This window comes from Ursus americanus, chromosome 30, assembly GCF_024610735.1.
Source record: "Ursus americanus isolate L20-20 chromosome 30, mUrsAme1.1.p, whole genome shotgun sequence".
In the NCBI taxonomy this organism is placed as follows: domain Eukaryota; kingdom Metazoa; phylum Chordata; class Mammalia; order Carnivora; family Ursidae; genus Ursus; species Ursus americanus.
In genome coordinates this window covers 5,642,125-5,917,572 of record NC_142156.1, presented here as the reverse complement: position 1 = coordinate 5,917,572, position 275,448 = coordinate 5,642,125, and the positions used below count along the sequence as shown (strand labels likewise).

Sequence of the window (275,448 nt, the reverse complement as noted above, 5' to 3'; positions counted from 1 at the left end):
ATTCCTCTTCTCGAGGGCCCTAAAATATCCTGAATTTCTTGCACCTGCCAGGAAGTGACATTCTTTACTCATCTGGTAAGGCTGCTGAGAATTCTGTAAGCAAGGTGTAAGCAACATTTCCAAGGTGCTTTATGGCTCCATGTTTCATAATGTCAACCTCAGTTCCTTAAAGCTGTCTGGTAATATTTGAGTCTATGCACGTCTCTCTCAAATATGACATTCCAGTGGAAGCCTTGGTAAAATAACCAGTGTTTCCAATGGTGTCCTGTTACAAGGAGAACAGACTTGTATTGAACTTAGGCAAGTAACTATGATTGCCAGGAAAGAAAATACTCACTGAGATTTTTTGAATTTCAGAGGGTTCAGGTAGAAAGTTAAATGTTTTAATCTGTTCACAAATGAATACTTTATTCCTTATATATACGAACACTTTATCTCTTACATATATATCTCTTCATATACACAAATGAATACTTTATCCCTTATAAGAAAACATATTTCTGTAAGTCCTAGATATCTTAAGAGAAAGTTTGGAAGAGCAAACATTAGAGAACCAGCAATGTTTCAAACAAGAGTTAAAAACTATAGTCATGTTCCTCAATTCATTTAGTCCCATGTTACTAATTCTTGTTCAGTTTGAATGCAGCTTTTTAGTTAGCTCCGGAATTTCTTAACCATTTCAGTTTTATGATCTTGAAGATAGCGAATAACTGTATTTGTCCTAAAAGCCCTTTTAATGAATCTCCTTGAAGATGAAACACGTTTTATAAGGGAATAAGAACAATAACTATAAATGACAAAAGACTCAAAAATGGACATGGTTAAAGTTCTGAGAGTTCATTACGATGTAGCTGACAAGGAAATTCAGTTATTTCTGTGACATATAACATTTCAATAATCAGAATATTGAGTGATGATCTTATACCAGAACATAACACACCAAATAAACAAGTCAGAGACTTCGTTGGATGTTTGTTTAAAAACCTCAGAAAGTTTGAAAGCACATGCCTAAATAGGATTACAGACCTGATAAAGCACAGAAACTGTTTTTTCTGGGCAGATAAAGAAAAAACAACTTTGTTTACATTTGCTTATCAGGAGTAGACCAGGAATCCAAGAAAACTGTCTTTTTAACAGAGACAAAGCAGAATTTCAATCTTATACCAGTGTATTTTTTTTTTTTAAGATTTTATTTATTTATCAGAGAGAGAGCATGAGCAGGGGCAGAGGCAGAGAGGGAGAAGTAGACTCCCCACCAAGAAGGGAGCCCAATGCAGGGCTCAATGCCAGGATCCTGGGGTCATGACCCGAGCCCAAGGCAGACACACTTAACCGACTGAGCCACCCAGGCATCCCTATACCCGTGTACTCTTAAAATCCATTCATTTCAATCTTTGTCCTGACCACATATAAAATTCCTTTCCAAAGATTTCCCTTCACAAACCTTCTACAACTTTCCTTTGCATTCGAATTCTGTCTCAAGCCTTTTCAAACAACCAGTCTCATTTTAGGACTAAATTACTTTCTCTTTCCTTCAATAAAAATGTATTCCCATTCCTTGTACCTTTCTTACGTGTTGCTTTTCCTATTTCCACCAGTCTTAATTATATTTAGCAGAATTTTAACTCTAAGAAATCTTAGTCTCCAGTGGAAACTAATTAGTAACCAACGGTGAACTGTTATACCAGAATTCTTTAGATGGCAGATTTATGAATCAATTAAACACAAAGCATGTTTTCCAAGAGACTCAAATATCCTTAGTTTCTCTGCAATAAGAAGGCAAAATCACAAACCTACGTTCAGTAATCAAGGTTTTAATATTTTATCTCATTTGGAAAAGACTTAGATGTCCAATGAATTCAATTCCAATTTACCATCCAAGCAAAACTTTAAAGTTTCAGACTTTGAAAGCTATCTTAACAATTACGCATGAAAACTTTGAGACAGACAAAATTAACCATCATTTAAGTTATTTTTTGCTGACAAATTCCAACAGAGATAAATATGAGCTTATCTGACCTTCAGTCAGCCTTGGTAGAATAAAAGTTTCAGATTTAATGTTGATAACTTAAAGACGTGCCTATCTTAATTAAACCAACAAACTTAAATTAGTTTAAATACTGAATTGTGTTCCACCTGGCTTCACTTAAAGGTCAATCAATTTGTTCCTCGTTGTTAATTTTTACCCAGGGCACCGGTGGGGAAATTTGAAGTGGGTGGTGTTAAATCCAAGGGGGTGCTCTTTGCTCCTTGATGGTGAGGGGAGGAGGAGCAGCCAATGGTGCGGAGGCACTGAGGATGGTATAGGAACTACTTATGCAGGCTGCACCCAAAGTGGTGCAGGAACAGGAGGAGGGGGAGGCAGAAGAGGTGACGTGCGGGCAGAGAAGAGGACTCCTGGTTCTACAGCTTGTCAGCTCAGACAGATGAACAGACACCGTGTTTTTTTCTGCCAACAAAGGGGAATATGCAGTCCACGTCTGAAGACAGGGAACTTCCTCAAAACAAAAGGAGATTTCAGCAGCTGCTGGGGAAATATTCCTTAAAGTTCCCATCCCAAGGTAGACTAACCACAGTCGGCTCCAATTATCACAGCCATTAATCTGGAAAATGAATGAAGGAGAGACTCCCACATCTATCAGGAGGAGGAAGAGTAAGAGAGGATCAGCATTCCCTTTGTTAGGGATAGCCTGTGTTTCTTCCAGCAACCTGGATTGATCAGGAGGAGGCCTATTTAGATAATTATCATTCAGTACGTCAGGAGGGAGTTTATCAGTCTGGTTTGAAGCCAAACACATTCTGCAACAGGCCCTTAGGTCCGGGTCCTGATTTTGAGCCATGAAGGCTTGGACCTATGATACCTCCGTCTCTTTCCCCTGTTTCTTGCAGAAGAGATCTAACTGATAGACCATACTGAGGCCATGCAGTGTTACAGAAGACCAGTCCTTTCCTAAATTTTGCAATCCGAATTATTTCCAGTGGGTTAAAAGGCATCCAAGGGAGAGTCCTTGGGAACTGAAGAAGAGAAGGTCCATTGCCAAGAAAATCTGCCCCCCATCCTGACTCCCGGGGGCTTCCCACGCAGGATATGTCAGAAGTTCCAGGTGTCAAAGTGACCCGAGATGTCCCTCGAATGAAATCCCTATGATCACCACCCTGCCCTGTAGGAGGGATGCCAGCATCCCCCTGCTTCCCCACTGCATTCTAGACTACAAATGGCCGCCAAGTGTATGGACGGAGATGCCATCCCATGCCTTCCGTTGCCACGAAGAATGCGCCCTTTTTAACCCACGGAAAACACTAGAAAAGCTTTACAAGGGGAAATTACCCAATTTTGTAATTTAAGTAGTTGATAGGGGACATTGATGGAAAAGAGTTAAGGTAGAAATCCATCATGATCTAAGTGACATTCTAAAGCATGTAGCCTTACACCTAATTTCCAGAGGAAATATCCTGGGTTGGGTTTTAATTCAACTGGGCGGGTACTGGTTTTGGCTAGCTTCCGAATGGAGGTCTCACAGCCAGAAGTGGCATGACCAGAGCTGTGGAGGGGACCACATTAGACCAATGAGGAGGAAACCTCACATAGGAGTCTTAAGATTGGCAGCTGTCCTAGTGACTTAGGTGGCTCTCCCATGTCCCCATCCCCCCAAAAAAGACAACTTTGTATAAGGACAGAAATGAAGAGAGGACATCAAGTTTCTGGGTCTTATTACCATTCTGGCCAGGGCACTAACTTCCAGCCAAAAGGCAGGCCTTTTACTTCCCGTACAGCAGCCATGAGCCAGAAGACCGCCGCCTGAGCAATAGACATGAAAGTGTTCCAATAAGACCGTACTCCTTGAAAAGCCCCTGAAATGAAAGGAAGAGAAAATTTGCACCAAGGCTGAGTCCAGATGAGAAGATTGGGCGCATGCTGGGACACCAAAATGATGTGATTTGTTGGGGTCTGGAGGGAATGGTTAAGAAAGAATTCTTGAGATGTTTTACCTTGCAAAAAACATGATTTTGTTAAAGCACAGGGACAGGACCCATGGGCAGAAGGAGCTGCATTGAGGTCCTGAGGAGTGGCTGATGATGTACTTTCAAGTTGGAGGGGATTAGGGATAGCGTAAGTCCCTAAGGAATTTGGAAGCAAGGTTTCCAGGACATTGAGGGGTCATTTACTACCGTCTAGTAGAATATTAGTCATGAGACCCTTCAGATGTACATCAATTACTAACATATATATTGGGGGGGGGGGTAGAGATAAAAGAAGTTTCCAAAGAGGTTTTCATATGTTAAAGAAGACTTACAAGATCCTGGAGGTTGGGCTAATGTGAAGTAAAGGTTGCCTTTCACTTCTAGCAAAGTATTATCGTTGAGGCAGCTGAGTTCCTTGGAGGAGTCACCCTGTCTGTCTTAAGTACTTGTCAATGGGCTGTACATTATAAGGAAATTTAATTTTTTTCCTATATTTCTTTCGCCTTTGTTCTCCATATCACACACCATCCCAAGGTGGTGTGAATATTTGTATAAACGTTGTAATTATCCTTTGAGCAACACAAAACAGAAAGTAATACATACATATATATATATATATATGAAGCTCAAACGCTCTGAATGTACATTTTTCTTATTATTTTTTAAGATTTTATTTGACAGAGAGAGACAGCAAGAAAGGGAACACAAGCAAAGGGAGTGGGAGAGGGAAAAGCAGGCTTCCCGCCGAGCAGGGAGCCCGATGCGGGGCTCAATCCCAGGACCCTGGGATCGTGACCTGAGCCGAAGGCAGACGCTTAACGGCTGAGCCACCCAGGTGCCCCTCAATGTACACTTAAAATATACCACAAGTTCTATACCTCTGCTTCGCCTTTGTCATTTTTCAATTTATCTTTAAGGCTCAGAACATATAAGGGGCCTCTCGGGTCACTGTACTTTTCTCTGAGGAAAAAAGTCTGTTTTTGATGTACTTCATCCCCCTGAGAGCCAAAGGGAAAGACACAAGCGCCCGGCGGGGAACACAGCCCAGCCTCACTCAGCGCCCCTGGCGGCCGCTTTTCCTCCGGAGGAGCCTAGTTCCGAGGGCGCCTCGCAACCGTTACCGTGACACCACCGACCGTCACTTACCTCAGAGTGTGGCTGTCGCCTGCATCCCAGAAGGTACTGCGCTGTCGCTAAGTCTTCCGCCACCCTCCATCCCAACATGCAACGGGGCTCATAAAGTCCGCCGATCGTCACCAGGATGGTTATAGAAACGCCTGAATAGCTGCGTTTCTTTAAACATTATAACTGCTTGTAATACGTCCACAGATAGAAAGAACTCTAAAGACTGATCTCAATGGTTTTTTTTTTTCAGAAAGTTCAGTTGTAAATTTCGAGGCGGAAAGCCGAATATTTTCGTAGACTTGTTCAGGCACCTCATCGGGCAGCCCGCTCAGAACCGCGGCGTGGGGGCCTCGGGGCCCTAGGTAGGGCACGTGCGGAAGGAAGTGGCGCTGTCCGTCCGCGCGGCGCTCGTAGACCCTTCAGCGTGGAGCTATGGGAGGCCTAGAGAAGAAGAAGGTGAGTGGGGCCGAAGCCCGGACGGGGTGGCGCTGGGGAGAGAGGGGCGGGGAGGGAGGTAGGAGCGAGGGAGCCAGGGAACCTCACCTTTCTAGGCCGTGGCCACTCGTGCGTTCAGAAACGGCTGGAATCAACGGGATGAGAGACAGCTATGAAAAGGGGTCCGAGGTTGGGCGAGGATGGCAGTGCTCGTCCGATGAAGTCCAGGAAAGAACTTTGGAGTAGGGCTGTAAAAGAAAGTTGGGAGTTGCCAAAGAAAGCCTCACCCCAAATGCAGACCGGGCCGAAAGACAACTGTTTACTGAAACAGTAATAAACATTATGTAAAGTTTACCATAACGTCCAGTTTATCATCTCCAAAACTTGTTATCCCTTCTCGGTTGAACCTGCCTTGGACACTGGGGAGGGAAACATAAACAATCAAGTGTGGTCCCTGCCTTCCTGAACTCACTTTCTAGTGGGGAAAAGACACTAAACAACCAAGTAAAACGGTCACAGATTGTTAAATATAATGTGAAAGATAAGAATGGAGAATATAAAAGAATACTTACTTCAGTTAGTGTTGGAAGGTTTCTCTGACTCAACATTTAAGCTGAAATCTGAAAGATCAGAAGATCCCAGATGGGTTCTGGGCCATGGAAGTACTTAAGCGAGCAAAGCTGGCAGGGGAAGTTCAGTGCCGAGACCGTTAGGAACAAAGGCTTTCTGCGTGCAAGAAATTGCACAGGTATAGTAAACCAAGTAAAGAATGGCATTTGGTGAGGTTGAGGTTAGATAGGGACCAGATGTGCAAGGCCTGTGGAGCCACTGGGAGGAGCTTTGATTTTATTCCAAGTGCAGTAGGCCTTAACTAAAGGGGAAGTACCATGGTGGGTTTTTCAGGGATGTCTTGTTGCTGTATAGACAATCACCTTGGTGGTATGAAAAGACTGGGGAAGGGATGAAGGCTTAGGAAGATAGCTGCCTCCAGTTTCCTTCAGATTAAAAGTTTCTGTTGCATGTTTATGTTTAACCCACATACTATTGAACAACCAGTAAGTGCTAGTTGTTTGGAATTGCAAAGATATAAGATGGAAAATCTTCCCTTGCAGCACAGATGCTGCTGTGTAAACAAATCACGACAGTTTTTAATACTGGGTTTCACAAGCATTTTGAGCCAGATAACGTTTTTTTGTTTTTTTTTGGGGGGGGGGCGTTTGGACAGAGAAAGCACAAGCAGGGGTCGTGGCAGGCAGCAGAGAGGGAGAAGCAGGTTCCCTGCTGAACAAGGAGCCCGATTCAGGGCTCCATCCCAGGACCCTGGGATCACGACCCAAGCCTAAGGCAGACATTTAACCAACTGAGCCACCCCGGTGCGCCAAAGCAGATAACGCTCTATCGTAGAGGGGGCTGTCCTGTGCATCATAGCGTATTCAGTAGCATCCTAACTTTTTACACACTAGGTGCCACTGGTACTCAACAATCCAAAATGCCTAATTCCCTTCCCTCCATCCCACGCACACCCAAGGAATAAAATGACCCTAGTTGAGAACTATTTATCTACTTGATGTTTAAAAGGATAAGCATGATGACAGACATATGTGTGATGTAAGGCAATGGATAACACTTTTAGTGAAGACCTAACTTTCTGAGACAGTCTGAAGCTCATCTTTGTAGCCCCAGTAGACAATTTCTGGAGGAAAGAATAAATGAACAGTGTATTTTGTGACGGGGTGATCAGAAGGTGGGGGGGGTCATAAACATACTCTTCAGGGGGTTTATCTCTTTAGAGCTAGACCTGGCCATCAAGGTCCCCTGCTGCCTTACTGTAGAGAATGATCTTGTTTGGAAAACACATTGTTGGTACAGTGCACTGCTACTCTTTATCATTGATGCAGAGATGCAAACATGAGGTAGCATCTTGGCACTACAGACATCCACATGGTTGCATCAGTATACTCCTTGGGGGTAGGTAGAAACCAGGCCTTCTGTCTTCGTTGCCCTCATAGCATCTAGCTTAATACGTGGAACATAGTTGAGGTCTTCTTATTTTCTGTTGAATGAATGAATGGTGGAGGGGAGAGGCTTTGGCTTAGAGCATGCATTCTCAACTGGATGTCACCCACAAGGGAACAAGAATTAGTTGAAGGGGTCTTAGATATTTCAATGATTTGTGGCCCTTTAAAAGACCACATTACAGGAGCACCTGGGTGGCTCTGTCGATGAAGCTTCTGACTCTTGACTTCGTCTCAGGTTGTGATCTCAGGGTCATCCGGGCTCTGCCCTCAGCGATGCTGGAGAGTCTCTTCCTCTGCACCTCGAGAGCTCTCTCTGGCTCTCTCCTCTCTAAAATAAATAAAGAAGATCTTTAAAACAAACAAACAAAAAAGACTGCATTACGTAACAGATCTTTGGTATGTCTGTAGTACTAACATTTCATGGGGCTGTGAGAGGGAACAATTAAGGGGGGAAACAGTCTAAAAAGGCTTTTGATGGTAGGGGTTGGTTATAATGAAAAAGTTGAAAAAACTGTCTTAGGGGGTTAGGGACTGAGGCTCAGGACTCAGACCTAGGTTTGAATCCCAGCCCTTAACATCTATGTGACCTAGATAGGTTATTTCACTGAGCCTGTTTATTCTCAGTAAAATGGGAATCTTAATGGCACCCATGCCACAGTGTTGTGAGGATTAAATGAAATAATGTGTGGAAATCACTAATCATGATGGCCAGTACTTAGAGTCACTACCAAGTGCTTGGGATTGCTGATCCGAAGCAACCTTGTGGTCCCCAGATCTTGCAGATGTGTGTATCCATTACACTGGTTACTGCAAGGACAGTGCAGGAGAGCTAGTTCAGGCGGGTGGACTCCCTCCCTATAGCATTTCATGTCCCAGAAGCCTCTTGGCTACTTGTCCACACTGATCGTTGCCTCTGGCATGAGGCATGCCCTGAAATTGATGTCATCACTGCAATCACTGCTAATAGTCAATTGGTTTTTTTCTCCCCAAGTATGAACGAGGCTCTGCCACCAACTACATCACCCGAAACAAAGCCCGGAAGAAGCTGCAGCTGAGCCTGGCTGACTTCAGGTGAGGTTGGACAGAAGTGGAATAGGGGAACTGCGGGGGGTGGGGGGGGTGCCTGGGCCATGAGTCATACTCAGTGATGGTGAAAACTCAGTCGCATCCCTGTCTTACCTGCGCTCCCACAAACTGTCTAGAATTCTGATAGCCCTCCTCTTTCTTGTCTGGCTTTGCTATAATGAGCTCTGCTTTGTCAGGGGTGGGTCTGTGGGGAAGCTGGAGAATGGGTCATGCCACTCTGGGTCATCAGAATGGGCCCGCTGTTAACAGTGCGTTGCTGCTCTCTGGCTGGGTCCTTGTCACCCATCCCCTCCCTTCTGGCAGAAGAGACACCTTATCCTGCAGCTAGGGGTTCTCAGCTCCTTGTAGAGTCAAATCCATAGTTTTCCATAGCCTGTGGGCCCTGCTATGTGGCCCACTTTTGGTCACCCAGCATTTTCTACCCTTATAGCTTCTCCTTCTAAGATGCTTTTCCCTCTACCTTTTATATGGCTGAAATGTCGGTTTCTCAGGAAGGCCTTTTCTGACTGTCCTTGCTAAAAGGGGTACCTGCCATCTGGCCCCTGTCAGCATCCGGATTGTTTCCTTTCTGGTGCGTGTGACAATCTACATTAGGTGATTTCCGGGGGCTTGTGATTGTCAGATCCTGCACAGGGACATGAATTCTCCAAGGGCAGGGCCCCTGTTTTCTCTGTTCACTGCTATTTTGCAGGCCTGGTGTAGCCAGTGCTCGGCACGTTTACTGACAGAAGGAGTGGCCTTTATCTTCCAGGCGGCTGTGCATCTTGAAGGGCATTTACCCCCATGAACCCAAACATAAGAAGAAGGTTAACAAGGGCTCCACAGCGGCCCGAACTTTTTACCTTCTTAAAGACATCAAGTTCCTCCTCCATGAACCCATCGTCAACAAGTTTCGGGAATACAAGGTGAGACCGGACCTCTAGGGTCTGGACGTCCATCGCTGCTCTGTGACCCACCAACTGTGACCTTGGGCAGATCGTTTAACCTCTCTGAGCAAGAAGGGTGAGGTGATTCTACCTCAGAGGAATGTCTCGAGGATTAACTGAGATCATGTGTGGAAGTCATTTGCACAGAACCTGGCAAATGATTAATGCTTTACCTGTTGTACCTTTCCCCTGGTTCTTTTGGAAAGTAAATTTATTGCCTTTGAAGCAAAGATGCAAAGATGGTACTATCTCGGGGGCTCTTTGGTGTATTCTTCTCTGCCCGAAGAAACTGCTCCTTTTCAAGTTCTTTCTGGAATTGCTCCCAGGAGACCAAGCTTTCCATTCCATAAATAGAAACCATTAAATGCTTAAATACCACAGGGAAAATAGAAACCTCATTGGACCAAATGCTGATAAGCGAAAGTAGAGTGCTGTTACTGAAGCCTTTGCGGAGAAGCAGGGCCAGACTGAGACCTGGGCTGGGAGGGGTGAGGCGCCACCTGGTGGCCACAGGAGACTGGCCAGCACCTGTTCCTGGCCCTCTTCTCCAAGTCTGGGAAGTAGGTGGCTGGCTCTATTTTGCTGCTGTTTTTTTTTTTAACTACCTAAACTCACTGCATTGGAAGTGGGCCCGTGGTGGGAAACGGCTATCTTGGCTCTTCAGCAGAGGCAGCCTTAGAGCCTCTAAAGAGCACCAAGGGCCGGCTGGACCGAAAGTACTTATAGGGAAGACATCAGTTGGTTTGGAGGGCCTTCTGGACCCATGCCTAGCCTCAGCTGCATTTTCCTGTGTCACCTAGCCCCACGTATGGACCCATAGCTTGTTTCACGCCCACACAGACTGGTGCTCAGAGTGAAGGCCAGCTTTCCTGGTCCTGAGCTGCCTTGCTGGCAAGTCACTTGGCCTCAGTTGGAAAATAGGGCTGAAAACATGATGTTTTCATGTAAACGTGTGGAGTCAGCACATGTGAGTGGTTATCTCTGGTCATCCATCACAGGGGTGCAGCAGGCTGGCTCTGCTCATCCGTGTGGTTCAGTTTTGATGTGTTTTGGAGTTCACTTTATCCATCCCAGGCTGAGGGGATCAGATGGCACAATCAGACAGCTGTGGTCAGTCTCAGGAGGCCTTGAGAGTCCTCCCGCCCCATGTATCCCTCTTTGGTGGAAGAGTGGTCTCCAGGAGCCCTTGGCCCCAGCATCAGTGATCTCTTCCTCTCTCCCAGGTGTTTGTCCGGAAGCTCCGGAAGGCCTATGGGAAGAGTGAGTGGAACACTGTGGAGCGTCTGAAGGACAACAAGCCCAACTATAAACTTGACCACATTGTAAAGGAGCGGTGAGTTGGGGACTCAGTCCTAGCACTGGGACCAAGACCAGGACCCTGCTCAAGTTGCTGGCATCCTTTTGGAGGAAGCAGACCAAAAAAAGCAAATGGCTAGAATGATTGCAAGTCACAGCAAGTGCCATGTGGGATGCTAACTGCATGAAGGTACCTGGGGGACATATGTTACCTACAGGTTTGTCAGAGGAGGTGTCTGGGGGCAGACATTTGAGCCAGCCAAGGGAAATATGGTCCAAGCAGAGGAAACAGCAGATGCAAAGGCCCTGTGGTGATTGAGAGCCAGAGTTCTGGGATTGCACCCAGGCACCTGGGGCAGACGTGGCAGATGTGGCTGGGTGCCTCTGATCTTTTTTTTTTTTTTTAAGATTTTGTTTATTTATTCGTCGGAGAGCACAAGCAGGGGAAGCAGTAGAGGGAGAGGGAAAAGCAGGCTCCCCGCTGAGCAGAGAGCCTGATGCAGAGCTTGATCCTAGGACCTGGGATCATGACCTGAGCCAAAGGCGGACGCTTACCAACTAAGCCACCTAGGCGCCCCTGGGTGCCTCTGATCTAAAGTGTTCTTGCCCAGCCTTCTCAGTAGTCCCACTCATCCATTGGCTAAGTCAGTGGTTCTTAACCAGTAGCAGTTTTGGCCCCCAGGAGACAATTTGGCAATGTCTAGAGACACTTGGGGTTCTCATGACTTGGATGTGGGGCAGGGGAAGGAGTCCTACTGGTGTTTAATGGGTAAAGACCAGGGAAGCTGCTGAACACCCTACAGTGCATGGGACAGTCCCCGCCACACAGAACAGCCTGGCCCAAATTGTCAGTGGTGGTAAGATTCAGAAACCCCGGGCTAATGAACGTCCATCTTCCCTTGGGGTCTGACGGCCTGGAAACACTTGCTCGGGGCTGGATGGACTGGGCGTCACTGAGTCAGGCCAGCCATGGGCTAGCATGGAGAGAGCTCTGGCCTGGGAGCCCGACATGTGTTCTCACCACAGCTCTGCAGCCTGCAGGCTGGGTGGCCTGAGAACAGTTCCTGCTCTGAGCATGTCTTCCTCTCAGAGAGAGACGATAGCTCCTGTCCCGCCTGCGACACACAGCTGTCGTGTGGAGCAAATGCACAACTTACACTAGGAAAAAGCCCTGTGTCTGGATTCATGCCCACACCAGGTCGCAGTGTGGTTATGGTGTTCCAAATCTCTGTCACCCCCATCTCCTTAGCCATCCCTTACAGAAAACCAGGTGGCTCAGAAATAGTTGGTGCTTTTTCTACAAAGGTCCCGGCCCGGCGTGGGTTTGTGCGTGAGGTGTAGAGGGAGGAAACTTGGAGGCACCAGAGGGGGCCGGTTGAGGTTTCCACCCGCGCACCAGAAAACCAGATGCCCCTCCTGGCACACTGCAGGGAGTGATGGCATCTCGGGCTGGAAGGACCCTGGCCATCTCTGGTCTCGTGGCTTTCAGAGTCCCTTTTTGAAGCAGCAGAACACTGCCAGCAGAAGAAAGCTTCCAGGAAGGCAGTTTGGGTGCCAGAGGCGCTGACAGCCACTCCGGCTAGGGAAGGGAGGCCTGAGGCCCTGTCTGTCCACTCGTCCCCAGGCGTTTCCAGGGAGCTACAGGAGCCCAATTTTAAACCAACAGTCTGTCCAACAATGTCATTTTCCAAATGAAATCACCAGGGTTGGGTGAGGCCCAGTGACCCATGCTGGGTCACAACTGGGACTGGAATCTGGGTGTCATTACACATGCTCCAGTGTCCTCTCCATGCCCCAGGCCCCCATCCCTCAGTAGGGCAGCCACGCAGTAGTGAATCCTGCCAAGGATGGCTCATTTCTTGGAAGCGTCCTAATTTGTCACAGGATTCCTGGAGGCGCTTTCTTGCACTGGCTTTTCCTGGCCCAGGACTGAAAAAATTCCAACATTTTTACCATTTGAGTCCAATTGGTTGTGCAAACTAGACAGAGGGCTGGGTGATGAGGGACGAGACATAACTCAGTCTGGTGACCTGTGGTCCGGCCATCAGTGCTGCCGAGCGCTGGCAGGCCCCCATCTTCTGCCTTGACCCACTAGGGCAGCAGTGCATTTTTCTGCTTTCAGTTTTAGACATCCGGATATAGTTGCTTTGAACTGCAGTTCCCACCTTGGAAAAGAGTTAGAGAGCCACTGACTCAGTCTACCCTCTTTGACCACAAATAGAAGTGGGTCCAGGCTGAGTCCTTGGTGGGCAGTGGCTGTCTTCAGGACCCAATTGGAATTTCTCTGATCCTCAGAGCTAAGTGGGCATGTCCTCATTCCGTGCTTCCTCCAAGGCGGTGGGGAAGCTGGCACTGCCAGGTCCCTGGGCATTGCCCAACTCTGTGGTTAGGAGGTGGGAGTGGCAAGGCCTACTTGGGAATGGGGCCTCTGGGGTGGGTGACAGAGTGGACAAGGAGTCCAGGGCCCCTCTTGGAGCCCAGGCTGACCAAGCCTGTGAGCACTGCCCCCCTGGCCATGCAGGTACCCCACATTCATAGACGCTCTACGGGACCTAGATGATGCCCTCTCCATGTGCTTCCTCTTCTCCACCTTCCCGCGGACTGGCAAGTGCCATGTGCAGACCATTCAGCTGTGCCGCCGGCTCTCTGTGGAGTTCCTGCACTACGTCATTGCTGCCCGGGCCCTGCGCAAGGTAAGCCCAGGGCTGCCTGCGGGAGGGGACACCACTCTGCTCCCTGCCCTGCCTCCCAGTGCTTTTCACCCTACTGTCCCGTCCCCCCAGGTCTTCCTGTCCATCAAAGGCATTTACTACCAGGCCGAGGTGCTGGGGCAGCCCATCGTGTGGATCACACCCTATGCCTTCTCCCATGACGTGAGTATACCCGTGGTGAAGGCGGGGGCTTGTGCTGGGCCGTTGCTCCTGCTGTGGCTCCTAGACAGACATAAGGACTTGGGCAGAGGGGGGTTTTGTTGTCCTGCATAGTCCAGCACGTTCTGGGTTCCTGAGTGCGGCCAGGGTAGGATGTGGGGTGAGGAGTGTATCGCACGGTGTCATAGAGCTGGAGCCAGCCTTTGTGCAGTCCTCCCCAGCTGGGTGACCTTGGACATGTTCCTGCATCCCTCTGTGTCTCAGTTAATGAACGATGTACTTCCACTTTCTCAGTCTTATTCTGAGGATTTAAGGAAAGAAAGCTTTCCAAGTGCTGGTGCTTGGCCCTTCGGGATTGCTGAGTGAACAGTCAGCAGCTGCCAAAGCTCGGACAGTAGCCGAGCCCAGCCCTACCTTCAGAGCCGTGGGGTCATCGTCCCTCTGCCGCTCGTGGCTGCCAGGCAGGCCTTGGCTAAGCTGCTATGCTTAAGTCCTCAGCTTCCCCTGACTCCCACCCACGACTGGGGGACTTGGTGAGGTGGGGGAGGGTGAGTACATGAGAAGCCATTAGGACATGGCACAACTTCCTATTTATGTGGGTTTAGACTGGGTATTTTTGGCAGGGATTCACAGAGAGAAACCCTGGTTTTGCCTCCTCCTGGGGCAGTATTAGCCTCTAGTTCCCCATATGGTCTCGGCCACGCTCTTCTCCTGCCTGACTTGTCATGTGGATCTGCATGTGGCCCGGTCTCCTGCCTGTGCCTCGAGCAGCAGATGCACCAGCCTGGCTGGACAGTCTGTTTGCTGACCAGGTTATCAGGTGCTGCGGGGTGAGCTGGGGATCTGGGCCCCTCCCCTTTACTCTGGGCTGGCAGGGGTCCAAGGCCAGAATCCACTCTGACCTTAGCGGATATGTTTGGGGCAAGTTGCAGTCCGTGGGTGAGAGACGACTTGGCCCCCAGCAGTCCCCTCTTCCCACTCTCTGGGGCTGGCACGTGTGCCAGAGCCTGTGGCCCTTCCCTCTTCCCCGTTCCGTCCCTCCTCTCCTCCTCCTTCCTTCCTGTCTTCTTGCCATGCTCCCTTCCTCTCTAGCCCTCCCTCTTTTTCCTTCTCTCTGATGTCCCACCCCCATGCTGTTCAGACTGGTCTTTGTATGTCCTCCCAGTGGTGAATAGGGCCCTGTGGAGGCTAGCCTCCACACAGCTGGCCCTGGGGGAAGGGAACAGGCCGCCCATTCCTCCTTCCTCTCTGGCCAGCTCACTGCCACTACTTCCTCTCAGCAGGAGGATGGGGGACCGGTCCTGGGTCATTACTGAGGCCCTCATGTGCCTTCTTCCCCTGAGCAGCTAGTGCTGGGCTCCTCGAAGTAGAACCTAGGCAAGTAGTAGGGTGGGCTGGGCCGGGGGGTGATGGGGCCCTGCTCGGCACTGTGCTGCAGAAAATGGGAGTTACGGAGTTCGTTCTCAGATGCGTCTCCCATGCTAGCAGATGCTCTTGGAAGGACGGAGGTGTGAGGAGGGGCACGCACAGGTGGAGTACCTCGTGGTCCCTGCACTCTCACACTGCCTAATGGCAGAATAGAGAAACAGCTCAAGGTCATCGGCTCGCCTGGCATAAAAGGGACGTTGTGATCACTACCAATTTTGACATTGTTTAAGATATTCTGCCACCCAGGTCCTGGGGGGTCAGCAGGGCTGGGCTAGCCTCCCTGGTTGTGGGGGATGGTGCTGCTCAAGAGTCGAGACTTTGTCTGGCTCTCAGATTCTTCCCCTGTTTTGCTTTGTCAACTCCTCAAGGGCAGAGATGAGCCCTGTCCTGTCCCCTACTTGCTGGGTTGGCAGCTTTTGAGGGTAGCTGTGTGCTTTTGCCTCAAGCAGGCAGCTTTTCTCCTGCCATATCGCCAGAGCTTCCTGGGGCTGAGCCACGCAGCTGTTCTGTCCTGTTCTGGGTCCTCAAGTTGAGCGTTTGTCTCTGGCTTGGGCCTGGGACTGGGTCGCTGAATTGAGTGTCCATCCCAGGGCTCCTGCCAAGGTGTGTGGGTGCCGAGTTCCATCCACCCAGGCCGACAGACGGCTGCAGGGCTGCCTCTCCCAGCTGGGCTGGAGATGGGGCTAGGCACGGGGAGGCTAGCAGGCAAGCCCCAGAGAAGACATTTAAAGGAAGATTGTGGATTGACGTGTGGAGAAGGGTGAGCTCTGACCAGACTGGCCTTTGAAGGCCGCCTCTGTGACTGAAGTCTGGTTTGAGCTGGGACTTGCAGGATGAGTGGGGAGCTGGGGCAGGAACAGGGGAGCTCCAGCCAGTCCCTTTCGTCTTCCTCTTTATGGCTTGGAGATCTGGCAATGGCCTCAGGATGCCCCCAACCTTGGGGAACCCTGTCCAGAGCCTCCCCCAAAGTGCTTGTGGTGGACATGCCACACAGCCCCTTCTCGGGCAGAGGTCTGAAGGCAGGGCCGCCATGGAGGAGCCTTGGGCAGGCTGGAATCCCCTCCTGGGGGGGTTGTCAGTGCCGTCTTTCCCCTCTACCTGCACCCACACTGCCAACGGGTCCCCTGTGCCCCCCAGCACCCGACAGATGTGGACTACAGGGTCATGGCCACCTTCACCGAGTTCTATACCACTCTGCTGGGCTTCGTCAACTTCCGCCTCTACCAGTCGCTCAACCTGCACTACCCGCCCAAGGTAGGACCCCAGCCCAGCCCAGGTTCTTCTCAGTGTTCAAGGGCCATAGCCCTGCTCTCCCCACATGGAGGCCGGGGCTCTGGCATCCTCTCCCTCTGACCTTCCCCCTGCCTCCCAGCTGGAGGGTCAGGCCCATACAGAGGCGAAGGCCAGTGAGGACACCTATGCATTGGACTCCGAGAGCTCCATGGAGGTGAGAGAAGTTTCCAGAGGACTAGCCCTGCATCCCCTCAGAAGGGTGGTGGGCTCGGGGCTTGCCCTTGGTACCCAAGCCCACTGATATCCCAGAACTGTCACTGCTCCCCCTTCCCCACCCTGACCATGCCCCCAGACAAGACCTCCCACCGCAAGCAGCAGCCCTGTTTCTTTCCTGTAGAAACTGGCGGCCCTGGGGGCCAGTCTGGCCCGCATGGTGGTGCCTTTGGAGGAGGAGGCTGAGGTGGATGAGTTTCCTGCTGATGGGGTGAGGATCGTGTGCCAGGGTGGTGGGGGCGCGTTGGGACTGAGGGGTCCGGATGGCAGCTGGGGACCATCTCCACCCTCTGCCCTCTAGTGCGGGTGTGGGCAGGCCCGATGGTGCCATAGCCTCTTTCGTGGCAGGAGACGACTGCGCAGGAGGAGGACCGCAGGAAGGAGCTGGAGGCACAGGAAAAGCACAAGAAACTTTTTGAGGGCCTAAAGTTCTTCCTGAACCGTGAGGTGCCCCGCGAGGCCCTGGCCTTCGTCATCAGGTGGGAGGCTGGCGGCCCCGGCTCTGCCCCGCTCTGGGCTGGGTCCCGCCCTGGATGCCCCGCAGTAGCATCTACGGTGGCAGCACCCACCCTGCAGGGCTACACTGCAGGTTGACCAGAGTGGGTGAGGAGCGCGTTCAGCCTGAGCGCGCCGGAGGCACTCGGCACGGGGCAGCTGGCACCACCTTCTCACCAGCTTGGGGCAGGCCTCCGCTGGGAGATCCTGGGGTAGGGGAGGGGACAGGCCTGTCCCAGGAGGGTGAGCTTGTGGGCCACCGGGTCCCCGGGCAGATACTTGATGCTGAATACTCTTGTGGTCTCCCCCTGTGCCTGTAGGAGCTTTGGGGGGGATGTGTCCTGGGACAGGTCCCTGTGCATTGGGGCCACGTATGATGTCACAGACTCCTGCATCACCCACCAGATCGTGGACCGGCCTGGGCAGCAGACACCTGTTATCGGCAGGTAGGTCCCCAGGGCTCTTGTCTTCCCCATTTGTCTTTCTGGGGGCGGAGGTCTGTCTCTAGCCCCAGATGCAGAGGGGCTTCAGGCTGCTTCCGTGACCCGTCTGCCGCCAGGTACTACGTGCAGCCCCAGTGGGTGTTTGACTGTGTGAACGCCCGGCTCCTCCTCCCCGTGGCAGACTACTTCCCCGGAGTGCAGCTGCCTCCACACCTCTCGCCCTTCGTGTCGGAGAAGGAAGGAGATTACATCCCTCCCGAGAAGCTGAAGCTGTTGGCCCTGCAGCGGGGAGAGCACCCAGGTGAGTGGGCCGGGCAGTGGGGCAGATGGGTTCCTCCAGGCTAGCTTTGGCCTCTTTGGCCTCACCTCTTTGTGTCCCTCCTTGGCTACAAAGGTGGCAAGCTCCTGAGAATGGGACAGCAGGGGCACAGAGCCCTTTAAACCAACCTTTGGAGTCAGGCTTAGGAGAAGGGAACATGTGTGTCCTACAGTCAGCTGTTACTTGAAGTTCAGAGTAACCGAGCAGGAGTGGTCTGGAAGTTGTCATGGGTATTTACGTAGGAGGTGGCAGAGCTCAGGATTGGGGGCCTGGAGTTTCCTCTGAAGGCAGCCGGGGCTGTGGGGAGAGGTGCTAGAGGGAGCCACAACTGGGACAGCCCTGCACCGTCTTTGGAGTGTCTTCATGGCTGAAGAGCGTGGTGCCTGGGCCCAGCTCTTGCCCTGCAAGGAGAGGCTCGCAGGGTTTTCAGAAGTCATTGGCCTTTTATAGGAAATGTGGATGAATCTGAAGAGGAGGATGAGGAGGAAGACGATGATGGTGATGGTGATGGTGATGAAGGGGGAGAAAATGAAGAGGAGGAGGAGGAAGATGCAGAGGCTGGCTCAGAGAAGGAAGAAGAGGCCCGGCTCGCAGCCCTGGAGGAGCAGAGGACGGAGGCGAAGGTACTGGGCAGCCGGCGGGGTCGCAGCCGGGGAAGCAGCCCCACTGGCCGTCTTTGGTGCTAGCCCCGGCCCAGAAGGGCAAGAGCCAGGGGACTGGTGGGGGTGAGGGACCGTTCATCCACAAGTGTCTGCCCTGTGTCCCCAGAAGCCCAGAGTGATGGAAGGCACCGTGAAGCTGGAGGACAAGCAGAGGCTGGCCCAGGAGGAGGAAAATGAAGCCAAGCGCCTGGCCATCATGATGATGAAGAAGCGGGAGAAGTACCTTTACAACAAGATCATGTTCGGCAAGAGACGCAAAATCCGAGAGGTGAGTCCCTGCCACCTGCCTGAGACGCCAGGTGTGGCCACCGGATGTGGCTGCACAGGTGAACTTGGGGGCCATCTGGCTCTCCTCTGCGTGGACTCTGGGCCTTTTCTCTGGGGCTTTTTCTGAGGTTGCCCATCTGGCCTGGCCTGGCCCAGTCCCTGGGGCCCAGCTGTTTCTGAGTTTACTGGCGTCTGGGGACAGAGGTGTCCCAGCAGACTCAGGGCCTGCTTTCACAAATGACCACTTAACAGATGTGCATAAAGCAGGAGGGACTGTGGGAGGTTTGGGTTAGGTTTCTATTTTGTTTCGTCTTGTTCACAAAGCCACAGATGCTCATTGTAAATTTTTTTTTTTTTTTGAATTTTTTTGCACACCAGAACTCTGTTTTTCATTTAACCATAGGGTGAATTTCTTGCTATGACCTCATAAAAGTGACCTGTTTTCTAGATAGGATTAGATTTTCATTTTGAGGCATTCTTAGAAAACACCCTTGAACACATGCCTGCCTCCCTCTGAAGTCTCTGCAGGGTACATTCACAGGCACGAATTGCCAGGTCGAAAGGCTTATGTATGTTTTGTTTGATATTGCCAAATGGGCCCCAGGGGAGGAACCCTCCCCAGCAGCCCGGTGAAGGTTTGACTGGCACTCAGCTTTCCCAAGGAGGAAGGTAAATGGGGCATTTGCTTCCAACTCTGGGAGCCTGGAATCCTCCTAACTTGTTATGGGCCCATTAAATAAATAGAGCCCTAAAAGCAAAGGTAAAAGTCTGTTGTATTGCCTGAGGTTGTTCAGATAGTTGTTTTTCCTCCTGGTAATTTGCCTAGTTAGCTTTCCTGGAAGCTCTGCTTTTAAGGGACAACCTTGAGTAGGAGGAGAAGTACCCCATAATCACAGCTTGATCCCCCCCTTCCTCCTCACAGGCCAACAAACTGGCAGAGAAGCGGAAAGCCCACGATGAGGCTGTGAGGTCTCAGAAGAAAGCCAAGAAGGCCAGGCCAGTCTGAGTGGCGGCAGCCTCTTGATGGGCGAGGCCCGCTCCCGGCAGCTGGACTTGGCACAGGCAGGCCGGAGGACCCAGGCTTGGTGGCAGACCAGAGTCTCTTCTGTTTGCATCCCTTTCCTCCCCCTGCCTGCCCTGGCTTCCTCTCACGCTCTCTGGCTGGAGCCCCAGCCTCTGTTGGATGGAGCTCCCTGCTGGTGGCTGGGCAGTGGAGAGGCCTTTGTGCCCAGCCCAACTTGATGCTCCCAGGAGCCAGGACGTGGGGGGTAGGGACCTGACCAGCTCCTCACCGGCTGCTTCCGTTTTCCCTGGCTTTCTGCAGCGCACCCCTCCCCCCATGGTTGGACCTGTGATTCTCCTGCTGCTGTGATGGGGTGAGGGTGGGGAAGCGTTTGTTAAAAAACAGCTGGAGTTTCAGAACCAGTTGAATTCTATGTTCCTGAGCCTTCGTGGGGTTGGAGAAGGGCCACCTAGTGAAGTGGAGTTTGCCCTTGGTTCACATTCCAGCCCAGGTATTTTTCCTCTCTGAATGTTGCTTCCTCCTGTGTAAATTAGGGGTAGAAATTCTGGAGCCTTTCTGGGGGTTGGGGGAGGGGGTTTCAGTGATAACGTTATGCAGGCTCAGTAGTGTCAGGTGTCTAGTAAGTAAGGTACTCTGTACATACCAACTGTGATTGTCATAACTTGCTGCTGGAGTGAGCCCAGAACATGGAAGCCAGCACCTGAAGGATCTGTGGGGCTTGAGTTGCGGGTACCTAGCTTTACCTTGTAGGCTCATGGGCAGAACCTCCCAGTAACTCCCAGTGTGGGCGTTGCATGCAGTCTGGCTTGTGACCCTTGTTGGGCCCTCCTTGCAGCTTCCCACCTGTCCCTGACAGTGCCCTTGCTGCGGCATGGAGAGACTTGCTTTTGCCCAGACAGCCAGTGTCTCACAGCAGAGCCAGGGCCAGACACCAGGGCTCAGGGTGGTCACTCAGCTCCTCCCAGATCAGGCAGGGAATTTCTGAATAGCCCCCAGGGGGCTGAGGGCTCTCAGGAGCAGGGACCAGGGTAGCGGAGTGGCGGAGTGTGGGTTTGGAATTGGGCTCGGGGTACCCCCAATCTAGGCACCTGAGGGCCTTGGCTCTCTGCCCCTCACTGTACCCAGGCTCTGTAGAAGGTTTTTGGGCAGTGGCTGCAGACCCACCCAGAGGAGGGGGGATGGGGTGGCGGGAGAGTTTGGGCAGGCTCCGGCAGAGGGACTAGAGAACCCAGGGCCCCTGTCTTGGCCCGGCCTTGCTGTGGGTGGAGAGGGCTATGTTACACTCTGGCGTGCTCGTGGGGATGGGAGGTGTGGATGTGCAGATGTGCTTCCAGAGGCAGGGATGGGATTAGGGCATCTGGCCTAAAGCCTGCCACCCTAGGGAATGAGTTGGGCCTGCCTGGGTGCATGTGTATCCCAGGGCCATGGTGGAGGTGCCAGGGCAAGGCTGAAAAGCAAGCTAATCGGATCCGGAAAAATCCCTGGCAGCCATGCGGATGTGGAATTTTCCCCATTCCAGAGTCGCCCAGTAATGGCGGGGGCAGCGGGGCTCTGACACAGCCCATGACCCACTGAGTGGCCAGCCCATGCCCCACTGTGCAATGCCCACAGCTGGGGCTGCACATTCCCAACCTAGGTGGGCATTAGTTCCCATCCTTGGTCCTCCTCTGTGGTGAGGAGGGAAACCAGGTACTGAAAGAAGGTGGCCCATGGATGGGGCACCTGCATGCTGATGGTGCTATGCTCAGCCCTTATGGACACCGTAGAGAGGAGGGGTCAGCGGAGACCTCCTAGAGCATGACTGGTTGGAGATGGGTCCCTCGCCTGAGCTTCCCTCAAGGGATTCTGGCCCCCTCTCCTCCCTTCTCATCTACATTTTAGACCCCAAACGTGTGTCCCCAGCAGGAGGCCATACCTCACATTGGATATTCAGGGCTCCGGAGCCCCCAATAAAAGTTCGGCAACTAGTCTAGCCACCTCCTTTTGCCCAGAGCTCGGCTGCCCTCATCACCACCACCACGCCACCCCGTTTCCCAGGCACCCTCGAATCCCCTTCCGGGGCTGGGAGCTCAGCCGAGCTTCAGGGTCCAGCGGTGGGACAATGGCCCCGTTGGCGCTTCCGAGACAAACGCGCCTTGTTGAGCCGGCGGCGGGGGCGCGGCGTTGCGCTCGGGGACGCTGAATGCGGCTTCTGTGCGTCCCGGCTGGGCGCGGAGGGGCCGGGAGGGGGCCGGGGCCAGGCCGCCTATTGGCCGCAGCACCGGGGGACGGGCCAGGCTGGCGGCCGCACCTGGCTGGGGTGAGTGTGGCGGCGGCGGCGGCGGCGGCGGGAGCATGGTCCAGGCCCGGTGGAGTCGGGGGCCCGGGCGGGTACGCCCCGCCGCCTAGTGAGCGCCCGGGCGCCGCGGCCCGGGACCGAAGCAGCCACGCCAGGCCCGAGGAGAACCGGGCCAAGGTATGTCCTGGGGGCCCAGCACCCACTGCCTGCTTGTGCCGTGTCTGGGTTGCAGCCGGCACTACCCAGACCTCCAAACTGGGACAGGGGGAGTCAGACTCTCAGACCTGAGTGGCGTGGGAGTGCTAACAACTGCTCCAGGGTCCCGGTGCCCAGCGGGCTGACAGAGAGGGGGCAGCTGGAGGGCACGTTGATGTGTGCCCTGCCCTTGGTTTCTTCCTCACAGCCCCCTTGCCAGGGTTTTCCCAGACCTTGGACATGGGTGGGTGGGGCTGGCGCTGGGCTGGGACTGGAAGTCCATTAATGATTAATCTTGGACACAGCCGCCTGAGCCCTGGGGGAGGAAGGGCAGGGATCTCCCCTGTTCTCAGCGCTCTCCAGAAGGGGTGTTTGGGGAGGGGGGAAAATTGGACCAGGGACTGGGGACCAGGGGGAGGGATGGATCCCCCTCTGCTTGGGGAAGGCCCTGTCCTATACCACAAAGGGGGCAAGGCCACCAAAGAGAAGCTTGTGGAAATGGGACAAGCCCTGATATCCAGGAAGGGCCCATAGGAAATGCAGCCCGTTGAGTTTCCAGGACCAATGGCCAGGAGGGGGTCCTCCTTGGTCTGCCCCCTCATTATCAAGCCGGTACTTGGTCACAGCACAGAGCAAGACTGTGTTCTCTTCCCAGTAGGGCCCCTCTTCCCACCTTCCTAGAGCAGGAGAGGTGATGATCGCAAATCTGGCTACAGTAAGCCACACGAGTAGGAGGGAGGGAGAAGGGAGAAGGGAGAGAGGGCCACAGGCCTGACACCTGATCGCTAGGGTTGCTAAGGTGACAGGTGCCATGAAAATCCTCAGGAAGACAGTCCAGTTGGGAGAATCCAACCTCCTCCTTTACCAAGGGGGTGACCTGAGGCCCAGAGAGGGTAAGGCCACGGGCAGGCCTGGGCTAGAGCAGCCCCGGTAGTGCTGCACTGTACTTTGCCCTGCAAAGGAGGGCATTCCCATTATCCTTAGGGGGAAACTGAGGCCCAGGGTGATTCAGTGACTTGCCCAAGGTCATGCATAGTTCAAAGGTGGCTGAGTTGACTACGAATCACAGGAGTCTTGTACCAGCCTTGTCCCAGCCGGCATCTCAGGACTGCAGCCCTGCTCAAGACCTCTCTGCTGCTCTGGGGTCCTAGGCTCTTGAATCTGCCTGCGCCGCCCCAAACCCCTAGTTCAGGACCCCTCCCCCCCCTTGCCTTCCTAGCTCCCAGCTCTGCCTGACACTCGGGGGGTGGGCAGGCTGCTACCCTGGGAGCAGAGACAACAGAGCCCTGTTCCCAGCTGCCACCTCGGGCTGCTTCATTCCCTGCTTCTCACTCAGGCAGAGCCCTGCCTGAAGGAAGCTCCCTGTGGACAAAGGAGCCCGCCTGCTTCCTGCGTATCCCCTTGTCCAGTGGGCATGGGTCTGCTGTTTGAGAGCATGGGGCGGATGCCCCCTTGTCACCCAGCAAGAAAGGAGTGTTTTCCTGACAGTCCCCACTCCGGGCTCTACGGGGACTGAGTGTGTCACCCCGGTGAGAGGCAATGATTAACCTAAGTGACTGAGGGACAGATGGAATTCCAGGCACGGCAGCAGGCCGGTGAAGGGCTTCTTGCTTCACGTGGACTGGGTGACGAATATGGGAAGAACAACCCCTTTTATGAGGGCTATTCTACTCCAGACAGGAAGGGCAGGAGTGAGCAGAGGTGCCCGTGGGGGTCAGTGGGCTGGGGGCTGGAGGAATCATCAGGTGAGGAGCGATGGTTGGGAAGAACTGGGGTCCCAGGTGACACCTTCTCTCCCACCTGCCAGTTCCGGGTGGCTTGGGCACTCTCAGACCTGATCCCAGCAGTGCCCTGACTTGCCATGGGGCCTTAGGCAGATCCTTTCCTATCCGTGCCTCAGTTTCCCTCAATGCGAAATCTGGGGGTGAGGGAACTTGGGTCTGGAGCATGGGAAATATGGGGGTCTGGATGAGGAGGGTTGCGTTCCAGGAGTCTGCACTGTTTCTTCTGCCAAGTGGGTCTAGAAGGGTCATGATAATAATCCGAGGTATGAGCAAAGGGCTCTATATGCCTCATCCCATTTGATCCTCATAGCGAACCCTGAGAGGGGCAAAATATTCCCACTGTTAAGAAGCTGAGGCTCAGAGCAGGGAAGTCGCCTGCCCGAGATCACCCAGCTGGGGACTGGTGGAGTCAGAATTCATAGCCAGAGCGTCTCAGCCTCTCCAGGAGGGGAGAGGCAGGTGGGCAGATCACGGCATTGTGCATAGCAAGTGCTCAGCTCCTCTTAAAAACCTTTATACTGTTACATATATTTATGCAAATGAGTGCATGACATTCCTTTAAAAAAACATCTCAGTCATGCTAGAAGGTACAGCGAATGATATTACCAACTTCCACATGCTCACCTCTGGCGTTCTCAGTAACTGGGAGCTAGTAAAGAAACCACTGACTTCTTGGTTACCCTGTGTGTTACCCCTCTGAAGCCACTTTGGGGCATCTCAGCCCTGGTGATGGCTTCGCCCAGACAAGGCAGTGTAGCAGGAAGAGCTCGCTTGTAGTTCTGACTTTGCCGGTTAGCCCCCCTCCACCTCGCTGTGTGTTGCCACTCATCCCTTGGCTAGCAGGTGACTCTGGGAAGTCTGTGGGGGTCCCAGGCATGGTTGCCATTTGAAACAGTAGAGATAGGTGACCCTGCAAGATCAAAAAGTGCCTTCTGAATCATCAAAGAACATTGCCCTCTTCTCAGTCAGCTGCTGGACCTGGTACCCAGCTGGCAGCCATTCCCCAAGCCCCGGGGGCAGGCAGGAGGGGCAAGACGTCAGGGCTGACAGTCTAGGGGTGGTCCTGTGAGCCAGCAAGTGGGGTTCCGCTGAATTCCCTCTCTGGGTGATCCTCCCCAGCAAGTGGGGTTCCGCTGAATTCCCTCTCTGGGTGATCCTCCCCATCTCTACTCCAGCACCCCACTCCAGAGGGGCAGAGCGAGGAGGCTTCTGGGTCCTTGCAGGGCACTGTCCAGGGCTCCTGGGTGAAGGGCCAACCTCTCCCATCTGCACCTTTAACTGTGCTGCCCACACTTGCCAGCTTCTCTGCCCCAGGCCCCTGCTGCCTCCTCCCCACTTTAGGACCCTGAGGCTCGGAGAGGGCTGTGGTCGCACAGGCGGGTGGGGTATGGCTCATATCAGCCGCTTCTCTCTCCTCCTCCAGCCGGACTGCAGTTTTTCAAAAGTGGAAGTATCTTTATTTTTCATTTTAATTTTTTCCCACAGTAATACAGACTCTTTGTAAAGCAAAATCATATGTGTGTATGTATATATATTTTGACTTCATTATATATTGTGGACATCATTTACATGAGGACATAATAAACCATGGAGTGAATGTCATGTAATATTTTTAACCATCCCCTATTGTTAGACATTAGTTTCTATCTTTCCCCTTTGCTAAACATTTGCACCCACCTCAGATCTCCTGTTAGATTATCTTCCGTGAACAAATTACCACAGATGGAATTGCTGGGTCTGAAGATGGGCACCTTAGAACTATAATAGTTGCTGTCAAATATGCAGTCCGAGCACTGTAGGGGGAGTCTTGTTGCTTCACTTTTCAAGTCTCCTCCAGTGTCCCCATGAGATTCCCTTCTAGCTACAAGAAATAGCCCTCGGCCACTCTCACCCCATCACCTTGTCTTCCAGAACCCTGTTCTCATGTGTGCGCACTGAGCAAACAGCATGGATGCCCATCAGTCAGGGAGTGGTTCGTGGGGAGTAGTGTTCCACACATTGTTCTGCAGCCAGTGGCTTTAAGAGGCCCCTTTGTCTTTATCTCCTTGGGGGACTCTTGCTCTCCCTGCAGGGCTTTTCACCTTCCTCCCCCTTTCTCTGGCGATTCCATCTGCTTCTCTGACCTCAGATCCCACCTCTGTGCCCATGGCTCCCAATCTCTTTCCCCTGAGGTCTCCCTCTTGTGCTCCAGGTAAGGGGTCTTACTGCTCTTGGCATCCCACACATCCCTCAGACTCAACTTGTCCAAATTGAAACTGACATTGCCCACCCAACCCCAATATGAAACTTACCCCTCTCTTAGCTTCCCCCACTCAAGGGCGAGCTCCACCCCCAGCCAGCTCCACCCCTGGTTACCCCAACAGGGGTTCTTCCTTTCCCTCCTCCACACCCTATCATTCACCAAATGTTGTCTATGCCATGGCCTACCGATGGTTCCAGTTCATTCCCAGCTGTGTTGGTCCAGGTCATTTCACACCTAGACAGCTATAACAACCACTGCTGGCTTCTCCCAGTCCTTCCCCAGCCCTACTGTTCATTTTCCATCCAGCAGCCTGATGGGAATCCCATCTCCTCACTTCTCTGCTGAAGAATTTCCAGGGTTCCCCATTGCCCACAGGATCCAGGCCAGAGTCCTTAGCATGCTTCCCTGAGACCCTGTGTCTCCTGCCTGCCCCTGCCCCTGCCCCCTTTCTGGCTGTGCCTCTAGTCTCCCCTGCACATCCATCCTCTAACATATGCACATACTGGACACTCCAGCCAAGCTGAACATTTGTTAGTTTCTCAGTGGCCTTGGGTCTCTGCACACGCTTTTCTCTCTGCCTGGCTCATTCCAGGGTAACAAGTGCATTAGTTAATGCTAGGTGCTGTAACAGACAAGCCCCAACTTCCGAAAGGCTAACACAGTGGCAGTTACGAGTTGTTATTTTCATGAGATCTAATCGGGTGTTTCGTGCGTGTTGATGCGAATACCAGCCTCCTCCCATCTCATGGCCCCGCCCATCTCCAGATCTTTAGAAATGGCCCCATTCATCCATCCAATTTACGGGAAAGGAGAACACAGAGAAGGTCCGCCCACCTAACCTCAACAGCTATTATTCTGCTCACATTCCATTGGCCAGAATTCGGTTGCACGAGGACACTGAACCACCAAGGAGGATGGGAAATGTAGTTTAGCCATGTACTCGGGGAGAAAAGGGGGCTAACTGCCTTTGGAAAACAGAAAAGACATAGCAGCTTCTGCTACCTGGGGCCCCTAACCCCAGGAAGCCTCCCTGAGCATGCTCTACCTGCCCCCCAGGCTGGATCAGGTGTTTGCGTTCCAGCGAGCCCCTCCAACGTGTCCTCTGTCACAGCACCTGCGGCTGCCTGTCTTCTCACCCCCATGACTGTGAGCCCAGAACTCTGGCACGGGAATCATGAACCAGCGCCAGGCACAGTGCAGGTGCTCCCTAAATAACTGTGGAACAGATCAATTTAAAACTCGTGGTCACAAAAAGATGTCCACAATCTATTGACATGGGAGAGTCAATAGATTAAGTTAAAAACAAAATGCGCTCCCCCAGAGAGACCCCTTCTAGCATCTGTATGGGTTTATAGACAGAAAAAATGTGGGGAGGCTTGTGCTAAAGTTTTAAGGGCGGTGACCTCTGGGGATGGAGCTCTTTTCATTGTCTTCTTTACATTTTTCCATAATTGTCTGAATTTTTTTTTTTTTACGGTAATCATGTACTGCTTTTATCATTAAAAACTTTTTTTTTTTTTTTTTTTGGCTGGGGTTGGGGGAGACCCAGCCAGAGATGCTGTCACTATCGATACCCTGAGAAGAGAACCCCCTGGCAGGGCTGGAAATGTGGGTTCTGCTATCAGTGCTTCCTACTCTAGAAAGCTCTGCTTCACATGGCTCTTCTTTACCTGCCTTCCCACCCCACGGCAACCTCACCTTTTGTTCAAGAGCCTGACCTCCACTCCCTCCTGCCCAAGACCCTTAACCTCTTGTGACTTGGGGCTTGTCACATGGCGTCCTCGAGCTTTAGCTCCCTCCTCTATAAAGTAGGGGCGGTAACAGGGCAAGGGTTATGAAGTTGTGTGATGCATGGGAAGTCTTGAGCACAGGACCAGACTCTGTTTGGTCAAGAGGCCATACTCATAAACCACCTCTCTGCTGTTTGATACCAGCTCTGCCCTGCCTCACCTCCTGCCCCCATATATTTATTTATCTGTTTTCAAACTAGCTCAGTCCAGAACAGATGAGACAACTCTACTCCGTGCCAATCCAGCCCACAGAGAGATATGGACTCTGGTCCTCCCTGTGGCTGGTTAAGCTCTGGTATTTCGTGGAGCCTTGACGGCTGCTCCCAGGCTGGGTGGGGCTGCGGGGGGTGGGGGAGGGCAAAGTGTTGAGCAGTGTCAGAGGCCTGCTGCTTCCTGGGAGGACCCGGCAGCTGGTCCACCTATGAAAGTGCTCCGTGTGAGATAAATGCCTCTCACAGTAATGATTACTATTAACCTTGGTCCCTAGAGCCCCTGTGCCTGACGGAAGGATGTGAGGTGCTTTTCTGGGCATCCTCTGTTCATGGCAAGGCCGAACCCAGACCCGAAGACAGACCTGAACCCAGCAAAGAGTGGGGTGTAAGAGATTTCGGCGCCTCAGGTGAGCCTGAGGGCCCTTGGGGTTTAGGACAGGGCCCCTAGAACTGCCTCTTCTTGCCAAGACCCTGGGAAGGCTTGGCCCCTGCAGCGGGCCCGAGTCCCTCCAGGCCGGCCCGCGGTGTCCCATGGACTGATCCCTCACACAGGGTGCAGGCAGGAGAGGCACAATCCGTATAGCCTCTTTGATGAAGGATTTGGAGCTCAGAGGTGAAATCTCATCAGACTGATCCTCCCAGAGCTGGTCAGGTTCTCTGCCCCCAGGACGACTTCCAGGTGAGTTGCTTGCTCCCGGGGCTCCACAGATTTTAGACAAACCTTGGTCTCTGGTTGCGTCTTGGCATCTCTAAGTCCTGAAATTTGGCAAGTCTGCATTTGGATTTCTGTCTGGCTCTGACTGTCCCCTGTTAACTGTGTGACCTTGGGCAGGTGAGTTCACCTCTCCGAGCCTTGGTTTCTTCACCTGGAGAGTGGGCTAATCACGGTGCTTAATGCATAGGGCAGCCGTGGGACTTAAATGAGAGGCAGTTCGAGGAGCAATTAGCCTCCCCGACTCTCTGCAGAGCTCTGCGGCTGCTTGTGTCCTTGGTCCAAGGACACCCAAGACCTTGCTGAGCCCTTGGGTGAAGGAGCTGCCTGGCTGTTGAGGTCTAGAGATAGTCAGGGACCACCTGCAAGGTGCCCCTGGCAGAGGGCCCGGGCAGCACCTGCAGGGTACAGACACATGCCACCTGCTATCCCCGCGGAGGGAACTCATGAATATTCACACCCGCTGGAGCGTGAGGGAGCCAGCCAGAATACTGCTGGGTGTCATTGGAGCGTTCCTGTTTCCCAGTGACCGCCGAGGCAGCCTGGGAGTCAGATGTGGCTCAGACAGGGAGAGGAAAGGGGCAGCCAACCACGGCCCAAGGTGAGTGTGTCTTTCTCCACCCCTGCACAGGGGTCCCTGGCGGAGCAGGACACCTGGGACCAAGGCCTGCCTGGTAGTGCTGCTGTAGGACAGAAGGTTTACCATCCTGGGCTCGGTTTCCCTCTGTGCATGCCGTGGGGATGAGTCCTGTTTCTCCTTCGTTCTCTAGAGGGTGCTGGTCCAAACGAACAGGAGGATTGCTGGGCCTGGCCAGGAGCCAGCTGTCAGCATAGATGGAGGGTGATGTGGCTAGGGTAAGCAAGGATAGGAATAGAAGGGGTGGGCTGGGGAGAGGGAACCATCAGCCCTGAGTGCCTGGGACTGTCACCACCATAGGCAGAGAAAGAGAGACCGAGGTTCTGGTTCTGTCTGCTGTGGCTGTGCTGTGTGACCTTGAGGGTGGCCCTGCCCTCTCTGAGCCTTAGCCTCCCTGCTGTGCTGTCTTCCTGATTGGAGGCTATGAAGCTCGGGCCACACTGTTACTGTCCCTGGTACCGCATGGCCTTGGACCTGGGGCTGTCGGCTGACTGCAAGCCTCCATCATGGGCCATGGGCATACACCTTGAAGGGGCGATAACTGGGAGTTTGGGAGGGCAATCATAATGATGATAGTAGTAATGATGGCCACCCATGCCCAGGGAGTGTCTGCTCTATGCGAGCCCTGTGCTGGTCACTTTCCTTGTGGGACAGGGAAGATCTGCATAGTGCCCTGTGATGGAGGGGGAGTTGGCATCATCATTTTAGAGGAGAATCTGAGACCCAGAGAGGGACACAGCCTTGCCTAGGGCACACAGAAAGGAAGCAGCAGAACTAGGTCTCAAACCCAGGCCCCTGGCCCCAATATGTATGACTCACACATGTGGCTCTCACACTCTTGTGTTAATCCCGGCTACATTCTGCCCTGAGGGTCCTGGGGGTCATTCATCAAACATTTACCTGGTGCCAGGCTCCGACAGCGCAGGGATGAGTTATCTTTGGGCTTGCCTGCCGCTGAGCACAGAGGGGATCTCTCCTCCCATAAGGCTGGGCCTGGGAACCTGGGCCCTGGTCAATAGTGATGATAATAATAATTAATATGTATCGATCTCTGCTTGTGTACATGCATTCTCTCATTCCGATCGCAGTCTCATGACTGTTCCTCTCAGCCAGGCTCCTGGCTGCCAGCCAGCCCCTGTCTGGACCTTGGTCTACCCAGGGACTCTGCCTATGGTTACCAAGGGCCCTATGTGGGCCGATCTTGGTGCTGTGTGTCCATCGTACACGTGAGGAGGCTAAGACGGAGAGGCTAAGCAGCGTGCCCAATTTCACAGAGGCCAGGGAGCGAGGGAGCCACCAGCCTCAAATGCCTCGGGCTGCTGACACAGTAGGGACCAGCCACCAGGGCCCCCGATGGTTCTCCACTTTTCCTCCCGGCTGCCCTGGCCCAGCCCACAGAGGCCAGACCCTGCTGTGCTGCTGGGACAGAGCCCCATTAGCCACACGTCGGCCTCCTGTGGTGGCTCTTCTGGCTGCACACATCCTTCCTGCGGGCCTGGGACATGCCAGGCAGGGGCTGCCACGGACAGAGCTGGAAGGTGCATACTGAAGGCCGACAGACTTGGGCTTGAATCCCAGCCCTGCCCCCTGCCTTGCCGAGTGACCCTGGGCAAGTCACATCACTTCCTGGAACCTTGGTTTCCGCATCTGCAAAATGGGGGTGACAGTGGGGTCAGCCTGCTGGGAGAGCTGAGCAGAAACAGGGAGATGCTCTGGAGAAGCCCCCGCCCAGGGCCTGGCTCCTAGCAGGGGCTCGAAAGTGAAACCTGAGGGCAGGCATAGTTTCAGGAAGCCCAAGTGGCAGAGTGGACAAACAAATGAGTGAAGCCGAGATGGGGAGGTTGGGGGCGCTGTCCTGGGCCGGGCTGGGTGGAGCCTGATTGGTGGTTCTGGGAAGCTGGTCTGCCCCCTGCTGCTGGGCCTCCATCCCAGAGCCTCTGCCCTCAGCCTCCCAGATTTCCGGAAAGTGCCCTGGTGAGTGGGGCTGCTGGGGCAGGAGTGGGCCCTGGGGATTGGGGCAGGGCAGGAATTTTACCCTTCCCTGTTTTAAAGTCGGAGAACCTGCGGTCTAGGCCCCACTCAGGGATTGGGCCCGAGTCTGAGGCTCTGGCCTGGCCCAGGGCTCTGCCCTGCTTTCCACTGGCTCCCCCCGGGGTGAGGGGTGGCAGAAGCCCAGCTGGGGCACTTGATGCATGGAGCTGGTCTGTGCTGGGAGTGGGCAGCAGCCAGTCCCTGCTCAGCGGTGCCCACCCTGAGGGGAACAAAGACTGAGACCTGGAGCAGGTCGCCAGGGGCTCAGGAGGGAAACAGCCAACACTCTTTGAGAAATAACTATGTTCCAATTGCTTTCTTTGCCCCCTCCATCTCTGCAAGAGCCAGTGAGGGGGGGCTGTCAGCTTCCCAATTTTACAGATGAGAAAGTGAGGCTCCATGGGGGTTCCTGTGATTGAAACACAGGCTTGGTGGGGCGCCTGGGTGGCACAGCGGTTGAGCGTCTGCCTTCGGCTCAGGGCGTGATCCCGGCGTTATGAGATCGAGCCCCACGTCAGGCTCCTCCGCTATGAGCCTGCTTCTTCCTCTCCCACTCCCCCTGCTTGTGTTCCCTCTCTCGCTGGCTGTCTCTATCTCTGTCTAATAAATAAATAAAAATCTTAAAAAAAAAAAAAAAAAAAAAAAGAAACACAGGCTTGGGGCCTCCAGAGCCTGGGGTCAGCACCTCCCCCTCCCTGACTAGCCACCCAGACTGACTAGCCACCTTACCCCACCTTGCATTCTTTATCACCTATTATTTAAATATAATACCTTTTATTGCCCTTCTTTTAAATTAAAAAAGTAATACATGCTCCCTTTTAAAAAGCAATTGTTATAGAAATGCATAATATAGAAAAATATTCCCGTATATACCCCTTCTCCTCGCTATGCAGAGGATACTACTGTTAAAATTTAGAATACCGCCCTCCAGTTGTTTCTGGGCCTACATGTATACATATACGGGTTTGAGGGCATAGTGTTCTGGAACTTTCTTTTTTCACATTATTAGATCATGATGTGTTTTTGAGCCAGTCCACTTAGCTCTGTCTTGTTTTGTTATTGGGTACAAAGGACTCCATCTGGGAACAGGCCTTGGTTTGTGTAATAGTTACCCACTGATGGATGTTGAGGTCGTTTCTAATTTTTTAAATTTCTGACCAAGCTGCCATGAACACCATGCCATGTGGGACTTTGCCCAAGTGTTTCTGTAGAATCGTTTGATGGAACAAACTGCCCTCTGGAAACATTCTCCCCCGTTCTTATTTACCCCTGACTTGCCCACCTTGCCCACCTAGGAGTGAACGGAGATGCATTATTGTTGTGAGGGAGGCCAAATTCCCTCTTACATAGTTTCTTCCTCTGCACGTTGCTTCCTGTGATGAGAAATTTCTAGAGGATGAGTGGAAGACTCAGGGACTGGTGCTGCCTGGTGGGGTGGGGCCTGGAGTGCCCCTTCCCCGAGAAGAGTTTATGGGTGCCTTGGGTAACTTTCCCAGAGGGAAGTATGTGGGGTCCTCCTCCAGGTAGGCTACGTAGCCTCTGCCCCCAGGGATGGTGGGGACGTGCCCTGCGTATGGTCATGGGGCAGCACGCATGACTTCTTGTGGCCTGAGAGGCCCAAGGCCCCCATGCTGCATGTGTCAGAAGTGGAGTGGAAAGTTTTGAGCCCTGGTCTTACAGCTATGGGGAGGGAGGAAGGCGCCCTGAGCCCCGGCTCTGTCCTGGACTCCCATCCCTCAGCATGAACTACCCCCCTTACAGTCCATGTCTCAGTCCCCTGCTGTTAGGGTGGCCACAGTTAGACTAAAAGACTAGACCAAAAACTTCTCCCCAAACCCAAAACAAACAAAAGGACACCCAGTTAAGTGTAATTTTTAGATAAACATTGAATGATTTTTAGTATGTCCTGTGCAATATTAAAATTAAACAACTTTTGGGGCGCCTGGGTGGCTCCGTTGGTTAAGCGCCCAACTCTTGGTTTCGGCTCAGGTCATGATCTTGCGGTTGTGGGATCGAGCCCCATGTAGGGCTCTGCGCTCAGCACGGAGTCTGCTTCAGATCCTCTCTCCCTCTCTTTGCCTTTCTCCACCCTTGTGCATGTGCGCGCTCTCTAAAATAAATAAAATCTTTAAAAATAGATAAAATTACACAAATTTTATTGTTTATCTAGAATTCAGATTTACCTGGGCCACCCTGCGTGCTGGCAATCAGAGAGGAGGTAGGTGTGTGGGCAGAGGCCTGAGCCTCAGTTTCTCCATCTGCCTGCCCTACAGGCCCAGGGGCCCAGTCCCAGTGAAAAGAGATGAGGAGCCTCAGCCCTTCACTGGGCAGCTGGGAAGGGTGGCACAGGGAACAGGTGGCACTGGTTGGGTCTTTTGAAAGGTGGGCGATTCAGGCCCTGGGAGGCCCCTGACCCCTCCTTGTGAATAGCCCTGGCCCTAGGCCTGGGGCAGGGGGGACAGGGCACTGGGAGAGGGTCTTCTTTTCCATCTTAGAAAATGATCTCATTATGAAGCCCCAAAATGTATGAACTGATGACACCCAGGTACCCACCCTACCCCTCAGCTTAAAAATTAAAACTGAACCAGGCAGCAGAACCTTCTTCCTTCCCCATCCCCCAGTCTCTCTCTGCACTGGCTTTGCCCACCATCTCTGTCTGCACCCCTGTCGCATGTCTCTCCATGTGTTTGTCTCTCTGTCCCTCTGTGGACCTTGCTGGGGGGCCATAGAGCTGGCAAAGGGCAGTCCCGATGTCGAAGGCTGCCCTCGACCCAGCCAGGCCTGGGGCAGCAGTGGAAGCTCCCTGGGGCTGGCCTGCTAACGCTTGCCCTGCTCTGTGACCCCGCAGGTGTCTGAGATGCCGCTGCCGCAGAAGAAGCGCTGGGTGTCCATGGCCAAGGGGCTGGTGCTGGGGGCACTCTTCACCAGCTTCCTGCTGCTGCTGTATTCCTACGCTGCCCCCCCGCTGCACGCTGGCCTGGCCTCCACGTGAGTGGCCCTCCTGGGGGGCCAAGGGGTGGGGGCCGGAGGGGAGGGGGCACCCTGTGCCCTGCATCATGCTGTGCTGGGCAGAAATGGTGCTGCTGAGGGCAGAGTTGTGTAACCCTGGGCCTCAGTGTCCTCCTCCGTGAAGCGGGCCTAATAACAGAGCCTGCCTGATGGGGCATGAGGATCAAATCATGCTGTCCGTGTACAGGGCTGGGGTTATCATCATTGGAGGCCCCAGTGGGGCTGGGAGGTGGGGGTGACTTGTCCCACTGGCACAGGGCCCGGATTCAGACTGGGGTCTGTCTGCCTCCAAGCTTGCCTCCTCACCTTGAGGCTAGCCCACCCCCTCCTGGGGCTGCTCAGCCTAGGCCTGGCATGGTTTGAGAGGCCTGGCCTCTCAGTTGGTGGTATGAAGGTGAACCAGAAGAAATTACTGATAATTGACTATTTTTGTCAAAAACCGACCTACCAAATTTCATGTGGTCCAATCTAATGCTAATTCATGATAAATGTAGGACGTGGTGACCACGAAAGAGACAAGAACCAGCAGGCTTGTCTCACTTCGACCTCATACCAGCACCACAGATGGGCCTGATATATTCCCCATCTCACAGAGCAGGCATGTGAGGCCAAACAGACCAAACCACCCGGCCGAGCATCATCGCTTGGTCTGGTCCCCTGTCCTGGCTCACCTGCTACCCACCATCCCCAACAGCCCTGATCTTTAGACACCAGGGCGCTGGGGGTTCTGCAACCCGAGGGCCCCCAGCAGCCCCTGAGTCTCCCCCCACCATTCCACCCACAGCAGGACCCCAGAGGGCACAGCGCCCTGCTCCCCGGCGCCGGGTGAGTCCGAGGCGCCGGCCCCGGCCAACCGCTCTGCGGGAGGGTGCCAGCCTCGGCGCGACATCGTGTTCATGAAGACGCACAAGACGGCCAGCAGCACGCTGCTCAACATCCTGTTTCGCTTTGGCCAGAAGCACGGGCTCAAGTTCGCCTTCCCCAACGGCCGCAACGACTTCGACTACCCGGCCTTCTTCGCGCGCAGCCTGGTGCAGGACTACCGGCCCGGCGCGTGCTTCAACATCATCTGTAACCACATGCGCTTCCACTACGACGAGGTGCGCGGGCTGGTGCCGCCCAACGCCACGTTCATCACCGTGCTCCGCGACCCCGCCCGCCTCTTCGAGTCCTCCTTCCACTACTTCGGCTCGGTGGTGCCCTTCACGTGGAAGCTCTCGGGCCGCGACAAGCTGGCCGAGTTCCTGCAGGACCCAGACCGCTACTATGACCCCAACGGCTACAACGCCCACTACCTCCGCAACCTGCTCTTCTTCGACCTGGGCTACGACAGCGGCCTGGACCCCGGCGACCCGCAGGTGCAGGAGCACATCCTGGAGGTGGAGCGCCGCTTCCACCTGGTGCTCCTGCAGGAGTACTTCGACGAGTCCCTGGTGCTGCTCAAGGACCTGCTGTGCTGGGAGCTGGAGGACGTGCTCTACTTCAAGCTCAACGCCCGCCGCGCCTCGGCCGTGCCCCGCCTCTCCGGGGAGCTGTACCGGCGCGCCACGGCCTGGAACGTGCTGGACGCCCGCCTCTACCGCCACTTCAACGCCAGCTTCTGGCGCAAGGTGGAGGCGTTCGGGCGGGAGCGCATGGCCCGCGAGGTGGCCGCGCTGCGGCGCGCCAACGAGCGCATGCGGCGCATCTGCATCGACGGGGGCCGCGCCGTGGACGCCGCCGCCATCCAGGACTCGGCCATGCAGCCCTGGCAGCCGCTGGGCGCCAAGTCCATCCTCGGCTACAACCTCAAGAAGAGCATCGGGCAGCGGCACGCGCAGCTCTGCCGTCGCATGCTCACGCCTGAGATCCAGTACCTGATGGACCTTGGCGTCAACCTGTGGGTCACTAAGCTCTGGAAGCTCATCCGGGACTTTCTGAGGTGGTGACGCCCCGCCCACCGGCGGCCCCCTCTGCCCCCCGGATCGCTGAGGGGGCGCTGGGCGGAGGGGGCCCACCGGCCTCCCCTGTGCCCTCCTGGTGCCACCCCAGCTCTGGGGGTGAGGTGGGGCTGCTGCGGGGACTGGGCCCACGGCACACAGGGCCTCAGATCAGTATTTGACTAATTCTAGCTTTTTTAAAAAGATTTAAATCCTCTTCCCTCCAAAAAAGAATGTTCTATTTCCTGCCTCCCCTTAAAGGGGAGAGTTCAGAAGTAAAGGCGTTTGATGTTGTGTTTTTTGTTAATCAGCCTCAGTGGTGCTGACTGGTGGGGCCCTGGGTGGGAGGTGCCTGATGAGGATGGGGGGACCCGCAGGAGAGCGGGGCGGGTGCCTGAGTATGTCTGTGGGACAGAGCCCAGTGTGTGGCAGGGTTTGGTGTGCACCTGTTTCGTGCTGAAGCCCTGTGTGGTTGAAGGACTCGCAGGAGCTACCAAGACCTGGAAGATCATGTGTGTGGGTGCGTGTGTGCGTGCGTGTGTGTGTGTGTGTGTGTGTGTGATCATCCTGGGGCTCTACCGGTCACCGACTCCAGCCCAGCACTGGTTATGTGTCCGGCATTAGGCTGAGCGGGTTATCTCAGTTCAGCTTCATCAAAACTCAGCAATGTGGGAACTGTCATTTCCTCATGCCAGTGATGAGGAAGGGAGCTCAGAGAGGGAAAGTCATCTGGCCAAGATCACACAGCAAGTAAGCAGTAGGACTGGAACAGGGGCCGGGGAGGATGCAGTGTGTGGCCAGATTAAGACAGAGTCTGTGTGTGTGTGGGGGGGGGGGGGGACGCGGAGGTGGGGAGTACTTGGTGTAGCCTTGAGCAGCAGGCCCCGGGCTCAGGCTGAGGGTTCCTTGTATAATCTCATCAATCCTCACAGTCACCCTTCGAGGTAGGCCTGATTACCATCCCTTATTACAGATGTGGGACTTGACATTCTGAGAGAGCAGAAGGGACTTAACTGAGGTACACATCAGACCGCAAACTAAACCTTCTCCCTGGGACCCCAAACCCCTTGCCGCAGTGTGAGGATGCATCAGCTCTAACCACCTACCTCCCTCAGCCTCCCCAGGAGGACAAGGGCCGTTTCTGGGGCCCAGGACTCCTGGGTCTCTAACTAGGAGCCAGCAGCCAGACACGAAAGGCAGAAACCACAGGCAAATGAGTTTATTGGAGAACCGTCTGTACCAGGCTCCCAGCCGAGTACCTGTACACCTTATCTGAATATCGCCAACATCCCTGCTTTAGAGACCAAAGCTCAGAGAGGTTAAGTGATGTATGGAAGGTCACACATCTAATTACTGCCAGAACCTGATTTCAAGCCGGATCAGTCAACTCTGGACCCCTCCCTGGATTTGAATCGGTCTTTCTCCTGGGAGTGAGTTTCTGGTGCAAGCAGGGTGGGAAGAAGATGTGACCAACTGTCTCAGTATCCTGGGACTGTCCCAGTTTTTGCACTGAAAGTTCCCAAATCCCAGGAACGTGCACATCTCCCTAAAGTTCTTTGCAGCAAGAAATAAGCACACTTTGGAAGCCTTAAATTCATATGGAAAGAGCTAAGAGAAAGAAAGAAAGAAAGAAAGAAAGAAAGAAAGAAAGAAAGAAAGAAAGAAAATTATTGACTCCAAATTCACGAGATAATCTTCCCCCGGGCACACATTTTTATTAATCAAAGAGAGATATGACTTAGTGCAATATGATAATATCTTGGGTTTGTGGAACCCCCTAATTTTATTTCCTTGGACACTTAAGGGCCTATACATGCCAATAACAATATTATATGTCATCAAATTATTTATTATTAATATTGGCCCTTCTAAGCCCTTAGGGGAATAAATCTGGCAAATAGTAGATGCCAAGAATATAAATTGCTCCATTAGCATTTACTATCTGCCTGGTTTGTTTTAAGAACATTAGAGTCATTAACTCATTTATTAACGTAATTAATATTTTAACAGTGAGTGGTTGCCTGGTACTGAGCGAGCACTTTGTGCTCAGCTCTGTGCCCTATAGTAACATGGACAATTCCCTTTGCTCTCCTGAGGAGGCGACCAAAACGCAGAGAAGCTAAGCAGTGAGCCCAGGGTCACCCAGCCAGGCAGCCATAGAGGCAGGATGCAAACCCAGGTCTGTCAGACACCAAGGGCTGGTGCTTGCAGCCTCCAGACCGTCGGTGCCACTCCAGTTGGCCGCCTCAGCCTCCGGACGGAGGTCTTTTCCATGGTTGAAAATGTTATGAAGTCTTCAAGGGGCTGAGCTGCTCGTAGCCCGCAGGAGCCAGGCTGCTCTTGCCACACCTGGGCAGCAGAGGGCGCCATGGTGCCAAATTTGATCCTAGCCAGTCAGGACATTCCCAGCCAGGAGGGGCTGGGGGCACCCAAGGTTAGGCCTGGGCCTACAGGTGAAAGCCAGGGCGAGGGTCATGGCTGTCCCCTGGGAGAAATTCAGTGGAGCTACCCGTTCTTCTCTGTTGTGGGATGAATTGTAACCCCTAAAGAGATATGTTGAAGTCCTAACCCCCAGTTCCCTGTGACTGATCTTATTTGGGAATTAAGGTCTTTGTACATGTAATCAAGTTAAGATGAAGTCATTAGGGTGGGTCCTAATCCAATACGGCTGGTGTCCTTATAAGAAGTGGCAATGTCCTGTGTATCTGCACACAGGGACAATGCCATGTGAAGACAGGGATTGGCGTGATGCAGTTACAGCCGAGGGCCGACAGTGACCTCCAGAAGCTAAGAAGAGGCAATGAAGGATTCTACCCAGAGTCTCACAGGGAACATGGCCCTGCTGACACCTTGATTTCAGATTTCCAGCCTGCAGAACTGTGAAAGAATAAATTCCTGTTGTTTTAAAGCCATCCAGTTTGTGGCACTTTGTTACACAGCAGCCTTAGGACACAAACAGGTGCTCTGTGCCCGGTCCCTGATCTGGGTCAGGCCTCTGTCCTTCACCTGGATTCCCTCCCCCAGGCTTGCTCTTGTGATCCACCTGTAGCCAGAGGCCGTCCTCGGCTCCGAGCCCTCCATGGTCCCCCTCACCCTTGGGGAGAAGCCATGCAGCTGCACACGTCCGTGGCTTCGCATATGCTGTTCCCTCTACCGGAAGCCCTCCTTCCTGTTGCAGGCCTAGCATTGCTAAGTGACTTCAAAGCAAGCTCTGCCCCCTCCTCTGGACCGTCTTCCCTGACAGCCCAGCCCTCAAGCTAGCTCAGGGCCTCCGGGCTCCCCCATCTCACTTCCGCTCACCCAGGGCCACGGCTATGGATATGCTTGTCTGCGAGGCCCTGACAGTATGCTCCTCCAGGACAGGGTCTTCGTTTGTCTGGACACAGTCAGCCTCTAGAGCCCAGGCCAGTGCCTGGCACACAGCTGATTTTCAATAAATGTTGAAGGAGGAAAGAAAGGAAGGAAATAGGGAGGAAAGAAGAAAGGAAGGAAGGAAGGAAGGAAGGAAGGAAGGAAGGAAGGAAGGAAGGAGGGAGGAAGGGAGGAAGGAAGAGACGAAGGGTGCCTGGGTGGCTCGGTTAGTTAAGCATCTGACTCTTGATTTTGGCTCAGGTCGTGATTTCAGGGTCCTGGGATGGAGCCCCGCGTCGGCTCTGTGCTTAGTGGGGAATCTGTTTGAAATTCTCTCTCTTCCCCACCCCCCCCAAAAAAAAAGAAGGAAGAGAGGAAAGAAGGAAAGGAGGGAAGGTGGAAAAGTGGAAACAGAAAAGGGCGTGTGAAAATAGGGCCGTAGGGAGAGGAAAAGGTACTTCCACCCTTCCAGAGCCTACTTGCCTTAAGTGACCAAGACCCTATCTTCACTGGAAGGTAACACATTAGCCAGTGCATGCAAGTGCAGGAATGAGTTCACAAGATGGAAAGTCATGTGTCGCTGGGATGGGACACAGGTCAGGTAATCTTTGACACGGGCGGGTAGAGGCAGGGAGCCTGGGCTACGCTTGCTCTGGGGAGTGGGCAGGCCCTGGGCAGGCTGGGGACAACCCCGGGATGCTAGAGAGCAGTAGAGAAACTGAGAAAGGAGAGGCAGCCCTTGCCAACTTCCCTTGCCATCACATCTTCGGTAAGCTCTTCTTAAGCATCCTCTGGGTACAATGCACCGTGGTGGGTGCTCAGGTGGGAATATACAAAGATGAACCAGACTCGCAAGGAGTCCGAGGCAGGGACCTGTGAGGGGCTCACAACAGCTGGCAGAGAACAGATGACAATGAGGTATAAGACTTCAGTCAGGGTGGGGAGACTCACAAAACAAATTAGAAGGAGCAGAGGACGCATTTGAAATAAGCCTGAGGGAGGCAGGTATCGGATGCAGGATGATACTGCAAGGAAAGGCATTCCAGGGAGAGGGAACAGCAGAAGAAACACCCGGACAGGGAACGGTGGAGAGGTGAGGGGCCTGGAATAAGAGGGCAAGCAGGAAAATTCAGCTCCAGAAGGACCCCAAATGGTCTTGCACTTCAGGCTAAGGGTTTTGCAGTTTCTCACCGAGAGACGCTGGTGTGTAAATACCCTCAAACTGTCAAAACCGTCAGGTGGGAGCTCACCGCCTTCCGTTAGTCGTTAGTCCAAACGGGGATAGAGCTCTGCCTCGCTCCCTTGGTTACCCTCCCTGCGCAGCTGCTGCCCATCTTCCGGCTCACTCCCCCTCTCCCCTACTTGGGTTTTCCTGGGATCTTCTCTGGAATAAACTACCTGCATTGGAGTCCTGGTCAAGTCTGCCTCTGGGCGAACCAGACTGAGACAAGTACCTACTGTGTGCAAGGTCCGATGGACGTAGCGTGGTCTTGTTACCGGACCGAAGGGGGGGCCGCTCCTTGGTGAGCTGCAAGCGGAGACTACACCACGTGGCGCTGCCTCTCAAAATGATCTGTATTTGCAGCAAATAAGGAGATCTAGGGGAATAATTTCCAAAGCCGGGATCCCTGAACAGAGGTAAGCAGGCTCCTTTTCTTAGGGCTTGGGATGAATATTCAGAGGGAGGTTTTAACATGATAATGAAGCTAACTGTTGGGCACTTTATGATTTACCTGTACAGGCAACTTCCTCAAATGTTTCTTTTCCTGTCCAGCACTTTGTCAGTTTCCAAAAGATGAAATGGAGAGTTTTGGGCAGAAGCTCCTAGGAGTGTCCTGAGTTCAGGGAGTCAGGGGGTCTCACCGGTGACAATCTCATGTGTCCTTGTCTTGGGCTCTGGCTTTCTGCTTGTCCAGGGGGTGTGGAGACAGTCTGTGGTCAGGAGTCCCCCATCACCCCTCACCCGAAGGTGGGGTTACACACCCACCTGCTGGGTCTGGACCCCGGAAGTCTCTCCTCACCCCGAAGCCACCTGCTCTCACAACTGTATGAATCATGGGCAGTCGTTCCTGATACATTGGGTGGTAGATGGAGCCTGGGGCACGTTGGGACACAATGACAGTGGGTTCCAGGACTTTGTGGGGGGTGAGCAGTGGCCAACCCAGCTCAAGGAGGCATCTGATGGGACCACAGGAGTAGGGGATGGGGTACTGAGGCAGGGTGGACAGCTGCCTCTGTGTGTGTGTGTGTGTGTGTGTGTGTGTGTGTGTGTGTGTGTGACAGCAGATGGTGTCACTTTCAAAACACCCACATCAATGCAGTGGGGCAAGCATCACTGTCCTCATTTTACAAATGACTATTTGAACCCAGGGCAGCGAGTCCAGGGGCCAGTGCCTCAGGGACCTAGCAAGGAATGGGCCCTGCAAGTCACCTTGAGGTAGGGACTAGAGGCCAGACAGGAAGGGGCTGGCTTTCTGGGGAAGGGGTAGGCATGGCAGGGCTGCCACTGGGCAAAAGACACACGAGGCCTGGAGGAAGCCATAGAATGGGACCTGGACCCAAGACAAGAGTCAGACCCCATCCTGGCCATTGTGGGCAGTGCGCATGGACAAGTGGGTGATCTGATTGCAATAGAAGACACTGGGCCACGTAAGTCAGGGGAAAGAGCCCTACACTGGCCTTAGTTTCTCCTTCTGTCCCAGGAAAGGCAGCACCCAAGGCCCTGAAGTCCCCTCTGAGCTCTATAGCTCTGGGTCTCTTCCCAACTCTGAGGGTCTTGGTGGCGCTGCCCAATAGAAATATAACAAAAACCACAAATGTGAGTCACATGTGTCATTTCAAATTTTATAGTAGCTACGTTCAAAAAAAGTAAAAAGAAACAAGTGACATAAATTTTAATAATATATTTTATTTAACTAGATATAGCCAAACTATTATCATTTCAACATGTAATCAATACAGAAATTACTACTGAGTTGTGGTTTGTTTGTTTTTGTTTGTTTTGGTAGCGAGTCTTCGGAATCCTGTGTGTATTTCATACTCGCACCAGCCACCTCCAGTGTTACCTAACTGTGGACGGCACAGGTAAGGGCTGCTGGCCTGGGGAGGGGGGAGAGGCTGGTCATGACCTTAGCTATGCCGGCCTAGGTGGTGGTGGTGGTGGGGTAGGCATGGGTTTTCCTCTCTAGCCTTTGAGGGTCCTTTGGGTCTTTCCTCCGTGGTTGCTCATGGCAAGCATGGGCTCCAGGGAGATTCACACACTTCCATGAACACAGAGGGAGCAACTAGGCCGTGGAGGCCCCGATTCCTGCCCTCAAAGTGTTTGGCATCAGGAAGAGGGCATTTTCCTCCCAGGTCAGGAATAAACCTTGTTGTAAGATAGCTGGGGTCAAGAATTGGGTTCAGATCTGGGCTGAGCAAATCACATCATGAGTTTGAGCCTCAGTTTGCTTACCTGGGGAATGGGTATAATAACAGTATCATGTTGGAATTAATTTCATGCTTAGCCCAGAACCAAACACTCCCTTATGTCCTTGAAAACAAAGGTTAACAGCTCATTTGGGGTGGGGGTTTGCTCACAGAAAGACCTTTGAGCCCTCTTTTGGAGGCTGAGACCCAGAGAGAGAGGAAGTGACCCAATTAAGGTTATACTGGGGCTGCTGACTCCTTGTCCAGTGCTCTTTCCTCTGCCAGATTCATCAATATTGAAGTTTGGCTTTGACCCACGGTCAGCAACTCTTAGGGCCTGCTTGTGGAAGATCCCCTCACAGGCTAGGTCAAGCTACCCCTCACTTAGGCCAGGATGATGGGCTCTGGGCCAGATGCGTGATTTGCTTCCCAACTCTGACACTTGCTGGCTGTGTGACACCAGGCAAATTGTTCAACCTCTCTGAGCCTCAGATTCCATGTAGCTTACCCTCCCACCAGAACTAGCTCTGAGGATGGAGATCAAGCGTCTCAAGAGGGCTCCCGCCTGCCCCCACAAGCCTGAGGGAAGAGTTTGGCAGGTAATCCACACTGCTTTTAATCCATGTTTAATCCTTTCTGAAGCTTTGGGCAACTGGCTTGTTATTATCCCATTTCCCAGAGGGAGAAATCTACCACCTGACTTGCCCCAGCTGGGCCCTGGCTCCTTTAGCACTAGTGGGTCCTCTCTAAGGGCAGGTGAGGTCTGTAGGCCTGAGGGTGGCTGACGGCACTATGGAGGCCCTCTGACCTGGGTATTTCCCCACTCTGTACTTTGTTCTGGGACAATATCCAGGATGTGCTATCTGCCCTGCCCAGCCCTCGTGACGACTGCCTCCTACTCCAGCTTAAAGTGGGGGTAGAGGGTGGAGTGGGATGAAGGTCACGGGCATAAAGAGGAGTATTAGGTATCTATTGCTATCGCTCTATCAATTATAACAAATTACTCCAAAACATAGCCTTTAAAATGGTCATAAACATTTCTTTTTTTTTTAAGATTTTATTTATTTATTTGTCAGAGAGAAGGAGAGAGAGAGAGAGAGAGAGAGGCAGGCAGAGGGAGAACCAGGCCCCCCCTCCACCGCCTTCACCCTGCTGAGCAAGGAGCTCGACGCGGGACTCCATCCCAGGACTCTGGGATCATGACCTGAGCAGAAGGCAGATCCTTAACCAACTGAGCCACGCAGGCATCCCAAACATTTCTTATCTCCCAGTTTCTGTGGTCAGGAATTATGGAGTGGTATCACTGACTTGTTCTGGCTCAGGATGTCTCATGAGGTTACAGTCAGGTGTCAGCCAGGACTGTGGTCATCTGAAGGCTTGAGTGGGGCTGGAGGGTGTGCTTCCAAGCTGTCTTATGAGGCCGGCAAGTCGGTGCTGGTTATTGGTAGGAGGTCTCAGTTCCTCCTACACAGGGAGCTCTCCAGACAACATGGCAGTTGGCTTTCCCAGAGCAAGTGACCCAAGAGAGCAAGGAGGAAATGGCAACGTCATTATGACCAAGCCTTGGAAGTCACACCGCGTCACTTCTGCAGTATCCTCTTGGTTACACAGATCAGCCCTGCTTAGCACCAGAGCGGACTATACAAGAGGGTGAAAATCAGGAGGTATGGCTCACGGGGGGCCATTTTGGCTGGCTACTGCCAGGAGTCATAAGAATGACTACTATCTTTTGAGGACTTATTCTGTGCCGGGCACTGAGTAAGACAATCTGTGTTTTTTATTGCCTTTTTTTTTTTTTTTTTTTTTTTTTTGCGTAACAACCCAGTGAGGCAGGCACTATTATCAGCCCTATTTTGCGTTGGAGGACACTGGCTCAGAGAGGTTAAACCACTTGAGTAAAGTCACTCAGCTAGCAAATGCCCAAGCTAGGTCAGTCTGACTTTAGAGGCCAACTGGGTACCATCTTCCCAGAGACAGAGCTGGGGAAAAAGGATCGGCAAGAGGTTTGCTCTTGAGATAATGTTGGAATCCCAGGAACCTGAATGCACAGACAGGAAACCCCTTTTCCATGGCCCTGAGACTGTGGCTGGAGTTCCCACGCAGACTGCTTCTCAGGGGGGCAAGGCTGGCATCAATTTTGCCTGCTGGGAGGAAACCAATATAAAACCATGCTGATGGGCGCCTGGGTGGCTCAGTCAGTCAAGTGTCTGCCTTTGGCTCAAGTCGTGATCCCAGGGTGCTGAGATCGAGTCCTGTGTTGGGCTCCCTGCTCTGCCCGCCCCCATGCTCTCTCTCTCAAATAAATAAGATCCTGAATAAATAAATAAGTAAATAAAACCTTGTTGACGATCACACATACCCCAACTGGTTAGAGTACACAGGAATTCACATGCCTGAACGGATGTCTAATACGTGATAAACAGCTTTTGTAAATCTGTGAGGGAAACTTGCCTCTGAGCACAGTGTATAGTTTATACAAGTTATAACACTTCACCAGCTCAAAGCCTTTGCTCAGACAGTTCCCTCCAGCTACAATGCCCCCTCAAAGCGCCACCAAAGCAGAAAAGAATCTTACGTGGAGTCCTAAAGACCCATTCTAGGGACACCCGGGTGGCTCAGTCGGTCAAGCAGCTGCCTTCAGCTCAAGTCATGATCCCGGGGTCCTGGGATCGAGCCCCGAGTTGGGTTCCCTGCTTCTCTTTCTGTCTGCCACTCCCCCTGCTTGTGCTCTCTCTCTCTCTCTCTCTCCCCGACAAATAAATAAATAAAATCTTTAAAAAAAAGAAAAAACCCAGTCTAATCCCATTTCTACATCTTACTAGCTGGGTGGAAGCTGGGGCAGGCAACACCCTTCCGGTGGGCCTCAGTTTCCTTGTCTGTTCGTGGGAAACTAGACCCTTCTGCCCACCTTGCTGGGTTGTCATGAGGCCATGTGAGGTCAACGCGGAGACCAATGCTGGGGCCCTAGGGACCGAGTGAAACAGCTCCGCTCTCATCAGCCAGGAGCACTTAGCAGAAGTGCTGCGAAGCAGGTGAGAAGTGGAGTGGGAGTCCAGAAGAACAGCGCTGACTCCAAGAGAGCCAGGGAGTGGCCCGGGCAGCTGGGCTTGGCCTTGGGGCAGAGTACTGTCCTTGCCGGCCTGCAGGGACTGCTAAGTAGGACCTGATTTCCATTTGTTTATAACACCCACTGGGTGTTTTTCTGATCATAATATCAGGGCACTCCTATCATGGAGAATCTGGAAAGGGAAGACAAAATCACCATGAGAATTATAGAAATAACCACGTAATCCCACCAATACCATGAGGTTTACTTTACATATGATTTTTAACACCATCAAACTCATACATGATACACTGTTTTGTTCATTGATAATTTCAGGAACGTTTCTCCAAGTCATTAAAAGATGTCTTCTTCTCTAGTGCAGTTGGAAGGCTGCAGAATGTTCCAGGGGAGTGGTTCTATGTGATCGACTTTAATTAATCTCCTTCCTGGCAGCCCCACTTTCTCAGTTGGACGGAGCAAGTTCCATTTGCTCCATGAACCTCTTGAATTATAAATCTGGGGACTGGGCGCCTGGGTGGCTCAGTTGGTTAAGTGGCTGCCTTCTGCTCCAGCCCTGATCCCAGGGTCCTGGGATGGAGCCCTGCATCGGGCTCCTTGCTCAGCAGGGAGCCTGCTTCTCCCTCTGCTTGCTCTTGTTCTCCACGCCCCTCCATGTCAAATAAATAAATAAAATCTCAAAAAAAATAAATAAATCTGAGGACTGAAGAGTGGCTGGCAGTGGTGAGGAGCTCTATTATTGTGCTATTTTTTAAAAAGTTTAATTATGCAAGGAATATCTGAGCATACTCTCATTATAAAAAATCTTAACCTTACCAATAACATTGAAGCCTCCTGAGCCCCCCAAAGTAACCCTCGTCACCCGTTTCTGTATGTATCTTGTAGGCTTTTTTCAGTGCATTTCTGTGTGTACGCACAGAAATAGATATATACATATATAAAATATTATATATGATATATATAAAGTATAATCAATATAATAAAATAGAAATACCTAGAGTACACGATTTAATATATTGTTAAGAATTATTCTGCAACTGCTCTTTTCATGAGACAACATGCATGGCTTGCAGATCTGTCCATCGAGGGTGTATTAATACACCGTGTCCTTTTCAATGGCTGCGTAGTATTTTACAGGGTGGAGGGGCCAGCATTTACTTAACTAGCCCACTAGGAATGGATATTTGGGGTGTTTCCAATTTTTCATTATTACAAACTCTTCAATGTGGAAAACGTACACACTCCTCTTACACAAATGTGTGAGTGTTTTTCTCAGGTGGATCTCAAGAGGTGGGGCCACTAGGTCATGGGCAGCCTTAATTGAGAGGTAAGGAAACTACGCTCCGACAGAGAAGGGAATGGCTCACAGTCACACAGCAGGCTGGTGACAGTGTGGAGACGTGACCTTTTGGTTTATCCTCCTTGTGTATTTTAAGTCATTCATGGTCTGAGCCAGTAGTTCTCAAAGTGTGGTCTTGGAACCCTAAAGGGTTCCCAAGACCTTTTAGGGGGCCCTCATGGTCTATACAATTTTTCATAATAATACCTAGAGGTTTTTGCCTTTTTCACTCCCATCCTCTCATGAGTGTACACCAGAATTTTCCAGAGGCTACATGATGTATGATGACATCATTGGTCTGAATCTAAGGGAAAGCATTGGGTTTCTTTTCTCACTGGTGAGGCTTGAATTTTTCTTCATGCTAATGGGATATTTTAATTTTTTGTTTATTTATTGGTTTCTGGTGTCTCTTACCCATTTTCTAGAGAAGTATTTTTCTTATTGATTTACAAGTGCTCTTTACATATTAAGCACATTGACCTTTTCTCTCATATTTGTGGCATTCTCTCCAGTTTGTAGTTTGCTGCTATCTTTGACTTTTGACTTTGTGTTATGTTGTTCCATTTGGAAGGCTTTTCCTTTGATTTCTCCATTGCTTTTATGCTTAAGTAGTTCATACCTATCAGGATATATTAGGTGTTTACCTCTGCTTTCTTCTACTTCGTTCCTGCAGTGACCCTATTCCTTTGTCTGTGGACCACCATTGGCTGTCTCAGAGCACCTCGCGCAGGAACTGACACAAGCTTACCCCCCAGTTCTCGGGGTGCTGGAGCTGTAGGAGCAGGTTGACTGGAAGCTCAGTCTCTAAGGAAAAGGAAGCCCAGGTCAGAGACAACCTCTCCTCGACTTTAGGTTCCAGGAGGTGCTAGTCTGACTCCCTACTAAGATGGTCAGTGGGCCAACACCTGGAGAGATGGGGGCAGGGTACTAGGTCTGGAAGGGCAGGTCTGGGGGGCAGGAACAGCTACATATGCTGAGCCCCCAGCCTAGACATAGAGCCTCTAGGCTTCTGCCCCTAGTGGCACCAAAGCATGCCAGGGATGGGGAGCAGTATGCCACAGGACAGCCATGGGCTTGTCCTCTCTGTCCTTTGTCGAGCCTCCCTGAGCCCCCCTGAGCCCCCACATGTCCCCCCTCCTCCTCCCATAGGCAGCTTGAGCAGGACCTGCCAAGTTCACCTGCCCTGACCAGCTGCCCATGGAGTTCGGGGTTACCACGGATGACGTGATGGCAACCCCAAGGGCCTGGCCCTGACCAAGGATGCCCAGAGGATGAGGAAGGAGGGGTGATGACCATGGTGCAGTGCTCGCTCACCAGCCCTCACCCACAGATCCAATGCGGGGACAACGTGCCCAGGAGCTTCTACCTACATAACCAGGTGAGGACGCATTATGAGCACACGGTGACCGTGGCCCGAGGCTCCTTCGTGAGGGTGGAGAACGAAATCCTATTCCCGGGCTATGTGCTCAGATAGGGACGGTGGCCACGCCCCCCCCTTCCCCCGCACAGCTGGGAGGGGCCCGGAGCCCAGGCAGGTGGTCATGACGGGGCCCTGTCCCCCGCAGGTGGCAGTTCACATTGGCTGGGGTGGATATCAGCTGCGGGCTTTTCCTGAACACCAAGATGGGTGAGCGGCAGCAGGCAGGGGAGGTGGTGGAGGTGCTGCCCCTTGGGTGCTACAAAGCCCACGTGGCACCTGAGGACGGGAGCCTCGCCTGCCTCAAGGCCGGCGTCTGTAAGTATGGGCAGGAAACAGTGGCACTTGGAGCTGGGGGCTGGGGGCTGGAGTCTTACTGTGCATCCGGGTTTTACCAGGTAGGGGCCCCTGGCTCCAGTAGACCGAGGGTAGAGCCGGCTTTGGGCTCTCGGGCACGACGATGGCTCCCTGGGCTGGGTCCTGGCACAAGGATTCACACCATGGAGGGGGAGGTCCTGGGTGGGGCCCCCCGTGTGAATGGCTGTCCCTCGATGCAGATGTCCTGAGGTTCGACGACATCTACAGCCTGGTTCCTTCCAAACACATCAGCTCCACTGTAGAGATGCTACTCACAGACCAACCCTTTGTGGAGAAGATGGAGAGATTCTAGGCAAGCCTTGTGGCTGCCATAGCCTCCTCTTGGATCTCTGGGCCCAGAGTGAATTCACAGCCTTCCCTGGACAGACCCCCTCCAACCTCCCCAGGGATGGGAATCTCACAACAGCAGCTCCCAGCCCATCTGTCACAGTGGGTCTGCATCTTAGGAACTGCTGGGACTGTGTCCTGGTGGTGGTCAGACAGCCACAGCAAAACAATCAAAACATAAAAAAATGAAGCCAGTGAGCCCTGGGAGCCAGGGCTTCTTAAGGGCTCACCATGCACCCCTTCTCAATCTATTCCAGAACTTTGATAGCAAGTTTATTCAACTGATTCCCAAAGCTATTGGCTGGTTCCTATCATCCTCCATGATTCTACCATGTTATCTTACACAGATGGCGTCAAGCTGCTGGGGCCAGTGGGTGGGGGAAGTTAGCTGGAGAAGTGCTACGTGGACTGCAGCCCAGTGGGGGAGGAGAGGGCATTGGGGAGCCAAACCAAGGATAAAGGGATTTCCCTGGCGTGGGCCCCCTGGCCCCATGATCTGCCATATCCCACCCACCACTCCATTTCTAGCAACTGCCCTCGCTACACTCTTCTGGAGACATGGGCTGAAGGCCAGAGCTGTTGGCCAGATAATGGACGTGTCCACAGCTGTCCCCACCTACTCTCCTACTGCCCCCCTCAAAGCCTCCACTCTAGGCTCACCCTCCCCTGCCCCAAATCTTTGTCTTTGCTCAAGCTGTCGCCTCACCTAGGAGGCCCGCCTTTCTCCCCTCTGCACAGATTTCTTCTCCGGCAGGCAGTGCCGAGTCCCAGGGAGGGCATGTACTTGGTGTGTAATTTACACCCGTGAGATTCTCTCTTTTTATCGTACAACCCTGGGAGCTTCGACAAACGCATGCAGTCCTATGACCACTGCCACAATCAGGACACAGAGCAGCTCCATCACCCCTAAAAGTCCCTCCCGCTGTCCCTTTGTCATCAACCCCTCCCCCACCCCAGCCTTGACAACCACTGATCTGTTCTCTAACCCTGCAGTTGACTTTTCCAAAATGCCAAATTATACGGTATGTGGCCTTTCGGATCTGGCTTTCTTCATTCTGCATAAGGCCTCTGAGAATCATCTGTGTGGTTGCCGGTGTCCTTTTTGTGGCTGAGTAGTGTTCCCCTGTGTGGCTGTCCTGCGTAGTGTTTATCCGCTCCCCAGTTGAAGGTTAGCTGGGTTCCTTCCAGTTTGGGGCAATTACTAATAAAGCTGCATTCGCATGGGGGTTTGTGTGTGATCCTGTTTTCATTTCTCCAGAGTAAATACCCAGGGCTGGGATCGCTGCTGAGCCGCACGGGAAGGGTCTGTTTAATGTTGTAGGAAACTAGCAAACTGTTTTTTGCATCGTTTTGCTTTCCCACCAGAGCGTTTGAGCGTTCTGTGCGCTCCACACCCCTGCCTCGGTATCCTCGATTATTCTGATGTTAGCCGCTCTAATAGGTATATGGTGACATTTCTGTGGTTTTAATTTACATTTAATTTACATCACCAATGACTAGTGCTGGGGAGCATCTTTTCGCGAACAGGGCATAAATCGGTGAGATTAGGCAGACCCCAGTCAAGTCCTGTTTCTGGCACTTACTGTGTGACCTTGGCCAGATCTCTCTGAGGCTCTGCTTCCTCCCTGGGAAATGGGGAAGCTAACGGTACCTGCCTTCGGGTGGTTGCTATGAGGAGACCTGAGACCCATGGGCACACAGTGAGCATGGTGGGTGGCCCGGGGGCGGGGGAGGGAAGAGCAGCTGCTCACGAGGGCTGATAACAAGTGTTGGAGCCCACCAGACACCCAACCGCACGTGTCCCACGAGCTTTGCCCAGCAGCTTCATCTCACCTGCTCTGCTCACTCTGGCTGCCCCAAAGGCCGCTCCGTCATTCACGCCAGCTCTGATCCCCCAGTGCACTCTGGGTCCGGTGGCCTCCCTCTCAGCTCCCCCCAGCTGGCTGCTGGCTCGTCCTAGCGTGGCCAGCCCTGCGCCTGATCTCTTGGACCTGGGTCTCAGTGACCCTCTTACATCTGTCCCTGAATTTGACCTTCCTATTTACCCTATTTCTGGACTTCCTTCTCCTCACTCAGCCAATAGCTCAAAACACCTGCTCTCCTCAGGCCATTAGAGAGCCGTCCCCCATCCCACCCTGCAGGGACCCCTTGACCAGATCCAGGGCATGTGTCCTATGTTCTTTGTGGCCCTTGTCCAGCCTGTGCTAGTTCAGTGCCTGTGAGTTTCCACTGCCACCAGCTTGTGAACTTCCACATCTTTCCATGGACTCTTTCCTCCGGGTAGTGACTGCCCCTCCAGACTGGGGAGAGTCATCGCTAGTAAATGGTCTTGCATCCATCCCAGTTCAATAAACATCACAGGACAGTAATGCAGACCACAGCCGTCTACTTGGGCCCTGGGTGCCAAGCGTTAGGCCCGCAAACTATCTCTGGCTCTCAGAATATCCCCCATTCCGGGGTGCCTGGGTGCGCAGTCGTTAAGCGTCTGCCTTCAGCTCAGGGCGTGATCCCAGCGTTCTGGGATCAAACCCCACATCAGGCTCCTCTGCTAGGAGCCTGCTTCTTCCTCTCCCACTCCCCCTGCTTGTGTTCCCTCTCTCGAAGGCTGTCTCTATCTCTTCAAATAAATAAAAATAAAATCTTTAAAAAAAAAAAGAAAAGAATATCCCCCATTCCGAGGGTCGATGCCACCTCAGCCGTGCAACAATGATTCTGACAGCAGGGAAGAAGCCCCTTGTGCATGTCCCTCCCTGCTGCTCTGGCCAGGCCTGGGCGTGTCCACTCACCCAGGGCCTCCAGGACACCATGACCCTGCAGCCATATCAGAGGCTGCTAGTGTACCTTAGGGACAGAGCAGGGGGGAAGAAGCCCGGAGGTCCCTGCTCCGGGAGCGCAGACGGCCCTTGGCCCAGAGCGGGGTGGGCTCTGTACATACAGAGCTGAGGAGGTGGCAGGACACACAGGAGCTCCTGACGTTTCCCATCCAGTTTCCACTGATGATCTCAGCACTGGGCCAAAGCACAGCGTGGAGCAGGTGTATAGTGAATGAATGAATGAACGAATGGTGCCAAATTCCTCTTCCTCTGCTGTGTGTAGGGCTCTGATGCATTGCCAGGATGCTCTGCTAAGAGGCTGGTCCTCTGTACCACAACCCCAGGGTTTCCTGTCTGACCCACGCTCTCCTGGGCCTGGGCTTCAGGCTGGCAGCCAAACGCAGCCTCTGTGAGCAGGACCTCCTCATGTCCTACAGCCTGAACTCAGCACACAACAGATCTCAGACCAGCCTCAGCCAGAGCAGGTCTCGGGGCCTGAGTTCAGGCTTTGGAGAACTAGCCCCCTTTCCAAGGACAGGGGACGTTTCGCTGTGGCTCAGCCCACAGGGCTCTTCCAAGGCCTTGATGCTCATTCTACAGCTCCCGCCTCTTCGAAAGGCTCCCTACTCAGCCCTTGGTCTCTGTCTTTCCTCTCCTCAACCCTGCCCTACACCAGGGCTTAACCTTGTATTCCAAAGACCCTCTCTTCCTGTGTCTCTGTGCCTCCTCGCTGAGCGTGTCCCATCCAGAGGAGCTGGCCAGACCTCACAGGTCCGTGTGCTGACATGTCCCGCCTGGGATACCTGGGGTGTCCCTACACCAGGGCTTAACCTTGTATTCCAAAGACCCTCTCTTCCCGTGTCTCTGTGCCTCCTCGCTGAGCGTGTCCCATCCGGAGGAGCTGGCCAGACCTCACAGGTCCGTGTGCTGACATGTCCCGCCTGGGATACCTGGGGTGGGGGGAGGCAGAGACTCCAGAGTCCTGCGCTCTTTGTCTGTGCTTCTGCCTTTGAGGAAGAAAAAACCTTGTGTTTCCCTAAAGTTAAACGTAGAGGGGCACCTGGGTGACTCAGTTGGGCGTCTGCCTTCGGCTCGGGTCATGATCTCTGGGTCTTGGGATCGAGCCCCATGTGGGGCTCCCTGCTCAGTGGAGAGTCTGCTTCTCTCTCCCTCTGCTGCTCCCCCCCCACTCCTTCTCTCTCTCTCTCTCAAATAAATACATAAAATCTTTTTTAAAAAAAAGTTAAACATAGAATTGCCATATGACCCAGCAATTCCTCTCCTGGGTAGATACCCCAAAGACTTGAAAACAGGGGTTCAAAGACTTGTACACTGAGGTTCACAGCAGCACTATTCACAACAGCCAAAAGGTAGAAACAACCCAAGAGTCCACCAACAGAAGAATAGATAAATACAATGTGGTGTATCTCACAACAGAATATTATCCATTCATAAAAAGGAATGAAGTACTGATACCAGTTTGAACACGGATGACCCTTGAAAACATGGCGCTAAGTGAGCAAAGCCACACACAAAAGGACACATGTTGTATGATAGATTTTATGTGAATTATCCAGAACAGGTTCATATCCAGAACAATTCATAGAGACAGAAAGCAGACTGGTGGTGGCCAGAGGATGGGGGAAGGGGGAATGGGGAGTGACTGTTTAATGCAGGTTCTCCTTTGGGGTTGATGAAATGTTTTGGAACTAGGTCTTCCTAGTAGGGGTTGCACAATATTGTGAATGGACAAAATGCTACTACTGGTACGCTAAAATGGTTAATTTTCTGTTAAGTGAATTTTATCCCAAAAAGAAATTTTTTTTAAAAGATTTTATTTATTTATTCGACAGAGATAGAGACAGCCAGCGAGAGAGGGAACACAAGCAGGGGGAGTGGGAGAGGAAGAAGCAGGCTCATAGCGGAAGAGCCTGATGTGGGGCTCGATCCCATAACGCCAGGATCACGCCCTGAGCCGAAGGCAGGCGCCCAACCGCTGTGCCACCCAGGCACCCCCCAAAAAGAAATTTTTAAAAAATAACATTTGTGGGGCTGCCTGACTGGCTCAGTTGGTAGAGAATGTGACTCTTGATCTCGGGGTCATGAGTTCAAGCCCTATGTTGGGTGTCGAGTTTACTTACAAACAAACAATTAAATAAAAATAAAGTAACATTCGTGGATTCCTTCACCCCAAATATAAAAGTAACACACACACAAAGAAATAAAATCCACAGGGAAATATGGGTTGGCCACACAGTCATGGAAAAATAAAAACTACGTTAAGAACAGAAGGGCTGACCAACTTCATGAAGTCAGACTTTATAAATAGGTGGGAAGGGGGTTGAGGAATTAACTGGCACCAGGGGCCACACACAATAACTAAGAACGATGTGTCACTGGGGCGCCTGGGTGGCACAGCGGTTGAGCGTCTGCCTTCGGCTCAGGGCGTGATCCTGGCGTTGTGGGATCGAGCCCCACATCGGGCTCTTCTGCTATGAGCCTGCTTCTTCCTCTTCCACTCCCCCTGCTTGTGTACCCTCTCTCGCTGGCTGTCTCTATCTCTGTCGAATAAATAAATAAAATCTTTAAAAAAAAAAAAAAAAGAACGATGTGTCACTAGTAAGTTCCAAGAGCGCTTGGATGGCTCAGTCGGTTAAGCATCCGACTCTTGGTTTCAGCTCAGGTCGTGATCACAGGGTCATGAGATCGAGCCCCGTGTCAGTCTCCAAGCTCAGCACAGTCTGCTTGAGATTCTTTCTCCCTCTCCCTCTGCCCCTTCTGCTCCTGCTCTCTCTGTAAGATAAATAAATAAATCTTAAACAACAAATGTTGACGGAAAGTGGAGAAAGGGGAACCTTCTTACACTGCGGGTGGGAATGCGAGCTGGTACAGCCACTCTGGAAAACAGTATGGAGGTTCCTCAAGAAGCTGAAAATAGAACTACCCCAGGACCCAGCAATTTGCACTACTCGGTATGTATCCCAAAGATACAAAGGTAGTGATCTGAAGGGGCACCTGCACCCCAATGTTTATAGCAACAATGTCCACAATAACCAAACTGGAATGAGCCCAGATGTCCGTTGACAGAGATGAATAGATAAAGAAGATGTGGTACATACACAATGGAATATTACTCAGCCATCATGTTGCAAATCTTGCCATTTGCAACAACATGGCTGGAACTAGAGGGTATTATGCTAAGCGAAATGAGTCAATCAGAGAACGACAATTATCATATGATTTCACTCAAATGTGGCATTTAAGAAACAAAACAGAGGAGCACAGAGGAAAGGAAGGAAAAATAAAACAAGACGCAATCAGAGAGGGAGACAAACTATAAGAGACTCTAAACCATAGGAAACAAACTGAGGGTTGCTGGAGGGGACGGGGGAGGGGGATGGGGTAACTGGGTAATAGATATTAAGGAGGGGGCATGATGTAACAAGCCCTGGGTGTTATATACAACTGATGAACCACTGAACTCTACCTCTGAAACTAATAATACATCATATGTTAATTAATTGAATTTAAATTAAAAAATAAATCTTAAAAAAATAGTATGTTCCAAAACTGCTCTGTCCAATGCAGTGGTAACTGGCCACTATTTCAATTTAAATAACTAAAATAAAAAATTCAGTTCTTCCGTTCATTTCAAGGGCTCAGTAGCCACATGTGGTTAGTGGCTGCTGGCAAAGACTTTCTCCTTGAGCAAATTCAGCATGGCTTTTAGCATCCTGTGCCTGTGTCCCTGGGATGACCCCAACCCCCCTAAAATGCCCACTGAGAAAGCTTGCAATTATACATCCCTTCTCTGCCCCTTTGAGACGTAAATCATCTACCGCTCAAAACTACCACCTCAAGGACCCGAAAAGCCATCTCTTTGAAATGCAAACGTTCAAGGACATGACTTTTGATCCTGTTCCCAGTTCCTGCGGGAGGATAAAAGCTTAACTTGTGGGGGGGGGGGCGGCGGGCAGTGAGTGGGGGGGGGATGCTTGCTCCAACTTGTAGCACTCCTTCCTGTTGTAAAAATACAGAATTTTGTCTGCCTTCACTAGTGCCCGGCTTTGTTTATCTTTGGCAGTACTAAACTAGACAGTGTGGACATAGGACATGTGGAAAATCCTGTTAGGCGGAGCTTTATATTCATACTATGACGATATCATCAAATCTTCCCAGGAGGGGGCCACCTGAGCAAACTGATCCTTCATCTCCTAGGAGAGGAATCCTCCAAAGAGCTCAACCGATAAGGCAGAATATTAAAGAAGCAAATCAGACCAATGATTCCTCATAACAGAAAAGCATAAAAAGACATTCTGGAGGAAGGACGGGCATTTTAAGTTGTAAACAAACAAGCAAAACCTCTGTAAAAGGTGTGAACTTTAAGTCTGGTTGAAGTAACGAGTCAAGTTCATAGTTAATTTGGTCTTGCTTTAATCACCTTGGGAGAAAACCCCAGGTTCCGTGACCCCCCGTCAGTTAATTGGCCCGTAACTCAGAACTGTAATACCAAGAAATATCTGTGAACATTTTACATTCAAGTTACAAGTCCAGCAAAATAATGAAAGACTAATATTGAAACTCAGCCTAGATGTCAAAGTATAGAGTTGGAAGCCCGTGTTTATACTATAGGAAGGTATGAAAGCAAGTATAGAAATAACCAATAAACAAATTAAGTTCTAGTGGCATGTTTAGGAACAAGCCTTAGTATAATTGTAGTAATTTGGGGAATCGGTGGATTTCTGCCTTTGCTGTTCAAAGGAATTTGAAGTGCTCAAAACTCTCCATTGGAATGAATTTGTCATTTCCAGGTAGAGTAACTCCCACAGACCACGCACTGGGCAACAATCAGCCCTTCGTATTCCCCAAGCAAGTTTGCCAACAGGGCCATGGTCTGGGACAGAGGTGAGGCTCTGACGTGTCCCTGATCACTGTTTGCTCCTCTCCTTCCTCTCCTACATCCACCATGAATTTAGGCAACAGCCTTCTGACCAGTTTCCTGTTCTGAACATCTGCGGTCTAGGTCATTCTTCACCCCCGGCCCATGGTTATATTCCTGGCACTGGGAGAATCAGAGGGGTTTCTGCCTCTAAAACTTTCAAAGACTCCCCACCAATGACAGGGCATGGCCCCAAGTCCCCAGCAAGGCCTGAAGTGCTTTCATGACCTGACCTCAATCTTTTTGAGGCCCCTGCCCTCACAGCCCCTCTCTCCTCTCTCCCTCTATGAGTTTCTTCGGGTGGTCGCCTCTACCTAGAATAATCTTCTCTTGTTCCCACCTTAGAGGCCCAGCTCAAAGACCATCTCCTCTGGGGGACATCCTAGGACCCCGCTAGTGCAGTGTTCTTGCTTATACCTTTATTAAAACACTCTATCTTCCGGGAGCCAAGACAGGTGGTGGTTAAAGATCCAGGCCTTGGATATGGACAAATAAGTGTTCAAACCCTAGTTCTGGGTCTTGCCAGCCTCTCAGTTGCTGCACGTGTAAATGAGCACACTGGTACAATGGTGAGCACAACAAATATGGCCTGTGCCTTCATGGGGCTGACAGTTAAGGGGGTGAGCCAAATAATCTAATGAACAAAGCAATGTCTAATGAGATTAATACTCTGGAATAGAGGAGCAGGGTTCTGTTTGAACATTTAACTGGGGAATCAGAGGAGTTGAGGCAGCACTCAAGAGGCGGTGCAGAAGGAGGTAAAGTAAGATGTTCAAGTCAGAGAGAGTAGCATGTGCAAAGGCCCTGTGGTAGGAGAGAACATCAAGGGGAGAGAGATTGCTCTCTATACTCCCTACCTGCTGTTCTGCGGCTTGGCTTTTGTAGAGGAAGAAAGATAGACATTTACTTATGACCCCAGACTCCTAACCATGTTTTTTCGTAGCCCTACGTCTTTAGGGTAGTTGGTCAGGCTCCCACTGCCCACCCTTCTTTCTCTCTCAGGCCCTTGTGCCACCTCCCTTCCTAGAGTTAGAGAGCAGAGGGGATGCGGCCACACCCTGCCCCACCTTTTCCTGAGGTCACCCTGAGTGGGTAGTGGGAACCAACAAACCCTCCCCCAGCTTCCCGAAAGCCTAATTTCCACGTCCCAGGCAGGCTCAGGCATGAGGCCACACCTGCCCTGGGCATCTATGTCAGGTAGACACTGCCTCCAACCCCTGCACCTAGGGTAACCCAAGCGCCATCCTACATATCTGGAAGGACGTCCAGTAGCATTTGTCCAGCTAAGACGTCTGCAGGATGGGACTAAATTAGCCATGATGTGGAGGGAGAGCAGGCAGGGGCCCCTGCAAAGACTGATCCCACTCCAACAATGGAGATGCCATTCACCCCCACAGAACTTCCTTCAGTTGGCAGGCTACAGGCTTGAATTAGGACGGTAATCAGGCCACCTATGGCCACCGAGAGATGCCTGGAGTTTCCCGAGCACCCAGAAGGTGGGAGGGAGAGGCAGTGCCGTGAGTGGGCAGGAGGTGTGGGGTTAAGGTTACATACCATGACGACACCATCACTGTAGTTCAGCTTCTCAGCCGTGGCTTGGGGGGACCAAGGGAATGAGCTCAGGAAGGTGGGGGTAGACAGGCCCACCACGGAAGAGGGGACTTGTCTGTCCCTCCAGGTGCCGGTGCCCGGACGCTTAGACTGAAAGTCCTCCACACCCAGCCAGTGGCTGATGTTTGGGGAGGTGGCATCACCCTACAGGTACAGAGGAAGGACATCTGCGCTGCATCAGCATGAAAGGACCTGCGGGGAGCATGGACGCAGGGAACTTGACAGGTAGAAGGATACCGCTTGGTGGGGAGTGCCTGGACCCGTACCAGCCTGTGCGGGTTCCGAGCCTGGCTTTGCTGCTTGCTGGCTCTGAGACCTCGGAGGCTCCTTGAACTTCAGTTTCCTGGTCCCTAAGCGGGGTAGTCATTGTGCCCATCTCAGAATGTGCCAGGAGGACTAAGCGAACGAACCCTGCCTCATCCAAGAAGGCAACCGCCAACCGCCTATGGTAGTTCGCTGGGACTGCCATAACAAAGAGCCCCAGACCGAGTGGCTTACACAACAAAATGTAATCTCTCATAGTCCTGGATGCGAGGAGTCCAAGACCCAAGTACCGGCAGGCTTGGGTCCTTCTATGGCTGGGAGGGAGAAGCTGCTCTCCGCCTCTCCTCTGGCTTCTGATGGCTTACCAACAATCTTTGGCATTTCTTCGCTCGTGGAATCATCACCTCAATCTCTTTCTTCCCCCTCTCATGGTACTCTCCCTGTGGGCACGTCTGTATCCAAATTTCCCCTCTTCATAAGGACACCAGTCACTTTGGAATAGGGGCCCACCCTTCTCCAGCATGACTTCATCTGAACTAATTACATCCGCCATGACCGTTTCCGAGCAAGGCCACATTCTGAGATACCGGGGATTAGGGCTTCAACATATGAATTTGGGAGGGGACACAATTCAACACAAAAAACTACCTGTGGCTCACTGAGCATTTGAAATGTGGCTAGCTGGGATTGAGATGAAAGACTACATCCTAAGCTGAAATCCTAAATCACACTGGATTTCAAAGACTTAGTACAGGGACGCCTGGGTGACTCAGTTGGTTAAGCATCTGCCTTCCGCTCAAGTCATGATCCCAGGGTCCTGGGATCGAGCCCTGGGGAGCCTGCTTCTTCCTCTCCCTCTGCTGACTGCTCCCCCTGCTTGTGCTCTCTCTCTCTGACAAATAAATACATAAAATCTTTTAAAAAACAACAACAAAGATTCAGTCCAAAAATAGAATGCAATATATCTCACTATCAATTTTTAATGAGATAATTAATTTATCTCATTTATTAATCATATCAGTTATGTGTCAAGATGATAATATTTTGGATAACCTGTGCTAAATAAAGCATAATTAGAATTCGATTTTTAAAAATGCGGTTGCTAGAGAATTTCGAGTTACCTATGTGGCTCCCATTATTTCCCTCTTGGACCGTACTGAACTAATATTTACAAAGCTCTTAGAACGGGGCCTGGCCCATGGAAAATACCTGTAAGGACTTGATAAACAAAGCCTTCTCTTTGGAGGTGACTCGTTACTTGTGGCATTTTAAAAATATGACTTTTCCCACTTCTCGGAGACTGGGAAAAGTTGGGAGCACATTTCTTGCCTGGCCCTTCTTTAATTGTGTGGATTTCATTTTATATTCTGGGAGCGTATGCCATATATAATGTGGTCTCATCTTTTCCAAATTGTTTCGTGGTATTTTTTCCATGTGGTTATAAATTCTTCATCAACCACATTAAGCACTGTGGCTTCCTGAGAAATTGTTTCCAATCTTCCTATTAACAATGCACGCCGCAACTTTAAGCTGAAAATCCTTTCTGTTAGGATAAAAAAAAAAAAGATTTATTTATTTTTAGAGAGAGAGAGCGTGAGTGAGCAAGGGGAGGGGCAGAGGGAGAGGAAGAGAGAATCCCAAGCCAATTCGGAGCTATCCTGGGAGCCCAACACGGGGCCGGGGGGGGGGGGGGGGGGCGGGGATGGGGGGGAAGGTTTCTCATTGATTGTATACACATTTCTTTGATGACCTCAAGGTTGAGCATTTATCCACTAGATTATTCCCCTGTGCATTTCCTCTTCTGATAATTAGTGTTTTGAGTCCTTTGTCCATTTCTTAGTGCCTTAGTATTTTTCACATTAACATACATGCATTCTTTAAAAAGATATCAATTTTGTACATTTTATTTTTTACAAATTCACATTAGCAACTGCTGACTTAATTGTGTGTCTTGTTTAACAGATTTTTGTATTTTTATGTAGTCAAATCAATTCATTGTCCCCTTTGTGGCTTCTGTCATCGTTTTCAAGCAAAGACATGCCCTTCCAGAGTCATGGTAAGGGTCAGTTTCACTTTCTTTTAGCTTTTTACAGTTTTTTAAAATTAAGATTTTAAACCCCTCTAGGACAGTGCTGTCCAAACAAAATCCAATGCAAGTCACAAATGTGAGCCACATATGCAATTTAAAATTTTCTGGTAGCCATATTTTTTAAAAATAAAAAGAATAGAGCACAGAGGATTTTTAGTGAAAATAGTAGGACTATTCTGTATGATACCACAGTGGTGAATATATGTCACTCCATATTTGTCCAAACCCGTAGAAGGTACTACCAGAAGTGAACCCTAATGTAAGCTATGGACTGTGGGTGATAATGACATGTCAGTGTAGGGTTCATCAGTTGTAACAAACGTCCCGCTCTGGTGGAGGATGTCCGTTGTGGGGAGGCTGTGTGTGAGGTGGGGGAACAAGGTATGTGAGACCTCTCTATACTTTCTGCTCAATTTTGCTGTGACTCTAAAACTGCCCTAAAAAATAAAACTTATTCATTTAAAAAAAATTCTAAAGTTGGGACACCTGGGTGGCTCAGCTGGTAAGCAACTGCCTTCGGCTCAGGTCATGATCCTGGGGTCCTGCAATCAAGTCCCACATCAGGCTTCTTGCTCAGTGGGGAGCCTGCTTCTCCCTCTCCCTCTGCCTGCCGCTCCCCCTGCTTGTGCTCTCTCTCTGTCAAATAAATAAAACCTTTTTAAAAAGATTTTATTTATTTATTTGAGAGCAAGCTAGAGAGAGAGAGAGAGCAGGAGAGCGAGAGAGCAGGGAGCCTGACTCTGGGCTCGATCCCAGGACCCCAGGATCATGACCTGAGCTGAAGGCTTAATCAACTTAGCCACACAGGCGCTCCAAAATTTTTAACAGATAAATAATTAAATAAATAAATAAAATTCTAAAGTATAAAAAAAGTAAAAAAGAAACAGATGAAATCAATTTTAATCGTATATCTTATTTATCCCACTATATCAAAAAATTATTACAACATGTAATCAGTACAAGAAATTAATGAATGAAGTATTTCATTTGGGGGGTATCATGTCTTCGAAATTTGGCTTGTATTTTACACTTAGAGCACATCTCTGTTGGTGTTAGTGACAAGCCGCAGTCCCAATACTCAACAGCCACATGTGGTGCGTGGCCACCTGGTTGGTCTGCACAGGTCTGGAATTTGGTTCGACCCAGAGGGAGGGGCAGAGAGGGGAAATGTTCTGATGGCCTGATTTATCTCCTTCTTCACCTTCACCTTCCACCTACTCCTCTCTTGAGAATTCCTGCCCGGCCAACCTGTGTTTTCTCACCTTTCTCAGTGACCTCTGCCTAGTTCCTGGATGCCATCCTGGCCACCTGTGCAGCTGCCCACCACCCGTGGCCTCCTGACCCCACCCAGGGCTTCCAGCGACTTTGCCACCTCCCATTCTCCCTCCTTCAGGCTGTAGAGCCCACCCAGGGGCTCACCAGGGGGGCCACCCCACAATTACCACCTCTGTAGCTCCCTGCTCTGGTCAAAGTGTCGATAGTAATAGCAATTACGACACAATATTCCTAACATCGCACACTGACTACGTGTGGAATGCCAGGCTAACCCATGGCGGACCATCTTATCTAACCGTGCAGACCATCTTATCTAACCGTCCTGACCGTCTCGGGGCTGGAACCATTTTGCCTATAAAGGCTTCTATCAGCCAGTGAGCACCGACCGGGGGCCCAGCCTGTGGTCAAGGCCAGGGGAGGGAGGTTGGGGTCCCTTGGGCCGAAACTCCTGGGGATCACCTAGAGTGTTGAGCCGGGTTTATGAAAAGTTCCTCCATTTTGCTGGGAAAGAGAATCTAGGTGTGTTCCCCAGAACTTGCCCACATCTCCTTTATGCCCCTGTCCCTTCCCCTACCCCACAGGAACCTGTAGGAGCCCCTGGGATGAGGACGCCTGGAGGAAGCAGCGCCTGCTGCCCTCCCCTCGAGTCCACACTCCGGGACCCCTGGGGGGCGGGTAGCCTCCCTGCCCCGGGTAGGGTGCGTCTTGTGCTCCCCCCCCCGCCCCCGTCACTGGCGAAACACCCCAAGGGGAGGGAGAACCCGGTAGAGCAGGGCAGGGCTAGCAGGGCTGGCACTCTCCCGTTGGGGCGGGGCCCACATCTGCTGGCCGGACAAACCAGGCAGCTGCGAGGCCAGGCGGCTAGCGGGCAGACTCCTGGCACACCTGCACCCTGTGACCCCTGTGCCCGAGGGCACCATGAGTGGCCGAGTCGGGGACCTGAGCCCCCAGCAGCAGGAGGCGCTGGCCAGGGTGAGGGGCTTCGCGGGTAGGGAGGCTTAGGGAGGGAAGGAGCTGCCTGACACTGCCACCCGGACTGGAACCCCTATTGTTTGGATGGAAAACGGACCCTTGAGGGCGTCTCTGTCCAGGTGGCCCACCCCTGGGCACAGTGGCTGAGGCAGACGTATATACGGGACACCGGACTTGAGCCCTTCTCTGGGCTCCACTGGGGCCACATCCAGCTTTCCACTCCTGCCCCCTCGGGACCATGGAGCCCTGGCTCTTGTCCCCTGGCTGGGGGGGTAGGGCGGTGCTGCCATCCCTCTGGGCAGCCTTGGGCAGACAGACTAGCAGGTCTCCTGCTCTGATTGCGACATTTGTTTGTTTGGCTTCTCTTTGTGGTTTTCGGACTCCCCCAGGGCCCAAGCCTTCTCCCTGTTGTCAATGTTTCCATTAAAGGGGAACGGAGTGGGTTCGGTGATTTCAACAGTCCTTCCCGCTGCAGCTGAGAGTGTCGCGCCCTGGGGAAGGAGGAGCGTATCCAGGTCTTAGGTGCCACAGCATTAATTTGATTTGGAGACAGACGGCAGGGCCTGGAAACTGACTTCGGGTTAGGGGAGGGAGGGGACGGCCCTGGCTCACACTTCGGGCCCACGAAGGGCAGGCTTCGGACTTGCGGAGAATGGTTTCTTTTGTGGCTCCTACTCTGGGGAGGGTCCTGATGAAGGAGGGGGACCCTGGATGAATTCTTAGTGAAGGAGAGAAGGGTCCCAGGTGGAGAGTGGGGAGCTCTGGATGAATTCACAGGTTTAGGAGTTTCCAGAAGCAGAGAGCCCTGAGCTGAAGGAGGGATCCCCAAGTGAAGGAGGAAAAGAAGTCCCCTGGTTAGCCTTCTCCCTCCCCACTGGCAAAGGCCTCAGGCTCATGGGAAGGGCTGGACACCTGGCCTTTGGGGGTGAATTATGATGGAGATGCTTGTGGGTCAAAGAGCTTTAAACAATGTAAAAGAGTTTATTCTTATTTTTTCCCCATTATTTAAAAGAAATGAATGCTAGTTGTTTTAAAAATGAGGGAGAAAGAGGAAAGTAAGAAAAAGAAGAAGTCACCCATGGTCCCAGAGGTCTAGACAGCCATGCCTAGGAGCATGTCCTTCCAGGTTTTTCCTAAGCCTACTTTCGACCACCTGTGGTCACGCAGCCAGAGGCTGCTTTCTCCATATGGCATCATTGGTACGGTAGTTTCTCCTTCGAGTTACTCCAGACCCTTCCCAGCGCCTGCTTAGTGGTTTTCCCTTTTATTTGATGTGCATTCCAAGGATGGGGTGGCTTTGGGACTGGAAGATGGGGACTCTTCCTGGCCTGGTAGCTTCCTCACTCTGTCCCTTGGAAAGACCCTCCACCACTTCAGCCTCTCTTCCTTCCTCCATGAAGCAGGGGTGTGACCTTTGCTCCTCCTGAGTTCAAGGAGGGGACTCTGGTAATCTGGAGGGGCTGAAGGGTGCACAGTTATTGTTCCTCGGTTATTGTTACGACGTCACTCCCCCTAAAAAACTTACTCAGGAGCTCAGAGGCTGCACCCGATGGGAACTGCGGGTGGCGATAGCTGGTGCTCTTCTTACATTACTTGTGAACACTGGCGAGGTTTCATCTGATTATTTGTTTTTCATTATGTGAGCAATACATGAACACATTCTTATTTTGTTTTTAAAAATTTTTTTGAAGATTTGATTTATGTGAGAGAGAGAGAGAGAGCATGAGCAGGGGGAGGGAGGGAGAGGGAGGGGGAGAAGAAGACTCCCTGCTGAGTCGGGAGCCCAAGGACCTGGGGCTCCATCCCAGGACCCTGAGATCATGACCTGAGCCAAAGGCAGACACTCAACTGACCGAGCCACCCAGATGCCCCGAACACATTCTTATTTTAAACATCAATCTTAAAGCTAAAAGGAGATTTGGTGGAGGGCTGTCAAGATAGCTTCCTATGGCTTTGCTACCATGGACTTCTAATCCTAAAGTCCCATTCGCAGGTTCCCCTGCAAACCCGCCCCTCCAGGGCTTGCCTTCGGCTCCCTTAGTCCCCATGGAAGTGAGGCTTCCTCTCTGTCCCAGACCTGAGCTCCAGTCCCATACCCAACTTTCAGCAGCTTCCCCAAACTCCACCAGGAGGCAGAAGCCCCTGTCAGGAGGCCGGCCCCTCTCTTTCCCCAGTCTCGATGGGGTCTGCTGAGGCATCCCTGGCTTCTCTTGCCGTTCCTTGCTGTTGACCTCTGCCTGGGGCTGTTTCCACGAAAGCTCCACTGTCCAGAGCTCCAGGCAGTCCACGTTTGCAGAGTGCCCACATTTTTCTGACACCTGCTGCAAGCCAGGACTGCCGCTAAGTGCTTTACCAGTACACACTCCTGTGATTGGCACAAGTTCACCTTTCTCCCCACTGTACAGATGAGGAAACAGGCTCAGAGTGGTTAAGTAACTTGCTTTCAAATCTAGACCCTCAAGACGCAGTATCAAGGGCGGGGTTCCTAAATTGTTCTCACTTGCCTGCAGCCGCTTCACAGGGATCTTTGTCAAAATAGGGAAGGCAGGGCCCCACCTCAGGCCTATAGAATGAGGATCTTGGGGAGGCAGAGAACTCCCAAAGTTTGAAAAGGACCCAACTCTTCCTGTCATGGTGGGCTGAGGGGTGCTCCTTTCCCAGGTGGCTGAAAGGTCCAGGCAGCTGTTGCTACCTCTGTGGTCCCCACCCTGCAGAGCCCCTGGGCAGGACTGACTGACAGACTGAGTTTGGGAAGGGTCGGGGTGGGGCTGGGAGCCCCTTTGACCATTATATCGCCCCCTCAGTTCCGGGACAACCTCCAGGACCTGCTGCCCGCTCTGCCCAATGCTGACGAGTACTTCCTTCTGCGCTGGCTCCGAGGTGAGGCTGGCAGGGTCTGGGGCAGAGAGGGAGAGAGGGAAGAAGGGTTTCAGGAAAGTGGGTGGGACTTTGGGAGACAACGCTACGGAGTGGAGAACATAGGCTCTGGAATCACCCTGCTTTGGGCTGGAATCTGAGCTCCCCTCCAAATCAGCCTGGCACAAAAACCCCATCGAGCCTCAGTTTCTTCATCTGTAAAGTGGGATGAGGCCACCTCCCCAAGGATTGCTGTGAGCATTGAATGAGAGGGTATAGTACCTGGCTCTCGGTGGGCATGTGGTCGAGGTGAGGGTAGAGTTCACATCTGGGAAGTTCTCAGGATGACTGGCCTGGCCGGGCCTTGAGTGAGAGAGCCCTGAATATACTCTTCAGGTCTTGCCTGCATGTCTATCTCCAGCTCCTTGAAGGCAGGGCTGTGTTGTCCCCTGAGGGAACCTGGCCACCGAGCAGGTGCCCTCAAACACTTCCGGAAGTGGATGCGATTAAAGGTAGAGAAGGAATTTCTTCCAGGAATTGCCACAGGAGTGTGAAAGTAGAATAACAGAAACCTAGGGGGGAAATTCATTTCAATTCAACACACCCCATGGAATGGATTTTGAACTTGAACCAGGAGAGAAGTCAGAAGTCAGGCTGGAAAGTGCACACACGGTGTGGTGATGAAGCCAGCCTTGGAAGCCGGCAAACCTGGGAACCCCAGCTCCGCCATGTGCTAGCGGTGTGTCTCTGGCAATCACTCATTGTCTCTCAGCCTCACGCTTCTCTTCTGGGGCGTAGGCATAATACTGGTCCCCCACCTGCAAGAGGCTGCGAGTCAGACATGAGGTCATGGACCTGCACAGCGCCTACACAGGGAAGCCCTCCCTTCTGTCCTGTTTGTTCTATTTGGTTACATTTTTAAATTATTATTTTCTACAAACTTTATTTTTTAGAATGGCTTTCAATTTACAGAGCATTGTGAAGATGGTACAGGACATTCCCACATATGCTGCACCCATGAACTTTTTCCATTCCTCTGCTGCATATGTTACAATTCATGAACCAACACTGATAACGTGATCATTAACTAAAATCCCTACTTTGTTTAGATTGCCTCAGTTTTTCTGTCCCAGGATTCCATCCAGGATGCCAGATTACATTTAGTCATCATCTCCCTAGGCTCTCTTGACTGTGGCAGCTTCTATTCTGTTTTTTTTTTTTTAAGATTGATTGATGGATGGATTGATTTATCAGAGAGAGAGAGCGAGCACAAGCAGAGCCGGCAGTGGAAGAAGCAGGCTTCCTGCTGAGCAAGGGGCCCATATGGTACTTGATCCCAGGACCCTCGGATCATGACCTGAGCCGAAGGCAGATGCTTAACCAACTGAGCCACCCAGGGGTCCCTTCTATTCTGTTTTTAACAAGTTATGTCCATGTCATTCTCCTGGGCTAAAGAAGGAGTGAGGACAGTAGATTTCTTGAAGACCCTTGATGCAGGGTTAGAACTCTCTCCTCCTTTGGAGACTTTCTGAGTTTAAAAACCAACTTTTCAGGTCCCTGTAGTGTCATTGAGAAAGGAAAGAAGTCACAGACACTGTAGGCTGCTGGATCACAGGAAAGAAAATGATCTAAAGTTGGTAGAGAGGGGACAGGGTGTCCTGATTCCTCCCACTTTCTGCTGAGGCAGACTGGCTGACATGGTCCCGTCCCCTTCCACTTTACCTCCGTGACCACACTCTCTGCCTCACTAGCCCAACACCTGCACAACAGGAAGGGTGGTCTCTGGGGCTGAACTTGGAGTCTCCCTAGTCAGGCCAGATGCAGAGGGGCCCGCCCTGACCCTCCCTCAAGTCACTTCACTTTGTTTTCTTTATCTCCATCTCACCACTGGGTCCATCTCTCCCACTCAGAAGCCAGTCCCATGACGACAGCCTGCCCCATACTTCCAGCCTGGCGCGTAGTAGGTGCTACTAAAAAAGCTATGAGGGTCCATCAGCAGTGCCCAAACCACTTCCTATAGAACAAGAAACCACCCTGGTTCTCAGTAGGAAATCTCCTATACACCACAGAGATTTTTTTAAAAGAACATTATAGACAATTATGCATCAATTCAAAAATCTCAATGAAATCAGTGCATTCCTTATAATACACATATAAGGCCAAAATCCAGCAAGAAGAAAATAGAAAGCCCCAACAGACCAATAAATACTAAATACATATAAACGGTACTAAAAAGCTTCCCTCCTTCCAAAACTCAGACCCCAATGTCTTTACAGATGAATTTTCCCAAAGTTTTAGGATTAGCTGATACCTGCTTCACAAATTGTTGGAGTTGCTTTAAAATATGTAAAAAAAGTGAAAGTTACTTTATGAGGCTTGGGTTAGTTTGATTCCAAAATGAGATCAGGACAATAAAAGACAATTCTGGACTTGTTTCACTTGTTAATGTAGATGTAAGGAAGTCTAAGTGAAACGTTACATAATAGAATCCAATAAGGTATTAAAATTACACAACATGATCAGCGCGAGTTTATCTTAGGTACGCAGGGAGAATTCAACATCAGACAATCTATCAGTGTCACTGAACACATTAATAGAATTAAAAATGAGAAATCATGTGACTATCTCAATGCAGGAAAAGCATTTGGAAAGGCTCAAATCCTATTTATAAGATAAAATAAAATAAAAGTCTTACCAAACTAGAAATAGAAGGGAATTTCCTTGGTTTGGCTTAGTAATGGTTATGTAGCAAAGATCTTACAATACATGTTGTGAGATAGGAAGAAGTTTGAGATGCATTTATTTGCTTTAAAATCAGGAACAAGGAAAGGATGATGTCAAGCAACATCACAGTTTAAACAGAACTAGAGACACTTGCCAATGTTATAAGGAAAGAAAAAAGTAATCTAGTCTATAAAGACTAGAAGGGAAGAGTTAAATTTCTTTTCTAGATTTAGAAATTTCATTTCCAAAATGAAGCATCACATTTTCAATTAAAGCGAATATATTTCTTCAAAATAAGTAATCACAACAACAGTTAGCCATTGACTGAGAAGTTCCTGGGAGCCAGGTAATGTGCCAAGGACTTTATATGCTTTATCTTGTGTCATCCTTCGAATAACTGAAAACGATACTACTCCTATTTAACGGATTAAAAACTAAGACTTAGAGAACGTAGGTGAATTGCTCAAAGTTGCACAGCAAATAAAAGGACAAAACTAGAATTCAAACCCAAGTCTGTTTGACTCCAAAGCCTATGCTCCTCACTATCCCTAACACCAAGGGGGTCTGTGCTCCCATGGGGGACGTCTAATATTACAGGCTGGATGGGCCTCTGGAATGAACAGTTTAAAAAGGCTTGAATACTGAAATCGAGGGCTTCCAAAGTCTTCTAGAGGATTAAAGATCCTTGCTTTTTATTTTATTTTTTTTAAAGATTTTATTTATTTATTTGACAGATAGAGAGAGACAGCCAGCGAGAGAGGGAACACAAGCAGGGAGTGGGAGAGGAAGAAGCAGGCTTCCAGCAGAGGAGCCTGATGTGGGGCTCGATCCCAGAACACCGGGATCACACCCTGAGCCGAAGGCAGGTGTTTAACAACTGAGCCACCCAGGCGCCCCAAAGATACTTGCTTTTTAAAAAATGTCTGGGGGCACCTGGGTGGCTCAGTTTTTTGAGTGGCCAACTCTTGATTTTGGCTCAGGTCATGATCTCAGGGTCTTGAGATTGAGCCCCGAGTGGGACTCTACACTCAGCAGGGAGTCTGCCTGAGATTCTCTTTCTCACTCTCTCTCTGCCTCTCCCCTCTGTGCTCCTTCTCTCTCTCCCTCTCTCTCTTTCTCTCTCCAAAATAAATAAATAAATAACTATTTTTTAAAAATAAAATGATAAAAAAATGTCCAGACCCCCAGTGTATTCTTGGGGTGCCATGGAAGGCTCAGGCACCCCCGTATTTCCTCATAAGTTTTAAGAGAACTGCGAGTTCTAGATCCAGTCTCAAGCCTCCTCTCACCTTGGCTCTTATTGCAGCTCGGAACTTTGACCTGCAGAAATCTGAGGACATGCTCCGGAAGGTGAGGCCCCATTCTCATGAGTGTCCTGCCTCCCACACACTGCACCCCAGGGATCAGTGACAAAGAGTAGGAACTCTTGCCCTGTCCTGTTCTTATATGTTTCCTCCCTTCCTCCTTGGATTCCTTTCTGCATCAGACCTGGGTCTGCCCACAGCCCTCCTCCTGGCATTGCCATCTCCAGTTCTAGGTCAGTAGAGCTTGGGGATGCTCTGGCAGGGTCTTGGGGGCTGTAGGCAGAGGGACCTGGCCTGATGCCCCCAGGTGCCTTCAAGGCCTTTGTGGTAGGCAGTCTTCAGGTCCTGCCATTTCTCCACAGCACATGGAGTTCCGGAAGGAACAGGACCTGGACAACATACTCTTGTGGCAACCCTCAGAGGTGAGCCCCACGCAGCATCCCCCAGACCATCAGATACCCTTCATATCCCCCCCCCCGACATCCAGCCATCCGATGGCTCATAGGCTGGTTTGAGTCAGGACTTCACCCCCGCGCCCAGGTGATCCAGCTGTACGACTCTGGTGGTCTGAGCGGCTATGACTACGAAGGCTGCCCCGTGTGGTTCGACATCATTGGGACCCTTGACCCCAAGGGTCTTCTCCTGTCCGCCTCCAAGCAGGAGCTGATCCGGAAGCGCATCAGGGTCTGTGAACTGCTTTTGCGGGAGTGTGAGCTACAGAGTCAGAAGGTAAATGACTGGGTAGGGAGCACACGGAGGGCCCGATCTGTCTGAAGGGTGGCACCAAGACCAGGTAGGAAAGGCTGCCTCTGCTCACCAGGCCTCAGCACCCTGGGCTTTGGTGGGACGTGGCTTCTTCTGCAGTCACCCATCTATGAGCATCTAACGTGTGCGTGGCACTCTCTGCTGGCGAGTGCCAGGGATCACCAAAGCCTTTTCCCCTCTGACCTTGGGTACAGTGAATGCTCTGGCTGTTCCCCGGGAACCCTGGGAACAGTGGATGGTCAGCTTTACTTATGGAAAAGATGTCCCCGTTAGAAACTACGTAACTATAACCTGATGGGGGAGCCATTGCTGTGGGTTTCTCTGAGAGCAGTGACTCTTGAAACTTGGCACATTTGTCATGGGTCCGTAGAAGCTAATATGGAATTGCTACCAAAAAAAAAATATTGAGTCCTGTGGGGCATAGAGCACCCAAGCCAGGAGGGACCCACACCCATCTGTACAGATCTTCTCTTTGCCCTGACTCTGTGTTTCCGGGTGCATACCCTTCAGAATGAATCTATTGCCAAGTGTGGTCTGTTGGTTTTGTGAGGCTAAGTGTCTCCATGAGCCTAAGAAAACCTCTGGGGGGGAGCTCTTGTGTCACTTCGGGATGACCTGCCTGATGGCGAGGACAGGGCCTGCGTCCCCAGCGTCTGTCATGGTGCTGGACACCAAGTAGACCCTTGGCGCAGAGATTCGTGGCAAGCATGAGACACTGGCACACAGTGCCTGGTCTGAATAGCTGTGTGTCTCTCGAAAAAGATGGCTGATTTTATGGGGTCAGAATGGGGTCTTCTACTTCATGGACATTTCCAATCAGAGCTGGTGATTGTGGTGATGACAATACTAGTAATAACATCTGCTGGCATTTACTGGGGAGTCAGGCACTGGGCTCTTTGTGAGTTATCTCACTGCATCCTCCTGGAAATTCTATCCCAATCTGGAATTATCCCCATTTCACAGAGGGAGAAAATAAGGCTCAAAGCAGTTAAAACCCCACCCAAGGCCACACAGCCTGCCAGCCGTGTAGCTCTGGCTCAACATACCTCGGGACTGCAGACGCCGGCTGACACAGTGTGCTATTGTACAGGGAGATGCCCGATGGGCAACGAGTGAGGTCTTTAGTTCTACAGTGAACTCATTCTGGGCAATCGTGTTGAGCAAACAGTGTGATAAGGGGCCACTGTGCCGGGGCTCGGATGCATCATCTTCTTAGACCCTAGGTGGGCTCGATCTGTTTGGAAAACCCTGTGGGCAGTTGGGGGCGGGACTAGCAGGAAGGTGGGAGCAGTTCAGGGTCTCCCTGGCGGGGACCTCTGGGCCGGAGTTGTTGTGTGACCCGTATCCCTGTGCTGTCCCATGTAGCTGGGCAGGAAGATTGAGACGGTGCTGATGGTGTTTGACATGGAGGGGCTCAGCCTGAAGCACTTGTGGAAACCGGCTGTAGAGGTCTACCAGCAGGTAAGGTAGGCAGCTGGCTCGAGGCCAGTGGAGCCGCTGCCCACACAAGTTTCCGGGCCATGGAGGAGGGATCACCCCCCCCACCCAGCAGCCAGTGAGAAAGAGGAGCAAGAGTATCCCAGGGGATGAAGTCCATCTCATGGGGAAGGTGGATGGCCAGGGGGTGGGGGTGGCAGGGGCTCTTGTCTCGGCAGCATTAAAGGCCACCAAATCCAGGCATAGAACGTGTTGGAGCATGACCTTGACCAGACTCGTCTTGCTGCAGTTTTTTGCCATCCTGGAAGCAAATTATCCTGAGACGCTGAAGAATTTAATTGTCATTCGAGGTGAGCCCATGATGCGGATGACCCCTTGGGGAAGGAGGAGTGGGGAATGGGGAGAAACAGTGGGTAAATCACCCAGTTTAGGGATTCTCAAACCATTCTTTGTGAAGATCGGTTTTTTTGTTTTTTGTTTTTTTAGCTAGTCCTCCATAGACTGATACTTTTGGAATATACAAAATTTGCTCTGATATGTAGCAGCAAATGTCAAATAAGTTATAAGTTCTAAATGTAAACTGTTGTTTTCCTTACTTTTCTCAGTGTGGAATGGTAACAGAGAGTTCATGGACCACACTGGCTAATAGACATGCTTTGAGCGGGAATGGTCCCATCTGTGACGGTTGTACAGTGAGGGGAACACCATGTGTGCTCTGGGGTCAAATGATCTGCTTTCCAATCTAGCTAGCTCTGTGATTGTGAGCAAGTCTCCTTAACCTTACTAAGCCTCAGTTTTCCCAATCTGTAAAATAGGGACGCAATGACACCTTCCCTATAAGATAGCCATGAGGTTAAATGAGACGGTCTGTGGAGGAGGAGCCCACAGAAAGCGCCCAGTCAGTGTGAGCACTTCAGGTGGGACATGAGGTCTAATACTTGCGCCCAAGAAAATTCCAAGACAACTTGGGAAACCTGTGAGTGTGGACAGGAAGAGGCACCATTGGGAAATCCACGTTACTGACACCCTACAACTGGGTGGGGGGGGGCAGCCATTTATTGAGAACCAGGCACTGTGCCAAGTGTTATGCATACGTTGTTTAATTTCTCTCCATTTTATAGTCAATAGCACTAAGACTCAGAGAGGGTGAGTAACTAGCTGAAGGTCACACAGCTGGAAGTAGCAGAATCTAGATCTTTTCAACTCCTGTCCAGCCCATGCCCCTGGCCGTGACTCTACCTCCCAGTCCTCTCTAGCCCAGTTTCCCAAGGGAGTTTCATGCGTTTCAGCCCCTAAGCTGTTCCCCGTGGCCTTCAACTTGGTCAAGTTGTTCATGAGTGAGGAAACGCAAAGGAAGATAGTGATTCTGGGAGGTGAGTGACTTGGCCTCCTGGCTGTGCCCATCTCTGCCTGGGCAAGAAGAGGTCAATGTGAAAGGCCCTATTTCTCCCTGGCTCATCCTCTTTACGCAGGCACTGACCTTGGCCTGACCCCCACGGGTCTTTGCACACTCCAATGATGCTTCGGGCCCTAGACCCCAGCCTGGGTGGCCACATAAAGCATTTGGGTGCTTTCAGGACTAGGTGCTCAGGGGAGTAAGCCAAGGACACATCAGGTTTCCTCCCTGGGCGTGGCTTCTCTGCCTTCTGTTAAGCCTCCCTGAGCTCCCGCAGTGTCCCCCACCGCTCCCCCCACCTTGCTCCCATAGGCAACTGGAAGCAGGAGCTGCCAAAGTTCGTCAGCCCTGACCAGCTGCCTGTGGAGTTTGGGGGGACCATGACTGACCCTGATGGCAACCCCAAGTGCCTGACCAAGGTACAGGGTGCCCAGAGGATGAGGAGGGAGGGGTGATGGCCATGGTCTAGGGCTCGCTCACCAGCCCTTACCCACAGATCAAATACGGCGGCAACGTGCCCAGGAGCTACTACCTACGTAACCAGGTGAGGACGCACTATGAGCACACGGTGACCGTGGCCCGAGGCTCCTTCGTGCGGGTGGAGAACGAAATCCTGTTCCCGGGCTGTGTGCTCAGGTAGGGACGGCGGCCACCGCACCCCCCGCCCCCACGCAGCTGGGAGGGGCTCGGAGCCCAGGCAGGTGGTCATGACTGGGGCCCTGTCCCCCGCAGGTGGCAGTTCGCATCAGAAGGGGCAGACATTGGCTTTGGGGTTTTCCTGAAGACCAAGAGGAGGGAGCAGAAGCGGGCGGGGGAGATGGTGGAGGTGCTGCCCATCCAGCGCTACAAAGCCCACGTGGTACCGGAGGACGGGAGCCTCACCTGCCTCGAGGCTGGCGTCTGTAAGAGCTTAGCATTCACTGGAGTGGGTTTCCTCCTTAGGGCAGAGAAATGAGCTCATACCTCTTGCCAGGCTGTCCTGCTTGCCCTCGATTTCCAGCTCGCAGGGAGGGTGTGGGGGTCTGTCCAAGCAACTAGATCCCGGGGTGGCAGGGGAATTGGCTTTAGGATGTTAGATCTGGTGCGTGGCCCCTGGGTATGCGTACAAGGGCGGAGAGGCATTTTGGAGAGTGGGATTCACAGCCTGAAGCTTGGAGACTCAGCTCCCCGGAAGCCCTTACACAGCACTCAACAGGCTGAGAGACAGGTAGGTGAATGGCCATGGGCTGCCTGCCAGGGGTCCCCGGCTGCCCAGGTGCCTGGCAGTCCCACGGTGGGAATCCCAAAGACATGATTCTTCCATGTGATTATCCTTCATTCTCAGGCCCCCAAGCCAGATGCAGTTAGGTGGGTCTTACCAGAAGCAGCGTTCCCCAGGAACAGCACTGACCTCCCGCCTCTATCGGGAACAGAGCTAGGAGAAGGGGAACCCAGGGTTTTACTAATGCTCTGGTGGATACATCTCTGGTTCACCTTTGTGGTGAGGGAGAATTAGAAAGGTGGAGACCGAGAAATGTGGATGACTCATCACATCCCGGAGCTCACTTTGCACCTTGGCATTGAAGGGAACGTCTCCTTTAAAAGGCATCATGGGAAAGTGGCTTACGGAGCTCAGCCCTCTCCTCTGGGGAGAGCAGGGCTCCTCTATCGGTTGGAGCATCAGGATAAGGACATCCTAGTCCTTCCCTTCCCTTGCTCTGTACTCATCGGAGAGTCCTCTTAACCTCTGTAGGCCTCAGTTTCCACATCCTTAAAATGGGGATGATAGTACCTTCTGGGGGGGCTGCTTTGAGGATTCGGAGAGCTGGGAGTGCAGACGTGGCTCCTGGCACATAGGAGGCGCTGGTGCTTGCTGGCGGTTATTAGTTAGCACAGCGAGATGGTCTGAGCGGTGGGCGCTGGGGGCGGGGCAGTGGCTGACCCTCCAGCACCAGCCACAGTCCTGGGCCCACTCCCAAGGGCACGAGGCGTGCAGCTATGTCAGCCTGGCTGTGCAGGATGATTTCTCCACCCTGCAGATGTCCTGCGCTTCGACAATACCTACAGCCTGATGCACGCCAAGAAGGTCCACTATACTGTGGACGTGCTGCTCCCGGACAAGGCCTCCAAGGAGAAGATTCAGGGTTTCGAGGCGAAGAGACCATCCCCAGCGCAATGAAGACCCCGGCTGCCTCTGTGCCTGTGCTCTTCAATCCCCGGCACCCCCTCCCTGTCCCCTGCCCTCCCAGGCGGGGTGGCGCTTGGAGGAGCCACTCACCCTGAGTCACCATCTCGGCTCCTTGTGGGCCCACCAGGCACAGGGGCAGAGCAGGAAGGGACATCCGATGCATCGGCCGCACTGAGGGGACTGGCACCTGGTCCCCTGTTTGCAGAGACTAAGGATGAGAACCCCGAGGATGAGCCCGGGTCCACCGAGGAAGTGTCCTGCCCCCAGAAGCTGCCCTTCTGTCACTCCTGACAAAGTCCACCAGTCCCAGGACTCACCCACACCTAGCGATCTGACTTGGGGGCAAGTGCCCAAGCCCCAGGCCATGCAGGGAGCATAGTGTCAAGTCTGAAGAGCAGAGAAGCCCCCATCTCTGCTCGTGGAGGCTCAGCAGGGGTGGACAGAGCCAGCTGGAGGTGGCCGGGTGGAAGGATGGGGCCAGCTGGGTGGTGGAGCTGAGGGTCTTGGTTCTGGGAGGGCACCAAGGCCCTTCAAAGTTGTCCTCCTGCCTTTGGAGGGAAGATCAGAAATGGAGCATGAGGCCCAGCATGGATAACCCTCGGGAGGAAAAGCCATGCTCGGTCACACAGAGCTACGCGGGTGAAGACTGAGTCTCTCGGAATTCTCAGTGACCCTGGCCTCCTCCTCCCCACCTGCCGTTCCTCCCCACCTGCCGTGATCCAGCTGACATTCAGATGGGGTTCCTTCTGGCTCTGAGTAAGGACCAGGACCCTAGCAGAGCTGGAGTGAAGTCGAACGTCCTGGAATAAAGTAGAACGCGCTGGGGTGGAGCTATCCTCCCAGCGTGCTTGTCCTTTACTCTGATTTATGTCTTGGAGAACCATCGAGGTTTCCTCCATCTTTGTGTCTCACTAGAGGGACAACTGAGGGTTGTCTGCCAACTCCCCACCACCCCACTCCAAATACGACTCAGTAGCTGGCCGGTGATGGCTTCTGTTTCCCAAAGGCTGGCTCTCCCGGTGCCTGTAGCCCCCATCACGACCGCCGTCCGCTCTGCCAGACGAGCTGCCCCACAGAGCAGACCTGGCCCAGAATGAGCCAGTGAAGCTGCTGGGTGGTCAGATGTCCCTGGTAAACGGGTCCTTGGTGCAAAGCATTAGCATCCTGGCCTCCAAGACCCCTACCAGAGGCAGGAAGCCTCAGCAAACACCAACATCCGGGCTCTTTGCAAACAAGAAGCCAGCTCAGGCCCCTCTCTTGCGCTCAGATTCTGTGATTTCATTTTTCCATTTAATAGCTTTCCTGATTTCCCAGGGCCTCTTCTTTCCGGGCAAGAAAATGATGAGGCTTGGGAAGGTGGGGGTCTTGGGGTGAGCTATGCGAGGTCCTTGGGGCCCCAGGGCCTCCGCCAGTGGCAGGCCGCATCACCCATGGTCCAGCACACAGTCTGAACAGGGGCTCTGCTGCTACAGAAAGCAAACTAACGGAAGGAAACACAATTTAAAAGCCAGGGCGCAGAGGCTTTGCTGGTCCAACAGTGTTTGAGGAGTTTGGCGAGAAAAAACCGGCCCTGCCAACACCAAGGAGATAACGCAGGGCTGCCAGGTGAAAGTCCCCAGACGTCTTTGTGCCCCAGGGCTGCTCCGGCCTCCCTGCAGCCACGGGCTCTCCCACCACCCCCACTGCGCGCTGTGGCCACCCTCTGTGTGGCCTCTGCCGACTCAACTTGGGCGTTCCAGAGCCATCTTCCCCCTGCACTGGCTGGAGAGGGTGCGGCTGGCTGGGGTTGTAAGGGCCTCATGTCAGGTTTCCCTGGGCCCACCCGTTGTCATGGGATGGGGGGGGGGCTCACAGTGCCTCACTTCAGTCTCACATCCCCGGCCTAAAAACAAGGGGTTCATAGATTTGAACCCTGATCCTTGCTTTTCCAACCACCCACAGCCAACTTCCCACAATCAGCACAGCCTCATCCTTGCAAGTAGCCGATCCGTCCGCACCAAGCAGAAGGGTTTAATTTACACAAACATGGGCCGTCCCGGGAGTGGCAAGTTCGGAGGGCCCAGGGGTCGGGTGTGGGCACCAGTGACCTTGAACCCTAGAGCCGGCAGAGTGCAACGCATGGGAAGCTGTGAGTACAGTGGTCACCCGGAGAAGTGAGGACAGGATCTCCTGTCTGGCAAGGTGGACAGGGGCTTGTCCTCAGCAACTCCGTCCTTGACTCAACACCATTGCTATTTCACAAAAACAAAAACAAAGGAAGTAGCCCAAATTGGGGCTGGCTCCCCTGAAGTTTGTTTCTTCCCTCCATTCATTCATCAATGTTTAGGGAGTGCCCACACCAGGCACTGCAGGCCCTGGGACATCAGGGGTGCTGAGCTCACTGCAGGCTGCTGGCAGGAGGCTTGCCTGCACTGAGGGAGGCCAAAGTGATTCTGATGGCCATTATCAAGTGGGTGGCTCAGTGGGGCAGGAGCCAAATTCTGAGGGAGCATCCAGAAAAACAAAACCAAAAACAAAACCTAGTGGGAGATCAGATGTGCTTTGCCCAAGGCAGGGACCCCTGAAGGGAGAGCTGAAGATGTGGGCGAGCCTTCCAGATGGAAGAATGGAGTGAGAGCAGCTGTGGGGTGCTTGAAGCCAGAGGAAAGCCAGGAAGGCCCTTGGGTGACCCTGGTAATGGGTCAGTGATGTTTATTTCTTTGTGAACCGCTGTGTACACAGTAGGTAGTTGTTAATTTCATAATGGAGGTTACAAAACAGATTTGTTGTTTGTCGGGGAAGAATGACAAAATCTTGGCAGAAAGCCATGGATCAAAGCTCTTGCTCAAAATGAGGTGGTTGGAAATAGCCAGGCCTCCCCTGTCCAGAGGAGTGGAGGCAAGGCCTGCCCTTCCCAGGGCCAATCTCCTAACTAGAAAGCCCCACCATCTTCCAGGGGAAACAGGGAAATAAGGGGGGAGGGTTCTTATAGGGTTTTTTGAGGGCAATTGGAAAGGTTTGCCTGCCCCCCAAATCTCTATCTCGGTTCAGCTCATCTTCCAGGAGCCCAGGCTGGAAGGAACAGCAGTGTGCGACAATCACAGCCCCCTAGGGCAAGTCTTCCCCGGGGCTCCGGGGCTTGCACGCGAGTTTGTACAGCCCTTCCATGCAACCCCGAAGCAGACGGCGATTATGGCGAGGACGCCGAGGCTCAGTGAGAGGGAGTGCCAAGGCCAAGGGCTTAGTGTCTAATGCAGGGCTCGAACCAGCAGCACCCAGGTTAGCTGTCAGCAGGGCCCCTGCCCTGCCCTGTCTTTCAGGGGAGGACAAGGTCAAGGCAGGCAGGTGGGCCCCTGCCAGGGAGGGCCAGCCTGGGGCAGAGAGTGGCGCTGGCCAGAGTCTGAGGAAGCTGCCCCTCTGTGGGATGGGACAGTGCTGGCTCCCGTCCACATGCCAGGCCCAAGCTGATGCAGGAAGCATCACCCCATTTACCCATGAGGAGAGTCAGGCCAGGGGCAGGAAGTGATTTGTCAGGTCACACAACATAAAGGGGGGGGGACGGTAAGACGTGAAGCGGGTCCATCTATTCAGACAGCCCAGGTGCTAAAGGAGCACATTGGGTGGGCAGTCTTCAGGCTGGGTGACTTCGGAGAGGAGGTGGCTGCAACAGCCTGAACAGACGGCGCTCAGCGGACGGCGGCGACCTCGCTTTCAGCCACCAGAGGACGGTGTTGGGCCAACCGCGCCTCTTTCCAGGCGGCAGAAGTATGAACAGGATTCCTCAGCATCAGGCTCCGGAAGGGCGGTTTTGCAGGCGGGTTGAGGCGAAGTTCATTGGGCCCAGGCTGTTTGTGGGAGCAGCAGAAAGGGTGGTCCCATCTGGGTTCAGAACCTGGTTCTGCCCCTTGCTGGTTTTCTCTCTAAATCCCTGTGGACTCCATTCTCCATCCATGGCTGCCGCCCTAGTCAGGGCCTCCGTCGTCTCTTGCTTGCATTATCAGAAAGGAGTCCATGAGTCAGTCTCCCTGTGCCCATTCCTACCACCTCCCAGGAGACTCCACGGGGCAGCCAGAAAAAGCCTTTCTGAAACGCAAATCTGATCATCACTGCCTGTGTGAACCCTGCACTGGCTCCTCACCGCCCCCCCCCCCCCCGCCCCACGAGAGTTCACTTTTCATTGGTGGCTTATACAGCCCTCTGTGACCTGCCTATGACACCCTCACTGCAGCTTCACCCAACGACCTGAACTCACCAATTCCTCAGACTCCTTCCTGCCTCTCTGCTTTTATTCATGCTGTGCCCTCATCTAGGACTCCCTTCCCAGTCTTGCTCTGTGCACCTTCAAGGCTCCCAGAGCCCTCTTTCCCTAACCTCTCCCCCCCCACCCCAGTCCCTAGCAGAGTTAGAGTCTCGTCTCCATGCTCTTGGAGCAACGGGGCCAGTGCTTATCATGCAGGAAGGTCATCATGTGTCTCGTGTCTGTCTCCTATTCCCCACCAGTCACCAGTCCAGGCTACACTCCCCAGTGTTCAATAAAGCCTTGCAAAAATAATACATAGCATCTACTGAGCACCTATGTAGGCCTGCTGCCCCTGTGCTATCTCGTTTGATCTTCATGGCAGCCTCGTCAAATAAATACAGTCATCCTGGTTATTAGGGGAGGAAAGGAAGGCTCGGAGACGCAGTCGTTTGCTCAGTGATGGCTCCAAGACTGGAGTTCAGGATGTCTGACTCCAGAGCAGCATGTCTCCCTCGCCCATCCACCCCCAGAGGTTGGGTCATACCAGGAGCATTGCCAAAAAGCAGAGCCTAACAGGATGACTCAGCACCAGGGAGAGACCCAAATAGAGGGTCGGAGAGCCACAGACCAGAGGAGGAGGAACCGGAAAGGATGGGCTCACCTGGCTGTGCCCTCATCCTGGAGTTGATGGTAGGCTGGGTGACCAGCCTGACAATAACTATAAAAGCCAACAACAACAACAACAACAACAATAATAATAATAATAAATAAAAGCCAACACTATCGGGGTTCCTGGCTGGCTTAATCAGAGGAGCATGTCACTCTTGATCTCGGGGTTGTGAGTTCGAGCCCCACATTGGGTGTAGAGATTACTAAAAAAAAGTAAATAAACTTAAAAAAAAATCAACACTATTGGTCACTTACCGTGTGCCAGGTGGTGGGTGGTTACTGGCTTCTAACCATCTCAGTGGCCTTATAAGAGGAGGATGTTATTAGCCCCAATTTACAGTTGAGAAAACTGAGACTCAAAATCACACAGAACATTAAAGGTGACGCACCCAGGCCTATGCTTCAGCATCATACATTTCTAAACTATTTGGGGATTATTTGCTCAGTGTTGGGAGAGGAATTACAGCTGTTTGGGTGGTTTGTTTGTGGTCACCCCCAGACTCAGCCTCCCCCACAGTCGTCTGGGGCCCTCCAGGTTTCCCAGGGATGGCAATAAAAGCAGAGACCACTTTGGCATGAAGAACTTGGAACCCTCAATGCCCTTAGGGTGCCCCAGGTATTGTGAGAAGGGATATGCCCAGCTCCCCCACTTTGCAGCCTCCTTCACTCTCCTCCCCCATGTTCCTATCACCATAGCATCCCATTCCTGTGATAAGCAGCGTATGAGAGAAGGAAGGGAAGAGCCTATGAACTTGACCAGCACTTTGTCACCAACTCAGGGTTCTTTGGAGTCTCTTCCAGCAAGGGTTTTGACTTCTTGGTGGCTCTTGGTACTCCATGACACAGACATCAGAGGCAACAGTACCATCAATATCATTGTCCTTGTTATCATACTAAATTTTATTTTTTGATCACAAAAGGAAATTAAAGAATGAGGACTATACACCAGCAAAAAAATTAGAGTGACCAATTTCAGCCAGGTTGCTGGATACAAGAGTAATATACAAAACTCAGTTACATTTGTATACATTAATAAGGAACATTCAAAAAATGAAATTAAGAAAATAATTTCATTTACATCAGCATCCAAAAGTAAAGTACTCAGGTATGACCTTAACTAAGGAAGTGCAAGATTTGTACTCTGAAAACCACAAAATACTATTGAAGGAAATTAAAGACTACATGTGAAAAGACACCCATGTTTATGTTCCAGAAGGCTCGATCCTGTGAAGATGGCATTAGTCCCTGAAGCGGTCCACAGATTCAGTGCAATCCCTACCGAAATCCCAACCGCCTTATCTGCCAAAATGGATGAGCTGATCCCAAAGTTCATGTGGAAATGCGGGGGACTCAGAGTAGCCCAAACAATCTTGGAAAAGTGGAATGAATCATTTCCTGCTTTCAAAATTTAATGTAATTTAATACAAACCTACAGGAATCAAAACAATGTGGTACTGGCGTAATGATAGACATACAGATCAAAGGCAAAGAATTGAGAGTCCAAAAATCCACTCATCTATGGTCAAGCGACTTTTGACACATGTGCAAAGACCGTTCAGTGGGGAAAGAATCATCTCTTCGACAAATACTGCTGGGACAGCGCCACTGCAACATGGATGAACCTTAAAAACCTTACGCCAGGTGAAAGAAGCCAGTCGCCAAAGACTCTATGATTCTTTTCGTATGAAATATCCAGAACAGGGAAATCTATAGAGCTAGAAAGTAGATTTGGAGTTGCCAGCGGCTGGAGTAGGGGAGCAGCAAATGGGGAATGGCTGCTAATGGGTACAGGGGTTGGTTTTCTGGGGGGTGATGAAAATGTTCTATAATTAGACAGTGGTGGTAGTTGTACCACTTTGTGAATATACTAAGAAAACCACTGAATTGTACACTTGAAGGATGGCGAATTTATGGTATGTGAATTATAACCCTTAAAATTTTTTTAATTTAAGAAGGAGACAAAACTACCCAAGAGTAAAGATGGAAAGTAGATTGTCTCAGGATGCTACCCAGAGCATCATTACATCTCTGGTAGGGCACCCCCAAATCCCCTTCCAGCTCCTATTTTCAAGCCATCCCCACCTCACCTTACAGCCCTCTGAACCCTCCCTACTCACCTCTTCCCAGCAACACTCACCCTGCTCACCCTGTAGAAAAACTTCTCCTGGGCCCCCTCTGTACTGGCCCAACTGGTTCTGGCATGAACCATCTAGGGGAGGGTGGACAGAAATGTGACCACGCTGGGGCCCGAGGGGCCTAAGGGGCAGCCTTTTTACATTTCCTCGTAACCACCTACAAGGAGGGGTTGCAGGGTGTGGCGTGGGTGGCCCTGTCTGCTCCCCTGCCGTTGTTTGCTTCTGTGGTTGTTGCCATGGTCCCCTGGGAGTTTGGCAAACTAAGAGCTAAACACAATCTGGGGATTTAGTCGGAGAAGACATGTGTGCAGTGTGGGTGTGGGTTGGGGTTTCTCCTTTGCCAGGGCCTTTGTTTCAAAGGAGGGAAATTAATTCTGGTGGCCTCAAGACACTCCACAGCCCAAGGGGTGTGGACCCAGGCTTCCTAACACACGATGATGATTTAAACCATTTTTTGAGCACTTACTATGTTCCAGGCACAACAGTGAGCCTTCCAAGGGAAGGCAGGGCTGAGGTGTGGATCTGGTGCAGGTTCCAGAATCAGACAGGCTTGGGTTCAAATCTTGGCTCCCCATTTCCTGGCTGTGTGATCTCAGAAATTTTTTTAATTCTCGCTGATCTTCCATTTCTTTGTAAAATGGGGATACCCCTACCTGTTTCCAAAGGGTCCAATAATGATGTAATACGATCAGTGCAGAGGAAATGCTCCACAAATGGGAGACTATGAGCTCCGTGCAGACAGAGACCTAATCCACCTGGTTTACTGCAGCGTTCCGCTCCACGTGCTCTTCACTTTCCCACCTCCAAGCCTTTGCCCATGCACTTTCCCTCCACCGGGGATGCCCTTTCCTCTACTCCAATCTCCACCCTTCTTTTCTTAAAAGTCTGTCTCAAATGCTACCTGCATCCCATTGGGGTGACTTCTGTGCCTGGGTCCTCTCCCTGATTAGGACAGAAGCTCCTGGAGCCGAGACTGTGGGATAACCTAACAGTGCAACAACAGAGTGCTTAATTGCATGGGCTTAACTCTGGATGTTACTTAACTTCTCTCTACCTCAGTTTGCTTGTCTGTAAAATGGGCTTAACAATGGTCCCTACCCCTATGGATGTTCTGAGGTTTAAATGAGACAATGCACTTAGGATGGGGCTTGGCATGGAATAAGCCTTAATAAGTGTAATAAACCTGCACTGTCCAATATGGTAGCCACAACCCACATGGGGTGATTTAAAATAAAATTAATCAAAATTAATCAAAATTGAATTTAATTCAATTCACACTTGAATTCCTCAGTTTCATGAATCATTTTCCTATGTGACTAGTGACTACCAAATATGTTCAATGGGACAGCCCAGATACAAAACATTTTCATCTTTTTTTTTTTTAAATCATTGGCTAGTTGGGGTTTTGATTACTTTTAGCCAAATGCATCTTTTTTTTTAAGATTTTATTTATTTATTTGACAGAGATAGAGACAGCCAACAAGAGAGGGAACACAAGCAGGGGGAGTGGGAGAGGAAGAAACAGGCTCATAGTGGAAGAGCCTGATGTGGGGCTTGATCCCAGAACGCTGGGATCACGCCCTGATCCGAAAGGCAGACGCTTAACCGCTGTGCCACCCAGGTGCCCCAAACATTTTCATCTTTGCAGAGAGTTCAGTTGGATGGCTATAAATGATGATGCTGTGCGCAGAACAGGCACTCCTCCTGGCTCTCCCTGTCCAGCCTCCGATGTCCCTAGAGATAACCGGGGCGCCTCACATGAAAGGGTTGAGGGAGAGAAAGGAGACTGGTGGGAAATAGGCAGGATTAGGGGCTAATGAGAGGGCAGTGGAGGAACCCAATCTCCACCTGCTCCCAGCCTGGTAGGAAGTAGGTGTGGACAGCAGCCAGCGGCTTTGCAGAAAGAGGCTGGAATGTGAAGTGGGGCGTGGTTGAGGTGTGGAGTTACCTAACTGTTCCTGACTGCGCCCCGGCAGGTGCTTCAGACGGAGGGAGATGGCTAAAGATGCCCCCCTTCTCCTTGTGGGCCAGATCCTATCAGGGGCCCAGAGCAAGGAAGGTGTCCAGCACTAACCAACGTCAGCTAGCCTAAAGAAGTCTCAAGATAGCCCAGGGATGGGGACGCCTACAGACAGGGAACGTGGGAGAGCCCTGGGCAGAGTGGCTTGAGCTAGCCCAGAGGTCGATTCAGCCCACGTGGACCCCCTCAAGTCCCAAAGATGTGGCCACATGGATGTGCTGTGCTCTCAAGCAGGTGTGCTCCTGGTTTCTTTATAGACAGTCATTGACAGTGTGCCTCTGCTCTCTTGGAGCTTCTGACAGCTGGACAAGAATAATCCCTCAGATGTGATGGCCTTGACAGTCTCTATGTCTCCTTAGATCTTCCCTCCAACTGCATAAGGACAGGGCAAGCACTGATAGCTTCATTGCTTGCCCTGTCATTCCATAAATGAGACAAGTGACACTCAGAGATGTCCTCTTGAAAGGGAGGTCTCACAGGGGAATGGGGAGCAGGGCCAGGCCTTGCAGGCAGGTCCAATGGTGGAATTTCAGGCAGCATGACAGAAATCAAAGGACAGGGGAATCTTCTGCGCTTCCTTCAGCACCTTGCATACTTGGTGGACACTCCTCACTGATCAGTCAGTGTTTAAAATCCAAGAAACACCCTCACTGCCCCCAAGACCATCAATATGCCCCACCTCTCCCTTAGGGCCCAGGGAATGTGGGATCCCCAACAAGGACCCTCATGTCCTCATGATCTCAGGGATGGGAAAGCAGGCAACAGGGTGGGGGTGCTTGGCCCTTCCCCATGTTGAAGGTGCAGGGCCAGCATCGCATGATAGGATTTGAGACACCAGGAAAAGTAATGTCAGCCCTGTGGAAAAAACAAACCTTCAGCAAGGATACATTTGAGTTCCATTTCTCTGCCTCAGCCTGTCTCTTCTTAAATATGGACGCTTGGTGCAAAAGGATGTGAGTTTCCCCTTCAACAAACTGAATGAAATGTTCACTAGACTGACGAAGAGTCCCTGACTCTTACCAGTCAGAGCTGGGTGGAGGGGGTGACCTTTGCAGAACCCTAGGTGTGGGGACTCTTCATTAGGGAAATGGGGAGATTGATGATGGGAGAGAAAGAGTGCCTACGGGGGTTATCCTCATTCCTCCTAAAATCCCCCTCTTTTCTGGAGGCCTGGAATCACGGGTGGGGGTTTTACAGGCACTCAGCCTGGGCTCCCATGCCCTCTGGCATGCCTTCTTGTGCCTGCCTGCCCCCCAGACCTGTCCCAGAGCCAAGCACAGGACCTCACTTAATCCCAATTATGTAACGTGCGATCCAACAGTTGGCCAAGAAGGAGGTGCCTGGAGCCACACCCAGGAGTGGGGGCAAAAGGCCCCAGCTGGGTAGGGCCACAGATCAGGCTTGGTTTCTGTCTGTAGTGGCGCCCACTCCTCCAGCCTCACCCAGACACCATGAGTGGCCGAGTTGGAGACCTGAGCCCCAAGCAGGCGGAGACCCTAGCCAAGGTGAGAGCCCCTTTCCCTGGAGTCCCCGAAGAAAAGGGCTGAAGAGAGGGGGGAGGGGTGGCCGGAACCCTGCCCCACTCTGTTGGTTCAGCATGTTTTTGACATTTTCTCTTTACTGTCACCTTACCCAGGGTCATGTTCCACAGCAGCCAGTGATATCAGCTCTGTCCAGGGCAGGGGTTGAGGGAGAAGTGCCACATCCAAGCAATAATAGTGTGTGTGCCAGCTCAAACTTGACTTCTTGTGTGAGAGCCAGAACCAGAGAGCTTTACCCAACGACTGCCTCCTCCCCATCCTTCCCTGGCCCCTTAGGTGGGAACTGAAGGGTGCTAATGGTCTGCCCTCTGACTCTATTCCCCCTCTTTCCCCGGGACCCTGAAAGATGACCTGTCTGCTAGAGTGAGAGAGAGCAGGGTGTGTTGTCATCCCCACAGCTGATGGGGAAGAGAATATGTAATCATTAACCATGCTTTTGTAGAAAATGGGATGAAAAAGGCAGAAGCCTCGGTGGGCTGACACACAGAAGAAGCTATGAATGCCCTCATGCTCCAGTCCACTTACCCCCACCTACCCACTCACTTACCCTTTCTTTCATCCACCCTCCCAAACCACCCCCCCATCCGTCTATCTACCCCCCTTCTGTCTATTAACCCACCAGTCTGTCCTTCCTCTACTCACCCATCTCTCCCTCCTTTCGTCCTTTGGTTTCTCCTTCCTTCTTTCTCCATCCACTCACCGACTCATCCATCCAAACATTCATCCATCCATTCTTCTTTCTATCAATTTACTCAGGATGTATCCTTCCTTCCATTCATCTGCCCATCTATCCATATACCCATCTGTCATCCTATCCATCCATCCACCCATCCTTCCACCGTCATGGGCCAGACTTCATGTGGAAGAGAAGGGATGATGAAAACAGTTATTGAGTCTGGGGGCCAAGGTTCGGTGCAAAAGCCACTTTAACCAGCATCTCCCTTTCCAGTTCCGAGAAAATGTGCAGGACGTGTTGCCCGCCCTGCCCAATCCTGATGACTATTTCCTTCTGCGCTGGCTCAGAGGTGAGGGCAGAGGTGGGGGAGATCAGGGTGAGGGGCAGTGAAAGGGGCCGGGTCCCAACTGCTCCGGAACACTCCTGTGTCTCAGGATCCAATCACACCGTCTTGCTTCACGTGTTCAGATCGAGGGGAGGGGAGGTTGCAGGGAAGGAAAGTCCTACCCAGGCCCCCAGTGCCATGCATAGCTCCTCACAGCCCAGGACCAGGACAAAGTGACTACAAGGCAGCCTCTCTTCTGCCTCACACCTTCCTTCCATCTTTACACAGCTCGGAATTTCGACCTGCAGAAATCAGAGGCCATGCTCCGCAAGGTGAGACCTGTCCACCCCTGGAGATTTGGGAAGGGTTTTGTGGGGGGCAATCCGCACCTCAAACCCCCATCTCCATTCCCTCTTTGGAGCTCCTGGGAGCCCAACAGGGCCTTACCTCTCTCCCTTTCAGTACATGGAGTTCCGGAAGTCCATGGACATTGACCACATCCTTGACTGGCAGCCCCCAGAGGTGAGCCAACACCCCATCCCCCAACACACACCCCAATCTTTTACAGACATAGCATTCAAGCAGCCTCTGGGTCACTGGGGAGCATGAGTAAAGGGCAGCAAGCCCGAGAGGCCTATGGAACTGCCCACAGGCCTACAGGCACCTCTCCTCTAATAATTATGAGTATTTCCTGGGTGCTTATGAGGTCCTGGTCTGAGTTAAAACTTAACCTGCCTGAACTCATTTAGTCATCACAACTCAGCGAGGTGGGCACAATTGTCCCCATTTTACAGATGAGGACACTGAGGTCCAGCAAAGGTTAAGCATGCTTCCCAAAATCCCACAGCCCCAGCGTCGAGCTGGGATTTGAATTCATGAAACTGGTTCTTTACCACCACAGTTAGCTTGTGCCTCTGAGCCTTCACCCCTAGGGCCTTGCTCAAAGCATCCTGTCTGCGTGGGAAAGAAACTTAGCCCACCAAGTTGTTGGAGAGAACAGTCCCACCACTGGCACTTTAGTAAAGCAATGGGCATAGATTCATTTGTAGAGCATACACTCTGGGCCAGGCACTGTGCTTTGCCAACATGATGTTGGGGACTTTTCCTAAGGGAGGGATTATCCAAACCATTTTACAGAAGAGGAAGTGGCATGGGACTCAGAGAGGTAGTGTCACTTGTTCAAGGATGCATAGCAAGGAAGCAGTTGTGTCTCTATTTGAACCGAGTATGTTGACCCTCAGAAGCCATGTTTTCCATCACTAAGCCCAACTTCTCTCAATGGAAAGGACGTGGGAGATGTTGGGGGGGGGCAGAATTAAGGAGTCCAGAGGCCTTCAGCCAGGCCCAGCTGAGGCCTGGCTCTGCCATGTACTCACGCTAAGCAAGGCCCTCCCCTCAGAGTCCCTTAGTTTTCTCACCTGGACAATAGTGCCACCCTTCAAGGAAGGGACAGTGCTTGTACCATGCTGTGTGTAGGCTTGGACCAGCCAGGTCAGCCTAGTCTGGGGGTCTCATAATGCCAAGGTGCATAATGGCAAGGTGCCTAATACCAAGTACTGTGTGTCTCTTCATGCCCAGGTGATCCAGAAGTATATGCCTGGAGGCCTGTGCGGCTATGACCGGGACGGCTGCCCGGTGTGGTACGACATCATTGGGCCGCTTGACCCAAAGGGCCTGCTCTTCTCGGTCACCAAGCAGGACCTGCTTAAGACCAAGATGAGGGACTGCGAGCGCATCCTGCATGAGTGTGACCTGCAGACAGAGCGGGTAAGGCCCAGGCTGAGCGGGGGAGGGGGGGGAGGCGCAGCTGGGTGCAGGTGAGGCTGCCAAGGGACATAGTCCCAAGAACACTCTGTGCTCTCTGCTATCACAGTCAGAGGACTCTGGGGTCAAACTATTTCAGCAGTTCTGCTGCGTCCTAGCTGTGTGGTTTTGGAGAGTCATGTCACCTCTCTGAGCTTATTCCTTACCTACAGAACAAGAATAATAATGAATAATGTTTGCAAAGATTAAATGAGATAATGCAAATGTATGGCCCAGCACACAGAGCCTCATGCATGTTTCTCAACAGTACTAGTTACTGTTAATCCCTCTGTGTCTTTGCCCCTACTGCTCCTTCTGTTTGGATAACTCTACCCTCCAGCACACTGCTACCTCCCACACTTCCCTTGGCTTTCCCCCTTCTATCGTTCAGGTCCCAAACTTAGAGGTCACCTTCTCTGAGGTCCCTGTCTGGGTTAAAGTGTGTCTCCACAGCTCCTGGTGCTGTTTATTTGCAGCACGTACCTCAAGACTTATAGTGACCTGCTTGCTTGTCAGTCTCTCCAAGCAGACTGTGAACCCTTTGAGGACAAGAGTATTATATGTATACTTGCCATGTCTGGCACAAAATATGTGCTTAATAAATATCAATGGACAAACAGAGAGATGAATGGATGATTGAATTGTAGTATGAATGGATGGATGGGTTAATTGATGGATGGGTGGGCCAATTAATGGATGGATGGTTAAATGGATGGATGGATGGATAGATGGATGGATGGGTAGGTGCATGTGTGGGTAAATGCATTCAGTTTTGTCCACTTGTTTCTCTGAGGACAGAGTAGGGGACTGGGAGAATCATTGAGGGTCGTATGCTAGGGTCACCATGTCCTAAGTTCTGAGTCTGTACCCCGAACCTTGGGACTGGTCTTTGCTTTTGTCCTTGCAGCTGGGGAAGAAGATTGAGACCATTGTGATGATATTTGACTGTGAGGGCCTGGGACTGAAGCACTTCTGGAAACCTCTGGTGGAAGTGTACCAAGAGGTGAGGAGAGGGCCTCCTGGGTAACCCCTGCTTTCCTTAATGATAAGCATGGTCTACCGTGATCTTGTTGCTCACCAAGAGCCAGGATTTGGTAAAAGGGGGTGGACTTCCTGGGCTCTGGCACTGCAACTCAGGACCCAAAGGCCTTAATGTGTTTCCCAAAAGACAAGCCTCAGAGGCAACACTGCACTGAGACCATAGAGGCTACCTTCTGCCAAACCTTCTCAGCTCTGTCATCCTTAGCTCTGTGACTCCAGCAAGTCACTTCATGCCCCCATGCTTCAGTTTCCTCCCCTACAAAATGGGAATACTGATATTCTGCATTTTAAAGGGATGTTGGGATATTCCAGTGGGTTGATACATAAAGTATGTACACAGTGCTTGACAAATTATGAACATTTAATAAACAATGGTCATTATTATTGCTATACTACTATTACTTTAAGATTTACTCTGAAAATTATTATTATTATTAGAGTGTGGTTGTAATAGTCTGAAGTGAAAAACTCTCCTCCAGAGGCAAGTGGAGGTGATGGAAATAAAGGAATCCCTCCTTAGCCCTTTGGACACTCCAGAGGGGAGATTGCAAAGACGATGGGGGTTGGAGATGAGATGTGGGCTCTGATGGGCTCTTTCTTGGTTCCACAGTTCTTTGGCCTCCTAGAAGAGAATTACCCAGAGACCCTGAAGTTCATGCTCATTGTGAAAGGTGTGTGACAAATGACTTCACTTTTTTGTGCCTCTATTTCCTCGTTTGTACCCTGGGAACAATAAAAGTGCCTTCTTCCCTGGGTAGTAGTGAGGCAGGTTGGTTGCTTGACTGCATGCAAATCCCTTAGAGTGCCTGGAACAAAGTAAATGTTCCATCAATAGTAATTTCTATGGTTGGCCTTACTGCAAGAAGAGGAAGTTCCAATACTAGCTCTTCCAGGAATCCTCTCTCATTTCTCCCACCCCCGTTGATCTCTCCATTCCCAAACTGCCTGTGGCACTGACAGCTGGAACAGCTAAGTCTGGCCCTTCCTGTCTGCTGCCTTCTGGAGGTCTCTTGTTGTCTTGTGTGTGTTCATCCTGGTTTTTCCCTGAGTTGTCTGCTCCTTGAAGGCAGGGCCTCTGATTTTCCACTTCTGTTGTATCCTTCACAGGCCTGGAACCATGCGGACGCTTAGTAGGTATTTGTGTTGTTGAGTGGGTTGACGGATAGAAGGATGGATGGATGTTTGATGGTTGGCTGGTTAATTGGTTGTTTTGTTGATTATTTGGTTAGTTGGTTGTCTAGTTTACTGGCCAGTTGGTTGGCTGTCTAGATGAATGACTGGTGGTTGGTTGGGTAGTTAGTTGGTCAGTTAATTGGTTGGTTGGTTGGTTGGTTGGTTGATTTAATGGACAGTTGTTAGCTTGGTTGACTGATTGAATGACCAGCTGGTATTTTGGTTGGGTGCTAGGTGAGTAGCAGATTGGTTGGCAGATTGGTTAGTTGGCTGGCTGATTTGTGTTTGGCTGAATCTTGGATGGTTGGCTGGCTGCAGAAAGCAGTTGACTGTGTGGTTAACTGGTTGCTTAATAGGCTGATGGGTTTTCTGGTTGGCTGATTTTTTAGTTGGTTGTATGGTTATTTGGTAGGTTGGCTGACTGGTTGGTGGTCTGATTGGTGGGCTGATTAGAGGGTAAATTGATTGGCTGTTTTGTTCGTTGGTTGATAGATTGGATAATTGACGGGGTGGCTGGTTAGTTTGCTGCTTGTTGGCTGGTTGACCAGTTGTGGGGATGGTTTGGTGGGTGCAGGGCATTTTCCAATTCATGACTCCTCCATATTATTGGCTATGAATATTATGAAGAGAGTGTCCCAATGGAATAATTTTCTTCTCCATTATCTTTGTTTTTATCTCTCCAGCCACCAAACTGTTCCCTGTGGGCTACAACCTCATGAAGCCCTTCCTGAGTGAAGACACTCGCAGAAAAATTGTAGTATTGGGAAGTAAGTAATTCTAGCTCTATCCCCTGAGCTTTGTGTCACCTAGAGTCAGAAATTCCTCCCCAAAAGTGAGGTGAAATGTGTTTTACACTACAGAGTCTATCCAGTTATCTCTGCCTCATTCCATGTCATTGGTGACTGAGGCCTCACACCTTCCTCCTTGTATCAGTTTCAGTTTGGTTGATAGTCAACCTCTGGGCTATAGGCCTCATTTTCCTTTCAATACTCATCACCTCAGTGCTTCTAAAGGCAATTTGGGCTGAGGAGGATGAGGAAGAACAGCAGGAAGAGGAGATGTGATTCAGAGAAGGAAGGGTCAACAAGAAGGGACTGGATAAGTAAATAATAATGCATCCATTTGATGAATTATTGGAAAACCATGAAAAATAATTTGATGCCAAGGGAAATGTTATTAAGTTTTTAAAAGCAGATTATAAAGTGGTGTGGATATTACCATCTTCTTTGTAAAAACAAAAATATATTGCTAGAAGAAATTGCAACAAAATGTTGATTTGTGGATGGCAAGAAATTAAGTGGTTTTTTAATTTTATTTTTTGTATTTTTATGTTTTCTAAAGTTTTATAATAACATGTATTACTTTTACAAGTAGAAAAATCATTATTTTAAAAAATGGTAAGGAAAAGGGAAGAAAGAAGAGAAATAGTTCTTAAACTCAAGCCAATGACCTTGAACTTGGAGACAGCTTCTTGCAAGCAGAATGGTCAGATCATCAAATCAGGAGATCTGAGGATCTGGGCGGGTAGAATCTTACAAATCCTCGCTTTCTTTCTCTTCCTGATGTTTGAGTCTCTGCCTCTGCCCCATTCCACAGGGATAGAGAGCTATGTGGATCACAAGGTAGCCCCCCAAATCCTGGAGCAGTGTGGGTAATGCCACACTTCAGGTCCAAGTCCAGGGCTCTGTCCTATTTGGTGGCACATAGGGCCCTGTGCATTTGGCCCTGGTATGCCAGGCATTGTGGTCTTTGCTTTTATCCCACTGGTAGCAAGGAATATCCCATGGCCACAGTGGGGCTGGGGGTGGGCAGGGGAGATAGTTTGGATTGGTCATAAGACCCAGAATACTTAGAGCTTTGCAAAGGGCATGAAGAACAGTAATGAGCATTATGGCTTTAGTGATTAAGCAGCACAGAAGGGGATGGTCCATTCAAGGGCCCAGGGCTATCCATTCCCCACCAAGAGGTCTGTCTTGAGTATGCCACTTACATGCTGTATGGCCCCTAACAAAGTCCTTGACCTTGAAGGCTTTAAAGTCTTCTTGAGACAATTAGATGATTCTTACCTTCACTATTCAGGACTGGAAGACCCTCAAAAAATGTGCAAACCCATCAGCTCAAAGGAAACATTTTTCCATAGCAATGCAATGATGAAAGACACTTCCTGCAGCCTGAGGCCTGGGAGGCTGGGGAATTGGCTCTGGTAGCCTAGTCCCTGTAGGGTTTTCCCCAAGCTCAGGTCCCCCATGGGAATGGGGGGCTGACAAGTCCCTTCCATGCCTGATAACAACTTTTTAACCCTTCTGCCCACAGGCAACTGGAAGGAAGGTTTGCTGAAACTCATCAGTCCTGAGGAACTGCCCGCTCAGTTTGGAGGGACTCTGACTGACCCAGATGGGAACCCTAAATGTTTAACTAAGGTATGAAGGGCCCTAGACAGGGGAGGGGAGAGGAGGAGAGCTGAGTTCCTTTCTCACCCACTCATTCATTCCACAAATGTCTATGGAGAGACCCCTGTGAGCCAGGTATTGAACTAGACAGTCCTACCCCTACTATCACTGGGCTCTCAGCAGCTGTGCAGGCAAACAAGAAATGAGGAAAATTTGACTCTGTGGTATGAGTTGGAAGGGGAATTTTCCAGAGGAGGCCTTGACCCTGGAGGGTCAGGGAAGTCTTTCTGGGTGGGGCGGGGGGTGGGGAAAGGACAGGGTGAGCAGGATACTTCCAGAAGACAGTGAAAGCATCTCAGGCAGGAGAAACAGCATGAAACAGCACAAGCAACGCAATGGTCAAAAGAGGGAAGCAGCCCATTCTGTCCTGTGTCTGCAGATCAACTATGGTGGGGAGATCCCCAAGTCCATGTACGTGCGGGACCAAGTGAAGACTCAGTATGAGCACTCAGTGCAGATCAATCGTGGCTCCTCACACCAGGTGGAATACGAAATTCTGTTCCCAGGCTGTGTCCTCAGGTAAGGGCCAGGACACCAACCCTTCTCTGGCTGGTCTTACACCCTCACGGTCCCATCAGTCTGAGCAGCAACTTGTCCCCCTCCCACCCACCAGGTGGCAGTTCTCCTCTGATGGTGCAGACATTGGCTTTGGGGTTTTCCTGAAGACCAAGATGGGGGAGCGGCAGAGAGCTGGGGAAATGACAGAAGTACTCCCCAGCCAGCGTTACAACGCCCACATGGTGCCTGAGGATGGGAGCCTCACCTGCTCAGAAGCTGGTGTCTGTAAGTCTACCCTGGCTGGGCCTCAGCTGTGGAAGGCTGGAGCCACCTGTCCCACGGTTTAGAGAAGGAAACAGAGGGGCAGTAACTCCCCCCACCACAGGAACATACAGCCTAGGTTAGTGCCATTCATTCACACAGTTGGTCATTCAGGCTACACTCTCAAGCATTTACTACACACCAAGTGCTAGCAACATACAGGCCTTGAAGAGGCTGAGAGCACTTGGGCCACAGGACACGGGCAAGGGACAATAAGGCAGGTGCGACATTTCCCAGGAAGAAACTGGGGTTCTGAGAAGTAAATCAGCTTGTCCAGAGCCACACAGCTGAGTGTGATGCCAAGGTGCCACCTCAGCCTCATGGTAGCTGCATAACTCTGGGCAAAGTCTTACCAATCTGGACCCTTGGTTTGCTCACCTGTGAAGCAGAGGTTACAACCTCTTGTTCTTGGGTGGTTGTGAGGAAGTAGAGGGTAGGCACTGGCCTCACCTAGCACCTCACTTTATCCAAGGGGCTGGGAGGCCTTTGACATTCCCAACTGCCCCCTGACCCCTATCATGCAAGTGTCCAGGTGTGGAGATAATGGGATGCACTGGCCATTGTTCTCATTGCCAATTGGTGCAACTAAAGCCAGGCTGCGCATGAGCCAAGAAGGGGTCAGTGTCTGTTACAAATGTGGCTTAAGGGTGACTGTTCCCATGGGAAAGGGAACAGGAGTGGGGGAACTTGGCCTAGCTTAGCAAACATAGCAGGTAAGAAACACAGCCCGTCCTCCCTCCTGTAGCTGGGGCAGGGACACGGGGAGTGTGAAGCCAGGCCTAACTACCCATCTATCCATCTGTTCCCCCAGATGTCCTGCGCTTTGACAACACTTATAGCTTTGTCCACACCAAGAAGGTCAGCTTCACTGTGGAGGTGCTGCTCCCAGACGAGGGCATGCAAAAGTATGACAAGGAACTCACCCCTGTCTAGGCAGCTCCCTCACTTCTCTGAGACCCTTGATTCTCTCCTTTCTCTATCTGTATCCTACCAGTCTCCCTTCCCTCAGAAATTGATCATTAGTCCTCTTGACTCTGTGAGATTAGTGAGTATAGAAAGAGCTGCCTTGGGGAAGACTTATGTGCTGTGATCAGATCAGGAACGGTATGAGAGCCACAGTTTTGGAGGATGCCAAGACTGCATAAGAGGGAGAAACAAAGTGAAGGCAAGAGGTGATGTCATTGAAATCCAAGAAATCAGAAAATGAATCCTTAGCTTTTGTCCTCACTTCTCCTAAGGCATTTGCGCGCCTTCGAATTTCTTCCTATGAGCTATGAGCCACTTGGGTTACAGATATATCTAAATTCTTTTTACTTCTACTCCTTATACAGTAAATGCTCAATATATACTTGCGAAGTTGAATGAAAGTAGTGAACAGGTAATTCACAGGTGTGCAGGACAAGAAGGAGATTACCCACAGTAGAATTCAGCACCTTGGACAGAGACCAGGCTGTGGGAGGGGTAGACTCTCCTGGAGACCCAGGTGATCCAGCCCCCAGGTTTCTGGGAATAGCTGCCCCCTCGGTTAGGTAGGAGGTGCCTACATAAGGCTTTGTCTGACTCAGGGCACACAGCTTTCCCAACCCATCACTCCCACCTTTAACCCTTTCCCTTGGAACTCACAGCTTATATTTTAAGCAATTAAAGAAACTACTGAAAGCAAAGGAGGTCCTATCTGGCTCTGGCTGCTTCCTGGTGATAATAATTTAAAAGTCTCAGCTATCATCTGGTGAGTGCTTTATTGCATACCACACATGGTACCATGTGCTTTACGAGTTTTGTTCATTTCACTCTCAAACCTTCCCCTGGGGCCACTTTTCATGGCTATCTAGTGGATAAGAAAACTAAGGCTCAGAGAGGTGAAGTCACCCCCAACATCACATAACTCTTAAGTGGCAGATTCAAGACCTATGGTTTGTTTTTTCTTTACGCCAAAGACATTGCTTTTAATTGTCCATAATACCAATTCCTCAGATCCTACTTTCACAAAGAAGAAGAGAAGGAATGACTTGTTTGTCCTAACTTGTTTGTCCTAGATCTTCCAGTAGAAGTGTCTTGGGTGTCACCCTCTCCAATCTCAGTTTGTGGGCAAAGTATATGTGTTATGCCCATTGGGCAGCTGGGGCAATAGAGACCTCCAGGACTCAATGGCATGATGTTTGTCGAAGGAAACTCACAGCAAAATGGACTAGGGCTTTGCTTCTAAGCCTAGCACCCTGTCTACTGTTCACATGGTCTCTGAGAAGCATGACCCCCTGACAGCAACCGTGGCTTTGGGTGACTGAGGGAGAAGTTGGGTCTCCAGGACATTTCTGCTCCAAGTCAGGGACATGGAGACACTGGCTTGAGACCCAGGACCTCTTGCCAGGAGGTTCCAAATTACACAGAGAAGGTTGGAGCCAAAGAGCCGGCTGGTCCTTGGGAACGAGCTGTCCAAGACCAGGCTGCTGGTGTGAGCCAGAGTGGGAGGCCTGACTCTGAAACCAATCAAGCAAATGTTCAGCAGTGGCTAGCTCTGTCCATCTGCACTTATGGGTGCAGGATTTTATCTCCATTTTATAGACAGGAAACCAAGCTCCCAAAAGGCACTGGCCTGGTTTCCTTTGGCCTATGGATGGCAGAAATAGCACTGAAGTTAAGGCCACCCTCCCCCACCTGCTCACTCCCACCAAATTCTCATTACTGTAGCTACTTGCCAGAATAAGACAGACTGTCGACTCTCAGAGACAGGGGGCGGGGAGGAGAGGATGAGAGGGTTGTAAGATGTATGGGGGGAAATGCAATATTTGGAACATACTTAAAATTGATTGTTTATCTGAAATTAAAACTTAGTGGGGCATCCTGTATTTTATGTGGCCACCCTACAAGTGAGGGAAAGAGGGAGGGGAGGGGGAAGCGGGAGAGGAAGGGAAGAGGGGGATGGGCTCATTCTCTTGGAAGACTGGGGTAGCACCAGCAGTGCAGGTCACGGGGGCCCTGGGAGTGGCTGGCTCGGAGTCGATGGTGCAGCGTGGAGGCACAGGGCAGCCTTACCCTTGCTCCTGAGGGAGATGCTGTCATGTTGCAGCAGGGTCAGAGGGAGGATGAGGAGGTGGACCCTTTGCGCCCATGCAGCACCATGGGATGCCCTCATTTGCCCGGCCTCCTCTGCTACTGCTCAGAGACCTCACTCTGCACAGAACGGTGCTTGCTACCAGGAGGCAGGACAGCACCGGGAGCCGAGGCCAGGGCTGAAGCCAAGAACCGGAAAGTGTCTCTCAGGATCTGCTGACGCCCAGCCATGGCCAACCGGCTCCCGCCCTGTTTCCACCATCAGTGGGAAATAGCTGTCCCCAGCTCCCAGCCTCACTCAGGAGCCACATAGTTCCAGTTCTGAATGTCCAGGAGGAGGTGAGGGGGGAGGGGAAAAGGCCCAACTTTGCAACCGTGGCTGATGGGCATCCCGATCCAGCAGTGGTCAGCAATCAGTGTAGGGGCAGGAAGACCAAGGCCCACACGCTCCCTACCGTGTGTGAAGGGCAATTACATTTCCGTTCCAACAGCCTAGAAGTGACCAGGAAGGAAAGGTCTTGGCTGCCCTTGATGGCTGCAGGCTGTTTCCCATAAGACGGATCAAATTTGGCAGTCTGGGCCACTTACCATGCAGACCCCAGGCCAGGGCAACCCATGGGCAGAGAACAAGCCAACTGGTGCTAAACAGGCACCTTCCCCAGGAAGCCGCTACTGCAGTGGCCTCTGAGGCCACTTTAATGTGCATGTTCCAGCAGGGCTTTGGAAACCCTGCACCCCAGAAGGCAGAAGACTGCATGAGAGAGAAGTGAAGAGCACCCAGTTCACATCATGCAGTTAAGAGGTGATATTTGTCCCTCAACACACACGAGGGCCAGAGAGAGTTAAGGCAAGACCAGAGCACTAGAGAAATCGAAAACTTCATTGTGCATAAGTAAAAGGGTGGGTTAGTTGCCTTCCGAAGGGCCTGCTGCCTCCGAGCTTTCCTTGGTGGTAGACTGGGACACCGTATCAATCTCCTCTTCGGAAGAGGGTTTCTCCACCGCCTCGGCCACTGGCTCTGTCTCAGGGGTGTCCTGATCAGCCAGGGTCCCCCTCCGCATGGTCCCCAGGAAGCCAAGGGGACAATGCAGCTGGAAGGCCTCGCCCACCTTCTTCAGGGTCAGCAGGACCCGGATCAGCAGCAGAGTGACCCCGCTGAAGCCCAGCACCATCACCACCAAGTCCTTCAGCATCTTGCAAGAGGCTGGGAAGGATGAGGCCGGGAAGTGGCTCAGGACTGCCCAGAGGTGCGGCGGGACAGGCCACGCAGGACAGCTGGAGCAGACCTTGAGCCCAGAGTTCTTCAGAGTAGGAAAAGAAAAACCAGGAACATGTGGGGAAGCAGGGTGTGGCTGGGGATAGGACAGGGCAGTGAGGTCAGGACCAAGGGCAAGTGTCCATGAACCTGGATGGTGGGGGTGGGGGGGGGACAAGACCTCTTTGGGTCTAGGCTGCCTCCCAGCCCTGCACCTATCTTTAAATCATGACGTCGGCAACTTCTTGACCTCAGTGGCCCCACAACCACTATATGGGTGTTCCCTTCACCTGGGAACTCTGGGGAGGGAAAGCTGTTCGTTAGCCCTGGCATCTTCCTCCCCTCTCAGCCCCCGGGAGAGACCCAGAACCAGCTATCTCCAAGCAGGTGTGTGTTCAACTACTAAGTAGGGGCAGGGGGCAGTGAGGTGTCACGTAACAGGGTTTAAGAGAAAATAACTGAACAACTCAAATATCCGACCCCAAGGTATGGATTCAATTCTAATACCTCCATCCCATGCATAAGCCATCATCAATGTCAAAGAGGTGTCTGGCCTACAGAGCTGTCTGTTGAGCATTCCATAAGGTCATAGAATACTATAAAAACTGGACCATTACATTCATGTGTATATACGACAAAAGCTGCCTGGATATGGCTACACTAAGATGTTCATCAACAATGGTTTGCATTGTAGGATAGATCTTTTTTTGAAGTATCGAAGTTGTCCTGGATGGTTATCTATTTGTTTATTGTATTTGCTTGGTGAAGGAGGGCAGGGGAATAAGTTGTTAGTATACCTGTCAGAGGTCCTGGCACCAAGCGGAGCCAGCTGGCTCCTCAAACACCAGGGGACAGAAGAAGCAGTTGCAGGCTACCCAAGGGCCCACAGCCACAATTTCTCCCTGGCCCCTGCCCCCTGACTCACCACCTTGTCTACCCTCCCAGCCCAGGGGCTGTGCCCGTGGCAGATTCAGTGACATCCATTGGCCACATAAGCCGTGGGCCCCCCAGGAGCCCCTCTAACCTGGTCCTACTCTGGCTTACCGCGGTGCCGGCCTCTTTGTGGATGGGAACAGCTGAAGTCGCAGCAGTCACACACAGAGCTCTCCCACTTATCATCCGCCAGCTGCCAGCTGCCAGTGGTCCAGACAGAAAGACCTGCTCAGTCATGGGGGTGGGAGATGACAGTCTGCCTGGGGGAGAGACCCTCCCTGAAACCCAATTCCAGCATGTTCCTATTAGCTGGGTGACAGCAGGCCATCACTTGACCTCTCTGGACCCTCCTCTGCCTGGTTTATCTATACCAGGGAGAGGCCACCTACATTTCCAGGGGAAGGATTTCCCATGGTGCAGATGAAGCATCCCGGTATAGGGCCAGGTGGGGCCTTCCACGTCTCCCCACTGCCCAGCTTCCAGGACCCAGGGCCCGCACATCACGGAAGCAAACACTTTCACTTTGGAAATCGGGCCCAAAATGGGGAAGGGGTTTGCCCAGTGTCCCAGAGCTTGAAACAAAGAATACTCACCTGTATGAGGAACTGTTGTAAAAACAGGATTTCTAACCAGGTTCAAAGGGTCTTGTCCAACTCCAGACGCTTGCCAAGCAAGTGATATACATCTTGGAAGGATGGACTAAGGAACAATCTGGGATACCAGCACCCACAGAGCGGTTCCTCCTGAGCCCCCATGGCCCCTGACACAGCCATCCACACGTAGAACTGCAGTATACTTCGTGTATCCCCCACCAGCTGGGCACTGCAGGCAGGAAGCCGGGCCAGTCTGTGAGCCCCCCGTCTAGTGCAGACCTTTGGAGGGAAAGAAAATCCTTCTGATTTTCCCTTATCCATGAGTATTTCCTCACTGCAGCTCTGGTTTGGAACAAGAACAGACTGGAGTCCTTGGATACTACAACTTGGCCTGACTGTGGGTTCTATGTAGCTGTTAACTTTTTTTTTTTAGGATCTTATTCATTTGACAGAGAGAGGGAGAGAGAGAGAGAGAGAGAGAACAAGCAGGGGGAGCAGGAGAGGGAGAAGTAGGCTGACTCCCCGCTAAGCAGGGAGCCAGATGCGGGGCTCAATCCCAGGACCCTGGGATCATGACCTGAGCCAAAGGCAGCCATTTAACTGACCGAGCCACCCAGGCACCCTGTATCTGTAGCCGTTAACTGTCATAGGAGAATACAAAAACATGTCCTCCTACGCAGAGAAACGTGCTTAATATTAAGAGTGAGGGATGGACGTGAGTTTACAATGGCACACAGAATCCTATTTTATAAAATACTAACTTAGCATATGCCCAAAGATTGGTGATTCTGTTCTATACATGAATTAAGTAACACAGAGAAGAGCTCTTAAAAGGAAAACAGCAAAGAGTCAAGTGTAGAACATGGCTCTTTATAAATAGACATACACTTAGGAAATTCCAGGGCCATCTTGGGACATCCACCACGCAGTAACAATCGTCTCTTGTACATCTCTATGCCCCGTGATGACTGTCTTAGGAAGATCCTTACAAAGGGCGGAAGCTCCAGGTAGCCCCAGGCTTTCAGCATCCAGAGGGACAGGAGCCATGGTGTACAGGTTCCCTCACCCATAATCACATCTATCAAGATCTCTCTGTGGGCCTTCCCAACCCCCACCCCCAACATGCAATCCTTGTGCCAGGTGTGTTCCCAGACTTGACCTCATGCGTGGAAATGTGAGACCCTGTGGGCCTTGCCTTATGAGCAGAACTCCAGCCAAAACCAGGGCTGTGGGTACCATTCCAACTCTGGATCCCTATCCCACTGCCATTCTCAGGGGTTAGGGTTGCCAGATAAAATACAGGGCACCCAGTTAAATCTCTTAAAATTCAGTATAAATGGGTCTTGGGCAATATGTGAGACCTATTTATACTAAAAACTTCATTTTTTATTTGAAATTCAAGCTTCACTGGAAATCCTGTGGTTTTATTTGCTAAATTTGAAGACCCTATCGGGAGATCCAGCACCCCTTTCTGGGCTGACCCCCAGCTCTGCCCAAAATAGCCCTGGGAAGGGAAGCAGAGTAACAGGAAGAGAGTCCCCAGACCTCCGGCTGGGCCTGAGGAATGGCCCTCACCTCGCTCTCTTCCTCATCATTGTTGAGCATGAAGGCCTCCACACCGAACTGTAGGGTCTCATCCTGCTGGGACCAAGGGCGGGCCTGGGGCCAATTGAGAGCCACGTGGGGACAGCCAAGGGGCCCAGAGGGACCTTCAACTCAGAGACTGGCAAGAACAAGTTTCCAGGGAAGCCATGCAGAGGCTTATACTCTGGGACCTTCTTGACCCTTAAAGCCACATTAAAGAATGTTCACCCATTACTAGAGTTTAGAGATGGTTGTGCTTAGCCTGAGCAAAGAGCAGATGTTAGAAAATCAGCCCCAACTGACAAGACTCTAAGGCTGCTACAGTCCTTCAACAGCTTGCACCCTGGCTGGGAAGGACAGACCAACCTTTGTCAAAGTCACAGCCCAGGTGGACACATTCAGACCCAGATAAGTTCAAACCAGACACCAAAAAAGGCTGGTCACCAACGAGCAAGTGCAACAAGACAGACCTCTCTACGTGATCACACCAATGGTCCAGCTAAGCAAGACCTCGGGGTAGGGACAAGCCCTCTGCCCTCCCTCTCGCTCCCCCCTGCAGCCTCATAGACCCTTGGTTGAAGACAAGGGTGTATATCCTCTGGGAGTGGTTCCGGTACCGGCTCCGAGAGCCCACACACTCTTCCACATAGAGTTTCACGGCCCAGTTTGACACTGGCTGGATGTGGGCTTCAAGAGTCTGCCGTGAGCCTTCTACATAGGGAGGGGGCAAGCCATCTGAGGCAAGAGAGGGAAGAGGGTTATTCCTAGCAAGCAGTCATGGTCACCTCCTAATAAGCATCTACTTCATGCCTCTTAGGTAGCAACCATAATTCTATTTATTCCTCAATGGTCCTAGAAGTGTTTGCTGTACCCATTTTACAGGTGGGATGATGGAGGCTCAGAGAAATGGCTGAACTTCAGTTCTCCTGGTCTCATCTACCAAATGGGTGCACACCTGTCCTACCAAGGGCAGAAGACTGAGGCCCGACACAGGATGGTACAGGGGGCCCACACTCTGCCCTCCTTAGGCAATCCTCGGGAGTCCACACTCCACCCCCTCCACAGCTACATACACCAGCCTGAGGCTCACCACGCAGTACCTGGAGGGTCACCTGCAGGGGCTGTGGGGTATGGGGTGAGGGTTCCTGGGGCGTGGGGGTCCTTTGGAGGCCTCTGCGGGGTCCATGACCGGCTGGCTGCAGCAAAACTGTTCACCTCCTGCCCGAGGAGCAGCCGAGGCTGGGTGACTGCAAGGAAGGGGCACCATAGGTCAAGGGGGTCTGGTGGGTCCCCACAGCCAGAATGAAGGGCAAGCCCTGGGCAAGACCCCCCGGGGGAGGTAATGGGGGTGGGAAGACCAAGGAGAAGCTGCTAAAGAAGCTTGACCAGCACTGAGTGTCATCGTAGCTGCCATTAGGGGGAATTTCACACATGCTGTGCGAACTGCACCACCGCCTCTGTTTTACAGATGTGGAAACTGAGGCAGGAAGTCCTGCTACCATCTGCCCATGGCGCTTACATGCAGCTATCAGCTGCAGAACTCAGATTCAAACTCCCAAGCAAGGGCTCTTCTGGAGATATTGAAAGGTTGGAGTTTTTATGTGGCAAGACTCAGAGGATATCAAGTGGCATTAAAATGAAAGCTGAGTTTACCTTTACCCTCTCCCTACCAGAAACGTCTTTTCATCTGCGTGAGCAACTGCTTAAAAGCACACTCACGCCTGCATGGCCCCCAGTGAATTCCTTTTACCATTTGGGCTTCTGACCTCCTTGCCACACTGTCTCAGGAGGGATCATCTCGACCCAGAGGGTCTTGGGCAGAACAAAGACAAGAAAGGAGTTTTAGGGTTTTGTGTGTGTGTGTGTGTGTGTGTGTGTGTGTGTGTGTTTAAGATAAGAATTTAAGGCCTTTGTTTAGTGTTTGCTAGGTATTTACTGCATGTCAGGCTCTGCCCTAGATGCCAGGGGTGCAGAGTTGGGGCGGGCCTCTGCCCCCAAGTTTGGCCTGGCTGGGGAGCCCGAGCTTCAAGAAGCAGGACTGTCCTCAAGTCCAGGAGGGTCCTGCTCAGCCTGGGACAAGGCTGAGGGCTCCCAAGAAGCAGGGTGAAAGTCAGGGAAGAGGAACGGGTGACCCAGGTTTCTGGTAGCCTCAGCTCTCAGTGGGGGAAGAAACAAGGGACTCCATGGCTGGAGGCTTTGGGAGGTGAGGCCAAGCGTTGAAAGGCAACCAGGACAGCAACTCACAGGCCATTAGGAAAGAAGTTCCCTCCTCCGGGTATCCCCAGAATGCCAAGTCTGGCTCCCGCTGCTGCCCAGGCCAGATATCTCCGGACGAGTTATCCTCAAGGAGGCTCACCAGGTGACTGCTGGTAGGGGGGAGGCTCAGCTCAGGGAGGGCAGGGGGAAGAACCCCCACACAGCACCCCAGCTCCTAAGGGACCCCCACTGCCCAGACCTTCTGAAGCTGTGGCAAGACCAGAGCAACCCGCAGGAGCCCCCTGGGGGCGGCCATAATGAAAAGAAACATGGCGGGGCGGGGGGGGGGGGCGGCACAAGCTTTCTTAAATGGGCCCAGAGGAGGCTGGGGAAGGAACTGCTTCACCTGGAGCCCACATGGCTGAGCTGGGCACAGGACAAATACTTCCACACTCCCCCACCTGCCTGCCATGCCTCCTGATTTAGAAAGGACACCAAAGTCGTCCTTACTCATGAGGATTTAATAAGGGTAGTTAAGAGTTAATGCTGACAGAAGGCTTACCGCACAGTGAGCTTCCTTTTCTCAGCTGTAGGATGGTGATGGCTCCAATTGCATTGGCTCCTACAAAGGTTATGTAACACAAGGCTTAGTGCAGTGCCTGGCATACAGCAGGTGCTCCATCCAGGTTTTCTGTGGGTGTCTTTCATAACTCTTGTCCAAGGGGAGGGGGGAGCGTGATGACGGAGGGTGCCGTACGGCAAGATGATCCTGTCTGGGAGGAAAAGTCGAGAAGCATTCATGGGGCAGATACCATCCGAGCTGGACACTGAGGGCTGGCAACAGAGGAAGACGGTGGGGAGAGGGCACTCCTGGCCGGTGGCATGGCCTGAACGTTGGCAGAGAGGCTAACGCGCAGGGTACATCCGGGGAATGGCGAGGCATCAGTGGAGGCAGGAATGCAAGTGCAGGGGTGTGTCATGGTGAGAGATGAGGCTGCCAAAGCCTCAAGGCTCTGAATGCCAGGCTGAGGTGTTCAGATTGGATCCTGCGGGCTGTCAGGAGTCATAGAAGGTATCAGAACAGAAGGGCCCTGGCGAGATTCAGCCACCAGCATAATCAGATCAGAAGAATGTTCCTTTATGCATTGGGCATTCAAGGAGTTCCCAAGATTTTAGTTCGTACAAATAAGACCGTGACAATGACCCTGAGCTGCACGCCTTGGGACGATCACCCGATTATTTCCTCTGAATAAATTCTTAGGAGTGGAATCCTTGAAGCGTATAATTGGCATAATTTATATCCGGGTTGGTTATCAGGTGGAATACAATCATTTGTCCTTGAAGTAGAGGCCTCTTGACACGTTAATAATAGCCAATGAATGTGGAGCTCTCTCTGTGAGCCCTGCTCTGGCCGAATGCTTTGTGGGCCATTTCTCCTGTAATCCCGGCAGCAGCTTCAGGAGGTCCTTACAGAGAATTGTATGGTGAGGAAACGAAGACTCGGAGAGGTTAGGTAACTTGCCCATGGTCACACAGCCTGTGAGTCTGCTGCGCCCCAACTGTGTAGAGAGCCACAGGCTGGAAGGCAGTAGATACAGAATCAGAGCTGGGGTAGGGGAGGAGATTAGGGGAGAGGGAGAGAGGGAAGGTGGAGAAGGTGGGAGGAATGTTGAGTTATGTGGGTGGGCAGGGAGGGGTGGGGGCCAGACTGTGAGTTTGGGCCAGTGACTCCAACCCCAGGAAACAGGGACCTAACTACAATGTGACTGTAAAGAGTAAATGAGCCACATCACAGGAAGTGCTTAGCACAGGACTTGACCCATAGGAGGAGCGGTTCACAGGTATTTGTTCTCAATAATCCTGGAGGCAGTTTGTACCAGCCAACAAGGGCATGGTGGGTAGTGCTGCCTCCTTGTGGTGATGCTGAGCATTGCATGAAGGTGGCCCCTGGGATCCCAACTCCCAGAATGCTCTTGAACAAAGGCCTGAGGGGTGGGAAAAGACAAGCCTCCCTGCCCCCAATCCCAACAGGGGTCTGGCCCTCCTCTGAGGAACTATTGGGCTGGAGGAAGCACAGAGGAGGCTCCCAAGCCAGCCCTAAGGGATCAGATGGTACCTTGAGGGGTAAGGAATTACGTGGGCTATAGTCAGGGGAGGGTGTGTGGGCCTGCAGGAAGCAGTACAGGAAAGGTTGGAAGGGAGTGTCCCAGTTGGAGGGGACACCAGTGTATGAGAAAGCCCAGTCAAGGCAAATGCCAGATTCAAGAAACCAAAAAGGACGGAATGGCTGAAATGAAGATTTAGGGTAGGGGGCAAGGGTGGGGTCTAAGGGCTGTAAGAGCCACCACAAGCGTCTGGACTCTGTTCTGAACATTTTAAGAAGTGGTTGGCTAGATAGAAAAGCTGGGGGCAGGGTGGGGGGAGACAAGCCAGAGGCTGCTGCCCTCATCCAAGCCTGGAGGGGACAGATAGGGCATGTGGAGGCAGAGGAAGGGGCCAGAAGCTACGCGAATGAAAGTGAGTGAGAAGGGCCTGAGCCCAAGCAGCAGGTGCTGGGGTAGCAGCGGGAGGAGGCAACTTGTAGTGAAGGCTCCAGACAAGCAGGGACTGCGGCCGAGGCCACCTTCCCTTCTCCCTGCCTGGCTGTTTGGGGAGGAGAAAGCAGAGCAGCGCTGAGTGTTACCCATGACCCTGAAGCCTGGGAGGCTTCTGCCAAGTCCCTTGCCCTCTCTGATCCTAGATGTGGGTCTGCACAGGGGGATGGGGCTGTGACCCATCTCCTGGGTTGGCAGGAGGGCCAGAGTAGTGGTGTGACCTATTTCAGGCTACCCAAGAGAAGTCACTAAGCGGAGCTTGAGAAGCTATGCTCCGTTGCCCATCGGAGTTGGGCAGGTCCAGAAACACGGCAGTGGCCCCTTGCCCCACCACTTGCTCCATCGCGGCCAGACCTAGGCCAGAGGCTTCTCTGGTTATTACGTCAACCAGGCCTTTCACGCTCCGACATGCCACGGCTACCTTGGGCCAGCCTCTCCCCATTATTTAATTTTTTTTAAAGATTTTATTTATTTATTTGAGAGAGAGAGAGAGCACGTGCTGGTTTGCGTGGACAGGGGAGGGGCAGAGGGAGAGGGAGAAGCAGACTCCCTGCTGAGCACGGAACCAGAAGCGGGGCTCAATCCCAGGCCCTGGAGATCATGACCTGAGCCGATGGCACACACTTAACTGACTGAGCCGCCCAGGCGTGTCCCCCCCCCCCCCATTATTTAATTTTTACCAATGGCTGTGGTTAAAACGATTCCTAAAAAGGTAACAATCTCGGTTCTGGCCCCTGTGAACACCTCTAGCACTGGCCCATGGCGAGAGGATGTGCAAAGTAAGCCTCCAGATGGGCCAGGTCTCAGGCACCCAGAAGAGGCCCCACTTCTGCCTAGGAGGCTGCTGGACCCCTGAGCAAACATTAAAGGAGCAAAGGGAGAAGCACCCTGATTCCAGTGCCCCCAGGCAAGCCACGGGTTTGCCCACCACCCCACTGCTCCAGCCTGAGTTCACACGTGGCAGGCACGAGACCTTGTTCCCAGGGGCATCACCTCCCAGGAGCCCCAACACCAGCTCCTGCTCTCGGAGAACGAATTTCCCCCAGCCCCACTTCAGGAAAATCATGAGTGGTACAGTCGTTGCTGAATATCTCTTTCTTGGAAAACTCCAATAGGCGTCGCGGACTCCTTAGACCCCACTGCCTAGGCCTGGAGCTAGACATGCCTGCAAGGCTCTGTGTCCAGAGCCCGTGGCCGTGGTGAAGATGCAGGCCTAGTATGGACATCAACACCACCATGAGCAGAGCTCCTGTCGTCGGTGTGAGGGGGCTGGGCAACAGCTTCCACCAGCCAGACTGTGTTGTTGACGTGGAGAGTATGGGAGTGCGGGGCTACCTTGTACCTATGTGACCTCAAGCCTCAGTTTCCTCATCTCTAAAATGGGGCTGATCTTGTCTACTGCATAGGGGTCTTTTTTTTTAATTTTTTAAAATTTAAATTAGTGTATTATTAGTTTCAGAGGTAGAATAGTGATTCCTCAGTTGTATATAACACCCAGTGCTCATTACATCAAGTGCCCTCCTTAATGCCCATCACCCACTTACCCCATCCCTCCACCACCCCCCTCCAGCAACCCTGTGTGTTTCCTATAGTTAAGAGTCTCTTATGGTTTCTCTCCCTCTTTGATTTCGTCTTATTTTTCCCTCCTTTCCCCTGTGATCTTGTTGGGTTTCTTAAATTCCACATATGAGTGAAATCATATGATAATTGTCTTTTTCTGATTGACTTATTTCGCTTAGCATAATACCCTCTAGTTCCATCCACGTTGTTGCAAATGCTAAGATCTCAATTTTTTTTAAGATTATTTATTTATTTGTTTGACAGAGAGACAGCCAGCGAGAGAGGGAACACAAGCAGGGGGAGTGGGAGAGGAAGAAGCAGGCTCCCAGTGGAGGAGCCCAATGTGGGGCTCGATCCCAGGACTCTGGGATCACGCCCTGAGCTGAAGGCAGACGCTTAACGACTGCGCTACCCAGGCGCCCCTCAGATCTCAATGTTTTGATGGCTGAGTAATATTCCATTGTGTATCTATACTACGTCTTCTTCCTCCATTCATCTGTCGATGGACATCTGGGCTCTTTCCATAGTTTGGCTACTGTGGACATTGCCATAAACATTGGGGTACCGCACAGGATTCTTGGGAGAATCACGAGGTCATTTCAGAAAAAAAGAGAAGCTGCCAGACAACAAAGGGTAGCGTTTATGAACAATATATAGTGGACGGCAGTTAGCCCTCTTCAGGATGAGGAGGCTCAGAGGGGGGAATGGCTTTCACAGTGATGGGGTGAGTGAGGTCACAGCTAACTTGCCTGCGGTTTCAGGCTTTACCCTGGCAGGCCACGAACAGGGGCCAAGTGGGGGGAGGGGGGAAGGGAAGAAGCCAGAACCGGGTTCTGCTGGGATCGCCAGGGGGCCCCTGAACCTGGGGCCCCAGTGTCTCCCACTGGGAAGGGGACCCCAAAAAGGGCCCAGGATCTGGAAAAGGGCTCCCTCACTCACCTCTGTGCCCCCTGGAGTCAGAAACCTGACTCAATTCAAAGGACCAGATCATCGGGTGGGAACTCTCCTCAGTGGGCTTCTCAGAGACAGACGGAAGACAAAGATAACCCACCAGAAGGCGTAGAGCCATCCACCCACCCAACCTCTAGACACCTCGAACCTTCTGGCATCTCCTCCCTGATGCTGAAAGTTGAGAGAAAATGAAGCTATTTGTCCCAAGGCAAGAAGAGAACATGCTTACACCATGACGTCAGTGACCAAGAGCCTTCTCTGGGAAAGGCAATTACCAGAGTTGTATGACTGGAGCTGAATGGGTCTCCGAGTATCTGTTTAATAAAGATTAGACTAGAAGCTCAAATGTGGCAGATCAAGCTAATGTTCTCACTTTATACTAGGGGAAACTGAGGCCCAGAGGTCAAACATTTGCCTGAGGTCACACATAGTAGGAAGCTCTCCAGAGGCCAGATTCCTCCTTGGTTCTATTGATCAAAAGATACCCTGAGTCGGGGAGCACGACAGTACCTTCTATAGGACCATCCCCCCAGTACTGTGAGTGCCTCCTTGGGCCAACTGCCTCCTTTGCCTCAGAACCTACCGCTAACCCCCACTTCTAAAACCAGGAGCCTCCAACCTGCCAGGGTTCTTCGATGGGGTGATCAGGGGTCTGGGCAGGTAACCTCACAGCAGGCACACACAGGGCTCATCCAGAAGTCCCCACCTAGAGGGAGGTTGGGGACGGAGATGGGGCAGGACAGAGCCGAGGGGCAACACGGAAGGGGCATCGGGGCTGGTTCTGAAGTATGCTCAAGGTTGGCCAAGAGTTAAGTACTTCCCGTTGAGGAACAGTATGGGGTGGGACGGGAGAGGCTAGGAGACAGGTGACAGGGAAGAGCACAAGGGTGTGGCAGGGCCGAGTGCTGAGCCCGAAAACACAGAAGCCTGACTCTGGCCGACAGCTCCCAGTTTTAGGGGGATCCCAGAGGGTGGAAGGTAGGGACTAAGTGAGCAGGGAACTGGTGGCAGAGCCCAGATGTCATAGGGATGCGGGTATGGTCGACCCTGGTGGGGAGATGGGGAGGTGCGGGACTGGAGAGGGGCCTGGAAGGGGGCTCAGAGCATTTCAGGGAGCTGGAGGGAGCAGCAGACTGGGCAGAGGTCAAGGGGGGCCTGGGAAAGGAACCCAGCTGCTGTGGGATGAGAAAGGCCCACCACCAGAGACCCCCAGCCATCAGACTCACCCTGTAGCTAGAGACTCCCCCAGAGCATAAGCCACAGCCTGAACCCCCATCCTGTCTCACCAGCAGTCCTGCGTGGTCCCTCGGCCCCTGTTAACTCCCCATCCAAGTGCAGGGGGTCTCTCTGGGGAGGGGCTAGCCCCCAAGTCTGCACCCCGGCTGCGAGGGGCATGGCCAGGGTCTCGGCTAGAACGGATTTGTGGCTTGGGGCAGGGCTGAGTGACCGGGACCTAGGCCTGCGTCTGCCCTGTGCCCCATATCCCAAAGCCCTCTCCCCATCTCTCTACCCCTCCGAGTTGTTAGCAGCCAAAAAAGGGGCTGGCCCAGCATCACGGAGGAATGTCCCCTTCAGTGCTCCCAGGAACAGCCTCCTGGGTCACTCCCTTGTCCCCAAGGCTCCTGAGTCTCCTCCTGGGAGTCCCCCATGATAGTCACACAGTGGCTGTCTTCATCTCAGGCACCTTCAGGCTCAGGTGGTATCCCTTCCAAACGGGACGGTGCTTCAGGAGGCTTGCAGAGAGGTCAATGCCCAAAGGAGGCTGGCAGCGCCAAGGGTGGGATCCCAGGCATCTGCAGGGAGCGTTGGTGGGTAAGGAGGTACCTGACGTACCGTGAGCCATGCGTGGCCGGAGAAGTCAGCCTTCACCTCTGAGGGCCCCTGGGCCTGCTCCCCACCACACACCCCTGCTCATCCCCAAGAGAAAAGGAGAAGAGAACTCAACTTCTTGAGGATTTATTGGGCCGGGGGCTGTCCTGCCTTCCAGCCAGGCCCAAGCAGGTCCCGCACCAGGGATGGGCTGGCTGGAGAACCAGTCCTTAGGCTGCCCGAGACTGCGCTCTTGCATTTCTCTGAGTGTCTGCTGCTCGTCGGTCCAGCCACACTGCCATGGGGCCAAGCCACTGGGACTCCCGGGTCCCCAGCTTGCTAAGTGACCTTGGCTCGATTCCTTGCCCTGTCCGGGCTTCAGTCTGCTTATCCTCCACGGGAGAGTGTTACTTTCCTGTCAAAAGACAGGTCCACTGCCCTCAGTGTCACAGATTCCATGGAAGCAGATGGGGTTCAGGTCTCCCTTTTCTGTGAGTCACGGCATCTGCTGCTCCTTGAGGCCTTTGTCTCTCAGTTTCCATCTGGTGCAAACAGACTCAGACGCCAGGGCCTCAGACCCCAGGGAGCCAGGCGTCCACAACCCATGGCAGGAGAAAGTTGGACCAGAGCAGGGAGTGGGCCAATTCACAGGCCAGGTACCAGGGTGGGGTCAGGAGGAGCTGGGCTTCTCCACTGACGGGTAGAGCTTACGCAGGCTGGAGTCCAGGAGGAAGTCCACTGACCTGTGGGGTGGTGGACAGTGGTGAGCAAGTGACCACTGGGAGCTAGAGGGGGGAAAGGGAGGTCGGAGGTCAGGGCTAGGGAAGGGACTCCTAGATGCAGGACACAAGTGCCATCCAGGTGGCAGACATCACCCTTTTCTTTATTCGGTTGGGGAAACTGAGGCACACAGAGGGTAAAAGGCTCCCTTAGGGCCTTTGGGTCAGCTGTGCTCCCTTGGGAGAGGACTGCTCTTCCCACTCTGTGTTGGGCTGGTTGCGTTGGCCCCATTCTCTGGTTCTAAGAGCAGGAACATGACCCAAGTGTGGCCAGTCTGAAAAGAGAAATTGGCTCAAGGCGGGTGCTCAGTCCAGAATAGACCGATCAGCCCTCCTTGGGATTTTTTTTGTCAACTATGAGAAGCTTCCTATGGGCTTGCTAAGCTGGTGGGAAAGAAGCTAGGAGCTGCTGGAGGCCATCTCTGCTCCCACGTGGGGAAAGTGAGTGAAGCCAACATGGGGTGGTGTGGGAAGAAGGGCAGCAGGATGCAGAAACCAAGACCCCTAATGACATCATTTGGGTGCCTTGATCCAGCCATGCCCGAAGCAGAATAACTCTGGACTTTTCAGTTTCATGAAATAATTCATTCCTATTTTATTTAACTCAGTTTCAGTTGGGCTTCTGTCACCAAAATCTCCCCAAATCCATCTCCTCCAATGTGTACCTGTTTCTGCCTGCCTTGGGCTGTTCTGTAACACTAGGTTTTCTTTCTAGAATTTATCAGTCCTGTGTCCCATACCCTCAAGGTACTGCCCATACCTTTACTGCCAAAGTACCTGCCCGAACACAGGCACAGACTGTCCTTTCTCTCTCAGAAGCCCTGGCTGCCAGCCCTGCCTCTGCTGCTATTGTTCTGTGCAAAGTGGGGACAGCCCCCACCTCTCAGCGCTTATCTCCACCTACAGAGTGGATGACCCCTGAGGCTGGAAGGGGTACCCACCTGTCAATGGGGTGGATGATGACAGGGATGACCAGAAGCCCCAGTGCAGTGGTGGTCCACTTGCGGACAGACAGCGGCCAGCGGGTGGCAGTGCCCAGGATGTAGAGAGAGGCAGCACACACGCGGTTGATAGTGAAGCCTGGGATAGCCACAGAAGCCAGGGCCTGCCACACGAAAGTGTCCACCACAGCCACAGTCACCCTGGTGCTGCGGCCTGCTTCAGAGCTCGGTACCTGGTAGGGACAAGAGATCATTAATCCAGCAGGGGCAGAGGTGGGACACCCTGTGGACCAGGGGCATGAGGCTGGACCAGGGGAGGGAAGTGGCCAGTGGGGTGGTGGGGACAGAACCACACTACTGTCGGGCTCTGGACTGTACCAATTCAGGGCTGAGGGTGGACTCATTCACATCCAGAACTGGGGTACAGGCTAGGTCACATGCAGGGCTGGGGACAGGGGGCGCTACCCTACAAACAGGACTGGAGTATGGACTGCAACAGGCAAGGTTGTAGGGATTGGACTGTCCCACCAGGGATTTTACTATACGCAGGCTGTGGACTGAATCACAAAGGGAGTGGACTAGGGTGAGGGGTTGAGGGGCAAACCAACACTCACAGCTCCTGCCTTCTTGCCCTTGTCAATGGCATCGGCCAGCACGTAGGAGCTGGACACACCATAGCTCAGCCACACCACAGCTGCTGGCACCAGGGAGCGGAATGCCTCTCCCACCTCATTGGCATAGCCTGTTGGGGAGGAGACATTTAATTCCAATGGCGGTGGGCAGCTGGATGGCTCAGTCCATTAAGCATCTGACTCTTGATTTTGGCTTAGGTCATGATCTCACGTTTATGAGATCGAGCCCTGCGACGGGCTCCAAGTTGTGCATGGAGCCTGCTTAAGACTCTCTCTCTCCTGCTCCCTCTGCCCCTTCTCTCTCTCTGTCTCTCTAAAAAAAGAACAATAATAGTAACAATAATTCTGGTGGTGAGGAGCGGGGACGGTTTGCTCCACAAGGGGGCACTAGTCCTAATTCCAGCCTGCTAAGCAGTAGCTGGGTGACCTTAGATAAGTGATTTTATTTCTCTGAGCTTCCCTTTCCCCGTCGATAGAAAGGCACCCATGAAGTCCACCTCGACTCTACGGCCATTGTGGGAGAGCTGAGTACAGTCATAATAATCATTCCCTTGTCTTCCCAGTCTGGGTTCTAGAAGCATGAGCACTAATGCGGAGACTAAGAGCAGGTCTGCTGATGAGGCACTCGCCCTGTGCCAGGTCTTTCCTGTGCCGTATCTCATTCTACACTTCCAACTACCACCCCATGAGAGAGACACTGTTCATCTCTATGTGCCGAGAAGAAAACCGAGGATCAAACAAACAGAGCCAGTATGAGAGTCCAGATAGCGACTCCACAGCCAGGGCCCAGACATACCAGAGGGCAGCCCACTCACCCGGTTCCTCCTAGACCCGCTGGAACGTACACCTTGGAGACTATCGGCACAGACCCTGAGGGCAGGGCTGGGCCGACCAGAGCTGTGTGACCTTGGGCAAGTCCCGAGCCCTCTCTGAGCCACCTCTGGCCCATGCAGAATGAGAACTATGATCCTTCCACCTTCTCCAGGGCCCTGACCGGCGTCTGGCCACCCTTGCCTCTCCAGCCACATGGGGGGGGGGGGGTCGCCGTGTCCCTCACCCCCCACTCACCTAGGTACCGTACCCACGTGTCCCGGAAAAGATCGCGCTCAGCACCCCGCGGGGGTGGCTCAGACATGGTGCTTCCGCCTCGGCAGGAGCCACTGCAGCCGGTCCTGCTGCCTTTACAACCTCAGCTTCCACTACCGCTCCGGTCTGCCGCGGCGGGTCCGGCTGAAGGTCCCGGGCTGAAGGACAGGTCGTGCGGTCCCTGCTGGCAGGGAGCGTCTGCAAATTACCCCGCGCACCGAAGCCCCTCTCCCAGGCTCAGGTTTTACAGATTAATATTCTTCACGTTTTCTCTGGGGTTGAGTGGTTGGCGCAATTCTTGCCCGCGACTGACTGTGGTTTTAGAGCCAAAGAGACTGGGGTTCAAATGCGGCATGCTACACTTCCTAGTTACATTTTATAGCTGTGTGACCTCATGCAAGAGACTGTACTCTGTAACCTCATTTTATTAATTTATTAAATGGGGAACACAGTGTTCACTCCCGGGACAGTTGCAAGGATTGATTATAAGAAATCATTTATTAAGTTTACTGTTGCCAGACCATTGACTAAAGACTAGACAGATTACTTCCTTAAAGCCTCCCACCCACCTGGGACCCCCATTTTACAGACGAGGAAATAGAGGCACACACACACACAAATCGGTCACTTTCCCGAGTCATACAGCTAAGAGGTGAAGCGGGCGTTTGAATCCAGGCCATGGCTCCAGATCTCGCGCTCTTAAGTTGAGCTGAGTTAATGAGGCTGGAGGAGTGAACAGGGGCGAGGTGGATATTTGGACTCGAGTGCCTTCCTGCCAGGTGCCATGTTAATTTATCAAGCTCTGAGGTCTAACTGGATCGGTATAACCCCCAGACCAAGATTCTTGGGGGCAGGACCTAGAATGGATGAATGAATGAATGAATGAATGAATGAGGCAAGGAAAACAAAACATCAGGGAACTGAGCAGAACAGAATGAGTGGTCTTGGGTGATAGTGATTACTAAGAAACTCTTCCCCAGCTGGACCTCAGTTTACTCACGTGAGCAATGACTGCACTTCACTAAAGCTGTGAATCCTTTGGATTTTGGAGGTATCAGGCAGCGAAGAGGCAGCCATTAAAGACAGGTGGTCCTGGGTTCAAAATACCAGTTGTGTCACCTATTGGCTAGGTCTGTAAAACCCACTGGTAGCCCATGTTTACTGAGCGCTCACTTGTTAAGGCTCACTTCTAAGCGCTTTGCACGTATTATTACCTTGAATCTCTGCAACCACACAGGGCCGCAAGCACAGGGTTGCTGCGTGGTACCCAGTAGGAGCGCATTTTAAAGAATTAGCTTTTTATTATCATCAAATAAAGGTGGGGGAAATAAAGACCTTGGTTCAATATCAAGGACTCCATTTTCAGCGTCTCTGTTGTTGTATGGTCGTGTCGGGCAGCCGGCTCAGCGGTGACCTCGCAGAAAGCTGGGCTCGGGACCAAAAGCACTCTGCAACCCCGGAAACACCGATAGTGCTGGCGCGGAATTAGGAGACGGTCCCTAGCGCCACGTGAGCGTCGCTCGTCCGCTTCCCTCCCACTCTATGCCCACTGCAGGCGCGGCACGTTCTCCCTACACCCGCACAGATCCGCGCGCTAGAACCTTTCGGCGCGTATCCACAAACCGAGTGGGGCGGGGCCTCCGCCCAGACCTTGAAGGCGGCCAGGAGACCCCTTGGTGCCCTTAACAAAGATGGCAGAAGACAGCCCATCGGCTGGACCAATCGGGAAGCAAGCTGGCCGTTGGGCCCCATGGGAAAGCGCGCCAGAGAGAGGCAGCAGGTGGCTTCTGCGCATGCACCCCACCTACTGGCAGCTAGGTGATGCTACGGAGGCGTAAATGTTGTCATTCGGAGTGAGGGGCAGCGAGGGGCGAGGCGGTGGACATTGACTTCCATTCCCTGTGCACTGAACGTTGCTTTATTCATTGGTTAATTTTCCTAACAGAGCGCTCTAAACCAAGGTCGGGATGACCCCTCCTAAGCGGTCTGGCTGGTGCCGGCGCAGTCTCAGGCCGCTCCCGTCCGCGCCAGCCCTGTCCCTTCTCCCTTAGCTTCCCCAGACCATCTCCCCGCGCTAGGCCAGGACGCCTGGCTCTCGGAGGGAAAGAAGAACCTGCGAGGGCCCGGGGGGCGCTTTCCAGTGTTCGTTTGCGGGGCGTGGCGTTGGGTTACGTGCTGTGGTTGCCCTCAGGGTCCGTGCCCTCCAGTCCGTGGTGGCTGAGCGCCCCCTTGGCCATCCCTGCTTGTCCCTGTGGACGGCGGGGCTGGGGGCCTGTGAGGCTATTTGTGGCTGCCCCCAGATGCTGGGCCGGCCTTTGGCCCCCTGCCCGGGCAGCCTTCCCGCCAGACACCAGGAACCCAGTGCACCCGCCCTACGCCTCCCACAGAGACAGGACTGCCAAAGCCTTGCTGAGGTCAGTCAGGAAGCGGGCTGGCCCGCACTGTGGGAGACTCAGACTGGGAAAGGCCTTCGCTGAGATCTACTGTCTTAATCCCACTTGTCATTTTTGTGTGCGGTGCTCAAATGGAGAGTTACTTGATGAGTAACTGGCAGCCCTAAAAAGGGGAGGGGGTGGAAGCCTCAGGATTCACTCCCCCCCTTAGGCTCCCTGGCCCATCCTGGAGCTGGGATCCCGAGGTAATTTCCCTGTGCTTTGCGTTGGAGGACAGTGGCTGGCTACCAAATCTCTGTCCTGAGAAGCTATGAGTCACTGACAATCAGTAATTAAAGAGACAGCCAGTGGGTCCCAAGAGTTGCGGAAGCCTCAAGGTGGCCTCCCTGTCTACCCCTGAGTGGGAAGATCTATACTGACTCAGGCCATCCCTGAGACCTGGTGGGAAAAGCCAAAAGGTCCCACCCTTGGAGACAGAAAGTTTAGAAGAGCCTTTGACCCCCACCATAACTCTAGCAAGCTCCTACCTTGCTACGCCTCATAAGGACCTAGACTTAACATTTTCACTTGGGAGCAAGTTCCTCCCCTGCAGCTGGCTTCCCTTAAGTGTTAGGTCTCAATCTCTCCCCCATTTTCTAATTTCTGTCCTGCTGCCACCTGCATCTTCCCCCCCCCCCACCCCTTCCTGTCTCAGCTGTCATTGGACAGGTGAAGTTGGCACAGCTTATAGGATGGTAGATCCTATCATGGTGCCCAGCCCCTGGGGACTCCTGAGTAATTTGAGAGGCAAGGAGACCCTCTCCTGCTGCTCCCCCTCTTCCTAATTCTGAAATGAAAGTTCCCCAAATCCAGCCCAAGGTCTTTCTTGTAGCCCAGCTTTTTTGGGCATCTGGGTACGGGGAAAATGACTGCTACGAGGGACAGAAACTGACAGGGAGACACTGAGGGAGCCACGCCTGCTGTGGGAAGAGGCATTACTTGGGGGTGTCTGCCCCCAGCTGTTTCATCTTCTCTTCTGAGGCTTTGTCTGGAAGCAGGACCTCCACAGTGAAGCTGACCTTCTTGGCATGAATGAAGCTGTAGGTGTTGTCAAACCGCAGGACATCTGAGGGCAGGCAGAAAAACAGACATTCGGGCAATTCTAACAAAGGACAGAGATTTTTGTTGACTGAACAAGGCAGTGGAGTATGTGATGAGGACAAAGGCGGCATAAGCAGTGGCTCCTCCCCTTCTGAAACTTAAGTCAAGCTGGGTTGATAAGATATTCACAGAGAGAAAGAAATATAAGACAGAACATGCCAAGTGCCAGGTGAGTGAGAGAGAGAACCACATCTGTCCCAGCTTGGAAGGAGAGGACCCTATGACTGAAATCATGTAAAAGGCTTTTCAGAGGAGTTAGGGCTTGAACTGGGGAGCAGAATTAGTAGCAGCAGTTGTCATAATAATAATAGTAATGGTAACAATGGCTACCTAGGTGTCTCAGCCCTGGGATGGTAATCTATACATACTATTATATGATTGCTCAAAAGAACTCTATGAGTTCAGCATTAGTCCTGCTTTATAGCGTATAAAAAGGAGGTCACTGTGTCACACGGTGAGGAAGTGATGGAGCTGGAATTTCCCTCTGACCTGCATTGCTGCCTGACTTGGGCCCTGGAAAGACAAGCCCCATTCAGTTTCTGGCAAAGGGAAAATATACAGAGTTTTTGAACCAGGAATTTCTCCCACAGAGAGAGAAATGGACAAAGATGCACACTGCACCCCTGTCTGTAATCAGAAAGATTAGGAAAACTCAAATGGGCATGGAGTTGGCAGAAAAGGCTTTGAAGCCTTGGCCAAGGAACAGACTGCTTTTAATCTAACCCTTTTCTTTTTGAGAACTTGTTCCCTTTCAGTCAAACAGCCCTTCAAGAGAACAGAGTGTGAGAACAAAATCACTGGCTCTGCCCTTTCCCTATCCTGGTCTTCTCTCACTTTTCCCAGAAAAAAATAATAAATAAATAAAACAAGCCAAAAAAAAAAAATGGGTATTGAATCCTGAGATTTCACCTCTCTCCTTTCCTGCCCTTAGATAAAATGCATAGTTTAGACATTGGGTAGACACACCACCCACACTTTCTTCATGGTGTGAAGTATTACTCATCAATTTTCTTTGCACCAGAGGTCTTTCAGAACCAATAGTCCCTCTGGAAAGAGGGACCCTTCCTCACTGCCCCAGATGACAGAGCCCCAGCAACCAGAATCAGCCATGCTGGAGGAGAGGTCTGAGCTCCTTGGATCAAGCACCAGGATCGAGATGGCTCTGCCTTGCATATTCTACCCTCAGAAACAAGGAAGGGGCTACTCAGAAGCCCGGGCCCAGGGGAAGTGGAGTTCATGAATTGCATGGTTCATTTTGACACTAATCACGTCCTGACAGACCTGTAGAGCCCCCCAGAGATCCTCCAGGCTAGGGCTCCTCAACTTTTGTTGGGGAACTGACCCCCTTGAGGATCCGATGAACGCACACCACTTCAGATCCCCTGGAGCCCTTCATGGACCCTCGGTGGGCGGGGTTTCCCAATGGGAAAGGCACAGTTCTGGAGAGTAGAGGCACATGGGTGTGATCTCATTTATATATGGAAACAAATACATCCTCTAAATTAGCTTCCTTTTATTTCTCCTGGGTCTTCTAGACCACCATGCACTCCTGGTGCACAAAGTCCAGATCGATTCTGCTGAATCTTCTTCTTTCCTAATAGAATATTCTACACTCGGGCCCTCAGGAAATATTAGTCGAGAGGAAATAAGTGAAATCAATTCAGACTTTGTTTCTCTTTCTCCCTACTTAAGCACAGGACCAAGATGGCCTGGGGAGGATTAATGTGCTTTTGCTTTGGAGGCTGGCACAGAGTTTTAATTTCTCCACTGGGTGATTATGTTCCACTTTGTAGGGAATCGCCTGGTTCTTCAAGGGCACTGCCCTCCCACAGGTGAGCTTGTAACCTCACACTGGGTTCTCTCCGGGCTCAGGTCTAACCTGAGCCACGGCTCCAGGCAACAGCTGATCCCACCTCATTGCCTTTACACCTGGGAAGGGGATGTGGATGCTGTGACCTGCCTCTAATCCTCCTTGGAATGGACAAGAAGCAACTCCCAGTCAAGGCCCTGCAGGCAGATAAATGTTCCGTCTGGGGATGTAACCAGGAAGAGCTAACATAAAATTGGCGTTTGCAAACCTAAGCCTGATTATGCTGTAAGGTTCCCAGTCCTTTCTCAGGCTGCGTCCTTCGGATACTATAGACGGTAACGGGCAATGCTGGAAAATGGTCTGGGACTCCACTCTTTCCTCTGTCGCATCAGGGACAGACCTGATCGTCTCTAGGATAGGCCATGACCTAGAGATCTGGACCAGGACTCTAGGATTCCCTCATGTCTTCTGTCTTTTGGTGTGTACGCAAACTACTTTCCGGGAGAGAGAACATGCCTTCTTTTCCATACCTCTGTTCATTAAAAAAAAAAAAAAAAATCAAGCTTAGAGGTGCCTGGGTGGCTCAATTGATTAAGCCTTTGCCTTTAGCTCAGGTCATGATCCTGGTGTCCTGGGATTGAGCCCCATGTCGGGCTCTCTGCTCAGTGGGGAGTCTGCTTGTCCCTCTCCCTCTGCCTCTCCCCCCTACCAAGCCCTACTCGTGTTCTTGCTCCCTCTCTCCCTCTCAAATAAATAAATAAAATCTTTTCTAAAAATTCAAGCTTCTATACAAAATATGCTCTGTGGATAATAGTATCTGGGCTGGTGTGCTGGGCCTTGTTCTTGCCGAAGCACACAGAAATACGCCTTCTCCTCCAAGGGCCTGACCGCTTGCTCGCTAACAACACTCCTCCCTGGGGAGCCATGCCACAGAGCACCTGTGAGGAAGGGGCGGTCGAGACCGAAGGTTGCCTGGCAGGTGGGGAAATACACAGCATTGGAGGTTGGGGTGATGGTGTGAGACATCTTGGGGCTAGCTCCGATATCTCCTGGTGATGCTACCCTAGAAATGGGGCACAGGGCTTCTCTCATCTTCAGCACCATCTCCAGGATGGCCCTTCTCTCCGCACAGGTCTTGCCCTAATGATGACAATGGTGACTACAGTGTGTGGAGTGCTGGCTGTACCCCAGGCACTAGGCTAAGTGCTGCCCATTTAATCATCATGTATCCCCATGAGGTAGAGAATTTGATCCCCACTGTAGCAATCAGGAAACTGAAGCTCGGAGAGGCTAAGTCACTCGCCTAAGGACTAGTCAGTACGCAAATCCAAGTCAGCTCGATGACAAAGCCCTTGCTCTCATTGCTTTTCCACGCCTGGCACATTGGCTCAGATAGAAAGGAAACTGGAGGTTTGAAGGGCTTTTTGTGTGTGTATCTGGTTTTTCTGCTTACAGATGTAGTACATGGTCATTGTAAAATAACCTAGTTGCAGAACTAGTATAAAAAAGTAAAGCCTTCTAGAAGCTTCCTACCATCCCAGAGATAACCACCGTTACATTTAGCATACATTCCTCAGAATTCTTTTCAATGTATATACTTAAAAAAAAAAAAAAGGTGAGAGTATACCGTATGCTATGTTTCATTCTTTGTTTTTTTAACACGTATGAGACACTTTAAATGTCAATTTATTCTCTCAAATAGGTATAATGTATTCCGTTGTACACATGGACAACAATTCTTTTAACAAGACCTTTTTAAGGCCATTTGGTTTATTGCCAGTTGCGCAGGCTGCTAGGAACATCCTTGTACCTATATCTTTATGTCTTTGTGTAAACATTTCTGTAGGATAAATTTCCAGAAGTAGAATTGTTGGAATTTTAATGAATACCGTGACTTTGAGGGAGATAAAACGCTTTCAAATGCCTGTTTGCCATTCTTACTACTTCTGGCTAAACTTCCTGTTCATGTCCTGTACCCGGTTTTTGATCAAGGTGGAGATTAGTGAAGCTCAGGGGGGTCAGGACTGGGCTTTTCGGCATTCTGCTCACCCTGGGATCCCTGCACATGCCCATCAGTTCTGCCTCTCTGATGTCGGGGAATGGTCACAGTCACAGATCCAGTTAAACTTGGACCAGAGGGCAGGTGTTCTGAACCCCAGTGATCACTTAGCACCGTGACTCACCTCGACCTGGAAGTATCAGGTCAGAGTCCCACCCCGCTGCTAACCAGCTGGGCCCCCAGGTGATTTCACCTCTCCAAGCCTAGGCTCGTTCCCTCATCGGTGTAAGGAGAAGGTTTTACAGATGGAGCCCCATGTCTAGTTCTTACAGTCCAAGAGCCTAAATCCATGGAGAAAGAGGGACCTCACAGGCAGACAGCCAGGGCAGGGGCTTTAAGCCAAGACAGAGGTACTTACAGATGCCAGGATTGCTGCAGGTGAGGGTCCCATCCTCAGGGACCAGGTGGGCATTGTACCTCTGGCTGGAAAGCACCTCCGTCATCTCGCCTGCCCGCTGCCGCTCCCCCATCTTGGTCTTCAGGAAAATCCCAAAACCGATGTCCGAGCCATCTGACATGAATTGCCACCTGTGGGGGACACCCGCTCATTCAGACGTGACCGTGTCTGCGTGTGCACTCTCCGGGGGTCCTGCCACCGGGGCTTCTCCCGCCCCAGCCCGCCCACTGGCACCTATGGCTGAAAGGCACAGGTGGCCTCCCAGGGTCCAGAACACTACCTGAGGACACAGCCAGGGAAGAGGATCTCATACTCCACTTGGTGGGAGGAGCCACGAGAAATCTGCACGCTGTGCTCGTACTGCTGTTTCACCTGATCTCGCACATAATACTTCTTGGGAATGTCACCCCCATAGTTGATCTAGAAGCAAACCCCAGAGTGAACTGGAATGTGCATTTGAGCCAGGCTTCCCTGGTGATCCTTAGCCCCTCCGGGCTCTGCAGGGAACGACGCGGCCCGTACCTTGGATTTGCACTTGGGGTTTCCATCAGGATCAGTCATGGTGCCCCCATACTCCACAGGCAGCTGGTCAGGGCTGATATATTTCAGTAAAACCTCCTTCCAGTTTGCTGGCAGTGGAGGGAAAGAAGGAGAAAAAAAGGATCACCACTAGGCAGGATTGCATCATAGCCCTGGAGGTCAACACAAAAGGGGCAGGAAAAACCCGTCTGCCCCAGCACAGAAAACACAGACATTAGGAGCCCACGATGTGCGCACAGCTCTGCAGGGGGTTCAGGACTAAGCATCATCTAGAGGACTGCCCTTTCCCTGGACTAAGAATCAGACCACCTAGAGTCCTGTCTCCATTGCCTCTGGCCAGCTGAGCAACCTTAAGTCAAGTCATTTCATCCTGAGCCTGGTTCCTCCTGCCCCGCAAGGCTACGTTGGGAGTGAAGTGAACTAACTACTTGAGAAGGTGCTGTAAACTGTTAACTCCCTACTCGTATGAGAGTATATGATCACTCCCAGGCAGGCGGTACAAATACCTGGCGTGCAATCAGAGGGAACAAAGAAAAGAGGGAAGGGCATCCCACGCGGAGGGAACAGCGTGTGCGGCAAGCAGGAGGGCCTGAGTCACCCTGACCTGTCCTGGGCAGACGGAATTCTAGGAGGGGCCGACCACGTCTCATTCCCTGCTTTCACCTACACGTAATCGTGCTCAGTCGTGACTTACCGACTGCGCCACTGTCGAGTGGCCCCTTAAACGGGGTTTCCTTGGCTTTACGCCAGCCACGACTTCGCATCTGCTCTGTTTTTCAGGCTGTCTAGCTGCCGGTGACTCGGCTTTTTTTTTTTTTTTTTTTTTTAACAACCAAGCCCTTTCCTGAGTAGGAGAGTTTGACTGTAGTGCAACCGATGCTGAGAACCACTTCGCCACTCCAAATTCCTAAACCAGTATCGGCCAAGCACAATATTTTGATACTGGAAACCTTTCCGTGCCGACTCTGTGGACCATAAATAGGAGGCAGCTCCAAGTCAGGGGGTATGACCCAGGGTCCTCGGCTGCTGGGGCCAGCTGCAAGCCCACGGAGGCTGGCCCGGGTCTCCCGCCCTCCGATTTCTAGGGTCCTGAGACCGTGCAACTCCTGGAACACAGAGTCTGTGGTCTCGTGGGGGGATGTAATCTGTGCTTCCTAAACTCCCCTGACCAGCCCAGATGAACGTCTTGCCTCCTCTGGTGAAGATCTGGTAGCTTCCGAGCCTGAGCAGGGTTTGGTTGAAAGGGTTTCGGGTGTGGGCGGGAGAACAGCCTGCACCCCCTCCACGCTCTGCTGCCAGGAAACCCAAGCGGCTCATGCTTGTGGTGGGTGGGAGCAGCAGCAAAGCCAAAAATCATCGGAGCCTTTTGCTCAGATTTTGTATTTCTTCCCCCAGCTCAGCTGGGGAGTTGGAATAAGGCCAGAGGGGCCCTTCCCATCTTACAAAGGGAGTAACTGAGGCAACGGGAAGCAGAACGTGTTGCTTCCAGAGTCAGGACCAGAACCCAGAAGTTCTGAACTTTCTAGAATGCTTCACGCCACTCCCAGAGCCTCACCAATACACATCGGGAAGATCTCCACTTTCCGTGTGTTGCCTAATGGTGAACATTCAGAAACCTCCAGCATCCCTGTTACCTACCCCTCACGGTCAACTCCATAGGTGGCATCAAGCCTAACATGCACCAGGTTCCAGTCTACCTTTCTGGCCTTTTCTTCCCACCAACTCCACTTAATGCTCTGGCAAAACTCTGCTCTCTCTGTCCCTGGCTGGCTTGGAGGCCGTGCATCTTCCTTGCTGGCTTCCCCTTGTGCCTTGATGTCCTCCCAGCTCCCCTGCATATCCAATCCCTGTCGTGCATGTCCCTGCCAAGCTCATCAATCACTCCCCGCTCTCCGGGGTGGGCTCCTCTTGCTCCGCCTGCCCTTGAGCTCAGACAGTCCCCAGGGTTCGGTCTCTGCTCTTCCGTGGGCAGTCTTCCCTCTCAAGATTTTAGGGGCTGCCTATAACTGAGAACTCTCAAATTTCCAAACCGCAGTTCTCTCCTCAGCTTCAGGCTTACGTATCCCCAACATCTGCACATCCCTCAGACTCCCCAAACTCAACGTCAGGGTTCTAACCCCCAGCTGAACTAATCACACCAGAGTCGTTGCAATACTCAGTCACTCATGCCAGCCATCAGAAAGTCATTCTAGATCCCTCTTCCTCCCTTCCCATGCCCAGTCGATCGGGTTCTGCTGTTTTACTTCCTAAGTAAGTCTCAAATCCCTCCTCTCCTCTCTATTCCTACCGCCAGGGCCCGGCTGGGGCTCACAACAGCTCTCACAAGGACTGGCCCACGGTGGGTGCGCATCGAAGGGGGCCACTCCTAGCTGCCCCTACCTGGAAGCGACCTCTGCCCCTATGACCTCCAAGGCACTTCGCCTCTGCCATTTCTCCTACCTTTTCTAGCCTGTATTGTCCCTTTCTCTCTAAAGGCCTCTCTCCTGTTACACTGTAAGCTCCCTGAGGAGAAGACTGGTGTTTCGTTCATCTTTGCATCTACAGTGCTGAGCTCAGTACTTTCTTCTAGAGTGTCTGAGAGAAAGAGTCCTTGTGAAAACAGAAAGGAAGACCCTAGCCCGGCCCCCACTTGCTCCTAGATCCCACTGCTCCCAAACCAGCAGAGGAAGTCTTGGCCCTAGACAGTTCTAAAGCTATCCCCTTCTAAAGCAGACCAGCCAGGGGCATTGAGAAGAGTCTGGGCTACTCACCCCCCAGGACCATGATCTTCTTGCGTGTGTCCTCACTCAGGAAGGGTTTGATGAGGTTATAGGCCACAGGAAACAGCTTGGGGGCTGGAACAGACACCAGGCGATGTGAGACCAGGAGCAAGGCGCACTCTGTCCCTGACAGTGTTCTCCACAGCCCCATGTTGGGTCACAGGTTCCCTAGTGCCATGGAGCCCACACAGGCAGCCCAGGGTGCGAGGCTTGGCATGGGCACCTCCTTGACTTCCGGCTTCCCTGTCTGGACGGCGGGTCTAGCCTTCCTACGTCACCGGTCTGAGTGGTTCCAAGGAGGCAATAAATCCTAAAAGCTTTGTGAATGTAAATTGGTCTGCCTACGTCGGGGGTCCTCAGAGCCCCTCCTCCGGCTCATCCCATTCTACTCTCCTGAGTCTGTCCCAGGAACACTTGTGGCCCCTCTTTCCCATTTGACTTCATCACAGAAAGTCCCCAACTTACCTTTAACAACGAAAAGACGCTTCAGCGTTTCAGGGTAATTTTCCTCAAACATGCAAAGAAACTGTGGAAACAAAGTGACTGAGTCCAGCGGGCCCTGCCTCCTCCGGGCCAGACTTGGCCCCCATCGCCACATTCCCCGGGCGTCCTAGCAGAGGGACCCACCCCCTCTCCCACCCCTGCTTCTCACCTCCCCAAAGGCCTCCACCGCAGGCTTCCAGAGATGCTTGAGGCCAAGACCCTCGCAGTCGTAAATCAGGGTGATGGTCTCCACCTTCTTCCCCATCTGCAGGGGACAGAGGGACAGAGGAGCAGAAAGCCACAGCGGGCTGCTGCGCTGCAGAAGGCTTCCTCCCCCCCACTTTCCAAATCGAGATGATCAGCCCTGGGCCAGAACTATGGCCTAGGCTACTCACTCTTCCTGCCGAGGGGTCCCTGTTCTCACCCAGTAAACAACTGGGTGGATCTAGATTATATCTGAGCTCCCTTCTGTTCTGCAGTCTGACCCGGTGGCCTCCCTCTTCCTCTGTGCGCAGCACCTGGTAGCACTCAGTCCGTGGGGCCTCGTGGGGCCACTGGTCCGGTACGCAGGCACAGAGCCTCTCCGTCCAACCTAAGCCCTTAAGGGTGGCCCGCTAACGCTTCTCTGCAACCCCAGCCTGCAGGGTCTCTACCCGCACTAGGCTCCCAGTGCATGTTCAAGAACGACGGTGTTGAAGTGTTCCCAGATGTATGACATCATTTCGCTGGATCCCCAACACAAGCAAAGAGGAAGTCGGGAGAGAAGTTCAGGGTGGCTCTGGCTCTCTCTTTAGCCTTTCTCTCAGAGACGGAATCACCCGTCCTTTTTTTTTTTTTTGAATCAGAGTTAGAGAAGCACAGACTCTCAGCTCATCTACACCAGCGGTAGCCAAATACTTGTCCACGGAGAGGCCGGTCCACGACAAAACGACAAACATCTTACCGGTGCCCAAATGAATGAGAAAAGCAATGATAACGTAGTGTGTTATTTATGAAGCTAAATTTCTTTGATTTAAAGGACTGGCCTTTATCCTGAGACTAGGCCATTCCTCTAGTTTCGGAGGTTAATTATGGCAATAGTAGCCAGTGAATTTTCTTTTTTAAGTCCTTACTTGGAAAAAAAAAAGAAAAATCTGGCAACATGGGTCAGTCCCTAAAACTTGGAAATTTCACTCATCCGTGAAATCCAAGGATCTGGGCTTCAGCCCCGAAGCTGTGCTTAAACCTTTGGGTCGTACGCCTGCTTCTGCTGGACCACGTCCACGGCAGTGAGCTCATTCTGAACCGTGCTAAGCCCACTCACCTTTTCGGTCTGGCGGGCACACTCCTGCAGGAGCCGCTCGCAGTCCCGCATCTTGGTCTTGAGCAAGTCCTGTTTGGTGGCTGAGAGGAGAAGCCCCTTGGCATCCAGAGGTCCAATGACATCGTACCAGATGGGGCAGCCGTCCAGGTCATAGCCACACATGCCCCCTGACAGATACTGCTGGACCACCTGGGCAAAGACACAGAGGAGGCAGCTGGTCAGCAGGCCCCGGGGGCGGCCACGCCTTCCCTGTACCCCGGGGCCTTCCTATGGGTTCATCCTCCCTCCTCCCCCTCCACAGCCTTTCCCGCTGGGTGCCCATGGATACCACTCGGGGAACCATTAGGGCTCACTTGGCATTGTCAGACCTTTTGTCTTGAGGGTCCCAGTCCGACAGACTCGGGACACAGACTGTGGGTGCAACAGACCCAACTAACACTGGGGTGGGGCGAGATCATTTGTCCTCACCTCTGGAGGCTGCCAGCTCGTGATGCTGTCGATATCCTTTTGCTTTCGGAACTCCACATGCTGCAAATATACAGTCAGGGCTTTTAAAAAAAGCGGGGGTGATGGAACCCCTTATAGGCATCTAGCAATAGGTGACACCGTGTCTCAGGTACACCATGAGAAGGCACGTGGTGGGATTAGAAAAGAAGGCACTGCCTGTTTTAGAGATCGCGGCAGAATGGATTGTAATTCTTAGTGGCCCAGAATTATGAAACTTCTGTGTTTCCAGGGAAGGGAATGCACTTTGTCCCAAAGGGATAAGGCAACGACAGTGGCCAGCTAATACTCAGATATGCCACACGAGCCAGAGGCCGTGATCGGGTGGGCAGGGTGGGCAAAGGAAGTCCAAGCCCAGTGTGATTCTGATGGGTGGGAACCAAGGCAACAGTGGCAGACGGAGCTCACCTTCCGGAGCATGGCCTCGGACTTCTGCAGGTCGAAGTTTCTTGCTGTAACAGGGAAATGTGGTCAGGGTTAGACCAGCGGGCTGGGCATCCAAGGGCAGGGAGATTTCCCTGTTCCCATGCTGAGGCTGGTTCCTCTCCAATTTCACCCCAGCTGAATCCCAGATCACCCCACATGCAGAAGCTTAATAGGAGGACTTCCGCTGGGGGCTTCTGGAACACCACAGCCCCTGAAGAGCAGGTCAAAGATCAGGACAGGTGGGTGAAGCCTTATAACGTCAGGGACAAAAGAATTTTACCCTAGTGGATGCAAGAAGTGAAAGATCTTATTTTCTCCCAGGGAACATGAACCCTGGACCCCCTTATCATTCAGCATTCCCCTTTACACGAAGTTAATCTCCTTCATGGTCTAACATCCAGTTCTGAGAACGTGAACTACAGTTCAAAGATGAACACAGCTGCCCTGTCATCCGGGGTGGATCTGGCAGAACATCCCAGTAGGATAGAGGGGTTGACGAGCCTCTGGTCAACCCTGCCATATTTTCGAAGGACCCACGCATATCCTAAAGGGACACAGAGGGCCCTCCTCCCAGGGTTGCTGGAGAGCTTCAGAATTAAAGTTCACCTGGGCCAACTCTTCATTTTATGCACCAACACCAAGTCATCCTGCTCAAGCTTGAACACAAAGACCTCACTGCCCCCCAAAGCCACCAGCTTCCAGATAACCCGAGCTGCCATTTGTACTCAGCGCTCATTGTTACGCTGAGCGGAGATCCACTGCCGAGACACTCCCAGAACAGGGTCCCTTCCTCAGCCATGGGACAAGCTTTCCAGTACAGGTGAATTCCGTGCTGCCCCCAGCATGCCCTCGGCTGTCAGGTTGCCCATCCATGGACCCTTCCTCTGACCATTCCTCACGGCCTGGTTTCAAGTCCATCTGCAGAACTTCCCTTCGTATGTTTTCCAGTCTGCCAGTGCCCTGCCACAAGTGAGCTCTCCAGAACGGGGCACGGCCCCACGTGCTGCCTACCCTTCTCCGATAAAACCTAAGAACTTTCTTGGCAACCGTCACACCCTTAACTCAGATGGAGCTTACAGTCAACTGAACCGCCCCAATCCTTTTCAGCTGTGCTGCTGTTCAGCCTCCATCCCATATGCTGTGAGGTGGTTTTCTGGGTCCTTCCCTATCAGATTTCATCTTGTTACAGGCAGCTCGCTCCATTTCATCCTTTAAAGGGTTTCTGAGATCCAGACTCCGACCAATTTTGCTAACTGACCTATGAACTGTCCCTCCCAGCCGTATGTCCTCTGTGGATCTGACTGACATCTGAGATCTGCTGACGGCCCTGGAACCTGGGCCAGAGAGGCTGCCCTCTGGACTGTCACTGGTCCCTTAATCACTGATCTCTGGGCGTGGCCAAGCACATTCCCTGACTCTGCTATCACGAAATCCACTCCGCTGTCCTGCACCCAAAGAGTGCATCAAGAGATTTGACCAATGCCACATCCGCCATCGGTGCTGAACACACATTTGTAGAACCGAACGGCCTTTACTCTTAGGAAGTTTCTTCTGATGGCGACCTTTCACGCACCATCGTGGCAGTGAGGGGCAGCTATTAGAGGAGTATAATGTGGGTCTGCATCTCAGCCCTTCCCCTTTCTCCCAGTCTGAGCTTGGACGAGATACTGCACATCTCCAACTGAATCATCTAATGATCTAGAAACACATGAAAAATGCAAAGCAACATACTATCACGATGGGGGAGCCCAGCTGGTCTGTGAAAGTGGGAATCCTCCATAGGAACAGGAGTGGTGGTGAAGTGTGAGCCCCCTTCTCTCCGACGGCTCTCCAGTTCACCTGTATCTGCCAGGGTCCAACACCCAGGGTCTTCTTCGAGGGCCCTCCCCAAGTTGCCCCTTGGCCTTGGCAGTACGCAGCCTGGTGCCTCCCCATGCCTGCTGAGTCAGGCCTCTCCAGGGCTCCTGTGCCCTGGTCAGGGGCAGATCAAAGCCTGGCCTAGGGCACTGGCAGAGAAGATGACCCAGGAGCAGCTGTCCTGGGTTCTGATTTGATCGCTTCCGAGTCCTGGAGGAGGAAGAGACTCAGACCTGCTTTGCCCCCTACCTCCCCGACAAGCACACAGTTTCTACCACCTCCTTGCTTTCCTCTGGCTGGACCCTCCTTGCTGGGAAGCCCAAAGCTCAGCCCCAGTCAGGGGGAAGCAGTACAGATTTCTGTGACTGCTCTCAGGGCTTGGGGGAGGGGGGAGCAGCAGAAAACTCAACCCAGGTGAGGGGAAGGGACCAAGAGTGAAAGCCTGAGCTCACACCTAGGTTAGAGAAAGACATTCCGTTGGCGTGCACTTTGAAAAGGTTTCCTTCAGAATCAAAGGTAGAGAGGGGAAAGGTTTCCTTTTAAAAAAAAAAAAAAAAAAAAAAAAGGCAACAAAAACCCTAATTGAAATTCACAGTGGAGTCTGACCAGGCCTGAGCTCCTGCCCAGGAAATGTGAGGCACAAGTAAAGCACTGAGGAGACACTTTCTGTCTGAAAAGGCAGTGCTTGGCTTGGGGGGTGGGGGTGGGGCCACTGTGGCTTACTGGAGAGAATGCTGGCCCAGGAGTCTGAGGCCCTAGGTTTGCGCCCTGATTCTGGTTCTCATTAGCTGTGTGCCTTCAGGTATGTGCCTTCCCCTCTCTGAGCCTCCACTCTTTCTTCCAGCAAATGAGGATGATGATACTCTTCGAAATTCTGGCAAAGAGAGGGGTTATCCCAGGACTGGGGAGTTGGGAACGTCTGGGAAACCAACTGCCAGGAGCCCGGGCAGCCTCCTCTCAGATAAAAGAGCTGTGTTATTGTTCAGCTCCCTGAAACCACACGTCTCTACCTACCAGCAGCTCGGTGGTGTGTTTGATCATCTTGCAGCCGGCTCTTAAAAGGCAGCACAGCCTTCCCACGCTGCCTCCCCACCCGATTCTAGACCAAAATACCCTCCAGCCCTGGACGGACTCCACTGCGCCCCCATACTGCCCCTCCGCCCAATCTGAGTGGGGGGGGGAGTGTCACAGCATTGGGGGGGAAGGGGCAAGTGGCACTTCCAGAGGCACACTTCGAGGGCCGAACGTGGCTTTCCTGGCTGCACCTGCCCTGGGGTGCCTACCAGCAGTCCCTCAGAGTGTGCGGGCTCCATGCCTGGGCAGAAAAGAAAAATACATCCCTTCACCTGTCCCCAGACCCCCCAGGGGATGTACGTGTGTGTCTGTGTCTATAAATAAATAACTGGGCATGGTGTGTACTTTACTCTTCGGGGTTATGGTTCTACAGCACAACCGAGTCTCTGCTAACCTAACGCAGTGGAATTCTCTCTATTGTTTCAGTGGCTGGTAATAAAGTTCCTATACAGAAAAAAAAAAAGTATGTCACAGGAGCCAGAGAAGGTGGCGCATGACTCGAACCACAGGAGAGGAGAAGACAAAAAAGAGAGGAGAGATTGCAGAGTCGGGGCATGGGGTTGAGTCGGACTCATCATGATGCTAATAGAAAGCCATACCTTTCATTAGCGCGGGCAGAGTTCTGTCATGTTACATCTTGCAATAGGCAGGGCACCCCGTCTGGTCCTGTTCTACTGGAGGGGATCCTAAAGCAGACGTGTGCCCCTGGCCCACGTGCCACAGCCAGGCCAGAGCAGAGCTGGAACTAGAACGTGGGGTCTGGAGCCGGGTGTTGGCTTGAGGGCAGTCTTGTCAACGGAGGTCAGGGGGAGTGCCCTCCACCTTCCCTCCCCCCCATGCACTCTGCCCCTCCTGCAAGCTGCCTAAACGGCTGGCCTGCCACCCCAAAAGGCCACAGAGGGGGCCAGCCTCTCCCAGGGGCCTGCACTCTGGTTCTAAACTTGGTTCTGCCTCTGACTTCCCACGTGGCTGGGTCATCCTAGGCTTTTTCTCATCCCACTGCCTCAAGCCCATCAGTAGAGTGGATTTATCAAATGGATGGAAAGTACACTGGGCTGGGAGTCAGCCCGCCAGCCCTACTCTTCTCTCTGCCTGTGGCTCAAGCTGTGTGTGACCTGGAGCAAGTTACTTCACCTCTCTGAGCCTCAGTGTTGTTATTGCACCCAAGAGGAGGGTCAAGGTTATGTAATGGCCCAGGGCCCTTTTGGTTCTAAAGGTTGAATTCTCCAGATTCTCAGATTGCCAGGGGCAGGGTTTCCAGAGGGTGCCATTCTGCTACTCAGAACAAGCCCCTGCCCCAGCCTCCCGCAGCTCCTCTTCCCTTACCTCGGAGCCAGCGCAGGAGAAAATAGTCATCTGGATTCGGCAGGGTGGGCAGCACGTCCTGGACATTCTCCCGAAACTGTAGGGAGAGGTAGGACGGTGAGTGGCAAGTCCCCCCTCCACCCCCCTGCCCGGGGCTCTCCATGGGGACTCTGCCGGCCCCCTCTTCCACACGGGGTCAACTCTGCAGACGCTGGCTGAGCACGTGGGCTGCATGGTGTACTCTTGTCTCCGGGGATAGCAAGGAGGAGGTGGGAAGGGAAACACACTACCCCTGCCTGGCTGTGTGCATTTCCACACTCCAGCGTGGTGGGCGGCCATAGGTGATCGCAGCTAACTGTGATAGTACACACTTGGGGACGTGCCACAGTCAAAGCTGTCAGTTCGCCAAGCATGCCTTGTGTGCCCAGCACTGAACTTGGCACTTACGGTATTCATACCTCACTCAGAATCCCTAGAGGTATTACTGTCCCCATTTTACAGATGAAGAAATTAGAGCTCAGAGAGGCTAAGTAACATGCCTTAGGTTGAACAGCTAGTAATCAACAGAGCTGGGATGCAAACCCCGGTCTGTCCGAGGCCAGAGCGTGCATGCTTTCCACTGTTGTCTTCTGCCCCTTAGTAATGGGCTGGTGAGCAACGTGCTGGGGGAGCAGAGGGAAAGAAGAGTTTGATTGTGATGGGCCCAGGAAGACAGCGGTCACATCTGACTTCAAAAAAACATTTGTGTTGGGCTTGAAGGACTTCAAAGGTAGTAGGAGGAGGGAGGAGGGCAAACCAGGTGGAGGGAACAGTTCCAACAGGAAGGGAGAAAGTGCAGGGAGTGCCAAGCAAGAGATAGGGACAGTGACCCCAAGGGATGGCCGCATCCACCTCCAATTGCTCACTACCCTGTAGGTGGGCACACCCCCACATGCTGTCCCCATGCCTCCTGCTCCCCGTCCCTCACCTTTCTCTAGTCACTGACCTACAGGGCAGCCGCAGAGGGGACCAGTGAGGACCCGCCACCTCTGCCTCTTGCCGAGGTCAGCCGGGGACTCAGGCCATCCCATCCCATCCCATCCCATCCCATCCCATCCCATCCCCCAGACAGCTCCCAGACTCCCAGGGAAACTGCTCATCCCAGGCCCAGGCATGAAGCCACCCCTTACCGAGGACCCTACCCAGCCCCTGGTTTCCCGTTTAATCGCCACCTAATCCCTCCTCTGCCTAACTTCCCCTGCAGGTCAGCAGTAAAACCTGAAACCTCCCTATCCAGCCTCCCTGGGATGGGGGAGACCCAGGCTGAGGCAAAGCCTTCTTGGGGTTGGTGCTTCAGCCCCACCATCGTGGCAGGAGACATCTGTCCCCCCAGCAATGGAGAACTGCTTGGCTGCCGAACCTCCCAACCTTGAGACCAGACCCCATCAATCCTGGGTCCAAGTATAGCCAACCCTCCCTCTCTTAAAGGGCAGCCAAGAGTAGATTCAGTTGGTGGACAGGGGATCCAGCCTTCAGACTGTTGCCTCCTCCTCTGCTCAGGTACCAAGGAAAGCCAGGCTTACATCCTAGCCTCCTGAAGAGCATCTGCCCAAGCCGCCAGCCAGGGAGGGGCCTGGACTGCAGGACAGGGGACCGCTAGTCTGAGCCTCAAACTAACCTCAACCCAACGAGCCACCCATAGGATCCCAGGCTTCACACGCGAAGGTGCTCCCTTCGACATCGTGGGCTCCAACTTCTCATTTCGTTTCATCTAGGAGCACACAGAGGACAGGTTTGCCCAAGGTCGCAGAGAGACTTGGTGCCCATGCAGGGGCTCTCCAAGTATCCTAAGGAGCTGTCAGGGCCCTGTTCATGGTGCCAGGGCCCCTGCAAGAGGAAAACCTCCCGGAAATGGGAGGAAACCCGGGGCCTTACCCCTGCCCCTGCCCCCAGGGCCCGGCTGCCAGTCTCGAGAATGAATATCGCCTTTGTGCCCTCGGCTGCCTCCGAGGGCTTCTAAGCAACCACTTCTTCCCAGGTGGCACCGCCAAGGGCTCGCGCGGGGCTGAGGCTGGGGTAGAGCCAAACTTCCCCCACCCCCCCGTCCTCCTCCTCAACGGGCGCAGCGAGGGTGGGGCGGGCTGCGGGGGCGAGGGGCGCGAGGGGCGCGAGGCGCCAGGTACCGCCGGCCGCAGCTCCCTCCGCTGCCCGCCCGTCCCGCACTGTCGCCCGCCCCCCGTCCGGCCCCTTCCCGGCTCGCTGCCGCGGGAGGGCGAGGCCCCGGCCCCAACCGGGGGCCGGGCTAGGGTGGCGGCTCACCTTGGCCAGTGCCTCCTTCTGCTTGGGGCTCAGATCGCCGACTCTGCCGCTCATCGTGGCTCGAGCTCGGGGCGCGGCGGTTGCGGCAGCTGATGGAGCACGGGCTCGTTCTCTGCCGCCGGAGTAAAGTCCCAGCCTTTTGCCCGGGCCGCGGGGTTGGCGGCCAAGCCCCGCCTCTTAAAGGATCCCGAGGGGTGGAGTGGGGAGGGATGCGCTGGGCGCGGAAGCATCTGGCGCGTCCCTCTCCGTCCTCCTGAAGGCCGAGACCCTGGCAGGAGGGGAGCAGGAGTGCCCACCCGGGCCGAAGCCAGTGACATTAGAAAGTCAGGAAATCTCGGTTCTAGTCTCAAATTTATCCTTAGCTCGCCTTGTGACCTTGGACGAGACACTTGTGCTCCCTGGGCCTCAGTTTCCCCATCTAGATGCTATCCGATGAGCTCTCCAGAGATGGGGTCCCATAGTGCAGAACCTCACTCCCCCAGACGGGAGGGAGCTTGCTTCGTGCCACTGTGGGGGGCCAAGTCCTGAAGCCCAGCCATCACCCTGCAATGGACCGTGGTATTGGCCCATTCTCCCTGGGGCCCTTGCCCTTTTCCTGTTTGCCACGGGTTGAGGTCCAACCCAGCTTGGGGCCTCTCGGTGTGGACAGGCTTTCCTCTCCACCTGCGAGGCCGGCAGGCCTAGGGGACAAGGAAGCACAGACCGGGTCTCCCCACCCAGGGCCCTGACTTCTGCTTTCTACCTCCTCGGCTCTCCTAGAGCTGCTTCTAAGGTGCTCACACCCTCAGGCGGCAGGGAGGAGTGCTTCCTTTCGGGGAGTCAAAAGACCGGGGTCTGAATCCTACATCCGCCACTTCTCTCTGTCAGACTTCGGCAAGCGACCCCACTTCTGTGAACCCAAGCTTCTTCACTCACTACCTGCAGGTGATGAAATGGTTTCAAGTCTGCTTGAGAGGATCAAGTAAGCTGTTCTCAGTGCAGCGAGTGCCTAGCAAAGGGTTCGCCTCTGTGACCCCTCCCTGGTCTGCCCCCCCCCCCAGCCTCCTGTTCCACCTACCCGGCCATGCTTTGGCCTCTGGGTGGGGGTGTAGGGTGAACATGAAGCCACAGTAAAGCTACCACCCAGTGAAAGCAGGCCTGCTATCAGCTTATCTGCTCCCCCTGCTCCTGCCTGGGGGCCAGAGCTGTGGGTTCCTGTAACTGCAAGTCTGACTTGTGTGCTGGAGGCCTCAGTGACCTCTAACTGTCCTGCCATGCCTCACAGCCCCTTCCTCATACGATGAAGCTATTTCCACCTTTCTTAGTTTGATAGCCTTCCCCCTCTGCCTGAGCCCCCCTCTGCCCCCACCCGCTGCATTCTCTATTCCTACCTCCATGGTAGCAGCTGTTCACATACCCTGGACCATTCTTTCCTCCTACTGTGTGTCAGCCCCTGGGCACTGTTCTGGGGACCATGAAATGAATCAGACACCATCTTGCCCTCCCAAAGATAAAATACAGGCACCATCATCCAGAACGTAAGACCTAGATAAATGTGCCAAAGAGAGTGAGTACCTGGGAGGTTAAAGGAGGAGAAGTTGCTTTGGGTTATAAGAATCCAAAAGTCTATGTGGAGGGAGGTGGCATTGAGACAAGTTTGGGTGGTTGATGGGAAGCATGGCTACTGCAGAGAGGAGGCGAGAGGGAGAATAGGCAGGGAGGACCCGCAGAGAACCACAGTGTGGCCCTGCTTAGCAACATCAGCCCTACTAGACCGTGAGGTCCTTGGGCACAGGGCCCTAAATCCCCACAAGCCCCCGACCCCCAGCACAACAGCCTACGCACGGGGGCTGTTCGATAAATGTTTGCTGAATGAATGAATGAATGAATGAATGCAAGAAATGCCCTGACAGGCACAGAGCCAGGTGCTGAGGGAGCCCTGGGAAGGAGACACAAGCACAGATCATTCGGGGATCAGGCTGCCCACCTCACTTAACAGCCAAAAGACAAAGCCAGAGAGGGCATGGCCCCAAATCGTTAGTGCTGTCACAGATGTGGAGAGCGTTGCCCAGTGCCTGGCACTTGGCATGCCTCCACTTACAGCCTGGAATTCACACTTAGCCCAAGAAACTCATTCCAGGAGCCCAAGGCCATCCCACCTCTCACAGCAGGGCCCCTGCCAACTCTACACTCAGGTTTCCAGGGGAGTAGCAAGTAGGATGATCCCAGACTCTCTGGGTTAGAAGGCAGAGGCAGGCTCCAGCAGGCCTGCTAGAGACGCCTGGAAGGCGTCATGGCCTCCACCATGAAGGTCTGTTGCAGGGTGCAGAGTTGAGGGTCTCGATTCAGCCCTGTTGCTGAGAGGACCCCAACCCCCACCCCTGGGAGGACTTCTTAGCTGTCCCAGAAGTTCTGCCCTCGTTCAAGAATCATCGGCTTCTGGCTTAGGGAAGAAGGCATGGCTGCCTTCCTTGTTGGATACATGGCTGAAATCTTTATATAAGACCCTTCCAGGGGCAAGATGTAGGGCCTATTCAAAGGAAAATAGAACAATAGCCCCTTTCCAGCACTTTATAGTTTGTAAGGCACTTTCAGATCTAGCTTTTCATTTCAGCCTGTGGTGACCCTCTTGGTCAGGTGATTTACTGGGATACCTAGAGGCGGTCCCATAAGAGGTACATGAAGATTCAGGACTTATACCCAAGTCTCTGGCTTCTGGGCCAAATGCTTCCAGGCACCCATAGGCTATGGTGTGGACTAACATGGGAGTCGCCTACACAGGCTACCCAGGAAAGCACAAGGAAAACATTCACCCAGCAGGAAATCATCCTCAGCCCCAAACAAGCCCCCAGGAATCTGGAGTTACCCACGATAAAGGTCTAAGTGAAGTACCCTTCTTCCAGTCTGCCCTTCCCAGGTCTCGTGGCTGCCTGCTTCTCCTTCCTCCACTGAAACTTACCTATCTCCGGCCCACTATGGAACAGCGAGTTAATCTGATAATATAAATCCTAGAATAATAATCTGGTCAACTCCTCTGAGCTGGTTACTAAGAGAGAGCTCCTCCTCCACATCCCCACTTTTCCTCTCACCCCTTACCCCAGTCCAGCAAATCTAGCTCCCTGCTAGGTATGTTGTTCTCCTGCTCAAGAATCTTCAGTGGCTCCCTAGTTCCTTCAGGGGTCAGCCCAATCTCACTGACTTGCATTCGAGGCCAAGGCCTATCTCTTCCCAGCATCCTTGGTGGGTCTCAACTACCACTCTTCCCTCCACGCACTTTCATTTTATTATTTTTTAAAGATTTTATTTATTTGTTTGAGAGAGAGAGAAAGAGCATGAGCAGGGGGAGGGGCAGAGAGAGAGGGAGAAGCAGACTCCCTGCCGAGCAGAGCGCCCAGTGCGGGACTCCATCCCAGGACCCTGGGATCAGGACCTGAGCCGAAGGCAAACGCTTAACTGACTGAGCCACCCAGGCACCCCAACACAGGCTTCTGTTTTACTCAAAGAAGCTCCGTGCTGTCCCTCAGACACACTTCAGCCCTCCAGCCTCTGTCATAGTTGTTTCCCTCTCCTATTTCCTCCTGCCACATCCTCCCTGCCCTTCAAAGCCCTGATCAAATGCTGTTTCCAGGAACTTCTCCCCGATCTAACTAATCCAACACGAGCCCGACCAAACAGTAGCCCCTCTCTCCTGACCTTGACACTGACTACTCTGTGCCGCAGTGGTGACTATCAGGCAACGGCCTGGTCCAACAGGAAGAGCCCAGTCTCCTCAGTCAGACAGGCCGGAGGTAAGATCCAAGCCCTGCCCCTTACCAGCTCTGTAAGGAGCTTGCTGTGCTGAGTATACCCTGCCAGGCAAGGTAGTGTTAAACAGCTGAAAGAAGGCTGCCAGGCCTAGATCTAGGAGGACCATGGGGTAACTAATAGTTCCAATCTTGGCAGTTAGTGCCCTGGGGCTGAGATTCCTCTGGGAGGTAGCTGTGGGCACAGGCAGGAGCACTGGACTGGAAGTCCAGAGCCAGGGCTTTCCACCATGTTCTCGAGTGAATGTGCTACAGTGACTATTCAGCAATCAGCACTGGGGACAGAAGGGGTGCTCCTCAGGGTGATCTGCCTTGGCCTCTGGGCCTTGGATGACTCTTCTCGAAAACAAGGGCACTGACCTCCAGGTCAGAGGTCTCCGGGTGCCTTGTCCTGATTCTCTGGTGCCAGCGGGGAAGGGGGTGGTGCTGAGATTGGCAAGGTGGTTTGAGAGTTGGAGAAAACAGTCTTTTAAACCCTTCAGCAAATATTTGTGGAACACTCTACTTCCATGGGGCCAGGACGGCAGAACTCTCTGGAAGGCCCTGGTGCTTGCAGGCGACCATGCAGAAGGACCCTGACTCCAGCGTCCTCGCCTCCGCTCCTTATCCCAGCCCTGCCATGCAGGGTTTCAGTTGCCTTAAGTTTTTTTCCAACAAAGTGGGGAAGGAATGAAGAAATCCACACTACCTGGGATGACATGGCCCTGACAGCAGAGGTGACAGCAGCAGAATGAGGAAGTGACAGTGATGGACTCACTCCTGTACCTGCCCACACTCTCCTGGTCTAGGCTTCAGCTCCTCAGTGGAGCTGGGAGCCAGAGCACCTTTCATTCCTTGGCTCCATAAGTATTTAGGCAGCAGGTATGGTGCCAGGCACAGGGACACCTGGGAAAAGGAGGCTGACCAGGCCCTGCCCTCGAGGATTTCCTGGTCCACAGGGAGATGGCTAAGGCAACAGGTCATTCCAGCACCGTGCGGCCAGCGCCGCCATATTGGTGCCATCAGGAAGCTCCCCACCTGGTCAGGGGGTAGGGCCACCTCAGGTTCCCCAGAGACCTGATGACTAAGCAGGAGTCGGCCACCTTGGAGGGGGCAGGAGGGCTGAAAACCCTTCAGTCCTTCCTTCGTTCCCTCACATATTCCACTGAGCCCCGTGGAAAACCTGGAGTAGGAAAACTGCCCTCAGAGAACTTGCGGTATTGGGATTGGGGGCATGCCCAGACTGAGCTTGGTCTGTGGATATGTGAGAGGGGAAGTGGGGGTCAGATAAAAAATCAGCACTTGGGGTACATGCGTGTAGGAGAGGCAGGTGTCAGGAAGGACCTTTGAGCTCTGGGGAGGGGGCTAGTCTGAGATGCTTGAGCTGAGGATACTCTTTACAGATGGCGGGAGTGGGGAGGTCCTTCTCCTTCAGGGGCCTCAGCATCCTTGGTGTGGAACCAGACCGGAGCCTCAGCCAGGGTAAATTCAGACTGTGGGTGGAGAGGGCTTTTGAAGGTTGAAGGGCCACAAATGAGCCTCCCTTGGGGAGGGTGGGGTATGTGTAGGAGGGGGGTGGGATAAGGAGCCCCCTTGTCAGGCCCCTCTGTTCCCAGCCCCAGCCCTGCCCGGCTGCCCGGCATAGAGGATGGCAACCCCTTTATCCTCTTACCCTTTCCCCCCTTCCCCAGCCCCCAGTGAGGAGGGCAGGGGTCTTCAGGGACTTGAGTCTAGGAGGTGGCAGCCAGGGCTCCGAATGACTTCCTCAGTGGCTCCTTGGCCCCTGCTGGGGCCTCTCTCCCAGCAGTAATGCAGCAAGAGCCAAGGAAGCAGCCCCGGACCAGGAGCCAGAGGCCTGGAGCCAAACCCCTGCTCCTCAGGGGGCAAAGTCACCTGCCTTCTCCAGGTGCCTGTTACCTGGGGAGAAAAATAATCCTTTGTCTGGGAGCTGCTGTGAGAATTCCAGGTGAAGTAATGGTTGGAAAAGTGATGGGTGCACAGAGTGGAGGATTATTAGTACTATTATGTGTTCTTTCTGAAGACACAACAGAACAGGAGAAACCGAGCCCGCCCAGCTCCTCCCAAGGAGCCCACTTCCTCCTTACTTCCGCAGTCCACTCTGGCTTTGTGAAGACACAAATCCCCTCCCCGCCCCACTGCCCACACCCAAACCCCCCTAATTAAGTCCCTTACCTTCCCAGCTATCATTGTCTAATCCCTAAGCCCTTTCTCACCAGTCTCCAGTTGTCTCAGGGAGTCAAATCCCTTTAGAATGAGGTGGCCCAGTTAACTGTGAACCCAGAGACTGGGGGCAGGGAGCAGGGACTTCAGGACTCCCCCAGAGTGGAGGGGAGGGCAGAGGAGGGCAGGAAGGGTGCTGGAGACCCTGCCCTGGCTCTGGACTAGCTGGCACGAGCCTGGAGAATTCCCTTGGGAAGAGCGGATTTTCATTTCTACCCCCGTACCCTGCATCCGAGATAGAATCCAGATTCTTTTTTTTTTTTTAAGATTTTATTTATTCATTAGACAGCACAAGCAAGGGAAGCTGCAGGCAGAGGGAGAGGGAGAAGCAGGCTCCCCGAGGAGCAGGCAGCCAGACGCTAGGCTCGATCCCAAGACCCTGGGATCATGACCCGAGCTGAGGGCAGATGCTTAACTGACGGAGCTATCCAGGCTCCCCTAGAATCCAGATTCTACCACCTGACTTGTTCTGCGCTGGTCAGTGCCTTTGAGAAACAGAATGACATGGGACAAGCCCCCTGACTCTGGAGTCAGACTACCTGGGTTCAGGTCCTGATTCCATCACCTACCAAGGTTACCTGACCTCCATGCCTCAATTTCCCTTCCTCAGGATGGCAGCGACAATCTTACTATCTCATATGGCTGTGATGAGATTAAACAAGTTTATTCATGCAAAGGGTCTTGAACAGTGCCTGGAACATAGTAAACATATCAGCTTGTACTTGTACTTCTTATTCCGCCCCCCCCCCCCCGATATTCTTACCATTTTGAACCCTCACACCACCTCTCAGAGAGGCCTTTCCCCGGGTACTGAAGCTGGAGCAGCCCCCAGCAAACTCCCCCCCATGCTATTTTATCTCCTTCATATGGCACTTACCGTGGTCTGAAATTGCCTTGCTTGTATATATGCTTATGGTTTCTTAGCTACTTTTTTTTTAAAAGATTTTATTTATTCAACAGAGAGACAGCCAGCGAGAGAGGGAGCACAAGCAGGGGGAGTGGGAGAGGAAGAAGCAGGCTCATAGCGGAAGAGCCTGATGTGGGGCTCAATCCCATAACGCTGGGATCAATTCCTGAGCCGAAGGCAGACGCGTAACTGCTGTGCCACCTGGGCGCCCCGGTTTCCTAGCTATTCTAAAGGGCAGGAGCCCTTGCTGGTCATGGTCGATGTTTCATGTCCAGTGCCTAGATGATGCCACACTCACTCTGCCCCCCTGAGGGCTGGGCCCAGGGAAGGAGCAGGCCCCTGGCCACCCTTCCACTCAGTAGCCCTTCCTCTCCCCTACACCAGTTATCTGCGGCTACTCTGCACCCCTGCACGGGCCCTGTGTGATCTTTGGCAACTCACCACCCCTCTCTGGGCAACTGGGTGAGGAAAGGGAGGAAGCAATGGAACTAGGCAGCCAAGGGACCGCCTAAGATTTTTCTAAGAAAATTTGTTGTATGTCTTGGGGCTCATGCTTATTAGGTGGAAGGACCTCAAGGATCTCTGGGGTCTGAAAATACAGCCCCCACAGCCTAGCTCTACCATTGCCGCTGGTCCTGAAAGCCCCCACGGGGGTAGGGGTGGGGTTCGCTCCCATGAGCTAGGAATTGCCTAGCTGAAGGCCCTTTGTAAAAAAAAGCGGAGCCCAACACTGGGCCCCTGCGCGGTCCCATTCCCCCTGGGACTAGCTTGCCACCTGGTGGCCGCTTGATTGCATTGGCCCCCTTCCATCTGGGAGGGCGCTCTCGGGGGCAGACACAGATTCTAGATACGGGCTTGCCTTCCTGCCCTTCATCCTACTTCCAGCATCGCTCACGGAATGTTTTGTCCATTTTTATGCACAGGCTGGCATCACATTGAAGAATTCATTTCATAGCAGAGGAAGAGCAGCCGCGGGCACAAGCCCACGGAATTCACTGGCCTTACCACATACTCTATTCCTGGTGTCGATTCTAAAGCATTTCACTGCCCCAACCCCGTTCCACTTTGGGAACGCATCCCAGGGCTCACTTTCATTAACAGCTTCATTTCTTCCTAGGTCCTCCTGCAACTCCGGGGGGTGAGGGAGACAGGACACTGGGGTCTCCTCCACACAGTTCACGGCCCAGCCCAGGGCCAGGAAACCTTGTAATCCAAGACACAAGCCACCTGGAATCACAGCATGTCTGATGAAAGGAACCCCTCCCCCCAAACTGTTTGGTCCGACTCTCATTTTCCTTTACAGTTGGGGACAGGAGCCAAGAAAAAGGAAGTGGCTTGCTTGGAGGCACATGGTAGAAAGAGTAACAGCCCTGTCCCTGCCAGGTCCCCACTCAGCCCCAGAAGTGAAGCAGGCTGGGATCTGAGGGCTTGGCTCCTCCGGAGGGGCCCACGGGGCTGATCATCCTGTTTGCCCAGCCCTGAGAGCTGGAGGCCCGAGGTCCAGCACCAGGTCCAGCGGCCTGCCTCTTCTCCCAGCTGGAATTTTGTCTTCCCTGTGGGATTCTCTAGTCTCCTCTTCTTCAGATGCTGTGCTCCCAAGCAAGGCCTCTCATTCCCTGCTATCAATCTCCTGGCCTCTCTTGCCCTGTCCCTGGGCTAATACTCCCTCCAATGGCAGCTCTGACCTTCACTGCTCTTCCACCCCCCCCACCCCACCCCCAGTCTCCCCCAACACAACAGCAGAAGGGCCCTGGCTGGCCTGGGCTGGGCTATCCCCTGCCACATTTAGACTATTTCTCTAAGCACTTGTCTCTTCCAGGATAACTAACGGTTCCCCGGTGGGAGGACAGACCACAGAGTAACTTTGGTAATTCACCAAGTCTACAGGGTGGCTCAGGCTTCCACTGATGGAAAGCTAGGATGTGGATACTCGTGGGGAAGCAGAAACTTGTTCCAGGCCGGGGACAGGTATAGGCAAGGGTCTGTGCCTGGTTGGTGTGTGCGTGTGTTAAGGGGACAGTGAGGACCCCTTGCCTAGGTGGGCAGGATGGGGTTAGGGAGCAAGTAGTGGGAATAGGGATAGGCAGACAGTGGAGCCAACGGCCTCACTGATTACAGGGTGTGTCCTTGCAACCCTGTCATTGGGGCTGACAGATGGGCTGGGACATTCCTGGAACTTGCAACTTACGAAGACTGATTTCCTAAGTATGAAAGAACATCAGTAACCAACACAAAGAATAAAGAATGATATAAGGAACACCCCTGTGACCCAACAATCAGAACACCCCTGAGTGCCCTTCCCCAATTACATCCCACCTGGTGAACTGAAGTTCGTGCTTCTCGGTCCCTTGATTTTCTTTATAGTTTTGTTACAGATGAATTTATCTTGTTTTTTTAAGATTTTATTTATTTATGTGACAGAGAGACAGCCAGCGAGAGAGGGAACACAGCAGGGGAGTGGGAGAGGAAGAAGCAGGCTCCCAGCCGAGGAGCCCGATGTGGGACTCGATCCCAGAACGCCGGGATCACGCCCTGAGCCGAAGGCAGACGCTTAGCGACTGTGCTACCCAGGCGCCCCAGATGAATTTATCTTTTAAAAATATAGTTAGTCCTCTATGATTTTTTTTTCTTTAATTGAGGTGAAATTCACATAACATAAAATTAATCGTTTTAAAGTAAAAAAAGTTAGTGGTACTTTGTACATTCACAATGTTATACAGCCAACACCTCTATCTGGTTCCAAAAGATTTTCATCACCCCAAAAGGAAACCTTGTACCCATTAAACAATCACTTATCATTTCCCCTTCCCTCCAGCCACCAATCTGCTTTCTCTCTCTACTGACTTATCTATTCTGGATTTATCGTTCGATATCTAGGCCTTTCGTGTGTGGGTTATTTCACTTCGCATAATGTTTTCAAAGTTCATCCACGTTGTAGCATGGGTCAGTACTTCATTTCTATTTATGGCTAAATAATATCCCATCATATGGACATATCACAATTTATCCACTCATCCATCAGTGGACATTACAGTTGTTTTCACCTTTCAGTTATCGTGAGTAATGCTGCTGTGAACGTTGGTGTACAAACACTTGTTTGAGTCCCTGCCTTCATGTATTGTGGACATATAGACCCAGAAGTGGAATTGCTGGATAATAGAGTAATTTTATATTTAATTTTTTGAAGAACCACCATACTATTTTTCATAGCTACTGCACCATTTTACATTCCCACTGTTGATCCACTTTGAGTTAATTTTTGTGTATGGTGTGAGGTAGGAGTCCAGCTTCATTCTTTTGCATGTAGCTATCCACTTGTCCCAGCACCGTTTGTTAAAGAGACTATTCTTTCCCTTATTGAATAGTCTTGATGCCCTTGTTGAAAATCAATCGGCCATAGATGTCTGGGTATATTTCTGGACTATCAATTCTATTCCATTGATTTATAAGTCTCTGTATGCCAGAACCACACTGTTTTGGTTATTGTAGCTTTGCAGTACATTTTAAAATCAGCAAGTGTGACAGGGCGCCTGGGTGGCGCAGTCGTTAAGCATCTGCCATTGGCTCAGGGTGTGATCCCGGAGTTCTGGGATTGAGCACCGCATCAGGCTCCTCCGCTGGGAGCCTGCTTCTTCCTCTCCCACTCCCCCTGCTTGTGTTCCCTCTTGCTAGCTGTCTCTCTCTCCGTCAAATAAATAAATAAAGTCTTAAAAAAAAAATCGGCAAGTGTGAGTCCTCCAATTTTGTTCTTCTTTTTGTCAACAGGGGGTATTCAGGGCGCCTTGCAACTCCACGTAGATTTTAGGATGCGTTTTCCATTTCTTCAAAAAAGGTCATTAGAATTTCAATAATTAATGATTAAGTTGAGCATCTTTTCGTATTTATTGGCCATTGTTGTTTCCTCTTGTCAAATGCCCCCTTGCATCTTGGACCCTTATCTATGCATTTGTATATTCTCCATAGGAATAATTTGGTTGCAAATACCTTCTCCCAGTTTGTTGCTTTCCCTACCACTTTATTACAAGGTTTTGATTAACACGAGTTTTTCATTTTATTGTGGATGCATATTTTCAATATTTTCCTTTATAATCTGCTGTTATGTAGTAAGAAATCTCTCCTGACCTTGAAGTAAACAGGATAGTCTTTTTGTTTCTTTCTAAAAATGCTTACAGTATTGCTTTTCATATTTAGATCTTTAATTCACATGGAATTGATTTTTCTGGTACGATGTGCAGTAGAGGTCCAATTTCATTTCTTTTCCTTATGGTTAACTTATTTTCTTGGCATGATTTGCCAAACAGTCCATCATGCTGTCCCTCTGACAAAGCCACAGTTTTTCTGTGTGTAGGCCAGTTTCCTGCTTCTCGGTTTGATGTCCCATTTGTCTGTCTTTGAATTGACATCAGACTCTCTTATTCTCTCCATCTTATTTCAGGAGCATCCTGACAATTCAACGTTAGTGGTTATATGGGTGTTCACTATAAACCTCTTTCCGTTTTTCAGTAGGTTTGAAATTCTTCTTAAAAAAAAAAACTGGGGGAAAGAGTGTTGTGGCTTATCCGGCCTTTGCCCTTTTATCGGGATACAATTTTTAAAAGGCTCAGGTTTCAGAAGAGGCAATTCCCAGCAGCCACAACCCTTGGAGAAAAAGATGAGTTTTAGGACAGCGTGTGGACTTTTCACGTTCCTGTGGGCATCAGAGATTATTTGTTGGCGATGAGGCAGTGCTGCTCTAAATGGGCAGTGCTGCCCGTTTCACTACCCAGAAAAGTGACCTGCCTGAGGACCTAGCTGCGTCTGGCCTGCTTTGTTTAGGCAAACGTCCCCAGCCCCTCTTTCTGCCCTTCCAGGACCCTTGCCTCAATCTCCCACATCTACTTCCCACGCCAGTCTCTGTCTGGTTCTCTGTCTCCTGGAGTTTGGGAAGGTGAGGGTGTGACTTGACCAAGGCCACACTGAGTGACCGTAAGGTTGGCGCACAGCAAGGGCCAGCCAGCCTTCAGCCCACTACACGTCCCTTGTTCCTGCCTTTCTGGGGCCCTGATCGTGCCTCCGCCTCCCCATGTCGCCAACTATCTCCCTCCGTCTCCCTGCTCTGGTCTCCGCCCATTCTGACGACGACGCACGATGTTGTGACTACCTCCTCCCGGGCTCCGCCCCACTCCAGCCTCCGCGGCCGCCGGTGCCGGAGTTCTCCGCGGCCACCAGGGGGGGCGCGCGGCCCGGCCTGGGCGCCCGACTCGCCGAGGACCACCCCCTCCCGGCGCCCCGCCCCGTCCGGCTCCGGCCCCGCCCCTCCCGGCGCCCCTCCCGGCGCCCCGCCCCGTCCGGCCGCGGCCTCGCTCGCTCCGCTCCCCCCCGCGCGGGGACCCCCGGCGCCCCTGTCTCGTCTGTTCGCCGGGTCCGGCCATGGGCCCCGCTACTCGCCCCGCGCTGAGGTCGCCCCCACCGCCTCCTCCACCGCCGCCGTCGCCACTGCTGCTGCTGCTACCCTTGTTGCCGCTCTGGCTGGGCCTGGCGGGACCCGGAGCCGCGGCGGACGGCAGCGAGCCTGAGGCCGGGGCGGGGCGGGGCGGGGCCCGCGCCGTACGGGTGGACGTGAGGCTGCCTCGGCAGGACGCTCTGGTCCTGGAAGGCGTCAGGATCGGCCCCGAGGCCGACCCGGCACCCGCGCTGGGCGGCCGCCTGCTGCTGGTGAGCGCAGCCAAGCCATCTGGCCCCGGCCAGCCCCGCCCGCCCCGCCGTAGACCCCGCACCCAGACCCCGCATCCGGCCTTCATCCTGGACCAAGCCCTAGCAGCCCAGTGTCCCCTCCCCAGGCTGCCCAGGCCTCAAACTCCGGCTTCCAAAACCTGAGTTCCAGATGCCTTCCTCTTCAAACTCGCTCCCAAACCCTGGCCTTGCATCCCCTGTGTGTCCAACCCCCCTTCCTCCCCCTCTGCCCATGGTCCCTTGCCCTACAGATGGACATCGTGGATGCTGAACAAGAGGTGCCCGTAGAAGGCTGGATTGCAGTGGCATACGTGGGCAAGGAGCAGGCGGCCCAGTTCCACCAGGAGAGTCAGGGCAGTGGCCCGCAGGCCTATCCCAAGGCCCTGGTCCAGCAGGTGCAGGGGGTGTATGTGGGGAAGGGGGGCTGGAGGAAGGGGTTTCAAGGCATCTGCCAGAGCTAGACTGCCAGGTGGGACCCCTAAGGAGCTTCCAGAGAAGCCTTGGGCCTGGCTGAGGTGAGGGACCCCAGTTTGGAGAATTGAGTCAGTATGGGGTGGGAGTGGGAAGGTGGGAGAAGGCCAGAGAGTGTCAGGAAGCTCCCCCAGGCTCTGAGAGTATGAGATGGGGAGTTCCTGCTGAGAGTTGGTGGGCAGGCCTGTCCTGCTAGGACCAGGGAAGGCACATCATTGTTTGGGTCCCACAGAACATCTGGGGGAGCGGCAGGAGAAATAAGAGTTTCTGCCCTTGATCTCAGGGAGCGCACAGCCGGTCTGTCAAGAGGAAACACTCACCGCAGAGCCAGGAGCTAAGAACTGTGGTCGTGGGTAGTGAGACAGTGTGCGGGAGGGGGGGTCAGCTAGCCTCTGCCTCTGTCCCCCTGCAGATGCGGAGGGCACTCTTCCTGGGAGCCTCTGCTCTGCTCCTCCTCATCTTGAACCACAACGTGGTCCGAGAGGTAAACGGGTTCAGGCAGTGGGGGTGTGCAGGCCAGGGAGGAGGGGACCAAGGCCAGCTGACCTTCTTGTCCGTCCATCTACAGCTAGACATATCACAGCTTCTGCTCAGGCCAGTGATTGTCCTCCATTATTCTTCCAATGTCACCAAGCTGTTGGAGGCACTGCTGCAGTGAGTTGGGATTTGGGCTCCAAAGGACTGGGCCTGGGAGCCCGGGTGCTTGAGGGGTCCCTGAATCTGCCATGGTCTCAGGGGTCTTGGGACCAGGGCTTTTCCTGTTAACCTTAACACTGTAGTCTCCTGGTCTGAAAAATGGGTGAGGGGACTGGAGCAAAGAGGCAGCTCTAGGGGCAGAGGGAATTGGCTCCAGCAAGGAGGAAGCTGGATTCCTGATTGACAGGTCCTTTCGGAGACTTGCAGGCCTCCCTGGCCTGGCTGATGTGAGAACTAGAAAAACCAAGAACCAGAAAAGGCCTGGGGGCCAAGGAGAGGGCTGTGGGATGATACTTGGGAGTATCTTTTTCCTACAAGGCTGGGGTGGGTGGGTCTGGGCCTCTCCTCCCAAGAGCCCTTCTCTCCGGCCCCTCTGTGGCTTTCCCTCCCAGGAGGACTCAGGCCACAGCTGAGATCACCAGCGGAGAGTCGCTGTCAGCCAACATCGAGTGGAAGCTGACCCTGTGGACCACGTGTGGCCTCTCCAAGGATGGCTACGGAGGATGGCAGGACTTGGTGTGCCTGGGAGGCAGTCGGGCCCAGGAGCAGGTGGGTGCCTGGGGAGAGGAGGCTCGGGTGGTGCTGCACACGTGCCCAGATCCTATGGCCTCTCCTTGCCGTGGTGGCCAGGAACCGTTTCTGCTGCCTTCTGGTGGGTGCTCAGTGCCTGATGGGGTCATGCATAATCAGTGTCAGTTACTACTGTCACGTTATTCTCCCGCTCAGAAGCCCTCCTTGGTTCCCCATTGGCTGCAGAATAAAGTTCAGACTCCTTAGCCTAGCTTTCACAGCTCTCCTGTTTACTCACCTATCTTTTTTTTTTTTTTTTTTCTAGTCTCTTCCTTATACCCTGTTACCCTATGCCATTTACTGGCCTTCACACACACCCTGGTCTCCTGCCACTAGGCCTTGTCTATGTTTGGCTGCAGACATGGACACTCTTTTTCTCTGTCTCCATATGTACCCGTCTGCTTGCCTTCTTTGGAAATCTTCCCTCACAACCTCAGGTCACTGTTCCTCTCTCCCTCTTCTAAATCGCAGCTATGCTTTGTCAGGCCCTTCATAGCGTTCTCAGGACAGCTCAAAGTGTCTAAGTGTTAGGGAATGTGACTTTGTCTCCTGAAGGCTGGGGCTGTGTCTTACTAGTCTCTGGATTTCTCAATGCTGGGCATCGAGAAGGTTCAGAAATATTCTGTCCACAAGCATCTCGCAAGTCCCTACTCTGTCAGGGTGGGCATGTCCTGGTTTCCTGGTGGGCAGCGTCCAGCAGGTGTCAGTGGGATTGGCAGGCAGCTTCAAGAGTCAGGCAGGCTTGCAGCCTTAGCTGAGCGATCTCAGGTTGAGCGTTTAACCTCTTTGGTCTCCTGTTCCTCATTTGTGAACAAGGACAGCACACGGCCACGGGATTGTCAGGGGGTCGTGTCAGGAGGTCAGCTCACGGTGGGCACAGAGCAGGTGGGCAGCTCCTGCTACTCTGAATGTGTTTATTGTTATAAGTGCTTGAATAAATTAGCTGTCACCAGATCACTTTTGAGGTCCTAGGACACTTAGGGCTCGATGGGAAGGGCTGTGGAGGGTCCAAAAAACCTGTGAGACCTGGGAACTGTCCCAAAGGGGCTCAACGACGAGCGGGGAAGAACTCTCACACGAAAAGGCCTCAGCAGTTCAGCCCAGACATCGTGTGCTCATTCCTATTTGAGTGGCAGGAACTGAACCACAGTTGTGTGAAGGCAGCAGGCACTGGGACTGGGAGAATGAAAGGGCTTTCCGGAAGAAATGGGAGCCCCATCAGGCCTCCCCCTGGAGGGCAGCCCACACAGACGTCTGGGTGGGGCAGGCATTTGGTGGGGGCTGTCAGATGAGAAAGGAAGTGCCTGCAGAAAGGCTGGAGCTAGGAGAAGAGCGGGCTGGGCAAGGGGCCCGAGAGTGGGAACATATGCAGTCTGCAGGTCCGTCTGGCTGGTACGGGGGGCAAAGCTGAGCAGCTGTGCTGTCGGTCAGGGTGGGCCCGTACAAGTGCTGGGTAGCCATGATAGCCAAGGTTTCTTAAGGGTGGTTGGGGCCAGCTCTCAGCCCCAACCCTAGGGCCCAGTCACCATCCTTCGAGCGTGGGAATCCAGAGCTACAGCACCCATGCGTCAGAAAGGTCAGGTGGACCACTCCCTCGCTGCTCTGATGGACAGACCCTGCCGTCCCTCCTCACCTGGAGGTCCCTAAGATCGTGCTGAGCCTGCAGCAGAGCTCCAAGCTAGCCATGCCCTTGGCCCACCCAGGGCTCACAGGCTGCTCCAGAGCATGGAGCTCCAGGGTCTGCCCTGGAGAGCTTACCTGGCAGTGGCCACTCAGTGAGTCCTGCCATGTGTCAGCCTGGCTCAGCAGGGCCCAGGGCACACAGGCCGGGCAGTTCCAGCCCTGGGCTCCTGGGGCCCTATTTGGGGAGGAGAAAGGCCATGGCTGTCACTCTGCTGGGGTGAGCGCCAAGCTGGTGGTGGGCGTGGGCCCTCCGGGACCCAGGGGACGCATCTGAGCTCAGCCTGGGGGCTTGGGGAGAGCTTCCTGAAGCAGGTGTCACCACCGCACCACTCCCCGGGGAAGATGGGGGCCACAGAGACCAGAGGAGAGAGGGTGAGGAACAGGAAGCGGGGGCTGACGGACATCTCTTGAGAATGGCCTCTCGGGTGCCTCCACTCTGAGCAAGAGCGGTGTCTTGTGACACCAGCAGCACCCAGCCTTGTCCAGAAAGGTGCTCTCTTTTGACAGCACATCACTTCTCGGCCCCTCTCCCCCAACACGATGATAGTTGAACTTCATTGTTGGCTGGGGAAGAACATGATGGCAGAAAGCTACTAGGAATGCGGAAAGCTTTTAAATGAATGCATTTATTAGTCACGACACATCCAGAGACCGTGTGAACCGATGTGCCCGTGTGGGTGAGCCGGCAGGGTTTTGCTTACTCTGCCACATCATTTCCTGAGCCAGCTGTTTTGTAGTCAAAGCCCAGCTGCCACACTGCTATGGGGGGGGGGTTAAGTCAAGGTCAGTGCGTGTCCCCCATCCCCACCCCAGGAACTCTTGAGGCTCTGAGGGGCCTCTCAAAGGCCGAGGCAGGTCAGATGTGGTTCCTTCCCACCAGTGAGAGTCTGAAGACTGCCAAGGGCAGCGACAAGGAAACCACACAGGAAAGAGTGTGAGGAGAGCTGGGCTGGGCAGGGGGAGGCAAGTGGGGAGCATCTGCCTAGCCCTAGTGGTCAGGGAGAGCTCTGGAGCAAGGGGCATCAAAGGCATTAGCCGAGGGAAGGGGTGAGGAAGAACTGGGAAGACGAGAAAGAGCAAGGAGCATGGGACCCTGAAAGGACAGAGAGGGTGGGCAGTCTAGGGCCTTGACAGATGGCTGCTAGAGGAGTTCGGGGTCTCTCCTGAGGGTGGGGCCGTCGCAGGGAAGGGTGTCAAGCAGGGGTCCTGTGTGATCAGGTTTGCAGGTGAGATCCTTGTCGCTGTGGGAAATGGGCCGGTGAGGCTGGAGCAGGGCCCCCAAAGAGCAGAGGAGTGGGATGGAGGGGAGGGGTGCATGAGCCACCTAAGAGCGAAGCCACAGGGGACGATGTGAATGCTCGGCCCAGATGCAAATGGATAGGTGATGGTGCCCAGATAAGTAGACCAGGAGAAGTGTGGGGTAGGGATGGGGGTGGGAAGGTGATAGGGTCCTGGGCTGGGGCATCTGTGGGGCTGCCAGAGAGGAGCTTCCAAGAATGCAGAAAACGCTGTTGCCCGGGAGAGGGGCTGGGGACGGATGTGGGTCCCCTCAGCGGCTAGACACCAAGGAGCTGTATAGACAGTGGGGCACAGTGGGGCAGACCCTTGGGGCACAGATGGGAGGCACGGAGGCTTCAGAAGAGGAAGCCAGGAGCCTGCAGGGACACGCTGCCGATGGACCTTACCTGCCTGGTCCTTGGAGTGGCTTCGCTGGGGGAAGAGCGTAGAGCGGCCCCTGCATCCCTGACACCCTGCTACCCTCCCCAGAAGCCCCTGCAGCAGCTGTGGAACGCCATCCTGCTGGTGGCCATGCTCCTGTGCACAGGCCTCGTGGTGCAGGCCCAGCGGCAGGCGTCAAGGCAGAGCCAGCGGGAGCCTGGAGGCCAGGTGAGAGCCAGCCCCTGGGAGCCTCGGTGTCCCGAGCCCTCCAGCCTGCCTAACTGTGCCTGCCCTCCGCCACCAGGTAGATCTGCTCCAGCACCGGGTGCTGCGGAGACTGGCATCCCTCAAGACCCGGCGCTGCCGTCTGGGCAGGGCAGCACAGGGCCCCCCCGAACCCGGTGCCGAGACCTGCGCCGTGTGTCTGGACTACTTCTGCAACAAGCAGGTTAGTGACCTGTGATGTCTCTCTCTCTACTCCCGAGAGACCCCAGAACCGTTTCGACCAGGCCCTTATCCTCCCAGCTCCTACTGTAACTAGGAAAGCAGAATGGGGTGTGTGTGTGTTGGCGAGGGGGTGATAGGCTGTAGGGGTTTCAGTTCCCCTGTGCAGGTGGGGGCCAGGCATCCCCACTTGGAGGCCTGACTCTGTGGCCTGAGCCTTCCCCCACACCCTGCAGTGGCTCCGGGTGCTGCCCTGTAAGCATGAGTTTCATCGAGACTGCGTGGACCCCTGGCTGATGCTCCAGCAGACTTGCCCACTATGCAAATTCAACGTCCTGGGTAAGCACCAGCGGTGGGGGCCCTTGGCTGGCTATACGTGCTCCCCACCTGACACCTCCCTCCCTGTTTTTTCCTCCTCTCCTGCAGGGAACCGCTACTCAGATGATTAGCTCCCCCCACTGGGTCTCTGCATGTGGGCGAAGGACCATCCCACCTGCACCCTGGCCCTAGGTCTGGGCTCCTGGAACAGAACAACGGGATGGACAGGAAGCCCTGCTGGTGGGAGGAAGGCTAGGGGCCTGCTGAGGGGCAAGGCACCCCATCCTATTCATACTGGGATGGAGGGACCACACTCCCCAGTCCAAAGACACAGGGTCTGGACCTGCCAGTCAAGAAAGAGAAGCTACCTTGGGGCCCTTCTCTATCATCCTGGGGTGTCTGTGTCTGCCCTCCTCGTAGGCAGCTCCCAGGACCCTGGGCAGGGGCCTGGGGAAGGAGGGTGTGAGCCAGTGCAGCTGTTCCCAGGGCTCTGGCAGCTCTGACCTGCCTGCCAGGGCATCCCTGGGGACTGAGGCTGCAGTGGCTGGCTGGGTTTTGTGCTTATTTATTGGGGGTTGGGTTGTGAGAGGAGCTCTCTGGCCTTGGGGACATCCCGGCCTGACTGGCTTTTAGGACACATCTCAGTCAAGGCTGTGACGTTCAACCTAGAGGCCCCTCCACTGATATTGCCCTCAGCCCTTGGACACTAGGAGCTGGGAGCGCTACTGCCTCTCCAGCTGGGCTCCCTTCCCAGGCCTGGTTGGGACTAGAGGCCCCCGAAGCCATCGGGTCCTGCGCTGCTCGGCCAGGCTACAGGATGCTGACCAGGATACTTGAAGCTGCAGGATAAACGTGGTGCATCTTTTAGGGGCAGCGGGGTTTTTTAGATTTGGGGTCGGGGAGGTTTAATATTGAAGTAAACGTGGATATATTTTAACATAAGAGATCAGATTTGTGTGGATGTCTTAAAACAGAGAAGTCGCCTTACGCTCTACTGCCTGTGGGAGGTGGATTCTAAGACGGGCCCCAAGATCCCCCCCCTTAGTCCTCATGAACACGCCCTGTTGTAAACCCGCAACTGGAAGTCTAATGGATTTTACTCCCGTGCTTAGGTTATATGCTAAGGTACAGGTGACCTTAAGATAGGGAAAGTATCCAAGAGGGCCTGACCTAACCACGAGAGCTCATTAGAAGCAGAGTTTTCTCTGGTCTGGTAGAAGAGGAAGTCAGAAAGTTGAAGCAGGAAGGGCATTCAGGACATGAGAAATTCTCTGTTGCTGACTTGAAGATGGAGGGGGCCACGTGGCAAGGAAGGCAGACAGCTTCTAGGCGCTAAGAGTGGCCCCTGCTGACAGCAGCCTGCAAGGAGCTGGACCTCAGTCCTACGGCTGCAAGAAGCAGAATTCTGCCAGCAATTAGAAGGAGCCTGGGAGTGGGTTCTTTCCCAGAGCTGTCAGAAAGGAATGTAACCTGGCAGATACTTTGACGTGAGTCTGCTAAGATCCTGAACGGAGAACCCAGCCACGGGGCCTGAACTTCTGACCTCCAGAACTGTGAGCACAGGGGAGCTGAGCTGTGATGGGTCCTCCCCCTGGACTTGGGCCCACGGCTCTTGCTTCAGGGACCCCACCCCAAGGGCTGGCTCTCACCTGTGAGGGGCAGGGCCAGGTCCAGGGCATCCCAGTCTCTCTCAGGAATGCCAGGCTCCACGGAACCCGGAGTTGGGCAGATAGTGGCCATGCCAGTTCAGCTACACACATGGCCCCTCTTGACCCTTCTCTGTAAATTGAGGCACTCTACCTGCTGGCCTCCTCACCAGGAGAAAATGTCATAGGAAGCTGGGAGTGCCCACCCTGAGAAGTCCTCAGCAAGGCCTTGGTGACTCAGGGCAGGCTGGAGGCTTCATGGAGAAAACTGGACTGTGGGCCTGGTGTGGCTGGATGGCATCAGTGCCAGGGCCCCAAGAGACAGGCCTGGGAAAGCCAGGGCTTGCTGGGTGTCCCATTGTCTGGTTAGGTGAGGCCTTGCCCTGCCTTCTAGGGATCTAACCTCCTGGATTTAGAGAAACCCTTTGTGACTCACATTTCCTGAAGGTGAATAGCTCCTTAGTAAAAGGATGACTGACTTTCTTGGGTCTTTAATGTCCCCATCCCAGGTTCAGAGCTGGGGCAGAAGGTCCCAGGCCCAGGCTGGGGCTGGGAAGGCTTCCCTGCCCTCTGCCTGCCTCTGTGAGCCCAGAGCCAGGACCCCCTTTCTCTGACTTCCTCACTGATCCTACCTTGGCAACTGCTCTCCTTCTCTGACATACCCCCTACCCTGACCCTGCTCTCCATTGGTGTGGGTCACCGAGTCCATGTCACCCTTTTGCCCTTGCTTTGGGGGTCAAAAGACTGCCTTTCACCTGGCCCAGGTGCTAAAGCTTCTTTCTGTCCCTGGTGTGCTTTCTTCCCCCACTGCCCTGTCAGGACGGAGGCAGGTAGCACTCATTTACTGAGGGCCCACAGTGTGCCAGGCCTCTGCTGGCAGATGACCTGCATGGCTGGGGACTCGGTGGTCCCTGCCCAGAATGGGGAAGGAAGGACTCTGCCTCTGGCTCACCCAGTGCTTTGAGGCCAAGGGTGCTGTGGGCAGATGGCCGGGGCTTTATTACATTGAATGGGTTGCTAACCACCTGCCCTCCAGCCCCACCACACGTCAGGCTACATGGGCCGCTCCTGGGGCTGGTATGCAGGGCTGGCCTGGCCCTGGCCTGGTGACAGTCTCCTCCTCAGCCTGGCCAAGGCCCGGATGGGGTTCTGAGCACAGTTGGTTGAGTGGGTCATGTCCTCCAGGGAGGACCTGCCCGGCTGACTGCAGGACTGCTGAGGTGGGGATGCCCGGAGCTGGCATGGTAGGGTCCTGCCCGCGCTGGCTGTCCTGCTGCTAGGCAGGTGCCGCCTGCCCAGGGGCCTGAGGGAGGATCAAATGGCAAGATCCCCTGTGAGTGAGGGGGACCGGCCCACCCGTCTGCCCCACCTCTATCAAAGCCGTACTCACCCTGGGGATGTGTTCTGGGCCTGGGCCAGGGGCACTGCTCCCTGGATTCCCTTGCTGGGAGGGGCCCAGAGCTGGTCCTGCGGGATCAGCTGCAAAGAAAGCCAAATTCAGAAAGGCCCAGGAAACCTCTCTGCACTGATTAGCGAGGGTGTCATCGCCATGGAGGGAGAGGGAGGGCCCAGACCCGTACCCACAGCCCCTTCCTCTCAGGGGCAGGGTTTGGGGAGTCTTCCAGGGCCACCCCAGCTGCAGGAAGTGTGGGAAGTTTTGCTTTCCAACAAGGTTCCCGGTTGCCCTTAAAATAAAGGCAACAAGAGCTGGAGGGGGGGAATCCGGAGCTGGCAGGCACTGTACCGTGCTCATGCCTGCTTGAAACGTGGAAACCACATGTGATGAGGCAGGCTTTCAGTAGGTCCCCGGGAGAGGGGGGTCTGAAGACTTGCTGGGTCAGGGGCCTCCTCCAAGTCCCCAGGGGCTGGCCCTCTCAGGCTGGGAAGCCAGGCTGCCCACCTTGAGGCTCCCCTGTTGGGCTGCCTCCCGGATTTTGGACAGCATAGATCGGAGCCGCCCATTCTCCTCCTGCAGGACCCGGATGCGGATGTCGTTGGCCTGTACCTGCCTCTCCATGTCGTCTGTAACATTGCCGGAGCCTGCAGGGACATAGTCTCTGTTACCTCGCCCTGCCAGGGCTGCCTCTGGTGCCCAGTGCGACGGGACCTCTGAGGGCACACACACTAGCTGGGGTGTGCCTTGGGTTGGTGGCCTGGCTAGCACAGGGGAGCCGAGCAGGGTCAGTGCACTAGGCCCCCCCACCTCATCTTCCATCCCCTGAGGCATTGTCCCTGTTTCCAACCCCCTACCTGCTGGGAGGTGACCAGAGCATTGTAGAATTTGAGAGCTGAGTGGGACCTCAAGCTCACTGAAGACTTTATAACTAGACAAGAGAGTGAATCTCTTCCAAAGCCGCCTGTTTTCAGAAGGCCAGAGAGACAGCGAGCTGTCTCAAGTCACGCACCAGCTCTTGCATAGGAGTCACAGGAATTCAGCAAGCACGTTCTTTTCTACCACTGGGGGGATGGATGCTTTCTTTCTGACTCTGAACCTGAGCAAGTTGCTGCCTGCTGTGGTTCTCGGCCTTGTGCTTTGTGAAAGTGCTGTTACCCATCTTATGGGGTGGATCAAAGGATAACAGAAGGGCCTGGCACACAGTGCTCGGGACTGATGACTTATCATAACCAGCTAAATTGCAGTGGATCTTCCCAACAGTTCCGCAAGTGGATTCACCCCCCCTCCCCGGGGGTGAGGGCTGGAGGGCCTGGAATGGGAACCTAGGTTGCCTGGCATCCACTCCTTGCTGAGATGGGTACCTGGAATTCCTGGGCCATGGGGTGCATGACACTGGACAACTGGGGCAGTGCCCTTGGAGCTGGCCCCGTGGTGTGGTCTAGGGAGACACCAGGACGTTGAGCAAGGACTGGCATGTGCCATGGTAAAGAGCACAGGCTACAGAGGCAGTTAGACCTGCACATGGACTCAGCTGTGCGACAGTGGGCAGTCCCCTCACCTCTGGGCTTCTGTGTCTTCATCTATAGAGTGGCTAACACATGAAGCACCTGTGTGTCCCGGGGACTCAGTAGGAACCGTGCTGCAGGCTGGGGAGCTACAGACTTTAGTGTCTTGCCCAGGTGAGCCCTCAGCTGCCTGTCCGGGCCCCAACATGCCCTGGCCAGCACCTCCGGGCCCCTACTTGGGATCTGGGCCTCGATGGGTCTGTGCAGGTCCGGGAAGGCCACCAGCAGCCGCTCCCGCTCCCTTAGCTCCACGAGCTCGCGTTCCAGCTCCGATATGGTCAGCTGCAGATCCGTCGTGGCCTGCTCCAGGCCTTGCTTCTCCCGTTGCAGGCTCTGCAGCAGCTCCTGGGACAGGGCGAGGCTCAAGCCTTGCCCAAGGAGTGGCTCTCGGCTCCCCTGGGGACACGCTCCTCCCATTCGGGCACAGGGCAGGCCTACAGGCCTCTGGAGAAAGGGCAGAGCCATCCGCACCCTTCCCTGCCCGCTCCTACCTGCTGGGCCAGGAGCTGGCTCTGCCCCTGCTTCCTCTCGCTCTGAACACTCTGCAGCTGCTCTTCCACCTCGGCCCGTTGGGCCTCGGCCTCGTCCAAGCTGCCCCGCAGCTCCTCATGCTCCTGGTCCAGCCTGTCCAGCTGCTGCAGCAGGGCTCGCTGTTTGGACTGCAGGGACTGAGCCAGGGCGGGCGGGCAGGGAAGCCGTGAGGCCCATGGGGCAAGGCCCAGCCATGGGACAAAGGAGGCTACGGTATCTTTGATCCTCCGTCTGTGCCCCTCTGTGTACAGAGGAGGCTGTGCACATGTGTGCAGCAGAAGGGGCAGAGGAGAGATAGTGCACACCCCACTGGACCCCCCAACCCAGTCAGGGCCAGGCCCCCCAATTTGCAGACCCCTGCCCCTTCGGAAAGCAATTGACCAACTATCAGTCTCTTCCCCTCTTCTTTCCAATCACAGTCACCACTGTGAGAGGAATTCTGGCCAATACATTTTCTTCTCCTTAGGTCTCCCACGTCCCATCAGCTCACGTCACTTGGGACCCACAGTTCCTGACACCCACTGAGTGCAAAGCAGAAGAACCAGTGCTGGCCTGCTCCAAGTCCTGACTACCTCTGGCGGGCTGCGCAGCTTTGGGCAATCTCCTTAATCTCCCTGAGCCTCAGTCTCCTCATCCATAAAACGGGATGACGAGAGTATCTACTGCCCTACTGTGGTGGTGAGGAGTAAGAACAAGAGGGCTACAGGGGCCGAGGCCCAGCACCTTGTTCACAGCACACAGCGCTTCCCGGTGACCGTGACTGTTCGCAGGACAAGGAGAAAAGCACCCGCTTGGGATCGAAAGGCTTTCCCATCGTGGGCCATGTCTGATGCTGGGGACTTCCACCTGGGGTCTTGGTTTCCCTGCCGAGCCTCTGAGAGTAAGTCCAGTCAGAACAGTTCTCAGGCCTATCCACTGCTCCCTCAGCCCTACCTTTGAGGTTTCCTGCAAGGCCCCAACGCCTGGGGCACCCTTTGCCCTCCCTGTCCTTCCTCTGACTGATGAACTAATCACCAGCCCTTGGCATCCAGTTCAAAGGCCACTTCCTCCCAGAAGCCATCCTGGATTCTCACAAACTGATGTGACTGTCCTTCTGTGGATCCCTGCAGTATGTTCCCTGCACCTCTCAGCCATCTGGCAGCAGGGCTGTGGTGGCCCAGCTGTTTGTCCTCACTGGGCAGGGAGCTCCTCCAGAACAAGGCCTCCTTTGGCTGCCTCTGTCCCTGGATCACGGTTTCCCCAGGGCCCGGGGCTCAGACTCTTGGTAAAGATCAAACAAAAACCTGGGTGTGTGTTGGGGAGCACGTACCCTACCCAGATAAACCCCCACCCCCAACCAGTGGAGCTCTCTCTTCCTGCAGCCTACACCGCAGACACCCCCAGGTGCTGGGGGCCTCACCTCCTGGTGGCGGACCATGCTGTCAACGCGGGCCTTCTCCTTGTCCAGCTCTGTGCTGGCCCAGCGGATCTGCTGGCTGGCCCCGTCCAGCTGCCCTGTCAGCAGCTGCACCTGCTCCTCCAGCTGCCGCACCTGCCTCTCGGCCTCCGCCCCGCGCTCGGCCTCCTCTTGAAGCTGCCGGGCCTTTGTCTCTGCAGGATTGAGTGGGCACGGGAGGGGGGAGAGCAGCGGAAGCCTGGGTGCAAGTCCCTGCACTGCCTCTGACCCAGGATGGGACCTGAGGAGGGGCGGGAGGGGTCACAGCCTGTCTCCGGGCCTCAGTGTCCTCGGCCACAAAACGCGGCTCTCAACCCTGCCCGAAGTGGGTTGTGAAAACAGAAGGTGCTCTCCGCGTGGGAGGTGGCACCCCAACTCCGGTCATCCCCCAGCAGTGTGGCCAGTCAGGCCCATGCTCATGGTCCCCAGAAGCCCAGGGGACAGAGACAGAGGGTGCTCATCCAGCTGCACCACCGAGCACAGGACACGGGGGACAGGGCCACACCACGGGGCTCCTCACCCACGGCCTGCATGGACTCCTGTTTCTGCTTCAGCTCCCCCTCTAGGGTGGCCACCTTCGTCTTCAGGTCACGTGTTTCTGCGGTGGTCGAGAGAGAGACAGGCCCTTCAGAGGCTCCCTTGGGCCTGGCGGGAAGGCGCCCGGCGCGCCCTGCAGCGCCATGGCAGGTGGCAGCGGGTGCGGTGCGGTGCGGAGGGGCTGCCTGGGCCTGCAGACGTGCTGGGGAGGTGCCAGAAGGCCTGGGCTCCCCTCCTCCTGCTTCCTATTGGCCGGCTGCCAGGTCTCTACACCGCTCTGGGCCTCCGTGTCCTCCGCAGAGGTGACAGGCTCAGGAAAAGACAGTGACCTGCCCAAATCCCTCAGGCCTCCCAACATCAGCAGGCACTGGCCCGCTTCTAGTGCCATAGCTGTCTCTGCCCGTGGCTTTCACGGAAGCCAGGGGGGGCTGCTCTGGGGGCTGCCAGCGCCGAGGGAGCAGCTCCCCCCCGGGGGTCCCCTTCAGGGACACACAGGAGTGAGGGGATCAACTCCCCGGCTGCCTTGCCCTCTGAGGGGACAACTCTGAGGCGCGTGTTCTATGCCACCAGCCCCAGTGCTCCCCAGTGGGATTAAGCTCCCATTTGGCGGTGGGGTAACCAGCTTGCTGAGCTGCCTTCCCTCGGTGTCTCTGACCCCACTCCCTAGCCTGGGTTTCTTCACCCCAACGATGTGCACCTGCAGCCCTGTTACGGGGTCTGCTTCCGGGAGAGCCCCCGCTAAGGCGGCCGCGGAGCCCCAGGGACTGAGGACCCGGCCCCTGCGGCACAGACCTGTGCGCAGCTGCTGCTTGTGGCGCTCGCACTCTGCCAGCTGCCGCGCGGCCTCGTCCGCCTGTCGCCGCTGCTCGCCCTGCTCCTGCTGCAGTGCCTGCTCCAGCTGGCCCACCTGCTGCTTCAGTCCTTCCTTCTGCCCCTCCGCCTCCTCCAGCTGGGCCCTAAGTGGCCCAATAAGCTGAGTGAGGGCCCCCACGTGCTTACTGAGGCGTGTCAGGTCTTTGCTCTGCTCTGCTGCCCAGTGGCCCATGGTGGCGGCCGGCAGCGGCCTGAGGCCCATGCTGTCCTGCACCAGCTGCTGGAACTGGCCTAAGGACGAGGGCAAGTTCTGGCTCTGACACAGGCTGACGAGCACCTTGCCCACCTCCCGCAGGCTGCCCTGGACGCTGGTGCACGCGTCGCAGGGCACCAGGGCCGTCTCCACCGTCTGGGAGTGAACGCTCCTACTGTTCTTGGCAGTCCTGGCTGGACACTGCAGGGAGACTCTGACGGGGAGACTGTCCAGCTCTTGGCAGGTCTGGGGCAAGCCTGGCGTCGGGGAGGGGGGCTTCAGGAACTTGGCAGTCACAAATTCAGGGCTCCTGGCTGGCTCGCCCTTGGCTGTGGGCTTGGAGGTGAGGTTCTCCCCTTGGTTTACCCTTTTCTGTGGTCAGGAAAAGAAAGGGAAAGCAGATGAGGGAGACGGGCCTGGGAGGTGATCAGTTTTCTGGGGATATTCTGTGCAGCCTCTCCTGATGCTCAGACCCTTAGATGTTATCTGATTTCGAGGTGAATGAGAGAGAGAACCTTCTTTCTTTGCTGCCTCAACTTACCAAGCCCAAGCCAACTCTCTGCAGCTCCCTGCTCCCCCCCCCCAGGCTCCGTGCAGTTCCGTGCATGGTACAAGAAGTGTAACAGTGAAGCTACGGCTGATGGTTACGGGGTTCTTGCCCAGTAGACTTGCTTGCTCTCATGTCTCCATAGCTGCTCTCAGTTTTCCTTTCCTTCCTGTTATGGTGATGGTGGTCCTTCTCACGGGGATTTGTGAAGATTACAGGAGAAGCCGTAACAAATGGGGCAAACGTTAGCAGTATCGCCCAACACCACCCCGAGCCGTAGAGACTGATATTGTTCCCGCCGTGCAGATGACCAAACTGAGGGGCAGGGTAGGCTCAGCATAAACAGCAGAGCCAGGTGGCCCAGACATGACCCCCCGAGGCCTGCATGGCTAACTGCGCGCTGTGGCGGCCGTGACTGGGAGGCTGCAGAGTTGACACCGTCTCCTTCAGGCAGTGTGAAGCCAGCGAAGGTGTGCACACGTGGTGTGCCAGGAAGCTGGGACTGGGGCAGGGTGGACAGGTGTGGGGGTGACTAACCCACCTGGGGGGCTGCCTGCTGGTAGATCACGCCCAGCCTCAGCAGGCTGTTCCAGAAGCGCCGCACCGTGAGCCCCACAGACATGCAGGGCCCCACAGCCCGGGTAGGGGGCACTGTCTGCTCCGAACCAAGGTTCTCCAGGTAGCTAGTGCAGCTCTGAAGCAGCAGCAGGAGCCTGTGGGCAGAGGCGGCAGGGTCAGCTTGGGTAGAGCCTGGCGCCAAGGGGTCTGCACACCACACAACTAGTAGCCGCTGGCTCTGGGGACCTGGAGGGCCTTTGCATATGCTCTGCTGGACCAGCTTCAAACCCAATCCAAGAGCCACCTCCTCCAGGAAGCCCTCCCTGAGGGCTGAACTTGGGGGCCTCTTCTGGGCCTCCTGGCTGGCAGCACTTCTGCCTGGCTGTTCCCCACCGCACTGGGACGCTCTCTGGCCGACTGGGACTCGCTTCAGTTTTATCGCGTGTGCTCAGAAAGCGCTGGGTGGGTGGCTGCATTACATTACATGGCTCAGAGTCTTCACCTTAGAGGACAACGCTGAGACCCTGCAAGCGGAAGGGACCACCCACAGCCTCAGGGTGAGCATGCGGGGCAGGGCGCCCTGCAGCTTCCTGATTCCAGTCAGGGTCTTCTCCAGCAGGGCGAGCTGCTTCTGTGACATCGGAGACGTGAGGACAGCTAGGTGTCTATCTTAACTTCAGTGTTCAACATTAGAGTTGGCTACTTTTAAGGAAGAGAGGCATGAGAAGGACAAGTTTGTATTTAAGTGGGAACCAAGCTATTTGAAAGGAAGAGGTATTGTATTTACAAAACATACTGGGCAGGTAAGTGACCTCGTCTTGTTCCGGGTGCAGAGGGGTCATCCTAAACCCACTGGGGTCTTGGGCAGAAAAGGCCTGGGGGAGGAGACACCAACTGCCTCCAGGCCCTGCCCCTCTCTGAGCTGAGGTGTCTTCCTCTGTGAATGGGGACGACTATGCCTGCCACAGTGCTGGGCAGCACTGGGGCGGGGGATGGGGGGGAAGTGCCTGGAAAGACGACAGAGCATGGCCTTGACAGAGGGGGTGGGGAAGACATGTGAGCAACAGCTTCACAGGGGTGTGGGGAGACTGGGCCTTGATGGATGAATGGGGCTTGGCCAGACCAGGAAGGGGTGGGCAGGGCGTTCCTAGCAGACGGCAGCCAGCCGAGGAGAAGAAACGTGGGCTCAGGGCACCTGGGTGGCTCAGTCAGTCAAGTGTCTGCCTTTGGCTCAGGTCATGATCCCAGGGGTCCTGGGATCAAGCCCTGTGTTGGGCTTCCTGCTCAAGGGGAGCCTGTTTCTCCCTCTCCTTCTGTTCTTCCCCACCCCCCACTCATCTGCTCTCTCTCAAATAAATAAATAAAATCTTAAAAAAAAAAAAGAAGGAAGTGTGTTCTGTGCTTATATGTGTTTAGCCTCTTACGGGTTCCAAATACTTTCATACTGAGGGTGCCTCCAGGCCTCTAAGTGGTTACCCTGGCTTCTTTGTCCCCAGGCAGGTCATCCCCAAACTGTCCTTGCCTTTAGTCCGTGTATGGTTTTGGTTACAGGGAGCCTGGGTGGTGGTCCCCAGGAAGTGGAAGCCTGACAGCCATGTTAAGTTTAATGAGAGTGTAGAAGTGGAGGGGCTGCGGGGCAATCTTCCCAACAGGGCCAGAATCTGGAAAAACACGTCCCGTGTCTGACCTTGTGACACACACTGGGAACGACAGAGCCCACAAGACACCAGGAAAAGGGGCCGTGGATGGAAACTCTGAGCAGCAGCTGTGGTGTCCCTGACGCACAGAAAACCTAAGGAGGTGCCCTACAAAAGCTGGAGAGGCAGCCGTCAGAGCTGCAGTGCTGCGGAGACCAACGGGGGGGCCCGCAACTCCCTGAGGGTGGATAGGATGGGAAAACACAGCACAGGACAGGAGCTGAGCTCGCTGTGAGGGCCTTGAGCTGGCTGGCCTCCTGAGAGGCCCTTGGTTAAAGGTGATGATTGTTACCAACGTGATCCCTGCTGGGGGGGAGGCGGGGGATCCCGAGGCTGGTCTACTGGTTTAAGGGGCTGATGTCAGCATCCCAAGATTACAGGTTCAGTCAAGGCCCTCACCTGTCGATGACCAGCTCCAGCAGAACAGCATGGGACAGCTGCGTGAACTCAGGGTCACCTGGCACATGGTCATAATGCTCTAGCAGGGCCACCATGTCCAGGTCGCAGGCCACACGGTCAGGGAACTTCCAGGAGGGGAAGCGCACAGGCCCGGCGTGAGAGAACACGTCCACGATGGCGCCCTGCAGGTCGGTAAGGTCCTTGCGCAGACTGTCCATGCAGGACTGGCTGCCCAGCAGGTGCGCCATCCTTGTGGCTCCTGGGGTGAGCAGAGAGGATCCCCGTTAGTCAGAGCCATGTGGCTGCTGCTGGAGGAAACTTCCTAAAATCCCGCTCTGCCCAGTCGGTCCTAGGCCAAAAGCCCAAACTAGACCCTGTGGAAAAGTCTTTCCCAGGCCATGGGCCCTTTGATACCTAGTAGTGGAGAGACCTCACCAGAATCCCGCTTGGGCAGCCTGCCCCACGTCCACACTGCCAATTCCATGCTCCACAAGTCCCTCCAAGGGCCTGGGTGTGCCAGACCCCCGCTAAAGGCTGGGCAGATACAGCTATGAATAAGAAGTACCCACGATCCTCCTCTTTCTGCACAAACCATTGAACAGGCAACTGAGGATAAGAGAGAGTTGTAGCTGCAGTGTGACAGGAAGTGCTAGATCCTACCAGGCCACTGTCATCTCCCACCTGGACCACCGCAGCTGTCTCTGGCAGGGCCACGGGGCTGCCCCCTCCAAATGATGCATTTCAGCTCTAGAGATCTGGCCCAAACCTGATCTGATCAAGTCACCCTGGCCAACGCCCCTCAGGACTCCTAACGGCGAAAGGCCACCTCTGGCCACAGTCCTCCCCGCAGCCCTCTCTAGTCCCCGCACCACCACCCCACACCCTGCATTCCAACCCCGGTCAGCTCCAAGCAGCGGCTCAAGTGCAGACACTCGTTTCTGAACCTGGGCCCATCTGTCCACTCAGTCTGAATCACACTTTCCCCATTCAATTCCCATTACCGGCCTAATTTTTCCCATCCTTCGGGTTTCCTGGATATCACCTCCTCCAGGAAGCCTTCCCTGAGCACCCTCCAGGCTGGGTGAGATCATCTCTCTGGGCTTCCCCCATCTGGGCCCTGATCCCTCTCTGCTGGAATGGCCTCCACGCTCCAGGACAGGTCCTCAGTCCACCTGAGCCACGGTGGTATCCCCAGTATTGCCAGCCTAAGGCCTGGCCCATGGTAGAGGCTCACTGGCAAGGGAATGACTAATTGAATAGAGAAATGAAAAGAATCCACAAAGAAAAATTTAAATACATTGACTTTGGGGGCGGAGAACAAGTATTAAGGTGTAAAAGAGGAAAACCTGAAAATTTGTATCCATACCCAACCTAATCACTCTAGTGACAGGGGACCCATTATATGTGAATGCAGAGTCCCAGTCCTGCCTTTTCCTGGCTGTGTGGCTTCAGGCAAGTCACTATACCCCTGTGAACCCTAGCTGTCTCAGTTGTAAGTTGGGGACACCATCCCCAACCAGGCCAGGTGGTTGTGAGGTCATTAGGCATCAACGAGTAGAGTGCTTGGTGCAGGGCAAGACACCAGTAAAAGTGCTCAAGCAGTAGTGACCATTAGTCTAGGGATTACTATTATTAGCAGTAACAACAGCGAAGACCATCCTTGTCTGGAGCCACCGTCTGCCTTCTGTATGCCCCCTTTCCCCCCTGCAGCCCAGACAGAATGCTTCTCGTCCATCTCTGGAGGCTATGGACTTCTGAAGCCAGTGATTTGGATGAATGGTCCCTGGTCCTTGACTCAGAAGGTAGAGAAGCATGACACTGTCCTGCCCCCCCCAGTGGCTCATCCCAGGCCTTGCCAGTGTCACCCTCTTTTCACTGGTCAGAGCTGGGCAGCCCCGGTCTCTCCCCACCCTGCAGCAGGGTCTCTTGTCCTTTGTGGGTTTCTCGGCGGCAGAAAGTGCTTCCTTGTACCGCAGCTCCTCCCTGCAGTGCGGGGGCTGCCTGGGCAGTATTTAGGCCGTGGTTGATCTCTCTGATCCCCAGCAAGTCCAGGCGTGATGGAGGAATCTCTCTTCCTCTGACCTACTTCCAGCCCAACCTCACTCATCTCAGAAAATGGCACCCCCACTATGTGCAATGGGGCACGTCCTTGGATTCCCTTCCTTTACCCCCTATGTAAGCACCCAGGGCCTGCCAATCCCGTGTCCAGACCACACCAAGAACCCACCACTGTGTTCATCGCTCCACTGTGTGCCACACTCCATCTTCTCCCCAGACCACTGCCACAGTCTCCTTGAGGGGTCACCTTCGTCCCTCGGCCGAGGACCACCTTGTCCATTCTGTATATGGCCCAGCTTGGTGGGGAGTCTGCTTCTCCTTTTGTCCCTCCCCCTTCTCATGCTATCTCTCTCTCTCTCAAATAAATAAATAAAATCTTTAAAAAAAAAAAAGAAGAAGGTAACTCACCCCCTTGCTTAGAGCCCTTGAATGGCTTTCTATAGCATAAACACTGGAACACTTCCCTGGGCTCTGGCCCTGTGTGGTCTGTTCCCACCTCAGCATCTTCCCACCCAGAATGTGCCTTTTCAACTCCCCATACTTCCTCCAGATAAGACACCTCCTGCAGGTCGCCAGGCCAGGTGAGTTCACCTGTCACATATTCTCAGAGTATTCTGTTCTTTTGCCTCCCAACGTATACCACACTGGCACTAAATTATTATTTGAGTAATTATTTGCAGTCGGCAATCTGTCTCCCTACAAGCACATGGACTGTCTTTTGAGTTCACTGTGGTATGACCTGGCCACGCAGGCCGAAGGACTTGAGGGCCAGCTGCTGCCCACAGGTCCTGGGACACTCAAAGGCACCCAGGGGTGATTTCTGAAGACTGAGCTGGCCTCTCTGGCCTCCCAGAGGACTGAGCCCTGTCCTCACCTCTGCGAAGATGCCTGCCCGTGAAGCTGGATGTCTGGCTCTCAGGCTAGCCTGTGGGCTCTGGGGCTCAGGTCAGAGGCTCATCCGGGTGCCTGGTTTCCTGTCTCCAGTGCAGGGCTGGCCCCGAGTAGCTCTTTAATCCCTGAGAATGGATGAAGGCAAGAGTGAGTGAGTGGGTACTCAGGGAGGCTTCCTGGTGGGGCAGTGAGGAGGCTGTCCCAGAAGGAGAGGGGGTACCGGGCTGGAGGAATGAAGTGAGGGAAAGGTCACGTGGGGTCATCTGTTTTGAGCCTGAGCACACAGGTTGTGCTTTAACAGTGCTAGGCTCTGACCATAGGACCTACTGTGTGCTACTTCCTGAATCTGACTCTTTTATACAGATGAGGAACCTGAGGCTCTGGGAATTAGGGGATTAACCCAAGGTCACTCAGGGAGCTAGGATTCTTGAGTCCAACATCTCTGCTCTGTCTTCAGGCCATAATGCTTCTAGGGCAGCACTGTCCAAAAGAAATGCAATGCTAGCCACAAGTGGGATTTTACATTTTCTACTAGCCACAAAAAAAGCAAAAAGAAACAAGTGAATTAATTTTAATTAAATATTTTATTTAACCTAATAAACCCCACATAGTATCACTTCAACATGAAACCAATATAACACCATTAAGGAAATTATTTTACAGTCTTTTCTACGTTCAGTCTCAAAATCCAATGTCTCTTTGACACTTACAGCACATCTTAGTTTGGACTGGTCACCATTTTCAAATGGGTGGGTGGCCACCGAACTGAACAGTGCAGGTACAGAGGGTCAGATCCTGTGTGTTCAGTGGGCAAATGGTGACTGTGTACCTTTGACATGCAGGGCACCATGTCAAGAATAGGGACAGAGAAGGACACACAGAACCCCGTCCCTAGGAGCCACCATCTGCCCTGAGGATCTCTACAGGGGGCAAGTCTTTGGTATGTCAGCTCTGTCAGTTCCACCCACAGGGCAATGAGCATCCACCCTGTAACACTCACAAACACACACAGGCCCACCTCCCCGCACACACATGTTGCCGCGGTGACGGACTCGCCCGAGATATTGCCACCTGTGAGATTTTATATCCCCAAGGAATGAGGCAGAAACAAACGGAAAAAAACAAACTGAAACATTCTGGGTTTCCTTCCCGGAATGGGAGGGAACAAGCAAGCAAGCAAGCAAGCAGTCAAGCCCTAGGAGGAGGCATATTCAGGTGGCAAAGCACCCAGGACTCGGGAGCTTGTCTGTGGAGACATGGAGAAGCACTGCCCTATTCACCCTCAAATAACAACAGCTGCCATCTGGGGCCATCTGAGATACCAACTCCTGTTAGATTCTGGTTCTGATAAGCAGCCACAGATGCCAAAGCACCAATAATATGTAAGAGGAAAACACCACCTTGAAAAATATCCAAGGTTACCTTATGTCATTTCTTCTGAACATTGGGGATTTGCTGTTATAAACATGGCTTGAGAACCACTTCGGTGTGTGGCAAGCGAAGGCGCATTTGACGTGGGCTTTCTCTGTAATTCCTGGGTCTTGAGTAGAACCCTCAGCCTGCAGCAGCCAGCCCCACACTGACTATTCCTGAGATCGTATGGATGATAGCACTCATTGGCCCAACACTGCCCTGAGCAAGGAACAGCAGCTAACTCTGTCCTCTCCTCAGTTCCCTCATGCTCGAGGAGGACTTTGGACCTGCAGAGAAGGGAAGGAGTCCTTCCTCCACACCCATTCAACATGCAAGCCCCTTCTTTCTCTGAGTCGTAGGACTCTACCCCTCTGGTAAAGATTATGCCTACCTCCTGGCCAGTGCCCCTGCTGAGATTCAAGGTCACCACCATGAAAACACTTTGGAAACTCTAAAACCGGGGTGCCTGGGGGGCCTCAGAGGGTTGAGCGTCTGCCTTCGGTTCAGGTCATGATCTCCAGGTCCCAGGATCGAGCCCCATGTCCGGCTCTGGGCTCAGCCAGGTGTCTGCTTCTCCCTCTCCCCCTGCTTGTGTTCTCTTTCTCTCTCTCTCTCTCTCTCTCTCTCTCTAATGAATAAATATATATATATATTTAAAGAAACTCTAAAACCATCTATATATCCCAGTTGTCAGGCTCTGACTCAGGACTAATTGCCTGGATCCCTGGGGACAATGAAGGGACCAAGTGAAGACAAAGATAGAAGTAGCTGCACTAGTAGAGGAGTTAGAATGGCCTGGGTTTGGATTCCCACACCACCAACTCCGAACTTCACTGTCCTCATCTGTAAATAAATTGGTATAAGAAATTAGTGATGTAATGCATGCACACGATCTGGTCATGGTAAATGTTCAATAAATCCTAACTATCATTATCATTCTACGTTAATAATAACAACAATGACATAAACCAGTTATGGAGTGTGTGTGATGGAAAAGAGAGATGGGGTAAGACACTTGGGAGAGCGTCCCTTCCTATCCCGCCTCCACTCACAGGCGAATAAACTATTAAACTATCCAGTCAAGGGCTAAAAGCCGGCCCGCAGTCCAGAGCTGGGATGGAGGGGAGAGGAGAGGAGACAAGGAGGACAGGATCTCAGGACACGAAACGGGAAGGGCGGGATTCGAGGTGAGCTCGGGGAAGCTAGGGAAGTGGTCAGCAGGAATGAGTGAGGAATGGAACTTAAATTAGTCTTCATTCGAGACGGTCCGCCGGGCTTGAGGGCGGGGCTATAGAAGGCAGAGGGTGGAACCTAGAAAAGGCAGTCCCATAGGAAAAGGGACCAGTGGGAATTAGGCCTTGGGACTTGGGAAGGGGGTCTGGAGGAGGCAGGCATGAAGCGAAAGAAGAGGTTAAGGGAGGAGGGAGACGGGACTTTGAGGAGGCAGGCTAGAAGGGAAGGGACTCTCCAAGATCACAGGCCAATGGGAGGGAGAGAGGAACCCACCTTTGGAGTAAAGGAGAGGGGGGCCAGGTCCGTGGGGTGTGTGCAGAGAAAGTCCGCCGGGTGATGTAGAACGTCTCCCCAGTCTCCTGCGTCGCAGCCTTAGCCCTTGTGGTCTGGTCGGCTCATGGAACTAACCCTTACCCCGCGCCTTCGGCTCTGGGGATCCCCCATAAATCCTAGCCTGGAGCCTCGACCGCTGCCATGGCAACGGCGTCTCGCGCAGACGGCTCCAGGGAGGGGGTGGGAAGTTGCATCACGAAGAAGGGGCGGTCCCGGAAGTGCGTCAGCCTCCCCTCCTCGGCGACGACTCTCTCGGCCGCCGCCATCTTGCGAGCTTGTCGTATCGTCCGTGCGGGGAGCTGCTTTGACGCAGCACCGCTCACCTTCAGCGAGGCGGACTGGCAGCCCTGAGCGTCGCAGTCATGCCGGCCGGACCCGTGCAGGCGGTGCCCCCGCCGCCGCTCGCGGCCACCGAGCCCAAACAGGTACCGCGACCCCCGCACCTCGACCGGCAGCCCGATCCTCGGCCTGGGCCCTCCCCTCCGGCGCGGGCGCTCTTCACTCGTGCAGAGGAAGAAGCGGCACCTTACGAGGGCTTGGAGGGACTGCAAGTCCCAGGAGGCAGCGCGCTTCACGCTCTGCGCTGCCTTCTAGTAGCAAAAGAAGCGCTCCTGGAACAGTGGTTCTCAAAGTGTGGTCCGCGGACCAGCGGCATCAGCATCACCTGGGAGTTGATTAGAAATGCCAGACTTAAATACTAATAACATTTTAACAAGATCTCAAGGTGATTGATTAAAGTTTGAGAAGCACTGATCCAGCCCCATTCGTAGGTTCTGTGGTTATTGGGCCCACCGTCGTCGTCTCCAGCCCGCCGGTTTTTGCCCGGTGATCCCTAGTTTCCCAGACTGTACGGTACATTTTTGGTAATTCTCAGCATCTGCTCGGTGCTTACTCTAAGCCAAACACCGTGCCAGGCTCCGACTTACCCAGAATGAATGAAGCACAACTAGTTCAGGGAGCTCACAGTTCTAAGTGGGGAGACAGGTGTAAGTTAATATGCTTATCAAATGTTTATTTGCTTCGATTACCATAAATGATGCCAGCCAGCACTTAAATCAGCTGAGGGGAAAAAAGAGGTGTGTAAATAATTGCAGTATGGTGTGATAGGCCCTATGAGTATCAGGTACAAAAGAAACTAATCAACATTTCTTTGATGGAGTGAAGGGGAAATTAAAGAAGGTGAAACCCACATGAGTGATAGGTAAATTGCTTTTAGAAGGATGAATTAGTGGTTTGCCAGACAGGGGATTGGAAAAGGTTAACAGCATCCTTTATTCATTAAACAAATGTTTATTGAGCACATATTGTATGGTGACCACTGCTTTGGGTTCAAAATATAGCACAGTACGTGACAGAAGAGGTCCATACCCTTACCACAAATATTTTAAATACATCTGTATCCCTGGCATTTTCCCAGTTACTTGGGGAAAAGTAAACTACGTAATACCAGATAATTGCAGGGACACCAGGGTAGGAATCAGATGGTGTCTATGGTCAAAAGTAAGTTAAAAGGTGTTATTGAAGCATAGGTTTGGGAGAGTGGGGGCAAAAGATGCATTTTGGGGCATTTGAACTTTTCCTAGTACACAGTGGAGAGAAAGGGAAGAGTTTGAATCTGGATCATGACATTTGTGTTTCAGAAATTCAGGTAGCAGATAGTGATGAGAATTGCTGGAAGCACAGTTACTCAAAAGATGCTGAGGGCCTGCCCTAGATGTTGGGGGGAGGGTGGGGACAGGTTGGATGGGCAAGCTGAAGTCACAAAATGGCTGGTGGTGCAGACTTCCCAGCTGAAGTGATGTGTTGGAATCCTGGTTCTGCCATTTGGGCCAGTTAAGCTTTCCGTTCCTCCGTTTTGTCATCTGTAAAGTGGGGGTAATGAGTATTCACATTACAGGGCTCTCATGAGGGGTATAGTGTTAATATATTTAAGGTTCTTAGAAAAGTATATGGAATCTACTACGTGCTTGATAAATGTTATCATTGAATGTGGAGGCCGAGAAAAGGAGAGGAGGGCCATGTTTCTGGCCCGGGGACTGAGTGCATGGTTGGCTGTTCATGAGGAAAGTGGTTAGAGAGGAAAGTGCCCTGGAGTCAGCTGATCTAGAGTTCTGTGAGGCATAAGAATGATCTGAGACATCAATTTGGGTGGGATTGTTCAGCCTAGAGGTGGTAGGGGAAGTAAAGGACATAATTGTGAGTGCATGAGGACAGTGCGAATACTGTGGAGAACAGAATTTTTGGGAACCCTAACATAGGGCAGGAGGTGAAACAGGAGCCAGGAAGGTAACTTGGATGGAATGGTGAGCAGGAAGGAAAGACAGGAGAATGGGGCATGGGAGTTGAGTGGAGTTTTGTGAAGGAATGGTCATTGGTCACATGACCAGATGACTGCTGTAGTTGGCTGTAAGCAGTCATGCTTGACTTTGGCAAGAGCACTTGAAATGGATGGACCGAACAGGAGGTGAGGAAGTGGGAATGGCAAGACTGAGAAAACTCAGGATATTTAGCTACCAGAGGAAGAGGGGGAGAGCATAGCAGCAGGAAAGAATATGAGGGCAGGAACTGCAATTTTTTTAAGATGAGAGACTGACCTTTTACTAAGGGGAAGAAGCTGGTGAAGAAAGAATATTGGAGCTTATGGGACAGTTGATGATATGTATTCCAGTGGGGTCTCACAGAACATTTGAGCATTGAGTGATGGTTATGACTAGAATAGGTGCAGAGGGAAAGGGCATAAGGAGCTGCCAGCAAAGAGTTTTCCCGTCTTTGTTCAGCAAACAGTCATTAAATATCCCGTGCCAGGCACATCCCTGGGTACAGACATGGCCTTCTGGATTCTGGAGGATGGTTTCTTAGAGTGTGCTCAGATCCCCCTCCCCATCTGAATCATCTGGGCACTTGGTAAAAATGCAGATTCCCAGCGTCACTGAGACTGGCTAGCTGGAGAGTGCCAGGGAGGCTACTCTTTTCACTGGTTCCCCAGGAGAGTCCCGTGCAAGCACAGTGCAATTAAGAGAACCACTTTTCTAGAGCAGAGGGTCCTAACTCGAGGAGAGTCCATGGGAGAGAGTCTATATTCTCAATAAATTTTAGAGGAGTTTGACAGTCGGATCCAGTCCCCCAGGCCAGGAACTTCAAGACATTATTTTCCTTTTCTTGTTTTCACAGCCCACAGAAGAAGAAGCTTCTTCAAAGGAGGATTCTACCCCCTCCAAGCCAGTGGTGGGAATTATTTATCCTCCTCCAGAGGTCAGGAATATCGTTGACAAGACTGCCAGCTTTGTGGCCAGGTAACATAGCTGCTTCTGCGTTGTCAGCCTAGGCCCATTAGCTCATCTGACACCACAGCATGGCAGTGAGGCAGGCCATGGGCAGGATTGATGTCTCTGGCATGGCAGTGGCAAAATGTGAGTCACACCCAGCCCCAGAGTCACCAGGAACCTGTGCTTCCAAAAGAGGCCTGAGGAAGTGCCTGGAAAGCTGTTTTGTCACGGATAGTATGTGTGTCTGTGTCTGAGCTGCCGATTGGAGGAAGGTATAAAAACAGAGTTGGTCATTCTTATTATGCAAGAACTGCACTCCTCAGAGCTTCACCTGACCCATCTGCAAGATGGAATAAAATCCCACCTCAGAGTTGTTGTGAGGCAGGAGAGAGGGAATGGGACTGAGTGCAGTTCAGGTATATCATACAGGTGTCAGCTGTCTTCGTGGATGACACGGAAGTCAAGTGCGAGTTCCTCTCACCTTCCTCATCATACTTTACGCACTCCCACTTCCTCAGATGGAATCCTCTTGATGGCCACTTGACTCTAGAGGTCAGCGCATCCCCTAGTTTAAAGGATTTAAAGTATTCTTTTGGCAGCCAGCAGGCCACATGCAGCCTATAGAGCTTTTGTTTGTCCTCACGATATATATATTCTTAAAGATATATTTATTAGAGAGGGAGGGAGAGGATTTTCAAGCAGACTCCACACTGAGCGAGCAGCCCCACTGACACGGGGCTCGATCCCATGACCCATGAGATCATGACCTGAGCTGAAACCAAGAGTCAGGCACTCAACCAACTGAGCCACCCAGTTGCCCCATCGCAGTATATTTTTAAAAAAACTGAACAGGGGCGCCTGGGTGGCTCACTGGTTAAGCGTCTGCCTTCGGCTCAGGGCATGATCCTGGCATTATGGGATCGAGCCCAACATCAGGCTCCTCCGCTGTGAGCCTGCTTCTTCCTCTCCCGCTCCCCCTGCTTGTGTTCCCTCTCTGGCTGGCTGTCTGTATCTCTGTCAAATAAATAAAATCTTAAAAAATAAATAATAACTAACTAACTAAATAAATAACACAAAAAACTTGAATAAATTGCCACCGTTTAAAAATGAGGAGATTGCACAATAAATCTGGATTTCTGGTTTCTGTCAACGAACTGGACAGCTTGTTGCATATAAGCATTTGCTGGCCTTGAACAGACGGCTGCCCTCTCTGTGTTCTCCAGAGAGCCATGCCTTGACCCCAGGGCAGTATCCCCATCACAGTACATCATTCTAATAGAGGGTTCCTTCCTTTCCAACCTCCTGATAAAGTGAAACATAGAAAGATGTTGCTCTGCTTGAGGCCTTTTGCTTGTCCGGCTCCATGGAGATTCATGTCGTCACATTTCAAAGGCTTTGATTAACCTGGGTATTGCATTAAATCTTCTCTGTGCTTGGTTGAACAATGTCAGGTTTAGGGCAGTAAGCGTTGTGTTTATGATAAATGTTTAATGTCTCATAGCAACGCTCATGCTTCCCTTTTCGCCCTGATAATTTAAAAACAGAATAAATAGGAAAAGGGTGTTAGAGGAAGAATCACCACAATCTCACTACCAGAATAGTTTCTACCAGCTGTTTTCACTTTTCTGTTTCTTTCTGCTCCTTGACATCCTTTTTTAGATCCTTGTAATACTAGTAGATACTTTCACATCCTGCTTTTCCCTTTTGTGCTGTGTTATAAGCATTTTCCCATGTTGCTCCATGGTCCTCTGATCGTGCGCCGTCCTTGATGCACCGTGTTGAGGTGACAGGCCTCCCTTGACTTGGCTGTCTCCTCTATATTTGCCTTCGGTGTTGTTTCCAACATTTCAATTTGGCACACAAAGCTGTGGGGGAAATCTGAGCATTTTCTTTCTTAGATTGTTTTCCTAGAATAAAATCCTGTGTGGCAGATTATTGGCTGAAAGAGCGTTTTTAAAGATTTTCTTAAACATTTTGCCAAGTAGCTTTCCAATAATTTTGTGCCAGCCTCTGTTGCCACAGAAATGAGTATCCAAGTTTTCTTAAAAATAAAAATGTATGCATCCATATTTCCAGATATATCTTTGGTTAAGGTGATTGCCTTGTAGGCATTTTTAAGTATGCTTTCTTTTACATTGCAACGGAGGAACAGACGAGCGTCATCTCACTCTGGGATAAAGGAAGCATACAGGACCATCTTTTTACTTCTGTTGGGTCTTGCATATTGATTGATGGAGCATACAGTTAAAATCACTGAGTGTGTTTTTCCGAACGAAGTTTTTTTCTCTCTAGGTTTGGTCTTCCCATCGTTGCATTTTCCTGTCAAGAAACTGAAGTGGAAATTACCCTTAAAAAGTCCCACCAGCTGGGTTGACTCAGAATCATGTCTTTTTCTGCTGAAATCTATTCCTTGTGTTAGAGAACATAATTCTAAAATTAACATTAAGTTAATTTAAAGGAACAGAATAGCTTGGAATGAACATTCCTGCCTTCTCATTTTCTTTCAGATTATTCCCAGATGCGGTGAGGTTGTGGCTTAGGAGGCAGCAATAGAGGAGGCAAGCAGAGCCCCCCTTTTCTAGCAGCCCTTTGTTTGCCCTGGGTGTTTGCTGGACACGCTGGCCTAGTTCAGCAGTATCTAAGTGTGTACTCACCTTCCTCATACGTGGTTTGCGTTATTTCAGAAGGTGGAAGGTGCTTCTTCCCCGAGCATGAGGTTCCAGTTGGACTCATGCACTGACTAACTGAGCCCTCCTGGTGTTACCCATGCTGCAGTGTGACCAGAACTCGTAGAGGAGCCAGCCTGGGTGTTGGCGGCCACCACCACGGCACAGTTTGTTAGGGTGGCTGATCTGGGGCACAGCATTGCATGTACCCTGTCTCTCGCCCTCAAGCTAGCAAGGCCAGGGTGTGAAAGTCTCAAGAGAGTGAAGCAACCGGTTGCCAGCCGCCCCCGGAACCATCCCTTGATGTGTTTAGGGCATCTTTTGAGTGCTGGGCTCTGGCTGGAGGAGTGAAGGAAGCCCCACAAACATCTTTTTTTTTTTTTTTTTTTTTTAAGATTTTATTTTAGAGAGAGAGCGTGAACAGGGGGAGGGGCAGAAAGGAGGGATAGAGAGAATGTTAAGCAGACTCTGCACTGAGTGGGGAGCCTGACATAGGGCTCGATCTCACAACCCTGAGATCATGCCCTGAGCCGAAATCAAGAGTCAGACACTTAACTGACTGAGCCACCCAGGCGTCCCCACCGCAAACACCTAATACCCAGATCATCTTTCGTGTTTATGGAACAGCCCTTTCTAGCCTTCATAGGAGTGACAGCCCTTGCATTGCAGGCTGCTCAAAAAGACTCTGGCATCTCCTTAACTGATGTGATCTCTGTACTTTGGGGTAGAGAGAGAAGGTGGTATTAGCCACATCTTACCTGTGGGAATTTGAGTCAAAGAGAAGTTTGGATCCCCAGCTTCTGGGGAGGGAGAGGGGCTGGAGATTGAATTCAGTCCCCAGTGGCGAGTGATTTAATCAGCCATGGCTTTGTGATGAAGTCTTCATAAAAAACCCTAACCAAAGGGATTCAGAGAGCTTCCAGGTCGGTGAACAGGAACACATCTGAGAGGGTGCCGGGAGGTTGATGCACCCTGGACTCCACAGGGACAGAATCTCCTGTGCTCAGGACCCTACCAGACCCATCCCTACGTGACTCTTCATCTGGCTGTTTATTTTTATCCTTTAAAATATCCTTTTATAGTAAACTGATAATCTAGTAAGTAAAAAAAAAAAAAGAGAGAGAGAGAGTGGGAGGTTTGGTAACTCGGTGAGTCAGTAGCGAACTCAAAACGTGTATGTGTCCATATCTTGTGTCTTTAAGTTTAGTGTGCTTTCTGAGTGACACAGGTGTTATCTATGTGTGCCACCTTGAAATGTTACCACTGGGACTCCTTAAAAATCAGGGTTCCCCAAATATCATGAGAGGGACTTTTTTTTTATTCTGAGGTTGTTAAAGGCATACAAACTGGGGACCTAGGGTGTATGTGGGAAACTGCGTACTAGGAGGGATGGGAGACCTCCCTTCTGTTCTTACCGCTCCCCTTGTCATCTGGATGTTCCTTACACACCCGCACAGGTCCGGGTCCTTGGAGAGCCGTTCGCTGCGTGGGCACCCAGTTCTAAATGAGGTGATTTTAGGTAGTACTTGGACAAAGCATTACATAAAATTGTTTACATTTCGGTGTTTTTTCAGTCCTTGTGGTTACCCAAAGGACAGAGTGTCAGTTTGGTGCTAGTATGTCTTTGACACCACCCAGCACTGTCATCTCCCTTTTTAACTAAGAGAACTGGCCTCAGTCTTAGCAAACTTAGAGCTAGACTTTAACGGTATTACTTTATTTTCATTGTGTTTAATTTTACGTTTTCTTTTGCTAGTGTAAAGCCATGCCGATTTTTGTTTGAAGTAGTAATATGTGTCTTCCTTTGTAAGTACATTTTTAAATAAATGTAGTAAAAGGAAAAAGCAGTAAGTTAAGATGGTTTCGGGAATGGCAAGACCAGCCGAAGAGCTACAGGAGCAGCAGAGGTCTGGGAGACCCTGTGGCAGAGGAGGCCTGGCCCAGTCTGGGAGGAGGCAGATGACTGGCCACTGACACGAGGAGCCTCACTGAGGACTGCTGCTGCGCTCAGGGATGGGCTAGTTTGAGTGATGAGCGGTGGCAAGAAGGGGGCTGGAATGGGCAGTGTTGTGCATCTAGACGATTGTAAGGGTTGTGGTGTTAATTCTTCTCTCTTTTCCTCCTTGTAGAAATGGACCTGAATTTGAAGCTAGGATACGACAGAATGAGATCAACAATCCCAAGTTTAACTTCTTGAACCCTAACGACCCTTACCATGCCTACTACCGCCACAAGGTCAGCGAGTTCAAGGAGGGAAAGGCCCAGGAGCCCTCAGCCGCCATCCCCAAGGTCATGCAGCAGCAGCAGCAGGCCACCCAGCAGCAGCTGCCGCAGAAGGTTAGAGCCGTCCCCTTCCTTCATATCCCCAGGGCTGAGAGCGAAGCCAGGCCAGGGAGGGGAGGATAATGAGCTATCTAAACCTTACTACCAGCCAGGGATGAGGTTTCTATCCACGGAGGACGACACTGAGGCTCAGGTAGCAAAGTCCTGCTCGTGTCCTGAGCACTGCTTGTTGGGCTCTGTGCTCAGTGCTTTAGGAGTCTCACTAGCACCTCACAGCAGCTGCTTGAGGAGGACAGCAAAGTGACCATTTTACAGATGAGGAGCCTGAGGCTTGGGGAAGTACGATTTAGCCCGGCCACAGAGGCAGTAGTCCAGAGTTCAGGCTCTTGGCCTTTACTCTTTGCCTTGACCATGGAGTGAGGACAGTGCTGTGATGTAGCTGGAGGGGCCTTCTTGAGCCATCCCTCCCATCCATCTCACCTTCCCAGGGCCCCTCCTTGTGGCCTGCCTTAATATGCTAATCCTCTCTGGGTCCATCGCTAGGGACAATTAGGGTTGTCAGCGAGGACAAGAAGGGCTGGCATGTTTTGCTGCCTGTATAGACTTAACCTGGTCCCTTCTCTTTGCTCTGTTCCTCAACCATGATGGCAAAGGCTACCTCCTGTTTTACAGTGGGAAATAAAAGTTGGAGTAGATTCTGTGACCTTGCATTGCAATTTACTACTTGTAGGGCCTCAGGCTACCTCCGTTTCCTCATCTATAAAAGGGATTCACAGTGCCTGTTCGTGTGGAGGCCAGGAAAGGTAACAAACATGGAAGTCCTCTGTCAGTGGGTCCTCTGCATACATGTAGGGCTCACTGTGTCCTTCATCCTCCTTGGGTGGGATTTAATAAGGCATGTTCCTGTCAGATCTTCTGCCACCCAATTTTAGCCCTCAGTTTCAGGGTAACAGCAGAAATACAGAGGGGCACGGCTCTTGCTTGAAGCCATTCGGGGAGTTGAGGCCACAGTTGGCCAAGAAATTGGCGCTCTTATAAGTTAGGATTCTTTCACACTGGGCCAGTGATGTGCATGTGATTAGCAGAATTGTAGAGCTCTGTGCCATCCTGCTGGGGGTGTCTTCCCACCCCTTCTCGAGCCTCACATTCTCTGCGCATCTTAGGTCCAAGCCCAGGTGATACAAGAGACCATCGTGCCCAAAGAGCCCCCTCCTGAGTTTGAGTTCATCGCAGACCCCCCCTCCATCTCAGCCTTTGACCTGGACGTGGTGAAACTGACGGCTCAGTTTGTGGCCAGGAATGGTCGCCAGTTTCTGACCCAACTGATGCAGAAAGAGCAGCGCAACTACCAGTTTGACTTCCTCCGTCCGCAGCACAGCCTCTTCAACTACTTCACGAAGCTGGTGGAGCAGTACACCAAGGTGCCTGGGCAGGGCGGGGGCGCTGGGCCTAGGGAAGGAGGGCACCTTACGGAAGCACTGTATCTACTCGCGTCTACAAGGACATGACTCCTCTGTGGGCCCTCGGGCAGATGTTAAAAATTCCAGTTCAGGGGGCGCCTGGGTGGCACAGCGGTTGGGCGTCTGCCTTCGGCTCAGGGCGTGATCCCGGCGTTGTGGGATCGAGCCCCACATCAGGCTCCTCCGCTGTGAGCCTGCTTCTTCCTCTCCCACTCCCCCTGCTTGTGTTCCCTCTCTCGCTGGCTGTCTCTCTCTCTGTCAAATAAATAAATAAAATCTTTAAAAAAAAAAAAATTCCAGTTCAGTGTAAAGTCTAGATTTCTTTCTTTTCTTTCTCTTTCCTTTCTTTTCTTCTCTTTTCTTTCCTTTCCTTTCTTTCTTTTCTTTCTTCCCTTTCTTTTCTTCTTTCTTTTTTTTCTATTCTCTCTTTCTCTCTCCCTTTCTTTCTTCTTTTGTTTTCTTTTTTTTTCTTTCCACAGATAGAGAGAGGGGGCAGGCACAAGCAGGGGGAGCAGCCGGCAGGGGAGAAGCAGGCTCCCCGCTGAGCATGGAGCCCAATGTGGGGTTCAATCCCAGGACCCCAGGATCATAAGCTGAGTTAAAGGCAGCCGCTTAACCGACTGAGCCACCCAGGCGCCCCTAAAGTCTTGATTTCTATTCAGTTCTGCCTTTTAAATGTAGCATGGACTGCTGGTTTTAAAGAGAAGTGAAAGGTGTGATTGATAGCTGCCATTGGGTTAGTGCCTGTTACATGACAAGGCCAAGTGCTAGCTGCTTCTAAGTACATTGAAATCTTCAGTTGCCTAGGACGGGACCTGAGAAGAAGCAAGCCCTTAATAATTGCCTCCTTTTCCCAATTTAATCTTCACAAGAACCCAGGAGGTATTCCCTCCACCCCCCTTCCCCTTTTTCAAAAGCATAAACAGTCTCAGAGAGTTGAAGTTACTTGCTCATGGTCTCTCAGCTAGTAAGTAGCTGCATTGACTCTAACATCTATGTTGTTTTTCACCCTAAAAAGTACCTTGAATTAGAAATATAATTTAAATAAGCATTGGGAGACAATTTAACTTGGGTAAGTATAGCCAGTACTGTTAAAATACTTACATATGTAGCGTTTTCTCATGTAGTCTCTCGTAATCTGTAAGTGGCCACTGCCATACTTATTTTACAGAAGAGGAAGTAGGCACAGAGAAGTTAACTTGGGCAGGGTCACACAGCTAGGGCTTGCTGAGCTGGGACTCGAACTCTGGCATTTTTACTCCAGCCCCTAAGATCGGGGCCTGAGGGTCTGGAACAAGAAGATCTTAATTATCGTGCTACATTGTTGTAACCAAGAATCTGGATAAGTCAGTATTAGTATTTAAAAACAAACAGATTGTTAATTTATTGCAAAGCACACTGATACATATTTGCCAGTGGCTTGTTTTGCTTGCCCAACATGTAGTGGAGGTTGTCTTCCCTTTTTTAGTGGCATGGTTCGTACGTCTGTTCCTGATATTTAGAAACAGTACATTAAAGATCTGACTTGAAAGGACTGTAATGATTTACTCTAACTTAGTTTACTCTATGTAACTAGAAAGAATTATAAAAATGTGTGAGTTTAGAAAGTGATCAAATCAAAAAATGGTAGAGTTAGCTGAGCTAACAATCATGAAAAGCGAAAGGGTTAGTGTAATTAATTACACAGTATCAATTTTAAGTAAGCCCTTCCTTGATTTTCCCTAGTGGACTACTTCCAGGGTTAAAGGTTCCCAGGTCCCTTTTTATTCTGTTACTTTCCTGTTCCTTCTCTCTTAGGACTTGGGTACTGACATCTAGTACTCTAACCTGAGGGCACTGGTGTCTGTCCCTAGTCATGGGAGACTCTAGGAGCAGATTTATTCCTGAAGTAGAGGTATAGGGATGATAGGGTAGGGGTGAGCCGCTTTGCCAAGGATAATAAATACTGTTGAGAATTTACGCTGTTTTGAACAAAGCCATCATTCGTTGTCTCATTATATATTCATTGTCGGATTTTATTGCAAATGCTGGACCTATAATAGGGAACAGAAGACAGAGAAATTTCTGTCTTTTGGAGTTTCTGGTCTGGTGAGGGGGGTGACAAACAAGTGCAATGTCAGTGGATGTCCGATGGTAATAAATACTATGGAGAAATAGAAAGCGGGGGACAGAATCTAGGAGATGAGATGAGATGTGTGGCGGCAGTCTGGAGTAGGGTGTCAGGGGAGCACATGCAGAAGGGCCTGGTGGCATGCGCAAAAGGGTAGGAGCAGCCCCATGCCCTGAGAGCAGCTGGCGCGTGCGGACTGTACGCCAGGTGGTGGGCAGTGCTTTTGCATATTTTCCTACCAGTCCTTGCAGCGGCCTTTTACGTTGACTGTGCCAGCTTTAAGTGGTGGTGTCACTATTTATAGAAGGCAGCCAAGTTACAGAGGGTAAGTGACTTGCCCAAAGTCGCACAGCAAAGTGGAGCTGGGATTGGGCCCTGGAACCCCATGCTCTCGCTTTTCCGGTGCCTTTCCACAGGCCCTGGGAGGCCCCCTCTTTGTCCTGAGTTGTGCTGCACTGACCGTTGCTTTAACTCTTCCGCATTTCAGATCTTGATTCCGCCTAAAGGCTTATTTACAAAGCTCAAGAAAGAGGCTGAGAACCCCCGAGAAGTTTTGGACCAGGTAAACTAAATTATAACTAGTTATCGGTGGTGCGAGTGACTTTGTGTGGGTTGTTTCATATTTGGAAATCGGCTCCGAGGCAGGACCTTGTTGTGTTCTAGGCATAGGAGTGGTGGGAAGAAAGGCCTTGTGGCCCCAGAGGCTGAAGAACCCTGGACTCTGTGCTCCCTAACTTTCTATTTTTCTCTCAGCTTTGCTGGATCTTCCTCTTTTCTGTCCTCACTGGAAGCCAACTCCTGAACAGGTTTTCTGGCGACAGATTCCTTTTGAGGCCCCAAGTTTTCTGAGTGGAGGAGAGAAGGCGCGTTGGCACTGCCTGTTTTGGGTGGCTGCATGAAGGTTTTGTTTCTCAGGCTCTCAGATTGCTGCTGCTTTTGTGGGTACTTTGTTGTCACACAGACTTCCTGGGACAGAGTTTGCTGCTCTGTGAGCATCGAGCCCCTTGCCAACTCAAGCAGAAAACTCTGAGGTTATAACAAATAGGTGCCCTTGAGGCCCAGACACAAGGTTTCTGTGGCATTTAGAATTTTTTTTATTCTGTCCAGGCTCCAGGCCTGACTGAAACCAAATACAAATCCCATAGTTTCCTCCAGGAAGTTCCCCTTGTGGGCAGAGCTGCCTCCTGTTCCAAAGGAGATGCTGGCTTTGGTGAAGGTGCTGGAGGTGACAGCTCCGTCAGGAGCAGACCCTGATTCGGCTTAGCATCATGCCGTTTCCTGTCTCTTCAGGTATGTTACCGGGTGGAGTGGGCCAAGTTCCAGGAGCGAGAGAGGAAGAAGGAAGAGGAGGAAAAGGAAAAGGAGCGAGTGGCCTATGCGCAGATCGACTGGCATGATTTTGTAGTAGTGGAAACAGTGGACTTCCAACCCAATGAGCAAGGTAGGTCTGTGACTCCAGGTGGGGACCCAGGAGCTTGGAACCATCCTGGAGTATCTCAGGTATACATCTCTTCCCAGGGAGCAGCACAGTCCTCCCAGAGGGTTTTTTCTATCTGTTTCATCTCTGCTGCCAGAAGACTTCAGATTTGCCACACTGCCCCACTTAAATGCAATCGAGCAAACACCGTGCCAGACCTTGGGTGGGCATCTGGAGCTGGAACAGAAATCAGGCCCTTGGAGAGCTTACAGTGTGGGGAGGGTAGAGCAGTGGGCCTTTGATAGGGAGTGTCTGTGGAGGTCTCCTTTTGACTCTGGATCACCCTCTGCCAGGGAATTTCCCTCCCCCCACCACCCCAGAGGAACTGGGGGCCCGAATCCTCATTCAGGAGCGCTACGAGAAGTTTGGGGAGAGTGAAGAGGTTGAGATGGAGGTTGAGTCTGATGAGGAGGACGAGAAACAGGAGAAGGCGGAGGAGCCTCCTTCCCAGTTGGATCAGGACACTCAAGTGCAAGACATGGATGAGGTATGCTTCTGGGAGGGTCTGCGAGCTGGCCTTTCCCTCTGGAGCTTAAGGAGATGGGGGTGCTCTCCACAAGTCAGATCCAAGTCCCTTGTGAACCTTGAAAGGAGCCGTGGGTCCCAAATACGGCATTCTGGCTGAGCAGCTGCCCAAACCCAGGCAGCATAGAGCCTCTTTCCAGCTCGGGCAACAAAGATTCATTCACAGGCAAGGATCTGAAAGCTGTCTGGCTCTGTTCTGTGACCTTCTCCCCTTCGCCCAGAGGCCCTGCCGCCCACCCCCCACCCCCAGGCCAGTTCTCAGTAAGGGAAAACTTTTCGCCACATGCTTTGATGCATTTGAGCTTAGGCCCAAGTGATCAGCAGTTCCCATAGCTTTTCTTAGTGTAGCCTCTGCTTCCTTTCGGCCACCTCTACCCCCTCCAAGCAGGCATAGAGTCTCCAGAGCCAAGCTGCTCTCCTCCCCTTGGAAAGAATTTGTGTGTGAGAAGAATGGCCCCTGTGTCTGTGGGAATTGACTTTTTCTCTCCCTCCCAGCATTGCTCTGTGAGCAGCTACCATTGAGTGCCGACCTGCCCCCCCGCACCCCTCCCCAGCATGTTTAAGTGCCCTTGGCCTCCTGGGACTGCCTGGTGCCAGCTGCTGGAAATGCCTGGGCGGAGTGTTAGCACCACGGCCTCCAGCGCTCTCATTCATGTTGTGAGGAAGGAGCTTGGCCAGGTGCCGGCTGGCCTGGGCTGCCCCCGGAGGCTTTAGCACATGGACACTGTGGCTGGCAGGGACCTAGGCTCCTTGCCACCCTGAGAGCCATCAGGGCTCAGCTGCAGGGAGGTGGCCTTTCGGCCCTTCTCTGAGTCCTGCCATTGCTTTGCTTTTCAGGGTTCTGATGATGAAGAAGAAGGGCAGAAAGTGCCCCCGCCCCCAGAGACACCCATGCCGCCGCCTCTGCCCCCAACTCCAGACCAGGTCATTGTTCGGAAGGACTATGACCCCAAAGGTAGGGCCTGCTTTCCTGCCCTCAGATGTTCCTCAGTGCTGTTTCTAGGAGGGGGTGAGGTGGTTTGTCGCAAATGCATGGATAGCTCCACCTTTGCAGGCCTGGCGGTAGGGAACAGAGCTGCGTCCTGTCTGGCACCCAGGGGCCTTGCACAGGGCCAGCTGCAGCATGGCACTAAATGGATGTGTCTTGGATGAGTGATGCACAGATGAAACAGCAGGCTCTTAACCCCAGCTGCTTCCCAGTGTTCTCATTCAGGCCTCTCTGTTTCCTTTTAGCTTCCAAGCCCCTGCCTCCAGCCCCTGCTCCAGATGAATATCTTGTGTCTCCTATCACGGGGGAGAAGATCCCTGCCAGCAAAATGCAGGAACACATGCGCATCGGGCTTCTCGATCCCCGCTGGCTAGAGCAACGAGACCGCTCCATCCGTGAGAAGCAGAGCGATGATGAAGTGTATGCACCAGGTGAGGTGGGGGTTCTCCCACCCAGTCCATACCCCTTCTCTGATGTGGCCCTGACTCGCTTTGACCCATGGGAATCTCTCGACTGTGGTCAACTTGCTTTAAGCAAACAGAGCAACAACTGAGGTCAACAAAAACTTGAGGATAGGTACAGCCTGTGATGCTACAAAAGAACTCCCCATTTTCCAGAAGGACTCTTCATAAGGCTCCTCCAAAGGCAGGTACCTGACATGATGGCATCCCAGACATACCAGAGCTGGGAAAGTTGACCTCCTTCAGGCTGTCTTAGAATGAGGACTCTAGTGCCTGGAGCACCCTGAGCGCTTTGAAATGAGACACGATAGGAAGAAAACTGTCCTAGAGGTAGGAGAGAAAGCTTTTAGTCCTGACTGCCACTTGTCATCTGTGTGACCGTGTCCCTTCAATTGCTTTCCGTAAGTCAGTGGTTGGACAGGCTCTAGCATACAGGCTTAGTGCGGGCTCAGGATGGGCATGCCATTTTGGGACCCATACTCGACCTGCCCCGTGGGACCAGCCTCTACTGTGCACCAGGAGAGTTGCTGCTCTGTTAGAAGGGCACCTGGCTTTAGTTCTTTTCTGTCCTCTGCTTCCATTCTGTGACTATATCCAGGTCTGGATATTGAGAGCAGCTTGAAACAGTTGGCGGAGCGGCGTACTGACATTTTCGGCGTAGAAGAAACAGCCATCGGTAAGAAGATCGGTGAGGAGGAAATCCAGAAGCCAGAGGAAAAGGTGCAGTTCTGATGGATCCTAGTGCCTTCCCCACCCTCACACTCCTGTCCTTGGGCTGCGTTCTAGCTGTGGCTTTGCTTTCCCTTGCAGGTGACCTGGGACGGCCACTCAGGCAGCATGGCTCGGACCCAGCAGGCTGCCCAGGCCAATATTACCCTCCAGGAGCAGATCGAGGCCATCCACAAGGCCAAGGGCCTGGTGCCAGAGGATGACACCAAAGAGAAGATTGGCCCCAGCAAACCCAACGAACTTCCCCAGCAGCCACCTCCTCCGTCTTCAGCCACCAACATTCCTAGCTCTGCCCCACCCATTACCTCCGTGCCCCGGCCACCCGCGGTAAGCCAGTAGCCACTTTGGGACTGATCTTGTAGAGGTTGGACACTATTGGCTGAGAAGGACAACTTCCTTATAGAGGGCCCCAGGTGCTGTTTGGGTCAAGTTAAGAGACAAAGAACTCTTTAATTGTAAGTGGGAACCTCTACTCTGATCTTCCATCTGTGTGGGAGGATTGGAGCAGGGAGGGAGGCAAGAGGCAAACATGAGAAGCAGGCTTAGGGCAGAGAAGGGCTGCAGGGCTTAACAGGTCTTCGAGGCCTGCTGGCCCTTCTCCAGGAAGCTAAGTTGAGGTCAGCCTTTTTAGTGGCTCTCACAGCGTCTGCCACAAGCATCTGGTTGAGTCCCAAGTGGAAAGAGTGTCACTCTGGGCCTCTCTCGGTGTAGTTCCTGTCAGAAGCTGGTTGTGAGCCTGCAGTCTGTCAGCCCCAGGGGACTGTGTTGGAGCTGTTCAGTCTCCATCCTCAAAGGCTGCGGGTGGCTAATCACCAGCCTCATATGCCCTTGAGGTCCAGCTTTGACTTCCTGTGACCTATGGGTCCCTTCTCCCCAACAGATGCCACCTCCTGTTCGTACCACAGTTGTGTCTGCAGTACCTGTCATGCCCCGCCCCCCGATGGCATCAGTGGTCCGACTACCCCCGGGCTCAGTGATTGCCCCCATGCCGCCCATCATCCACGCGCCCAGGATCAATGTGGTGCCCATGCCTCCCTCGGCCCCTCCTATCATGGCACCCCGCCCACCCCCCATGATTGTGCCAACAGGTCAGTATTTCTCATGTCACTTTCCAGGCCATTGGGTCAGGACTGTAGACTAAGCTCTGTGAGCAGAGCAGTGGCTGATGGTAGTGCCCAGCTGTTAACGGCTGGGGGTCTAGCCCAGAGGGGAGCCCTGGCTTCCCCATGTGAGTGATCCCTGCCCTAGGAGCTGGGGAGCCACAGGTCCTGGGGGAGATAGGCCGACGTGGCAGAGCTGGGGTCTGTGCACCCAGAGTGGTCAGTCTCCAGACAGGTACGGAGGCCCAGTGATGCCTGCCTGTCAGCTGGCACCTGCTCTGTCCATCAGTCCTGCCCCTGCTGCCCAGTGTGGGCAGTCTCCCAGGTCTCCCTGCCAGGGAACCTGCTGGCTGCCAGACTCAGCAAGGACCCTTCACACCTCTGACAGAGAAGTGGGAAACCTTTGCAGTCTGCCCTCACCAGCCCTGAGTCCCAGGCCCCTCCCTCTCACTCAAGCAGCTGCTTATTCCTGTCCTTGCAGCGTTTGTGCCTGCGCCGCCTGTGGCACCTGTCCCGGCTCCAGCCCCGATGCCCCCTGTCCACCCTCCGCCTCCCATGGAGGATGAGCCCACCTCCAAGAAACTGAAGACAGAGGACAGCCTCGTGCCTGAAGAGGAGTTCCTACGCAGAAACAAGGTATGTGATACCACAGTGCCACCCGTGGTGGTAATGCCTAGTTGGGGGATCCGGTCCTGCTGCAGTTACACATTCCCTGGCCCACCCTATTCTGCTCCCACTGTTTTGACCCAGGGGCCTCAGTCAGCTATTGGAGGCCTGTAAGGGCTTCAGAGCGCACAGCGGTTGTGCAGTCAGAGGAGCAAGCCGAATAGGTGGTCCCTCTGTGTGAATTATCGTGGAGACCAGCAGGCAGGACTTGGGTGTGAAGGGGGCCCTGGACACGAGGAAATCCTGGGTGTAGTTCTTAATTTCTTTGTGGTCTTCTTTGGCTCCAGCCCTTTGGAGTTCTGCCTGTTGGGGGATTCTGTTGGGGTGCTAGAAATAACGGGAATCCTGGCACTGCCAGTACCTAGGGAAGCTGTCAGGTTCTAGTGAGGAGGCAGAAACAGTCCTAGCCCCACTCCCCCAGTGTATTTGACCCAATCTTTTTTTTTTTTTTTTTTTTTTTTTTTCCTTTCTGATGGCAGTTCCCGTTTTCTGAATACCAGCTAAGTACCAGAGTAGAGCTACATGCTGCACGGGCACGTGTTTCTTTAGTGCTTACGACAGTGCCATGCAGCCGTTGTGATTACTTGCTTTATAAACGACGTTGCGGCCTAGAGAGACCTGATTGGAGGAGTTGAGAGCCCACGTTTTCTGACTTTGCCGTTTATATTGTCTCTCTCTCTGCTGCTTTTGGGGTTTACAGGGCATTTTCTTACCACTTTTTCAGTTCCAGACTCACCAGGAGGCAGGGTAGAGATCATTTTAAAGAAGAGAAAGCAAATCTTGAAGGTGGGGAGTGAGTCGTGCCCTGTCACTAGTGGTGTTAGTAGTGAGTTGGGCCGGGGTCCAAGAGCCCAGATGGACAGGTGACATTGTTTAGATTCGCTCAGGAATAGGAGAGCATAGTTCCTGATGGGCTAGGGTTCCCCAGATATAATGGCCATGTCCTGTTTTGTAGGGTCCAGTGTCCATCAAAGTCCAAGTGCCCAACATGCAGGATAAGACTGAATGGAAACTGAATGGCCAAGTGCTGGTCTTCACGCTCCCGCTCACAGACCAGGTATGAGTTGCTGCTGGTAACTGGCATCAGGTGCAGGGGATCCAAGGAGTTCCGGGGGGACTGGGGGTAGTTTTCTTCAGCTGACCTTAGCAAGAGGCTGAGCAACCTCTCGGTCCCACAGGTCTCCGTCATCAAGGTGAAGATTCATGAAGCCACGGGTATGCCTGCAGGGAAACAGAAGCTGCAGTATGAGGTAAGTCAGACGTCAGTGGTCCTGCCCCTTGGGTCTCAACGCCATCCCAGAAGCTAGATCACCTGTGGAATCAAAGGAGTGAAGAGACGTGGGGATGGCCACGTGAATCTGTCCCAGAAGCCACGATGCTGACTGGGAGTGCCAGGGCAGGTTAGCCTGACAGGGCGAGGCTCAGGGTGACTGGGTCTCCGTGTAGTCTTGTGTGGAGCCCCAGAAACCTTTTCCCTCAATGACTGGGGTGGACGTCTGGGGACAAGACCTGGAATGCTGTGGTGGGTTTTTGGCCCAGTAATGGAGCCTTCCAGCCAATGTGGTCTGGGGTAGCCTGGCTTTGTGCGGGGACACAGAAGTGATAGTCCGGCTCAACCTGGTGCCCATCTGGCCACATGGGGCTGCTTTATTCTCCGTCTCAGGACTTTGACAAAACCCTACTCTGAGCCTCAGTTTCCTGTTCTGTAAAATGAGAGTCTTGGATTGATCTCTGAAAGGTCTTGTGATTTGAGAGTCAGAATTCCATGGGGTTGGTCTGGGCCAACTTCTTGGGGAGTTGACAAAGAGGAAGAGCACGGGCTACTAGGAAGGAAGGAAAGCAGAGCATTCTCGGGGGAGCCAGAGACCTTCAGTCCCACCCTGTGCCACCCCCACTCCCCGCCATTGTCCCATCTTCTTTCAGGCCTCTGTATTCACTGAGTTCAGAGTGAATGGATGTTGGGAGTTGTGAGACTGTACATTGCTCAGGGCCAGGTTGCCCCATGCTAAAGCATACCACTGTTTTCCAGGGCATTTTCATCAAGGATTCCAACTCGCTGGCTTACTACAACATGGCCAATGGCGCCATCATCCACCTGGCCCTCAAGGAGAGAGGCGGGCGGAAGAAGTAGAGAAGAGAAACCTGCTGTCAGGTCTCAGCCACTGCCGTTTTTGCCTCTCTCCCACTGTTCCACCCTCTGCTCCAGTCCCAGGAGACCCTGCCTTGTACGTTTGTTTCCCTCTTAACTAAATTTGGAAATTCAAATTGTCCTGCCAAGTTTTCTTCCCCCCACCCCCTCTCCACATTGATAAGGGAGAGCTTTCTAAGCCAGTCTCCTCCCCAGTGGTCTCTGGAATCCGTTTGTATTTGAGTCTTGATTTGAGGGGATTCATTTCTTTAGGCAGTGCATTAGGAGATGTGAACCCAGAAATGTCCTACGGGGTAGTGTCATAGTACCAAGTGGCACCTGGCTGATAGAATATGGTTGTTCTCATTATTAATCATTTTGTATGTTGCTGTGGGTTGTCTAATAAACCTCTTATATCCTTCTTGTGAAAACAGTGTCATAAGCCTTGTCCCTTGGCCACGTGTGCCCTGTCCAGACCCAAGGCAGTGGGAGCATGGCACAATACCTTGTGGCTCCTCTTCTACTCTGAGGAATGTTGGACTTTTTTGTTTTAAGTCAAATACTTTTTTATTGAAGGAACTTTAGTGTGCCAGAGGTGACATTTAAACAGTGTTAATAGGCTTTATGCTTTTTTTTATTTTAAGATTTTATTTATTTGAGAGAGAGCACGAGTTGGGGGCAGGGGGCAGGGGTGGGGCAGATGGAGAGGGAGAAGCAGACTCCCTGCTGAGCAGGCAGTCCAGTGCAGGTCTGGATCCCAGGACCCTGAGATCATGACCTGAGCCAAAGGCAGACACTTAACCTACTGAGCCACCCAGGCACCCTGGAATGTTAAGCTTTTAACTAAATTCTTATCACCACCAAATCTTTCATGAATTTGTCTTAGATTTATTTTCATAGCTCTTAAAATATTTGGATCTTCCAAAGGCATAACTTATGTATTTAATAGACTGCTACAAAATGCTTTCAGCATGTCAGGACTAAAGAAGAACAAGGAGAAGTGTGATGCAGTTCTTGGGCCAGTGGGCAGCAGAGAGACCCGTGGAGATGAGACTCAAGGGTGGCAGTTTCCTGCAGGCCTGGAATCATCCATGACCTGATTGGTTCTGTGACCTTAGTCAGGTGGCTTACCTTGAGTGAGCACAGGGACATGAAATTTTTTAAAATTTTATTTATTTAAAAAGTACTTAATTGTGCCACAGCCATGAATTAATCTAAGAATTTTATAAAATTTAACCAATTTACTCCGTATTGTTTAAAGTTCTCCATCAACTTTAACTTATGTAATATTGAGTATTCCTGTTTTATACTTGAGTCAACTGAGCACAGAGATGGTGGGTCACATGCCCACAGTCACACAGTAAGAAGCTGAAAAGAGAATGTGTGCAAAGCGCTTGTCACAGGCCTTCCTCCCTAGTAAGAGCCAGACGCAGGCTGTTATTTTTGGAATTGTGCTATCACAGGGAGCTAGGCGCTGCTGTGGGTGTTTAGAGGGAGGAAGGTGAGAGCCTGTTGAAAACTATTTCCTGGTTTGAAACCTAAATTTCATTTTGTTCTGAAGATCTCACGTGTGTTTATCCCCTGAGAGTACCTAGTGCCTTTTCTTTGCAGTCCCTCCATTGGGTCCTCCTAGCTGCCCCACGAGGTTATCTCCAGGGCTCAGAGGGTAAGGCCATTTCCAAGGTCATAGAACCAGTATTCTAGGCACTACCCTACTCTGCTTTGTACCACCAGCTTCCCACCCCCAATCCCCCCAGTCCTGTACACTCAAGCTCAAAGCTTCTGACTCCAGACCTAGGGCTCAGGTGGCCTTTCTGCAGTACCACTTGTATGGCTCCGTTACAAACTACTGATCCCTCACATTTTGAACTTGGTCGAGGGATGTTATTCCTCACCCTGTTTGACATCTGCCTCCCACCTGGTTGCTGGAAGTTCCCCCAGGGCTGAAGTGGGGTCCATGTTTTGGGTGTCTAAAATGAAGGCACTGCTGGTTGCTTCTCCATAGTCAACACCAAAAATTGCACTGAACACCACCTGGGAAGGGGGGTCAGGAGGCCTGGGGGTGTCCTGTGCTCCAAGCTCTCCTCTCTTCTGGGATTGCTTCTGGGAATGGGGAACAGGGTGTGGTGTTGGGCACTCTCCGGCACAGATGGCAGATCCTGCGGGCCCTCGATGACGGAGGCTGTGACTGGAGGCCAGGAATGCTGCTGGGTGGAATGTGAGTGAATGGATCCTTTGAGCCACTCTCTGAGGCCCGAACCCAGTTTTCCGAAGCTCTTGAATGAACATCTGTCCTGGCTCATTCCCGTCGAAGAAGGCCCATTGACCAATGTGGCCTTGTGACTCAGTGGCCGTGGGCCCAGCATTCGGGCCCAGCCCTCTGCACTTCTGGTTTAGGGCCTGTGACATGAACGCAGTGCCTTGCTTACACAGCTTTTCTGAATATCACTGCGATCCTCTGAGGATGGTCTGGCCCAGTTTTTAGATTAGGTGGATACCCAGGATCATGTAGCCAATGAGGGCTCTGGAAGCCCAAAGCAGCTCTTCCATTCCTGGTGACCACACTGTTCTCTGTTTCACCAGACCAGACTGTGAAATGGGGAGAACTATGTTGTGGGACTTTTGGGAAAATGGGCATGCTCTCAGAGAGGCTGTCTTTTTAGACTTACACAGAGGACTTTGGGAGTTGTAGACATTAAGGAATTTCACTTTCAATTCCACCAGCTGCTTGACTTGAGTACTTGTCATGTAGCCCAGAGGAGACTGTCTATGATTAGGCCCATTCACTTTTTATTTATTTTTTAAAGATTTTATTTACTTAATTTAGAGAGTCGGGGGAAGGGGCAGAAAATCTTTTTTTTTTCTTCAAGGTTTTATTTATTTATTAGCGAGAGAGAGCACAAGCCAGGGGAGAGGGAGAAGCAGACTTCCTGCTGAGCAGGGAGCCCGACATGGAGCTCCATCCCAGGACTCTGGGATCATGACCTGAGCCAAAGGCAGACTCCTAACCAACTGAACCACCCAGGTGCCCCCAGGAGAGAGAATCTTAAGCAGACTCCGTCTTGAGCCCGACTCACAGCTCAATCTCACAACTCGAGATCATCACATGAGCTGAAATCGAGAGACTCTTAACCTACTGTGCCACCCTGGTACCGTGACCCATTTCACTTTTTAAAGTTAAAATTTGTATTAGAGAATATATACAAAGGCTATACTAGGTTATGTTAGGATATATACTTAAGTGGAAATACATGGTGTACTTGTAGCAATTCTTACATGTAATATTTATCCCTGTAATTCAAAAATCAAAAAGGCAAAATACAGTATGGCTTAATACATTTCAGGGTACACATACTAGTATATAAGATTTTTAGAAGTTTACTTTTTTTTAAATGTACCATTTTTAAGTTGAGATCATTAACTTTAATTTGGGAATTTGCTCTTATCTATTCTACATTGCTATATTTTGATAAAAAATAAGTGAATAGGGGCACCTCGGGTGGCTCAGTTAAGCGTCTGCCTTCAGCTCAAGTTATGATCCCAGGGTCCTGGGATCGAGCCCCACATTAGGCTATCTGCTCAGCAGGAAGTCTGCTTCTCCCTCTCCGTCTGCCCCTCCCCACCCCTCGTGCTCTCTCTGTCTCAGATAAATAAATAAAATCTTTAAAAAAACAAAAAAAGTAATCGGATTATTCTAGATAGCCCTGAGTCATACAATCTGAAGCAAGACAAGATAAACTTCTATTCCTTATCGTATCATTACAGAGAAGGTACTACTGTTGCCTTAAACTGAGTTCAGTTAAGCCAGTCAGTGTTCCCTATCCCTGAGCTGTGGCGATTAGATGAGGGATAGGCACGTGTCCTAGTATAAAGAGATGACACATGAAGGAATGCCGCCTCCTCACTATTGAGCAGAAGCTACCAGAAGAGTCTTGTATGGTTGTGTGGAGGAAGGAGTGAGCCTGGAGCTGCTGCTGTGAGGGGCTGTAGCTTGAGATGAAGCAACCACAGGAAGGAGGACAAAGAGAAGAGAAAAGACGAAAATAAGGCTGCTATTCCTGGTCAACCTTTGGATCAGACATCTCCTGAAGCTCATTTGCCTATGAATTTTTTTAAGCTATAGGAGCCACTAAATGCAGTTTTGGGTTCAGCCCATTTGAGTTCTGTTCCCTGCCACTTAGACCAAAAGAGTCTTACTGTTATCCTTGATGTAGGGATAAAGAAAATATAGTTTGCCTACTCTTCGTTGGCTGCTGGGCACCAGCTGTCTACCTTCTGAACCTCCGCTCTCCTCTTATTACAAATAAAGGCTCTGACATCTGGGCATACTCACAGCCAGTGCTGACAGATTTTCTGAGCACACGCAGTTGTATATTTCAGGGTCCAGGAGAGGGGACTTCCCTGGGGCCTGTGTGAGCACCTGGAGCTAAACTTTCAGGAATTACCCCAGTAGGATGAGTCTCCAGGTTGTCCATACATTGCTGTAGTCCTGGCTAAGCATCTCCTCGACACCTACAGCAGCCAGTCTACCTGGACGTTTCACAGCATTGCCAAAGGCCTCTCACTATTCCAGGGAGCCACGTAACTCTGCGGGGCGTTCCTTTGGACCATTCATTTGTTCACTCATTCACTCCTGCTTGCTGACTGCAGTCTAACCACCCTATTCTCTGAGTCTGCTTCTCTTTCTCCCAGATCCCCACAGAGAAGCTTCCCTATTTCTACCTACTCCCCACCCCCCACCGGCACCCTTGCCCCCAGCATTTTCTATACCTCACCCTGCTTTATTGTCCTTTTCACACACGTGTTCTTCTCTACTGCAATGTAAACTATTGATCCAGGTCTTCATCTCTTGTTCACTACCAGATAAAGAGCTCTGAAATTTGAAGTAAAAAAAATATAACATTGAGTGCTTACTATGAGCTAGAAGCTTCAGAGACAGCTCACTGTACTTCAAGTAATTTTTTCTTTTCTTTTTCTCCTTTTTTTTTTTTTTTTTTGAGTAAGCTCTACGCCCAGCATGGGCTTGAACTCAACCCCAAGATCAAGAGTTACATGGTCTACTGACTGAGCCAATCAGGCACCTCCTTACCAAGTAATTATTGACATTCTGATTTTTCAGAAGAGGAAGCTAAGGTTCTGAGAAGTTAAGCAATTTTGCACAGGAACACCCAGTTATTGAGGGGCACAGCTACGAAGTGAAGTCTCCCGGGCCATGTTCCATGGGTTAAATTAGGTAAACTCCCCTGCTGCAGCCACTGTTGTGGGAAATATTCAAGACAATAATGGATTTGCAAAGTGCTTTGCAAACTACAAGCACCATCACTCCTGGCTTCCATCTACTAAGTACTTCCATGTGTCAGATGCTTAGCACATATTGTCACACTACAGTCTCAGAACAACTTCCCTAAGGAGGTATATTTTCCAGTATTTCCATTTTGCAGATGAGGAAATGGGCTGAGAGAGAAGTGATTTGTTTAAGGTATACAGTGACAGCAGAGATTTGGATCCTGGTTGGTCTTGTGTAAGAAAATTAAAAGTTGGGGCCTCAAGGCCTTAACTTGAGAAACATTTACTCTCCCAGAGATGGACACCCAGGTGCTTCTTACCTGTGCCTCACCCCCACCCGAATACCTCTGAGATAAATATCACTGTACATGTGCTCTTACAGAACTGAACGTGTTTGGGATCTAACCCTAGGACCAGAATTATGAAGTCAAAGGGTTGTGAATACTTTGCCAGCCTTGAGGCCTCACATCTGCTCCCCTTGTGTCTGACTCCTCTTTCCCTTCCCTGGGATAGGCCCACATCTCCATTCAAGGCCCACTCTGCCCCTCCTACGAGCTGGAACTAAAAACCCACCACTGTCTAGAGCCATTGAAGAGGAGGAATGTCCTTCTAGACCGAGAGTTTAAGACCAAAATAGCCTGTGCCCACTCCCATGTCTGCTGTTGCCCTGTTTATGGAAAACCAGAAGCCTATGGAATGTGAAGACTGCAGAGTGAAATCTTCAAGAATGTCTGGGCCATGTGGCATTAAGGAAACGGCTGGTGAAATCACTCAAATCTTAGAACCCCCCCCAAATCTTGGGGCCATGCCTTGGGCCCCTTAGCAGCCTGTCCCAGGCTCTGCAGCTCGGGCCTGGCTCTTCCAGTCTTTTCCTGTTTCTGGGTCTGTCTCCTTCAGGTCTACGGGGAGTATCAGATGAAAACGTGGTTGCGGCTTATAAACTATAAACTACTGGGCTCAAGTGAGGAGCTAACATTATGGCTCCAAGAGTTGACATTCCCTGGGGTGAGAAGTAGCCTTTTGGGAGCTAAGTCCATTTAGATACAATTGGTCCCTGTCTCATGATACAAGCTGTTATTGGTAAGAGCTAAATTCAAATCCTGCCTCTGTGACAGCTATGGCTAGGGCCTTAGGCAGCTGATTTCACTTCCCTACACTTCAGTTTAACTGTAAAAATGGGACAAAATTGTGTCTACCTCATTGCACAAAGATGATAAGAGATGTGACCAATTTGGAAAACAGCTTGCCAGTTCCTCAGAAGGTTAAACAGTTACCATATAACCTAGCAATTCCCACTCCTAGGTATTTACCCAAGAGAAACCAAAATATATGTCCATACAAAAGCTTGTACCTGAATGTTGTTTCCCCAAAATGGAAACAACCCAAATGACTATCATTGACAAATGGATAAGTAAAATGCGGAATTCACATTTGGTAGAATATTATTCAGGCACAGAAAGCAATGAAGTACTGATACATACTACAACATGGATGAACCTTGAAAACACGCTGAGTAGAAGAAGCCAGACACAAAGGCCACATGTGGTATGATTCCATTTATATGAAATGTCCAGAAAGGGCAAATCTATAGAAATAGAAAGCAGATTTGTGGTTGCCAAGGGTGGGGAGTGACTGCTAAGGGATAGGAATTTGTTTTAGGGGTGATGAAAATGTTCTAAAATTAGGTTGTGGTGATAGTTGCACAACTCCACAAATATGCTGAAAACCATTGAATTACACACTTTAAACGGGTGATTTTTGTGGTAGGTTAATTATGTCTCAAGCTGTTGGGGAAAAGATTACAAGAGAAAGTAGGTAGAACTTGGGACAATGAGTAGCTCAATAAACGTTGGTCATTATTCTTATTAAATTGGTCTCCCAAGAGCTAATTTAAAGCCCTACAAGAGGCGGAACTTCTAACTCAGCCTGGGCCAGTCCCCGAATCCCGAATCTATCCTGGGTCTCCTCAGAGCTTCTCATAAATGAATGGGTGAAACTATCCCTACCCATATCTCTTGGGTCTCCAGAGGCGCCAGGGGTTCAGGAGGCAGATGCGGAATCCCCAGCGCACTCTCTCGGCCTCTGACTGAGCGGCGCTGCAGGTGACCGGCGGGCGGGGGCAACCCGGAAAGGCCCTGGGAGCTCTTTCAGGTAAGCTCTCTTGATTGACAGCCCGGGGGGGGAGGGCTCCCAGTGACGGCTGCCCCGCCCCCTCACGTCGAGTCGGTTGGCGCCAGTCTAGGGGAGGGGGGCGGGCCCTGGGGTCGGCGGCGCCCATTGGGCGTGGGGGGAAGCTCCCGGGAGGGCCTAGGGCCCCGCCCCTGGCCTTGCGGTGGCCAATGGGCGCGGTGCGTGGGCGGGGCGTCGGCGGCGTCGGCGGCGGCCCGGAGGCTGAGGCGGCTGAGGTGGCTGAGGTGGCCGCTGGGGCTGAGGCGGCGGGCGCGGCCGGGATGGCGAAGAGCCGCGGAGAGAACGGGCCGCGCGGGCCCGCGGCCGAAGGGAGTCTGTCGGGGACCCGGGAGAGCCTGGCCCCGGGCCCCGACGCCGCAGCCACCGACGAGCTCAGCTCTCTCGGCTCGGACTCGGAGGCCAACGGCTTCGCCGAACGCCGCATCGACAAGTTCGGCTTCATCGTGGGCTCGCAGGGCGCCGAGGGCGCGTGAGTAGCGCCGGGGCTCGGGACTTGGGGCCGGGGCTGGGCGCGGAATCCGCGCGGGGGGCCTCGGCGCGGACAGAGCCACCCTCTGGACGGACGGACATGTTCCCCTCCCAACCAGTGACCAGCGACCCCTCCCCTCCCTGCCCTACCCCCACCTCCTCCCCAGGCCGACTGACCCGCCCCTCACTCACGAGCCCGCTTCCGACCTAAGGACCGACAGGCCAACCCTACCTCCCCCCTGCCCCCGCCCTCCAGCCACATTGACCCGCCCCCAGGAAGCGCCCACAGTGCCCTCCTCCCAACTGCGGGACAGAACGACAGACACCTGGCCCAACCCCACTGCTGCCACCACGGCCTTGGGCCTGATTGTGCCACCCCTGGGAGGCTCACAGATGGCTGCCCCTCCCCCGACAGATATCCTTTCTACCCCCATCCCCCAAGACCCGCAGACGCCCTTCCTCCACCCTGCTACCCCACACCAGGGAGATACCTTAGGCAGACAGACTTCAAAGGGACAGACTGACCTGCCCTCATTCCACTCCTGGACAGACTGACCCTTACCTCAAGACACGCAGACTTCTGGGTGGACTGGACTGACATTGATCAGCTCCCTCCCAGACAGTCCCACCCTGGGGTGGATAGTCCCTTCCCTTCACGGAAGGGTCACAGAGTGCTCTCCTCCCCCTTCAGAGGCAGATTTCTCTGTCACTGGCAACAGGTGGGCAGACACTCCTCCTTCCCAGTACCCACAGGGTGACTGACAGTGCCTCACCTCCAGGACAGACCGTTGGCTGTCTCTGTGTATGCTGTGGAAACACCTACCTCCTCCCACTACACAGACTCAAGGGGGCAGTCATGGAGACAGCAGGGTCCCTGCTGGTAACACACCCTGATACCCCACCCCCAGAGCATCCAGGACCCAGCTAGCAGGCAGAGAAATGTGAGGCAGTGAGGCAGCATCTTCTCTCCAATCTGGGTTATTGGGCAGCCACACTGCCCCACAGAACCCTCTGAGCGTGGTTCTCACAGAGATCATATATGTGGGCTGGCAGTCCCCTTAAGAAGGATAGACTCCAGACCCCACTGCCATCCCAGCTGTCCTGTCACATGAGACTAGTGTTCTGCAGAGAACTGACAAGCCTTCCTCGTGATGTGCCTCCCCTTCAACAGAGAGCCTCACACAATTACCTGTGGCGGCCCACAGGACTCAGCCAGGACCCTACTCCAGATAGTCCTTTCTCCCCTTCTCTGACTGTCCAAGGCTCCGCCAGCCTCTCTTCTGACTTATGAAGGTGACTTGACCAACTGTTAAGAACCCCACCCCACACAAGCAGCCCCATAAAGGTCACTTCCGGGATTTTACCCAGTCCTAAAGCCTCATATTTACCAGGCCTGCTTCTCCTTTGGAGAAATGTAGCTCCCTCCTCTGCAGGAGAGTTCTCTCCTACCCACTGGATCTGTCTCCTCCAGCCTCTTCCCACTTGCTCACAGCAGCTAAATCTTGTCCAGTACAGGACATAGAGAGCACCCCTTATTCTGATGCCTCACCTTGATTTGATGCTTTGTCACAGCTCCCCCGGGATTAGCTTGCGGAAAAACCAAAGGAGACTTAGGGTATGTTTTTTGAATTGAGGAGCAGTCATTAGGGATCAGGGCCTTGAGAGGGATGGGGTCTTGAGAAGTGGGAAAGGAGTTCTCAGTTGCATTTGTGGGTTCTTGGAAGAGCTCAGATTTGCTGGTGAATTCTAGGAGATAAGAATTCCTACTACATTCTTACAGGCAGTTAACCAGATATCGGGGTACAGTGCAGTGTGATACAGTGGGAAAAGGCCAGACTTAGGGAAAAAAATCACACTTGTTGGCTGTGTGACCTTGGGCAAGATCCTGAATCTCTGAGCCTGTTTGCTCACCATAAAGGGCAACACTAACATGTACTCCCAAGAATACTGTGGGGATTAAATGAGCTCAGGTATATGAAGGTGCCTAGCACAGTAGTGGCCTAGAAAGTGGCCAGGTAGTGGCCTAGAAAATGTTAGTTTCCTGTCTTTTCCTTCTAAGGGTCTGAGAATTGATGAGAAGAATGAGGGCATACCTCTGGTATTTATGAACAGAGAGACGCCCCAGTGGGAGCACCTCCCTTTGGCTGTATTTCCCCACCAGGCAGCCAGACATCTGTCTTCCCCGCACTCCAGCCACAAACCCAGGCTTTGCAGATGCCCTCTACATCACTGGTGTTTATAGAACTGGGGCTGAGGTGGGATCCCAGGTTCCCTCCTCCTCTCTCCCTGCCTCACTTTTTTGACCCTGTTGATCAACCTAAAATCTCTGGTGTCTGAAAGCTTGGCTGTTCCCTGCTTAGTTTATATTGTGGTTCCAAAGAAGCCAAAAGTAAGTCCCTGCCCAAGGCCAGAAGAGGGGAAGTTATGGGAAGTTTCAGGGTGACTGCCCTACAGCTAATCTCGTGCTTAAGGGCTAGGAGTCCATGTGCTATCCCAGAGAAGTGAAACATTAGCACTGATGGCTGCAGTGGAGAGGGCAGGGACTCTGGCTCCAGATTAAAGGTCCATTTCAGCCACCCTGGACCAAAGGTTGTCTCAAGATGGTCAGTTTTGGCAGTTGGCAGGGGCTTAGGGGGTAGGAAAGAAAGCAGATGAGAGGCTACCCTGCTCGGGTGACTGTTAGGTGCCTGGCATGAGTAGATCATAAAATCGTAGACTGTTGAAACTGGAAGGGATCTTAAATTTATTTATTTATTTATTTATTTATTTATTTATTTATTTATTTATTTATTTTTAAAGATTTTATTTATTTATTCGACAGAGATAGAGACACCCAGCGAGAGAGGGAACACAAGCAGGGGGAGTGGGAGAGGAAGAAGCAGGCTCATAGTGGAAGAGCCTGATGTGGGGCTCGATCCCATAAGGCCGGGATCACGCCCTGAGCTGAAGGCAGACGCTTAACTGCTGTGCCACCCAGGCGCCCCATGGGGATCTTAAATTTAGCTCTTGCTTTTACAGATGAGGAAACTGAGGCTCAGAGGGGAGAATCACTTGCTTAAGATCACACAGCATATTAGTTGGAGGAACCAGGACTTGAACCCAGGGTTTCTGACTCCTGGGTCAGGAAGTTTTCACTGCCTTCACCATTCATTAATATGGACTATGGCCCCAGCAGAAAATCAGGTGCTGGATAGGTAGAACAGAAGGTTCTCAGCAGGAACCTGCCTGCCCTCATCTTCCCTGACTTAGCTCAGTAGTGTAGGAGGCTAACAAGGACGGACCAGCAAGGGTAAGAAGACGCTGTCATCACTGGTTTATCAGACTGATCAGCTTGAGGGCTGGGACCAGACTTATTCAACTTTTTCTGTTCAGGCCTGCAGAGAAGTAAATGCTCATTTAGTATTTATTTACTGAATGATATTTACTGACAGACATTTCAAGTGAGAAAGCCGAAAGTGACCCTAGAGATGGCTGCTATCATACAGATAGGTACACTGAGGCCTGAGAGAAGTGGTTAGCCTCACCTCTTCTGTCTGTTAGGATCAGAGCCAGAAACTGAACCCAGAACTCCTGATTCCCAGCCCTAGGCCCTTTCCACTTCTTCACCTTGTCTGTCTTTTGAGCCTGTTCTACAGTGAGCCTGTGATAGTCCCTGCCTGTTCATGAGCAGTAGCCAGTAAGTGAGGAGAGACAAGAAAGCAACCAGCCAGCGAAGGGTCCTGCGGCTGGCATGGACACAGACAGAGGTGCTGGCAGCATTAGTTCTTTTGGCTTGGCTGGGGGCTGAGCTGGTTGTTGAAGGCCACTAAGGACCAGAAGAGGAAAAAGAAGTGTACTCAGCAGGGAAGGGTGGGAAGAATGATGTTACCATGCCTGTCACTTTGGGATAGGAAGAACAGATCTATATGGGGAGGTTCCTTCTGTAGCATAGAAGAGGTGGTCAGGAAGGGAAAGAAGGATACCAGGTCTCCTGGCCCATGGGAGATGGCCTGAGAGAAGTGGGTTCCTGACTTCCCTCTTTTCCCATGTGATTACCAGGACTGGCCTCCAAAGGCTGGAGCTTCCCACCCAGTTTTAGTTGCTCAGTGCTGCAGGCCAGATGAGGTGAGGAGCTATGCTTTCTGGGATCCCGTGGGTGTTAGCTTCCTGCTAGGGGAGAGAGCTGGGTCCAGAGAGAAACATCTGGAACAGTAGTATTGTCTTCTGCTGATTCAGTTGTCCTGTCCCCTGGGCCCTCCACTATTCCTAGCCAACTATGGCAGCCCTGTGGCTTTGGAAATCATAGAACTGGCTTAATTGGCATCCCTATAGTTTGGTCTGTGCCAGTTTTTGTTGGGGCAAGGCCAGGGCCCTCCTGGCAGGCCAGAGCCTGTCTCCCTGCCTTCCCACCACCTTCTCCAGCTTGTAAGCTCAGAGCATCCTCTTTTCTTGAGCTATTATGGTTCCCAGGAGAGCATGGAACTGGCAATGGAGTGGTCCTTGGGTGGTCCATCTGGAAGGAGGCAGCGGCACATGTGGAGCTCTGGTCTGTGACTCTAGACCACAGGCCGTCCATTTTCTCTTTCTCCAGCTTCAAAGGAAAATCCGATTTGGTGGCCTTGTGGGTGTTCTTGGGCCTCAGACAAGATTTGACTTGGTGAAGCAGGAGGCCAGTGTACCAGCTGCTGCCCTGGGAAGGTGCCTGTGTGTCCGCCTGCTAGGAAATCCTAAGCTGTGGGAAAGAGATAAGGCAGTGGGGCCTACTTGATGTTTTGTCCTCCCAGCATCTGGGTCTGAAACAGGACCTCCAGAGGACCAGTGAGGCCTGGCTCTGGTCCAGCCACCCAATCTGTTTACACTGAGGTGGGGGAAAGAAGATGCTCTGTGTTCCCTCTTCACACAAACTCTGCAGTCTGGTTGTCTCTGTGACTTTGAACATTTTGCTTCACTTTACTAAGCCTCAGTTTCTCACTGTGAAATGGTTGTGGTATCTCACTGCAAAATGGTGATTTTGCAGGGGTTTTTGTGAGGTTTACAGGAGCTGATGTTTGAAAAGAGTCTGGCACACTGTAGGTGCTCAATGATTGTTCTTGCTTCTTTTGTTTTTAAGGGTTTTTTTTTGTTTTGTAATCTCTATACCCAACGTGGGACTGGAACCCATTACCCCAAGATCAAGAGTTGCATGCTCTTCTGACTGAGCTAGCCAGGCACCCCTGTTCTTGCTCCTTTTTAAGATTGGAGTGGCTAGTGGTCCTGTCTTTTCATTTTCTACTTTCATCTCTAGGTATGATGAGGAGTGTCAGTGAGGTTCATTCCCCTGTGAGCAGGAGTGAACCGCAACCAATGTTGCACCCTCACTTTCCCCTAAGAGGGGTAGTTATCCCCATTCTATAGATGAGCACACCAAAAATCTGAGAAGAAAGTCCCCAAGGTTTTCCAACTGGTAAATGGCAGAACTAGGACTAGAACCTGTTTCTCAATGCTAAATTCAGTGACTAAGCCTTGCTCAGGTGGCAGCAGGCAGATGACAGGTGCTCACTAGTCCTTCAGGCCCTCACACCCAGAGCAGGAGTTAGCAAAAACTTGGCTACCTCCCCATCCTGGTGTCGAGAGCAAGGTAGGTCTCAGGACAGAAAAAGTCCACAGCCAGCCAAGTCAGAGAAGGACCCACTGAGAAAGATCCTTGGGGAGGCCCTGGAAGCTTGGCTGGCTGAGGCCTGGTCTAGCCCTCCCATAGGTCAAAGTCCATGCTGCATTGCTGTTGACCCCAGAATACTGCCTGATGGTCATTTGACTTTGATATCCATTCTATGCCTTTGTTTCTTTGTAGCTAAGGCAAGGACTATCTTCCCTGTACAGGTGAGGAATCCAAAGCTTGGAAAAGCCTTGTAGTTAGTTAACAGTGGAGCCAAATTAAGGAGGAATCCCAGATATTCTGATTCTCAGCCCACTGCTACCCTACATGTCACTCACTGCTCATTCTCTTCCTGACTCCAAGCCAATTGAGCCACCAGGCTGGGATCCATTGTCTACCAGAGAAGAACCCAGCCATCATCCACCCATTGTCAATGCCCTAGCTGATCACTTTATCCTGCAGGCAGTACATGTGACGGGGAGAAGGCCTCCTTTAGCTGCGTTGCTCTCCTGGGCCCAACGACCCTCCCTGGCAGGGAGGGAACTGCCTGTCTGCCCCACTGGCAAACCAACACTCCTGATGCTTCACCTGCTTAGAAGCCTCCTATCCAGGATTTCAGAGCAGCTGCCAACTTTGGCTTTATTTATCTCACCTTTCTCTTTCCCTTCTTCATCCCACCCGCTCTCTACATGCCCTCTGCAGCTCCTCAGAGACTGTCATAGCTTAGTTCTTCACTGCTCATCAGGTAGAAAAGTAGGCAGCAGACTCAGGAGACTAGGAGAGAAAGCCAAGGCTTACTTTTGCCAGCTTATCCATCTTCGTAGTGAGTTTATTTATCAAACATTTATTGAGCACCACTCTGCCAGCCGCTGTGATTGGGACAAGGGATACAGAACTGGACAAGGCATTTGTGTCTTTTTGCCCTCAAGAGGTTCACAGACTTGTTGGAAAATAGAACCACAAACAAATCATTACAGTGTTGAGCAATAAAGGTTATAATTGAGGTGTGTGGTTGCTTTGAAATACATGGGAAGAGGCAGCCAGCTCCATCTATAGGAGCCCAGGAAGAAGTGACATTTGATCCAGGCCTCAGAAGGAGCAAGGAAGGGCATTTCATTGGGTGGGAGCGGACTTCTGTGCAAAGTCCCCCCAAAAGCCAGTTGTTTGAGAAATGTGGTGTGCCAAGAGCAGAGGTGACAACAGCAGAAGGCAGGAGGAGGATGTGAAGCAAGGGGAGACTAGGAAAATGGGTTGGGCAGACCATGCCTAGCCTTGAATGTCAGCCTGGGGCCCCCTGTGTTCATCAAGGTCAGTCTGGTGCTGGTGTAGAGAGAAGCTGGACTGCAGGCAGTGGGACCAATTGAGGGAGTTCAGGACAGCCCAAAAGGGCTATGGAGAGGCCTGGAAAGAGGTTTGGAGCTATGAGGATGAAGAAGCCAGCAAAGCAGTAAGGCTTGATACCTGACTCGCTTTGTGAACTGATGGGGAGTTGGGAAGGCTTGGGACAAGACGAAGTGGCCCTGGCCTTTCACAGAACCCATACTGGGACCTTTTGACCACAGGGAGGGAAAGCCAGCTGTGGCCTTCCTCTGAAGAGGACATTGGGCTGCTGCTGACTCTGCTTTGTCACAGCCTCGGGCTCCCCAAGGTGCCTGGCATGGCTGGCATGCCCAGAACACATCAAGGGGTTCTTTGTCTCTCTCCAGTAGGAGAGCGGGTTAGCTGGCCTGGTTGGGAGGGGGTGGGGTGAGTAGTACTGAGCTTTGTGCTCTCTGCCCCGTAAACATATTGGATGGCAAAGAAGGCTACAAGGAGAGCCAGACTCCTCTGCAAGGAGAGGGGAGTAAGCCTGAGGGCATGGAAAACCAGCCTTAAGGTGGCATGCAGCTGGAGAGGGTAGGTGTGGGGCTTTGGGCATAGATACTGATCAAGGGGAGGCAGATGGCATCCAGGGCCAGTTTGACCTCACCCTGAGTCTTTATTCTGTTCCTGGAACTGGGTCCTCAGCTGGGGCAAGTGGAAGTAAGTCCTATACCTATGAGAAGGTGAACTCCTTAGCACTTGCGGGCATCGCCAGCCATTTCTCAGAGATGAAAGATTCTGGCTGGAAATGTGGATTTAGGCTAGTAGTGGGAAAGGGCTCTGAATGAGGCACAGGAGTCAAGGTGCTTGTGTTGGCTCCACCACTGATCCTTATGGTGTGTAACTTAGGTATGTCCCCTCTCTGACCATGAGGCTAATGCTTCCTGTTTCTCACCCAGCACTTACTATGTGTGCAGCTGTGTGCTTGGCTGGGGGAGGGGGAAGGGGGGATGCAGACCTGGTCCTGCGCTCCCAGGACTTACAGCCTAGCAGGGAAGTCAGACAGTCAATAGGTAATTAAAGGTGTGGCCTGTGTACAAAAGGATTGTGAGGATCAAATGAGATAACTGGATTAGGAGCATAGTATAAACAAAGACTGATGAACAGGGGCCAGGAGACCTGAGTCCCGAGCCGCCTCAGTGGATCCCTAACTAGGTGTGTGACCTTGAAAAAATTGCTTAATCTTTCTAAGCCTCAGTTTCCCTCACATATAAACCAAGGCAGTTTTAATGGGATGATGTTGAAGAGCTCTTCTGCTCCTAACATTCTGAGACTGAGCTGGGAGTATATGAAAAGTGCTTTGAAAAGTTTTTTATGAGGTACCACGCAAGTGCAAGGGGTCGTCATGGCACAGCCCACAGAGGCCAATTCTTCCAGCATGCTCTGTTCCTCTTGTGGGAGGACCTCTCTTTGTGTGTAGGACCAGTGGCCCTCATGTCTTTGGGAGTGTAATCAAATCAAAGGATGCTTTGATTTGTCTAGCTCTTTAGCCTGCACAGTGCTTTCATTCCCATTGCCTTGCAGTAGTCCTTACAGAAGCAATGGGAAATCTGTAGGGTAAGTTTTATTTTCCCTGTTTACAGCCAAGGAAACCAAAGCTAGGCAAGTGATGGAATTGGGCCTGGAACCTGTGACTCCTCCTTTCCAATTTTCTATCTTACCAAAGCTGGTGGCCACTGTGTGGCTTCTCTGGCCCCTCCCTGTCCCGGCTTTAGGACCTCAGTCCAGCTCAGACACATAAGTTTTTGTGCTTCTCCTAGTAGGCTTCTCAAGTTGTTTTGAGGTGTTGTGATGAATGGTACACTTCCTGTCCCAGATCTCCACACATAGCCCCTCACATGTACCCTAAGACAAGGCAGGAGCAGCTGGCTAGTGAGGAGGCCCAAGGGAGATCTTGTTCCTCCTGAGTGCACTCTGGGCACTGGGCTCTGTGTGTCCAGGAGCTATCCTTCCCAGCCGGCCACTTCTGGAGGATGCTTCTTCTTTCCCTTCCCTTTCTGTCTTGGTATCACAAAAAGGGAGAACCTAAATTTGGGCTTGGGAGAGCCTGAGTTCAAGACAACAGCAGACCTGACTTCAAGTCCTGGCTCTATCACTTTCTAGTCACGTGACCTCTCTGAGGTAAATGGGCCAGGTGGTAGCACTGGGAGAGAGGGGGCGTTATGAGCATTAAGAGAGGTGATGTTGGTAAAAACACCCAGCACAGTGTGTGCATCAAAGTAAAAAGGTACAGGGTGGCTCTTACAATTTGAGTGTGAATTATCCTCTTAGGTTCACTTCAGGCGTTTGGCATAATGGTGAGGATCCAGATTCCTTCATGTTCTCTGCCCTCTACCCTTGGGCTTTAGGGGTAAGGCAGGAGCCAGTCCCACTCAGCTTGTGGTCTGGAGCTTTCTGGCCTCCCAGAGTAGGCTGGGAATCCCCCCTATGAGTTCCTCTTTGAGTCATTTGGAACAGAGTCCTCAGGTGACCCTGACTTGGAGGGCCTGATCTTCCTTCTCTTCGGTCTGTAAAGATAAAGCAGAAGTGAGACTAGAGGTGGGTCTGCTGAAAGATTCAACTTGAAGCATGCAACCTAGTGCTGCCTGGGGTCTCAGCCCTCCTTGGTAGTGGCAGTCACTTGGGGAAGAAATCAGAATTTGCATCGAAATTACCACCACCTTCCTTCTGAGCACCTTGTGGACTTTCGTCCCGGGCTTCCTGTCCTGCCTCTGAGTGACCCTTCCCTCCTCCCAGCATAGTCACATGGTAATGCCATTGTACAGAGAAGCCTGCATGGTGGACCAGGCTGGACCATCATAATCCCCCATTTTTATAGAGGAAGATACCAAATCTCAGAGAGGTAAAGTGACTTGCCATGTATCACATAGTTTATGGCTCTGAGTCCACAAAATTCCTTGGGATCAAGGCTTGCATGTACCCAGCCTAGTGGTCAGGACTCTCTGCTGGAGTTGAGTGACAGAGTAGGAGAAGAGCAGGGCCTGGACTCAGCACACAGGACTGTCTTCTGCTCACCCTGGACCTTAGATAGTTACTGGCTTGCTGAAAACCTGTTTTTCATCTGTGGAAGGTGGTGTGTGTGGGGGGTGATAATTAGAGGACCTATTTCATGGGCTTGTTGTGAGGATTAAATGAAATAATGTAAGTTAAGTGCTGAGCACCATGTCTGTTGCATAGCAAGTGCCTGGTAAGTGCTCTAACAGACATTCAGTTACATTAATTGAATATTAGAATTATAATGTTGTAAAAGGCTGTCATCAAGCACATCTGTGCTCAGCCTTGTGCTGGGCTTCAAGAAAGATCCAGAGCTGGTATCAGGCCAGAGAGGGAACGTTCTTTATCAAGCACTTTCTGTATTTTACCCACCTGATCTCGAGGTAGAGGATAGTAGTCCCATCTCACTGTCGAGAAAACTGAAACACAGAGTTCCTGAGATCACGAAGCTAATGATTCTGTCAACACACATTTATTGGACATAAGTTAGGTACCAAGCTCTGTTCTAGGCCCAGGACACACTGTGGAAATGAGACGGGCAGAGCCCTCCAGGAGCGCACCTTCTCATGGAATGCTGCCTCAGCAGAGCGGATAGTCAGTGGAGAAGCTGTACCTGCTCCACTAGACTGCTCACATTCCTCAAACAAGCCGTGCCCTTTTCTGTTAACTTGTGCTTGCTCATACTGGGTCTTCTGCCTGCTGTGCCTTTTCTCCTTTCTCACCCTGGCCACTTCCTATAACCCTTCAAAGACCGTCTCAAAAATCAGCTCCCCTTTAAAGCTTTACCTGAACAACCCCCCAACCACTACCACCACTGTGGGGGCTTCTTGTAGTTTCCTAACACCTTCTATATGCTTCTGTGATAGCACTTCCCTGTGTACCAGTTATCTACTCACGCATCTGTCTCCTCTGCCAGATTGACCTCTTCAAGGGCATGGACTGCATTTTATTCATCTCTTTGTAGATTCAGGCCTGGAACACAGGCTCTGGAGAAATGTGTATAGAATATAATGAGGGGCTGATTGTGTTCTGTCCCTGGAGTAGTTAGGAAAGGCTTTGCGGACAGGAGAGGGAGTTCTGAATGAGGCCTTGGAAGATGAGTGGGACTGAATTGGAATGGGGATGGGGTGACAGAGGGCAGTTTAGAGAGAAGGCCACCTAGAGATAGGGCTGGGGAAAGAAGAGGGATGTTTAAAGAAAATAGGAGGGCCTGAGAGCCAAGGCCTTAGGTTTCTATTGGACAAGGAAGGCAGTAGGGAGCCTTGAAGGAATCAGTGAGTCAAACAGTGAGTCAAAACTAATTTGGTAAGATCTATCAATAAGATCTAGCAGTTTGGTAAGGATGGGTGAGGGGGCTGTACATGAGTCAAGATGGCCCCTGGGAACCCACAGTCAGATTGTGATCTGAGGACCCGGTTGCCTGTGGGAAGTTTCAAGCACTACTCTGCCTGCTAAGGGTAGGGGCTTGGGGAAGGGAAGTCTTCTATTGAGAAGAGTCTCCATACCTTTCTGCAGTCCTCAGGGAGAGCTGCCCTGGGGGTTTCTCTGTGGTCTGTGCCTGTCTCTAGCTGGGTGGGGGAATGGGGATTCCTTACTTTTTAGAGCCAGCAAAGCTGATGCCTAAAGGAACCATTTCTTCCGCCTGACATCAAGAGGGGTGGAGCTGAACAGAGTGGAGAGCTGGGCGGAGGCCCAGGGCACCAAGGCCAGTGAAGGGTGGAGAGAACCTGTTTACCATAGTGCACTGACCCAGGGCTGGAAGGAGCAAAGCCAGGGAATTCCTTATGGGAAAGGGAGGCAGGCCCAGAACTAGCTTGCACTGGGAATTGGGAAGAGTGAAGCAAGCCAGACTCTCACCCAGGCAGAGATCCTGGACATTGCCCTACCCTTAAGTCAGTGGCTGCCAGGCCGCAGGAGGGAACGCCAGGCTGTTGCAGACTATCTTCCTTTTCCACACAGACTCACAGCAGGGCCTCGGGCAGATCACTTACCCTCTGGGCTATAGGCCTCCGTGACTGTCTGGGGAGGAGGTGGACTCACTGGGTGATCTCACAGCCCTCCCAGCCCTGACTTTCGGCCGTTTGTACCACCTCCTCGAGCCCGCCGCCTTGTGCATTCCAGTTTCCCATCATCAGTTATTATGGAGCTGGCATAAAAGCTATTTATACTTTCAGTCATTACCACCTCTTAGGTTAATGAACTCCAGAGGTTGTTACCCAGTGTGCAAAGTAGGTCAGCCTTTTGTTTATCCTCACTTTTTCCAGCTTTGGGAGAGGGGAGCTCCCCCACCCTTGTCCCTGGATCTGTCGTTGGCTGTGCTCTTCCTGCACATCTACTTCACAATTTTCCACACTTTCTTGTTGCTCATTCCTGCCCTTCTCGGCACAGAGGGTAGTGGTTCTCTACTGGGTGGTAAAGAAGAGAGCAGAGAATGTGACAAGCACTGAGGCCTTTAGATTATATTGAGGCCAGGTGGTGAGACACTTTATATTTACTGGATAATTTAGTGCCTAAGAGGCAGCTTCCACTTCCAGGCTGTGTGTCCTTGGGCAGATTACTCAACCGTGCTGAGCTTTAGTTTTCTTGTCTATTAAATGGAGATAATAAAAGCTACTTCCTTGGGGAGTTGTGCGCATATGTAGTACTTGGCAGAGCTACTTCATGGCCAGTGCTGGAAATGTGTCCACTTGTACTGCCTCATGTGACCTTTACCGCTGCCTTCTAAGGAGGTGGCATTGTCTCATATTACAGGTGGGGAACCTGCTCAGAGTGGAGCAGCCTTCCCAGTTTCAGACAGCTATAAAATGATAGAGCTGGGATCAGAAGCCAAGAGTTACAGTCTCTGTGTCATTAAGTAAATTACTTAATCTCTCTGGGCGTCAATTGCTTCATGGGTAAAGTGGGCATAATCTTGCCCTGCTGCATGTGTATGTGTCTGTGTGTGTGGACAAGTCAGATGAGAATAGAGATATGAAAGTACTAGGTAAGCTGCAAATACAGTCACCTACTAGCTACCATTTGCTGGCCGCTCACCAGGCTGGGCCCTTATACACATTTATTCCTTGTTGCAGTCCTATAAAATCTGAGGTGTGTATTATGGTTCCACTTAAAGATGAAAAAGTTGAGACAGGGAATGCAAGTATTTTGCCCATGGTCTCCCAGGTGGAGGAGCTGGAATGGAAACCTCGGTTGGTTGGCTTCAAGATCCCCACTCTGTTCACTCTTCCCATACCCCAGCTGGCCTCCAGTGGTTGAGATGAGGAGGATCAATCCTATAGTCTGTGACCTTGGGCTTTGTGTTTGGGCTGTGTTTCTCTTCAAATGAAGAGGCTTCCTGTTTGGGCTGGTTTGGAGAGTGAGGCTTGGAGAAGGGGGTTAAACTGGTTCCTTGGGACCAAGATTAATCTTTCACCATCGGATGAAGAGGGCGTGGGCATGGGCACCATACCTGGCTGACTGCCAGCCAGAAGGGCTGAGGTGTGCTTGGGCAGAAGGCAGACAGCTAGAAGGACAGTGTGGAGAGAACCCCAGTTTTTGGTCTTATAGCCTTGAGTACTGGTCTTGTTTCTCTGAGCTCTTGCAAACTTCCAGCTTCTGGGTTTGGGGAAAAGGCTAGGAAACTGGGAGCCTGCAGAGCATGGGGTCAGCAGAGTGTCACCGCTGCCTTGGGCCATGGCCTGGTATAGCACAGCAAGAGCTCAACAGAATCTGGGATCAGTCACCCCCTGGCTACCCACTTTTGTCTCCTCTGTGCCTCTCTGCCTCAGGAGGGGATGGCCGGCAAACACACATTGCCCAGGCTTGCCATCTCCCAACTGATGTTGTGCTTTGGAGCTGTGCCCATCCAGCATATTGGCTTCACTAAGCATTACTGGGTATGGGCAGGCTACTCCCTGGGGCAGTCAGAACACTGGAGATGGGGATAGACTGTCTCCAGGGACTTGGGGACCAAAGATAGAGCCTCACAGTGGCATCTGGAGAACCGCTGATTTCCTCACAGTCTTCCCAGGGGAATGCAAAGAAGCACACGAGTCACTGTGGCAGAGGGGAAGTCCTGGTTCTACCGCTTAACTTAGTAGCTTTGTGACGTTGCCCAAGTCATATAACCTCTCTGATCGAGTCGAGTTTCTCATGTGCCAAATAGTAATTAATCTATTAATTAGTGAGGGATCCACCTCACTGAGTTATTAGTGGCACAGATAAAATTGGTGTAGGCAGAAGAGGCTTGTAGCCCTGAATGCAATTTATATGAAAGTAATGATGTCATGAAGAAAAGCAAGCAGGCGCCTGTTGAATACCTGTGAGATGCTTGGTGGGAGTTACAGAAGTTTAAGACCCAGTCCAGTTAGGAAGGGACAGAGCTAAGCAATATGAGCAAGTTGTAATGAAGTGCTCATTTCATCTCTTGATTCATTAATGAATTACTACTGAAATCAATTTTAAGGGATTAGGACCAGCATTAAAAGAAGACAAAAGAAATAGACTAGAATAATATAAAATTAAAATGAAAATTTCAGAGTGCAGATAAGAGTAAATTATTTCATAAAATCTACTTCAGTTATATGTGTGTGTATGTGTGTGTGTATAAAATCTCAGTATAAAATGTATTTCTTATTGTGGGTCTCAGTTTTAAAACTTTGAGAAATGGTATTCTAAGTCAAGATAGAGGTCGTCAGGTTGGAGGACAGTTAATGAGATAGGGGCAGGCACGGAGGCTATGTAGAGGCTTGAGGGCTTAACCTGTAGGAGCAGAGGAGTATAGTATAAGGGTCAAAGCATGGGCTGTGGGGTCAGGCAGGCCTGGCTTTGAGTCCCAGCTATATGGCCTTGAGTGAGGCACTTAACTTTACTAAGTCTTGGATTCTATTTCTGGAAAATGGAGAGAATGGTATTATGGTAAGGTTATTATGAAATAGAAACAGGAAGAAATTGGTAAGTAGTAAATGATGTATAAATGGTAACTACTATTGCTGCTAGTATTTCAAGTTGTGGTTTTTATTGTTATATTGGGCTCTGAAAGGGTTGCTTTGACTTGGAGAGGGGAGAAGAAAGGGCATTCCAGGTAAGAATGGGTGGTTGAAAAAGGGATAAGCATGTGTGTGCCTGGTATGAGACTGGTCTGGCTGAGATTTGTGCCGCCTTAAAAGAGGGTGCTGAGATTATAGATAGATGTTACCAGGAAAATTTTGGCATTACATTGGAAAGAAAGTTTTAATAGTAGAAACTTCAACAATAGGGTGACTTCACCTGGTGATAATGAGGCCCCATCCCTGCTGGAATTCCAGCATGGGCTGGGCCACTGGAGACTGTTCTCATTAGGCTCTTTCAATAGCAGAGACTCCCTCAGGCCACCTCTAAGAAAGAGGGGTTTTCTGCAGGGTAAGTGAAGCCCTCAAACTGAAGCCCTCAAACTAAAGCCCTCAAAATGTACCAATCTTGCTCTGTAGGCTATATTTAATTTTATATTATCCCTAATGTGCCGTTTGGTCCTTTGAACTGGCCATTTGGTCAGCTTCCCTGTCACTAGAAGCTGGCTCGTGCTCTCCCTCCACTGTCAGGAGGAAATTACCTCAGATAGCGTCTACACCATCATGCTATTTGCAGGGAGCCCCCTGACTCCATCTTCATCTCATGGCTCCTTTCTGAGCATCTTTTGAGGAGCAATTCACAATTAAGGTCATTCTAGTCATCTAGGGAAATCACCTAGGGAGGTCCAGAGAGGGCACAGGGCTTACTTATTGTAGAAGGGATTCCTATACCAGATGGCAGTCTGATCAGATGCCTTTTGAGATCCTGACTGACTAAACTGAAGGATATGTTAACCTTCTGGTTTTAAAAAAAGGGATAGCCTGCAACTTTTCAGGAGCACATCCTGTGCATAAAGAGAAATCTAAGAGAGCATGTGATGTGCTGAGTGGTGGTTACAACCAGACCTCTAGTGTCTTCCTTTTCACCATCTCCAGGTGGCTTAAACTCCTCTGCTGTTGGAGGAGAAGCCACTTAAATGACCATTATTTCCTCAAAATTTTCTCAATTTAAGATTTTAAAAGCCAAATAGATCTTTCAACTGACGTGTACGAAGTCGTGGTGGGTTTTTTATATTGTTTCTGAGAAGATCTTGCCAAATCAGTGGTATAGCTTAAAATCACTAGTGTCTTAGAATCCAGGAAATATGGTCGTTTGTTTTGTAACCAATTGAAATTCCGGTCTGAGGTTTGATGTTGGGGCTTTGATACTGGCAAAGCTGTTATCTGACATCATTTAAAGGAACACTGAACTTGAATGTGTTCCCCTATGTATCTGCAGTTGGGAGAATGGATATCTCTGAGGCCCTGCAGTCAGATCTTATCAACAAAGACAGATCTGGAGGGTTGAGGTATCAAATGGACATGTATTTAATCCCATGGGAATTCACTGAAATCTGGAACTCTCAGGCAAAAACCTTGCCCTCTGTGAACCTCAGTCTTCCCATCTGCTCAATGGGAGGATTGGATCAACTATTATCCACATCCACAACTGCCAAAACTTCCTGTTAACATAGTGTGGGCATCCCCTTTCATTTAGTTAACTTTCATTTAGTTAACTAGGCTCATCTGACTTGTATAAGCTCGTGGTTTGTAGGCGGTGGGAGGCAGCATGTCCTGTGATGTCTGGGCCTTTGGTTTCCGTTCCCTACATGTGTAGGGGTTGCCTGGAGACATACATCTGTCAGTTTGTAAATGTCTTGGTATAAAGGTGTGGTCTCTGGTTTTCTCCTATGGGGAGGGAAAGGAAAGGAGTGTCCTTTGCCCTCCTTGTGCCTCTAGGTGGTGAGAGGGTCAGCAGTTTTAGAGGAAAATGACCTGTGTCTGTGTATTGAGGGGGCCAGGTTTGCCCCAGGCTGTCATTCCTCCTCAGCTGTTCAGCTCCAAGGCTGCTCTCAGGCCTGTGCAGTTCCCCAGATAAAACGCACTACAGAAGACCTGCCCTTTTGTGTTTTGGAGGCCTCTGTTCTGCCAAGGCCCCTCCCTCTGCTCTTCCAACCAGTAAAAGTCACAGCAGCGTATTTCCTTCCTTCAGAGAATCAAGGCCTGGGCCAAGCCCTAGCCCCATCATGTCCTGTTCCTAAGGGCCTCCTTCCAGCTGCCTGAGTGCTTCTGACCCTGCACTCCTTTCTAGGAGGTCAGGCAGGACTGAGTACGGGCTCTTGGCTAGGATCTAACTTGGATTTGAGTCTGGATTTTTCCACTGATTTGCTCTTTGACTCTGAGCAAGATACCCTCCCTAGGTATCTTACCTCTCAATGTCAAGTACTTTTTTTAATTGGTAAAAAAGTAAAAGGTTAAAAAAAAAAAAGAAATTCGAAAGATCCATAATCCACCACTTTAAAAGTGATTTTAAGACGAGAGCATGCATGTGTGTGTAGAGAGGTATACACATACATTTTTTCCATTATTTTCTTACCAATCTTGCTCTGTAGGCTAAATAAGAAAGCATCTTTAGAATACCCAGTCTACAAATGTTAGTCTCCTCCTCTTTGCCCCTCAGAGTTATGTGAACTCAGGAATTCCTGGGAACTCACTTCTTGGAGGAAGCCCACTCACTTGAAGCATGCTCTGGCTAAGTCAGGGATTCTGCCCCAGCCTGCCTCAGCTGCTCTGGTGCCCGTCTGCCTGCTGGGGTGGGTCTCCAGGCTCCAGTGTTTTCTCCCGTGACTCTAGTGGGCATTCAGAGCCAAACAGAATGTCAGCACCATGAGGGCCAGGACTTTGTTCTAGTCAAAGGAGTGTTTCCCCACAGCCTGCCCAGAAGCCGTGGCTCTAGAACAGTGCCAGCACAGCTGTGATAGCTACTCAGTTAGTAGATGTACAAATGCAAGTGATGTTTGGTGACGTTTTGAAGCATGTGTAGGATTTTGATAGGTACAGACAACTTGGAGTTAGTTCCAGCAAAGGGACTGGCATGAGCAAGGTTGAGCGGTGGGAAAGGGCCAGGGTATAATTGGGGAAACTATGAGTAACTAGCTTTGCTAGCGTGAAGAGGTGAGCATGTTATTTCTTTGTTTGACTTTTTTTTTTTTTTCCTCATCCAGCTCTACACCTTGTGTGTAGGCCCCCTGAAGAGGCATATTTTTCTAGACAGACCTAGGACAGGAATGCTTTGCTTTGGTGCACAGATGCAGGCACTCAGACCTCTGCCCCCAGAAAAGCATGGTGACCCCTGGCCCCCTGACACATTGGGGGAGTAGGTACTTAACCTGATGTCTCTTTGGCTTATGACTTCTAGGGAGGGGGCAGCATTCCCTCTCATCAGTTTTAGGGTGTTCATGGGTTAGCAGCCCCAAAGGGAACACAGGGGTGGAAGACAGGGGCAGGAGTGAAGGCCTGACAAGGCTGGTGGCTGGGGCCTAAGCCAAGGCCTTTGCTTCTCTTGGCATCTCTGACAGGCCCTGCCCTTTGCTCCACAGGCTAGAGGAAGTCCCCCTGGAGGTGCTGAGGCAGAGGGAATCCAAGTGGCTGGACATGCTCAACAACTGGGACAAATGGATGGCCAAGAAGCACAAAAAGGTGAGGGGCCTGGCCTTGGGCCTTGGGCTGGGAGTTGGCAGCCTGGGGAAGAAAAGGAAGAGGAACTGTATCAGCTTAGAGGAGCAGGAGCTTCTCCAACTGCCAGCAGTCTTGAGTGTCCCCATCTGCCAGCTCTGAAAAGGGAACAGAAGCTGGCTGGAGGGCAGGGACTAGTCTTTGCTTGGTCCTCCAAGATGACTTTAGATTCACACAGAACTTTGTCCTGGAGTCAAACTTCAAAGCCACTTTTATCCAAAAGCCCTTATGGGCAGCTTTCCTCCAACCCTTTTAGGAGAAGTTCTTTCTGCTACTTACCACCCACCTATCAGGGAGGACCGTATAATACTAGTAATAACTAACATGTGTTGAACATTTGCAGTGTGCTGGATGCTTGACTTGTGTGAACCTTACAACTCTCCAATGAGGTTGGTAGCAGTAGTACCCCTACTTTATGGGTGACCCACAAATCAAGGTTTGAACCCAGGCAGTCTACATTTAGTGCCTGCATTCTTCATTACCACCCTCTAGATTAATGTGATGAGTTCCCTCTTGCCTCCTGGCCAAAGGAAAAAGAACAAAAAAGTAATCTCACAGTTTAATGGTCTTATAAAAATGAAAATACCCAGTGGTCCTCTCCTTGTTGGTCTTTCTTTAGACACTAGCTCTATTGCCCCATAGGAACATCCTTGCCCACCACGGTGTGTGTGTTGATGCCCTTGGCCACCTGGGCAGGATCCAGTTACTCCCCTGCCTAGTGGAGGCCTGTCCAGAACCTCATAGCCAGGGTCTCTCTGACAAGTTCCCAGGGCACAGAGCGAACCTGCTGTCCCACTGTCATCACCCTGATATGCTGGTCTGGTCCAGGCTGCCACAGCTGGCTGCAGGGCCTAGCAGAAAGCTCAGGACTGAAGGTCAGATATGGGCTTGGGCCCAGCCCCACTACCTTCCCTTCTTCATGCCTGTGGCTAGCTGTGCAACTTCGTGTGAGTCACTTCACCCTCTCAGCCTTGGGTTCCCTGGTTGAGTGGTAATGACAGTCATGTTGGGAGGCTCCCATGAGTTGGTGACTACACAGCCCTGTGCCTATGGAGGAGAGGCACACCTGGGCCTGGGCTCTTTCTTGCTGTTCTATGTAGGCTTTGTAGTGTTCATTTTTTCTTATTAAATATTTCTCTTAAAAATTTTTTTTTAAAGATAATTGTTCTCAATTGCTTCCTACATGACTCTGGGATCTATTTTCCTGTCTCTTACCCCTCAGGCTCTTACCTTGAGCTTCAGCTCCCTCTCCGCTGTCTGTTGTGACTAGTGGCTGGCAGGGACAGTGGATCCTTCATGCCCCAGCCTCCCTTGCAAATGGGGATTCCAAAGAGGAGCCTTGGGGAGCTCCTTTCAGCAGAGCAGGCAGCACTACTTCCTCTTCCCTTTTGCTTCCCTGGAACTGTGGTTAGAGTCCCTACCCAGTAAGGGCCACCAGAGGAGGCTGTACCCTATTCTACCGAGAGGCCCTAGCCCTCTGCTCTCTACTCCTGCCACCTCAGCTGTGGTCACCCTGGCCATAGGAGCTCTTCTTGCCTGGCTGTGCAGGCTTGGGCTCTCCCCGTGATCAGGAAGTCATGGCACAGGAGGGACAATACCTGCTTCAGGAAGTGGGTCCAGACCCAACACTTCTCCTGGACTTATGTTGAGTCCCCAGGAGGGGACTGTATGGAGGCAAGTTTCTGGCTGGAATGCTGTCTTCCCCTGTAGGGCTCTGCTCAAACCATGGCCAAGGCCTCCCAGAGTTCAGCAGGTAGGGTGTGGCCTCACTCAGCTGTCAATCAGAGAATGATAATCCCTTGTGTTTTCGTTTTGCTGAGCACTTTCTCTTGGTTTATCTTTTCGGATCCCCACTGTTGCCTCCTCTCTAAGGCAGGCAGGTGGAGCTTGCCATCCCTATCACCTCTGTGCTAAGGACGATTCCAGAGGCCAGAGTGGGAAGAGCTGGCTGTACTCCTGGTTCTCCATCCCCACCTCCCCAGCCCCGGCCTGAGTGAGGGCAGGGCCTCTTTGAAAACCTTAATGGACTGAAGGTATTCCTGGGCTCCCCTGGGGCAGGCCAACTATGACAGGGGGCTGTGACGATGTTGGGGGCTGGCTCAGGTCAGGCTAAGCTTGGCCCTGAAGAGAGCCTAAAGGGCCTGTGGCTCTAGGCCATACTATATCCCTTTGCCAAAGTCTTCTCAGACCAAGTGGCCTCCTTAAGGAGACCCTTGTCCCACAGCAGCAGGAAACTATTTCCAGAGTCTGGGACAGTTCCCTTCCACTCCCTTCCTCACCCCCTCTTCACCCTACCTCCTCACCCCCTTTGCAGGCAGTCACAGAAGCTCGAGCTTAGCTCCTATGACCAGCCACTCTGCTCTTCCCCCACTGCCTCCAGCCTGTCTGCCTGTCTCCTTCCTGGTTCTTGACACTCTCTGACCCTTGGAAAGTTTTCTCTTGTTTGTGTTGGTCATCGGGAAGGCTAGGCCTTCTGTGCTTCTCTGAGGATTCCAATGGGACTGTTTGAGGGGGTTTCCAGGTGAAGGGAAGTTAGGTGTGAACCTGAGCCCCTGAGGCTTCTGTGTCAGGCATTTTCCTGGGATGGAGGGGTGGAGAGGAAGGCATTTATTGAACACAGACTATGTGTCAGGGCCCATGCTAGGCATTTTCCCACCCTTCTAATAGAATCCTAGGTATTGCCATTCTGTTCTTAACTATTGATGAGAATCAATTGGCTCAAAGTCAGCACTGGATTCAAACTCACATCCAGTTGCTTTTCCCACTGCCCTGAGCTCCCATCTTTATCCCAGGCCAGGCTGCTTAGTGCAGGGGCTGAGGGGAGTATCATTGTCCAGTACCCCCCACCACCATTCTATAGGAGTGGTGCCTCTGCTTTTGCCCTCACCCTCCTTGACCATTGGCCTTGAGGTCAGGGAGGATGATCAAGGCAGCTGCCTCATCTCATTCTGTCCCAAAGCCTAGGTGGAGCTCACCTCTCATCTAGCTCTGAAAGTCCAGTGAAGTGCAAAGTTCATGGGGCTGGATCCCTCTAGCCTGTGTGGTGTAGGAGGTAGTGGGTCCCTGATGGTGTGACCTTAATATTTTCCCAGTCTGTGTTTCAGTTTTCCCATTTGTAAAAGACATGATGATTTTTCAAGCTGGATTTTGATGGTGGAAACCTTATAAGAATTGAGCCCTAGCTCTGGGTCATGAGGTACCCCAAACACATCCTCCTTCTCCTCTCCCGTTTGTGAGTGGTAGGAAAGACCTGTGCCATCGTAGCAAGAGTTGGAATCATAATTCATAGCCGGGACAGCTACCTCAGCCCTGAGCTGGTAATTGTGGGAGCTCAGGGTCAAGGAGAGCAGAAGAGAGGATTCATGACCAAAACAAAGACGGAGCCATTCTGATCAGCTCCCATCTTCCTTCTGAGTTCTGCTGAGTTCTCTCCCCTCTAGGTGGGCTGTGTCCTGCCACATCGTTACTTAAACAAACATCCCCATGGAAGTGCCCAGGCCATGTCTCTGGGCTCATTCTGGGTCATCTCAAAAGCTACCCTCCCTGTAGCTTCAGCTGTGCCCCACACCATGCAGATCCCTCCCTAGTGATGCCCCATGGGGCTCCTCCAACTTGAACAGTTCCATTTTAATTCAGAAAATGGTCCTGGGGATTCAGAATTATGTAGTAGACCTCAGGAATATCTGTTTTGTCACCGGTCCAGGGCACAGGGAGACTGACATCACCTGGTGGCAGCATATCTAATTACAGTCATTACTCCCCCTGCCCCCGGGCATCCTAGGCTCTGCATTGTAGCAATAGTAGCAACAGGAGGGAAGTCCTCTTTTCGCCCCTTTTCTGCTTGCCCAGTGTGCTAACTGAAGGCCCACCAAACACCAACAGAAGAGCTAGGCTGGCACACAGCCTCCGGAGGAGTTGCTTCAGTGGATTCACGAGCACAGTCCTCTTTTTGACTTTCAGATCCGTCTGCGGTGCCAGAAGGGCATCCCACCTTCTCTGCGGGGCCGTGCTTGGCAGTACCTGTCAGGAGGCAAGGTGAAGCTACAGCAGAACCCTGGAAAGTTTGATGTGAGTGGCCCTTCTTTCATCCTACCCTCCTTCCCACATCTCTTGATGTCCTTCACATGGCAGCAATCCTCCATGTGCTTACTTGGACCTCAGCAGTATGAGCTGATTAATAGGACCACCCATCAAATGCCCCACTGACCAGGCCTGTCCAACCTGTGACTCCTGGGGGCTCTGCCCATCTGAAGCTCCAGCACTGAGCAGGCTTCAGTGGGGTGGACAGATTTTCCATCCTCCCTTCCAGCTCTTTCTCTTGTCAACCACCCCGTTTTTGTTTTCTTGGGCTCAGTTAGGCCACCTCCCAGCTCTTGGTCATCAGAAGGGGACACTCAGACCACTTCCCTGACTGCCTTGGGCTCTGTCCTCTGGGCCTTTGCGGGCCTGCCCTCAGGGTCACAGAACCCTCAGTAACTCTTGGCCTCCCATCCTTGACTCTTTTCCTGCCTCATCCAAGCTGGCCAGACACAGTTCACCCATGCTGCTAGTGGGGTTGTCAGCCTTAAGGGTGGCGGAGCCAAACCAGTATCCTTTGGGGTTAGAAACCAGTCAGTGGCCAGAGAGGGTATCCTCTGCAGGCATGCCTTCCCCTCCCTACCTGTTGCCCCCTACCCCATGGCTGCCAGAGTAAGAATACCACTCCATTCGTGGGACTTCTTAGGGCCCACCTGGACTGGGCAGCAGCTCCAGCATGCTCCCCTATGGGAGGCACTTGGCTCCCCTGGGGTTACCCCTGCTTAGCTGCCAGACCTGGCCCCAGGCATCAGGGTTTCTCCCAAGCTCTTAGGACTGGTGACAGGCAGTGAGACAGAGCTGCTAGCTACCAGCTCTTTGTTGACATACTTCATGCTTTGGCAAACACTCTTGCTTTGCCAAACCTGTTCCTGAGAAGAGTGGGCGGGGCGGGGCAGCCTAGAGTTCCTGCTGTTGACCTGAAGACGGTGAGAGTCATTTGCTAGCAGTACTTGGCTGTGGGGCTGCAGGGTTTGGTGGAGTGTCTGGTTGGAAGCAGCTCTGGGAATCAGGGTGATTGGACTGTCCCACAGAGCAGCAATACCAGGCCTCTTGACTCCAGTGTCTTCTTCCCATCTGTTTCATTTCAGGAGGCTGCATCCTGGGTGGAGGGGGAAAGTTCAGTTGGGAACCTCTGTCCAAGTCCATGGTTTACCTCTCGCTGCTAGAGTACAGGCATGGGAGCCAAGAGCTTCATTGGCCTGGCCAGACTCCAGGTTCCATAGTTAGCAAATGTGAGCCCATCCTGTGTGAGTGGCAGAGCACAGAGCTGTGTGTGCATTCTGTGTGGGGGGAGTAGTGTATCTGGAGAGGAATCAGCCACCTTTTGAAGTCTTGAGGGTTGCTTGTGGGAGAAGGTAGACTTGCCAAGAAAGGCCTTCTAGATCCTCTGAAGCTGAGTGGTGGGTCCCCAGGGCAGCCCTGGGGGCTGAAACAGTGGTTTTCAAGCTCACCTAGAAGGACTTTGCCTGTGGATGACATGGAGGAAGTGAGCAAGAATGAGAAGCTCCCTCTGGCTGCTGTGGACATGACAGCCAGAGGCAAGGGTACAGTGACAGGCTATTGGTGGCAGCACCTATGCCTGTATTCCCCTGAAGACCCAGGTGGCTGACCCCAATCTCAGCTGTCAAGGTAGGTTCCGCAGCCTCTCATGGCTTCATGTTCTCCTGTACTTGCTAATTCTTCCTCCCTCATTGGGCAGGGCAAGACCTCTGTCCTTTTCTTACCTGGTTTTCTTCTCTGGCTTCATCTCATGATGGTGCGAGTGCCTTCAGGCTCTCTTGGAGGCTGCAGTAGCTGCATCACCTGCCAGTGGCCCACACCTGCCTTTGATTCCCAGAGCCCTTTCTTCCCACAGGCCCTTCAGCTATACCTCTTCCTTTCTGAACCACCCATGTGTGGTTAAGTGCCTTGGGCTGCTGAGGTACCAGGTGAGCACATCTTAGGAACTGACTTCTGGGGTTCTCAGATCCCTACCTTACCAGAGCCCTCTGGAGAATTTGTGGGATCCTCCTCCCTTTTCTGACAAAAACAGTTCTGCATCGTACTCAGTATCCAGCCCTGGGTTTGATTTGGGAGGTTCATAGGACACACACAAGCCCCCATCCTGAAAATATGTGGGACTCTAGAGGTTGTACACCCTCTTCTTCAGCTGTGTGCCTGATCAAAAGCCCTCTGAAGGCACTGGTCCTTCTTTCTACCCTCCAGCCTTGAACACTCTTATTAATTTTTTTGCTCAGTACTTACTCTCTCAAGTTACCTGACATCCTAGGGTCTTTAGTTTAATGTTGGGACACACCCACTGAGGGGGCACAAGAGGGAAAGGGGCTTTTTTGAAGATACCTGCCAGTCAAGGCCAGGGCCTGGGTCTGTGCCCACAGAATCTAGCCCTTATCCCAGGGGCCTTCCCTAATGCTGCATCAGCCCTGCAGGCAGCGTGTACGTGGTCTACTTCCCTGCTCAGCCCTCCAGGTTTCCTTTTTATTGATTTTCTTTCTATTTTTTTTTTTTAAGATTTATTTATTGATTTTAGAGAGAGTGTGAGAGAGCGCAAGTGTGTATGAGTGGGGGGGAGAGGCAGAGAGAGAGGGAGACAAGCAGACTCCCTGCTGAGCAGGGAGACTGACGTGGGGCTCGATCCCAGGATCCTGAGATCATGACCTGAGCCGAAATCAAGAGTCGGTTGCTTAACTGACTGAGCCACCCAAGTCCCCCAATTTTTTCTTTCTATTTTTAAAGTTGGGGTATTTACAGAGTGAAATACACAGATCTTAAGTGTGCAGTTCAGTGAATTTTGACAAAGAATACATATCCATGTAACCAACACGCAAGTCGTGACATAGAACATTTCAAATGATGGGGAAATGATTTTTCTTTGTGTAATACTTTGTTTTAAAAATGGTATTCATGTTAAAAGGTTCACAGAAGTTTAAAGAAAAGAGTAAAACTTTGTTGAAACCCCAGCACCCAGTGATGGCTCTGAGTTTAATGATTAAATGTCACATCCTTCCAGATAGCACTCTGTGCAGATCCCTCTCTTCTTCTCTCTCTCTCCGTCTCATACACACACACACACACACACACACACACACACACACACACACACACACACCTTCCTGAATAGGTGATGCCACTTGCACAAGGAGACAGATAGCAGAGGAGTTGGGATCAATGGCTCTGAGTCAACCTGGCTTCCAGGCCCAGCTCCACCATTTTTCTAACCATGAGGACTTGGGCAAGTGACTTTTCTTTGATCCTCAGTTTCCTCATCTGTGAAGAGTATAATGATAGGACTTTTCTTTGAGGTTGAGAAGAGACAATGAGGCCCATGGGTAGCTCAGAGCAGTGCTAACAGTGGTAGCTATTGCTTTGATAGTAACCTTCCATCTTAAGGACCTAAGGTGTTTGAGTGAGTCTTGAATAAAGTGCCTGGAGGTTATTTCCAGCCACAGCTGTGACAGACACTCTTGACTACATGGGTCTTCCTGGAGCCAGGATCACCCGAGAGGGTTTCTAGGGCCCTTCCCTCCTTGCCTCTTTGCCCCTTCTCTCTCATTCTTCTCAGGCTTCCTTACCTGAGCTTCCTGACTTGTCTTCAGGAAGGCCCAATTCATGATGGGATTGGGTAGGCATTGCCCCTAGCAGAGGGCTCCTCTAATACCTGGGACAGTTGTATCTTCCCAGCAGCCATCCCTAACTCCTAATACATGCTCTTGATCTTGCTTCTAGGAGCTGGACATGTCCCCTGGGGACCCCAAGTGGCTGGATGTGATTGAACGTGATCTGCACCGGCAGTTCCCTTTCCATGAGATGTTTGTGTCCCGGGGAGGCCATGGGTGAGCAGCTGGGTCTTATGGGCTGGAGGTGGTTCTGGGCCCTGTCCCTCAGGGCGCAGAGGAGTAAAATGAGTTTGGGTGTATCTCAGGGACCCAGAAGCTGGGAGCGCCAAACTCTGCTGTTAGAGTTTCCGTTTGGTTTGAATCAGATGGGTCTCCTTAGCTTCTCATCTTACCTTGGGGCAACTTTTGTTTACTCCCCAGAGTGCTAGAGCTTGCCTGGTCCTCTTCTGGAAATAGGTTTTGGTGGGGAGAAAGAGGGTTAGAGATAACTGGGTGGGCAGAGGGGAAAGGTAGGCCAGGCCGGAGGACCAAGACAGACACCTGGGACAAAGCTTTCTGGCCAAGGAGACACAACTGCTGAACGAGAGGCCCACACTTCCAGCCCTGACACACCCTTACCAGGCATCCTGCCTGGCTCTATCTCTGCTTTTTCTTTGAGCCTCTGTTCTCACCTGTCAAATGGGTTGGGGCGGGACCGGGAGAGGTGCCCTCCCTGCCGCCTCCTCTGGTCTTGTGAGAGTCTGTGTGCTGCAGTGGGAGACTGACCCCTTGCTGACCACAGTCAGGTCACCAGGGAGGTGCAAATTCTGAGACAGGTCTGGTCTGGTAGGGGGTGGCAGAGTCATACCCATCTTCCCTGCCCCACTTGGCCCTTCTACAGCCAGCAGGACTTATTCCGTGTACTGAAGGCCTATACCCTTTACCGACCTGAGGAGGGCTACTGCCAGGCCCAGGCACCCATTGCTGCTGTTCTGCTCATGCATATGCCTGCTGAGGTACCACCAAGCCCTGGACGGGGTGAGTGGGTGGGCAGGGAATTCCCAGCAGAAAGGCCTCATGTCTCTCTTGCCCACAGCAAGCCTTCTGGTGCCTGGTGCAGATCTGTGAGAAGTACCTGCCTGGCTACTACAGTGAGAAACTGGTGAGTGCTTACTGGGTCCAGACCAGGCCTGGGACCTGCCCTTTGTGGCCTCTCCAGGCCTTTCTCTCCACAGCTACTGTTGCCCCAGCTTAAAACCTTCCCAGACTTCTGTTGCTTTCAGGCTAAAGACCCAAGGCCTTCCAAGGTCAGGTCTTCTAAGCTCCAGAGTTATCGGTTTCACGCTGGCCTCTGTCTCTGCTTCCAGCCGTCTGGCTGCTTGGCAGGATCACAGTTCCTCCCGTGCACCAAATTCCTCCCTGCTTCAGCCTTGGCATAGGCTTAAACCTCTACCCCCTTCATTCCCTCCTTTCCTTCAGCTTTCAGCCCTCAGGGAGCTTTTTGTCACCCTGACAGGTGGGACCTCTGGCACATGCTGATCCAGCATTCCTGGTTCTGCCATATTCTGGGCACTTAGCCACCTCCCCCACCAACGCCTGCCCTGCCGCTAATCTCTTTGCTCCTGTGATTCATCTGTCTGCCCCTTTTCACTACATGCTCCTTGAGGTGGACCAGCTATGTCTGCTTTGCTCTTCAGTGTATCCCAGCACCCAACACAGGGTTGGCTCCCTGCAGGCAGTAGCTGACTAAGGGATGAATGAATGTCTGCCTGGTACTGGGAGCCAGAGTGTAGTCTGTCCTGCCTGCTTCGAGCCTACAGTCCTGGCCCCATGGCCTCACTGTGTCTTCTAGGAGGCGATCCAACTGGATGGGGAGATCCTCTTCTCACTGCTACAGAAGGTGTCACCTGTGGCCCACAAACACCTCAGCCGGCAGAAGATCGACCCGCTGCTGTACATGACAGAGTGGTTCATGTGTGCCTTTGCCCGCACCCTGCCCTGGAGCTCCGTGCTGCGCGTCTGGGATATGTTCTTCTGTGAAGGTACTGGGCTGGGCTTGGGGGAACACCTCTGCCTCTAACCCAGTCCACAGGGGGCCTCTCTTTTCAGAGAAACTCCTTACAGGCCCTTTTACCACCCCCTCATGCAGGAGTCAAGATCATCTTCCGGGTGGGGCTGGTGCTGCTGAAACATGCGTTGGGCTCCCCTGAAAAGCTCAAAGCCTGTCAGGGCCAGTATGAGACTATCGAGCAACTGCGGAGCCTCAGCCCCAAGATCATGCAGGAGGCCTTCCTGGTCCAGGAGGTGCGGCCCAAACCCTCCCATCACCGCTGGGTGGGAGTGGGAGACGTGGGGGCCCTTTAGAAGGGACCTAGTATAACTCTCTGCCCCGAAGGTGGGTCACTGGTGCCAGGCCTGGTGCTCAGCAGCTCAAGATGGTGTGGGTAGACCTTATCCTCCTGTCTTAATGAGAAGACAGGGGCACAGAGAGGCCTAGGTTTGGAGGGCCTTCCCTGTTCTGAACCATTTGGGAATGAGAGAAGCTGCAACTCATTACCCTCTCTTCTTTCCTGGTACCACATCCATGGGCTTGGCTTTATTTTCCTGTTTTTCTTTCTTTTGTGGATTTTTGTCTCTCAGGGGCTGTACTTAGGTGACACATAGTTGCTCTGGGACTTGTGATCACCACAGGGACCAGACCCCCATTATTCCAAGGGTCAGCCGTTAGTGACCAGGGCTGGGGGATGATGAGCGAGAGCAGGGCCAGGTTGGGAGGTAGAGGGGAAGTTTCTTCCTGGTGCCCATTTTCCTGTCGTCACCGACACAGGTGGTAGAGTTGCCGGTGACAGAGCGCCAGATTGAGCGTGAGCACCTCATCCAGCTGCGGCGCTGGCAAGAGACCCGGGGTGAGCTGCAGTGCTGCTCCCCGCCCAGGCTGCATGGTGCCAAGGCCATCATGGAGGCAGAGCCAGGCCCCCGGCCCATCCTGCAACCTTCACCGTCCATCCGCCTGCCCCCAGATGCCCCCTTCCCTAGCTCCAAAGGCAAGCCCAAGCCACCCAAACAGAGCCAGAAGGAGAAGGAGCAGTGGAAGCAGGCAAAGGCAAGTGCGCAGCTGGATAAGCCCCCAACCCCAAGTCAAGCCAACGTGGCAGCCGCTGCGGGAGATGCATGTCCCCCACAGGATGTGCCCCTGAAGAATCCAGCCCACCAGGATCCAGCCCATCAGGACCCAGCTCCACAGGACTCAGCTCCCCAGGATTCAGCCCATCACCGCTCCCAGGATTCAGTCCACCACCACTCCCAGGAGAGCCTGACGTCCCAGGAGAGTGAGGACACCTACTTGTAACCCTGGCAGCTCAGGCCTGTAGGGTGGGGTCTCCACACACCTACATGGCTCACAGACTGACATTCGAGGGCCTGCCCATGCTCTGAGGGCCCAGCTGCCTGGCCACTGGGTGGCAGAGAGTCTGGCTGGCCCAGCACAGATTCTGCCTGAGCCTTTTTATTTATTTTCTCCAGAGTGGAGCTTGGGCCAGCCCAGCCGGGCAGGCAGAAGTGAGGGCCAATGGGTGGGGCCTCACTCAGCCCCCTCCTCCTGGGGGGATGCTTCCCAGGGCTAGGGTGCTGTTGTGAGGAGAGAGGGTGGGGTAAAGGGTGGGGTGCTCTTTGTGTAAAATAGAAACATGGTTTTGTACAGAAATAAACAGGCTTGTGTAGAGAGTTGGTGTGTGGCTAGGGACTGGGAAGGGGAGCCACCCCTGGTGCTTAGCATCTCTTCTCTGTACCTTACAGAGCCCCTAATCCTGGCCCCAGCCCAGCACCAGAGCCTCCCTAAGAAGTACCTTTTCCATAGGCCAGTCCTTGTTCCTGGCCTCCACTTTCCCTCACTCCATCCCCTCTGCCCCATGTCCACCAGTCTGCCATGGATGAGGGTCACCGGAGCTAGAGCCCAGTGCTGGAGCAGAGCAGGGCCTGCTTCCTAGGCCTTGGTGCCTACCCATCTTTGAGGGGAAGGGGCTTCTTAAGGAGGTCTTTTCAGGGCCCTTCTCCACCAACGCCTCTCACCTGGATGCCACTTCAGACCCCATTAAGGTTCTGAGTGTTCATTTTGGGTTGAGTGCTGGCACCAGAGGTCGGGGACCATGAATGCCCTTACGTGCTAAGTCCAGGCCTCCACTGGACACTGAGGGATGAGGGAAGAAATTTGGGTCTTTGAGAGAAGGCTGCCTGTGGTTTCCTGAGCACTTAGCATGTGCCACGCTGGGCTGGTTGTGTCACCAGCTGATCAGGTAGTCTCTATTATCCCCATTTTACAGATGAGGAAACAGAGGAGCTGAGTGGGAAAGATGACACTGGTCGATTTGCACCTAAAACCTCTCAGCTACCTCTCCTGACCAGGGTGCCTGGTGACCTGGCAATGCCACTGAGGGCCCAGGCAGGCGCTATGGTCACAACCTGATGACTGGTGAGGGTAAGGACAGGGTGTCCCTGGGAAAGGCCCCCCCTTCTGCTGAGGAAGCAGCTTTTCCAGTCAAACAATAGCGGCTGTTCCTGGCAGGCTACCAAGCTGGGCTGGGCCATGGTGGGAGGGGTGGGAGAGGGAGGAGAAGAGCCTCCCTAGGAGTTTTCAGGAATCACAGGGCCTGGGCCTGGAACATCTTGTCCTGGTACAGCTGGGGATACTGAGGCCTAGGGAGGTCAAGTGTCATGTGAGCCTATCAGGGCAGACTACCCACTTCCTGCCTCCCACCCCTCACCCCTGTGGTTTCCCACCCCATCTATACCTGCCATAAGAGGCTTTGAGGACAGTCTCCTCCCCCTGGCTCTCCAGGGGACAGGCCAGGATGTGGCAGCTGCAGTATTCCACAGGAATCCCTTGAGCCAAAGAGTCCAGAGAGGGAGGGTGCTGCCCAGCTTCCATCCACTACAGTACAGGTTCTTGAGCAGGCAGGAGGCTTGTGTAGGCCTGCTGGGTCCCAGTCAGGCCTAAGGCTGGTTTTAACCTGTTTGGTTCAAAGCCTCAGATCTGAAGCCTGAGGATGCTCAGGCCAGACAAAGCACCCCCCCCCCCAGCATGCTCTGTCTGTCCTGCTATAGGGCCTAGGTGTGCTGATACCTGCTTAGCCTTGGAGCCTTCTTAAACCTGAGGCGGCCTGAGCAGAACCCAGTTCTAATGTTGAAATGACCCCAAGTTGGTCTAATAAGCCTCAGATCTGGGGCATCTGCCAGTGCTGGGGCCCTCCGTGGGCATGAAGCAAGTTTACATGTGCTCAGGCCACCTCGGTTCTGCTAATGGCTGCAGGCTTTGGGAGGCCTCAACAGGGCTCAAGTCTCAGGTCTGAGATCTGAGTGCCCAGTGAGCCTTAGATGCATGGGCCTGTCCCCTGAAGTCTGGGCTTTGAGCATCCCTGGCCCAAGCACTTAGTCTTTTTTTTTTTTTTTAAGATTTTATTTATTTATTTGACAGAGAGAGAGACAGCCAGCGAGAGAGGGAACACAAGCAGGGGGAGTGGGAGAGGAAGAAGCAGGCTTATAGCGGAGAAGCCTGATGTGGGGCTCGATCCCAGAACGCCGGGATCACGCCCTGAGCCGAAGGCAGACGCTTAACTACTGAGCCACCCAGGTGCCCCCCAAACACTTAGTCTTGAAGGGTCTCAAGCCTGGCCACCTTCACCCCCTACCTCACAGTATGTTATTCAAATATAAGTGGCTGGGGTCCTCCCTATCTCTGTGACCCTCGTGGGTAAGGGTCTTCTTCCATAAAGGGAAAGAGGGAGGAAGGTTGGGAGAGAATCACAGAGTGACCCGGGCTGCACAGCCTACCCCTACCCCTCCATGCTCCAAAGTTTTCTGGGCAGCACTCTGATCCTAGCTGAGCTCCCGCTCGTCCCGCGGCCCTTCGGAGCTTCAAGGATATCAATCATAAGACTGAAGGACAGAAACCATTCCATACCTCCCTCCTGCTTCCGACCCCAGCGAGGAAGGCGACCTGCGGAAAAGGCGGAGCCCCGGAGAGGGGGCGCGGCATGGGCGGGGCCTGGAGGACTCAAGCTGGGCGGGATCAGCCTGTGATCCCCGAGCCGTAGCTAAAGGGGCGGAGTCATCAGGGGCGGGGCTCGGCGGGCTGGAATGTGAGGGATGAGGCTCTGGCCTTAAGAAGGAGGCGTGGCCACTCTGGATAGGCCGCCCGCCCCTCAGGGCGTGGCTGTCAGGGAACTGGTCGCGGCGAGGGGCTGGGAGGGTCCGCAGCGTAGCTGGAGGCATGGACGCGGCCGCTCAGCGGCTCCTTTAAGCCCCCGGCCCCGCCCCCACCGCCCCGCCCCCGGCGGCGGCCTGGGTCTGGTTGGCGGCGGGGTCGGGTCCGCGCGGACCGTGATGGAGCTGCACATCCTAGAGCACCGGGTGCGGGTGCTGAGCCTTGCCCGCTCAGGTCTCTGGCTCTACACCCACCCGCTCATCAAGCTACTCTTCCTGCCCCGCCGCAGCCGGTGCGCGCCCGGGTTCGGGGGCACAGGTGGGGGTGGGCTCCGCTGTTGCTCCGGGACGGGGTCGGGAGATTAACATCGCCGCGGGGCGAGAGCAAGCGGGCGGGGAGGGCCCTTCTCCTCCCTACCCCCCCCCCCCCGCGGCCGCCATCCGGCTTGGGCCTACCCTCCCTGGGACCGCCGCCTATCCGGCCCCATGAGGCCCCCTCCTAGGGCCAGTTAAGGCGCAAACAACCTGGGGTGAGCAATGCTTAACTCCAAGTGGTGTCAGATGGGGACAGTTCCTTCCTGGCGACTGCTGGGAGCTTCTTCCAGACGCCTTCCATCGGGTCAGAGGGGCAGGTCAAGGGGGCCCGAAGTCCAACGCCCCCAGGGCTGTAGCGGCGGGTGAGCCTCTCCTCCTTCCCGGAATGGAGGGTCGGGTGATCCTACAGACGTTGGGAGGCGAAAAACAGTTCGTGATTCCGGTGATGAGGCCCACACCCCACTGGCCTGGGGAGAAAATTGAGGCTTGAGGGGGCAGGGAGGCGCCCAGCAGGAGTCCTTCTGGGCGAACTGGAGCGAAGTCCTGCCCGCCCCCTCCGCCCAACCCAGGCTGAAGATGCCCCCCCACCCCCATCCAGGTGCAAGTTCTTCAGCCTGACGGAGACCCCTGAGGATTACACGCTCATGGTGGACGAGGAGGGCTTCAAAGGTGGGGGCTGGGCTGGGGAAGGATGTCGTGCTCCCCTCTTTGTGGGATTCTCACTAGATCCTGGGATCCAAAGTCGCAAGAGCTGGGGCCTTGAAGGCAGATGGGTCTGGGTTCGAATTCGAATCTGCCACTCACTGGCTGTGTGCCCTTGAGCAAGTCACTTCCTCTCTCTGAGCTGTTTATTTCCTCTTATGTAAAATGGGTATAGTTACGGTTCTGATCTAATAGGATCCCGTGAGAACTTTATAGACAGGGCTGTGAAGGCCAGTAGCAGAGCCTCAGTTACAGTTCAGGGCAAGAATCGGGGGTTCCTGTGGCAGTTATGTCCCCCTGGCCATTATTTCTCCCTGGTCTTTTCTCTCTGGTGCCGATCACCCCCTCCTTGGCTGGTCTGGGAACTCCAGGAGTCTGAGGGTTGGGAAAGGAATGCAGGAGCAGGCAGCCAGCCGACGTCAGGGTCCTGGGGGGCCTCCTGGCTGCACTTGGGAGATTAGCAGCCACCCGGGCCCTGGCTCCTACTCTGGACTGGACGCCAGCCTGGTTTCTCCCTGGTCCCTGAAGCTGACATCTGGCTTCTACTCCTGCCGTCTCGATCCCTCCTCACAGGCCTGGAGCCTCAGGCCCCGAAACTGAGGCTTGGCCCATCCTCCACTGCAGCCCTTCGGGCCTTAGTTTCCCTGTTTGTACTGCAGGAAAGTCTGGGTCTGCCCGGGGAGAAGGGCATCCCTCTGCTAGCCTGATTTGCTGGTGCCCCCTGGTGGTTCCGTGTGGTATAAAACCTCAATCTGCAGAACGCTATCGTGAGGTATATGCTCTCATCCCGTTTTACATACGAGGAAACTGAGATTCAGAGAAGTTAAATCATTTACCCCAGGTCAACAGCAAGTAAATGGTGAGGCTGGGATTTGAACCGAGGTCTGTCTGAATCTGGAGCTCCAGTCTTAACTGGGAGGTTTCCATCCCTAGTAGGCTAGCACCTGAAGCACTTCTCAGTCCTTGCATACGTGTAGTTCTCAGGAGCAGAACTTGGGAGAGGGAGACAGCCCCAGTCTCCAGACCTGCCCTTACCTTGGTAGAACCCCACCCCCCCGCCCCTGGCACAGACAGGGAAACCGAGGGGCAGGGGCCAGCCGGATAGGCCCTGACCTGCTGTATACTTCCTGCTCGCAGAGCTACCCCCGTCTGAGTTCCTTCAAGTGGCTGAGGCCACATGGCTGGTGCTGAACGTGTCATCCCACAGTGGTGCAGCAGTGCAGGCTGCTGGGGTCACCAAAATCGCCCGCTCAGTCATTGCGCCATTGGCGGAGCACCACGTGTCTGTGCTGATGCTGTCCACTTACCAGACAGACTTCATCCTGGTGAGTTTTCGGCAGGCTCCTGTGCGGGGCAGAGTGGGCACGGGTGCCTGGGGCCTCATGTGATGTGTCATCCCTCTGTGGTCCAGGTGCGGGAACAGGACCTGTCTGTGGTGATCCACACACTATCCCAGGAGTTCGACATTTACCGAGAAGTGGGCGGGGAGCCTGTGCCTGTTGCCAGGGATGATTCCAGTAATGGCTTTCCCCGTTCTCAGCATGGTGAGGCTACCTTCTGACACCCAGACCTAGGCAGGGCCTCCTCTTCCCGCTGGGGCCCTTCCCTTGTGAGGGTTGGTCTGTGGGCGTGGGGATACCCGCTGACACTGACTGCCTCACAAGATAGGGAGCTGTGGTGGAGAAAAGAGGTGGGTTCCTGTAGAGCACGACCCTACACCCCACCCAGGCCCCTCCCTCTCTGGCCACCAGGGGGCGCCCCAGCCCACAGTCGCCCTGACAGCTGCTGCCTGGTCCCTCCTAGCAGGGCCCAGCCCCACCGTGCATCCCATTCAGAGCCCACAGAACCGCTTCTGTGTCCTCACACTGGACCCTGAGACGCTGCCAGCCATTGCTACGACGCTCATCGATGTCCTCTTCTACTCCTACAGGTGGGCCTTGTTTGCGCCTTGTCTCTTTGTCCTCCCACCGTTGTTCCCTGTGCTGTGTCCCACCACCTCCCTCCGGTCCCTCAGTTCTGCCACTGTGTGCCCTGTTCTGTGTCGTGGGTTCCTGGCAGCCTGCGATACCCGTGTGCCCCTCACTGACGTTCAGGGAAGACCCCAATGTAGCTGCCACCCTTTCCTGCAGTGTGAGCTGAGACAACCCCGGGCCATGGCTTGGTCTGGCCCTCCGCCAGCCCTGGTGTCCAGTGTCTTTGGAAGAGGCGAGATCCATAGTCCTGTCCTAGCCCCACCTGACACCATCAGGAGATCAGGGCCCTCAGACAGGAGAGGAAAGGAGCCCAGGGAAGGGAGAAGATGCAGTGGGCTGGGTGCCCCAAAGAGCACTTGAGCTTCCTGTCCTTTTCCAGTGCGCCCAAGGAGGCAGCCTCTGGAGGTCCTGGACCCAGCTCCATTACATTCTTCGCCTTCTCCCTCATCGAGGGCTACATCTCCATCGTCATGGACGCCGAGACACAGAAAAAGTATGCGACTCCTAAGCCCCGTGGACCACCGATCCCAAGCCCAGCCCTAGGGAGGGAGGAGGCGGAGTGTGAGACTCTGAGGTCACCAGGTCACCCTGGTTCCAGGGGCTCACATTGGGGCAGGGAGGGGTGGGGTGGGTGCCCTGCCCACTACCCATCTGCCCCTGCAGGTTCCCCAGTGACCTCCTGCTGACCAGCTCCTCGGGAGAGCTGTGGAGGATGGTGCGCATCGGGGGACAGCCCCTGGGCTTTGGTGAGGGCTGCCTCTTGTGTGTTGGGCACTCGGGGAGGACCTGGGGGGGCGGCCAGGATGACCCACCACATGGACTCCCCCCCGCCCGTAACCCTCAGATGAGTGTGGGATCGTGGCCCAGATCGCAGGCCCCCTGGCTGCGGCCGACATCTCCGCTTACTACATCAGCACCTTCAACTTTGACCATGCCCTGGTGAGCGCCGTGGGTTGGGCTCCTGGAAGGACGCTGAGACCCAGGAGGGTGGGGAGGGTGCAGGATGTAGTCCGTTCAGGCTGGGAGGCTGGCGTGGCCCTGACCCCTCCCTCCGCCCACCTGCCCACAGGTGCCTGAGGACGGCATCGGCAGTGCCATTGAGGTCCTCCAGCGACGGCAGGACGGCCAGGGCTCCTGAGGCCTCCGTGCTCGCCCTTCGCCCCAGGCTTCCAGAGACTTCTCTAAGCTATTTCCTCAAGCTCTGAGATGAGCCCTCTCCACCCCCATTCCTGCGGGGGGACCCCTCCTTCTGCTCTCTGTATGTAAGCTGCGTGCAGGCACCGGCTCTACCGTGGACACGCGTGTCTGCCCACGCAGGGGAACACGGTGCTCTGGGCTTCCTCTGGGAACCCCTTACCCCATCACTCCCTGCGCGGCCTCAGCGTTTGCACAGTCCCTGCCTGAGGTCCGAGCCCTCCCCCCCTTCAGCGCCCTGGGCCAGCTGCTCCCTAGATAGGGCCCCGATTTCCGTTCTGCCTCTGGCTGGGTTGCCTTCCCTGGCCAGGTGATTCTGACAGTGCCTGCCCCTTTGGGGGCCTCCGAGAAAAGTATTTTTACATCTTTCTCCCTTTTTTATTGACTTGTTAATAAAGGGCTTGTAGTTATGAAGGGTTGGGCTGTGGTCCATGGGGGTTGTCTGAGCTCGGGCAGGGCTGCTCTGCTGCTCCTCCCAGCCCGTCTGCCTGAAGTCCTGGTCTGTCCCTGTATAGCTGGCTCTGGCTGGGCTCACCTAACTCAGTTCTCACCTCGGGGAGAACTGAACCTTTGAGAAGGGAAGTGACTTAGCCAAGATCACCTGATTCCCATCCAGGGCTGCCTGCCTCTGAAGCCCAGCCTCTTTCTTCCTTGCTGTCTCTGGAATATCCCAGAAAGTTCTGAACATGGTTAGAGACTTCAAGACCCTTCCACCTGGAGGTCCTCCAGCCTTTCCTGCCACCTTGGATGTGACTGGCCTATTGCAGAACCCCTCAAGGAGGGCCCAAAAGCACCCTTCTTCCGGGCTGCTGCCTGCTTGCTCTTGGACCATGCCTGAGTCCTGGAGGTCCCTCACAGGAGTCCTTGTTGGCCAAGAGATCAATTAGTTCTTGTCAGCAGGGCTGTCCTGGAGTAGTAGTGGGAGGGGGCCAGCCAGAGTGGGCACCTGGGAGTCCAGGCACTGGGCTTCCCCTGGCTAGAAGGACAGGACAGGGGCCCGGAGGTCACCCGGAACCCACTCTGCCTTCAGAGACTGCCTTCCTGGGCCAGAAGCACAGCACATGTGGGCCCAGGTTTCCTGTCACAGATGGGCTGCCTCCTTCGTGAGACTGGGATTCCACTGTGAGCCAGATGGGACCCTACAGATGTCCCGGGGAGGTTATCAGGTACCCCCAGCCCAGACCCGCCCGCACTCAGGAAGGGAAGAAGGGTGTGACTTCGGCGTATTCAGAGGTCACAGTGGCTCCCCAGAAAAGCCAGAATGGGGGCCAGGCATCTGGCAGTGTGCCCGCCCTGCCTCTGGGAACCCAGGGGCTGCAGGTCACGGGAACAGAACGCACAGCCCAGCTGGGTGAGTGAGCGGTCGGGGACCCTAGACCAGCCCCTTCCCCTCAGCCTCCATTTCCTCATGTCTATCAAGATCAAGGAGGCAGCTCCTTCAGGACCCCTCTACTTCCTGGTGCTGGGAAGGGGTCATTGCTTTGTAGTTTGACTTCTGGGGGTAAGAGGGAGTTCTGGCTTCTCTCGAGGGCACACCTTGGGCCCTAGCTCGAAGGATGTCCTGGGCTAAGTGGGGGCTGTAGAACCAGAATCCTTAGGGCTCCTGACCTGCAGGTAGAGAGCTCCTGGGCCCCACGTTCAGCTCAGGGGAGGGGGGTCTGTCCATCTGTCTGCTTGTGAGTCACTGCCTGATTTAGGTGTTTCTGTTATCCTGGCTTTCCGGGTGCATCAGGCTTTGCCTAGTCCCTCAAACCAGGCCCTAATCCGGCATCGGTGCTTGGGGCTGCCCACAGGACTGGCCTGGGTAAGGGGGCTAGTCCGACTTGGACCCAGGCCTAGAGCCCATGTGTGTCTCTGCCACATGTGTGTGAGTCTGTGTGGAGGGGTTTTAGCTCCCAGGGCATTAGGGTGCTTGGAAGTCACTGGGTTAGCTTGGTTGTCAACAGGTTACAAAGGGGGAGATCTGCTCTGGGATTGCCAGGGACCCCAGGAGCCACCTAGGGTCAGGGCACAGGGCTTGGGAGGTGACTGGGTCACACTCATCTGAAAGGGCGACGTGACCCTGGACCTCATACGTGGCTAATGCTCTCGGTGCCATCAGATAGACAGGCCTTAAGCTGTCCCAGGCTGAGGTGGAGCCTGATAGAATCACCTCTTATCCTACCTGGGCCCCTGGAGAGTTCTAGAACAAAGGAAATCAGTCTGGTCCGCCCAGGCCTGGAGTTGGGCTCAGCTTGGGTCATTCATAACTAAGGTTGGGGGTGTTCATTGGCACACAGCCCATGTCCTTGTCCTTCCAACCCTGGGCACCCCCGTCCACCTGTCCACATCAGCACAGCCATTCCTGAGTGCAAGGGTCAAGGCCCCAGACTGCAGAGCCTGAGTGCCCATCCTCGTAAAGATGGCAGCCTGTGCCTGGGGAAGGCCTTGCCCACAGTCCCTTGGGGAGTGGGAAGGTGCTCTCAGCCCTCCGACTGCCAGCCCAGTGTCTGGCATCTGCTGGGCAGATGTGAACCGGGGTGGGGGGGTGGTGCTCCTGGCTGGGTGGGGACGGAGATGAGGAAAGCTCGGGCAGAGACAGTCGAGGCTCATTTCAATGCTCACAGGTTTTACCTGCCCATGCAGAGGGAATGACCTGTTAAGTCCTTGAAGTTACTGGAGCAGAAATTCAGAGTATAAAGTCCTCATCCCCACCCCTGCCAGGCAGGGCTGTATGGTCCCATGCTTGTTGCCAAGTCCCAAGGAAGCTAGCTTCTTGGTCCTGTGTAGGAGGGAGAATAAACCCATACCTTCTTGGATGTCCCAGCTGGACATCTGGAGGGAAGGGACCGGGCAGGAGGCAGGAGGGCAGCCCCATCTGCAGCTAGCTGACTGAATACGGGGAAGCGGATTCCCCCATCTGCGCAAGAACTGGGAAGGGATGTGCGCCATTAACTCGTGTATTCAACACATGTTCTCATTAACCCCCTGTTTTACACGAGACGTGTAGTGACTTGCCCGAGGTCACAGAGTTGAGCAGGGCAACACCGGATTTCAAAAAGGTTAACCGTGGCCATAGCCTGGGGACATCCCCTGGGGGAAGGGACACTTTAGCTGAACCCTGAGGGATGGGGATGATTTTGCAAGATCCCTCGCAATCCCAGCTGTCTGCGTCGGTGGCTGGGTGTCTGCTGCCGGTGGCTGTGAATGTGTGGGCAGGCACGCGACTCCTGGCCCTGGCTCCTTCCTGACCCTGGGCTGGGGCCAGTGGGTGTGTTGGGCAATGGCCGTGGTTTGTCTCGCTTTCCCAGGCGTGCCCCGGTGCTGGGGTTCTGGAGCCAAGGGTGCCTCAGATGGGGGTGCCTGGGGCTTCCTTCTCGGGGCGGCGGGGGGGGGGGGTTGGTCGTGCTGCCGATGTGGATGCTGCACAGGGCTCCGTGCTGGCCGTCAGCGCAGACCTCTGTGAGCGTCTCTGCAGACGTGCCTGTTTCGGCCAGAAAGTGTGTGTGTCTGTCTGTCCACACGTGTGTCCCAGTGTGTCCTTGTGCATCTGTCTGCAGCCGTACGTGCATCTGATTTCATCTGAACATCAGCCGTGTGCCTGGCTCCATTTCTGCACGCGTCCCACGTACACGTGGCTGGAGGCATCTGCATGTTTGCACACACGTGGACGTGGCTGGTGCTGGTGTCTGTATCTCTGCTCTCGTCTGTGGCGGGGCAGTGTCTGTGTGTCCACGTGTGCCGGTGTGTGCATCTGCATCCGGTGTTTTCGTGTTTACATGTGTGTCCTTGTGCGCCCTCCTGTCTACCTTCCTTCTCTCGACCCACATCCTCTCAGGCCTTCCTGCCTCTCCCTAGTCTCGGGAGGCCCAGCTTCCTGCGGTCTCCAGGGGACTGCTGGGCTGTGCTGGGCGCCCCCCTCTACCCCTCCACCGTCGCCCTCCACCCCAGCGGCCTCAGCCTCCCCGGTCTCCCTCCTACCGCTCTGTCCACTCCTCCTCTGTCTGCAGCCTGAAGAAAGTCTGGCCTGGCTTTCTGCCCCTCTGTCCTGGCTGTCCGCCGTGACACAGAGACATCAATACCCCCGCCATACACACACACACACACACACACACACACACACACACACACACCAGCTCCATCCTCCACAGCGTGGCCCTTGCTGCTTCCCAGGCTCCTAATTCAGCCCACAGTTGGCCTCACCTGTGCTTCCCAGGCTTCCTGCTGGTGTCCGTGTCGTCTGGCTGCACAAGTGAATTTTCCCTAGCCAAGTCTTAGTGTGTCCCTTCCCTCCCCGACCACCAGCCTGGGCAGAGCCTCGCTCGGGAGGTCTGCCTTGGAGACGTCCTGGCTGCAGCAGCTCTTCTGGCTGCTCTGCTGTTGTGCCTTGCCCTAGACTCGCTCCCGCCCAAATCTGGGGCCTGTCCTGAGCTGGCAGGCCCTGGCCTTCGATGTTGAGGTGAGCCTTCTCTAAGTCAACGAACAAGAGCTCTGGGACAGGTGCTAACCAAGCAGTAACAGGAGGGGCTACGGGAGACCTCTGACTCTCACCTGCCCCCTTGCAGCTGACTCACTGCTTTTCAGTCCCTTGGTTTCCCTGGACTTGCCCCGTTTTTAAGCTCTGCCTTAAGAAAAAAAAAAAAAAAGAATTTTTTAAATTGAGGTGAAAGTCACATAATACATAACCGACCGTTTTAAAGTGAATAGCTCGGTGGCATTTAGCACATTCGCAGTGTTGTGCGACTACCACCTGTATAGTTCTAGAATGTTTTCATCACTCCCAAAGGAAGCCCCACACCCGTCAATAGTCACTCATTCCCTTTCCTACCAGTCCCTGGCCACTGCCAATCAGCATCCTATCTGTGGATTTCCCTGTTCTGGACAGTTCGTGTAGACAGAATTATATAATATGTGACTTTTGGCCTCGAGCTTGTTTGACTCAGCCTGATGTTTTTGAGGTGCGTCTGGTGGTAACATATATAAGTACTTCATTCCTTTTTGTGGCTGCATAACATTCCATTGTATGGACATACCACTTTTTAAATTCATTATCTGTTGATGGACATTTGGGTTCCCACCTTGGGCTATTAGGGGGACCCAACATTTGTGTTTACTGCCATATTCCGCTTCTCTTCCTTCTTACATGCTTTTTCTGTGGACGGAGTGGCCTGGCCTCAGCTGGCCACATCCCCATCACCCATCGAATGTCCACCAGTAGGCCTTTGGACAGAGCAAGCTTTGATGGCCTTTTCTCCCCTTGGAGGGGCAGGGTGTTTCTTCGTTTCTTTTTTTTTTTTTTTTTGAAGATTTTGTTTATTTGAGAGAGACAGAGAGCATGAGGGGAGGGGGCAGAGGGAGAGGGAGAAGCAGACTCCCCACTGAGCATGGAACCCCAGGCAGGACTCAATCCCAGGACCCTGAGACCATGACCTGAGCTGAAGGCAGACGCTTGACCGACTGAGCCACCCCCGTTTCTTTTTTTCTTATCAAGATAAACACCCAGAGTTTCCTTGGCATCTCCCCAAGAATAAGAAGAGGAAGAAGGCAGGTCTTCCACAGCACCTGTCCCAGGTCGTTTCCTCCAGGCATCCCTGCTGGTGAGTCCCACATCTGTGTCCCGGACCTCCCCCTGGGACCCGGGCTATCATTTGTAGACAGCCCCATGGGGACCCTGGCTGGTTCCCTCCATCTTTCCCCAGTTGCTTTCTCTGTTGAGCAAAGTCTCTGAGCTTTTGCAGCAGTCGGCACCAAGAGAAGGCTCCAAGGCCATCCCACTTCCTCCCTCCAGCCTCTCCACCCCTCCTGCTTCCATCCTCATACTGGGGCAGGACAAAGGACTCCCCACTGCAAGTGCCAGGAAACCAGCTCAACCAGCAGAAAATAGACTGACATCATTGTCCTGTGTAGCTGGGACTCGCTGTGGAGTTGCTCCTGGCTTCAGGCAGACACCAGGGGCTCAGGGCAGTTGCTTGGCCTCTGGCTCTGCCGACCACGTTCTCACCCACTTAGTAGAACCGTACCCCACCCCGTGGAGCTGAGGAAAGTGACTTTTCACAGCGCCAGACCGGTGACATCCCAGCTCAGAAACCTTGGCCGTGTAAGGGTGGCCTGTCTCCTGAGTCTGACATCAGTCCTGGGGAAGGATTCTGTTTGGTTCTGCTCAGGATGCAGGTGCAATGCTGGACTCCACGAAGCCCAGGCTGGGTTGGGCACTCCCTCCTATGACCTGGGGTGAGAAATGAGCAGGCTGACAATGGTGGGTTTCCAGATCCCTCCACATGCTGGATGTTGGCTTGAGTGTTTATTCACCCTTCAAGACCTGGATATAAAAAACGTTCACTACGAATTCACTTCCCTGGAAGCCTACTCTTTCTTGCTGATATATACCCCATGCCTAACCTGGTGCCTAACATGCAGAGTGAATTACTTAAAAATAGGTTGAACGAGGGACTGAAAAGCCACCATGATGTGTCTATTTTGCAAAATGCAGGATTGTCCCCTCCAGTGAAGCCTGGCCCCTTTCTATGAGGCTGTCAGGTGCTGCTTCTGTGGAATTCAATCTGAAGTGAATTCTTTAAAGGAAGTAGGAGAAATGCCTTGTCTTTTTCTTTTTCAGCTTGTTTTCCAGGAAAGTGTTGAAATCTGCAGTGGGTGAAAGAATATATTTTGAATTCACTTTTAAAAAAAATATCATAAAGGAAAAAGTCAGCGTCTTTAAAATCAAGGCTTCCTAAAAAAAGAGATCACGTGCTTTGGTGTATTGTGAGTGATATAATTCTGATTTCCTTGGGGCAAGGTGACCAAGAGAAGGCATGAGAAAGGCTCCAAGAGAACCTGGTCCTGCCCAGCCTCGAGGTGGGCCTGCACTTCCGGAGGCCTGGCTGCAGGTGCACTAGATGTGGGAGGCGCACATCTGGATCCTACAGCCTGGAAGCCACAGCTGACCTTTCCTGGGCCCCCTACAGATGGCCACATCTGCTTGGCCATGCATTCATCCGGTCACTAAGGATTTATTGAGCACCTACTATATTACATGGCCTGTGCTGTGCTCTGGAGAGGCCACGGGAAACCACCACTACAGCGCATACCCTCTTGGAATTTGAGGGAGGTGGGCAGGGACCAGCCTGGGGAGGAGGAAGGTCAGGGAGGGCTTCCCTGAAGCGGTAAAGCTTGGACTGGGTGACAGTTCATTCAGCAGGAGGAGATTCAAACAGTAGGAACAGCATATGCAAAGGCCATGGGGTGAGAGCTCTGCTCCCCCTGAGGGACTGAGGAAGGTCAGAGAAGGCATTGGGCTTGAGAGGTGTGCGTGAGGCAGGGGAGGTGGGCAGGGCTTGGTGACTGTGGTAATGACCTTGGCCTTACTGAACGTCCATGTGAAGCCAGGGGAGTGTTTTAAACGAGAGGGTGGCACCAGGCTGTGTTGTACAAGCCCCCCAGAGGGGCTGCAATGGCAGTAAAGCCATTTTGTGGGTGGCTCCATTTCCTCCCTCCCTCTCTGTTAGACTTCCAGCCACACCTGCTCTTCTCTAAACCAGACCTATGCCGTCTTGCTTGCTCGGCACCTCACCCAGTCCCTCCACGTGGAATTTGTAGCATCTCTTTCCCGCGTTTCTGCCAGTTAAACTGGCATTTTCTTCCCAGACTTGTAGAAATACCATCCTCCTCCACCAGCTGGCCCTTGACCAAGTGGATCTCCATCGTCCCACTGTGAGAGCCATGTGTTTTCAAGCTCGTCGAGCCATGTCGCTGCATCAGTTCTGGGCAAGCCACTGTGTGTACGGTGCACTGGCCAGTCACGTGGGCTGAGGACAGCTGCCTGGACTCAAACTTGCCTTTGCTGCCTCCCAGCTGTGCGACCTCCCACCAAGGCCCCGTCTCTCAGGTCTCCGTTTCCCCACCTGCCGGATGGAGACAATGATCTCTGTGAGGATGGCTGGGAGGAGTCACAGAGTCAGCCTGAAGTAAATGCTCAGAACGGCTCTGGGCACACAGAAGAGCTCCAGAAACATCTCTGATTATCATCACGGGGCAAACAGCACATGCCTGAGGCACCTGAACATTTTTGGCAAGAATGTGATGTTTCAAAACAGGCATTGTATCCTGTCATCGTGAGAAAACTCAGGAGTCCATTGGACTTCCTGATTCTTGCTTAATGGTTAAGGTTGTTTTTATTTACAGTGACATCTCAGTGCTTAGAGCCACTAAGGGACCCCATGGGGGTCTGTAGGGTTCTAGGCCCTCTGTATTCATGTCTCCTGTCCCCTCATCTCACAGAGCGGACCCTGGACTCAGGGTGGTGAAGGGGCGGTTGTTCTAGGCCAATCAGGGAGAGGATAGCAGGACAGCGCTCTTAACTCCTGGTTCCCCCCTCAGAGTGGACGCATCCCCCCATCCCCCCCACCATCACAGGCAGTAAGAAACTCCTGAACAGAAGGTAGTTCCTTCTCTCTCTCTCTCTCTGCTGCACTTCCCTGAATAGGTATTCAGGCCTCTGGAAGGGGGCTCAATTACCCAATTTGGGGGAGCCACTGGGCACACGGAGCACATGGCTTCCCCCACTATGGACACACCGAGTCCCAGAAGAACTCTGGCAGGTCTCAGCCAAAGGATCCTCCAGCCCAGGGTGACCTCACTGACCTCACAGGGAGAGCCCTGGTAGGTCCTTGCTCACCCCAAGGTTTATGTAACATTATCTTTCCCAATCGTCCTCAAAGCCAGCCTATGACATAAGCAAAAGTGCGCCTTTGTCTGTCCTGGTGACTGGCCGGCTGGCGGGTATTTCTGGAGCACAAGCTTCGCGCCGGGCATTTGCATGCATTATTCACCGAATTACGCTCACTGTCCTCGTAGCATTTGCCGCTGCATTTTTTTTTAAGATTTTATTTATTTATTTGACAGAGAGAGAGAGACAGCCAGCGAGAGAGGGAACACAAGCAGGGGGAGTGGGAGAGGAGGAAGCAGGCTCCCAGCAGAGCAGGGAGCCCGGTGCGGGGCTCGATCCTAGGAAAGGACCCTGGGAAGGCAGACGCTTAACGACTGAGCCACCCAGGCGCCCCATGCCGTTACATTTTTAAAAATAGAGATGCAAAATATATATTATCAAATTTCTCATTTTAAGTGTGTAATTCAGTGGGTTTTAGTAAGTTCAGAAGATTGTGCAACCATCCCCACTATTTAATTCAAAAACACTCTCATCAGCCCAAAAGAAACCCCTATGCCCATTAGCTATCATTCTCTGTTCTCAGACCCCTCCTGGCCTGGCTCTGCCTTCTGTCTCCATGAATTTCCCTATTCTGGACATTTCATACAGAAGGAATCGTACAACATGTGGCCTTTTGTGACTGCTTTCTTTCACTTAGCCTCGTGGCTTTAAGGTTCGTCCACACCGTAGCACCTACCAGGACCTCATTCCTTCTGTGGCTCAGTAAGACCCCATTGTCTGGATAGACCACATTCGTAAAATCCATTTTCTGTTGATGGACATTTGGGTTGCTTCCACTTTTTGACTATTGTGAATAAATGCTGCTATAAATACTTGTGTGGAAGTTTTCGTGGGAACGTATGTTTTCGATTCTCTTGGGTGTACATGTGGGTGTGGAACGGTTGCACGTATGACATGTCCGTGTTTAAGCGTTGGTGGGCCCGCCAGACGGTCTTCAGAGCGGCTGCACCATCTGGCTTTCCCGCCAGCGGTATGTGAGCATTCGGATTCTCCGCAGTCCTCGCCGGCACTTGCTACTATCCGTCTTTGACGGTAGCCACCCCAGGGGGTATGGAGAAGCATCTCATTGTGGTTTTGATTTTGCATTTTCGATGCAAATGATTGTGAGCAGCTTTTTATGTATTTATTGGCCATTGGTCTATTTTGAAGAAATATCTTTGTTTATCCTTTGCCCATTTTATTTTATTTTTATTTTTGTTATGTTTTTAAAGATTTACGGTTTATTCATTTATTTTTGAGAGAGAGAGAGCGCGAGTGAGCAGGGAGGGAGGGGCAGAGGGAGAGGGAGAGGGAAACACAAGCAGACTCGGAGCTGAGCACGGAGACCGACAGGGGGCTCGGTCTCAGGACACTGAGATCATGACCTGAGCCAAAACCAAGAGTTGGAGGCTTAACTGACTCCACCACTGAGTTGCCCCTACTTTATTTTTTAAAAAGGTTTATTTATTTATTTGAGAGAGAGAGAGCACGCATGTGTGGGGGGGCAGGGCAGAGGGAGAGAGAGAGAACCTCCAGCAGACTCCCTGCTGAGCGCGGAGCTCCATCTCACCACCCTGAGATCACAACGTGGGCTGAAACCAAGCGCCGGAGGCCAGCGACTGAGCTACCCAGGTGCCCCCTCCTTTGCCCATTTTAAATTTGGGTTGTTGGTCCCTTGATTACTTTTTTTGTTTTTTTAAAAAATAATAATATTTTTTATTATATTATGTTAGTCACCATACAGTACATCCCTGGTTTTTTATGTAAAGTTCCATGATTCATGACTTGCGTATAACACCCAGTGCATCATGCAATACGTGCCCTCCTTACTACCCATCACTGGCCTATCCCATTCCCCCACCCCCCTCCCCTCTGATGTACTCAGTTTGTTTCCCAGACCATAGTCTCTCATGGTTCATTCCCCCTTCTGTTTACCCCCCTTCATTCTTCCCTTTCTTCTCCTACCGATCTTCCTACTTATGTTCCATAAATGAGTGAAACCATATGATAATTGTCTTTCTCTGCTTGACTTATTTCTCTTAGCATAATCTCCTCCAGTGCGTCTTGATTGTTAAATTGTGCCTGAGTCCACAGGGGAAACTGAGGCTCAGAAAGGAGATGCGACTGGGCCAAGGACACTGGGCTCATAAGCAGGTTGGCACTGGTAACTGGGTTGCTGTCTACCTCCTAGTCTAGAAGGTCAGGGGTCACTGTCTCTCTTCCCAGATGAGTGGCCTCCTGCCTCCAGTTTGGACCCACCCCCAGGCCTCCCCAGGTCCTATCCTTGCATTTAAAGCAGTACAGCCCCACAGGCGGGGTGTGGGCCGGAAAGACAGGGGAACAGCAGTTCTGAGGAACCAAGCCAGTCCTCTTTCCCCCTCCTAATCACGCGGACCCAGCTGACGTGGCCCCGGGGAAGAGGGGACAGCCCGGGCCTGTGGTCGGGGAGCCTATTTATACTGGCTGGGCCGTGTTGCAAGCCCTTCCTGCCGGCGAGAGGGACGTCACTGGGCGCTGACCTCACCAGAAACGCTGACGCATCTTCCCCTCATGCTTTGCTCGGTTGGCCAGCCGGGTCTCCTCACCTTGGGGCCACTCCCTGTCCTCCTGCACATCACTGTCCCCTCCCACCGAGCTCTGGACACTCCCCCATCGTCCGCACTCCCTGCAGCCCTCCAACCATGCCCTCCTCTCGCAAGCTGTTATGGGTGGAATTTTATCCCTTCAATTCTTGTGTTGAAGACAGAACCCCACAGTCCCTCAGAACGAGGCTGCATTTGGAGATAGGGTTCTCAAAGAGGTAAGGTACAATGAGGTCATGGCGGGGGGCCCTAATCCAATATGACTGATGTCCTTCTATGAAGAGGAGGTTAGGACAGACACACAGACTGGGGGACAGCCATGTGAGGAGACAGCGAGAAGGCAGCCATCTACGAGCCAAGGAGAGAGGCTGAGGATGCTGTCGATCCTGCTGACCCCTCAGTCTCAGACTTCTAGCTCCAGGATGGTGCGAACATACATTTCTGTTGTTTAAGACTTCCCGTCTGTGCTCCATTGTTACGGCAGCCCGAGCTAAGGACTATCTAAGCCCTCTTTGCCGTTGGTGGCCGCGGGCCCTGGGGCCAGCTCACCACACCTCGGTTAGCTGCATGCTCGGAGCACGGTCTTTCAGACTCGACAGCCCGGGTTGGGGTGCCCCCTCGTCTTAACTGTTTCCACCCAGGGCAATGCAGGGACGGGAAAGTAAAGGCGTGTAGCTTTCCCCTGAGGGTGGAGGGTGGTCTGCAGTTGCCGAGAGGGGCAGGACGCTCTCCTGCTGGATGTGGTTCTCCAGCCCGGAGCCGGGCCCTGAGCTTCTCAGTTTCCTCATTCAAGGGAGCCAAAGCATCCCTTCCCCGGGCGCTCTCCCTTTCAGGCCTGTTGCAAGATGAGATCAGGGATATGAAATGAAGAAGGATCCAGGCTTGGCATGGGCCCCAGGAAATGGTCTTGTGGGGGTGGGCACCGAGACGAGGAATTGAGCAGAAGCGACATTCTCAGGAGGAGAATCCAGAACTGGTCCTTGGGGGTGGCAATGGTGTGCGCGGTGAGCGCCATGCTGGGGTGCTGGGGAGTGGGTGGGAGGTGAGGAACAGCCTCCTGGGTGTGGGAGGGGGTCTGGTTTTGCCCGCTACAGGATCGTCAGCACTTGGGAGTGGCTGGCTCAGAGCAAGGCCAAATAGAAGTTCGTTGAACAAATAAATGAGTAATGGTGAATGTGTCTGCAGAAGAGAGAGCAGGTGGGAACAACCCTGCTGGTCAGGACAGGTGTCGGGGACAGCAATGGACAGGAGGGTGTCCGGCCCTCCCCCTTTCTGGCCACCTCAGCTCTCCCTGTCCAGGCTCCACAGGCGGAAAGCTTTCCCCAGCTGGCAGCTTCTAGGGGTCCCACCCAGGTTCCCCGGGCTCCTGAGGCCCTCCTCCCCACCAGGCTCCTGAGGGTGCAGGACAAGGGCCCTCTTCCAGGCCTGGTAGATATGCTGGGGCGGCCTCTCCGCCTCCCGTCTGCCCTGGCCCCGGCCTCACTTGACCCTAAGCAGAGTAACAGGTTGACTAGAGAGGCGTGGTCTCCAGGGTTCCTTCACTCTGATGTTCAGAGGTCTGCGAGAAGCACAGGACCAACCCACAATCTCTATCTTTCAGAGAAAGTGAAACCTGGTCCCCAACCGTCACCACGGTGACTCCCCCACCCTGGCTTCGCCTCTGAGCTCACAGCTTCCCCATCTCCTCCGCCCTCCACACTACCCCTCAATAGCGAGTACTTGGAATTAGACTTTCATCTTTCTTTTTTCCTTCAGAGGACTTTTGCCTTTTATGTCCATGACAGCGGCAGCGCTACAAGCCTGGCGGAGGAAACGCTTTTCGAATCCTCATTTTACAGGTGGGGCCGCTGAGGCCCAGAACGTTAAGTGACTTGCTTCTGGTCACACAGAATGTCAGCAGCCTTGAACCCTAATTTCCTGCATCTCTTGTCCCCCCCCCCGCCCCCAGGACCCTGTCTGTAAAGAAAGGGCCTGGCTGCAGGCAATGGGCCTGGGATAAGGAAGCCTGCTTGCAAGGGGAGTGCATGATGGGAGAAAGGAGATGGCTGGGAGCCCCGGTGGGGGATGCAGGTCCTGGGGCCAGAACCACAATCTCGGGGCTGCCAGCCTGGGTCTGGCTCTGTGCCCAGAGCCCGGTGGTTTCTGCTCACAGATGTCCCAACAGCCCCAGCAGGAGGGCGGGAAGGGCACTCAAAAAGGAAGATGTCTCGCTCCCCTCAGCCCCAAACCACAGTGGCTTGCGAGGCCAATGGCTCCTGGGCCAAGCCTGGCCTGCGGGCCCTCCAAGGACCCATTGGCACACTCTCCCCTCTAACTTGGGCACAGCTCCCTGCAGATGGCGCAGACCCCCTTGCTCCCTGCTCACCCCAGGAAGGCTGAGGCTGCGGTTTGCATCATCCTTGGGTGTGGGGCTGACCTCGAAGAGCAAAGAACGAATTCGAAGAAAATGGGAGGGGGAGCAGGCATGCCACCGCACCCAGCGCCCATTGGTCGCCTGTGGAAACATGGTTTCCCATGTTCCCAGAAGGCCTGCCCTTCCCCCCCTCCCCACCCACCTCACGAGGTGTTGGCCAATCGCCCTGGCGGGCATAAAGTGGCTGCCAGCCCGCAGGGCTCCCAGCCAGGAGGTGTCACCCCCAGCAGGCGCCGGCCGGAGCTCGGGCACCCAGCATGCAGGCACAGCTTTTGCGGAGGACCCTGCCCAGTAAGTACTTCCTTCCTCTCCACCAGCACCTACTTGCTGTGCCCGTGGGCACCAGTGGGGAGCAGGGGCACCTTCTGTCCTCTGGGAGATGGGAAGGCCAGGCACCAGAAGGATGCTGAGAAGGGGAGAGAGCCAGGAGATCAGGCAAAGAAAGTGGTCCACTGAGAGCACAGCATCTTCACAGGGTACAGAAGGAGTATCTCTGGAAGTCTTCGAAGGGGAGCTGATTTAGAGGCAACTGTGGGAGCAAGAGAATCAGGGAAGGGGATAGATTGAGGGAGAAGGCAGGGAAGCAGGAGAGAGGTGGGTGATGTGCTGGGCTGAGGAGGAAGCTGCGGAAGCCGAGCAGGAAAGCAGCACGATGTCTGGTGGGGCAGTGAGGCCTCTTTCTCGGTCTGGGATGGATAGACACAGTCTGCCAGGCCCGGGTCCCTGGAGCCCACACAGGCACACAGCACGCATAGCCACACCCACAGGGTGACGTGCACACAGAGGCACGTGATGTCATTCGGAGCCCTCAATCTCACCAAGCCAGGAACCCCCACATGCAGCCCGGGCCCCAGGGTGGACGGGTCACAATGCTTGTGTGCGGCCAGTTCATTCCTCTTGCCTCACGCAGACCCGGACACGCACCCATGAAGACACCCTAGTCCCACGTGCATGCAGCGCTCACATGGACCCCCCGCCCAAGCCCGGCCGCAGGTACCTGGGGAGGTAGTAGGAGCGCCTATGGTCTCAGTGCCTGGGTGGCCAAGCCTCAGCTGTCCCCGGCAGCGTCTTCCCCAAGGGGCTGAACGGTTCTTAGGAAGGGAACATGGTGTCACTGTCTTCCGGGCCATTGCGCCACAGGCCCCTTCCGACCACATGGCTGCCGGTTCCTGGGGAGTGGGTGTGGGGAGGCTGCGGAGCAGTAACGGTGCCCCCCCACCCTGAACAGCCTGGCTCGCAGCACCCCCAGTGGGCCTGAGAGAAGTGGCCCCTAATGGAGAGAAGAGGAAGGTGCTGGCCTTGTGTGACCTGGGCAAGCCCTTCCCCTCAGTGCCTTGATTTTCCTGGCAGTAGAATGGGGCTATGGTCTAGAGGATCCCACACATCCTTTGCAGACAGAACCTTCCGTTGGCAAGACAGCCTCTCTTAATTGTGCAGACAGAGCTCCGGGCACCAGGCTGCTCCCAGGCTGAGTGCACCTGCACAGAGGGCCAGGGTCTGCAACAGGGGAGCCCAGGGTCCTGGCCCAGAGGTCTTGCAGACAGCAGGCCCACCCGGGCTGCCCTGTGTCAGATCCTGAGGTGGGTGAGATTGGCAGGCACAGGAACTCCTCTCAAGGGCCTGCTTGGTGAAGGGCAGTCACTGTTTGGGATGCTGGGCAGTGACTCACTGGGGAGGTGATGGTGGCCCCAGCAGGTGCTCCAGTGCCTCTTCAGTGCCCAGCCCCACCCTGGATGGCCCGAAGCCTGAGACGATGGGCAATGCCCTCTGAGGCCCTCAGAAGTGCCCTCCCCTCTGAAAGCCGCCGACTTCCCCAAGTCAGGCGACCCCCCTCCTTTCTCTGCCCCAGGTCTGGTCCTTGGACTCCTGTTCCTGAGCACGCCGGCCATGGGCGTCTGTTTGGACAAGTACCAAGAGCTGTTTGGGCAGCTCCAGAAGCAGACGGACATCATGCAGCGCACCAGCCTGCTCCTGGACCCCTATGTGAGCGCCTGGCCCCTGTGGCACCCGAGTCTCAGAGAGCAGCAGGCCTAGGGCAGGAGTGAGCCCAGAGAGGATGAGGCCCAGCTCCCATTCACGCAGCCCCCACTCGATATGGGGCAGGTGGGGAAACCAAGTCCCTGAGTTATTCCAGGGCTGCACTGAACTCTCCGGGCCTGACTCTGAAACACCAAGGAGGCGCAAGAGCTTTCCCAGCTCCTCCCGGCCCTCAGATGTGGCATAGAGATGCGGCAGTGACCCAAACAGAGTCCTGCCCTCCCGAAGCCCACGGTTACACTCCCTGCACCACAGTCACCGCCTGGGCAGTCGCCCCAGCCAGCCCACCAGCATCCTTCTGTCCCTGCCTGCAGATACCGGGGAGTTCTCACCCCTCTCTGGCCTCAGTTTCTGGATCTGTACAATGGGAGGATTGGATGGGGTGCACAAGGTCCAGCATTTCAAGGCAGACCAGAGCAGATTTGTGTGTGTGTGTGTGTGTGTGTGTGTGTGTGTGTGTGTACGCGCGCACAGTGGGGGCTCTAGCGCTCATGCCCGGCTTCTCCTTTCCCTCCAGATCAAAAGCCAAGGCCTGGACAAGGATGGACTGAAGGAGCACTGCCGGGAGCACCCGGGGGCCTTCCCCAGCAAAGACGCCCTGCAGCGGCTGAGCAGGAGGGAATTCCTGCGGGCCCTCCACACCACGCTGGGCAGCGTTCTGCACAGACTGACTGCCCTGCAGCGGGACGTCCCCAAGGCCCAGGACTTGGAGATGCTGAATAGGGCAAAGCAGAACATTCGCGGGTTCAGGAACAACATCCACTGCATGGCCCAGCTGCTTCCAGACTCCTCGGAGACAACGGAGCCCACTCCCGCAGGCCCGGCGACATCTCCGTCGCCCACCCCCCACCTCAGACACCTTTCAGCGCAGGCTAGAGGGCTGCAGGTTCCTGCACGGCTATCACCGCTTCATGCACTCCGTGGGGCAGGTGTTCCAAGAGTGGGGGGAGAGCCCGAGTCGGAGCCGGAGACACAGCCCCCGCCGGGGCCTGCGAAAGGGGGTCCGCAGGGTGCAACTGTCCAGGAGGAACAAGAGACTCCCACCCAGGGGGCAGCTGCCCCGGTAGCCTTAGGGGCGCCCCCGGCAGATAAATGATCCACAGGTACTCTGTAGGATGACATCTCCCCGGGGCCTCCAAAGCTGCTCCCCTCTGTTCCCCCCCTCTCAGAAGTGCACTTTAAGGGGTGGGAGCCAGGCAGGCCCCTCTACCTTCTCTGGGCTGGGAGGGTCGGGTCAGGCCATTGAGCCCCCAGCCCTGAGTTCCCCAGTCTCGGTGGGGTGTCCGGGTCATGCCACGCGGGGCCAACTTTCCATTGATTCAGGGGTCTGATGACACAGGCTGACTCATGGCCAGACTGACTGCCCCCCCCTGCTCTGCTCGCCAGAGGCCTGCCGGCCCTTCCCTCTCATGACTTGCAGGGTTGTTGCCCCCAGACTTCCTCCTTTCCATGGTGGCATGGTTCCGAGGAGGAGGTCAGGGCCTGAGCTGGCCTCCTATGCTTCATTGCCAGTCTCAGGCCAGACACCTGTGCATCTGGGTGACCTCACTTTAGGCAGCTATGACAGGGGCAGAGTGTTGTAGAGGGAGCACTGATCTGGGGGTGGGGGGAGTCTAAGAATAGGGCTCAGGTCCCAGCTCAACCCCTAACTCACTGTGTGGCCTCAGGCAGGCCACTTTACCTCTCTGGACCTCAATTTTCTCTTTGTGATTCAAGGGAGTTGGTGTAAAGCCCTCTCTGCTTGCCATTCGCTGGGATTCGACGACATAGAGTGGCTATCAAATGCAGTGCAAATGGACATGACCTGAAGACTTGAGTTCTCTGTAGACCTACTGCCTGGAAGGGCAGGGTGTTGGGTCCCGGCTGCGGGCTGCTCCCCCTGGTGGTGCATCATGAAATTTTCTCATGCTGAAACAATCATTCTGGAGGGGGGCCCAGAAGTTGCTGGGCCAATTCTTTGGAGGGATATGACTAATTTATCGATTTTTAACAGTTTTTATCTGTTTCCTATTTATAAGGCTTATTTATGATGTATATTTAATGTTAATATTGTGCCAACATATATTTAAAACTTGCCTGGTTTCTAAAGCCCCTGTGTTTCTCTGTTGCCTTGTGGGAAAGGATATGGGGGAGTCTGACGGCTTGGAGAGATGGGGGCTCCGACTGTGGGGTGTCTCAAACACAGACAGGACATTTATTCTGTCTGGATATGACTCCCTTGAGATGCTAGGGGCTAAGGATGTTGGGGAGGGAGGAAAGCTGGAGCTGTGGGCCCCTGTGGGTGTGTGGCTGGGAGTCCATGTGCTGATGTGGGTTCTGTGCAATAGACAAGATACTGACAGATCCTGCCTCAGATGTGGCCTGTGACCTGCTGTGTCCTTGAACCTGCTTTCTGAGGGGCCCCAGGGGGTAGGAATTCCACCTGGCCACCAGAAAACTGGGATCCCTCCTGATGCTCAGAGCCCCATCTTTTCTTTAATTTTGAAATTTCTTAATGCATAAAAAGAACATCCCAGAAACAGAACTGGCATTGACTTAACATCGAAGCACTATATAAAGGAGTCCCCTCCCCACTTAGTAAATAGGGACATAGTATAAACAGATGTGAAAAAGGGTGAGCCCTTGAGGATTAAATGCAAACCCTGAAGTCATACGCAATATGACGTTGTATATATGCCGATGAAAGCTAAGGCAGCAGCTACAAAGGAAGAGTTAACAGAAGCAGATGAACTTGACCTGGATCCGTCCCTGGATCCTCCACCCCACCTCCTGGGACTGGGGGCCAAGATGGGAACAGGACTTAACATCAGGGGTGGAGGAGAGCTTTGTGCGGGACTCTCTGCAATAGATATGATCCACTTTGCAGATGAGAAGACTGAGTCTTAGGGAGACTGAGTGACCTGCGCATATCCTCAGAGCAAATTTGCGGGAAGGGTGGGCATGTGTTGAATTCAGGTCCTTTAGATGCCAGGGTGGGAGCATCTTCTGTTACAATGTCACTGAGGCCCTGAGGGCACAGAGTTCCTAGGCTAGGGGGCAGACAGGCAACGGACACACAGAGGAACCAACAGGACATTGCAGTATGAGCTCGGCAAAGACTAATCCAGAGTGATGTAACAGGGTGAGACACGCAGGCAACAGGGGTTGTCAGGGTGACATCTGGAAGCGGTGAAGCCTCTTCGTGCACTCCGAAACCGGAATGATGCAGAGGAGAAGGGGCGGGGCCTCCAGGTGGTGGGACCGGCTAGGGCAAAGGCTCCAAGCATTCAAGGATCAGCATATAGCGAGTGGGGGGCATCACTGATTTATCAAAACAGGTCCAGAGAGGGGAGGTGTCTTACTCAAGATCACAGAGGGAACTCCAGTGCAGAACTCCAGGCCCTGGCTCGCAACCAGCAGTCTTCCCGGGCAGTGGCCCAATGTAATCCAGGTGATTTACCAAGTACTCAGTGAAGAGCTTCCCACTGTTCCCCACTGGGCTCTCCCTTGCTTTCAAGGCTCCTGCCACACAGGCCACCTTTTGGCTCTTGATATGCCCAGGGCTCCCTGTACCATGAGGCCTCTGCCTATGCTGTTCCCTCTGTCTGGAACACTGTTCCCTGTCATTTTGATTAGTGCATCTTCAGTGGTCCAGAACTTGGTTATTCTCTGAAAACTGTCTTATTGGCAGAGGCTCCCCTGCTGCGGTGTTTTACCATCTGCCTCCCCCGCTGGCCTTGAATCTGCCAAGGATGGAGACGGCAGCTGCTTCCCTCTGCTCCATCCCAGCACCCGGCACAGTGCCTGCCCCCAGGAGGAGCTCGGCGAGGAGTGGGGCAGGTGGCACCCTGAAGGGAGTCAAAGAGCTGAGCAGCATGCCCTGTCCCAGCATGGGGGTGGGGGGCTTTCCTGAGGCTCAGCTGCTAGGAAGCTGTGGGTGGGAGGTGGGAGGTGGCAGATGCTGAAAGCCAGGCACGCTCGGTTCTCGGAGCGGAAGGGGAGTTGGTGCTGCGGCGGGGCGTGCGGTTGCCCACGGAGTGAGCAGAGTTTGGTCTGTGGAGGAAGAGCTGGGAAGCCCAAGGGGCCACCAACCCCCCCCGCCTGGGCCCCTTGCCAGCCCCCTACTCTGCGGATGAGCCCCAGGAGAGGTGTCTGGCTTCGAGCTGCAGCAGCACCCGCCCTGTAGGAGGCAGATCAGGGAGCTCCAGAATCTGGGGAGGGAGTCTCAGGGGTCCCACCTCCGGGGACTTGTCACCTCCATGCTGTGCCCTAATGAGACCACAACTGCGGGTACCCCCAGACTGCCATCTCCAGCCTGGCGCTCTCCCAAGCCTACAGACCCAACTGCTAGGAACTGGGAGCTGGAAGCCCTGTGAATACCTCAAGGCCAAGGTCACCCCCACCCCACACCTGATTTCTCCTTCCTATTTGCCCCCACAGAAGTTCCAGAATCCCAGTCCTCACCTTCTCCTCTCTCAGCCTCTCCTCTCCCCATTGATCCCAATGTCCCGGCCCGTGGTTTCTCCCACATCCTGTCTCAGGCACATGCCTCCCTCTCTCCCGGCGGCCAGCCAGGTCCTGGCTCCCACGACACAGTCAAAAATCCCACTGCTACCGTATCTTGTATCTTCCACTCACAAGCCTTCAGAGACTCCCTCCCGTTGTACTGCCATGGCATCACTTGCAAACCCCTCATCGTATGTCACATGCCAGGCCCCTGCGCTCATGCCCGGCCAGCTTTGCCAGCTCATGTCTGTGTTTGATCCATGCTCTGCTGGCCCGCCCAACCCATCCAGGCATCCCGACCTCCCTGAAGCCTGCCTTTTCCCATCTCCAGCCTGCTACCTCCCCCCTGAGCCCTAGTGCAAATGCCCCCCCCCTTCGATTCCCCCATCCAGAGGGGACTCCGGGGCTTCTCGGGGGCTACAAGGGGCTGCCCGCAGGCCCTCATTTCTGGAGTCGGCATCTAGAATCAGAATAAGCTTTCTCTGATCACCCCAGTGAGATTGGCGTTCCCACGAGCGTCTGCTGTGACAGGCAGTGGGGCGGGGCTCAAATATTGCTTTTGGGCCACAGGGAGCGTTTTCCCTGGAGTGGTGGGACCCTGTGAGCAGGACATAGTGGATACTTCGTCCCCAGTGGTTGTGTGAAGGGACAAAGTGACCCCGGGCCCGGCTAAGCAGGCACAGGCTCGGGAAGATAAAAGGGTCCTGGCCTTGCTGCGGGCATCGACTCAAAGCCGGCTTTTCTTTTTCTTAAGTTTTTCAAGGTGACAGTCAACCCCTCAGTCAACTGCATATAACACACAGGGATGGAAAGGGGGCCCAGATAGCAGGGAAACTGCTGGGAAAAGCAGGGCTGGGGTGCCCGGCGCTCACTATCTCTCCGCAAAACAAACTCAGGGCTTGCAAACAGCAGAGCGCGGTCTTTGGCCTCCATGACCTTCGCTGTCCACAACTATCAATGTGACTCTTTTCCCCCATTCTCGAGAGGTGAGAAAATACTCGAGAGTCAAGCAAAATGAGTTCAAACCCCAGCCACCCTGCCCTTAAACCTGTGTGACCTCCCAAGCTGAGCCTCAGTTTCCCCCTCTGTACAATGGGCTAACTTGCCCCGCCTCCCTGGCTGTAAGATTTCCCAGGAGACAACACACACACACACACACACACACACACACACACACACACACACAGCGTTATCATAAGCTGTCACTGAGCAGGCGCACAAGCAACGTTCTCTTTATTTTCTCTCTCATTTTCTCTTCCTTATTGGTTTTCTTCCCAGCTTCTCTCTCGTTATCCCTGTCCCCTTGCCCTCCTACCCTCCACACCAAGCCTGCGACCCCGAGTGCACACGGAACCCCTTGTCCATGCTGAGGCAAGGCTCACAGTCCACGGTCAGCGTTGGGGAGGCCTTCTGCTTGGCCAGCCCCACTCCCTGCTTCCTGGGGCGGCCCCAAGGGCTGGGCTCCGTTCCCTGGCGCGGGGAGGGGCGAAGGTCTCCCAGGGAGGTGGGTTGGGCAGGTGGGGCCCTGAAGCCTGTGGAGGAGGGCCAACCAGATGGGCCAGGTGACTCCGGGGTTCTGAGGTGAGTGCCAGGGCAGCGCGGGGTGGCTTGGGGGGGGCACTGTATGCAGGGGGGCGGCTGCAGCCCTGTGACTGTCCTGGGGACCAGGATAGGGGCATGGCCCTGGTGCACACGGCTTGTGGCAGGTCTGAGTCAAAACACCTAAGGCCGACCCCAGCTGGTCATGCGGAGGGCTGCTCAGTCATCGCCTTATGCTGGCCTGGGTCACCCAGGCAGGCTGGGTGCGGCCCAGTCAGTTGTGACTCAGGTCCCAGCGGCCTTGCCACGCAGCGCTGGGTAGGGGTGCTGGGCACAGGGTCGCCCCCTCCCCACCCCGAGCCCCACTTTACCCCTCGGCCACCCCGAAGACCCGGCCCGACCTGTCAGGCGCAGTCTGGCCAGGAGCGTGGGGTTCTCTGCCCCTGTTGCACCCAGCCCTTCAGCCAGGGGGTGGGGTGGAAGTGGGGGGAGCCTCAGGGCCACCCGGCACTTGACGGGAAGTCAAGTGGGGGGCAGTGCGAGGAGCTGGCTCCAGAGAAGATTCAGCAGGAGAGGGAAGCAGAGGGGGCCTGGCCCTGAAGTCGACGGTATCCCACTGAAGATCTGGAAAACACCTGCGAGACTCCAGAGGGTCCTGTGCGGGCACAGACCACGGTAGGCCTCCCTGACGGGACAGGGCTGGGGGGTAGCTGCCAGCCCCCGAATTTATCCTCAACACTGGTGAATCCTCCAGCATCTGGGTGGGGGAGGGGTACCTGGTGGCCCACACGGTTCTTCAAGTCTCGGTCTTCTCAGCTGTGTAACGGGAGTGGTAGGACATTCCCTGCCCATCTCACCAAGGATGTTGACGTAAAGTGGACAGACCAGATGCGAAAGTGTCATGGGTCACTAAGGGGTTAAAAATCACGGAAGAGCAGAGGAGAGAGAACTAGATGGAGAGGCCAGAATGCTGGCATTGCGTGATCCCACAGGGGTCACCCTCTCTGGGGTGGGGGTGGGGGGTCTTGATTCTTGGATTCCCAAGGGACCCTCGAGTTCCCTTTACCCCAGAGCAGTAGAGTGTCTGAGTCTGTGGCAGCCTAGCCTTTCCTCACATGCAGATGTGCCAGCTGGAGGGTCCCTGTCCCTCTAGAAGGGGCTGTGATGGGTCATGGGGTGGCCCCTGCCTGCCTCTGTTTTGGGGAGAAGGGCAGGGGCCTTTACCAAAGCGAAGTCCTTCATGGGAGGCTCTGGGGTGTGTGGTCAGTCAAGGTCATGGCCCCTACACTTTTGACCTTGGGCTAGCATGGGACTCGACCACTCTGCTCTGTTCACTCTGTAAGATGGGCCTAATTGTGGAAGCCCCAGCTCACAAGGCCATGGTGAAGAAAAAGGAAAAACATAACCGAAGTCTGTGCAGAGCCTGGCACCCCCGGAGGGGGCACGTTGGCACAAATAATCCCGAGAAGGGACTGGACCTCAATCTTGCCATCAGCAGTTCCTGACTGCGGAGAAGCTTCCGGGATGGCGGGGACATTGTACCCAGGGCCTGTCCCAGGTGGAAACTAGGTGGTCCTGGGGCCTGAAGTGGGTGGGAAGGGGCGGTGGTCTCCCCAACTCCCTCCTTCCAGATCGCCGGCTGGATCGAGGCGCGCAGCCCCCACCCCAGCCCACTGAGTGCGGTCCTTGGCGCCCCCTTGCGGCTGGTCCTCGGGGCTGTCCCCTTCCCTACCCCAGTAGGTGGTGAGCCAGGCCGAGGCCCCTCCGGGACCCCTCCGCGTGTCTGCTTCCCCTGCCTGGGCCAATGGCCTCTGCCTACCCTCCATTCCGAGCCTCGGACATCCCCGCCCACTTCCTCAATCCCCAAACCCGCCCTGCCCAGCCCCGGGGGAGGCACCGGCCGAGCCGCGCCGGCCTGGGGCTTGGTGGTGCGGTGGCCGAGGCGGCTGCCCCTGGCTGGGCAGTGGGGGGCGCTGCAGCCCGCGGCTTGGAGCGGACCTCAGCCGCTGGGCTTGGGAGAACGCAGGGCCTGGAGCTCCACACCTAGCCCTCAGCCTTGCTGGGCCCAGCTTTCCAGGGCAACAGGAAGGCTTTCTCTCTCCTCCGCGATCAGACCCCAAAGTCCACACCTCGAAAAGCCTTTTCTAGATCCTTGGAGACTGGTGGCCTTCTCGACCTGTTTTACAGCTGGGGAAACCGAGACTCCAAGAAGCTTCCTTCTGGAATTCTCACAGCTAATGGGGACTAAAACTCAGGGTTCCTGACCCCCTGTTTGGGAGTCAAAGTGAGGCAAGCAGCCCACATGCTGTTGGGGAATGTGCCACTAATTTGCTTGTGGCCTGTGGCCTTGGAAAAGCGACTTCCCTTCTCTGGGTCCCACCTGTGAAATTTTAACAGCGAGGTTAATATCAGTAACTCGGGCACACCCTCCAGACGGTATTGCTACCTTCCTGGGCTGATAACATCGATCGCATTTTGTAGACGTCTGAGTGACCAGGCCCCCTGTCTGAGGGCCACAGCTCGTGTCAGACCTACGGCCGGGTCTGTGGTCTGGCTGATGGCTGAGCCCACCTAGTTCCCCTCCACACCCCCCAATCTCATCTTCTCAACAAATTCCCTTTACAAGTGGGGACCCTGAGGCCAAGAAAGGCTATGACGGTCTCTAAGTTCCCTCCTTCCCCCCAGACCTCTTCAGAGGTAAGTGGTCTCTCAGAAGGGAGTGTAAGCATGGGGAACTACAGGCCACCATCCTCCTGTGAGGGTCCCCTGCTGGCCACCCACTGGCCAGAGTGGTTGTGGGAGCTCCTGGCTGCTGAGGGGCTGGCGGGGATACCGGCACTCCAGACAGCCCACTGTGATTCCGGGCCAGGCCTGGTCCCACCCAGAAAGGGAGGAAGCGGAAACGGGGTCCAGGGGTGGGGCGGGGGGTGGAAGGGGCCGCGCTGGGCAGGAGATCAGAGCAGGATTGTGTCATGGAGTCCTGTGGTTGATAAGCAGCTGAGCGGCCAGCCCAAGCAGAAGGAGGGGCTCCCTGGGGAAAACTCGTCCTGGGGACCCCCATATCCCCTGCTGCCAGTGAGCCCGGCCCATCCTGGCTCTTATTGTAGGGAGGCTGTAGGGGTGTGGGGGGATATGGGGTAGAGAACTGGCTCCGTCACACCCTGTGTGACCTCGGGCAAACATTCGACTCTCTGAGCCTCAGTTTCCAAGTCTGTGAAACAGGATTTAAAAGCCTCCCTTGGAGGTGAGGGCTAGGACTGGAGATTACAAGGGGCTCTAGGCAGCACTTTGTAATGGTTTCCTTTGGGGGACATGGGTGGGAGAGAGGCCCCTGATGGCCTTTGGGGTTTGCAGTGTGCCAGCCATGTGTCCCAGAAAGGGCGGGAAGCAGGGCTGGAGTGGCCCAAGGGAGCAGGGTTTGTGGGAGACAGGCATCATTTCCAGGTTGCCTGAGACAGGCAGGGGGAGGCATGGCTGCCTCCTCCCTGCTCCCCACAAGCTGCTCCCCTACCTGGTCCTGTCTCTCCCCTGACTTCAGGGAGCTCCCCCTGTCTTCTCTTCCCAGGGAAGAGAATGGTCCAACCCCAACTGGGCCTCGTTCCCTCCATCCTCCCCACCCACTAGGAGGGGGCCACTCTACTCTCTCCATCTTATCACCTCCCACCCACCGTCCTCAGAACATTTCCTTAGTCCCTACAGGCGCTGAGGGACAGTCTGGAGAGAGGGCCTGCCTGCCTCCCTGACATCATCTCTGGGGTCGGGTCGGGGTGGCTCCAGTGAGCCTGACTCTGGAGGGAGGCTGGGCCCCACCTCTGGCCGGCCAGTTTCAGGCTGAGTGGGTCCCCGGGGCTGCTTCCTGTTCTGTTTATTGCCTCTGAGTTCAGGAAATCATTGAGTGAAACATCCTCCCCCATCCCCCACCCACCCGCCCCACGATTATTTAATAGGAGCTGAGCTGTGGTCTCTCTCTTTTGGAAAATCCAGTGGGAGAAAGAAGCTGTCAGCTCAGCTCTGACATCAGCTTTGTCCCTGCGCCAAGAGTCAGGGTGGCCAGGGCAGGGGGGGCCTGGGGCGGGGTGGGGAGGAAACCAGCTGCTGGTGGCCCCCGTGACGTGAGGCTGCCACACGGTTCCCAGGGGTGGGAGCTGGAGGGTGAGGGGCAGGGATTTCGGAGACACACTCGGGACACACACACACACACACACACATCCATCGCGCAGGGGCCATGCCTCACCACTTGTGCCCAGAGACCCCTGCCATGCGGACTCCCGCAGACACAGGTCAGACACATGCTCGTACAGGGTTCACGCACACGGTCACCTACACGTCCACACCATCACAAAGAGGGCTCACAAAGTCAGCCCGAAGATGTGCATGCTTCGGCTCTCGCCCACAAGCGAACAGACCAGCACAGACACACGTGTGCGCACCCACAGGGTCAGACACAGCCCCACACAGACGTGCCAACACACGAAGACCCTCGCTACGCACGCACGTGCATGTGTGAACGCTCATCCAGACCCAGACAGACAGACCCGTGGGATGCCCCGCAGGAGCTCCCAGACACAGACTCGGTCTCTGGCTTGCAGGCTACCCTGGGAGGGGGGACGGTGGCCACTGCCTCCTGCCGCCACCGCGGTGAGGACGAAGGGTTCCCGCGGAGGAGTGAGGAAAGGCCCGTGACTATGCTGCCCCACCCAGGTGGGGCAGGGTGGGGCGGGGAGCTGGGGGTCTGAGGCTGCGGAAGGGAGTGGACAGTGGGAGGCTGGGCCCCGGGAGGGTCTTTGTGCCACACAGGGTGATGACAGGCCTCCACCCCACACCAGGAGCGCCCACCCCACCCCGCCCCGCCCCGCCTGCAACATCTCCTGCCCGTTCCTGAGCTGGAAGGGACGGCGGATGACATGGAAGTCATGAGTCCCCTGCTGTCAACCGCTGAGTGACCTTGAACCAGTCACTCCTCAGGCCCTCGGGGCCTGGCTTTCATCACCGATACCAGTGGCTTATAAACGCTTTTGACCGCCACCCGCAGTTAGAAACACACGGCACCTTGCAACCAGGGGATGATGTGCGCGCTGACACATAGAGACAACGGAAAAAAAAAAAAAAGTTTGTGGAGCAGCGCTCGCCCTTGCTCTGGCGATGCCCGGAGATTTTGCTATTCCATTTCCTTTTTGGAAGTGCTGGCGGCAACCCTCTAAATGGAATCCATGAGCTGCTAAGTGGCCGGCCGCCGAAACCCGTAGTGTGAAAGCATTGCTCTCTCCATCTGCCTGCTCCAGTCTCAGGCTAGTTGGAGACTCCGGGAGAGCCTAGAGGTGGTCAAAGTGCTTACAGAGACGATGCTGATGAATGATGAGAGAGGAGAGCAGCCCATTCTCAAGACAGAGACGCTGAGGGCAGAGCCCGGAGTAGAAGCGGGCTTCATGGAACGACATGGGCCTTGGAGGCCAGGCTTCTGACCCTGCCGGTGATGTGATCAGGGCTCTGTGGGCTGCTGCTTCCCTTGCAATTTCTATCAGAATTGAAGAAAAAATGCAGTCACTCTGATTCACCTCCAGGGGGGTGATTCCTGACGCAGAACCAGTCGGGAAATGTCCGGGTAATGATGGGGGCAGTTGGCGGCAGGCCAGGATGGCTTCTGGCCCATGCTTGGCCCTGAGAGGTGTAGCTGGTCCCTGTCAGAGATTTGATGGGGTGAGGGTGAGAAAGAGCAGACTAGATGTCCAGAGCCTGGGCCTCAAGAGCCTCAAAGACAGCTGGGCTCTCCAGGACCCCGAGGCGGGAAGTATTACTTATTCCCCTGCTAAGGTTCTGAAAGGTCGTCTGTTCCCCCAGGACCCACACCATGCTCTGTGACCAAGAGGACCCAGGAGCCCTCCCTGGCCTAACTCTCAGACCCAGGCCCCTGACTCAAGCAGGGGTTTGAGCCCACTCGGAGCTCTGGTTAGGATGACTGTCATGTGTTAGGCACTTTGTCTGTGTTTCCCACTGAACATCCTCATGACAGCACTACCGCATTCCCCACTTCCCGAAGGGAAATCAAGGCTCAGAGAGAGGAAGCCGGTTGCCCCGGGTCACACAACTGGTAAGTGGTGTGGGCAGAATTTGAACCCAGGTTCTCCTGGTTCTGAGCCACACCCTTACCCACAGGCTCCACCACCAGCCTAGCCCTGGCTGGCCCACAGTTGACTTTGTGAATCGGCGCCATGGGCCACAGGAAAGTCCATGATGGTTTCATGGTGCTGCGGGGTGAAGACTGGGGCCACAAGGGTCGCTATATCTTCATTGCTCAAGTGTTGAATAATGAGGTGCTTTTGCCGTTTTGGACAGGACACCCAACTGCCAGGAATTCCTGCACTGCTCCTGTCAACTCTGGCCTCCCTCACCGGCCCTGGTCCTGGACCACAGCCTCTGACCCCCGGCTTCCTCCCCGGGGCCCATCTGACTCCCCTGTGCTCATTTCCCAGGTGGGAACACGGAGGCAAGGGGCTGGGCGTGAGCTGGAGGCTAAGAGCAGCTGCCAGTTGGGGTTTCAGAGAACTGAGATCTTAGCTGGGCACAGGGGAGGGGATGGTGAAGGAAGGAGGGGGCTGGCCTGGGCAGTGGGGGTTGCCCAGAGCACTCAGTTTCTGGGTCACTGGTCTTGGGGAATTCCCCGATGCCCAGAGAGCTGCTTACCTGGTGAGTAACTGCTGCTGGCTGCCCACACAGGATGCCTGACTGTGAGGGTACCTCCCTGCCACCCCCCAGCCGATGGCCACTGCCACGCTGCCCTCTCCCCTGAGTGCCCCCGAGGCCCAGGAAAGAGACAGACAGACAGGCAGGGGGCTGGCTCCCGCCCCCGCGTCCCCCCCGGGGCTCCGCAGGGGGCGGCTGGTGATTCAAGCCCCTCAGAGCTGAGCTATGTCTCCTTCCTTCTCAGATGGGGCCTGGGGGTGAATCAGTTCCTGGGGGCGGTAAGCCCGGGTCAGCGGCTGTCCTCAGCTCAGGCCTGGGGTGGGGGTGGGGTCAGGGGCCAGGGGCCAGGATGGGACATGGGGAGAGTGAGTCCTGCCACACCATCCTCCCATATAACCTGTTCCATGCGTCTGGGGTGCCCCTGAAGCTGGAGCCTATAAGGGTGTCCTGCCTCATTATCCATCAGGAGAGGGTATGCAGTTCCTCTCAGCTTTCCCTCCTCAGCCCTAGAGTGTGCCCAACTTCCTCATTTCTAAAATGGGAACAAAAACCCCTACATCACAGGTGAAGTGAGGATCTTCACCTGGTAAGAAGAAATGCTGACGTACAGAGGGCTCGTGGGGTGCCCGGAACTGCGCTGAGCCCCGACCCCTCACAGCAAACCCACAGCATAGGTGCCATTATTCCCATTTTATAGATGGAGAAACTGAGGCCAGGAAGTGCTCACTTCCCCAAAGTCACCCAGCTCATAAGTGGCAAAACCAAATCTCCAACCTGGCTCTGACTGAGGCCAAAGTCCACGCTTCAAACCACGAAACTCCATACCGTCTCTCCACGAGACATTTGGCACAGACCACTTTTGGAAATTGTGAAATGCTTTTAAAAAATACTTAGCATTGACTCTGGTGTAACCCCGAGCCAGGTGCTGTCAAGAGTACATACAAATGAGAATCAGACCCCATCCAAGCCCTCAAAGAGTGGGGAAGACGTGTCTCCACTTGAAAGGAGAGCAGGCAGGACCAGGCAGACTCGAGCTGGTCTGGGCTGTGGGCAGGGGAGACATCCTGGAAGAAGTGGCCTCTGTGCACCCCCATCGGCCTCTGCTCTTTTCAGAGCCGGAGGTGCTTCTGGTATCACCGTGGCCTGCAAGCCAGAGGCCTGGAATCTAGACCCCGCTCTGGTGTCTCTGCACGGCCTTGGGCAAGTGGCTTCCCTTCTCCCAGCCTCAGTTTCCCCATCTGAAAAATAAAGCACCTGTGATCTTCTAGGAGAGGCAAATGAATGGCAGGAGAGAATCAGCAGCAAAGGAGGACCGGGTGGCCGCGTACGCAGAGTGCGTAGGCCCCAAAGAGCCCCAAGGGGCCCTGGGAAGGTCGACACACGGGCTTACTTCCTGGAGAGGGGAGATGAGCAGGTGGTTGGCACAGCCACCTGGAGATGGCACCCTGGGGCCCTGACCCGGCAGTGCCCTGCCTCGGCGGAAAAGGGCCCCGTATGGACCCTGCCGGTCCCCCTCCCCCTGAAGCGGGTCCCATCCCCAGCAGGCCCCGTGTGCAGGAGCAGGACAGGCTGGGGATGAAGTCACAGCTGGAAGGGGCTGCCACTCCAGGGTGGGGCCTGGGGTCACGACCCCGGGAGCACGCAGCCAAGAAGGGAGGATGCCTTCCGTGAGGAAGCGAGGGGAAAACACACACACACACACACACACACACACACACACACACACAGCGTAGAGAGGGAGGGAAGAAAACAAACTCCGGGAGACCAAAGCTGGCCTGGAGCGCGGTCTGGGCGGCTGATTCCTGGGGACCAAGGCCACGTTGCAGGCAGCTCACGGCCTGGCGGCTCCAAGACCCTGCCCAAGCCTCCCCCCAGAGGCACAGTGCAGGTGGTGTCTGGATATGGACAGGAAAGGGAGGCCGGGCCTAGGGTGCCGAGGGGCCCACAGCTCTTGGGGAGCACGGACCAAGTCAGGTACCGTGAGAGGGGAAACTGAGGCATGGGAGGGGGCCAGTCGGGGAGGGAGTTAAGTGACTGCTAGACTCTGCCCCCACTTCCTGTTTCCTGTGGGGTGGGGCTGAGATTACATGGCGACTGGGGGTGGACTGTAGGTCTGGTGTGGGATCTGGGGAGCCAGAAGGCAGTACAAGGACTTGGAAGTCCAATCGGAAGGATGTGGGGGAGAGATGGGGGCAGGAGAGGACTGGGTGGCAGCCTCCAGGAGAATCAGGGCTCCTAGTGAGAGTCTCAGGTGGGGGAACAAGGGGATCCATAGAGGGGGCCGTGGTGGGGCCCTGGTCAGATGGATTTGGGGTCCACAGCAGAAGCACCAGGCCAAGTCAGGTGGCAGGGTCTGGGAGATGTGGCGGTGGGACTGGAGGCTGAGCCAGCGTTCGTGTTCATGGGCTCTGTGTTCATGTCAGGCCCTCATGCAGGAGAGGCGAGGAGTGGGGGGATTTTTGGTGAGGGGAGGGAGGTGAGCTGGGATGTTCTGTGTCGTGGGCTTGTCTGAGCTAGGCTGGGGTCCGTGGGCCTCCTGGGGGTGTATGCCGACCCCATAGTAGGTGTATGGGAGGGGCAAGTGCCAGGTGGGATCTTCTAGGGCCCTCCAAGGAAGAGACAAGGGGGAAGGGGGGAGGAAGGGAGGAGGAAGGAGAGCCAGTCTGGACTCTACTGGCCTCCTCCCTGCCGGGAAGTGCCAGCTGGGATGGGCAGTTTTATCACCCCACATCCCAGATCCTGCTGGGAGAGCATGGGGGAAGTGAGCCTGGATAGGGCAGAGTGTGTGTGGGGGAAGGGGGACCGCAGCAGGCACGAGGGCTCGTCCTGGCACGATGAGGGAGGAACGCGTGGCTGGGCAGGTCCGGGATGTGGCAAGAGGCGGGAGCTGGGAACATGCATGGAGGATGGGTGAGGGGGCGAGCAGGGGCCGGAGAAAGGCCGTGGGTCTCCCTGGCCTTGGAAAACCAACTCTTCCGCCTTGTTTTCTGGTTAGGGCCAGGCCGGAGGGCTGGGGAACGAGACATCTCCTGGGACAGCGGGTGCCCCTGGCAACTTGGGGGACAGTGTGGTGTCAGATACGTGTTCTCTGGCCAGCACTGCCTCTCATCACTTTTTAGAAAATTTTTTTTGGGGGGAGGAGTCCTGTGCTCATTTTGCCCTGGTCCCCACCATTCCTTCCTGCCTCTCCTCATGCATTTACGAATCTAACTGGCCATGACAGACACCAGAATTTATTTGTGACCCTGCCTTACAGACTCTAGAAGCACCTTTTTGGGGGTCGCCATTATTCTCTGAGGCTGCGCTCCAAGGGGCTTCCGAGGCAGGTTTTGGGGGGCAAGCTCTTTCTCTTCTCCCCAGCCAGCCCTAAGCATCCTGAAGAAGAAACCTGGGTCTAATCTGCTAAGCCGCCCTAGGTCTCTGCTCCAGGTGTCCCTCCAGAATGGAAATGCTCCCTGAAGGGGGAGGTGGGACTGCAGAGTTTAGGTAAACCCCAGACACACAACAGCTTCCCAGAAGCTCCTCCCCAGGCTGTCCCCCAAGAACCGAGTCACAGCAAACTCCCTGGCAAACTCCCTGCTCCGCATCTTCCCAGCCCCCTCCCCAGCCTCACAAGTACCTGTGGTCAGCAATGGAGGCTTGCAGATGGTGGTCAGGAGGCCTGACCCTGTGGGGCTCTGGGCAACCTGTGCCCTTTGAAGCCCCACTTTGCCCAGTGGCAATGGGCAGGTTGGAGGAGGCTACCTCTGAGGTGCCCACATTCAGTTCTGCTTTATTACTGTCTAAAGTCCAAGCCGGGCCCCAGCCCCTCTTCCTGGAGCCTCCTTCTCAGCCAAGCCCCAGCCTGCCTCCTCCCCACTGCCCCCAAAATCCCTTGATCAGGGGACCACAGGTGCCAGCCTCCATCTGCTTGCCTAGTGTCAAGCCACCTCCCCAAACCCAGGTGAGTCAGGGCTGTCTGGAGCACCTACAGCCCCGGGGACCCCGATGACTCGAGCCTGGGGACCCTCCTTGCCCTCCCCAACTTCAATCAACTCCTAGGGCAAGCCATTCAGGAAAACCACAGGGTGTTTTGTTGAAGAGTTCATTATAATTTTATCAATCAAATTCTTAGAAGAGGGAAAAAGTCTGCTCTCTCCACCCTCCCCCTTCACTGCCCCCCCCCACTCTCACTTTCTTCCATTCATAATTTCCTATGATGCACCTCAAACAACTTCCTGGACGGGGATCCCTGCTAAATATAGCTGTTTCTCTCTCTGTCTTACAACACAGGCTCCAGTATATAAATCAGGCAAATTCCCCGTTGAGCATGAACCTCTGAAAACTGCCGGCATCTAAGGTCTCCTCCAAGGCCCTCTGGAGTCCAGCCCATAATGAAGGTCTTGGCGGCAGGTAAATCCACCCGCCCCGCGCCGGCTTCCGCGCCCCACTGCGGGTGCTGCGGCAACTTGGGGCACTCGGCGATCGCGAGCCGGACACCGACTCGCCGCAGACACACGGACACTTGGGGCACCCGTGCAGCCGGCCCGGGCCGCCGGAGGCGCTGGGTGGCGGCCGGGAGCGAGCGCAGGCACATGGTCCCGGCACCGCGTGCCCAGCCCGTCCGGGGGCCAGCAGGTTGGCGGGCAAGGGAGGGGGCTGCCGCAGCCTTCCTCCTGCTCCTCCTCCTCGCTCCTGCCACTCTCCCGTCTGCTCTTCCCGCTCTGCTTTCTCCCGATTCACCCTCCCTCTTTCTTTCTTTCTGTCTTTCCGCTTTCTCTTTTCCAACCGCGTCCCGGGCTGCTCCCAGGGAGGGGCACCGGCCTCCGAGCAGCTTGCAAACTCCGGCCGGGACGGAAGCAGGTGCCGCCTCCATCTGCTAGTGCCTGGAAAGCTGTGGTCTTTGCTAGGTGAGCCGGCGGTGTGGGGGCCCCCCAACCATCCCGGGATCTCAGCGCTGCCTGGGGATGCTGGGAGGAACAGGGGATCCAGGAGAAGTGAACTTGAGGCTGCCACTGTCCCATCGGGGGAGATCCCAGCGCTCCAGCGCCCCCCTTCACCCCAGCCTCACCGGTTCTCCAGCCTCACTGGTCTGCTGCCCCTAGCTCCCGCTGCTGGGCTACTGGGAGAGGCCCCTCCGAGGAAACCCGAGAGAGTAAAGCTGGGAAGCAGGCACCCTGGGGGAGGGGCGACCCAGGACAGGCCCGGACAGCTCCCAGCTCTCCTGTCACCTTTCACTTTCCTTCCTCCCCCGCCCACCTGGCTGCCTGCGACCTTTTCCCTTTTCTCTTTTCTGGTTGCACCATTTCCTCTCCCTCCGCAAGGCTCTGAGGGCCTGCGGGCCCCCAGGATTCTGCTTGTCCTAACCCAGCGCCTGGGGCAAGTAGTAGACAAGAGGGGGATGGCAGGGAGGCAGGAGCTGTGCAGGGCTGGGGGGGACAGGAAGTTCTGAATGGTGATTTGGGGTTGGAGAGGGGGCAGAACTGCAAAACTGGGGTGGAGTTGAGGGTCCTAAATAGGAGAGTGGCCACATTTGGAGAAGAGCTATAGAAGAGATGGGGGAGGGTGGCAGAATTTTTGGAGACAAACGGCCCAGGGAGCCAGAATCAAGTGACAGGTTTGAGAGGGAGAAGAGTGTCAGCAGAAGGTCCCCTCACCCCGGGTTCCCATGGGAGCCCAATCTGGGAGCTACGGCCTGCAATGGGCCAGTGAGCATGAAGAAATGCACAGGAATCCGGACCATCCTGCAAGGTGGGAAGATAGGGGCCTCTCTGTCCCTTGAGACCCGCTGGGCCTGGGGCGCGGTGCCTTCCAGCCAGAGTGGCAGGAGGGCCCAGGGGCTTTTGCCTTCCTGAGGGAAAGGGCTGGATGGTTCGTGTCACCCTGAACCCAGCTCCCAGCTGGTGGGAATAGCTCGTGTCCTAGCCCCTTCCTCCTTTCAGGAGAGAGAAGGAAAAAACAAGAAGGTGGAGAGAAGCAGAGATAGAGATCTGGAGAGAGGGAAGCAGAGAGAACCAGACGCAGTGAGAGGATGAAAAGTAGAAGCAGCGGGGGGCGGGGGGGGCGGGGGACAGAGCTGGAGGTGGAGCTGGGGCATTGGCGTCCCTGGGGAGATGAGCCGCATCTTCTAACCCAGCCCCCTTGCCCACCTGCAACCCCCCTGCTCATGGCTCCTTCCTGCCTATTCCCAGGAGTTGTGCCCCTGCTGCTGGTTCTGCACTGGAAACACGGGGCGGGGAGCCCCCTTCCTATCACCCCTGTCAACGCCACCTGCGCCACACGCCACCCATGTCACAGCAACCTCATGAACCAGATCAGGAACCAACTGGCGCAGCTCAATGGCAGTGCCAATGCTCTCTTTATTCTCTATGTAAGTCCCCGGTCCAGGTCCTGAGGAAGGCGGGAGGGAGCGGGGTGGGGGGCGGGGGGAGGGAGGGTTGCTACGCAGACCAAGGCTGGCGGGGCTGGCCTGGGAAGAGAGCATTTTGGAGCTGGCAGGAGAGAATGGGGAAAGGGCTTGGTGCAGCCACGCCCAGACTCCCACAGCTTCCAAGCCCCCACCCCTCCCCCAGGCCAGGCTCAGACTGGAAGCCACGTTTCCAAGGTGCCAGTGAGATCGGGGGCAGAGCTGGGGGGCAAATCGGGAGGCTGGGCGCCGCTGCTCCACGTGGAGCAGGAGGCCAATGAGACATGAGAGGAAGTAGGGTGGCTGGGGAGATGCTGTTGGGAGAGAAAGTGGGCTGTGGGCGTCTGGGGTGCAAAGCCGCCCAGGAGGAAGGTGCGGACAGCGGGTGAAAGGGCAAGTGTGTGTGGCATACCCGCAGGAGGGGAGACATGGTGTTTTGCTTTCGGTCCCCGTACACTCCTGCTGAGGGTGATGCTAATGCCTTGATTCTGTACCACGGTGTTCGCACCGTCATGACTTCGGGCTCTGGGGACAGTCCTGCCATGCTGAGAGGTCGAGGAGCTGGGTCTCTGTGCCAGAGCCGGGAAACGGAGCCCCAAGAGCCTGGGCCTGGAGCCCTCGACCCTGACCCCCGCGTCACCTCCCCTCTCCCTCTCTGCTCCGCAGTACACAGCCCAGGGGGAGCCGTTCCCCAACAACCTGGACAAGCTGTGCGGCCCCAACGTGACGGACTTCCCGCCGTTCCACGCCAACGGCACGGAGAGGACGCGGCTCATGGATCTCTACCGCATCATCGCGTACCTTGGCGCCTCCCTGGGCAACATCACCCGCGACCAGAAGGTCCTCAATCCCAACGCCCTCAGCCTCCACAGCAAGCTGAACGCCACTGCGGACATCATGCGGGGCCTCCTCAGCAACGTGCTCTGCCGCCTGTGTAACAAGTACCACGTGGCCCACGTGGACGTGGCCTACGGCCCCGACACCTCGGGCAAGGACGTCTTCCAGAAGAAGAAGTTGGGCTGTCAGCTCCTGGGGAAGTATAAGCAGGTCATCGCCGTGGTGGCGCAGGCCTTCTAGACAGGACGTCTTGAAGCCTGCTGTGAGTGACCTGAGATCTTAGGCTCAGGCGGCTCTGAAACTGTGGCCAGGGCCCAGAGCATCCCCGGACCCAAGTGGGGGCTGCTGGCAGACCCCAAGGGGGTCCTGGCCAGTCCACTCCCCTCTAGGGTGGGCTGTGATAAAGCCGAGCAGAATCAAAACTCCCGTAGGCAGGGCCTGTCTACAGCGCCAATTAGAAGAAGAACCCCTTCCTCTGGGAGACTGCGGCCGGGCACCAGGGTGTCGGGCTGGGGAGGGGATTGTGGGCTGGACCTCTGTCCCCACTTGGCCCCTCGGCCAGGGCCTTTGTGAGAAAACTGCACAGGTCATCCTTGGCGACTCTGACCATGGGGCCAGACGGCAGGGGTCAGGGGAATCGCTCAGCCCCGCAGAATGACCACCATCGGTGCCTTCACTGACCCTTATGTAGGCTCTGGAAGGTTTGACTGGGCTCAGGCAGGCCAGAGGAGCTGGGATCCGGAGGACTCCTTGGCCCTTGCAAGAATAGCGAGTGGAAGTTAGAGAGGGGAGTTCTGGTTTGAGATGTTCCTTCTCTTGAGTGTGATTGGAGAGCTCAGGCCTAGAGACTGGACTGTGAAGCAGAAAGTTCCAGAATGAGTTCACTGGCATTCAGGCTCCTAGGGAGGCCGAGAGGCCACCTTCAGGCCTGGGAAGTTAGAGAGGTCCTGAAAGCCTTGGTAGGCTCTCCTTCTTCCCTGCAATCTTTCCTGAAGCCTGGGATGGCCAGAGTCTGGTGGCTGGACCTGGAGGTGGGGTTTGGGGAGGTGGGCAGGTGGCAAAGTCAGGTGAAGAGGTTCCGAGAGGACCCAGAGTCTTCCTTCTGGGCTGGGGTCTATAAAGGACGGGAAGGGATAGGAAAGACTGGGTAGTTCAGAGTGGCAGCTCACATCCGGGGCCCATGGAGGCCCTGTGAGGTCACACAAAGGTACTTGATGGGGACTAGAGGCCATCTCTGGTTCCTAGAGCAAGGGGACAGCAGAACCTGAGGTCAGGGTCTCAGAGAAGCCCGAGAGCCAAGAGTGCTGCGTGTCTGACCCAGCATGATTGTCTATTTATTATGATGCCCTATTTATATTAACTTATTGGTGCTTTAAATGGCAAAGTTAGTTCCCCTTTCCCTGCTTCCTCCTCAACAGAATAATAGGATGGCTCATATGGGAGCCAGGGCCAAGCCTTAGCAGGCACTGGTCCAGAAGTCAAAGATGTTACAAGTGGAATCAGCCTTACGGGTGAAGCTCAGAGAAGGGTCAGGATCTGAGAGAACTGGTCACCCTGGGTGGGGGGGCAGGGGACCCAGATCCATACCCCATCCCAACCGTGGCCTGATTTGGGGGTATTGGGATCCTGGCTTCATGGCAGGCTGGGCCGGCTTGTGGAGTGGCCGGGGGCCTTCTCCCAGGGCCACCATCTTGCTTGGCTCCAGCGGGGGTCGCTCAACACTGTGTTTTCTGGCAGCCCTTGGAATTGTGCTGTGAGGCGCAACATTCACGGTTGAAAGGGTGCCTGGGAGCATTGGGTAAGGCAGTCCTGGTGGCCCGCTCTGCTGCTGTTTCCTTGTTCCCATGCTGTCTGTCTCTAGACTGGCAGTGGAGGGGCTCTGGAGCAGTCCTGACCCAGCACCCAGCATGCTTGCACACAGTGGGGAAGCTCCTGCTCGGGTGGCCCAAACACCCACAAAGGGCCAGAGGGCCTGGCTGGACCTCTGCGAAGCTGGGGCAGTGCAGGGAGGAGCTCCTTGCTGTGGAGAGGAGGATAGGGAGGCCCTGGGCCCACGACCAGGAAGCTGTGGTCCCTCCTGCCCCACCTCCCCCCACGCCCCCACCCATGTCTGGGCTCCCAGGCAGGGAACCCGATCCTTTCCTTTGTGCTGGGGCCAGGCTAGTGGAGAAACGCCCTCCAGTCTGGGAGCAAGGGAGGGGGTGAGGAGCTGGGGCAGCTGCTAAGAGCAACATTCTGGCTTCTTCTCAAACCCTGAGCGGTGGCGGTCCTAGCGGTTCAGCCAATGTGATTATGGTACTTTGCACTCACTTTGCACCTCTCTGTCTTCCCTGAGCACTTTACCCGCACACACCACACCGGGTGGCAGGTGGGCAGGGAGCAGGCAGGGGCGGCGGGCGGAGGGGGGGAGGGCAAGGTTGTTTTGTGGCCGGTGACACGGGAGACCATGACAGCCACAGGTTTTCTGAGGCTGTCTTAATCTGGGTCACACTCACCCTCATCCAGGGTCTTAGCCTGCTGCCCCCTCCCTGCACTCTGCTCCTTTGGTGACCGTGGCTCAGAAGGCTTGGGGCCATCTGGGTGTGCAATCATCCCAGCCCCTCGCCTACGCTGACTCCCGTGCCGAGCCCACCTGGGCAACCTCTGAGGCTCAGGGACCAAGGGAATCTCTTCCCCTGGGCCCAACACCGCCCCTCTGCCTCGCTCCCCCTGCTTCTGCCCTCCCCACCCCCCATCTCCTACTCTGCTCCTCAGCCCCCATCCTTAGCACTCTTTCTAGAACTAATGCAGCAGACAAGTTTGCACAGCCTCCCGGAATTACGGAGGCTTTGTGTGGAAAAAGCTTTGCAGGGCAGGAAGCTGTCCCTTTCCTCATTTTTCATCTGCTGGTATTGACCCACACCTGCATCCTGGGTCAAGAGGAGGAGGAAGGAGAGGCTGTCAGCAGAAGAGCGGGTAGGACAGGCATTTTGCAATTTATGGAGAAAGGAATATTGGGAACTTTTATTTATTTAAAAACGTTTTAAACAAAAAAAAAAATCACCGCCAGTTTATTTGTCTCTCCTCCCCCCTCTCCTTGCCCCCTCCTTGGGGCCGCCCCCTGCCCCCCTTCCAGAAGCAGCCCAGCCCCACCTTTTGCTGGTTTTCCAGAACAGACAAGAGCATGTGGGGTTGGAGGCCAGAATCAAGTGAGAGTTTCCCTTCAGATGGTACAGATGTCCTTGCTTTCGGCTCACCCCCACCCTTGCGCCTCCATCCCGGTACCTGGGCGTCTCTCCCATCCACACTGCTAGCTCCGTTTGTCCCTCTGTGTTTCCCTCCTTCCTTTCTACTGGATAGGACTTGGCCTTGAGGGACAAATTCCTCTTTGATGAATGTACCCTGTGGGAATGTTTCATACTGACAGATTATTTTTATTTATTCAATGTCATATTTAAAATATTTATTTTTTTATACTGAAGGAATACTTTTTTTTTAAGAAAAAAGAGAAATTAATAAAGAATCTGACCTTGGCAAAGCTCTCCAGACTGTATTGATGTGGGGAGACAGGGCTGGAGGGGCTGGGACTGTCTCTGCCTTGGACACCCAATCAAGGGGAGTTCTGCTAGACAATGGGTGGGGGGGGGAGACAGGGCTGGAGGGGCTGGGACTGTCTCTGTCTTGGACACCCAATCAAGGGGAGTTCTGCTCGACAGTGGGCGGGGGGGGGGAAGGGCAAGGCTGGGCATGGGCTGGTGGCATGGACAGAATGGGTTTAGGTGGAACAAGATGAGTGGGGTTCCAGATTATGGGGTGCAGCCCAGAAAGACTCCTGCCCCTCACCTCTCACTATAGCCCCATGAGTTTCTAAGAGTCATCATCCCCATTTCACAGAGGGG

The 275,448-nt window shown here is 53.3% G+C and overlaps 14 protein-coding genes and 1 pseudogene across 34 annotated transcripts in view; 11 read left to right on the top strand and 4 right to left on the bottom strand.

Moving 5' to 3' along the window:
- TCN2 (transcobalamin 2) overlaps positions 1-5,133 on the bottom strand; it is a 47,054-nt gene extending 41,921 nt beyond the window's left edge. Inside the window, exon 1 of the mRNA XM_087857217.1 lies at positions 5,110-5,133. The gene's annotated coding sequence lies outside the window, so the exon portion shown is untranslated. The remainder of the gene's footprint in view (positions 1-5,109) is intronic.
- A 256-nt stretch (positions 5,134-5,389) lies between these two features.
- On the top strand, positions 5,390-20,270 carry PES1 (pescadillo ribosomal biogenesis factor 1). The gene is made up of 15 exons (XM_045791361.2): positions 5,390-5,544; positions 8,533-8,612; positions 9,379-9,532; positions 10,777-10,886; positions 13,371-13,542; positions 13,633-13,722; positions 16,285-16,401; positions 16,520-16,594; positions 16,778-16,864; positions 17,002-17,132; positions 17,469-17,594; positions 17,708-17,892; positions 18,361-18,533; positions 18,679-18,840; positions 19,762-20,270. The coding sequence occupies exons 1-15, from the start codon at positions 5,521-5,523 to the stop codon at positions 19,843-19,845; spliced, it is 1,770 nt and encodes a 589-aa protein (XP_045647317.2). The 5' UTR covers positions 5,390-5,520; the 3' UTR covers positions 19,846-20,270.
- A 1,883-nt stretch (positions 20,271-22,153) lies between these two features.
- Positions 22,154-36,979, top strand: GAL3ST1 (galactose-3-O-sulfotransferase 1). Of its 5 annotated transcripts, XM_045791359.2 has the most exons (4): positions 22,192-22,318; positions 28,640-28,771; positions 34,593-34,732; positions 35,538-36,979. In XM_045791359.2, exons 3-4 carry the CDS (start codon positions 34,602-34,604, stop codon positions 36,679-36,681), a joined length of 1,275 nt encoding a protein of 424 aa, XP_045647315.1. In that variant the 5' UTR covers positions 22,192-22,318; positions 28,640-28,771; positions 34,593-34,601; the 3' UTR covers positions 36,682-36,979. The 5 variants fall into 5 exon arrangements, with proteins under 5 accessions (XP_087713341.1, XP_045647314.1, XP_045647315.1 ...); XM_087857215.1 differs by lacking the exon at positions 28,640-28,771 and having other exon boundaries at positions 22,154-22,318; positions 35,541-36,979; XM_045791358.2 differs by lacking the exon at positions 28,640-28,771 and having other exon boundaries at positions 22,154-22,318.
- A 12,149-nt stretch (positions 36,980-49,128) lies between these two features.
- On the top strand, positions 49,129-49,921 carry LOC148107431 (SEC14-like protein 6 pseudogene; annotated as a pseudogene).
- Positions 49,922-63,777: 13,856 nt separating this feature from the next.
- Positions 63,778-77,426, top strand: LOC123788167 (SEC14-like protein 4). 6 transcript variants are annotated; one of them, XR_006778436.1, is made up of 12 exons: positions 63,780-63,919; positions 66,724-66,799; positions 70,806-70,849; positions 71,166-71,225; positions 71,344-71,532; positions 72,934-73,029; positions 73,295-73,355; positions 74,295-74,378; positions 74,714-74,820; positions 74,898-75,037; positions 75,134-75,608; positions 76,420-76,556. XR_006778436.1 is itself a non-coding variant. In XM_045791351.2 (12 exons), exons 1-12 carry the CDS (start codon positions 63,866-63,868, stop codon positions 76,557-76,559), a joined length of 1,221 nt encoding a protein of 406 aa, XP_045647307.1. In that variant the 5' UTR covers positions 63,780-63,865; the 3' UTR covers positions 76,560-77,426. The 6 variants fall into 6 exon arrangements, 5 of the variants coding, with proteins under 5 accessions (XP_045647309.1, XP_045647307.1, XP_087713340.1 ...); XM_045791351.2 differs by having other exon boundaries at positions 75,134-75,303; positions 76,420-77,426; XM_087857214.1 differs by having other exon boundaries at positions 72,934-73,034; positions 73,252-73,355; positions 75,134-75,303; positions 76,420-77,426.
- Positions 77,427-86,975: 9,549 nt separating this feature from the next.
- On the top strand, positions 86,976-96,792 carry LOC123788166 (SEC14-like protein 3). The gene is made up of 12 exons (XM_045791350.2): positions 86,976-87,116; positions 88,102-88,177; positions 88,442-88,485; positions 88,616-88,675; positions 89,732-89,920; positions 90,864-90,959; positions 91,608-91,668; positions 92,854-92,937; positions 94,484-94,590; positions 95,000-95,139; positions 95,234-95,403; positions 96,251-96,792. Exons 1-12 carry the CDS (start codon positions 87,063-87,065, stop codon positions 96,370-96,372), a joined length of 1,203 nt encoding a protein of 400 aa, XP_045647306.1. The 5' UTR covers positions 86,976-87,062; the 3' UTR covers positions 96,373-96,792.
- A 15,304-nt stretch (positions 96,793-112,096) lies between these two features.
- On the bottom strand, positions 112,097-115,737 carry MTFP1 (mitochondrial fission process 1). Of its 2 annotated transcripts, none has more exons than XM_045791348.2 (4): positions 115,386-115,732; positions 114,300-114,427; positions 113,686-113,918; positions 112,097-112,708 (listed from the first exon to the last, which is right to left on the bottom strand). In XM_045791348.2, the coding sequence occupies exons 1-4, from the start codon at positions 115,450-115,452 to the stop codon at positions 112,636-112,638; spliced, it is 501 nt and encodes a 166-aa protein (XP_045647304.1). In that variant the 5' UTR covers positions 115,453-115,732; the 3' UTR covers positions 112,097-112,635. The 2 variants fall into 2 exon arrangements, with proteins under 2 accessions (XP_045647304.1, XP_045647305.1); XM_045791349.2 differs by lacking the exon at positions 112,097-112,708 and adding an exon at positions 112,828-113,019 and having other exon boundaries at positions 115,386-115,737.
- A 1,568-nt stretch (positions 115,738-117,305) lies between these two features.
- Positions 117,306-135,901, bottom strand: SEC14L2 (SEC14 like lipid binding 2). Of its 4 annotated transcripts, none has more exons than XM_045791343.2 (13): positions 135,752-135,901; positions 135,111-135,203; positions 133,475-133,550; positions 129,200-129,243; positions 128,756-128,815; positions 128,288-128,476; positions 127,154-127,249; positions 126,967-127,027; positions 126,493-126,576; positions 123,725-123,831; positions 123,483-123,622; positions 123,164-123,333; positions 117,306-118,901 (listed from the first exon to the last, which is right to left on the bottom strand). In XM_045791343.2, the coding sequence occupies exons 1-13, from the start codon at positions 135,803-135,805 to the stop codon at positions 118,771-118,773; spliced, it is 1,305 nt and encodes a 434-aa protein (XP_045647299.1). In that variant the 5' UTR covers positions 135,806-135,901; the 3' UTR covers positions 117,306-118,770. The 4 variants fall into 4 exon arrangements, with proteins under 4 accessions (XP_045647299.1, XP_045647300.1, XP_045647302.1 ...); XM_045791345.2 differs by lacking the exon at positions 117,306-118,901 and adding an exon at positions 118,908-121,278; XM_045791344.2 differs by lacking the exon at positions 135,111-135,203.
- A 12,072-nt stretch (positions 135,902-147,973) lies between these two features.
- On the top strand, positions 147,974-155,155 carry RNF215 (ring finger protein 215). Of its 2 annotated transcripts, XM_045791342.2 has the most exons (9): positions 147,974-148,354; positions 148,624-148,767; positions 149,256-149,327; positions 149,412-149,497; positions 149,932-150,088; positions 153,560-153,679; positions 153,756-153,899; positions 154,132-154,234; positions 154,322-155,155. In XM_045791342.2, exons 1-9 carry the CDS (start codon positions 148,070-148,072, stop codon positions 154,342-154,344), a joined length of 1,134 nt encoding a protein of 377 aa, XP_045647298.2. In that variant the 5' UTR covers positions 147,974-148,069; the 3' UTR covers positions 154,345-155,155. The 2 variants fall into 2 exon arrangements, with proteins under 2 accessions (XP_045647298.2, XP_045647297.2); XM_045791341.2 differs by having other exon boundaries at positions 149,256-149,497.
- A 121-nt stretch (positions 155,156-155,276) lies between these two features.
- On the bottom strand, positions 155,277-171,705 carry CCDC157 (coiled-coil domain containing 157). The gene is made up of 12 exons (XM_045791340.2): positions 171,459-171,705; positions 168,523-168,664; positions 165,591-165,849; positions 163,478-163,649; positions 162,116-162,761; positions 161,307-161,384; positions 160,751-160,941; positions 159,312-159,488; positions 158,997-159,165; positions 157,760-157,899; positions 157,250-157,338; positions 155,277-157,162 (listed from the first exon to the last, which is right to left on the bottom strand). The coding sequence occupies exons 3-12, from the start codon at positions 165,836-165,838 to the stop codon at positions 156,913-156,915; spliced, it is 2,160 nt and encodes a 719-aa protein (XP_045647296.1). The 5' UTR covers positions 165,839-165,849; positions 168,523-168,664; positions 171,459-171,705; the 3' UTR covers positions 155,277-156,912.
- Positions 171,706-171,803: 98 nt separating this feature from the next.
- Positions 171,804-191,808, top strand: SF3A1 (splicing factor 3a subunit 1). The gene is made up of 16 exons (XM_045791339.2): positions 171,804-171,943; positions 174,690-174,811; positions 179,580-179,787; positions 180,897-181,154; positions 183,791-183,865; positions 184,594-184,744; positions 185,074-185,267; positions 186,143-186,260; positions 186,539-186,724; positions 187,353-187,474; positions 187,565-187,810; positions 188,364-188,571; positions 189,065-189,219; positions 190,205-190,306; positions 190,428-190,499; positions 191,279-191,808. Exons 1-16 carry the CDS (start codon positions 171,881-171,883, stop codon positions 191,378-191,380), a joined length of 2,382 nt encoding a protein of 793 aa, XP_045647295.1. The 5' UTR covers positions 171,804-171,880; the 3' UTR covers positions 191,381-191,808.
- Positions 191,809-198,987: 7,179 nt separating this feature from the next.
- Positions 198,988-229,270, top strand: TBC1D10A (TBC1 domain family member 10A). The gene is made up of 9 exons (XM_045791338.2): positions 198,988-199,322; positions 217,738-217,837; positions 221,834-221,941; positions 225,677-225,783; positions 226,448-226,562; positions 226,643-226,708; positions 227,399-227,588; positions 227,696-227,850; positions 228,374-229,270. Exons 1-9 carry the CDS (start codon positions 199,003-199,005, stop codon positions 228,893-228,895), a joined length of 1,683 nt encoding a protein of 560 aa, XP_045647294.2. The 5' UTR covers positions 198,988-199,002; the 3' UTR covers positions 228,896-229,270.
- Positions 229,271-231,046: 1,776 nt separating this feature from the next.
- On the top strand, positions 231,047-245,446 carry CASTOR1 (cytosolic arginine sensor for mTORC1 subunit 1). 6 transcript variants are annotated; one of them, XR_015722308.1, is made up of 10 exons: positions 232,121-232,421; positions 232,658-232,728; positions 233,899-234,086; positions 234,173-234,305; positions 234,565-234,691; positions 235,114-235,227; positions 235,398-235,480; positions 235,579-235,673; positions 235,804-241,504; positions 242,524-245,446. XR_015722308.1 is itself a non-coding variant. In XM_045791332.2 (9 exons), the coding sequence occupies exons 1-9, from the start codon at positions 231,925-231,927 to the stop codon at positions 235,870-235,872; spliced, it is 993 nt and encodes a 330-aa protein (XP_045647288.1). In that variant the 5' UTR covers positions 231,047-231,924; the 3' UTR covers positions 235,873-245,446. The 6 variants fall into 6 exon arrangements, 5 of the variants coding, with proteins under 5 accessions (XP_045647288.1, XP_045647289.1, XP_045647291.1 ...); XM_045791332.2 differs by lacking the exon at positions 232,121-232,421 and adding an exon at positions 231,047-232,037 and having other exon boundaries at positions 235,804-245,446; XM_045791333.2 differs by lacking the exon at positions 232,121-232,421 and adding an exon at positions 231,051-232,037 and having other exon boundaries at positions 234,568-234,691; positions 235,804-245,446.
- Positions 245,447-249,824: 4,378 nt separating this feature from the next.
- OSM (oncostatin M) lies at positions 249,825-253,714 on the top strand. The gene is given in 4 exon segments (XM_045791336.2): positions 249,825-249,897; positions 251,456-251,589; positions 252,161-252,486; positions 252,488-253,714. Coding segments are annotated over 4 exon segments (717 nt in total). The 5' UTR covers positions 249,825-249,863; the 3' UTR covers positions 252,711-253,714.
- A 4,527-nt stretch (positions 253,715-258,241) lies between these two features.
- LIF (LIF interleukin 6 family cytokine) lies at positions 258,242-275,078 on the top strand. Of its 2 annotated transcripts, XM_045791329.2 has the most exons (4): positions 258,242-258,342; positions 268,621-268,740; positions 270,519-270,697; positions 271,400-275,078. In XM_045791329.2, the coding sequence occupies exons 2-4, from the start codon at positions 268,722-268,724 to the stop codon at positions 271,808-271,810; spliced, it is 609 nt and encodes a 202-aa protein (XP_045647285.1). In that variant the 5' UTR covers positions 258,242-258,342; positions 268,621-268,721; the 3' UTR covers positions 271,811-275,078. The 2 variants fall into 2 exon arrangements, with proteins under 2 accessions (XP_045647285.1, XP_087713339.1); XM_087857213.1 differs by lacking the exons at positions 258,242-258,342; positions 268,621-268,740 and having other exon boundaries at positions 270,494-270,697.
- Positions 275,079-275,448: the final 370 nt, after the last annotated feature.

Bases quoted from the DNA above. Each gene is read 5' to 3' on its own strand.
- RNF215 (XM_045791341.2), top strand. From the start codon at position 148,070: ATGGGCCCCGCTACTCGCCCCGCGCTGAGGTCGCCCCCACCGCCTCCT. The intron at 150,089-153,559 runs GTGGGTGCCTGG...TACCCTCCCCAG, and splicing joins GCAGTCGGGCCCAGGAGCAG to AAGCCCCTGCAGCAGCTGTG. The intron at 153,900-154,131 runs GTTAGTGACCTG...CACACCCTGCAG, and splicing joins ACTACTTCTGCAACAAGCAG to TGGCTCCGGGTGCTGCCCTG.
- SEC14L2 (XM_045791343.2), bottom strand. From the start codon at position 135,805: ATGAGCGGCAGAGTCGGCGATCTGAGCCCCAAGCAGAAGGAGGCACTG. The intron at 129,244-133,474 runs GTAAGGGAAGAG...TCCCTGTTACAG, and splicing joins TCTCCTGCGCTGGCTCCGAG to CAAGAAACTTCGACCTGCAG. The intron at 123,334-123,482 runs GTAGTGTTCTGG...TGTCCCCCACAG, and splicing joins TTCCCTGGCTGTGTCCTCAG to GTGGCAATTCATGTCAGATG.
- MTFP1 (XM_045791348.2), bottom strand. From the start codon at position 115,452: ATGTCTGAGCCACCCCCGCGGGGTGCTGAGCGCGATCTTTTCCGGGAC. The intron at 114,428-115,385 runs GTGAGTGGGGGG...CCTCCCCAACAG, and splicing joins CACGTGGGTACGGTACCTAG to GCTATGCCAATGAGGTGGGA. The intron at 113,919-114,299 runs GTGAGTGTTGGT...TGTCCCTACCAG, and splicing joins AGGGCAAGAAGGCAGGAGCT to GTACCGAGCTCTGAAGCAGG.
- SF3A1 (XM_045791339.2), top strand. From the start codon at position 171,881: ATGCCGGCCGGACCCGTGCAGGCGGTGCCCCCGCCGCCGCTCGCGGCC. The intron at 187,811-188,363 runs GTAAGCCAGTAG...TCTCCCCAACAG, and splicing joins CCGTGCCCCGGCCACCCGCG to ATGCCACCTCCTGTTCGTAC. The intron at 190,500-191,278 runs GTAAGTCAGACG...ACTGTTTTCCAG, and splicing joins AACAGAAGCTGCAGTATGAG to GGCATTTTCATCAAGGATTC.
- LIF (XM_087857213.1), top strand. From the start codon at position 270,494: ATGGCTCCTTCCTGCCTATTCCCAGGAGTTGTGCCCCTGCTGCTGGTT. The intron at 270,698-271,399 runs GTAAGTCCCCGG...TCTGCTCCGCAG, and splicing joins ATGCTCTCTTTATTCTCTAT to TACACAGCCCAGGGGGAGCC.
- TBC1D10A (XM_045791338.2), top strand. From the start codon at position 199,003: ATGGGCGCGGTGCGTGGGCGGGGCGTCGGCGGCGTCGGCGGCGGCCCG. The intron at 199,323-217,737 runs GTGAGTAGCGCC...TTTGCTCCACAG, and splicing joins TCGCAGGGCGCCGAGGGCGC to GCTAGAGGAAGTCCCCCTGG. The intron at 226,563-226,642 runs GTACCACCAAGC...TCTTGCCCACAG, and splicing joins TCATGCATATGCCTGCTGAG to CAAGCCTTCTGGTGCCTGGT.
- GAL3ST1 (XM_045791356.2), top strand. From the start codon at position 29,630: ATGTGGCTCAGACAGGGAGAGGAAAGGGGCAGCCAACCACGGCCCAAG. The intron at 29,678-34,592 runs GTGAGTGTGTCT...GTGACCCCGCAG, and splicing joins GCAGCCAACCACGGCCCAAG to GTGTCTGAGATGCCGCTGCC. The intron at 34,733-35,537 runs GTGAGTGGCCCT...TTCCACCCACAG, and splicing joins CACGCTGGCCTGGCCTCCAC to CAGGACCCCAGAGGGCACAG.
- LOC123788166 (XM_045791350.2), top strand. From the start codon at position 87,063: ATGAGTGGCCGAGTTGGAGACCTGAGCCCCAAGCAGGCGGAGACCCTA. The intron at 88,676-89,731 runs GTGAGCCAACAC...CTTCATGCCCAG, and splicing joins TTGACTGGCAGCCCCCAGAG to GTGATCCAGAAGTATATGCC. The intron at 90,960-91,607 runs GTGAGGAGAGGG...TTGGTTCCACAG, and splicing joins TGGTGGAAGTGTACCAAGAG to TTCTTTGGCCTCCTAGAAGA.
- CASTOR1 (XM_045791330.2), top strand. From the start codon at position 232,282: ATGCTTAACTCCAAGTGGTGTCAGATGGGGACAGTTCCTTCCTGGCGA. The intron at 234,692-235,113 runs GTGGGCCTTGTT...GTCCTTTTCCAG, and splicing joins GTCCTCTTCTACTCCTACAG to TGCGCCCAAGGAGGCAGCCT. The intron at 235,228-235,397 runs GTATGCGACTCC...CTGCCCCTGCAG, and splicing joins GACGCCGAGACACAGAAAAA to GTTCCCCAGTGACCTCCTGC.
- PES1 (XM_045791361.2), top strand. From the start codon at position 5,521: ATGGGAGGCCTAGAGAAGAAGAAG. The intron at 13,723-16,284 runs GTGAGTATACCC...TGTGCCCCCCAG, and splicing joins CCTATGCCTTCTCCCATGAC to CACCCGACAGATGTGGACTA. The intron at 18,534-18,678 runs GTACTGGGCAGC...CTGTGTCCCCAG, and splicing joins AGCAGAGGACGGAGGCGAAG to AAGCCCAGAGTGATGGAAGG.
- CCDC157 (XM_045791340.2), bottom strand. From the start codon at position 165,838: ATGGCGCACCTGCTGGGCAGCCAGTCCTGCATGGACAGTCTGCGCAAG. The intron at 159,166-159,311 runs GTAGGAGCGGGC...GCCCTGTCCCAG, and splicing joins GCCAGCTCCTGGCCCAGCAG to GAGCTGCTGCAGAGCCTGCA. The intron at 157,900-158,996 runs GTAGGGGCCCGG...ATGTCCCTGCAG, and splicing joins CATCGAGGCCCAGATCCCAA to GCTCCGGCAATGTTACAGAC.
- LOC123788167 (XM_087857214.1), top strand. From the start codon at position 63,866: ATGAGTGGCCGAGTCGGGGACCTGAGCCCCCAGCAGCAGGAGGCGCTG. The intron at 66,800-70,805 runs GTGAGGCTGGCA...CTCTTATTGCAG, and splicing joins CCTTCTGCGCTGGCTCCGAG to CTCGGAACTTTGACCTGCAG. The intron at 74,379-74,713 runs GTGAGTGACTTG...TTGCTCCCATAG, and splicing joins GAAGATAGTGATTCTGGGAG to GCAACTGGAAGCAGGAGCTG.